Source organism: Loxodonta africana, chromosome 9 (assembly GCF_030014295.1).
Source record: "Loxodonta africana isolate mLoxAfr1 chromosome 9, mLoxAfr1.hap2, whole genome shotgun sequence".
Lineage (NCBI taxonomy): Eukaryota > Metazoa > Chordata > Mammalia > Proboscidea > Elephantidae > Loxodonta > Loxodonta africana.
In genome coordinates, this window is record NC_087350.1 from 76130318 (window position 1) to 76385671 (window position 255354).

The window sequence follows — 255354 nt, forward strand, 5'->3', positions numbered from 1 at the left end:
TTTAAGTACTTGTTCAAAGGACTGATTTTATCATATCCTAAATCCTTACACATCTGGCTTTGCTTCCCTCTGACAAGTTCTGGGTATTGCTGTCCACAGCTGCTTGATGCTGGAGCTTGCTCTCTGGTCCTCCAACCTGGGTGCCCCCCAGCTGGGCTCTGTTAGCCCTGATTTGTCCTCTGTAGCTGAGTTCTGGCAACAGGATTAGCATGTTTCAAAGTCCTTTTGATATTAAGAGCGAATATCTGCTTGAAGTGGAAAGTTAAAATGATTCCCTCATTGGTCAGAAAAATGAAGGGAATGACATTTCCTACAAACTACCATTTAACAACCCATATAAAATTGTTAACCATTTCATGTCCAATTTTACATTGGTTATTCTAGAACCCTATAACAGGGAGGAGCTCAGATGGAACAGTGGTTAAAGCACTCATCTGCTAACCAAAAGGTTAGTGGTTCAAACCCATCATCAGCCGATCCGCAGGAGAAAGAAATGGCAGTCTGCTTTCGGAAAGATTTACAGCCTTGGAAAACCTATGGGACAGTTCTCTGTCCTACAGTCAGAATCCATTGGATGGTAATATGGTTTGTTTGTTGGTTTGGTTTGGTTTATAATAGGAAACAGGGCTTTTAATCACATTTGGCAGACTCTAAATTGAAACCACTTCAACAAACTAAATCATCAGGTACTTTCATTTCCTTAAGTATTTCAGCCCTGCAGCTCACAGCAAAAGCCTCAGTTGTACCTTTTCCTCAGATAATACTCCCCGGGCACTTGGCTCATACAGTAATACATTGGTCTTTCTAGAGTGTTTTTTGCTTTGGCATTTGGCCATTTAGTTTGAGAAGTAGGGATGATAGGAATAAAAGATTGAAGTATGTAGTTCTACTTTTTTTCTAAAAAATACATTAAAAGGCATATGGTCACTACCTCACTATCTTTGGTTTGGATTCACAATACTGGAATATTAAGAAAAGCCCGGGAGAATTCCGGCCACACTGAAAAGGAAAGGACACCAAGACAGTCATAGTTATCATATTTTCAAGCAGATAGCATATTTTTAAAGTGCTGAATAAAAAAAGAATATGAACAAGGATGTTGAAAAACTAGAAAAATGCATCTATAATCTAACCTCTAAAACCTCACTAAATTCAGTAGATAAACTTCTCAATGGAGGCCATGTAGCTTTAGGAAAATTAAGGCCCTAAACATATTCACAACATAGTCAATCACAATTATAAAAAATAATTCATGTCTGTATTGCTTAATGCACAAGACATCCTTGATACCCAAATAGAAGTATCGGTGTGGCAGCTCCTCACAGCTGTCAGAACGGAGTTACCTTATCAGTCTAGCAGGAGTGTAATTAAAGACAATAGCCAGAGCAGCTGTATTGAAAAAACAAGCCATTTGTCTTCCCCTTCCCGTACCCCTTCTGCTCACACAGTTAATCTGAACATAACATCAGTTCCATCATCAAGGCTCCTTCAAAAGGCAGAATAACAGGAAACCTGTATCTGTTTCCCACCTTGGGCTGTGAAGGTTGAAGAGATACTTGTTTTTACCTCGCTGTTGTATTATATAAAATGCAAGTAATTTAGGTCTAGAAATTCAAAAGCCCCTGAGATAGCACAAGCTTTGGGGAATATGAAAAATTCCCTTCAGGGATAGAGAAAATCTGGAAAAATGGCCTAACCTCAGTGTGTGCTGACAAACGTTTAACAGCAGGCTCTCCAGGGGGAAAACCTTGATTTGTAACAATTTCCAATTTCTGATTTCCATCTGCACCACAGCCGATTTTAAGCTACCAGTGTGACATCACTGAACACAGACTAGGAAGGAGATGCACAGTAAGATGCCATTATACACAGCGTTTCCACCACACTGACACAATAGATGTAAATAACCTCAAGAACATAGATAATGGTAAAACGAAGGAAAATAAGTAGGAAACGGTGAGTTCTGAATATTTGTTAACTTTATACTTAATGTAATTTAAATTTGACATAATTTAATTTTAATAATGGCTGTCTTTAACTGCCATCTTGCAAAATTCCTGAAAATTTAACAATCATCTCTCCAAGCTTGCATGACCTGTCTCTAGACCACCACTGTCTATACTATATTCTGGCTGCCACCTTACTAGAAGTAATAAAGAGCACTCCAGTTGTAACAGATGATAGAGAATATATAACAATAATGTTCATCTTTTCAGCAGTGGAACCAGATCACCTCTTTTCTTTAATAACTTTCCCAAGATCTACCTTTCCAGAATGATCTCCTTAAAGCCAGAAAAAGAGTGATTTAGGAAATGTTTATGTGTGGTTACTAGAACAATGAAAACCCAGGTACTTTTTATAATCAGTACTGTTGAAAATATATTTTGTAACCCTTTCTTCTTCAAGTGTGTGCAACTAGATGCTAACAGAAAATTTTGGCTAAGTCACCAAGACAATAAGTGCCACATTCCAAAGGACGTGCAAGGCCACAATAAGAACTTGTAACAGAGGTGATCAAAAAACAGTTACATGAACTTCCACTTCCAGGAAGATGGAGTTGATGTAGTTTTTCCTATTTCTCCCACTAAGTACAACTAAAGACCCTGATCATTATATATAACACAAAGAAAAGAAGACTCTGAAAGGTGGAGAGAAGAAAGCAGACCAGCTGGCTTTTCTTTCTGCTTCAGACGTCCCAGGCTACGAGCTGAAGAAGCTGGCAACTCAAAGAGCACCTGATACAGACTAAAAAAAAAAGCACCCTCCAAAAAGTCTGCACTCTAAACAAAGGACCTAGTGGTAATGGGAACATACTGTATCTTAACTGTATCCATGTCAATGTCCTAGTTGTGGTACTGTACCTAATGGTAACTTACCAAGACATTATAAACTGGGTAAACTGGGTAAAGGGTATAATGGATCTCTCTGTAATTTCTTAGAACTGCATGTGAATCTACAATTATCCCAAAATAAAAACTTTTTTTTTTAAAGTTACATGTCTTCTACTCCCTCAACTATATCAGGATATAAAAGAGTCAGGAATCAGAGATTAGGAGACTTTGGAGAGAGCTGGTTCATGTACCAAGAAGCCCAACCCCTCATCCAAGGTAGTAATTTAGGGAGTTATTTTCCCATCCCTGCAAATCCAAACAAGGGGCTTTAAGAAGACAACTTGGAGAAAAGCTGGGAGGTTTTTGGTCTCTAGAGATGGGGACACATAGACTGACTCTCACCTGAAAAACTCAAAGGGCAGGCAACAGGCTAGCTATGGCTTATGATAAACCCACCCACTGCTGTCAAGTTGATTCCGACGCACAGTGACCCTACAGGACAGAGCAGAACTGCCCTGTAGGGTTTCCAAGAAGCACCTGGTGCATTCGAACTGCCGACCTTTCGGTTAGCAGCCGTAGCACTTAACCACTACGCTACCAAGGTTTCCATATGGCTTTGATAGAAAAGCAAATAGGAGCTAGCTCCTTGGGACAGCCTGCATCCCCAGGGTTTGTTGGAGCAAAGGATATGTGACTGTTAATGCAGGACAGACGAAGCCCATGCACGAGCAAGCACGCACGGGTCTTCTTAGATCTTGTCCGATAGAGTCACCTGGAAGGGCAAAACGACCTCAGCAGGAAGCAGCTACTTCTGAGTTCTAAGGGATAAAGGAGCTTCCCTAAGCCTCCATTCAAAATCAAGATGCCCACATCAAGGGAATGGTCCCTTTCTTCTTCTGAGGGATCAAAATCCGAGGTTGGCAACATGGGGAAGGAGGAACAGAAGCCCCAGGTGGGGAAGGAACATGCAGCAGCAAATGTTGTATGATGTTCACACGTGGAGTTCTCTGTGTTGCCACAGATGGCAAACATTTATTATTGTTTTTCAAACTGAGCACTCCTGAGGATGTCTGAAAGCAGAGGCTCATAGTCAATTTAATTTTTATTCATCACATAATTAGGTCAGGGTCTTCATTATTGAATATACTGTGAAAGCATTTTTAATTAACATAATTACCATATAAACAGCAAGAGTAAATTCTTTAAAATTAAACAATCCAGTGGAACCATTTGTTTTCCTAAACATGTTCTCTGGTGTTAATAGTCCTCCAGGAGAAGACATACTGTCTGGGCTTCTCTTACCTGTCCTACCCTCCTTACACCCCTGCTCTGAATCTGACCCCCCAATCATCCCATTTTCCTCTCCAAAGAGGAGAAATTCTAAGCTATAAGTCATATTCCAGTGCAAAGATCACACCACATATTCTAATGGGTAGAGCCACCATGCATAAAAGGGTCAGCATATGAATAAACTTTCTGTCTTCTTCCTCTTGGTTATATGATGCTAAAGTGATAAGCCGACATATGTCTTACTCAGGCTGACTCTTTGGATGATAAAATCATTCTCAAGAAATCTTAAGAGGAAAATAGGAGGTTGTAAAAACCTACAACAGTGTGATAATGCCTTGTTCCTTTCTCCTGTTTTCAATTCCATCCTTTTTCAAAAAGCATTTTAATATAGCTTTTTATTGGAAGCCAATAATTTCATTGGTCAAAATTCTTTAAGTTCTAATGCTATTTGTTGCTTCTGGTGACTCTTGCTCAAGGTGGATTGTTCCCTTGTATTTTCTGTAATTTTAGATGCAGAGTTCATGTTTAGTGGGCTATGGGGAATCCTTCCAGGCCTGGGTTGAAGGTGTGTGTTTGCTTCTGTCAGATCCCCCAGAGTTTTTACCAAATTAAGAGTAACTTTTATATTAATTTCTTGACTTGAGGATTCCTGGGTATGATTCAAATGCTCAACCTGAGTGAAAGAAGGACTGATGGTGCATTCTGAGGGAACACTTTCTACCCACAGCACGGACTGGGACACATAAATTGCATTCTCATTTCCCTTTGCATCAAGGATGGTTTTTTTCTAGTTTATCCTTTCCTGGGGGTGTAGTTCTTCAAGGACCCCAGCCTTAGATTTGGGTTCCATTCCTTGTATCCCACATCCTTCAGCATAAGCTCTTATCCTTATCCCCCGAGCCACTCAAATCTAAGGTTCTTCATTATAAGGAGCGGCAAACTCCCCCTGGGCAACTAATGCCTCAGCATGCACTTACTCTTCTGATCTTTAGTTTCATCTTTTAGTCCTTGAGAATTTCCCTTTCTCTTGAGCTCAGTTATTCTTTAAAAGGATGTCTATTATATTTCACCTAGTCTTCCCAGACATTTTGTAATACAAAGTTTTTCAAGTTCCCTAATCTCCAACTTGCCAGAAAGAAAAGTCCCGTATGTGGAAAATTAACCCAATTTGGTATGTTATATAGTCTACAGGGATCAATATTTCTCAGACTTTAATATGGATACAAATAAGCTAGGGATCTTAATAAAATACGAATTTTGATCCTACATCTTGGATGGTGCCTAAGCTCTAACGGGCTCCCAAACGATGCCAAAGCTGCTGATTTGTGGACCACACATTGAATAACAAGTGTCTAGATGATCATATTTTTTAAAGTAGTAATTATCTGCAGGTGGTGGGATTCAGGATTATTTTTCTTTATCCTTTCCTGTGTTTTCTGAGCTTTTTTCAGTAATCTGACAAATAATGATGTTATTCCCATTTTAAATATATACATATATATATTTGCTTTATAATGAACCACTTTATGCTTTAAAAAACCTGTTGCTATCAACTCGATTTGAACTTATAGCAACCCTATAGGACAGAGTAGAACTGTCCCACAGGGTTTCCAAAGCTGTAATCTTTACAGAAGCAGATTGCCAGGTCTTTCTTTGGTGAGTTCAAACTGCCAACCTTTCAGTTAGCCAACGGACACTAATCACTGCGCCACCAGGGCTCCGTTCTGAAGCAGATTGCCAGGTCTTTCTTTGGTGAGTTCAAACTGCCTACCTTTCAGTTAGCCAACGGACACTAATCACTGCGCCACCAGGGCTCCATTCTTTATGGCTTAGGATCTCATAATTCCACATCTTCTTTATTCCCTTTGCCTCCCACCGTATTAGTTTGGTCACAACTACATCGTGTCAGTCAGAAGGATGTGATTTTGCTGGAGGGAAAGGTGCTTTCTGTACCTTATTGTGTTGCTGACAAGATCTTATATGCAGAAGGCAATCAAAAACTTTCTAGTGAATGAACTACTCTGGCCCTCTTCAACATCTAATCTGAAATCTAACTGTATACAAGGGGTGTTCCCATCATTTATTCATTCAACATTAATATCCTTTGTGGACCCATCATAGTGCCTATCCATAAGGAGTTTTAGAGTTATATCTACCTGTAATAGTTGGGTTAAATAGTCAACATGTAATAAGAGCAAATGCTTACTGAGCAATCACTGGGTACCAAGCAATTGACACACACTATTCCATTTAACCCTTCAACAATCTTATAAAAGAGATACTTTTATTATCCCAATTTCATGAGAAAAACTGAAGTTTGTATTGTCGTTAGTTGCCATAGAGTTGGCCCCAACTCAGAGTGGCTCTATGTATACAAAAATGAAACGTTGCCTGGTCCTGTGCCATCCTCACAATCGCTGCTACGTTTGAGCCCATTGTTGCAGCCACTATGTCAATCCATCTCACTGAGGGTCTTCCTCTTTTTACTGACTCTATTTTACCAAACATGATGTCCTTCTCCAGGGATTGATCCCTCCTGATAACACATCCAAAGTAAGCAAGACAAAGTCTTGCCATCCTCGCTTCTAAGGAGCATTCTGGCTATACTTCCTGCAAGACAGATTTGTTTGTTCTTCTGACAGTCCATGGTATATTCAATTTCTTTGCCAACACCATAATTCAAATGCATCAATTCTTCTTTGGTCTTCCTTATATACTGTCCAACTTTTGCATGCATGAGGCTTGCAGAGAGTTTGAATAACTTTCCCGTGATCACTCTGCTAGTCAATTATTAAACCAGAATTAAAAATCATGCCATCCTGACTCCAGAACCCAAATTCTTATCCACTAAGCTACATTAGGAAATCCTGATGGCACAGCAGCTAAGAGCTACAGCTGCTAACCAAAACGTCAGCAGTTTGAATCCACTGGTGCTCCTTGGAAACACTATGGGGCAGTTCTTCTCTGTCCCACAGGGCCGCTATGAGTCAGAATTCACTCGACAGGAACAGGTTTTTTTTCAAACTACATTACAGTCACATGTAAAATTCAAAGCACACAGACTCAGACACGAAGTAAAGGTATCAAAATATGGCCAAGGAGGAGAGGGACTAGACCAAGGCACAGACGTTCCTCTTTCACTTGGACACGAAATATGAAAAAAACAAAACGTTTTTATGAGCTGAGAGTAAATAACATGGCTGCAGAAGCTGGCCTCAGGGAAGGCACATTCAAGATCTGCTCTGAAAAAAAATAAGCCAGGTTTAATTCCAAGCTTCACAAAATAGGGAGGCTGAAGCTGCTGCCCTCCATGGCCCCATATGAACAGGCTCAAGACCTGAGCTTTCAAGATTTAGCTGCAGGGAGTTGAAGAAGAAAATAAGGTGGGATCTGTGGCAGAGGTAGACATGAACTTACAGAAGCCAGTAATATGTTACACCAAAGTTTATTGATATTTTAAAGCCTGCCATCTAGTATGCATTCTTTATTAGAATGAAGAAGTTATTTGGTATTTCAAAATGCCATAGCATGGGTCTGCAGGACACAGCCTCTATAAAATGTAGTCTGTGTTTTAAACAGAAGAAGAGTTCAGAAGATTTTTTCAGCTGAAAGCATGAGAAACTAAAGTTAAAGTGTTTGAGGCATGAGCTCTTGAATGACACTTTTAAGTTGCTAAGTATTCGATTAGTGCCAAAGAACACCAAGGACCCTTGTGCCCACTACTGGAAGATGCAACTTCTTCCACAGAAAAAGCATTTTTAAAAACCTAGACAAAATTGCATATAGTAAAATTCTCGTATCTGAGAAATGTTATACAGCCTTGAAAATTTCACTTTAACTGTGTATACCACCGTTTGCCATCTATAAAATTTCTGCCTGGAACAGTTAAGAGAAAAAACTGTATATACTTTTTAATAATAGCCCATGTCCTTGTGTACTACAGAAATCAGCATTTTGTAATTATTAAACTATCAGATTATTGCCTGGGACTGATTTAATCTCAGGAATACACCAGACAAAAGGTTTATGAAGCCATGGTCAGGGGTCAATACTTACGAAGGCTATTCAGGGTCACTGTGTTTCACAGCTTCTACCTGACCTCAGCTGGTGGCAAGAGAGACAAAGCAAGAAAGCCAGAGCGTAGCTGTACTGACAGCAGAGGAATGGCACCAGATAAAGGAAAACATATAATTAGCTCATGACTGACATTTAATAGGTAATTCACTCAAATGATGCACCACTTCATATTCTGTAATTTGATATGGTTCTTTTAACAGCACACTGAACAGATGCATGTTTCCCGTTTATATTCATAAACATAGCAAATTTTCTTTCCACCAGTGTGGCTCTTCTAAAGATGAGGCATGGGAAGGTGGGTGCACCGGGGAACCTCACATATCTGGCCTTAACTGTTTTGCCCCATCAGCGCTCTTGGCCTCCATGAGCCCTTTTTACCCCCATGTCCTGGGCTTTGCCTGCTTTCCTTTCCATTTTAGAGCTGCTGTCCCCTGTCCCATTTATCAGCGAACCCCCTCCCTTTGTGCTGCAGAATAGAACTCAGTCTCCCTGGTCCTCGCTGTCAGTGTGATCTTCTAAAGTGAGTGCAAGGTGCATTGTTGTGGGTGTTGCAATTTATCACTATGGAAAAAGAAACAGAAGTTAACCAAAGTAACAAACAAGTATAAGTTACAAACTGATAAAGACTTCCCTGAGATGCCCTAGTAAGTGTCTTCTGGGTGGAGTATAATTCTTGGGACACAGAAGACGCAATATTTGTTTCCAGAAAGAATAAATGCACTGCATTCACTGGTCCCTTGGAAAACTAGAGTTTTCTATTAGTCAGAAGTCAGTGGAGATTCTAGGAACTTCACCTTTAGAGATCTATGATTACCCTCTCCCAATCCTTGGCAATGCATTCATTCATTCCATAAATATTAACTATCTCCTATGTGACAGCCACTGTTAGAGGTGCTGCGGATACAGCAATGAATGAGAAAAAGTTTCCAAGTTGACATTCTGGTGGGAGAGTCAGGCAATCAACAAATTTTGTTAGGTGCCATCAAGTCAGTTCCAACTCATAGTGACCCTATTTACAACAGAACTAAACACTGTCCAGTTCTGTGCCACCCTTACAGTCATCGCTATGTTTGAGCCCACTGTTGCAGCCACTGTGTCAATCCATCTTGTTGGGGGTCTTCCTCTTTTTCACTGATGCTCTACCTTACCAAGCATGATGTCCTTCTCCAGGAACTGGTCCCTCCTGATAACATGTCCAAAGTATGTGAGACAAAGTCTCACAATCCTTACTTCTAAGGAGCATTCTGGCTGTACTTCTTCCAAGACAGATTAGTTCATTCTTCTGGAAGTCTGTGGTACATTCCATACTCTTTGCCAATACCATAATTCAAAATGCATCAATTCTTCTTTGGTCTTCCTTTTTCACTGTCCAGCTTTCACATGCATAAGAAGAGATTGAAAACACCATGGCTTGGGTCAGGGGCACCTCAGTTCTCAAGATGACATCTTTGTTTTTTTAATACTTTAAAGAGGTCTTTTGCAGCAGATCTGCCCAATGCAATGCGTCGTTTGATTTCTTGACTGCTGCATCCATGGATGTTGATTGTGGATCCAAGTAAAATGAAATCTTTGACAATTTCAATATTTTCTCCTTTTATCATGATGTTGCTTACTGGTCCTGTTATGAAGATTTTTGTTTTCTATATGTTAAGGTGTAATCCATACTGAAGGCTGTAACCTTTGATCTTCATCAGTAGGTCCTCTTCACTTTCAGTAGGCAAGGTTGTATGTCATCTGCATATTGAAGGTTGTTAATGAGTCTTCCTCCAATTCTGATGCCTGGGGCTCATTCATCAAGTACACAAGTAAATATATAATGTAATGTAATATAAATATGTAATATACCAGTGAAGTAGGGTAACAATAAATGTCTTCACACAAAAAAAAAAAAAAAAGCAAGATAAGAGAAAGGAGGATAAGATGGAAAGGAGAATATTGGTTATTTTTGGAACTTTGTAAGAAAAAAAGAAAAGTTTGTCAGGGAAGGCCTGACATTTGATCAGAAACCTGAATGGAAAGAACAAATGAATCAAGTGAAGATCTTGGGTAAGAGCTGCTCCAGACAGAAGAAAGAAAACAAAGGCACTGAACTCTGAACGAGGCTGACATGTTTGAGGTTCAAAAAGAAAATAACCTTAATTTGAGTATGTTGGGGACAGAGAGGGAGGAGACAAAGAGCTTGTATAGCAGGAAAAAAAAAAAGTAAGAGAACCCCCTCAGTATTCAGAGAAACAGGGCAGTTATCATCATGTTCTCGTGTTGATCTACCACGAGCTACAAGAACAGTCAAGGCCAACTGATGTAACTAATGTGGTGGATGACTGTTAAAAAAACCATTTACCCTCTCATTGACTTGCTTTGGCCAGTGGAATGTTAGAAAACATGGTGCAGCAGAAGTTTGAAATGTGTTTGTGTGGCTGTGCTTGCCCCTTTGTGCTTCTGCCATCTTCAGAAATGCTTCTCTGGGTAGCTGCCTTCACCTGGGCTCTAGAATGACGAACAGAGCTGACCTAGATGACTCACACTGACCTGCCATTGAAGCAAAGTCACCCCATTCAATCCACACACTCCAGAGTGAAGTGTTTACTGTTGTATACCACTCAAAATTTGTAGTTGTTTAAGGCAACAGTACCTGATCCATACAACTAGTATGCACTGTAGTTGCACAAAGATTTTAAGCACCAGAGAGTTACCACCTCCCAAAGGGGACAAGTCAATAAGCAGCCAGTGGTGCTAACTGTGGCTGATGACCAGTAGGACAGTATCTATGATGTAGCTTCAAAGAGTTGTATAATTTTAAGCTGGAAACATAACGCTATATGAACATTTGCTGTATGCCAGCTACTGCTCTAAGAGTGTTCATGAAATTGGTCACCAACTTGATGCCTGAAGTAACCTCTTTAATCTTATTTAGAAAATGAGAGACTAGGGTTCGATAACCTCTAAGTAAGTTTCCAGAGCTGGCATTCTATGAGTTCTTTCAAAAAAACAAGGTTAACTACATAACTTAGAGTCACTACATTTTTAAGGGGTGGATATCCGGTCTAGATTAATGCCTATGTTTTTTCATAATATAAGTAATGTTTTAAATGAACCAAGAATTATTAGTACCATTTTCAGAGAAGACTGTCTTCCAGTTCACTAATGTCTGAATTTTTTTATTTCAGAGAACAACCCATTTTTATTTCTTATTTTCACCTACTTAATATTACACATCTACCAAAAATCTTGGAAGTCTTCCATTGGTAAGGATAATCTTCAATTAAAATTTGACTTCCTCTTAAATTGTCATGAACTTGATTAAGATGCCTATAAATATAATGATATTACTGTGGCTCTAACAAATACCTTGTCTTTTCCAAAAGTTTATAAGTGAAATAGAGACATTATCAAAGAAATTTCAAGTCATCAGAGTCTAGTGCTATTAAAGATCAATACTGTCACCGTTAATGACACATAGGAATTGTTCTGGGAAAGAAATACATCTGTAGTATGATAAATGTATTTCAAATAAAGACAAATGGAAACTAACTTAACTAGGCTGAAAGAAAGCTCTTAAAGTCAGGCAAGGTCAAATGTAAGATTTTGAAGCAAATTCTCCTCATGACCCTTCTGATTTGAAGGAAAAACGTCTGTAGAAAGATACCATATACATCCCCTAGTATGCTTATATTTTTAACCATTTTACATGGCATCTCAATTGCATACCTTTGGGATAGAACAAGAAATCTATACACTTCCAAATCTTTTTAATTCTAGGCAAAGACCAGAATTACATAGTATCAGAAAAAATATATGGAGGCTCGTTTTTTTTTTCCATTAACATAAACTCAATGCCCCCCAAACAAAAACTCCCCCCCCCGGCCCCTAATAACTATTAATAATCTTTGGTTTTTATACATTTGCTTATTTCATATAAGTGAGATCATACAGTATTTGTCCTTTTGCAATGGACTTATTTCACTCAGTGTAATGTTTTCAAGGTTCATCCATGTTGTGGCATGCATCAGAAATTCATTTCTCCTTATGGCTGAGTAGTATTCCGTTGTGTGTATTTACCACATTTTGTTTATCCATTCTTCTCTTGATGGACGTTTTCATTGTTTCTAACTTCTGCCTATTGTAAAAATGCTGCTATGAACATTGGTGTACAGGTTTCTATTTTCCTTCCTGCCTTCACTTCTGGGTATATACCTAGGATTGGGATTGTTGGGTCATGTGCTAATTCTATGCTCGACTTTTTGAGGAACTGCCCAATTGTTTTACACAGTGGCTGTACTATCTTACATTCCCATCAGCAATAGATGAGGGTTCCAGTTTCTCCACAACCTCATCAGCACTTGTTGCTTTCCATGGTTTATTTACTTTTATTCTCATTTAATAAAGAAAGTATTAATGCCATGGATTAGCCTCAGATTACAGTTTCAGTTATATCCTATGAGTTCTTACAGAGCTTTCTCATTAACATTATTTTATAAATTTTTGTATCTGAAATTGCTTTTCAGAGTGTCTGGATTTAGTACATAAATCTCTAAGAGAAAATGAAATCAGGACAGCATAATTACCAACTCACATTATCTACTGAGTTTTGATTCTTTAATAATTCTTAAGTAGCTTATCTTTTTTTTTAATTCAAAAGTTAAAGAAAAAAATATGGGAGCAAGGACAAAATATGAGTTTTAAAAGGCAAAAATTATACATATTAATGTTCAGAAGTTATATGCAGCTGAAATTATATTACACCCATTATCAAATAACATTTTAACACACCAGATGTAATCTACAATGCTCAGGCCGCAGAAAACGAGACCATTCCAGTGCCAGGTTGCGGATGGGCACGAGCTGCAGTTCCGTCTTTAGTGAGCTCAAGTGAAAACATGTCATCACAATAAACTTCCCTGGGGTCTGTTTTATTGGGACTAGAAAACACCCCCGTGATTAACAATGTATGTAGCATTGTTTACATTGCAGCACTGACAGTTTAGAAAATTGTTGACATTTCTAAAAGGAGCCATCTGATAAGAGATTTCGAAATTATCCAGACTGAGAACGGCACATGGGTTCTTGTCAAATTAAGCCCCTGTTAAGTGCCTAGAGAGATAGGGGATGAGAAGGCCCAGAACAAGGCCAGCAAAAATGGAAATTTTAACAAACTGATGCTGAGGCACTGACTGAACCAAGATATTTACTGAAACTTCTACACTGCATCTTTTCAAATAAAAAACACTCATAAAACCTGTGTGACATACAAGAAAAATCGGCAACTCTAATTTTTTTAATCATGTTTACAAAATTAATAGTGAGTGTCCTCCCTAGTGAGAAGGTACAATATCATGTCAAAAAGATCAGCTGTGCCCCATCCAATGAGATACAGCAAAATGGACTATGAGAACTTGGAAACGCAAAGTAACAAAAGACTGGCAAAAAATACAACTGCAAAAAGGATATTGATTTCAGCTTCTCCTTTGGCACAAGTGACCCTGTTCCCTTCAAAGCATAACTAAATCTGAGGCACTGGCTTTTTCCACATGTCACAGACAGGATTTCTTGACATCAGCACCTACCATACTGACTTCCCGTGGAATCCTTATATCCCAACACACATTTAACACTGACCTGGGAAATGCCATTTGGAAAATACTTGTAAAAGAATATTTAGTCACATGCATACAATATATTACCAAGTTGGAAATACTATACATAAGAATTTTATATATACACACACACGCACATATGTATGTGTATATATATCTATGCATACATGTATACACACGTTCTGTTGCACATAGGGTTGATATGAGTCAGAACCGATTGGCAGCACCTGACAACATCACACAGAAACACGCATGTGTATTTTTTTTTTTTTTCTTTTTTAAGAGAAAGAGCAAGTGAGCCAGAGAAACTTCATGAACTTTGATTTTTAAAGCTGGAGAAATGAGCCTGAATAAGAGCCATCTCTGGTAGCCATTCATTCATTTAATCAATAAACATGTATGGAGTTCTTCCCATATATTATGGGTATAAAATGGTAAACAAATACAGAGACTGTCCTGACTTCCCTCAAGTTTGTGGGCTAGCCAGCAAGGGCCTGCTCTGGAGGCACCATTCACATAAATTGTATAATGCACAGCCTGAGTGAGGAACACAGGCTTAACTAAATAATCACATTAATGAATTAAGGATCACAAACTTGGATAAGTGCTTGGATGGAAAAGAACGTGGCACTGGATTTTTCTCTAACAAAGAAGCCGTCCCAACTTAGAAGTGGGGAGATAAGAAGGGTGTGTAGTATGCAATCAGAAGACAGGGCACAGGGCATACAGCAGGTGGGAACGGGAAGTTCTACAGAAGCTGAGGTGGCCAGTGTGCCTGAAGCAAGAAAAGAAAAAAAAGTTTGCAGGTGGCAAACCATGCAGGGCCTTATAAGCCTTGCTGACAAACTGGTTTTCTTCTGAGTGTAACGGGAAACCACTAACGGATTTGTAAAGAAGTGAAGGGTAACTAGGCTTTTCACCTTAAAAAGATCACTCTGGCTACAGTGTAGGAAGGCAGAAGGACCTGTCAGAATCAATGGGGACAGAATGGTTAAGAAGCTATCACTACCTCTCTCAGTGTCTTTTATAATATCAGTATAACCTAAAAATACATGGATATAAAAGTGTGAATTTGACCTTTCACAAAGGAAGACAGGAAAAAGTAGCGTAGCCATAATTAAGAGAGTTTTATAACTCTCATTCTAAAAGTTAAGAACCACAAGAAAACTCTGAGTTCTAGTCTTTTCAAACATAAATCTGAATTTCCAAATTTCCTTTCAGATGCAGGTTTAATCTTGCTTACAATGCCTCCCCTCCCCTCACTTTCAAAAAGTACATTTGAGTCTCTGTTCAAATAAATGAGTTTCTGTTCATCTTGTTTGCTATTACCCTTCTATTTACACAAAGTTTGCTTACATTACTTTTTGAATGTATACTGTAAGTATTCTTATGAATACAAAGATTGCCCTCCTCTGTGGAACCCAAAACAATTTCTGGAAAGGATAGAGGTGGCAGGGAATCCTGAGTTATACCCGTGAATTAATGATAATCCATAAAACTCATGATTTAAGAGGATTTTTTTTTTTTTTTAGTTTTAGCTGTGGATTGTCCCCTCACTTTTCCCTGTATGCCTACTTTGAAACAAATGGTAAAAGCTGTATTTCAAAGGAGCCTCCTTTCACAAGAGATAGGGCGGGAGGAACCACAAGAGGGGCCAGCAGCAGAGCTTGCCGCAGTCCCTGGTGGGCAGCAAGTGACACCAGGAGCCCTGCATCACTGGAGGTGCAGACAAAGGTGATCGCCAACAACCCAAGATAGACTTGTAGAACCCGTAATGATTCCTTTGGAAGTCCTGGAAATGACTTCAGGAGGTGAACCTAATAAATGACTGTACCTCCAGTGTTCAGCAGAATGGGTGTAGGCTCAATATTTGGCCATCACAGGGGAAGGCGATGCCTTGAGGCTGATAGATGGGGAGCAAAAAAATTATATACCACATACAATAAAAGCTAATGCTTACCTTGAGCTGTGCACTATTCTAAGCTCTTTACATGTACTCATTTAGCCCTCTAAATGACTGTGAGTAGATATCATTATCCCTATTTTATGAATGTAGAAATTGAAGGGTAAAGAGATTCTGTAACTTGTCCTGTCATACAGCTAGTGAGTAGAAAGAAGAACTGGGATTCTAAACCAGGCAATTTGACTCCAAAGGCCATGCTCTTAACCTGTATTCTCTTCTGCCCTTTATAACACACACACTTTACCACATACACACACACAAGCATACATACACATCACACATATAAACACACTTTGCGCAAACAAAAGTTAGACATTCACTAATAAGTCTGTTGGCGAATACTTTTTTCTTTGTACTTGTCCATTTTCTAGGTTTTGTTGAGTTGAACATGTACTACATATTTATTTTTAAACCCATAAACATATGTTAAAATTCCTATGCAAGTAACACTTCAAGACCCATTGTTTTTACTATTTCTTTCAATTCCTCACATTCTCCTGACTAAATCCCAGTGGTGGACATAGCCAATCATCCACCTTCCTTGCGAATATATCTGAACTCCTAACCGTGCTGGAGAAAAACCCCACAACCAGGTATGTTGGCACAACCATAAATTCATGGCTACCAGCCTGCCAATAATACTATATTTTTCTAGTCAGCTTACTCTCTCATTCTGAGCAACAACTACTTAAACATTTTCCCACTCCCTTCAAATCTCAGATTCCCTTTTTTTGTTTATTAACTTTTATTGAGCTTCAAGTGAACGTTTACAAATCAAGTCAGTCTGTCACATATAAGTTTACATACATCTTACTCCGTACTCCCACTTGCTCTCCCCCTAATGAGTCAGCCCTTCCAGTCTCTCCTTTCGTGACAATTTTGCCAGCTTCCCACTCTCTCTATCCTCCCATCCCCCCTCCAGACAGGAGATGCCAACACAATCTCAAGTGTCCACCTGATATAATTAGCTCACTCTTCATCAGCATCTCTCTCCTACCCACTGTCCAGTTCCTTTCATGCCTGATGAGTTGTCTTCGGGGATGGTTCCTGTCCTGGGCCAACAGAAGGTCTGGGGACCATGGCCGCCGGGATTCCTCTAGTCTCAGTCAGACCATTAAGTATGGTCTTTTTATGAAAATTTGGGGTCTGCATCCCACTGATCTCCTGCTCCCTCAGGGGTTCTCTGCTGTGCTCCCTGTCAGGGCAGTCATCGGTTGTGGCCGGGCACCAACTAGTTCTTCTGGTCTCAGGATGATGTAGGTCTCTAGTTCATGAGGCCCTTTCTGTCTCTTGGGCTCTTAGTTGTCGTGTGACCTTGGTGTTCTTCATTCTCCTTTGCTCCAGGTGGGTTGAGACCAATTGATGCATCTTAGATGGCCGCTTGTTAGCATTTAAGACCCCAGGCGCCACATTTCAAAGTGGAATGCAGAATGTTTTCATAATAGAATTATTTTGCCAATTGACTTAGAAGTCCCCTTAAACCATGGTCCCCAAACCCCCGCCCTTGCTCCACTGGCCTTTGAAGCATTCATTTTATCCCGGAAACTTCTTTGCTTTTGGTCCAGTCCAATTGAGCTGGCCTTCCATGTACTGAGTGTTGTCTTTCCCTTCACCTAAAGCAGTACTTATCTACTAATTAATCAATAAAAAACCCTCTCCCTCCCTCTCTCCCTCCCTCCCTCGTAACCACAAAAGTATGTGTTCTTCTCAGTTTTTACTATTTCTCAAGATCTTATAATAGTGGTCTTATACAATCTTTGTCCTTTTGCCTCTGACTAATTTCGCTCAGCATAATGCCTTCCAGGTTCCTCCATGTTATGAAATGTTTCACAGATTCCTCACTGTTCTTTATCGATGCGTAGTAGTCCATTGTGTGAATATACCACAATTTATTTACCCATTCATCCGTTGATGGACACCTTGGTTGCTTCCAGCTTTTTGCTATTCTAAACAGAGCTGCAATAAACATGGGTGTGCATATATCATATATCTGTTTGTGTGAAGGCTCTTGTGTCTCTAGGGTATATTCCAAGGAGTGGGATTTCTGGGTTGTATGGTAGTTCTATTTCTAACTGTTTAAGATAACGCCAGATAGATTTCCAAAGTGGTTGTACCATTTTACATTCCCACCAGCAGTGTATAAGAGTTCCAATCTCTCCGCAGCCTCTCCAACATTTATTGTTTTGTGTTTTTTGGATTAATGCCAGCCTTGTTGGAGTGAGATGGAATCTCATTGTAGTTTTAATTTGCATTTCTCTAATGGCTAATGATCGAGAGCATTTTCTCACGTATCTGTTGGCTGCCTGAATATCTTCTTTAGTGAAGTGTGTGTTCATATCCTTTGCCCACTTCTTGATTGGGTTGTTTGTCTTTTTGTGGTTGAGTTTTGACAGAATCATGTAGATTTTAGAGATCAGGCGCTGGTCGGAGATGTCAGAGCTGAAAATTCTTTCCCAGTCTGTAGGTGGTCTTTTTACTCTTTTGGTGAAGTCTTTAGATGAGCATAGGTGTTTGATTTATAGGAGCTCCCAGTTCTCGGGTTTCTCTTCGTCGTTTTTGGTAATGTTTTGTATTCTGTTTATGCCTTGTATTAGGGCTCCTAGAGTTGTCCCTATTTTTTCTTCCATGATCTTTATCGTTTTAGTCTTTATGTTTAGGTCTTTGATCCACTTGGAGTTAGTTTTTGTGCATGGTGTGAGGTATGGGTCCTGTTTCATTTTTTTGCAAATGGATATCCAGTTATGCCAGCACCATTTGTTAAAAAGACTATCTTCTCCCCAATTAACTGACACTGGGTCTTTGTCAAATATCAGCTCCTCATACGTGGATGGATTTATATCTGGGTTCTCAATTCTGTTCCATTGGTCTATGTGCCTGTTGTTGTACCAGTACCAGGCTGTTTTGACTACTGTGGCTGTATAATAGCTTCTGAAATCAGGTAGAGTGAGGCCTCCCACTTTCTTCTTCTTTTTCAGTAATGCTTTGCTTATCCGAGGCTTCTTTCCCTTCCATATGAAATTGGTGATTTGTTTCTCTATCACCTTAAAAAATGACATTGGAATTTGGATCGGAAGTGCATTGTATGTATAGATGGCTTTTGGTAGAATAGACATTTTTACTATGTTAAGTCTTCCTATCCATGAGCAAGGTATGTTTTTCCACTTAAGTATGTCCTTTTTAATTTCTTGTAGTAGAGCTTTGTAGTTTTCTTTGTATAGGTCTTTTACATCCTTGGTAAGATTTATTCCTAAGTATTTTATCTTCTTGGGGGCTACTATGAATGGTATTGGTTTGGTGATTTCCTCTTCGGTGTTCTTTTTGTTGATGTAGAGGAATCCAAGTGATTTTTGTATGTTTATTTTATAACCTGAGACTCTGCCAAACTCTTCTATTAGTTTCAGTAGTTTTCTGGAGGATTCCTTAGGGTTTTCTGTGTATAAGATCATGTCATCTGCAAATAGAGATAATTTTACTTCCTCCTTGCCAATCGGATGCCTTTTATTTCTTTGTCTAGCCTAATTGCCCTGGCTAGGACTTCTAGCACAATGTTGAATAAGAGCGGTGATAAAGGGCATCCTTGTCTGGTTCCCGTTCTCAAGGGAAATGTTTCAGGTTCTCTCCATTTAGAGTGATATTGGCTGTTGGCTTTGCATAGATGCCCTTTATTATGTTGAGGAATTTTCCTTCAATTCTTATTTTGGTGAGAGTTTTTATCATAAATGGGTGTTGGACTTTGTCAAATGCCTTTTCTGCATCAATTGATAAGATCATGTGGTTTTTGTCTTTTGTTTTATTTATATGATGGATTACATTAATGGTTTTTCTGATATTAAACCAGCCTTGCATACCTGGTATAAATCCCACTTCATCGTGGTGAATTATTTTTTTGATATGTTGTTGGATTCTATTGGCTAGAATTTTGTTGAGGATTTTTGTATCTATGTTCATGAGGGATATAGGTCTGTAATTTTCTTTTTTTTGTAATGTCTTTACCTGGTTTTGGTATCAGGGAGATGGTGGCTTCATAGAATGAGTTGGGTAGTATTCTGTCATTTTCTATGCTTTGAAATACCTTCGGTAGTAGTGGGGTTAACTCTTCTCTGAAAGTTTGGTAGAACTCTGCAGTGAAGCCATCCGGGCCAGGGCTTTTTTTTGTTGGGAGTTTTTTGATTACCGTTTCAATCTCTTTTTTTGTTATGGGTCTATTTAGTTGTACTTCTGAACGTGTTAGTTTAGGTAGGTAGTGTTTTTCCAGGAACTCATCCATTTCTTCTAGATTTGCAAATTTGTTAGAGTACAATTTTTCGTAATAATCTGATATGATTCTTTTAATTTCAGTTGGGTCTGTTGTGATGTGGTCCTTTTTGTTTCTTATTAGGGTTATTTGTTTCCTTTCCTGTATTTCTTTAGTCAGTCTAGCCAATGGTTTATCAATTTTGTTAATGTTTTCAAAGAACCAGCTTTTGGCTTTGTTAATTCTTTCAATTGTTTTTCTGTTCTCTAATTCATTTAGTTCAGCTCTAATTTTTATTATTTGTTTTCTTCTGGTGCCTGATGGATTCTTTTGTTGCTCACTTTCTATTTGTTCAAGTTGTAGGGACAGTTCTCTGATTTTGGCTCTTTCTTCTTTTTGTATGTGTGCATTTATCAATATAAATTGGCCTCTGAGCACTGCTTTGCTGTGTCCCAGAGGTTTTGATAGGAAGTATTTTCATTCTTGTTGCTTTCTAAGAATTTCCTTATTCCCTCCTTGATGTCTTCTATAACCCAGTCTTTTTTCAGGAGGGTATTGTTCAGTTTCCAAGTATTTGATTTCTTTTCCCTAGTTTTTCTGTTATTGATTTCTAGTTTTATTGCCTTGTGGTCTGAGAAGATGCTTTGTAATATTTCCATGTTTTGGACTCTGCAAAGGTTTGTTTTATGACCTAATATGTGGTCTATTCTAGAGAATGTTCCATGTGCACTAGAAAAAAAAGTATACTTTGCAGCAGTTGGGTGGAGAGTTCTGTATAAGTCAATGAGGTCAAGTTGGTTGATTGTTGTAATTAGGTCTTCCGTGTCTCTATTGAGCTTCTTACTGGATGTCCTGTCCTTCTCCAAAAGTGGTGTGTTGAAGTCTCCTACTATAATTGTGGAGGTGTCTATCTCACTTTTTGGTTCTGTTAAAATTCGATTTATGTATCTTGCAGCCCTGTCATTGGGTGCATAAATATTTAATATGGTTATGCCTTCCTGATCAATTGTCCCTTTTATCATTATGTAGTGTCCTTCTTTATCCTTTGTGGTGGATTTAAGTCTAAAGTCTATTTTGTCAGAAATTAATATTGCTACTCCTCTTGTTTTTTGCTTATTGTTTGCTTGATATATTTTTTTTCCATCCTTTGAGTTTTAGTTTGTTTGTGTCTCTAAGTCTAAGGTGTGTCTCTTGTAGGATATAGACGTATATAGACGGATCGTGTTTCTTTATCCAGTCCGAGACTCTGTCTCTTAATTGGTGCATTTAGTCCATTTACATTCAGCGTAATTATAGATAAATAAGTGTTTAGTGTTGTCATTTTGATGCCTTTTTATGTGTGTTGTTGACAATTTCATTTTTCCACATACTTTTTTGTGCTGAGACTTTTTCTTAGTAAATTGTGAGATCCTCATTTTCGTAGTGTTTGACTTTATGTTTGTTGAGTCGTTACGTTTTTCTTGGCTTTTATCTTGAGTTAGGGAGTTGTTATACCTCTTTGTGGTTACCCTATTATTTACCCCTATTTTTCTAAGTAAAAACCTAACTTGTATTGTTCTATATCACCTTGTATCACTCTCCATATGGCAGTTCTATGCCTCCTGTATTTTGTCCCTCTTTTTGATTATTGTGATTTTTTACATATTGACTTCCGTGATTCCCTGTTATGAGTATTTTTTTTTAATTAATCTTAATTTGTTTTTGTGATTTCCCTATTTGAGTTGATATCAGCATGTTCTGTTTTGTGACCTTGTGTTGTGCTGGTATCTGATATTATTGGTTTTCTGACCAAACAATATCCTTTAGTATTTCTTGTAGGTTTGGTTTGGTTTTTGCAAATTCTCTAAACTTGTGTTTATCTGTAAATATCTTATTTTCGCCTTCAAATTTCAGAGAGAGTTTTGCTGGATATATGATCCTTGGCTGGCAGTTTTTCTCCTTCAGTGCTCTGTATATGTCGTCCTATTCCTTTCTTGCCTGCATGGTTTCTGCTGAGTAGTCTGAACTTATTCTTATTGATTCTCCCTTGAAGGAAACCTTTCTTTTCTCCCTGGCTGCTTTTGAAATTTTCTGTTTATTCTGATTCCCTTTTAAACTCCTTATTCCCAACACATAACTCACCTCCTACCACACAGCTACACCTTCCTACCCATCTTACCAAAAAAAAAAAAAAATCTTTTATTCCCACACCCGCTCCATTCACCCCCTTTCTCTTTTCTCACCTTCAGAATTAAACTTCTCCAGAGAGTTATATATACATAAACAATCTCTGTCCATCACCACTCACTCATTCCAGTCTGGATCCTACTCCCACCAGTCCCCTGAAACACTTCTCACTAAGGTTAGCCATGATCACCATGACACAAAATCCAGTTGAAATGGGGACCCAGAAAAATTTCCAGAAGAAGCTTAAATTGATCACCCTGTAACAACTGCCCATTTTCCCTTAGGCAAAACAGTAAAATATAGAAAATTATAAAAACTGTCATTTTTTTATCACAATAAAAAAAAAATTAGCCAAAAAAAAAAAAAAAGTTTGCAGTTGCATTTATGGAGATTTACAACAAAAAAAATCAACAAAGTACAGGGTTATAAAAAGATGAGCTAAAGAAATATCATAATACATAAAGCTTGTTAAAGAAAACCAAAGAAGAGATTTTTACTGATTTTTAATCTTTTTTTCATGAATTTCAAATAAAATAACACATGCTTGTTTAATAAATGAAACAAAACAAAAATGTATAAAGAAAAAAGTCATCCATAACTACTACCCTACCCTCACCCTCTGGTTCCTAATAAAACCAGTGTTAACAGGTGGGGGTGTATCCTCTCACATTCCCTCCTAGTTCCATAAAGGAACACAAGAATATAAACAAGTGTAGGAGCGTGGCTTCACTGCTGGTTGGTTGTTTGGTCAATTTACAGAAATAAAATAAATCTACACACACTATTCTTCATTGTCCTTTCTTCTCTTAACCTTAATCATGTACATCCCACAAAAACAAAAGAAACCTATTGCCATCGAGTTGATTCCGACTCATAGCGACACAAATAAGACAGAGTAGAACTGCCCCATAGGGTTTCCAAGGCTGTAACCTTTGCAGAAGCAGTCTGCCACATCTTTCCTCTATGGAGCAGCTGGTGGGTTCGAACCTCCAGCATTTCAGTTAGCAGCCAAGTGCTTAACCACTGTACCACCAGGGCTCCTTGACACCCCACAAGCCAGTGATAAAGATGAAACATTTTTGTTCTAATATTTTTGTGCATAAATATACATATAGGTATCATTTTACATAAATAGTATAAGACACATGCTTTCTTTTTTTTTCAAATTCTGACTCATCCATTTTACCATGAGCAAATTAAAACCTTGGTGCCTCAGTTTCCTCATCTGTAAAATAAGGATAGTCATAGTACCTATTTGCTGAGGGCTGACTGAAGTAAGGTATATGATGCATAACTGCACCTGGCATACTAAATACTAATAAATATTATCACTGTAGGGAAAAATTGTTAAAGGTATTGAAATGGACCAAAGAGGTTACTGAGTGTCCTTTAGTTTATCTCAACCTTTCATAGTCTTTGATCCATTTTACCCCTCTGTAAATTGCAGAAAATGGGTAATAATGCAAATTAGTCTTGACCATGAAAATGCAAATTAACTGTATCTACTAGAATACAATTGATTATTGCCTTGTGGACAGGGCTGTTTTGCATCTGTTTATAAATTCATTCTAGTATTCCTTATTTGCCTATAGATATGTTTCTGTGGATTTTCCTTTGAACCAGTTGTAACATCTTGCTGGTTTCCTCATTAATTAATGACTTAAATAAAGCCTTTGACACATGTTCATTTTATATTTGTATGAGAGTTATGCATTTATCTTTTTTAAATAATTATCCTTTAGTACTATTATTACTTCATTTTTACAAGGAAAATCATCTTGAGTCCAAAATGCTATTCTCAGGAACTTTTTTTTCATATATGAAAACAAAATATAGTCTCACACATGCATGGGTACAGAAAACACACAGTATATTTAACATACATACCTTCACTGTTAGAGGTCCTTGAGGAATTCAGCATCCTGAAGCATGAGTCAATATTAGGAACTCTAGAACAGAAAGGAACTAAAGATATAAATATAAAAAATCCTTTAAATATAAATTGTATAAATACTTGCAGTTATAGGTTACAAATATAAAGAAAAAAGTTTTTAAGATAATGTAAAAAAATTTCTTAACAATTAGACTACAATAATCTGAAGGGGGTTCTGGGAGACAGTGATCCAGGCATACGACTCTGACTCCCTCCCATGCCCAATCCCCCTTTCAGGTAGACAGGAAAATCCTACTTCGTAATTACCTCGGAATATAAGAAACACTTCCCCTATATATCTGAAAAATCTTCTGCAAAAAAGGTACAGTTGAGAAGAGAGTAGACAGGCTACCTATCAGCTCTCCAACAACACTCTTAACCTGGGAAGTTTCCTTTCCGGAAGCTCCCCTCTGCAAATTTTGCCAGACCTTTCCATGGGTCCAGAGCATTCATCATCTTAAACTAAGGGGCCAAGAGAGTTTAACAGGGTCTAGTTATGTCTGGAAACCCTGGTGGTGTAGTGGTTAAGTGCTACGACTGCTGACCAAAGGGTCGGCAGTTCGAACCCGCCAGGCGCTCCTTGGAAACTCTATGGGGCAGTTCTACTCTGTCCTATAGGGTCGCTATGAGTCGGAATCGAGTCGACGGCACTGGGTTTGGGTTTTGGTTTGAGTTAATGTCTTATCTGCGTATGTCTCAAAAATAATTAGCTTGTCCCTGATGGAACAGGAGACAAGTGGGATGCAGAACTCAAATTCTAGTAAAAAGACCAGACTTAATGGTCTCACTGTGACCAGGGAACCCCAGAAGACATGGCCCCGGATTCTCTGTTAGCCCAAAACTAAAACCATTCCTGAAGCCAACTCTTCAGACAAATATTCAACTGGACTATAAGACATAAGATTATACTTGTGAAGAGTATGCTTCTTAGCTCAAGTAGATACATGAGGCTAAACGGGCAGTTCCTGCCTGGAGGTGAGATGAGAAGGCAGAAAGAGACAGGAGCTGCTTTAATGGGCACAGGAAATGCAGGGTGGAAAGCAGAAGTGTGCTGACACGTTACAGGGAGATCAACTAGGGTCACATAAGAATGTGTGTATAAATTTTTGTATGAGAAACTAACTTGAACTGTAAACTTTCACTTAAAGTACAATAAAAGTAATAATTAGTTTGGTCATGATTTCCTTGTTTTTGTAAGTCTAAGAACACCAAGGTACTGTAAAGAGTATCCACAACATTTGGCCCAAATGTTTGTCAGGAGGAAGATCAGTGTAAAGTATATTTAACTGTGTAAAACTTACAAAATGAATTCATGTGATTCTGACTCACTGATGCCTGAGCACTAACAGACTCATAAATAAGCAACACAGTCCATGCCCAAGAATATTTCCTGCATGAAAGGAGGTAAATATCACAAGGTCTCTGGATCGTATCTTGCCAAATGAAGTAATCAGTATAACTGTGACTTACTAGTCCTACGGGGAGAAATACATTAGTTTGGGTTCTCCTGAAAAACAGAATATACATGTCTACAGATCCATATATACCCATTGCCACTGAGTCAGTTCTGACCCTAGAGGGCAGAGCAGAACGGCCCCATAGGATTTCCAAGGCTGTAAATCTTTATAGAAGCAGACTGCCACATCTTTCTCTTGAGGTGCAGCTGGTGGGTTCAAACCACTGTCCTTTCCGTTAGCAGCCAAGCACTAAAACACTGCACCACCAGGGCTCTTAGATAGAGAGTGAGAAGAAGGGAGGGAGAGAGGGAGGGAGAGAGGAAGAAGGAGGGAAAGAGAGAGATAGCTCTTCAGGTCAGGAGATGGGCTAGAAACTCAGGCAGGATATCTGTTACAGTCTTGAGGCAGAATCCTTCTCCCCCAGGAAACCTGTTTTAGTCCTTAAGGCCTTTAACTGACTGACAGAGGTCCATCCCATTGTGGAGGGTAATCCACTTTACTTTATTTGGATAAATTTATTATTCAAATTTACACACCAATCACTAATACCAAAGATGAGGAAACTGAAGCTTTTTACCAACTTCTGCAGTCTGAAATTGATCAAACATGCAATCAAGATGCATGGATCACAAAAAGAAACAATCCTGGATGGTTACAAGGGAGGGGAGGAGGAGGGGTGGAAAAACATTAAAAAGACAATAGATAGGTAGTAACTTCGGTAAAAGGTAAGACAGTACACAATAATGAGGGAGTCAGCACAACTTGTACAAGGCAAGGTCATGGAAGCTCCATAGATACATCCAAACTCCCTGAGGGACTGAATTACTGGGACGAGGGCTGTGGGGACCATGGTCTCAGGGAACATAGTTCAACTGGTATAACCAAGTTTATAAAGAAAATGCTCTATGTTCCACTTTGGTGAGTAGTGTCTGGGATCTTAAAAACATGCGAGTGGCCATCTAAGATACTCTACTGGTCTCACCCCATCTGGAGCAAGGGAGAATGGAAAAAACCAAAGACACAACAGAAAGATTAGTTCAGATGACTAATGGACCACAAGTACTACAGCCTCCACCAGATTGAGTCCAGCACAACTAGATGGTATCCAACAACCTCCACCAACTGCTCTGACTGGGATCACAATAGAGGGTCCCAGACAGAGCTGGAGAAAAATGTAGAACAAAATTCTAACTCACAAAAAAAAAAAAAAAAAGACCACATTTACTGGCCTGTCAGAGACTGGAGAAACCTGAGAATATGGCCCCCGGGCATCCTTTTAGCTCAGGAAGGAAGTCACTCCTGAGGTTCACCTTTCAGCCAAAGATTAGACAGGCCCAGGAAACAAAATGAGACTAAAGGGGCACACCAGCCCAGGGGCAAGGACTAGCAGGCAGGAGGGGACAGAAAAACTGGTAATAGGGAATCCAAGGTCAAGAAGGGGAGAGTGTTGACATGTTGTGGGGTTAGCAACAAATGTCACAAAAAAAACATGTGTACTAATTGTTTAATGAGAAGCTAGTTTGTTTTGTAAACCATCTAAAGTACAATAAAGAAAAAAAAGACACACTGATAATTACTGGTGATTGGAAAGAGAAAGTTAGAAACAATGAAGGATTTGGTAGATGGAAAATATGGCCTTGATGATAGAAATGACACAGGAGACTGCGTGACAGAATTCTCCAAGACCAACGATTTCTTCATTGCAAATACCTTTTTACAACAGCATACACGATGACTATACACAAGGGCCTCACCAGATGGAATACATAGGAATCAAATGAACTACATCTGTGGAAAGAGACGATGGAGAAGCTCAATATCATCTGTCAGAATAAGGCTAAGGGCCGACTGTGGAACAAACCATCAGTTGCTCATATACAAGTTCAAGCTGAAGCTGAAGAAAATTAGAGCAAGTCCGCAAGAGCCAAAATATAACCTTGAGTATATCCTACCTGAATTTAGAGATCATCTTAAGAACAGATTTTTCTTAAGAACAGATTTGACACACTGAACACTAACGACCAAAGACCAGACGAATTGTGGAATGACATCAAGGACATCATACACAAGGAAAGCAAAAGGTCATTAAACAGACAGGAAAGAAAGAAAAGACAAAAATAGATGTCAGAAAAGACTCTGAAACTTGCTCTTGAATGTCAAGTAGCTGAAGAGAACTGAAGAAATAAGAAAATAAAAAAGTTGGCCAGAAGATTTCAAAGGGCAGCTCGAGAAGACAAAGTAAAGTGTTACCATAACATGTGCAAAGACCTGGAGTTAGAAAACCAAAAGGGAAGAAGAAGCTCACCATTTCTCAGGCTGAAAGAGCTGAAGGAAAAATTTAAGCCTCAAGTTGCAATATTGAAGGATTCTACAGGAAAAATATTGAACAATGCATAAGCATCAAAAGAAGATGAAAGGAATACAAAGAGTCAGTGTACCAAAAAGAATTGGTCAACATTCAACCATTTCAGGTGGTAGCATATGATCAAGAACCAATGGTCCTGAAGAAAGAAGTCCAAGCTGCACTGAAGGTAATGGCAGAAACAAGTCTCCAGGAATTGACAGAATACCAATTGAGATCTTTCAACAAATGGATGCAGTGCTGGAAATGCTCATTTATCTACGCCAAGAAATTTGGAAGACAACTACTTTGCCAACCCTGCCAATCAACTGGAAAAGATCTATATTTGTGCCCATTCCAAAGAAAGGTGATCCAACAGAATTCAGAATTATCCAACAATATCATTAATATCACATGCTAGTAAAATTTTGCTGAAGGTCATCCAAAAGCAGCTGTGGTGCCATCTAAGATGCATCAATTGGTCTCAACCCACGTGGATCAAAGGAGACTGAAGAACACCAAGGACACAAGGTAATAATGAGCCCAAGAGAGAGAAAGGGCTACATGAACCAGAGACTACATCATCCTGAGACCAGAAGAACTACATGGTGCCTGGCTACAACCGATGACTGCCCTGACAGGGTACACAACAGAGAACCCCTGAGGGAGCAGGAGGGCAGTGGGATGCAGACCCCAAATTCTGATAAAAAGACCAGACTTAATGGTCTGACTGAGACTAGAGGGACCCCAGTGGTCATGGGGGGTTGGCCCAGGATAGAAACCATTTCCAAAGTCAACTCTTCAGACATGAATTGGACAATGGGTTGGAAAGGGATGCTGGTGAGGAGTGAGCTTCTTAGATCAGGTGGACACTTGAGACTATGTTGGTATCTCCTGCCTGGAGGGGAGATGAGAGGGTAGAAGGGGTTACAAGCTGGCGAAATGGACACGAAAAGAGAGGGTGGAGGGAGAGAGCGGGCTGCGTCATTAGGGAGAGAGTAATTGGGAGCATGTAGCAAGGTGTACATTCCAGGCTCCAATTATTAATGGATGTTTGCAGCTGTTTCTTCTCATTTTGAGTCGTGACACATCAGCAAATGAAAGTCCCCAAAACTTTACTCCATCCACGTCATTAAGGTCAGCTCTACTTTGAGGAGGCAGCTCTTCCCCAGTCATCTTTTGAGTGCCTTCCAACCCAGGGGACTCATCTTCCAGCACTATATCAGACAATGTTCCGCTGCTATTCATAAGGTTTTCACTGGCTAATACTTTTCGGAAGTAGGCTGCCGGGTCCTTCTTCCTAGTCTGTCTTAGTCTGGAAGCTCAGCTGAAACCTGTCCTCCATGGGTGACCCTGCTGGTATCTGAATACCAGTGGCATAGCTTCCAGTATCACAGCAACACACAAGCCCCCACAGTACAAGAAACCAAATGTGGAAATTATAGAACAATATCATTAATATCACACGCAAGCAAAATTTTGCTGAAGATCATTCGAAAACAGCTGCAGCAGTATATCGACAGGCCGGTTTCATAAGAGGACGTGGAACCAGGGATATCATTGCTGATGTCAGATGGATCCTGGCTGAAAGCAGAGAATACCAGAAGGATGTTTACCTGTGTTTTATTGACTATGCAAAGGCATTCGACTGTGTGTATCATAACAAATTATGGATAACATTGTGAAGAATGGGAATTCCAGAACACTTAATTGTGCTCATGAGGAACCTTTACATAGATCATGAGGCAGTTGTTCGGACAGAACAAGGGGATACTGATTGGTTTCAAGTCAGGAAAGGTGTGCATCAGGTGTGCATTTCACCATACCTATTCATTCTCTATGCTGGGCAAATAATCCTAGAAGCTGGACTATATGAAGAAGAATGGGGCATCAGGATTGGAGGAAGACTCATTAACAACCTGCATTATGCAGATGACACAATATTGCTTGCTGAAAGTGAAGAGGGCTTGAAGCACTTACTAATGAAGATCAAAGACCACAGCCTTCAGTATGGATTGCACCTCAACATAAAGAAAACAAAAATTCTCACAACCGGACTAATGAGTAACATCATGATAAATGGAGAAAAGACTGAAGTTGTCAAGGATTTCATTTTACTTGGATCCACAATCAACATCCATGGAAGCAGCAGTCAAGAAATCAAAAGACGCATTGCATTGGGCAAATCTGCTGCAAAGGACCTCTTTAAAGTGTTGAAGAGCAAAGATGTCACCCTGAAGACTAAGGTGCACCTGACCCAAGCCATGGTATTTTCAATCGTATCCTATGCATGTGAAAGCTGGACAATGAATAAGGAAGACCGAAGAAGAATTGAGGCCTTTGAATCGTGGTGTTGGTGAAGAATATTGAATATACCATGGACTGCCAAAAGAACGAACAAATCTGTCTTGGAGGAAGTACAACCAGAATGCTCTTTAGAAGCAAGGATGGCAAGACTGCGTCTTACATACTTTGGACATGTTGTCAGGAGGAATCGGTCTCTGGAGAAGGACATGATGCTTGGCAAAGTACAAGGTCAGCAGAAAATGGGAAGACCCTCAGCGAGGTGGATTGACACAGTGGCTACAAGGATGAGCTCAAGCATAACAATGATTGTAAGGATGCCTCAGGACAGGGCAGTGTTTCGTTCTGTTGTGTATAGATAGCGTTGCTATGAGTCGAAACCAACTCCACAGCACCTAACAACAACAGCAGGTGTATATAAGTTTTTGTGTGAGAGACTGGCTTGATTTGTAAACTTTCACATAAAACACAATAAAAATTATGAAAACAAAAAGAAGAAAAGCAGCTGCAGCAGTACACCAACAGGGAACGGCCAGAAGTTTAAGCCAGGTTCAGAAGTGGATGTGTATCTTAGTTATCTAGTGCTGCTATAACAGAACTACCACGAGTAGATGGCTTTAACAAAGGGAAGCTTATTTTCTCACAGTAAAGTAGGCTAAAAGTCCAAATTCAGGGTGTCAGCTCCAAGGGAAGGCTTTCTCTCTCTGTCGGCCTTATCGTCAATCTTCCCCCAGACTAGGAGCTTCGCTGCACAGGGACCCCAGGTCCAAAGGACGCGGTCTGCTCCTGGCACTGCTTTCTTGGTGGTCATGACGTCTCCCTGTCTCTCTTCTCCCTTCTTTCTTTTATCTCTCAAGAGATTGCCTCAAGACACAATCCAATCTTGTAGATTGAGTCCTGCCTCACTAACACAACTGCCGCCCATTCTCCCTTATTAACATCACAGAGGCAGGATTTACAACATATAGGAAAATCACACAATGCCGGTAATCCTACCAAAAAAAACCCCACTATTCGATTCTGACTCATAGTGTCCTTACAGGACACAGTAGAACTGCCCCATAGAGTTTCCAAGGAGCGCCTGGTGGACTCGAACCACCAACCTCTTGGTTAGCAGTCGTAGTACTTAACCACTACGCCACCAGGGTTTCCACCAGAAATCACAGCCCAGCCAAATTGATACACACATTTTGGGGGGAACATAATTCAATCCACGACAACGTGGGACAAGGGATATCATTGCTGATGTCATATGGATCCTGGCTGAAAGCAGAGAATACCAGAAAGATGTTTACCTGTATTTTACTGACTATGCAAAGGTAGTAGACTGTGTGGATCATAACAAATTATGGATAAAATTGTGAAGAACAGGAATTCCAGAACACTTAATTGTGCTCATGAGGAACCTGTACGTAGACCAAGAGGCAGTCATTAGAACAGAACAAAGGGATACTGAGCGGTTTAAAGTCAGAAAATGTGTGTGTCAGCGTTGTATCCTTTCACCATACTTATTCAATCTGTATGCTGAACAAATAATCAGAGAAACTGGACTATATGAAGAACAGCATGGCATCAGGATTGGAGGAAGACTCATTAACAACCTGCAACATGCAGATGACACAGTGTTGCTTGCTGTAAGTGAAGTGAATTTGAAGCACTTACTGATGAAGATCACAGACTACAAATTTCAGTAAGGATTATACTCCAACATAAAGAAAACAAAAATCCTCACAACTGGACCAATAAGCAATATCATGATAGTGAAAACATTGAAGTTGTCAAAAATTTCATTTTACTTGGATCCAAAAACAATGCCCATGGAAGCAGCAGTCAAGAAATCAAAGGAAGCATTGCATTGGGCAAATCTACTGCAAAAGACCTCTGTGAAATGTTAAAAAGCAAAAATGTCACTTTGAGGAGTAAGGTGCGCTTGACCCAACCCATGGTATTTTCAATTGTCTCATAGTGCATGTTAAGGCTGGACAATGAATAAGGAAGACAGAAGAATTGACACTTTTGATTATGGTGTTGGTGAAGAATATTGAATAACAGAGAGCCAGAAGAATGAACAAATTTGTCTTGGAAGAAGTATACCCAGAATGCTCCTTAGAAGCAAGGATGGTGAAACTTACTTTGGCCATGTAATCGGGAGGGACCAGCCCTTGGAGAAGGACTTCACACCTGGTAAAGCAGAGGGTCAGTGAAAAAGAGGAAGACCCTCAGTGACATGGATTAACACATTGGCTGCCAATAATGGGCTAAGCTTAACAATAATTGTGAGGACAGAGCAGGACTGGGCTGTTGTGCATGGGGTTCTGTTCTGTTGTGCATGGGGTCACTATGAGTGGAACTGACTCAATGGCACTTAACAACAACAACAATGTGCTTTATTTAAGGTCAACTGATTTAAATGTTAATCACATTTAAAGTGAAGTTAGTTCAATGTTAACTATATATTATGGCTTTTAAGAAATTTACATCCTCTAGACCAGGTGTCTGCAAACTTTCTCTGTAAAGAGCCAAGGAGTAAATATTTTCAGCTTTGTGAGCCATATAATCTCTGCTATAACTACTCACCCCATCACAGCAGTGCAAAAGCAGCCAAAAACAATACATAAAACAAATGGGCATGGCTTTGTTCCAATTAAACTTTATTTACAAACACAGGTACATAGCCAGATTTGGCCCTAGGGCCATAGTCTCCTGATTCCTTGCTCTAGGTCTTTCTTCTAGAAATTACAGTTATTACAAAACAAAGCATGAGGAGAGGAGCAGTAAATATTCCCATGCCCCTATCTTCCCATGTGAATCAGAGCTCAAGGTTCGTGTGCTCTTCTGCAAGCTGAAGAAGAAAAAGTTTTTTGTCTTGGTTGTTTGCATTTCATATTGTTCCTCACAGTCAGTGAAGAAGTGAAAAACACAGTGGACATTTTCAGAGAAATCTTCTATCGGTGACTCAATCTCACTTCAAAGGGATCCTCTTTGGCTTAGATAAAAGCATTTTAACCTGAAGTACTACCTCTTTAGCAAAGGAAATCAAGTAGCAGTGTCTTAGCCTGCCATCTTGTGGCAAAGTGAAGTACAGAAGAGACGCTAGCTGGACCAAGACTACTGGACAAGCCAGAATGCCTGCTTTGTAATAGGCACCATGAGAGATACTGGAGACATAAAAGGAACCAAAAAAAGCCACAGACCCTTGCCCTCATGGAGTTTACAATCTATAGGAGAGTAAGTATTAATCCAAAAAATTACACCAACATACATAAAATTATAATCATGAAAAATACTCCGAAGGAGAGATATATGGTGCAGTGAGAGTGAATTAAAGGTATTCAACCTAGACAAGGAAGGTGGAGAAAGCTTCCCTGAGGAGAAAAACATGAAAGCAAACCAGCGGCAGTTGAGTTGACCCTGACTCACGCCAACCCCGTGTATGTCAGAGCAGAACCGTGCTCCGTAGGGTTTTTGATGGCTGATTTTTCAGAAGCAGATCATCAGGCCTTTCTTCCAAGGTCCCTCAGGGTGGACTTGAACCTTCAACCTTTGGGTTAATAGCCAAGTGTGTTAGCCATCTGCACCACCCACGGAGGCCTGAAGGTGAGTAGAGGCTGACTGGGTGAGGAGGTCAGGAAAGATCATTCCACAAGACAGGGAACAGTATCTGTATAAACCCTGCTCAGGGGGAAAGAGGGATCCTCTGGTCTGAGGTAAGGCCAGGGAGGTAAAGAGGGACCAGACCGTGTAGGGCCTCAGAGACTATGAAAATGAGTTTTGTCTTCATCCTATAAGCAGAGTAAAACCACAGAACGGTTTTAAGCAAGGGGGAGTAACAGAAGTAGATTTGCATTTCAAAAAGGTTATGCTGTGTATCAGTCATGGTCCAGTCAGGACTAGAAACTACTCAGTAATCTGAACAGAAAAAAAAAAAACCCATTGCCGTCAAGTGAATTCCAACTCACAGTGACCCTATAGAACAGACTAGAACTGCCCCATAGGATTTCCAAGGAGCGCCTGGTGGATTCAAACTGCAGACCTCTTGGTTAGCAGCCGTAGCACTTAACCACTACGCCACCAGGGTTTCCAAACCGAAAAGACGAGGTTTAATACAAAGAATCATTCACTATGTAACAGGATAATAGAGTACGAGGGACTGGCCTGTAAGAAATAAAAAGAACACTAAAAAAGCGTAAGCATAACAGGTACAAGCAGCAGCCACTATCCCAAGGAAGAGACTCCTGTTCCCAGGGCTGAAATCAAGACCTGGGTGCAGACGGCATGGCCTTGGCTCAGTAGAGGGCAGAGAGAGCGGTGGTGGAACTTGCTGGAAATCAGCCCTCTAGGGTGCTGGTAAAAGTGCTCAAAGGGAGGTAACTGGAGGCGCTCCACTATGAAACCACCCAAGCGGGTTCCAGGGCTGCTTCTAGCTGCTGGATACTACTGACCCCGTGCACTGCCAGAACTGGGCTCAGAACCCTAGCCCTGGAGAAGCCGCCCACAGGACCTGGGTACTGAGAAGCTGGATATGCCAGGAACTAGAGAAGAGGTGCACACTGTAGGAGCCCACCTAGAATAATACAGGGGAACTAGACCGCTGGTGGCACAATGGTTAAGCGCTCAGCTGCTAACCAAATGGTTAGAAGTTCAAACCCACCGGCAGCTCCACAGGGGAAAAGACCTGGAGATCTGCTCCTGTAAAGGTTAAACAAACAAACAAACAAAAAACCCGTTGCAGTCGACGATTCCGACCCATTGAGACCCGAAAGGACAGAGTAGAACTGCCCTTTAGAGTTTCCAAGGAGCGCCTAGTGGATTTGAGCTACCAGACCTTTTGGTTAGCAGCTGTAGCTTTTAACCACTTCTGTGTAAAGATTGCAGCCTAGGAAACCCTATAGGGGCAGTTTTACTGTCTCCTCTAGTGTCGGATAAATTGGAATCAATTCCAGGACACACAATGGAGCCCTGGTGGCACAACCGTTAAGAACTTGGCTACCACCCTAAAAGCTGGTAATTTAAACCTACCCGGCAGTTCTGCAGGAGAAAGACTTGGCCATCTGCTCTGGTAAAGTTTAAAATCCTATGGAGCAGCTCTACTCTGTCACATGGGGTCGCTATGACTTGGTGGCACCTAACAAGAGGAAAGACTGGCCCTTCCTCCTCCGGTGTCTCTCCTGCGCCCTCTACTGACAAAGTTTAACTTCGCGCAGCTGGCAAAAGAAAAATATTCAAAGGACCCAGCTCCATATTTGCAGAGCAGGCAATACAGAGTGGATTTGAAGCTGAGAGTCCATAAACTGATAACTAGCACACATTGGCTTCTATGTGGAGGGTCTTTTTTAAAAGAAAGGCAAGACTGGATGCAAACAGACCTGTTAGGAGGTGCTTAAGCAGTCCAGGAGAAGGTGGGAATAACCTGTAGGTGCTGGGTAAAGTACACGAGCAAGTCCCCATGGGATACAGGAAGAACAGCAAACAGCAGGGTTTATGTCCCTGTGCTCCCTGGGTTTGCAGAACAGCTGCCTCGGAGGGCATGGCTAAGAGAGCAAGGAGGGTCAGCTGTCACAGGTCCTATTCAAGAGAGTGGCAGTACCAGCTGTCCTGAGTCAATTCTTTGTATACAAAAGGCATGGAAGTGGTTCTGCTCCCAAGAGACAGACTTGCCAGGCTTAACAAGAACATCAGGTGCAACCAACGCAAACACAAACCACCGCCAGGCTCACAAGGGCAGGCCTCGGGTCTAAAAAAGTACAGGAGAAAAGTGGGCATGGCTTGTACAAACCGTTACTCCTAATTCTAAAAAGCTGTTAAAGGGCCTTTTTAAAAAGTTGTTTTTTAAATGGCTAGCAGGACTTGCCTTGTGGTGCTTCATACAGGCCTTCAGTTTACCTAACTCAAAATTATCATGGGGATAGGGTCAAGGTAAAGGGGTGAAACACCAAAACTTGCTTGTAAGAAGGAACCACCCCTTGTTTCTCCAAAACATTAACCTCACCAGGTGGCTGAACATGGCAACAACTGAGCAGGTTGAAGTAACTTTGTCAATAATTATAATTTACTACTTAAACACAGAAACAATTAAGAGCTAAAATTGGTTCCCTCTGGGCAGGGGGAAAACCCTGGTGGTGTAGCAGTTAAGAGCTACAGCTGCTAACCAAAAGATAGGCAATTTGAATCCATGAGGCGCTCCTTGGAAACTCTATGGGGCACTTCTACTCTGTTCTATAGGGTCACTATTGAGTCGGAATTAACTCAATGGCCACGGGTTTTGTTTTTTTCTGGGCAGAGGAACTGAGGAGGAGGAGTGGGGCAGGTGACCTTTGCTTTCCTAAGCCCTTCTGTATGGTTTGATTTTTTTTTAAATCAGGCCTGAAGTGGAGGTGAGGAAAAGCTTTGAATTGGATAAGAGAATGTTGCTATATGATTATGACACTAAACCAGCATTTTAATTACTCAAATAAGATTACTCCTGGGTCTGAAAGTGGCTGGAGGACTTTTTATTACCCAAGAGTGGCAAGTTATAGGAGATGCCTGAGATGAACCACCGAAAAGAGAATAGTTTTCCTCTGCTGGTACTTCTTCAGATTTAGCTTTTTCAACATAATGGCAACCACAGGCAGCACGCTGAAAAGGAGCCCAGGAGGCACGATGGTTAGCTGATAACCAAAAGGTTGGCTGTTCAAATCCACCAGCAGCTCCATGAGAGAAAAGACCTGGAGATCTGCTCCCATAAAGATCACAGCCTTGGAAACCTCATGGGGCGGTTCTACTCTTGTCATATAGGGTTGTTGTGAGTTGGAATCGACTCAGTGGCACACAACAACAACTTAGGCAGTATGCTGTTGGAAGAACATCTTAGAATTAAGTTTGTTGATGGAGCTAGGATTTGGCCAAGTCTGAATCTAAGGGTTTGCCTTGGTTCTGAGATAGAGTTGAGCAAGCTCTTTTATTCTATGAAAGCTTTGCTTGCTTCCTTCAGGCTGATTTTAATGATGTTGCAACACAAAGCCAAAAGTGCTAAAATGGAACTCTTCGTGTTTTGGAAGTGTGAATAAATATATCAAAATGAGTAAACAGACCATCCTGGTGAGTTTGCAAAGTGAGACTTTGCTGTAAGCCTCTTGAATCCATTACCCAACCCATAAAGAGATGTAAAAGGGTAAGAGTGGAGAGGGGAATGGGAGTTGGGGGAGTATTCCTTTGGAGAGGCAAGGTGGTGAGGTGAGAGGCCTGCCTCTAACCTCAAGCTTAGCAAAGGAGGCCTCTGCAGGATCACTCAGATTAGCAGTTCAGGGGACGCAGTGGATTGGCATCTGACTCCCACCTGGAAGACCTGGAGCATGGTGTCCTCCAGGTGTGGCAAAGTCTCAGCGCTGCTGTCTTCTTGTGGATCATTTTTGAAGGTCCCTCAGGCAATACCTCCAATAGGCTGCTTACAATGCACCCCCCCACCCCGACTTCTTCAAACACTTATTTCAAAGTGATACCAGGCCAGTGCCCTACTACTGACCCATTGCCCTTCTGTCATCCTAAATTAATCTTGTTCCTAAATCTAACTGGACAGAAGGGAAAGAAGCTGCACTGGTTATAGACAGTTCTATTCTGTCCTATGTGGGCACTATCAGAATCAACTCGACGGCAACAGGTTAGAGACCCCAAAAAACACTGTATCGCTTATTACAGAAATATGTGAACCCAGGTGGGTCTTCCTGACTTCCACACCTCTAGTCTATATGTGTCAGGGTTTGCAACTGACTGGGTGGTGCTGGGTGTTCACAGAATGAAAACACGAACTGTAAGTGGGAGTGCACGTGTTGTGTCAGAGTGGATTGAAATAATGTTTTGAATGGTGCTGAAAGAAAAAAAAAAAAAAGACCGCACTGGTCACGCCGGCAACGCTCTGAATTAATAGTGTGGTCGCCACAAATAACACCGCAGTTCAAGGAGAGGATATTAGTACATCAATTGCGAAGTGACAAATAAGGAAATGATTTACATTTCTGGTTTGTGTGGGGATGCAAAATGTTCCATCCTGTGTACATACCAGCTGCAATCCAGTTAACTCCAACTCATGGTGACCCTGTGTGTGTCAGAGTACAATTATGCTCCATAGAATTCTCAAGCTGGGGTTTTTTTGGAAGTAGATCACCAGGCATTTTTTCTGAGGTGCCTCTGGGTGGACTCAGCCAAAATTTGTTAACAGCAGAAGGCATTAATCGTTTGCACCTCCTGGGGGCTAAAGAAAGTCATAGTTGGCTTTCTTTATATTTTAAATACATTTAATTATATTTTAACAAAGGAACTGCCCCTTGGTAGACAGACAGGGACCAGCTTTTTTAATTAGTGCAACTGCCTAGATAACAAAATTGCTGAGTCAGGTGCTACGGAGGCTCAGTGGGGAAATGAGACTCTCACAGGCCCAGGAAGAGAAACTCACGGGCTTCAGGCCTCTGGCCTGCGCGTTGGAGCTGGCTCTTTAAATTTCGCGGCTGCCTCGCGCCTGCCACGTCTCTCGGGCAGCGCTTTTCGCGCCTTTCTTTCCTAGCCTCTGTAACCCTCCTTTGGGAAAGAGTCCATACTCGCCCTTCCCTGTGGAACCGCTTCCTTTCCCTGCCCCTTATGTTGCGTTCCTGGGCAGCCCTAGACTTCTGTTTCTTTCACTCTGCACACTTCTTGCTGTGATATCCTTCGTGTCAGTGTTTTAGTGTGCAGGTGACTCCCAAGTCTTTGCCTCTAGCTCATATCTCTCCTCTAAGCTTCAAACTCTTGGCTATCCTATGGGCACTCAAACTTAGCACCCTCAAAACGTATCTTTCCCAGAAAACCTGCTTCAGTTCCATACATTATCCTCATCTCAGTGGATGGCAGGAATTTAGGAGCCACTTAGCCTCCTCCCTCTCCTTCATGGCCAGCTGTGGGTCGGGTTCCCTAGGAAACAGGCCTTGAGGCTTGCAGCAGGTGGTATATTGGGGAGTGCTCTCAGGAAAGGCAGCTGTGAGGGCTGAAGGATGCCAGATTGGGCAGGGGGAGAAGTAGAATTGTGATGCAGTTCGAACAGTGGCCTCAGCCAGTCCTATGGTGAGCTCTGGACCTCCTTGCACCACCTTGAGGCAAGAGGCCGCACACTCACATCCCCCCATCAGCCTGACACTGGAAGTGGGCTGCACCCAGGAGACCCATGACCTTGGAGGAGGAGGCTGTCTTTGCTAAGGGCAACGCCTAGAGAGGGACTCAGCTGAGAGCCTTCCGTCATCAACACTCCCAGCATCCGGAGGGAACCGGGGTGTGACACCATAGCGCTACTACACCCGTGTTCAAAGTTAGTCAGAGTGTTTTGCCTATTTTTACAGTTTAATTTTCAAAAAAAAATTCCCTCCCTTTTCAGACTGCTGTTTTTACTATTCAAAAAATATTTGAGGGTCTCAATGCACCAGGCACTGTGCCAGGGATGGAGCCATGGGCCAAGCAGATCACAAGATGCTTACAGTCTAGCTGGGGAGCAAATAATTACCCAAATATGTACTTGAAAGCTAGGGTAAGTGTTCTGAAGAAAAAATAAAAGCACAGAATGCTATGAGATCATATAACAGGGTAGGTTTGCCCGGTGGGGGAGTGAGGTAGGTCCAGGGAAAACTCTGAAAAGGGTCAATTTGAGCTGGAATCTGAAAGATGAGAATTACCCAGCTAAGTGTGTGCTTGGTTGTTGTGTGTTGGTGGGAGTGGGAGAGATGTGGACAGGCAAAAGTCCTAAAACAGGAGAGACAAGGCATTGGAGCACCTGAAGAAAGGCCAGCGTGTCTGGAATGCAGAAACTGAGGGGGAAGAGTGGTGAAAGCTGAGGCTGAAGAGGCAGGCAGGAGCTAGATCATGCAGAGCTAAATATTTGGGCCTTTTTTCCTAAAGGTAATGAAAGCCGCTGAAGGGTTTTAATCTCTGTGTGGTGTAAATGATATTCTTCAGTTAATGAGATTACTCAACTACCCTCAATCAATGCAGATAAAATGGATCTTGTCATAGATACACAAAATAATTAATAGCTAAATTCAGTGAATGTCAAATACCGGGGACAAAAAAAAAATTTTAATGAGATGTTACTATACTCTGCGTCTCTCTTTAATGGCTACTTGTGATTCCTCTGAACAATAACATCTAGCTGCTACTGAGTGCTTACTGAATGCTAGTGTGGTAAGTGCTTTGTATAAATTACCTGACATAATATCTTTAGGATACATTTCAGAAAATGAGACCCAGATGGTAACTTCCCCAAGTTCTCACAGCTAGTAAATGGCCGAGTAAGAAGTGAAATCACGTTCAATTATAAAGCTAAAGCTCTTGGCTGCAACACCAAGATACCCCCACCTAACACCGGGAAAAGGAGGCCTAATGGCGCAAATGGTTACGTGCCCGGCTGCTAACCGAAAGTTTGGCGGTTGGAACTTACCCAGCAGCTCCACAAGAGGATGACCTGGTGATCCCCTTCCGTAAAGATTACAGCCGAAATACCCTATGGGGTAGTTCTAGTCTGTCCCGTGGGGGCGCTATGAGTCAGGATTCAATGGCACCCAACGACAAGCATTGGGGAACACCTAAATGAGCCTGGTATTTTCACACTGCCTTGAACTTCCTCACACCCTATCGATCTGATAGCCCTTTATAAATTGGCGCCAACCTGACTCAAGCCCAGGTTTGGAACGCACATATACCCTTAGGCACCACATGACAAATCACAGGGTACCTTTTGGAGACCACCCCTAGAACCAGGGCAGTTTCTCCTTGTTAATCCCACCCAGTGCCAACTTACTCTCCCCTTCACCATGATTTTAATGCCCTAATTGTCTTGCAGCTGAACTCATCTGTTCTAACAGATACATGCTAGAAAAATACAAACTTACCTAAACATGAACTAAAGAAAAACAAGGAGACAAATCCAGTGTAATCACCTGATTCTGACTGCTCTCACACCATTTGTGGTTTTCTGTCAAAGCTTCCCCTCTGTACCCAGTCAGCAGCAGCCCACACGGCAGGCTTATAAACAATTATGAAACCGTCCACTAGATGTCAGCCTTGAGCTGCATAGGGCTGCCGGCGCTCTGGAGGAGATGTAAACTATTAGGGAGCAAATACAGAATAAAAGATCTGTGTGAACTAAGGCAGGGAATGTAGTTAGCTTTTTGTATGAAAATGTTGGTTTGATTTTTCAATGAGTATAAATACAATAAATTAGATTGTGTCACTCCTCTGCTCAACACATTCCAATGGGTCCCCTTCTCATTCAGAGGAAAAACCATAGAGTCCTTACCACAGCCTACAAGTTCCCCCTCTTCCCGCTCTTACCCTCTCGCCCCACTTCAGCCACACTGTCTCCTGAACACACCTGAAACTCTTCGTGGCAATACTTGCATGGCTGGTTCTCATTAGTTTCAAGGTATTGTGGCCACCTTACCAGAAAAGACTTTCAGCCACCTTTTCTCAAATGCACAATAGCCCCCACCACCCTACCTATCACACCCTATCCCTTTACCCTGGCTTATTTTTCTTCATGACACTATCACCACCTGACATACTATTGTTGTTAGTTTCCCTCTGTAATGCTAGCTCTCTGAAAGCAGGGACTTTGTCTTGTTCACTGCTTCGTTCCCAGAGCCTAGAACACTGACAGGTTTATATCAAAAACCCAACCACTGCTGTCGAGTCGATTCCGACTCATAGTGACCCTATAGGACAGAGTAGAACTGCCCCACAGAGTTTCCAAGGAGTGCCTGGCGGATTTGAATTGCTGACCTCTTGGTTAGCAGCCGTAGCACTTAGCCAGTACGCCACCAGGGTTTCCAGTTTATAGATTTATAAAAAAAAGGAGGTGCTAAAAAATACTCATGAAATGAATAATTGATTTGAATTTAAAGTTATTCAGAGAAGATGGCATAGTCCAGAGTCCTTGGTTTGTTTTCATTCATTAACTATTAAATACCTAATATAAAGAAGGCAATGAACTATGGGAAGATACAAAAGAAATTATCAATGAGAAAAACATTAAGTCCTTGCAATTAACTGAGAGTTAACATGCAAAACAATAATTTTATAAAAACAGCTATATAAATGAGTGACAGCTTCCCGCTGTAAAGCACATTTATAAAAAGAGCTATATGAATGACAATCATGGCTGCCCACTGTGGAAAAACTAGAATAAAGTCATGTAATGCATATATTCATCTCTAGACCTTCATTGACTACCCTGCCTCTAGACTGTTTGCTCAACACTTAAAACCTCCCTGAAGATGTTTCTGCAGAGTAGGAGCCTTTCTTTGTGGATACCCTGATTTCCTTCCCCTGCATTTCAAACCCATTTTCTTTTGCTTTGTCCTCAATGACAATGGAGACCACCCAGTTACCCTTCTCCAGATCCCCCAATTTGCACTATTTAAAGGTGTTTGTGGCTTTGATCTTGACATTGTAGTGGAGAGTGCTGTTTTTTGTTTTGGGCCTGGAAGACTCATGATTAAGTTTCATGATTTCCATGTCCATTCTACCCATTCCCACACCTAGTCTGGGGAACAAATTTAATAATCGCTATCCTTTCTGAACAAAATTTTGAGAGGTAGACAAGAAACACAGCCCACCATATGCAGTGTTAGATCATCAAGCTGTAGGAGTAAATTACAGGCTCCTTTGGACCCTAACCAATTTTAGCCTCTTTCCAAAACTCTCAATTCTTACAGGTGCTGTCATACTGAGAAGGAAAAAGGATGACAGATGCTCAGTTATCCCTGGAAGGTGATTTTGTAAGAATATGGGAAAATAGCTGGTAAATCTTAAATGATTTCACTCTCAACACAAATTTTCCTAAAATGCTAGTGATTTCTTTTTATGTGAAAATGAGTTCTAAGTAGAGATAATATTTTCGTATGTTTTCCTCATGAATCTACAACCTATGGTTTATTTTCTCGGTTGTTGAAGACAATTTAATTCCATTCCCTGCCAATTGACAAGCATATGAATGTTTCCCGCTGAAATCTTCCTCCTCTGTTCCTTTGAGCTAAAGCCAAACACATCACATGCATAATTCTGTTGATTTATGTCATCCACTCATGGAAACATTCCAAATAAATGTGGCCACTTGAAAGGTGCTAATACAATTAAAGTGATAAACTCATCTCAATGGATTTTATTTTACCCTAAAACAACATATCTATATAACCACAGTTTGTTGAACAGAAAGCTTATTCAGATAAAAGGCCTAATGGGACCCTGACATGTTATGAATATTGGCCTACGAGATTACTAGGAAAACTTGGCTGCTTTGCAATATTATGTCATGGGCAAACTTCAGCCAGAAATAATGCCTTAATGTACTCAACAGCAAGAAACTGAGCCAAACCCTCCAGACCATGATGCTCAATGTAGCTCTAAATTTAAGCTTAGAATAGTACTCTGTTCCTCTCTTATCTTAAAGTGAATTTTATTATGCGGGTTTGGAAACCAAACAGGATAGAGAATTCTTGCCCTTCCAACGGTAATGATAGTCACAGACCGATCAGATGATGAGCCAGAAGAAATTTTACTTTTTGAGAAAATTCTTGGAGAGCCCAAAGAGAGTTGTTCAGAATATCTTTACTTAGCCATCAGTTGCTCAGAATAGCTTTATTAAGAAACCTCAAACTGCCTGAATGTTCTCATGAAAATCTGGCTTCCATTATCTGTATCTAAAGTGTATTTCCCTAGTCCTCTTCTCTGGGCTGTGATCTGTAATGTCCAACTTACCTGCCCTCTCCTTGGTGGTGGTAGGTGCAGTCCAGTCCTGTTCCAACTCACAGCGATCTTATTATACTTAAGTTATACTGAACAAAACATTGCTCAGTCCTGCACCATCCTCACAATCGGTATGTTTGAGCCTATTGTTGCAGCCACTGTACCAATCCATCTCGCTACGGTTCTTCTTTTTCACCCACCCTCTACTGTACCACATTAATGTCCTTTTCTAGGGATTGGTCCCTCCTGATAACATGTCCAAAGTAAAGGAGTCTCACCACCCTTGCTTCTAAGGAACACTCTGGCTATACTTCTTCCAAGACAGATTTGATGGCTTGTCTGGCAGTCCACGGTATATTCAATATTCTTCACCAACACCATAATTCAAATATGTCAGTTTTTCTTTGGTCTTCCTTTTCCATTGTCCAGCTTTCACATGCATATTTAGCACCTCAATTCAGTGTGTGAATTCAGGCTCAAAAGGAGTAGCTGTGTTGAACACTGGACATTAGGCCTCAAATGCACAAACCAGGCTGTGGCTTCAAACTGAACCATATATTCAGGTGTAGTGTGTTTCCTGGCCCAGGAGCACTGGCCTCTTCTCTGCCACCCATCTCTATGCTACCTGCCCACCTGAGCTGGAGGTTACCTGTGAAAGGGAGGCCCTCCATTCCTTCTCTCCACCTGGCTGAGAATGTGAGGCAGGCCTGTGGACTTCACAGCTAGCTGGGTAAAGACTCTGCTTCCACTTCCCAAATCTTGGTTTCCCTACTGCCACACCAGAGCATGCTGTCCCCAGGGAAACAGGACAGTGTCTTTTTAGACCTCAGCCACATTCTCCAGCAGAATTTACCAGACGCTCTGCATATGAAGGACTTACTGGACATTTGCCTAGCCAGAAATAAAGACAAACATGTTTGTTTCCATTTTGCCGGTGATCCTTGTATGAACTCTCAACCAGCCAGAACCTTGGAAGGAGGTATGGTAGCATCAAACCCCACCCGGATTCCCTAACACATTTTTTTACGCCATGACTCAGATCCAACGTGGCAGACACCAAAAACTAAAACCAAAACCAGCTGCCGTTGAGACACCAAGGAATGAGCATCAGGAACCAAACTGCCCAGTGAATACATGGAAGCTCTAGTTGCAACCAGAGCAGCTGATCTGAGTACTAGCTACACGAACATGCGCAACCGGCCTTGGCCCATGTGACAGGTTACACCAGCTTTTACTGTTGGTGCCATCTATATATAATGTCAAGCATAGCTTTGGCTGGAATACTCGCCAAACAACTGATATTAGGGGGAAAAAATCCATTCTAAGAAGTGAGTAGCTTTTCTTGGACCACACGATGGCCTTGGGCAAAAATAAGAGATGGAAGAGAAGCCTTCACAAGGGTCCTAGATCTGAAAGGCAGTTATATTTCTCAAGGACTTCAGAGTCCTGGTGGAGAGGGCAAGGAGCTAGCTAGAGCCAGGAAAGGATCAATTCAAACTAGGCTTTTCTTCAAACATAGAATTTGAAGGATTTCAGAGCAGAGAATGTATTTAGCACTGGTCTAAGCTAATAAGATGGACAGTGCCATCTCAGGACATGTGGATGGAATACTCTATTTCCTATCTCAGTGAAGAGCAAAAATCACTTGCCCAAGTCAGAAACCTGGTTTTCTTTTTCTCATCACACCCACATCCAAGCTAACCCCCTTGCATAGCTCTTACTGCTTTAGTTCAGGTACTTCCCTCTCACCTGCAAAAATGCAGGGCCTATTAACTGGTCTCTCTGCTTCTGGTCTCTTAATAGAGTATCCCTCAAAAATTGTTAATTATGGCACTCTGTGGTTTAAGATCCCTCAGTGGCTCTCTATGGCCTTTGATTTAAAATCCAAAAACCTTCATGCAACCTCTCTAGCTGCATCTTGCCTTGGATTCTGTTATTTCACTGACTTGATTGGTCCTCAAATGCCAGCCTTAGCATTACCTCCTCTAGCTTTGACACCCCCTCCCCAGATTAGATGCTCTTCGTCTATGCTCCTACACCATCTTTTGCTTCAATCTTATGAGTACTTACCATGTTAAGCAATGATTATTGGATTGCATGTTTATCTCTTCCACGAGAAGAGTTCCTTAAGTGCAGAGACCATGCCTTTCATTTCTGCATTCACGGTACTTGATAGTACGTAGCACATGGGAGGCTCTTCAAGTGCTAGTGACACAAAAATGAACACAGCTCCTGCCCTTGAGAACCAGAGTCTAGTGGGTAAAACAGCTACAAAAATGAGTATAATACAAGTGCTAGGAAGGACAGATGTATGACCAAAATACTGTGTAAATATCTTCCATTTCTATAGTTCCATATATAGCTCTATATAGCTTGTATATAGCACTAGTCTAAGCTAAATTTTTGCTTAGCTGTCTCCTAGAACACTGTGAGCCCAAGATGGGACTAAAAAAGGAAGGACAAGGGCTGTGTTCTATTCATCTTTGAAACCTCAGTGCATCACAGAGAATCACACAACGAAGCTGTATATACTGTACTGAATATATGGAGTAATTAATGATGCCCTTCCTAGGGAGTGGGAACATTGGTAGTTTAGTAGTAAAACTCTAACCTTTCATGCAGGAGACCCAGGTTCTATTCTTGGCCAATGTACCTCACACACAGCCACCACCCATCTGTCAGTGGTGGCTTGCATGTTGCTATGATGATGATGAACAAGTTTCAGTGGAGCTTCCAGACTGAGAGAGACTAGGAAGAAAGGCCTGGTGACCTACTTCTGAAAATCTGCCAATGAAAAAACCCTGTGGATTACAACGGTCTGATCCACAACCCATTATGCGGATGGCACAGAACCAGGCAGGGTTTAGTTCTCTTGTACATGGGGTCACCATGAGTCTGGGGCCAACTCAGTGGCAGCTAACAACAATAAGGAGGTGACGAGAAAGCTAAAAAGAGGACATGGACATTATCACTGAATGTGAAAGTCATCTCCCAGAAAGAAAGGGAAAGATATTCCAAGCAGACAAGCCACGTAGCAAAGGCATAAAGTGGCAGTGCAGTCTGGAGAGGGCCGTTGACAAGCACAGCTGATTTTAGGAAGATGCCCAAAGTATATTCAAAGCCAAGGATGTACTGTCATTCCATTCCATCTGCTCAGCAATCCTCAGATGTCCTAAGAGACTCACAGTGAAGAGGCTGTTATCCTAGATCTGCTATTATGAAATAAACTGGAGGGTTCAACCTGCCAAGGACAGCTATAAAACTTCAGATATAACTCAGAGGTGGTCACAAGACTCACAAAATTGAACGCTGAGGTTTTTTTATTCAAGACTACAGACCAGGTACTAGCCTGCCCCAAATTCAAACTAAACTGGAGTGAGACCCTACTGGTCATCCCCCTAGTCTTAACTGAACATATAACAGAGCAATTTATTTTGGGATTGTAATCTGTAATTACTTAGCAAAAAAACAAAACAAACCCATTGCCGTCAAGTCAATTCCTACCCCGTAAGACACACCAGAACTGCCCATAGAGTTTCCAAGGAGCACCTGGTAGATTTTAACTATTGACCTTTAAGTGGCTATAAAAACATACTATAGGAGGAAAAAAAAAAGACCCAGTAATTTCTTGCAATGGAACTGCACAGTTAACAATGCTTCTGTGGAATATTTTACGTAAAATGGACCATGGTTTTTTTAGCTGACAGAATCACAATGAACTTCAAGCCTTGTTCTGAAGCAAACTCTTTAATTGTGTGGAAGACAAAGAATGAAGTCAAAATTAGAATACTTTATTTTGGTTTGTATTTTTAATTTATGAAAACTTGCTTCAGGGCGTTCACACACACAACAGATACACGCTTAGCAAGCTGAATTTTCATGCTCCTCTTATTGGTATCTCACACTTGGCTCTTTCTCTAACCTCTGTGCCTGAACCAGGCCACCATACACTCGCAGAGGGCTCTTCACATGCAGAAGACAAGTTGTGCTTCCCTACTCAGTCTGTCCTATATAAAAAAAGAGGGCTTAAAGTGGGCTTCATATGCTCAGTGTCTATGGATGGTACATCATTCCACCTCACAGAAAGAAAAAGGGATGGATCCTGCTAATGGTTTTTGTTTTAATAAACTGTCTAAAATCTGACAAGTCTAATTTTAAAAACACAGAAGAGTCAAACAAGCAGATTCTGTGTTCTATGTTGTCTGAAACTTTGAAAATCAGCGACTTTCAGACTAGAATATTTCTTGCAATTAAATGTGAATGTGTGACTCTGCAGCCCATTATAAGTAAACATTCTGTACATCAAGAAGGGTGAAAGGAGAAGAAATTATGAACATGGAATTGAGGAATGCCCTAAATATGGACAGAAATGCCAAGAAACATTCCCACATGGAGGAAAAACTCCTGTAACGAGCAAGTAATAAAAGGTTACAATGAACTTCTGGAGATATAAAACTGCTTTTAGTGTCTATGGGGGTTGGAAAAAGTCTACCGTGATAGAGACATGACTCCTTCTTCACTGAAATTCAAATATATCTATATGGAAAAATGTCTGCATAAAATGTCAAGTCTGGTTATATAATGGGTCAGTAAGAAAAATGACTTCATAAAAACTCCTTGACAAGTAATATTTGTAGAAATATATATATATATGCACACATATATATGAAACTCACTGCCATCTAGTTGATTCCGACTCATAGCAACCCTACAGAGTAGAACTGCCCAAGGCTATAAATCTTTATGGAAGCAGGCTGCCACATCTTTCTCCTATGGAGCAGTTGGTGGGTTCGAACTGCCAAACTTTCGGTGCGCAGACGAGCACTTAACCACTGCACCACCAGGGCTTCTTAGATAGAGAGATGAGGAAGAAGGGAAAGCTCTCCTTACAGTAGAAAGCTAACTAATAAATGCAGACAGAAATAGAAAAATCACCATTTGCCAACCCGAATGATGCTTAAGCCAAATGCTCCAAGTCCAGACTTCCATTTTTGTATGCAAAAGCATTAAAAACAGGGATGATTGTTAATTTACTAACAAATCTGTTGATGTGAATATATGGATGATATAATTCACATGTTAGTTATTACCCTTTGAGGTTGGCCATATGAATCTATATCAAAATTTAGAGCTCACTTGCAAATTGATGGCCACAAATTTGCCCTTCATTTGTTTTACACTACCAAACATCTAACTGGCCCTAACAAGGAAATTACTCTTCTGATGAGCAATAGAAAGAAATTTAAAAATCCACAGCTGCCATGAGGAAGAGTGACATAAGACAGAAGGCTGCTAGAATCGTATGCGCCCAGGGGAAAAAACAGAACTCTCAAGGAAATATATAGTTTCTGTATTATCTTTAAGATTTTAAACGTAACAAATGAAATAACCATAGCCTTTATGTATTTTCCTAAATGGCATATAAATGTAAATAATGATACTATTCAAACTAGAACTGCACGACTAAGCAGATTTATACTCAAGATATACTCAATTCCTCTTTATGCTGACTGCTTTAAATCTAGCAAAAGAGATTCATCATCCGCTACTTTCACCCGAGGTTTAAAAGTAACTTTTAAAGGCTCAGGGGTCGGGATTTCCCCTCCTTCGTGGGAAGGATATGCCGCTGTGGCCTGGTCACGTTCTGTTTCACTGGGCTCATCCTGGTAGAACTCACTGATGGGGCCCAGAGACTCGCTCCTGGCCACGATGTCCACGCCCAGCTCCTGGATGCCCTCCTGGCCTTCAGCCACAGTTCGGTCTTTAGGTTTTCTAAGATTACGCATCTTAAAAGCTTCCCTTGAGGGAGTTGCGTTAGACAAGGATTTCTTAAATCTTTCACCAGACTGCCGAAGCCTCTCCCCTGACTGCCGAAGCCTCTCTCTCCTCTCAGGGGTCACTATTCTAGTTCTAATTCTGTTTACTTTCTTGTCAAAATTCTGCCGTGTCTTCTGCATGTTCTCTTTGGAAAACGCTTTTTTGATATTATCAATCCGCTCCTTGCCTGACTTTCTAAGCCTAGCAGATTTGCTTTCTTCAACATAATACTCTTCATCAGAGGAGAGATCAATGGGAGGGTCAAAGACATCCTCCTCCTCCTCCTCCTCCTGATTCTCAGTTAGGCTCTGGTCTTTAACAATAGATAGGGACGTCGGACACGGAATCTTCTCCTGAAGAAGAGAAAAACAAGGCACGTTAGTGTTTTCTCTGCCCTGGAGATCAGTTTTTACCTTCCAACCATGCCTTTTGAATTTCCTCCATAGGACTATTTAGCCTCTCCCCCTCCTTAAATGTTGGTATTTCTCAGCGTTTCTCTCTCCTTGGCCCTCTCCTCTTCATCTCCCAAGCTTACCCTGAACATCCTCACTCACTTCCATACCTTCAAATCCAAGTGTAAGCTAGCTCGTAAATATTTTATCTTCACCTCTCCCCTTCACCTAAGATGAAAACACTTTTCTAAAGGATGGCCAGACTTCTCCCCTTCAATGTAACACAGGCACCTCAAACTTAACAGGCCCCCAAATCAAACCCCATCCAACATCCTCTCCACACCTGCTTCTTTTCCTGTACCTCACTGCACCAACACCCATCCAGGAGCCACCCAAGATAGAAACCTCAGAATCATCCCAAATATTTCCTCTCCTTCTCATTCCGTATCCAATAGGTTGCCAAGTCCTTTCAATAACACTGCTTCGTATCTTGTTTCTTCCCCCCTTCCTCATTCTCTCTACCAATGTCTTCATTCAGGTCCTCATCATCTTTGGATGGAGCTAGTACAATACCTCCTCACTGACCTCTCTATCTCGAGAACATAAGTATTTCTAAGTAATTCTAAAGCATAGTTCTGATCATGTCCCTCCTCTGCTTCAAAACTTTCAGGAGCTCATCAACATTCAAAGGGCAGAGTTTAAATTCTTTAGGATGATCATAAGACTCTCCACAGTTTGATCTAAACCTACTTTCCCACTCCTTCAGTTCCAATACACAACCACTTTTAATTCCTCAAACATTTTCACCCCGCTATGCCCTTGTATATGTGCTTTTTGCTACCTTAAATGCTGCCTCACCTCTTTTGGACTTTGCGAGTTGAATCTTTCTTCAAGACTCAATTCACATGTCCCTAACTTCCCTATGTGGCTAATTCTGTCCCCAGTTTAAACCAAAAAGATTCATAAAGGATCAAAAAAAACAATTTTTTTTTTTTTTTTTTTTTACCTCTATTTAAAACATCTATCACACATTGAATTGGAACTCTACTTTTATACATCGGTCTCCCAGAAGCCTTCATTAAATGAGGGAGTCCTTGAAAGTGGAGATATTTTGTCTTATTTATATTTTATGCCCAGTACTCATCATAGTGCCTTCTATATGGTAGGTATACTCAATGTAAATGTTTGCTGCATAACATAAGAAGCTTATTTCTTCACTCAACCCACCATACACCAGTCTATGTTCTAGGAACCGAGAAGCTTCTGTAAAGAAAACAGAGAGCATATATGCTAGTGGACGACAAATAAGTAAAGCATATAGTATGTTGGACAGTGATAAGTGCTAAGGTGAAAAAGCATGGAAGAGGGATATACAGTGATGGGGGAAGGTGCTATTTGAAATACAGTGATAAGAAAGGCTTCACAGTAAGGTGACACCTGAGCCTAGATCTGAAGGTAATGCATATATGTAGGGCAGGAGGGGGGAAGAAACAGCAAGGAGGCTAGAGAGTGATCAAGGGGCAAGAACAGTAGAAAAGAGGAGAAGACAGATAGTGGGAGACCCAAATCATGTAGGGCTCTGTATTTAGTAAGAAGAGCTGGGGTTCTTATTCCAAGTATGATGGGCAGCCACTACGATGTTTTGAGGAGGGTAGTGACATGATCTGACCCATGTTGTAAAGGACCACTCTGCTGAAAACAGACTATAGGGGCAAGCTCAGAATTAGGAAGACCACATGGCAACTATTGAGAGAAGCCAAGTAAAAGATGAATCAAGGTGTTGGCACTGGTAGTGGTAAGAAGCAGCTTGATTCTGATCTACTTTGAAGGTGGAGCCAACTGTATTTGTTGCCAGATTTGGACATGGAGTGTTAAAGAATGGCTCTCGAGTATATGGCCTGACAAAATGAAGGATAGATCTGCCATTAACTGAGATGGAAAGACAGTAGGAGGAAGACACCAGAGGGGAAGGATGGGATCTGAACCTGTCTTTCAGATCCCCAAGGGACATCCAAGCAGAGATGATGAATAGGTAGCTGGGTATATGAGTTTGGAGTTCAGGAGAGAGAGCTAGGCTAGGTATATAAATTTAGGAGTCATCAATGTAAAGATGGAATTTAAATGAGAGAGATCACTAAGAGACTGAACGAACGGGTCGACAATTCATTATACAAAATTTCTTAGGGTCGAAGTATGTTTCAGAATTCAAAATAGCTTAGATTTTGGAAAAATAATATGACACATTATATAACATTCCCAGGGAGATCTAGGGAAGAAACATTCTAAACAAAAATATGAATATTCACACTAAGTGGAGATAAAGACCATAACAGCTTCATGCTATTTCAGGTCAGGTTTTACCATCAAATGAGTTCAGATCAAGCTAGGTTTTGCTGCCAAATAAGTCATGGAAAAACTGTTAGACTTTTTTTATTTTATAATTATAGATTAAGTGATTTAGGACCTGTAGATAGAAAGGAAGAAATGACAAAAAAAAAAAAGTGAGTCAGAATAGCATCAGCCAGTAGAGCAGGAGGAAATCCAGGAGAAGGCTGTGCCTCCAGGAACCAGGGGGAAGAAAGTTTCAAGGAGAAGGGAGGAATCAACTGTCAAATGTATCAAAATGATAAGAACTGAATTTGGGAACATGACACGCACTGGTGACCTTGAGAACTAGCCCAGACCTCAGCTGCTAAATGAACCCAACTCACATTTAATGATTATTTCTAAAAATTAATGGACAAACTAAAGATTATGGGATTTTTAACTGAGCCATGAGTTCAAATTCTAAAAGAAAGTGCTCCTACTTGAGATCCAGATTATATCCAATCAAAAAATAAATTTATAAGAAACACACTTATGCGTGTTCTAAAACCTATCAACCTGACAGTAAAGAAGGATTCCTGGAACCTTTGGATACTTATTTAAAATTATTTTAAATTCTTTGGCTATAGTAGTGAAGAGTTTAGGAGCTAAAAAAGGCAGCAGTGGGCGTCTCATAACTCTCTGATGAATCAGTTAGATTCAGCGAAATTATTCCTCTCCTTTCCTGACACCTGCTGCAGGGAGTAGCTTCAGCAACACAGTGTGGGTTGGCATGTCCTGAGAAGATATAATTAGAAGAGGGAGGAGCCAAAAGATAATTATTGCTTGGTAGGGGAAAAAAAATCCTCACAACCCTGCTATGAAGAATTCTGATACAGTTCAACTCAACAATCACATATTCTTCTTCAACTGTAAACAAATAATACAAAATCAGGCTTTAAAACAAAACAGAGGTAGTCAGAGAAAGTACTTGTATGGGTCTATTTGTTGCAACTCCCATGAGTCAGAGATACCATGAGTTAATAATGAATGCACTGTAATAATAACTGAAGACTATAAATTTACTTCCAAATATAATTATTACATATCATTTTATGTAAAAGCTCAAGTAAAAAAGATGATTTCTGTAACAAGATGAATATTATGGATCATAGTAAGTGGTCTTGATTGAATATCAGAGTTATACAGTTAAGGGGATTTTGAATATATAGAAGTCAGGGATTTATTAGGGAATGACCAAGTATTTCCTTTGGTAACCACAGGCATGTGGCCAATCACCAAAATTGGTGGAAGATATGGTTATTCCTGGCTTGCATGATGAAAGGATCATTGAGGTGAAAGTATGTTCAAAGAGAAGGCATAATTGCACAGGAAATAGCAGAAAATTTATTTTTAAATGCCAATGTTCAGGATTTGGTGAAAGCTCAGCCATATACAACTCTATGAGATATAGTACCAATAAGATTAACACCAAAAGACACACCCAGGGAAAATTTTTGGTGGAAGAACACAAATGGAAACGAAAGTAAACTGTAGCTGTATTGTTCAGCTTCAAAGTTAATTTTACTGTAAGAGGCAATTTCAATATAACCACTTATAAATATTAATTATTAAGAACTAATTTTAACTAAGAATAACCATGTGAATATTGTACACGGTGTCCTAATATCTAATGAATCACTGAATCTAAGTTTTACATCCATTGTTATTTGCCTTTATCTTATCTCTATGAGATCTCCAATTAGAAGACAGCAATTGCTTTTTGAAAAACTGCTGCTTACTCTGGACAAATTAATTTCACAGAATCTTCATAGTATCATTTCTTACAAAGAAAGAGATCCTGACCTACAGTGGCACCTTGAGAGTTGCTTTTTCATGTTCTCTTCTATTTAGTCAACTATAGGGGCTCCAAGAAAGAAAAAAAAAAAAAGTAGTAAGTTAAGGGGTTAGGCAAATACTGAAGCATCTTAAAAAAGAGTTGTATCAATGGACAAAAAAGAGCCAAATTAGAACTTTCCAGACATTGCTTTGCTTTAGCCTTTGTAAATCCTGATTGGCGCCTGGCCCACTGTTTTGCACAAAAGTTCTCAGGAAAAGTGATTAGATACCAAGGATGTTTGGCAGGTGGAGAGTAACGTATGCCCACTACTGGTAATGCCCTTGAAAGGCAAATTGAAGAATGGATGCTACCTTCTCCAACACCAAATCTAGATCCTCATTATGTATGCCCACACTGGGACTGGCCTCTGAGACTAAGGTGACTGTTTTTTTTTTTTTCCAAATTTCTAAGCCTGAAAATAGACTTTCAGGGCAAAGGATTTCAAATGGCACAGTCCAACCTATCTACCTTTGAAATAAACAACTCTTCTCCTTTCTCTCTCCCTGTTCTTCTTCCTAAATAAGCAACAGGTTCCTAAAAACAGACCTAAAATAACACCTTGCCCATCCCAGTGTAACTTTATCAGTCAACAGAGGGCTATGATAAACTGTGCAAAGAACACTGTGGAGAGTTATGTCTACATCTCCAAATATCTTACAAATACCTGCCTATATAATCCAACTATGTTCCCGTTTCATTTTAATTCTTTTTGGGGTTCTTCCTATGCATATAAAATACTCACTTAAAAATACAGTTGTGACAACAATGTATATATGTACCAGTGAACATCCTTGCACTCATTGCTAATTTTCTGCTTAGAATATTAAGCAAATGTTTGTGTCAAAATGTTTGTGAATTTCTAGTCCTTAATGTATACTACCAAAACCACCCTCCAGAAATACTGTACCAGTTAACACTCCTACCAGCAGACTATGAAAGTGCTTGTTTTTCTGTACCTTAAACTCTGGGCATATAGTATCTGCCAATATTTAAACAGGTGAAAGTGGAATTCGGTTCTCATTTATTTTGTCTTTTGTGAACTGCCTGATAATGACTTTCCTGTTTTTCTATTGTGGAAGGAGAGTTCAATTTTTTCTTTTTGATTTGTAAAAGTTTTAAAAATAGAGATATTATACATTTGTCATGGCTACGTTCCTGTTTCAAAAACTATTGAGTGTCAGGTGCAAGAAAATGATTACATTAAATCAGTTGAGTAAAAAAGGCTTTATAATCATATGCAAGGATTTATGTAATGCCCACATTTATATTACCCCAGTGAAAATAAGAAAAACTACCTGATTGTTCATTTAGAGAACAGACAGCTTTTCTTGGCAAGTTATATTCTGAAGAGTTTATGTTTTATTGTTTAGTGCTTTCCAGGCTCTCCGTAAAAAGGGGAAGAAAAAAACCTATACTGTGGGATCCCTGGTCCTCATTTTCTCCTTCTATACAATCAAGAAGCTAAATGAGGGTTAACTAGAAGTTACACTACGAGAGGGCATCATGCACAGCTAACATACCAAAAAAGCCTTACCAATATTAAGTTTCAAAGACAAGAAACAGACTAAGCTATGATCTATGGTTCACATTACACAAAACAGTTGAGAAGCTCAAAATACTGAGGGTATGTTAGTTAACACAGAACTGGTTATGTTCTGAGATCTCCGCTGAGAATTCTATCACATCAATATATACCACAGTTAAAATGTGACATTGGAAACCTCTGTTATGACTTATTGGCAATTACAGAGGATGCAAGAGATTATAAAAATCAGGCTAACTACAAGGTCAAGCTTACCTGAAATATTACCACACGGAATTTATTTTTCTTCATTATTTCCTCTTGCTTGGATTCAACTTTTGTAACATGTATTTGTTGCTTCTCCACGCGGGCCTTCACGTCTTTAATGTGAGCACTGACTTTTCGGGTTTTCTCAAACAACTTGTTAACGATATAACTTGTGTTGCTGTGTGACTTTGAGAACTTCAGCAGGTCAATCTGGACAGATTTTATTGCGTCTTCCATTTCCCTGTGTCTCTCTTCTATTCTCTTCTGGCTTGCCTGAACACTGTCCACAATGGAAGCTACTTTGTCCAGCACAGTCACAATGGTGAGAGCTGCATCTTGGTCTTCGTCTTCTGTAACACTGGACAAGCGATTCTGATGGATTTTATCAGCATTTGAAGCAGACCCGTTATGCTCCATTTTATTTATTTCTCAGTGAAAGATGTCCTACCACAATCAATTCTGGCACTCAGAGCAAACAGCTTGATAACAGGCAACCGGGTTGTTTAAAGGGCTGGAAACCCCACCCCTGGAGACTGGTCAAGTATTTATAACTACAAATATTCATACGTGACTGTTCTGCAATATGAACCCTTGCAAAGCACTGGGTACTGTTCCAAACATGCCTGCTGTCTGACTAAGGGACTCAAATAAGAAGAGGAACGGATTTTTAAAAAGTTCACTAAAGCTACCATGTTACTTGTATTAGGCCTAGAAACCAAGTGACTAAAAAAGTAAACTTCTACTCTTGGATAAAGGTTTTTCAATTTAGGTATTTTCAAGCAGTATTTGTAAAAGAAAGGAAAACTGTGAACTAAAATCAACTTTTTCTATTAATTGTACTTATTAAATATACTGATAAAGCAATATCAAAGAATATAGTAAATAAACACACCGAAACAGAGGCCGTATTGTGAAAACATTATAACATGCTTTTCCAAATCAAATATTTAATTTTGAACATTCTTAAATTCTACATGCATACTTTTGAATACCTAAACTACATGATAAACAGCTGAATACATTCTATTCACACTTCAGATCTTTAAACAACAATCTATTAATACAGCTATAACTACAAGACAATTTGGGCAGAGATCTTAGGTAATTTTTTAAGCTCACTTTAAGAGCATCAATCTTTAACAATCGTTTTTTGTATTTTATTCACAAACACTGATAAAGTTTGCTTATTTATGTTAAAACAAGTATTTTCTTTAAAAATGAACGCATATTAAGGTAGTTTAACTGATAGGGGCTTTATTCCAATCTGTTAAGCAGCCTATTTTCTCAATATCTAAATCTACTTCCAGCAATCTGCTCCATCATTACTACCAGATACCTTTTCAAATTGTTAGAATTATTTTTCAAAGAGAGGAATAATCGAATTTCAGTCCATACATCTTATAAATATTTTACATCTAACACACATGGTTTTACAGTTCATGCAATAGGCAGTGTCTAAAAAATCAGTTGCTGAATCTCAAAAACATTTAAATATCTATTTAAACACAGTGTCTTCTAGTGTTTTTTTTGTAAGAAAAGTAATCTGTAAACATCTTTACCTTTAGTTCATGCTCTGTCATTGCTGTGGTCATTGTGGAAGCAGTGAATATAACTTTATAACCATTTGTAAAGTGGTCCATCTTTGCAAAAATATTACATTCCACGGGTAAAGAACAAGTCTTAGAACTACCATGTGGTACAAATACATGAAACCAATTTCTGTATTTAAAAACATAAAACAAAGACTACTAAACAGTCCAAAACTGTTGTAGCTGAATATTTCTAAATACGAGCCAATAATACTACACTGAAAATGTCCAAAAATAAGGCCTCTGAAATAAATATTTCCATTCTTTAAAAAAAGACATAATAAATGTACATCACATGGCCAGTGTATGTATAAAAGTCATCAGTTTAAACCATTCTGGATGACGTATCTGAAGGAAAATGGCCTAGGTTTTGCTTCTGACGACGTCCTCTGTTGTTTTTCGGGCATTTTCTGTTTCATTTTAAAAAGAAAAGGAAAAGTTTATTTCATTTAGGGTATCTCAATGTTTCCAGAGTCATACACATTTCACACACTGAGCCATACTGCATGCAATCACGTGAACAGGAAACAAGGCACTATTTGATGTGAGACAAGGCAAGAAGCAGTGCCATGTCAGGCTGCTACCTTCCTTACAAAGCCAGGGGAGGTGAGAGAATTGGATATAGGATGCCGGTATGGACATAAGCAGAGCTCATTCCCAGGGTCCACACTGCTGCAAATGCATCCCTGACAGGAAAGCCCACTCTTGCTCTGACCCAGCAACTTCCCATCCACAGTGACTGACCACATAAGAAACCTGTGGCAGCACCCTGACCTACGTACTTTCCCTGAACATCATGACAACCACTGAGCCTCTGGGTGGTGCAAATGGTTAAAGTACTCAGCTGCTCACCAAAATATTGGAGGTTTGAGTCTACCCAGGGGTGCCTCAGAAGAAAAGCCTGACAATCTACTTCCAAAAAGTCAGCCACTGAAAACCCTATGAAGCACAGTTCTACTCTGACACACATGGATGGGGTCTCCACAAGTCAGAGTTGTCTCACAGCAACCTCACATAACAGAGTAGAACTGCCCTGTAGGTTTTTCCTAGCTGTAATTTTTATGGAAGCAGATCACCAGGTCTTTCTCCCACAGAGCTACTGTGTGGGTTCCAAGTGCCAACCTTTTGGTTAGCAGCCAAGCACTTAACCATTGTAACACCCATAATCACTCCCAAAATGACAAAAATAGCTCAGATGAAGGGGAACTCAGGAAGAAGTGTACTTACTAAGCTCAGAAATTCATACGTAGAAACTGCCTGGTGATTTTAGACAGTGATTCAAAAAAACGAAAAGAAGTTGTTCCACACCCTGCTCAGGCATCCACAGAACACAAAGAACAGCCATGCTGGGAATAAGGGATATTCCCTGACTAAGTTCTAATTTTACTGTAAATGCTTCTCCATGGTGGTATGAATCTCACTGTATTGTAACTGCTCTTGTGCCTGCGCACCCACCAGAATGCAAACGTGTGAGCTCTTACTAGGCAGAGGGTGCTGTGCTACACGATGCAGAGTAAAGAGACTGGGATGTACACTGAGCCTTGGGTTTGAGTTTGGACTCTGCTATCAGCAAGCTGTACAACCTCAATTTCCCTACACATAAAATATTAAATTAGGACTTGGACTGGCCTCTAAAATCTCTGCCAGCAAGGAATTTATAATCTAATGGGAAGAACGTCTTATAATAATGAGTACTAGTACTCTAAAGTTTCATGTTTTTATTCAATTTCAAAAAGTACTAACTTGCCTGGACTTAAAAGCCTTGATAATGATGATATTTCCATTTTGTATACTGTTTCACAAATTTTTCTCATTAATCCTCATAAAAACACTCTGAAACACACTGAGCTGAAATCACCTCCATTTCATGAGAGGAAAGTGGTTGAGAGGTTAACCAACTCTCTTTTACCGTCACTAACTTACCATGACCTTGGAAAAGTCCCAACTTCCTAGAGCCATGGGTTTTTCATCTATAAATCTTATCATTCTATGCTTCTAAACACAAGAAAGAAATTCCAAACAGAAAAGCAGAAAAAAGACTCATGTGGTCCTGATAAGCAGGTCAATAAAACCCAAAAACCAAACCGGTTGCTATGGAGTCAATTCCAACTCATAGAGACCCTACAGGGGAGAGCAGAACTGCCCCGTAGGGTTTCCAAGGAGCAGCTGATGAATTCGAACTGCTAACCTTTGGACTGGCAGCTGAACTCTTAACCAGTGCACCAACAGGGCTCCACAAGCAGGTCAATGGAAACAGCCTTTTAAAGGAATACTCCTCACCACGTAATAGCCACCACGGGATAAATGAACAGTGTCCTATAAGGTGCTGTGTGGGAGAGGCTCTCCAAAAAGTTCAGTGAAGATGAGCCCAGGTAGATAATTACAATATTCTAAATCCAAGAGAGCAAGACATTCTGATTGAGAAAATACCACAATAAAAAGACAGGCCTCAAGGAGAAATCTGTGATAAATCCAAAGAAGTGACCCATCAGCCATGGAGTCAGTGGATACTGAAGACACTATCACACAGTTAAAAATATACAGTGAAAAAAAGAAAATTACTGCGATGTCTAACTGTGTCTGTGAGACAGCAAATGGATCTGGGGTACAAATTAGAGGCTGGCAATTTTAATATAACCTTCCAGGTAGTTTTAATTTAGTAGTTGACGATTATAGCACACTGGGAACAAACGCACAGAGTTCAATAAAAAGCTGGATTAGGAGTTGCAAGAGGCTGTAACTAGCTCTATGACCTTAACAAACTACGTCCCATTTCAGGGCTTCAGTTTCTTCACTTCTCCAGAATGAAGTGATGGACTCAAGGTTGCTTCCCACTGGCTCTCACATCCTTCAATCTTCTAAAGAAGGCACTATCAACAGACCTCAAAATCTTCCCTTTCCTTACCTTATTTTTCTTTCACCATTCAAATCACTTATTATACCACTCCTGCTTTACTTGAATGTCCTAAATGGTTTCCTTGCCTCGCACCTTCCCTACTCTGATGAATTCTCCAAATGACTCTCAGATTAGGGCTCTCAAAAAATGGTTTTTATCAAGTCCCTTCCCCTGCTCAAAAATCTTTAACTGCTATAAAATCAAGTTCAACTCCTGTTCCCATGTGATGGTCTTATTTTGTAAATATATTTCCCAAGATGCCGCAACATAAACACTACACTTGACTGTCCAGTGGAAAGCGAAAGGGTTTGGGAATCAAGCAGCAGTGACTCGAAATCCAATCACTTCCAGTTACTAGCTGGATGACCATGGGTAAATTACTTAATTTCTGAGCCTATGTGAAATGGCCACAGCCAGCCCTGTTGTTATATATTTTGTTTTTTCTCCTATATTTTCTTTCTTCTGACATTATTTTTTATGTCATTGTGCCCTTTTTTCCTCTTTTTTTTATTGTGCTTTAAGTCAAAGTTTACAATTCATGCCAGTTTCTCATTTAAAAACTTATACACACATTGTTATGTGACCCTAGTTGCTCCCCCTACTATGTGACAGCACGCTCCTCCTCTCCACCTTGTATTTCCTGTGTCCATTCAACCAGCTCCTGTACCCCTCTGCCTTCTCATCTCACCTCCAGACAGGAGCTGCCCATATAGTCTCATGTGTCTACTTGAGCTAAGAAGCACACTCCTCACCAGTATCATTTTATGTCTTATAGTCCAGTTTAATCTTTGTCTGAAGCATTGGCTTCAGGAATGGTTTTAGTTTTGAGCTAACACAGGGTCCATAGGCCACATCCTCTGGGGCCCCTCCAGTCTCAGTCAGACCATTAAGTCTGGTCTTTTTACTAGAATTTGAGGTCTGCATCCCACTTTTCTCCTGCTCTATTAGGGGTTCTCTGTTGTGTTCCCTGTCAGGTGTGCCCCTACTTTTAATCTACTGCCCAATTTAAAATCAGCAGTCTTGCCTAAGGGAAGATCATGTTTTACGGAATAAAGCGCACTAACTTTAGTGTCTAATGCACTGACTTTATGAAAACTATCTGTTACACGGAGGACTGTTTTGTAAATCAAGCTCCAGATGGCTGAAATTACTGAAGGTCTGACTTCTAGATCGATGGGCCACGAATGTCCTCTAGCTTACCAATATCTGTATTTGATACGCTCCAATACGCTACCTAAAATAATGACAGAGAGTAAAGAGATGATCTTTTGAGATTTCTGAACCAAACCTTAAAAGAGCAAGAAGAATAGACATGCAACTGAAGAAGCCTGCAAATGGATTTGGAGTATAAATTTGAGGCTTCAAGAAGATGTAGCATAGAGACCATATGAGCTCAATTTGCTCTGACTTTTCTCACGTCCAATTCTGTTCTGACTTACCTATTTCCATTCAGCTTGGAAAACACCCATTTTATGCCAACTGTACTCCATTTAAGTCCTTTTACTTATGAAGAAAGGATTTATTTATGATAGAATTTTAAAGCTTATTACCTATTGCTGTGATCCAAAATAGGAAGTAATATTAAGGCAATGATAGAGTAGGAAAAGTATTTTTATTTAACCACTGATTTCTTATTATATTTATTATGGAAAAAATATATTCTAAGGGCTTAAAACACGTTGTAGTTCTGCAGTGCTTAAAAAAAATTCTACATGGCCCTTCTGTACATGGCTAGACCATTCCAGAAATTCTGCTACTACCATCACTGTCCCTGAATGCAAAGCTTGAAGATGATACACAGTTGTAAGGTTCCTAAATTCATATATGCCATTGACTCTTCCCATTCTCCCTCTGCATGCAGCCCATACATAGCTGTAGCCCTGGAAATAAGTTCTTCCCTGTATTCCAAAGAAGAAAGACAGGGAGAGGTCAGACTCACAATGAAACCTCTTCCTAGGATTTTTTCTTGGTAGACTGATGAACTTTCAAAGCCCCTTTTAATTTTGAGTATGCTTAATAGCTAACAACCTCCAACTTAAAGTTGATGTTTCTTAGGGCATTACCTACCTTGTTATACACATGACAATTGCTACTATAATGGCAATCTGTACAGCTCCAATAATTGCTGCAATAAGAACATGAGTGAGCTTTTGCCTACTTGGCACTACATAGAGAATGCTAAAGTCTGTCTTTTCACAGTGCTGTCCAGTGTAACCAGATTCACATCTGAAAGGGAAAAAAAAGTAATCATATAAGAATTACAAATTCCAATAATTCTAGGCTTTTAAAAGATATAAAAGAATGACAAAATTTAAACAGGAATAGAAAATCAAGCAGTCTTCCACCATCTGAAAAAAATAATTGCCATTTGTGATTTCTTTGGTCTTTTTGATACACTTATTTTTACATAGTACTTTTTTCACCTATGATTCTCACATTAATTTTTAAGTCACTATCTAGTGCTTATTATCATTATTTTTAAAAGGATATATAACATTCCATCCAATGGCTAAAATACAGTTATCTATTTCCCATTCTAAGACATATAAGTTATTACCAGTTTTCCACAATTATAAATTAAGTGTGGTGAACATCTTGGTGAATGTGCACTCTTTTACATTTAGTGTTATTTCTTAAGCTAGATATCTGAATACGGGATGATTGAATAAATAGGTATAAACATTTACAGTTCTCTGAATATAGTGCCAAATATTCAAGATACTTTTCAGTACACGAAATATAATCCTTTAAGATGCAGGCTGAGATTAAAGCAAGTTATTAATGAAAGAAACGGAGCAAAGCCTTCAAGTAGGTACTAATCTTAGAAATTATCTGAATTCCAACCAAAAGTAAATAAATAAAAAGGTGGCAACGTCAACTGATGGCAATAATTTGACAGGGCAAACATTTATAATATTTAACAGAAAATACATATTTTTCAACTGAAGGAAGTGAAATGTATTAATTAGTCAAGCTTCAGTTGAAACTGATTAATAAAACATTTGAAGTACAGGGATAGTGTATGTATTAATGTCCCACATCGCATTATAAAAAGAATTTGAGGTAGTTTATAGGGTCACTATGAGTCAGAATCGACTCAACAGCAATGGGTTTGGTTTGGTTTTTGGTTATAATAATACACACAAAACAATAACAACAAAAAGAAACCTGGGAGAAGAGAAATAAGGGGAAGCCAGAGGTGAGATAAGTCCAAAAACCCAGACTCTGAGGTTCCTGGACACCCGCTAATAGGCCTATTAAGCTCTAAGCTTCCTAACAGTAGCAAGGGAAGTAGTAAGGTAGATACAAAGATCAATGGAATAGAACTGAATCCAGAAATAATTCTATATTTCCATGGTCAAACTGATTTTAAACAATGGTGCCAAGACATACAATAGAGAAAAAATAGTCTCTTCAACAAATAATGCTGGGACAACTCAATCTCCACAAGCAAAAGAATTAAGTTGGACCCCTACCTCATAACATGGACAAAAATTAACTCAAAATGGATCACAGATTTATTGTTTTGTTTGGCAAATTGGCTGCAAAAGATCTCTTTAAAGTGTTGAAAAGCAAGGATGTCACCTTGAGGACTAATGTGTACCTGATCCAAGCCATGGTATTTTCAATCGCATCATATGCATGTGAAAGCTGGGCAATGAATACGGAAGACCGAACAAGAACCGATGCCCTTGAATTGTGGTGTTGCAGAAGAATATTGAATATACCATGGACTGCTAAAAGAACAAACATATCTGTTTTGGAAGAAGTACAATCAGAACGCTCCTTAGAAGCAAGGATGGCAAAATATCATCTCACATACTTTGGACATGTTACCAGGAGGGATCAGTCCCTGGAGAAGGACATCATGCTTGGTAAAGTAGAGGGTCAGAGAAAAAGAGGAAGACCCTCAATGAGATGGAATGACACAGTGGCTGCAACAATGAATTCAAGCAATTGTGAAGACGGTGCAGGACCAGGCAGGGTTTCGTTGTTGTGCGCAGGGTCGCTATGAGTCAGAACCGACTCAACCGCACCTAACAACAACAACAAAGCAACCCAAAGGTTCATCAACTGATGAACAGATAAACAAAATGTGGTATCATCCACACAATGAAATACTATTCAGCCATAAAAAACAATGAAATCCTGATACATTCTACAACATGGATAAACATGGAAAATATTATGCTAAGTGAAAGAAGCCAATACCAAAAGACCACATATTATATGATTCCATTATTAAAATATGTCCAGAATAGGCAAATTTATAGAGTCAGAAAAAAATAAGGCATATTCCAATTGCCTAGAGTTAGGGAGAATGGGGCCATTGAGGAGTACAGGGTACAGGGTTTCTTCTCGGGGTAATAAAATGTTCTAAAATTGATTGTGGTAATGGTTGCATAACTCTGTGAATATACTAAAAAACACTGAATTGTAAAGAAAGTAGTATGCTCACTGACACAAAATACAATCTCCATAAAATAAAATCAAACCAGTTGTTCAGAAGAAGTCGCTGTTCTACTACTGTTATTACATCCAACGGAACTTCTGTTGGTCCTCATTTAAAAAGAGCAGTATCTGATACAGAGAACATCATCCTCAACAACAGAGCTGCAATAAATTCAATAACACAGTCTCATGGGATTTTTTAAATAATGTCCTCCATGGTAGGTTACTGGCCAAAACTCAGAGCTCAGTAAAATAAAAACAGTTCCACAGGGACATCTAACAATATCCCAGACATGCAGCTTCTCTCGTGACGTAGCTTAACACAAAGATGAAAATCAGAATGTCAAGAAGAATATCTAGGCCACATACTGTTCAAGCAATCCCACCCTGGATATTATTTCCTGCAAACTGCCTTTCTGATTATACTATCCAAATACCTCGAGTATTAACCTTCTATGTTATGGATCAAAGGCAGATACAGGGATTCAATCCTCCACCCTCTACTTTCATCCCACACATCCTGCACAGGTAATCTCATTCACTCCCATGGCTTTCTGTGCTGATTCATTCACACAGCCATTCAACACATTTAATGAGCACCTGCTACGTGTCCACACTGTAGTAGGTATTTGGGATATATCAGTGAACAAAACAGACAGATTTCTGGCCTGTTTATTACTCTCTGAACTCTTTACCCCACCTGGAATGCTTCTCACTACTGTCTTCTCTTAACTTTCGAGTAGCATTTCCAACCTGATCCTACCACTCCCTCCACCTCCAACAATATCCTCTACTCCTCTTAAGGTTGAAGTACGTTTTGTGAAGCCCCAAATCACCTCACGTATATCTATGTATGACAGCATTTATCACACTACATTTTAATTATTGTTTATCCATCTCTTCTACCAGAGTGTACACTTTTTGAAAGCATGATCCCTGGATTCCTGCTGTATTCCAATTTGAAACCCTTGCGCCAGACAGAATTTGGCACATAGTAAGTACCACCAAGTACTAAATAATCTTGAAAGAATTAAACAAATTGATGGTGGAATAATGCTTGATTTTAACCTAATAAAAAGTAGATGGCTAAAGGCTGTTCATCCCCTGCCCGTTTACTGCCATCCAAACACACGCACCTAATAGCAGAAGGGCACATGATACGATGACCTGTTTCTTGTAGACACTGTAAACAAACATTCAGGCAAAAGAAAAAGATCAACTACTTTTTAGGAGTTCTAAGACTGCAGAAAAGATATCCTTTAGCATTAAAGAAACTTCTCTAATCTAGAGAAGAGGGAAATGTTGATAATTATCACATGTCATTCAACAAATATTTATTGAGGACATACTGTGTGCTATGCTAGTCACTGGGAAGACAGCTGTCAGCACAACAAACAGCCTTTGACCTAATGGACCTTACAGTCTAAAAATGTCAATTGCTATTTATTAAATATGTATTATGTGCCAGGTTTATGCTAAGCATTTTACATACACACTTAACTTTACCTCATTTAACAACCCTATGATTTAAAAAAAAATACAAAAAATTGTTGCCATCCAGTTGATTCTGACTCATGACAACCAACGTATGTCAGAGTAGAACTGTGCCCCAGAGTGCTTTTAATGGGTGGCTTTTGGGAAGTACATCACCAGACCTTTCTTCGAAGGCACCTCTGAGTGGACTCAAACCTCTAACCTTTAGGTTAGCAGCTGAGTGCATTAGCCATTTATTCCACCCAGGGAATCCAACCCTATGATAAGAACTATTATTACAATTTTAGAGGTGCAAAAAATGAGGTTTAGAAATATTAAGTAACTTGCCCAAGGACACACAGCCAATAACAGGCCAAGCAGGTGTATCTGATTCCAAAACCTATAACCACTATACCAATTCAATCCTCTTAGCATCAATTAGTATAATACTATCCCCTCCTAGCAGTCCCTGGTATTACAACATTATCATTATCACATCCTTCTCTCTCATCCTCACTTACGTATCATGAAAGATGCCCTATCCTGAGAAGACAACATGATCTGAACTTCTACCAAGATATGCATGCCACTGTGGGACAACTATGAGGAATCTACTGTATGATATTGTTTTAAAACTGGCCTGTTCTCTTCTGTACATCTGTATTTTTAAGCGTTCAGGAAAAAAAATAAATAAGGGTCTAGCTCCTTCAAAGACACAGAGCATATTCAATCAGAAAAAGCCAAAGGCTCGACAAGGAATTATTCAATTTTTAACAGTTTATAGCGTTTTGTTATGTTTTTTAAATAAGAGGAGCGAGGAAGAAAATCGGGAGCAGGGAGCTAAAGGAGTGAATCAAAAAACCTGGTTTCCGACACTTTCTTTTTCTGATAGGAAAGAAAGGTTCATATACAAACAGAACAAAAGTAAAGTAATATTTCTCCATGTTTAGACAGTTTAAATAGGAAAGGAAAAAAAAAGGATTCAGGCCAAACTCCAGGAAGCAGAAATGAGCAGAAAGATAACACTCTCCCTTGTATATGAGACATTACCTGGATAACCAGACCAACCCCAGGAGCCGGAGGCTGAGCTCCTCTCTAGCAGCAGCAACAGCAAGAAGAGGCACTGGCAGACAGACAGACACAGCAGCAAATAGCACTGTGCTAAGATGAGAGAGCCTTCGGTTGAGTATTACGAAATTTGAGGTCTAGCTTGTCCCATCTGTATTTTTAACTTGCTGCTGACCTCAAACAAGGCACTTAACCTCTCCGCAACTTGGGTAACTGAAATTGGGACCTTTCCCTTCCTATCTCTCACCTCACACTTAGTTCTAGATCCCCATCACCTTTCTTTTAGAAATCCATTTTGTGATATATTTTATTTCATCAAAATGTTCTCTGTTCTTAAACCATTCTTTAGCCACTCTGAACAACCTCGTAACAGACTGCCTAAAAACCAAGAGTGTTATAATATGGCACGTTGATTTTTCATTTTAAAAATAACATAACTATTATATTAAAAAAATTTTAAACCCATAATCTCAAAGACCTAATGTAACATCTGTTTTTCTGTTTGCATGTTATTTGCCAGACTCCAAATGATGCTGCTTATTTATTTTTTACTTCTCTATGCAAATATACAATTTTTTTTTTTAATAATATTTGGTCCATATTTCATTGTCTTCTATAGGGCAGTGAATGTTAAACAGGAAAATCTCTCACCACTGACGTGGAGGTACTGACTTACCTACAAGAAGCCTTCTGAGTAGAATAGATGAATTCACATTTTCCATGGATGCAGTAACCATTGAGGTTTTCAGGGCAAGGCATGTGGTTTCCAATATAAACATCTTCTCTTTGATCACTAGCATCTTAAAAGAACATAGACCAGGTCACTAAATGGTGAAAAGCAAATAGAAAAACATGGACTTTTTCAAAGGTCCTGAAGCAGCAAATAAATTTATTCCTGATCAACTACCTGTCGGGTAATTTGAAAGGAAATGTATTAGACAAGAGGTTGGATAAGATCCAAGGTCTCTTCCAATTCCCATTATTCTAAAAATACAGCAGGTTTAGATTCAAATTAAAAGCATCCAAAACATTTAAAAATAATTATTTGCAGGATGTGACAACTATGAGCAACTGTTTAAAAATAAGCTGCCAAAGAAAAATAAATTTTGAGAAATAAATAAACCCTGGGTCTAGAAGAAAGATTACCTCTGTGGCAGAAGGTGGCATATATAGCATTAGCTGTTGGGGCAACTTACTTACTCTAATCCTTCATCTGGGGGCTATGAAATTGAGGTCAAAGAACACTGGAACGGCAGAGAACAAGTTATGAGATTCTGAAACTGGAGGTGAAAAGCTGATTTTTGGAATGACAATGACCAAGGATATTGATTCTTTTCCAAATAAAAATAACTTTGTTCTTTTTATATAGGGGTGTGTGTGTGTGTGTGTGTGCACGCGCATGTGCTCGTGTTGGTTTACTTAATCCTTTTCAACTTCTAAAGAGACATATTCGAATGCTAACCAGTTGCCGTCCAGACTGTTCCGACTTATGCAACCCCACGTGTGTCAGAGTAGAATTGTGCTCCACAGGGTTTTCTTTTTTCTGCTTTTTTAATTAATATTTTATTGTGTGTAAGGTGAAAGTTTACACAGCAAATTAGGTTCCCATTTAACAATTTCTACACAAATTATTCAGTGATGTTGGTTACATTTTTCACAATGTGTCATTATTCTCATTCATTCCCATTTTATATAGGTTTTAAATATTCACTGTAAAAAATTCAATAATAGAAAGAACATATAAAAAATAAATTTAAAATCACCTGAAATCCCTGTATCCAAAGAGAGCCACGGTTACCATATTCGTTCAGACTTAGGTATACTGATTTGAACTGAACTGAGTTGAAGTGAAGACAGAAGTGCGGTGAGTAATATCACTGTCAGAAATGGGAAAGAGAGGAACGCCAGATGGAAGGTGGCAGGACCCAGTCTTCAAAATCAATCATATTCATCCAATTCTCTCCTGTGCTCGATCACTTATGCACACGTGCACAGTTATATGCCCACACTTTTAGAATAGATTTTTGCGCTTCTTTTTTATACACCAATAAATTAAGCCTTAGGAAAAAGTCCCTGGGTTCCTGCTGTTTCTAGCTTACAGTGATTCTGTGCAATATTATCTGTGTGACCTTCAGCATACTACCCTCTCTAAACCTGAGATTTCCTATCTATAAAACCAGGATCATAATAGGGCCTATACTTGATGGAGCTTGAGAGTATTATGTGAGATGATGCATGTACAAGACTACCAAAACAACCGGCTATCTATACAGTACTATATCACGGAACAGTAAAGAACCTACCTCTCCAAAATACAAATAAAGGTGCTAATAAAGTTTAAAGAATGCTGATGTAAACAAATTAAAAAAACCCACTGCCATTGAGTTGATTTCTGACTCATAGCGACCCTATAGGACAGAGTAGAACTGCCCCACAGAGTTTCCAAGGAGCGCATGGTGGATTTGAACTGCCAACCTCTTGGTTAGCAGCCGTAGCACTTAACCACTACACCACGAGGGTTTCTGTAAACAAATTAAGAGGGATGAAATAAGAGGCTGTGTGTACAGTCATGTACCATTTAACGTCCATGATATGTTCTATGAAATAGGACATTGGGTGATTTGGACATTTTGCAAACACCATATTATACAAGAAGATCCTTTCAGGCATTCACTTCCAAAATAAAGAGGTTTCGTCCATTTTAAAAATCTGTTGGGGCAAATAACCTCCTGCCTACGATTAGTTTACCTAGGGTTTCAATAAATTCTTATCCTACCTTTGTATTAGCACTCACAGGCTCACCACTCACGCATTATATAGCGTGCATGTGCTTTGAGACACTGGAACTACCGAAAGCGAGCACTAAACTCAATATCATAGTCTGGTCTTGTTTTTTCTTTAAGCATCTTGAACAAGTTTCATGCCTTAGCAGTGATCATCAACATTCTGAGAGGGATCTGCTTATGTGTTTGACCCTCAATCCATGTCATCAGCAATTTCTTCACAATCTGATATAGGTCCCTCTCACATTTTCCGTTGCCTTATAGTTTTCAATAGCCTATCCCTTAACAGGTTACAGAATTCTTTGTTTTTGAGGATCGCCGTGATCGTCAAGTGTGACATGCCTAAATGCGCTGCATTCTGTTTTCCAATTGGGATTTCTGAACTCTATTATAACCTTATGGGACCATGGATGTACATGCAGTCAGACGTTGCCCAAACAGACGTTATGTGGTACATGACTGTATGTGCACGTGTGTGGGAAGGGGAGCAATAAAGGAAAACAGAGGTGCCAATTGTGAAAAATAGAACTAAAAAAAGAGATTTTCATATAAAAGAAAAAAATCTTTAGTGATTATTAAGCTCAATGACTGGGTAACTAAAGCAGAGAGATCATGTCATCCCTTACAAAACCAAAGTCATGTCTTTTTACCTCAAAATTTATGTATTTATATTGTCCTAACTTAATTTATGGAGTCCCTGGGAGACACAAATGATTAAGCACTCAATTTCTAGTGAAAAGGTTGGCAGTTCAAACCCACCCAGAGGCACCTAGGAAGACAGGCCTAGGGATCTGCTTCCAAAAACTCACAGCCTTAAAAACTCTACGGAGCAGTGCTACTCTACACACATGGGGTCACCATGAGTCATAATCGATTCAATGACAATTAACAACAACAGCAAAATTTATGTCTAGAACGAAAACTGAACTAGAAGTTGGGGAATCCAATATGTAGAAAATTTTAATTCTAAGGATATCTTTGCTTCCTTGTGAGCTTGGTCAAGTCATTTTCTCCCCCGAGGCCTGAACAAGATCTGCACTGTCTAACAGAAGTAACCATCAGCACATATGTAATTAAAAATTTTCTAGTAGCCATATTAAAAAAGTAAAAGAAAGGTAAATTATCTGAACAGTTTATTTAGCCCTATATCCACAATACTATCATTTCAAAATGCCATTAATATTTTATAAATTGAGATATTTTACATTTTTTAAATAAGTCATCAAACCCAGTGAATACTTTACACTCACAGCACATCTTTGGGCAGCCACAATTCAAGTGCACCATAGCCACGTGTGGGTAGTGGCTACCACACTGGACAGTGCAGTACAGAAGACTTATTCATTTATCACTTATTGATCACCTTCTATGTGCCAGGCACTCTGCTAGGTGCTGGGGATACAAAAATAATTAAGACATATCCTATCCTCAAAAAGTTTATAATCTTATCCTCTAGCTTCCAAACATAATTCTTCTGTGGCAAAATAAATCAGTCCCTCACTTGGCCTATTACGATCATGAGCACCTATGTCTATTATAACATGTAAAATACCGTATTATAACTATTTGATTTGTTTTCATCAGAGTCTACCATTAGATTGTGAGCTCCTTGAAATCTAGCTGTTGTGTTACTTATATCTATAGAACTCTTAACATTTAGCATGTAGTATGTACAGTGGTTAAGAGCTCAGCTTTAAAGTCAGACCGCCTGGGTTCAAATCCTGCTTACAACAGGTGTAGCTGAGTGACATAAAGGCAGTCACTTAGCTATTCTTGGGCCCCAGTTTCCTCATCTGGGAAACAGAGACACTAATGATATTTACTTCTCAGGGTTGGTTTGAGGACTAAATGAGGTAATAAACATAAAGAACCTAGAACAGTACCCGGTACACAATCTGTGCTTTATAAATATTACCAATTATTATTACGTATTCAATAAATATTTGTTGCATTCTAATTTTTCACTTGTTGATATGTTTTATACTGTAAAAGTGTTCAGTTTTACAACTTAAAATCCTTTACTGGGAGAAAAACTATGAATTGTATTTTTGTTGTTTTCCATTGACAAAATGAATTATCCAAAGATGTTTTCTGCTTTAAATCCCCACTTAGTGAACAGGAATGCATTTATTAGTCCTACCCTGTGTTCACAACAGAGGCTGAAACTTAAATGAATACCTTTTTTATTTATTAATACTTGTGATCAAAGCAGAAGACTTTCTTAAAGCAATTAGCTTTAATTAGGAATAATTTAACAGAGGTCAAATTAACAAAATCAAACATACTTTTTAAGCTATGGTTTCAAACGAAAAAATGTTACTGTACATTCCCAATCAGCCCGTAAGCGACTTGAGAAAAGCAACTGTCTCCCGTAGCACTCGTCATCCTACAACTTCTCAGAACACGATACTATACTTTTCTGGTGTGACACACCAGAAAAGTATACAACGATGGGGCTATAGAGGCTGAGGTTATGAAACAATCTACAATAATAAAGTACTATAATGTGAATAACAATAGGACCATATAGGTCTACAGAGGTTCTGGTTACAAACTAACCTACCATAAGAAAATCTTATCAACAGCAGGAAATTTCAAGAATAACACAGAGTTTCCTGACAAAAAAGTTAATTAAGACCAGAGTTTTGAGCACCAACCAACATTTGCTGAATGAATTAATGAAAGAATGTGATATCAAGCTCTTGACAAAATGAAGCCACATAAAACATGGACATGTCTGGTAAAGCTATGAAGTCTGCGGCTGTCACAGAGTCCAAATTCAGCATTCTGTCCAATTCCAACATTATTCATTCCATTATCCTTAGTACATTTCTGTGCGTAGCCATAAGCTTGTCTAAGCTACAGAAGATACAAGGAAAAAGCATACATGGTCCCTGCCCTCAAGAAGCTTATAATCAATTTAGGAAATCAACACGTGCACACTGAACAACACAAGAGAGAGGGGTCTCACACGGTAGCTTACAATTTAATGACAAAAAAAGGTTTTACAAATACCAGATGCTACAGAAGGAAATTCAAGTTCAGTGGAGAACTAATTGCAGGCTAAGTTACTGAGGAAAGGAGTCATAAATAGGGTGGGACCCAAGTTAGGCCTCAAAGCACAGGTATACAGAATAGGAGGATGGTGGAGGATGAAGAGAAGGCGAAATGCACACAGCACTCTCAAGAACAAGGAGCAGATCAGCCTAGCAAGAGCTTTACGTTCAGACTAGGGGCAGGTATAAGTCAAGGCTGGAAAAGTAGGCTACAATCAGATTGTGGAAAAATTTCAATTCCAAATGTGAAATGTTTTCTTAATCATATGGATAAGAAAAACACTGAAAGCGTTTTAACTTGAGAGCAGCTCAATGAAAACGATGTTTTATTGAGAGTGGCTGCCCAGGGTTGGGAGTTAGAGGGCATGGGGAGTGACTGCTAATGGGTGCAAGATTTCTCTGGGGGATGTTGAAAATGTTCTAAAATTAGATTATGGTAATGGTTGCAAAACTCTGTAAATATACTAAAAAACACTGAACTGTACACTTTAAACAGGTACACTTCATGGTATATAAATTATGTATCAATAAAGCTGTTAAAAAATTAATTGGATACCAGTGTGTGCAGGGGGTGCAAAGACTAGGAAGGCCAGGCACCAATTAGGAGGCTCTTACATAACCCAAGCTTGCAGCAATGAAAAGCTAAGCTAGAGCACAGCGTAGGATAGAAAGAAAAGAACAGATACTAGAGATACAGAAAAAAATAAACATGACTTGAGAGATGCTTTGGAAAGTGAATCATCTCAGAAACTGAGATTTGGAAGGGTCCTTGGATTCCATCCGGTCAAATGAAGGAATAGCTTCAGTTATATCCCTGAGGGCCTTTTTCCACTTGAATACTCCCAGAGATGAAGAATTCATCATAAAAATATAGTTCATTCCCCTGTTTGTCAGATTTTCCTTATGTTGCATGAATTCGCTCTCTAACTTTGTATGGATCTCTTCATGCCTCTGGTCCCCCACTACCTACCAGTCTTATCTTCTTAAGGCCAAACCTTCTTTTTGAACTAGTTTGCAACACCTATCTTTAAGAGTGGTGCCCAGCACTAACCCCAGTGCATTTAAGTATTTAGTAGAAGAGACCTGTCTTCTTTATTGGAGATGCTCTTAAAGTACAGAATTATGTAAAAAATAACACTACATTTGAACTAACAGCAGGGTGATCTGTAGAGAAATTATAGTAAACTGAGTTTAAATTTTGACCTTCAATCATTCAAAATGTATTAAGTGCCTACTTTTTTATGTTCGGGTATGTTCCAGGCACTATGGTAGTTGCTGGAGTTTGAGGTAATCGCAGCCTAAGTAAAAAGTTAGTAGAAAGACTCACTGGGCAACTGATTCTATGAAACTAGTACCTGGGAGAAAAATCAAGGCAGAGGACAAACCTGAAAGTTCACTAAAGTGACAGTTTAGAGTAGATTAATATTCTGAAGGAAATTAAGTACAGGAAAAAAGTGAGGAAGCATAACAAAATTCTAGAATAGCTATGATACAATGGGAAGAGCATCAGGACTTAGGCTCAGGAAAGTCCCTGCTCTGCCATTCTACATGAGCCACAAACCATCATGGTTTGTTTCACCTTTAAAATAAAGATAACATGATTGTTGCAAGGATTAAATAATAACATAAATAAGTGAAATGTTATCAAATATATTTATCCATTCAACAATTACTTATCTAATGCATACAGTAGGGCACTCGATAAATAATTGTTAAATGGATAAATACCCTACAGATGTTACTCAGGAGCCCCGGTGGCACCATGGTTAAGAGCTCAGCTGCTAACCAAGGTTGGCAGTTCGAATCCACCAGCCGCTCCTTGGAAACTATGGGGCAGTCCTACTCTGTCCTATAAGGTTGCTATGAGTAAGAATTGATGGTAATAGGCTAAGTTTTTTGGTTTTTGATGTCACTCATGAACCATATTAAATAGCAAGATAGGCACTCCCACCAATGGCGAGACCTTTGAGCATAGCCAGGCTACTAACAATGAAACAAGAAAACAAAAGTATTAACAATCCTCATAATAACATCTATCATAAATTCGGCAATATATTATTTAATATTCAGAGTAGTCCTAGGCATTAGATACTACCACCTCCACTTTACAGATATAGTCACTGAGCAGAGAAAACAGGCCACACAGCTTTTAAATGGTCAACCAAGCCTGACTGAGAGCTCAAGCTGTTAGCCATTACACTGTTACTTCACCAAACTACAGTGGGAGTATGTGTAGGGAATGGATAAAAATGGAGTGTCTGAGTGAGTACCTGCTCTCTAGGCCAAATAAACCAGACAACTTCAAAAATAAAAGAGAAAAAGTTTTAAAGATAAATTATGGCTTCAGAAACCATGCACAGAGGAAGCCACCACACAGCAAAAGCTAGGCACAGAATGGTCCTCTCTAAACAATGTTCTCAGGCAAGTGGTAACAGGCTCCCTGTACAGCAGCTGCAACTGCTAATCTCTGAACACTGTCTCTGTGTGTGCAATACAAAAAGTATACTTGGTCACTCAGTGCCTCCTTCCACTCACAGAAGCATTCATTAAAAAAAAAAAAAAAGCACTACAGCAGTAGTGTTTTCAAATACAAAGGACAGTATGGTTCTAAGTGATGATGTCATAACAAAACCCAGTACCAGGACTGCTTGTCTGTAAAGGCTTGCTCCAGTGTTATTTGTTCTTCAGTGTGCTACCAAAATAAATCATAAGGAGTAGCTGTAAGCAACTGAGACATGCACCCGAAGGAAAGCCACTGAGGCTGCAACTACATCCAAGTTGCATCTGTAACTCCAGGGCTCATTATTTCTGCAAACTCTTCCAATTAAAAAAAGTCAAATACCCATTATTTCTTCCTCATGCCAAACCTCATTACTAACTTATTCGTCCCCACATCCTTCCCTAACCCCAGTCTCCTCTGATCCCATTATCGAGAATTACCTACCTAGGTATAAACTCCTATCCACCCTCCAACTCCTCCCACCCTCTCATATCCAACCCCCGCTGTTCTCCATACCAGTCCTAACTCTTCCTCTACTCTCCTTTCCACTCTGGCCAGCAAAGTATCTTTTCTAATTTAAAAAACTCATCCACATTCTCAACTACTCCCTTAGAAACTAATTCTTTCATCTCCCTGATGCACCAAGTTACTTCCCAGACCCCTTTTCCTTCCACCTTTCTCTGATGTGCTTACTACTGTCACCTCCAGACCAGCATTCCATTCGCAACTCCCAACTACTTTCCTCTCTTAGAAACCCACGCCACCTACCTGTACAGCCATCCAACCATCCTCATCATGGTGCTGTGCTCTACCACGCTGCACTAAATACACTCTCTGACTTTCTTCAATGATTTTAGCATCTGGCTCACAGTCTTACCTCAAACAAGCACTATGATAAGGCTAATCTGTCAAGACCATTAAAGGGACATCAAAAGAGCTGTATTACAATATATGAACAAAAGTTGCCAACTGATGGACACAATGATCTCTCTGATAATATCCCTGGCCAGCAGAAGTAGTGAAGGCTACTGAGGTTCAAGACTGAAATCGAAGACAGGGTATGGGCTGAGATGACGTGAAAGCTCAGGAATGAATCAAGGGTGTCTTGGTGATAAAAAAGGTGTTACGGAACTCCTCTTTCACACTTTAGGCTTCATCTTCATAACTCTACAAAAACTTCTCAGTCCAAGATTGTCAATGGTTCCCTTGTCTTCAAATTCAGTAACAAAGTTTCTCATCGTCTACTACCTTTCTACACGTTTTAATCTACTAGTCATCCTTTCCCTCGTGAAATATTCTCTTTTGGCTTCTGCGCCACTGTTCTCTCTTGTTTCCCTTCCTCTGGTTCTTCCTTCTGCTTCATCTCAAGTTGAGCTTTCTCTCCTTACTGAATAAGAGTGCTGTTCAGGTGAACTTTTGGCAATTCTAGAAATGTTCCATATCTACTTTATCCCATATGGTAGCCACTAGCCACACGTAGCTACTGAGCACTTGAAATATGGCTAATGTAACTGAGACACCGACTTTTTAAGTAACTGAAATTTAAATAGCCACATGTGGCTAGTGGCGACAGTGCAGCTCTATAATCGCTCTCACCATTCTCAGGGTTTCAGTTACCACCTCCACACCCGAGAAGTGACTTGCAAATTTATGCTGAATAAGTCACCTGGATCAGTTCCAAAAGCACCACAAACACTGAAATAAAATTAATCACCTCCGTGATTAAGTTCTTCCCTATCTTACTCCAAACACCTTTCACTTCCCAACGTCCCCACTTCTATAAATACAACATATCATCCAAGTCATCTGAGCCTAAAATCTTAAGCCGCTTTTAACTCTCTTGGCCCCACATCTAAGCAGATGCCTATTGCTTTTGAGTCTAATTGGTCTCCCTGCCTCCAGTCCAATGATTTCATATGTTTCTACCAGGTATCACTCATTCAAACGGTTAACTCTGTAGCCTCCCTTTTTTTCAAAAATATTAATGTTTCCCCGCTGCCTACAAATAAAATCTAAATTCCCTAGAAAGCATTCAAGATATTACACAATTTGCCCTCAAGCTATCTCTCTAGCCTTGTCTTCCACTTCTACCTCTCAGACCCCTACTCTCCAGCAAAAAAAGGGTTCTTTACCACTGTCTAATACATACTATCATAATGTTTGCCTCTATACCGTTGCTCATGATCTTGCATCCTCCTTAAATATGCTTTTCACCCTTGTTCAAATCCTAACCATCCTTCAAGGTCCAGCTCAAATTTCACCTCTTTCACAAAGTTCCCAGGAGCCCTGGTGGCACAGCAGTTAAGCACTCCGCTGCAAACTGAAAGGTCAGTGGTTCGAACCCACCAGTCACTCTGTGGGAGCAAGATGTGGCATTCTGCTTCTGTAAAGATTTACAGCCTTGGAAACCCTACACGACAGTTCTACTCTGTTCTATACAGTCACTACAAGTCAGAATCGACTAGATGGCAGTGGGTTTGGATTTTTTTGTTTGGTCCATGAAGTTAAACACAGAGTTACCATATGACCCAGCAATTCCATTCCTAGTTATATACCTAAAAGAACTGAAAACAGTTAGTCAAACAGAAACTCGTCCACCAATGTTCACTGCAGCATTATTCATAATAGGCAAAAGATGGAAACAACCCAAATTTACATCAACAGATGAATACATAAACAAATTGTGGTATATACATACAATGGAATATTACTCAGCCATAAGAAGGAATAAAATACTGATACATGCTACAACTGGAGAACTTTGAAAACACGTAAGTGAAAGAAGCTGGACACAAAAGGTCACAGATTGTATCATTCCTTTTGTATGAAATATCCAGAATAGGTAAATCCACAGAGACATAACGCAGATTAGTGGTTACCAGGGGATGAGGGGAGAGGGAACGGGGGTGACCACTTAAATGGGGACGGGGTGGCATTCCCAGGTGATGAAAAAGTTCTGTAACTAGAGTGAGGTGGTGGTTGCACAACTTTGTGAATGCACGAAATGCCTCTAACTGTATACTTTAAAATGGTTAACTGAATGTTTATGAGTCCCTGGTAACACAAACTGGTTAAGCTATCAACTACTAGCCGTTGCCAAAAGGACGGTGGTTCAAACCCACCTAGAGAAGCCTCAGAAGACAGGTCTGGTGATCTGCTTCCAAAAAGTTACAGCCTTAAAAATCCTATGGAGCAGTTCTACTCTGCACACCTGGGGTTGCCATGAGTTGGAATCAACTAACACCAACTAACAAGATTACATGAAATTCACTTCAATTTGAAAAAATTATTTGGTAATATATAGAATAATAGAAACATTCTTCTAAAACTAAAAACAAAAACCGGCCTAGGCACTAAATTATCCATGTGATCATATCAAGGTCAGGCAAGCATTTGAGGCATACACAATTCCTCAAACTGCCTTAAGTAAGAGCTTACTAAAAAATGGCCTTCCTAATCTAGTCAGATACTATGAGTACAGGGAATAAAACTGGGACTAATCTATTATGTTTCCGATGGGAATACAGGCAATTTTCTATTTTAAAGGATATACCACTCTGTATCAACACAGGAAACTAATATTTCAGGGGCTCTGGGGTTGTAACTAATCCAAGTTTGATATGATTCAAGTATGAAAAGTAACAAATTATTAAATAATAAGAGCTAACATTTATCGAGCACTTAGAGGATATCAGACACTGTTCTAATCACTTGATATGTATTTTCATTTAATCTTTATGCAACTCTATGAGACAGATACCATTATTATGTCCATTTTATATCATTTTTTACAAATTAGACATAAAAGGTAGATCACATATCTAAAGAATGTCATTAGCATAACCAATTAAATGGGTAGAAGATGTACTTGTGATAGAGCAGTTATACAGAAATCCTGGTCTAGGAGTTCAAAGATCTGGACGTGCTTTAGTTAATATCATCTTATGGAGACTCAGTGTTTCCATTTGTCCTTATCTCTAAGAGTAGGCATAAGAATACAGAAAATAACAGGTGTGAAAACAAGTGTAAAGGAGCACTGGACTTGAGGTCAAGGGACCTAGAATCCAGTACCTGTTCTGACCTTTAGTAGAAGTGAGACTTTGTACAATATATCATATAGCTTCTTTGAGCCACATATGTTCTTTCAACAAATATGGAGTACCTATTTATGTGACAGACATCCTGCTAAGTTTTAGGGATATGAAAATGAATGACAGATGCAGTTCCCTGTCCTCACAGACTCACAGGCTAAAGGGAGATACAGATAAGTAAAAACGGTAATTACCATATGTTAAATGCTTATGTTGTGTGCTGTCGAGTTGATTCCAACTCATAGCAACCCTATGGGACTAAGCAAACTGCCCCATGGGGTTTCTAAGGCTGTAATCTTTACAGGAGCAGATCTTCAGGTCTTTTCTCCCACAGAGCAGCTAGGGGGTTCAGACCACCAAGTTTTCAGTTAGCAGCTGAGCGATTAACCACTGCACCACCAGGGTTCCTGGTTAAATGCTAGGATAGGGAAATACATAAGAGGGGAACCTAATCAAATATATAAGAGGGGAACCATTCATACACACAACAGTTGTTGGTGGCTGTCAAGTCGGCCCTCGCTTCATGGCGACCCTATGCACAATGTAATGAAACACTGTCCAGTCCTGCGCTATCCCCACCATTGGTTGTGGATTGGACCACTGTGATCCATACGGTTTCACTGGCTGATTTTCAGAATTAGATTGCCAGGCCTTTTTCCTAGTCCATCTTTGTGTGGAAGCTCCGCTGAAACCTGCTCAGCATCATAGCAACATGCAAGCCTCCACTGATGAAGGGTTGTGGCTGCGCATGGAGTACACTGGCCAGGAATCAAACCTTGGTCTCCTGCGTGGAAGGCGAGAATTCTATCATTGAGCTACCAGAGTACTCTGCAAAAGGGAATGACTTTTAAGCTGAGACTGGAAGTATGAGTAAGGGGCAGGCAAAGAAAGGAGGAGCTTCAGGCAGAGGTAAACAAAGTTAAAAACCTGGGCACAAAGGATAAATGTTAAGAGTAAATTCTAGAGAAATAAAGGGGATTAAAATAGCATATAAAGGTAACTTTCTGATAATTTCTTACACCTGCAGGTGAATCTACAGCTATCTCAACAGGCATTTCTATTACAAAATGTGTACACAAGAGTGCTCTGTAAATTGTGAAGGCTTTACATGTTTTAGCTAATATATTACTAATAATCAACTGTATAATGTGTATTTGTACAGAGAGAAAAGCTGGGAAGGTATTATAATGGAAATAAAACTAGTAAGGGCAGTTAGTAACCGTACTTCAACAGTTTGGCCAAAACTTGGAAAATTAGGATTCAGTACCTTTCACATCTGGTCGATATTGTAGTCCATCATCTTTCTTTCCCAACAAACTGGTATCATCTGTGTCTATGAGAGAAAACAGTTTTCAAATTAAGATACATATGTTTCATCCACATCATGGAACTCCCAAGTATTCCAAAGGCACATATTCACCTATTCCGATCACATTTTTCATCATTCCCTTGATCAAGCAAGCCATTTCTGCTTCAGAACTCAAAGTATCCCAGATACAAACACCACATGAGTCATGGTTTTTTACCAAGTCAAAAATTCACATTTGACAACTAATTAAACCTTTTTTTTAAAACAGTGTAAGAGCTAAGCAAAACATCTGTTGACCACCTCAGTTGAATAATCATCAAGATTCACAGAGGATAATTTTTGCAATTAATAGTAAAATGGCTATTTTCAAAATAGTGTGTATAGTTCATACAGGAGATGGTTTACGGTGTAGCTGATGCAGCAGCTTAAATTGATGTGCTTCATTTAAAATTTTCCGGATTTTTGGGAAAAAGCAAGGCACTGATACCGATTTAAGTAAAGTTGAGCTGATATGACAGCCTTAAACAAAAAACCAAACCCATCTCCAAGGAGCAGCTGGCGGGTTTGTACTGCCGACCTTCTGGTTAGCAGCTGAGCTCTTAACCACCACACCATTAGGGCTCCATCATACCTTTAACTGCTTACTATCTAGGATTTCTCTCTACCCTTCCACCCCCACAGCCCTCTCCCTCACTCTTTCTTCTCTTGCCCAGATAACTCATCTTTTCATTTTATATTCAATGAAAGCCTCAGACATAACAGTTCTGTGATTTTTCTCACTACAAATTCTCACTTGGAAAGCTTCTTCTTTTTTTAGTTCTCTTTATTTTTTTTCCAAAGGAAAATACTTCTGGGAGACAAATGGAAGGTACAGTTAGGTGTGAATGGAAATACAGACAGAACTAAGACAAAATGTAAGACCAACTACTCACATGGAGTCTAAGTCTGCATGAATTTAAGAAATTTCACAAGCTTGGCCAACTATTCTGAATTTGAAATTCCAGGGAGTACCATTCACACACACAACAGTTTCTCACTGAAGATATTCTCTCTCCAAACTATCCTTCCTAGGTTCTACATGCTACCCCAAGAAAGAAAAACAAACCACGCTTCTTCAAAATCAAAACCAACTATAATACCTACCTGCAAGGTAAGGGTGGAACCTACCAGCCAATGCTTTCCTCTATCACTCTCACACCTAACTCCCACCTAGAAATTCTTGGCTGGGTTTCTTTGGTACTTAGACTAGAAGTATTGCAATCATTTGTACATGGTCTCACAAAAATTTTGCTAACAATATTAAGTACCAAACTTTGGCTTATAACATTTTTTTCCCTTAGCTTAGATAGGATATCCTGGTGGTGTAGTGGTTAAGTGCTACGGCTGCTAACCAAGAGGTCGGCAGTTCAAATCCGCCAGGCACTCCCTGGAAACTCTACGTGGCAGTTCTACTCTGTCCTATAGGGTCGCTGTGAGTCGGAATCGACTCGACAGCAGTGGTTAGCTCAGATAAAAACATAGCCCCTCAGAAAGTCCACACGAGTGAGGTGTTGGGGGTGGTTAGGTCTAGTAGAGTAGGGAAGACGCACAATCCTAGTCCACGAGTGCTATGAGGAAATGATGCATTAGCCCAGCCCATATGTGTTTTACTGAGGAAGGAAGGTTGAGAGCCTGTGGCTTTAGTGACTGTGAATATTTCTAGTAGAGGTGCAAAACTAAAACCCATTCTTAGTGGTATCATGGTTTCTAAGCTAGGACTAAGGCAAGAAGGCAAAACTGAATTTTAAACTCAAGGTAATGGCTTTAGTGACTGCGAATATTTCTAGTAGAGGTGCAAAACTAAAACCCATTCTTAGTGGTATCATGGTTCCTAAGTTAGGACTAAGACAAGAAGGCAAAACTGAATTTTAAACTCAAGGTAATAATTTTTCCTTACATTCTATAACTTCACACCAAAATCTTTAATAGTACAAGGTATATCTGGACAAAAACTACAAAGAGATAAAGTAAAAACAAAGTAAACTACTGCTGTTGTTGTTGGGTGCCGTCGAGTTGGTTCCGAGCCATCCCCACACTCATTGTTATGCTTGAGCTCACTGTTGCAGCCACTGTGTCAATCCACCTTGTTCAGGGCCTTCCTGTTTTCCGCTGACCCTGTACTCTGCCAAGCATGATGTCCTTCTCCACGGACTGATCCCTCCTGGCAACATGTCCAAAGTATGTAAGATGCAGTCTCACCGTCCTTGCTTCTAAGGGGCATTCTGGTTGTACTTCTTCTAAGACAGATTGTTCCTTCTTTTGGCAGTCCATGGTATATTCAATATTCTTTGCCAACACCACAATTCAAAGGCATCAACTCTTCTTCAGTCTTCCTTACTCATTGTCCAGCTTTCACATGCATATGATGCAGTTGAAAATACCATGGCTTGGGTCAGGCACACCTTAGTTTTCAAGGTGACTTCTTTGCTCTTCAACACTTTAAAGAGGTCCTTTGCAGCAGATTTGCCCAATGCAATGCATCTTTTGATTTCTTGAATGTTGCTTCCATGGCTGTTGATTATGAATCCAAGTAAAATGAAATCCTTGACAACTTCAATCTTTTCTCCGTTTATCATGATGTTGCTCATTGGTCCAGTTGTAAGGGTTTTTGTTTTCTTTATGTTGAGGTGCAATCCATACTGAAGACTGTGGTCTTTGATCTTCATTAGTAAGTGCCTCAAGTCCTCTTCACTTTCAGCAAGGAAGATTGTGCCATCTGCATAGCGCAAGTTGTTAATGAGTCTTCCTCCAATCCTGATGCTCCATTCTTCTTCATATAGTCCAACTTCTCGTAGTATTTGCTCAGCATACAGACTGAATAAGAAAAAAAAATCTTTTCTTTTTTTTTTTTCTTATTCAGCTGTGGTAAAAGAATACAATCCTGACGCACACCTTTCCTGATTTTAAACCAATCAGCATTCCCTTGTTCTGTCCAAACAACTGCCTCTTGATCTATGTAAAGGTTCCTCATGAGCACAATTAAGTGTTCTAGAATTCCCATTCTTCGCAATGTTACCCACAGTTTGTTATGATCCACACAGTCGAATGCCTTGGCATAGTCAATAAAACAAAGGTTAACATTCTTCTGGTATTCTCTGCTTTCAGCCAGGATCCATCTGACATCAGCAGTGATATCCCTGGTTCCACATCCTCTTCTGAAACCAGCCTGAATTTCTGGCAGTTCTCTGTCAATATACTGCTGGAGCCATTTTTGAATGATCTTTAGCAAAATTTTGCTTACCTGTGATATTAATGATATTGTTCTATAATTTCTACATTCAGTTGGATCACCTCTCTTGGGAACAGGCATAAATATGGATCTCTTCCAGTCAGATGGCCAGGAAGCTGTCTTCCATATTTCTTGGCATAGATGAGTGAGAACCTCTAGCGCTGCATCTGTTTGTTGAAACATCTCAATTGATATCCCACCAATTCCTGGAGCTTTGTTTTTCACCAATGCCTTCAGAGCAGCTTGGACTTCTTCCTTCAGTACCATCAGTTCCTGATCATATGCCACCTCTTGAAATGGTTGAACATAGACTAATTCTTTTTGGTATAATGACTCTGTGTATTCCTTCCATCTTCTTTTGATGCTTCCTGTGTCGTTTAATATTTTCCCCATAGAATCCTTCACCATTGCAACTCGAGGCTTGAATTTTTCTTCAGTTCTTTCCGCTTGAGAAACACCGAGCGTGTTCTTCCCTTTTGGTTTTCCATCTCCAGCTCTTTGCACATGTCATTATAATACTTTATTTTGTCTTCTCGAGATGCCCTTTGAAATCTTCTGTTCAGTTCTTTTACTTCATCAATTCTTCCTTTTGCTTTAGCTGCTCGATGTTCAAGAGCAAGTTTCAGAGTCTCCTCTGACATCCATCTTGGTCTTTTCTTTCTTTCCTGTCTTTTCAGTGACCTCTTGCTTTCTTCATGGATGATGTCCTTGATGTCATCCCACAACTTGTCTGGTCTTCGGTCACTAGTGTTCAATGCATTAAATCTATTCTTCAGATGGTCTCTAAATTCAGATGGGATATACTCAAGGTCATATTTTGGCACTCATGGACTTGCTCTGATTTTCTTCAGTTTCAGCTTGAATTTGCATATGAGCAATTGATGGTCTGTTCCACAGTCAGCCCCTGGCCTCATTCTGGTTGATGATATTGAGCTTTTCCATCGTCTCTTTCCACAGATGTAGTCAATTTGATTTCTGTGTGCTCCATCTGGTGAGGTTCATGTGTATAGTCACCATTTATGTTGGTGAAACAATGTATTTGCAATGAAGAAGTCGTGGTCTTGCAAAATTCTACCATTCGATCTCTGGCACCGTTTCTATCACCAAGGCCATATTTTCCAACTACTGATTGATCCTTCTTTGTTTCCAACTTTCACATTCCAATCACCAGTAATTATCAATGCATCTTGATTGCATGTTCGATCAATTTCAGACTGCAGCAGCTGATAAAAATCTTCTATTTCTTCATCTTTGGCCCAGTGGTTGGTGCGTAAATTTGAATAGCAGCGGAACATTGTCCGATATAGTGCTGGAAGATGAGCCCCCAGCTTGGAAGGCACCAAAAGATGACTGGGGAAGAGCTGCCTCCTCAAAGTAGAGTCGTCTTTAATGACGTCGATGGAGTAAAGTTTTCGGGACCTTCATCTGCTGATGTGGCACGACTCAAAATAAGAAGAAACAGTGCAAACATCCATTAATAATCAGAACCTGGAATGTACGAAGTATGAATCTAGGAAAATTGGAAATCATCAAAAATGAAATGGAACACATAAACATCAATATCCTAGGCATTAGTGAGCTGAAATGGACTGGTATTGGCCATTTTGAATCGGACAATCATATAGTCTACTATGTCGGGAATGACAACTTGAAGAGGAACGGTGTTGCATTCATCGTCAAAAAGAACGTTTCAAGATCCATCGCTGTCAGTGATAGGATAATACCCATATGCCTACAAGGAAGACCAGTTAATACAACTATTATTCAAATTTACACACCAACCACTAGGGCTAAAGTAAACTACTATGCTCTAGAAAAAAAGGTGGAGAAATATATGGTAACATTTTACTGATAGTCTTGCTGTAATTAAAATAAACCAAGCCAAACCTGTTGCCCTCAAGTCAATTCCAACTTACAGTAACCCTATAGGACAAGGTAAAATTGCCCCATTGGGTTTCCAAGTAGCAGCTATTGGATTTGAACTGCAGACCTTTTATTTAGCAGTCAAGTTCTTAACCACTGCATCAGCTGGGCTCCGTAATAAAAATAAGTTGACTAATTCTTAAACCTTTAAGAACTATAAAATTTATCTACAACTTCCATGCAAGGATCAGCTTAGTAACTAAATGACCAAGAAGAATGGTTTCATTCTTGAGAATGTGAAAATAAGTAAAAAAAGAATATATAAACTATTAATACAATATAAGACATTCTAAAATATGTAATAACAAGAGAAAATAAAATTTCAAGGATTTCTTATTCTCCAAATTTGTAATACTATCAAAATGTACAAATACAATTCCAGACATATAATATTAAGATAGGTCTTTGAATAGGCAAGATAAATTTTACCTGTGCAATGGCCAAGATGCCTTATATCAATTTGTTCTTGCTTTATACAAGATGCTTCTCGAACAAAACAGGGATTGTTATAGGAACTCCCATCAGAAGCACACACGGGATTAAAACTGTATCCACTGCAATCTATATTACATACACACCTGTTGGGAAAGACAAAATTTATCTAATCTTTACAAGAAAAATATGTCACAATGCTGCAACAGCAAGAAGAGCAATTTTTTCTTATTTATCTACTTCCTGCAACAGAAATTAATATATTGTTTTAAGCCACTGATGAAAGCTTAAATAAAGTGAAAACTCAGCTAAAAATTTGTTTCAGGTGAGAATTTAAAGATAATTTCAGGTATATACTATTAATCCAGTGATTCCTCTAGAATTTTCACACCTAGACAAGATAATCAGAAAATGTCAAACGTCAGCATTACGTAAGAAGCAACATGGCATAGAGAAAAGGAAACAGAATTATGAATCAAGGTCATTAATCCAAATCCTAGCCATATTAGTTAGATTAGTGTCCTAATTCTTCCTCCAAGTCTTGGTTTACTGATCTGTAAAACAATAATAACATACCTACCTCACCAAATAACTGGAAAGATTAAAAGCTATAATAGAAAATACGTAAGCTAGAAGCCCTAGAATGATGTTTTCAAGCTACCTATCTACATGTTTAACTGAGTGTCCACTGAACACTGAGCCTTGCATTATAGAGAAGGCCAAGAAGTCCAAGGCACCAGTTACTTCTCTTGAGAACCACATACTCTAGTTGAGAAAAGAAAAATAGATGTTCCTGTTTCCAGAAACATGGTGAATTCCAAAACCCAAAAACCAAACCCACCGCTGTCGAGTCAATTTTGGCTCACAGCAACCCTTTAAGGACAGGGTAGAACTGCCCCATAAAGTTTCCAAGGAGCGCCTGGTGGATTCGAACTGCACACCTTTTGGTTAGCTGCCATAGCTCTTAACCACTATGCCACCAGGGTTTCCACATGGTGGATTAGGCACCTGAAATAAACCTCCCAATGAATGCAACAAAATACGCTGGATAAAATGCTTGAAAACATTCTTTTAAACATATTCATAAGTTGGCAAGAAAGCAAGGAATATTCAGGCCAAAAATTAAATGAAGACAGGCACAAAAGAAAAGTCAGATGAGCTCACTAAAGTGGACTTTCACTTTGAAACCATTTGACAAGCTGTGTAAAATCAATTATTGAATTTTTTGGCTTTGCAAGCTTCTGGGAACAGGACACAAAGAACACTGGCACACCCAAAGTGGGGAGTCTCGAACCTCCTTCATAAAGCTAGGATCTCAACAAAGCTAAAACTCTCAGTGTGACAGTAAACTAGAAATGAGTTGCCATTTTCCAAGGGGGCTGTTGGGAGGGGAGGGAGAAAAAAAAAGCCTGCCTCAAGTCATGGTATTGAAGAGAGGAAAGAAAAACATCTCCGCTGAGAATTCATAACCACGACCTAGCCCTCACATGAATAACTGCACCTGAAAATACTACCTGGTTGTTCTGAAACACCTCAAGTTCAAAATTTAGTGTACAGCAGTCAAGGACTGGAAGTGGCCCTAGACAAACGACAGAAGTAAATGGAATCCTCTCTGGAGAACTTAACTTTATACTAGACGTTGAAGATTTCCCACAGAAAAAATTGAGAAAAATATGCAGCTCACAGGCTCTCACATGTACATACACACGTATGCACACTCACAACAAAGAAAATAAAATACCATCAGCAAAGAACAAGCAGATGGAAAAATGAGACAACCTCTATAAATATTAATAAGAATTAAAAATTCAATAAAAAGATTTAACAGCAAATTAGATTTTATAGCACACAATTTATCAAGGAAAGGAATCATTTCTCTTCAATTTCTTCTGCTTTTCCTGTTTCTTCTCAGGGCTCAACATAAAGGAAAAACAATCACACGATAATGATCTCCTTTTAAACTAACGTTTTGAAGTCTTACAATATGATGCAAAGTCTACGTAAAAACTACCAAGATATTCTCCTTGGAAATGAGCTTTCTAAGATTCAACCCGCTTTTTCTATTAAGGGACAGTGTTTCAGTGTCTCTCTATAAAGTCTTGATATGCACATACCATTGGTTTCATATCTTCACATTTTTAGCACAAATAAATGTAGCCTGATCTGTATTTTAGAGAGGTCATGCTCATTTCCATAAAAAATATTTCTACTCTCTAACACATGGGGTCAGTATGAGGCAGAATCAACTTGACATTAATGGGTTTGGTTTTCCTGGTTTAAAGGAGTGATACAATAAAACAATACTTGGGAAGGATGATTATGGTTATTGAACACTTATAGTGAAACATGCCTACTCCTCACTTATTGACTATATCATTATCCAACATTTCGAATTTGTGACAACAGTAAAAAATCTACTATCTGACTATTTTGTGCATTAACAATGTATATCTAGTAGTAATGAATGCCGAGATGTGAGGCAAGAGTAATACTGGCTATGATGGTTCAGGTTATGTGTCAACTTGGATGTAATTTGGTACTTATGTAATAATGTAGTCATTCTCCATTTTGTGATCTGATGTGGTCATCCTCCATTTTCATAAAATGCCAATTTTTGCATAACAACCTGGTCTTTGGAATCTAACAATGTCAACAAATGAGGAATGGGTGTAATGTGAAAAAGAGACAAGTAGAATAGAGGGGGAGACCCCTTCTAATCAGGCAAGGGAAAAAGCAAAATAATGTCAAAAAGAAATTTGGTAAAGTTGACAGATTTTCTAGTAAATTCCTATTAGACAAGGAAAAGGAAAGGTGATAAAAAGGATGATCCAAGAAAGAGTTCTCCTTTCCTTTCTATATTCCCCCAAGGGATGGGGAAAGTTTTTAAATGATATGAATAAAGTCACCAAACCCATTACTGTGGAGTCGATTCCCATAGCGACCCTACAGGACAGAGTAGAACTGCCCCATAGGGTTTCCAAGGCTGTAAATCTTTACGGAAGTAAACTGCCACATCTTTCTCCCGCAAAGCAGTTGGTGGGTTTAAACCGCCGATCTTTTGCTTAGCAGCCAAGCACTTAACCACTGTGCTGCCAGGGCTCCTTAAATTCAATAATGGAAAGACTAAAGACAAGGGCTTCATGTAGAAGTGATTAATGGAGAACAGGGATAGAAAACACAAAGGTGAAGACAACAGAGAAGTAAGGAGGAAGAAAAGGAGTAAGAAAACAATAAGTGGAGGAAAAGTAAAGTTCACCCTAGAATAAAGACACTATTTGCTGTTACTTTATCATATACGTAAGAATTATAGATGGATGGTTTAAAGCAGGGACTGGCAAACTACAGGCATGGGCCAATCCAGCCAGAGGCCTGGTTTTATACACCCATGAGCTAAGAACGGCTACACATTTTTAAAGAGTTGCGGAGAAAAAAATAGAAAAATACGTGACAGAGACCACATGTGACCTGCAAAGCCTAAAATACCTACCATCTGGCTCTCTACAGAAAAAAATTTGCTGACCTGTGGTTTAAAGGATAAAAGTGGACAAAATTGAGATGACAATAGAATAGAAACTGTGGCTAACAGAAGGAAGCATTATAGCACACAGTTTCAAGAATAAGAAAGTGTTGAGCAAAAAAGGCAGGATACCATACCAATCCAGTAAGGAGGAACGCGTGACTGAACAGTGGGATTTACAGCTTAACAAGGAAACAAGTGTATGAAAAAGACAGTGCTCTTCAATGAGGTAGTGCTACTACAGAGACACCTAAGACAAAGAACTATGAAAACCACTAACTACTGTTTTCAGTGGCATACGAGGAGAGTGAAATTACCGTCTGAAGTCCAGCTCTGCGAAACAATGAGCAGAAGAGGGAAATATCAGACTCCAGAGGTCACTGACACTACTGATTAGTGACTATGGATGTTCTCCAACTGGCAACAGCAAGAGACGGCAAGATGTCCAAAGCACAGGCGTATACACTAAAAAAAAATCACTCTTTAGTGACTATGTCAATTCAAAACATTTAACAACCATTTACTCCGCACCTACTGTGCAGGTTGGAAACCCTGATGGCACAGTGGTTAAGAGCTATGGCTGCTCACCAAAAGGCTAGCAGTTTGAATCCACCAGGCGCTCCTTGGAAACCCTATGGGGCAGTTCTACTCTGTCCTTTAGGGTCACTATGACTCGGAATCAACTCAAAGGCAACTGGTTTGGTTTTTTTTGGACTGTGCAGATTATCATTACTTTTGTCTCAGTGAATCCTGACAACAACAAATTATCACTAGGGAAACTGAAGATGAAGGAAATTAAGTAAAAAGCCCAGGGTCAAAAGACTAATGAGTGGCTGAGACATCTTAGCATTGTTATTGTTAGTTGCCATCGAGTCGACTCCAACTCATGGCGACCCCACGTGTACAGAGTAAAACCGCTCCACAGGGTTTCCTGTGCTCTTTCGGAAGCAGATCATCAGGCCTGTCTTCCAAGGTGCCTCTGAGTGGGTCTGAACCACCAACATTTCGGCTAGTAGTCAAACACTTAGCCATTGGCAACACCTATTTTCCATATTTACATCATACTTCTCTCCAACACACCAGGGACACTCTTGCCTCAGGGTTTTCACTTTCCTGGAACACTCCTTCCGTAGACATTCACGTGGTTCAATCCCTCACCTTCCCCAAGTGTTTTCTCAAATCTTACCTTTTCAAGCAGGTAACCTGACTATTCTATTTAAAATGGAAATCCCCCTCCCCTTGCTTAGCACCCCATCCACCTTATATTTTTCTCTACTGCTGTACTTCGGTTTTACATGAAAGAGTAGGTAGTATCAGACTGACCTTTTCACCATAAAAACTGAATGTTAGGCAAAACAGTAACTGTTTTAAGGCACTGGATAACAGCCAAAACAGGGCTATCATCAGCAAGAGAAAAGAAACACATAGTAAGCTCCGCATACCCCGGCTATCTCCCGGAGGGCATTTTCTAAACCATAGTGCAGAAAATTAGTGCTCAGGCTGAAAGCAGAAGTGTCACTGGGTTCAGGTGATTGAGACTGGTGTCTAGGGCTGCTAAGGCAACTACAATCTGAGAGCAAGATATGAGAGCAGATACATAAACATTCCCCTTGGGTACATGGCCAACTCCAAACCTGCACATGCACAAGACAAGATGCCAGGAAATCTAGCAGAGACGAGTCGCTGGGAGGTCAAAGCTAAGCAGAAATTTCAGAGGTTATGAAGTGCTGGGGAGATGTTGGAATAGGGGCCCCAGTCAGTTGAAACCTCTGAAAAGCCAGTCCCAAATATAGGATTTGAACGCTAAAAGTAAGAATTACACCCTTGGTATAAGGTCGAAACTGAAACAGACCCACCCTAATAAAACCTAAAAAAGAGGCCTGTTCAACAGGATCAATGCAATCCGCTGGCAATTTATCGTCAGAACAAAACTTACCTGCTTTGGAGGATTTAAAAACGGCTTGGGGGCAGTGTATGACTTCCTCCAGCCCCCCAATGGGGAATAAGAGCCAAGATCAACAGCATAAGGCTGACTAACATGAGGCAGAGGCCAGACAAGCCTCATCTCTCCACCACCTTTACTAATTCTGACACCAACCATCCCCCCCCACAGCATTCTCTACCAGGTTCGATAATTCACCGCAATGGCCACACAGAACTCACAGACCATACTCGCAATTACGAGGTTTATTAGGGAAGTAACAGTTACAATTCAGGTTCAAGAACACTCAAGATACAATTCTTCCAGCAGGATAACCTCTCCCCAGCTGCGCTCGCAGACATACCTCTCCCTGGCCCTCAGTCTCTGCACAAAGGCACTCAGCTTTCTCTTTCCGTGGGCCAGGAAGCCCACCACATCATTTCTTGCTTTCAGGTCTCTCCTGCTGGTCTCTCCTTCCTTGGCAGTGGTGAGCTCCTCCTCTCTGCTCTGAAATTGGCTCTCTTTTAAGGCAAAATTGACCAATGCTGTTGGTAGGTCACAATTACTCTATCACATAATCACCTCGGTGGGCGTTACAAGCCTATGGCTAGAAAGGCCACACACAAAAGTAATTAACTGCACTGCAGAGGAATATACAATAATTCAGAGCCTCTACAACATATCATCCATAATATTCAGCATACAGTAAAAAATTACTAGACACACAAAACAGAAAAAAGTGACTGACAATGAAAAAGTAAAACAGTCAAAAGAAACAAATTCAGAGGTGAACCAGATAGAGTTAGCAAACACTTCAAAATATGATTAATATATTTTTAAAAATAAAAGATTAACAAAATAGATAAAAAGATAAGTATTTCAATGGAGAACTAGAATATATTCTTCATAGCGCTTCTCATCACATCATTATACATTATAGAATTTATGTATTATATTTAAGGTATGTCTCCTTACTCAGAATACAAGTTCCAAGAGGACAGGGATTTCTGACTGTTTTGCTCACTGCTCTATTTACAACACCTAGTACAATCACTGGCATATAAATCAGCACATATATATTTGTTGAATTAATAAAGTAAAAAAACAAAAAAAAATCATATATATATATATATAAAAGCAACAAATGACCAAAGACATATATATTCCCTTCCTGTGGTCAAACTCACTCCAAGTTAAAGAAACGCAAAACAAAACAGGACACTATTTTTTATCTATCACATTCCAGAAAAATTTAAAGTTTGGTAACAGCCAGTGTTGGTGAGGATAATATATAAACAAGCTATCTCATAACTGCTGGTAGGTGTGTAACAGGTACAATGATTTGGAGGACAAATGGCAATATCAAAAAAACTTTTAAGGATAGATATCTTTCACCCAGAAGTCCTGGTGGAACAGTGGTTTAAGCGTTAGGCTACTAACCAAAAGGTCAGCGGTTCAAACCCACCAGCCGCTCTGTGGGAGAAAGATGTGGTAGTCTGCTTCTATAAAATTTACAGCCTTGGAAGCCCTATGGGCCAGTTCTACTCTGTCCTATGGGGTCATTATGAATTGGAATCAACTCAACAGCAACAGTTTATTTTCTTGGTTATCTTTCACCCCGCAAACGCACTGCAAGGAATTAACCCTACAGATATACTATCTAAAGGTTAACAATATCTACATAGAGGATATTTATTGCTCACTGAAATAACAAAGCCATAATACCTTTTCCAACAATAGGGAACTTATTAATTGAACTATGATCTATCCATACGGTGAAGAGCTATGATACTATTAAAAAGAATGAGGCACTTGATCATTAGCCATTAGAGAAATGCAAATTAAAACTACGATGAGATTCCATCTCACTCCAACAAGGTTGGCATTAATTCAAAAAACACAAAATAATAAATGTTGGAGAGGCTGCAGAGAGATTGGAACTCTTATACACTGCTGGTGGGAATGTAAAATGGTACAACCACTTTGGAAATCTATCTAGCGTTTTCTTAAAAAGTTAGAAATAGAACTACCATACAACCCAGAAATCCCACTCCTCGGAATATACCCTAGAGAAATAAGAGCCTTCACACGAACAGATGTATGCACACCCATGTTTACTGCAGCACTGTTCACAATAGCAAAAAGCTGGAAGCAACCAAGGTGTCCATCAACAGATGAATAGTTAAATAAATTATGGTATATTCACACAATGGAATACTACGCATCAATAAAGAACAGTGAGGAATCTGTGAAACATTTCGTAACATGGAGGAACCTGGAAGGCATTATGCTAAGTGAAATTAGTCAGAGGCAAAAGGACAAATACTGTATGAGACCAATATTACAAGCTTTGAGAAATAGTATAAACTGAGAAGAACACATTCTTTTGTGGTTATGAGGGGGGGAGGGAGGGAGGGAGGGTGGGGGAGGGAGGGAGGGTGGGAGAGGGTTATTTACTTATTAGTTAGTAGATAAGAACTACTTTAGGTGAAGGGAAGGACAATACTCAATACATGGAAGGTCAGCTCAACTGGACTGGACCAAAAGCAAAGAAGTTTCCGGGATAAGCTGAATGCTTCGAAGGTCAGCGGAGCAAGGGCGGGGGTTTGGGGACTATGGCTTAAGCGGACTTCTAAGCCAATTGGCATAATAAATTCTATTATGAAAACATTCTGCATCCCACTTTGAACTGTGGCGTCTGGGGTCTTAAGTGCTAACAAGTGGCCATCTAAGATGCATCAATTGGTCTCAACCCACCTGGATCAAAGGAGAATGAAGAACACCAAGGTCATACGATAACTATGAGCCCGAGACAGAAAGGGCCACATGAACTAGAGACTTACATCATCCTGAGACCAGAAGAACTAGATGGTGCCCAGCCACAACTGATGACTGCCCTGACAGGGAGCACAACAGAGAACCCCTGAGGGAGCAGAAGAACACTGGGATGCAGACCCCAAATTCTCATAAAAAGACCAGACTAAATGGTCTGATTGAGACTAGAAGAATCCCGGCAGTCATGGTCCCCAAACCTTCTGTTGGCCCAGGATAGGAACCATTCCCAGAGACTACTCATCAGACATGGAAGGGACTGGACAATGGGTTGGAGAGAGATACTGATGAAGAGTGAGCTACTTGTATCAGGTGGACACTTGAGACTGTGTTGGCATCTCCAGTCTGGACGGGAGATGGGAGGGTAGAAAGGGTTAGAAACTGGCAAAACGGTCATGAAAGGAGAGACTAGAAGGAGGGAGCGGGCTGACTCATTACGGGGAGAGTAAATGGGAGTATGTAGTAAGGTGTATAAAAGCTTATATGTGACAGACTGACTTGATTTGTAAACTTTCACTTAAAGCACAAAAAAATTATTAAAAAAAAAAGAATGAGGCAGATCTATATATGTTGGTATTACTATATAAGAAAAGCAAAATGCAAAACAACCTGTATAATAGAATCCAATTGTGTAAATGTTTTAAAGAATATACATATATTTGCAGGGATAAGCAATAATTTCAATGACTTCTGTGATTTAGATGTACGATTTTTGCCAGTCACAAGAGTCTGACTCTTAAAAATAGGGATAATACTTCCTAACATTACTGAAAGAATTAAACAAGATTTTGTAACAAGCCCTTTGAAATCTATGAAACACTGTGTATATCTAAAAGGTATTAGAAGTAACAGTAGTAGTAGCGTTGTTGTTTGGTGCCATCAAGTTGATTCTGACTTACAGTGGCTCCATGTGACAGAGGAGAACTGCCCTACAGGGTTTTCTTGGCTGTAATCTTTACAGAAGCAGGTCACCAGGTCTTCCTCCTGCTGAGTTCGAACTGCCAATCTTTCAGGTAGCAGTTGAGGACTTAACTGTTTGTGCCACTAGGGTAGTGTCCTAAAAATAACCTTCCTTTCCTTCCCTTTCTTCTTACTCTACATAGAAATAGCCTTTCCTTCTCAATATAGTAATTTTACTTAGCATTTAGGAAAACACTGGCTTAAACTAATTCATGTGAAGTTATTAATTTAAATTTAACAAACACCTAATTAAGCCTGCAACAAGTTTAGAACAATGCTGTCTTTTCACACATATGAAATCCTCACAACAACCTATAAGCATCTCTAAGTGAATAACAAAGCCCTGGTGTTAACTGCAATAAAATCAACAGCTATAGAAGTACCCTAAGATCTAACCTATGGCAAGTTCACCCAATACAGAAATCGGCAAGACAGAGTCTCTTGCCCAACCTCAAGAAGCCTAAAAGCTGCTGGTGATCTTAACAGGATGCTAAGTGCTTGCTATATGCAGAGGTTGTTCCCCAAGATGAAGAAAAAACACAAAGGGCACCTACTCATAGAACTGTGGGTGGACAGCAATATAGGCTTCCAAGAAGAGGTGGTGACACTTGATCTAAATCATGCTTCATCTAAATCTAAAAGGAGGAGTAGGAGTTAAACAGGCAGGTACACAGGTGAGGGATTCAAGGCTAAAGAATTAACACGGCCAGAGTGGGTGAGAAAGTATGAGAGGGTAATAGCATATTCAAAAAACTGCAAGAGGTCGTGAGGATATGGAGTTTTGCATTTTAGAAACGAAACCTCTCAAAGGAAACTTTTACTGGCAGCTGCTATAGAAATGTAGGAAGACAGTTCTGAACAAAGGAGCCTATCATTGCTAACACCCAGATTATATGTGTATAAAATAATGCTTAATAGTGCTTGTTTCCTGTTTGTTATCAGAAGAAAAAGAACATCACAAATTTTTTTTCCATTAATAAAATCTAAGAAGCCAAAAGTTCGTCTGTGGTCTTAAACGCTAGCAAGCGGCCATCTAAGATGCATAAATTGGTCTCAACCCACCTGGATCAAAAGAAAATGAAGAACACCAAAGACACAAGGTAATTACAAGCCCAAGAGACAGAAAGGGCCACATAAACCACAGACTACATCGGCCTGAGACCAGAAGAGCTATATGGTGCCCAGCTACAGCCGATGACTGCCCCAACAGGAAACACAACAGAGAACCCCTGAGGGAGCAGGAGAGCAGTGAGATGCAGACCCCAAATCCTCATAAAAAGACCAGATTTAATGGTTTGACTGAGACTAGAGGGACCCCTTCTGTTATTCCCAAGGCCAGCTCTTCAGACAGGGCTTGGACTGGACAATGGGTTGGAGAGGGATATTGGTGAGGAATGAACTTCTTGGATCAGGTGGACACTTGAGACTATGTTGGCATCTCCTCCTGTAGGGGAGATGAGAAGGGTAGAGGGGGTTAGAAGCTGGAGTAATGGACACAAAAGGAGAGAGTAGAGGGAGGGAGCAGGCTGTCTCATTAGAGGGAAAGCAATTTGGAGTATGAAGCAAGGTGTATGTAAGTTTTTGTGTGAGAGACTAACTTGATTTGTAAACTATGACTTGAAGCACAATTAAAAAAAAAAAAAAGAAGCCAAAGGTTGGAATTTATCTAACCCAAATAGTTTCTAAAAGTCTAGTATTCTGTTGCTCATGATCATTAGCCATTAGAGAAATGCAAATCAAAACAACAATGAGATTCTGTCTCACTCCAACAAAATCAAACCAAATCCAGTGCCATCGAGTCGATTCTGACTCATAGCAACCCTACAGGACAGAGTAGAACTGTGTCATAGAGTTTCCAAGCAGCGCCTGGCAGATTCGAACTGCTAACCCCTGGGTTAGCAGCCGTAGCACTTAACCGCTACACCACCAAGGTTTTCCCGCTCCAACAAGGCTGGCATTAATCCAAAAAACACAAAATAATAAACGTTGAAGAGGTTGTGGAGAGACTGGAACACTTATACACTGCTGGTGGGAATGTAAAATGGTACAACCACTTTGAAAACCAATTCAGTGCTTCCTTAAAGAAATAGAAATAGAATTACCATACAATCCAGCAACCCCACTCCTTGGAAAATATCGTAGAGAATTAAGAGCCTTTACACAAACAGAAATACGCACACCCATGTTCACTGTAGCACTGTTTACAATAGCAAAAAGATGGAAGCAACCAAGGTGCCCATCAACAACAGATGGATAAATAAATTATGGTATACTCACGCAATGGAATACTACATACCGATAAAGAACAATGATGAATCCGTGAAACGTTTCGTAACATGGAGGAATCTGGAAGGCCTTATGCTGAATGAAATTACTCAGTTACAAAAGGACAAATATTGCATAAGACTACTATTATAAGAACTGGAGAAATAGTTTAAACAGAGAAAAAATATCATTTGATGGTTACGAGAGGCGGGAGGGAGGGAGGGAAGGAGGGAGGGAAGGAAGGAGAAAGGTTTTCACCAATTAGATAGTAGGTAAGAATTATTTTAGATGAACAAGAAAACAACATACGATACAGGAGAGGTCAGCACAACTGGACTAAACTAAAAGCAAAGAAGTTTCCTGAATAAACTGAACACTTCAAAGGCCAGTGTAGCAGGGGTGGGGGTTTGGGGACCATGGTTTCAGGGGACAACTAAGATAGCTGGCATAATTAAATCTATTAAGAAAACATTCTGCATCCCACTTCGGAGAGTGGGGTCTTAACCACTAGCAAGCGGCCATCTTAGATGCATCAATGGGTCTCAACCCACCTGGAGCAAAGGAGAATGAAGACCACCACAGATACAAGGTAATTATAAGCCCAAGAGACAGAAAGGACCTCATAAACCAGAGACTGCATCATCCTGAGCCCAGAAGAACTAGACAGCTACAACCAATGACTGCCCTGACAGGGAACACAACACAGAACCCCTGAGAGAGCAGGAGAGTAATGGGATGCACACCCCAAATTCTCATAAAAAGACCAGACTTAATGGTCTGACTAAGACTAGAAGGACCCCAGAGGTCATGGCCCCCAGGCCTTCTGTTAGCCCAAGAAAGGAACCATTCCCAAAGCCAACTCTTCAGACAGGGATTGGACTGGACTATGGGATAGAAAATGATACTGGTGAAGAATGAGCTTCTTGGATCAAGTAGACACATGTTGGCATCTCCTGTCTGGAGGGGAGATGAGAGAGCAGAGGGGGTCAGAAGCTGGTCAAATGGACACGAAAACAGAGAGTGGAGGGATGCAGTGTGCTGTCTCTTTAGGGAGAGATCAATTAGGATTATATAGCAAGATGTCTATAAATTTTTGTATGAGATACTGACTTGATTTGTAAACTTTCACTTAAAGCACAATAAAGAAAAAAAATAAGTCTAGTATTCCAAATATCCAGAGTAAGGCAATGTTAAATGACAAAAATTATTGTTGACTCTAACTATAAGGAAATAAGAGAGTAGACGAATAGATATTGGGAGAAAAGTTACTTCTTGGTTCTTTTTTAAAAAATATATGCAGCTTTCAGAAAGGAGGATACAAATGTACAACATTACTCTGTTCAACAAGAGAAAAGACTTCATTGCACTCTTTGAGAGAGAGAATCATCACATCATGATCCTCACCACCAATCTGTCGAAACATAAAAAGCACCACAGACGACAAAGATGTCCAGGAGGTGGGCTAAAGTGCTTATCTGTCATACTTCCACACCTTTATGATTCTCTGAGAAACTCTAAGATATTTATATGACTCAGGGAAAAAAAATAGAAGCGGCATCTCCAAACATTCAGGAGGCAGAAGATCATGGACTACGTCCATAAAGTGCATCGCAGGCCAAGTTCAAAAAGAATTGAGGATTTTTATAACTCACCTGTATTGGCATTATGCCTGATGATTCTAGAGACTCCTGAAACCATTCCTGGGCAGGAATTTAGGCCAGGCATATAAAAGGTACTGAAGTGAAGGAGCTCTATGATTACTTGGCCTCACTGTCCAGATAAACAGCTCATGGCTATCTTGCAGCAATAGCTTCAGCCTTGGACAGATTAGAAATACTGTTTAGAAAAAGAAGGAGCATGGTACTAAGAACATAGGATTTAAGAAATATAATTTGCTATAAAGAAGGTATTTTTTTTTTATTATAAAGAAGGTGGTGTTTTCAAGTTTAAGACTCGGTCAAAAATCTATTCCCTGTACTTTACAATGGTCACAGTAAAATACTGAAACATACTTAGGTGGGAGTCAAACTTCTAGGAACCTCACCTACTTGAGCCCAGGTGGTGTAGTGGTAAAGGGTTCAGCTGCTAACCAAAAGATCAGCAGTTTGAATCCACGAGCCACTCCTTGGAAACCCTGTGGAGCAGTTCCACTCTGTCCTACAGGGTCGCTATGCGTTGGATTCTGCTCAACAGCAATGGGTTTGTTTTCTTTGGTTTTTCAACGACTCAGCTACAGGTATAAATTTGAATGGTAAGCATTAATGAAAACAGCCATCACAAACCCATGCAAAGTCCACAATGCCACTGGAGAAACACAGAGTGCTTCAGGAAGGAAGGGGAAAAAAAGCCTCTTAGAAGCAAAATAATTTAAATTGTAAGTAAATTAAAATAGCCACTGAGCAGATGAGAGAAACTACACGCAATAAAGTTCATGCACTTCACTCAGAAGAACCCATTTACTCTTCTTTTACACTTATAACCTACTCCTACATTAGATACAGTTCCTTCAAGCATAATGTTTCCTATTCCAAGGAAGCGAAGAAGGAATTTAAAAGTTGGGGCACCTGAACTCAGGCTCATTGACAAGGCAGGCTGAAAGCACCCAGAGCAGCAGCTAAGAACATGACAAGAGAGAAGAAAATTACTTTTAAAAACAGATATAAGAACCCAAAAGACAAAGCAAAGTGGAGCCTTAGGCATAGGGGTGAAACAACTACCCAGTCAGTGGTCTCTGAGAATGTCACAGTATCACGTGTGTGTGTGCACAATACAATAGACAAAACCCTTGTCGTAGACCGGTGTTCTACTTCTGCTGCTTAACAGACAGCCAGTCACCCTCTCCTGAGCCACGTCTTCAACTGTAAAATCAGAAGAATACTTCCTTGCCCTACCTACAAGACAAAGCTGCCATGAAGACCCAATAAAATAATTTATGCAAAAATGCTCTGAAAACTGTAACACACTATACAATACTAGCTAACACCAAAAACATGTTAAATTATGTTCTCTATACTCTAAGAAAGCAGGAGGTGTGTAATATACTTGAATCAATTTCCATTTAAATGGCTAAATAAAAAATTAACACTTCTCTTAATACAGAAAATTAACTTACATGGTAACATTTATCTCCTCCCCAAATCTGCCTCATCTTTTTTTTTTTTAATTCAACTATTAGCAAGATAAAGAGAAAGAGCTTTAAGGTAAGAGAACGATTTCAACTGCCCTTTGGAAACCAGAAGGGTTATAGAGCATTTTCTTCTGACATGAAAGACATTTCAAAATGAGAAAAGATAAAATATTTTTAAGTGAATATCCGTATCTAAAAATACAACATGAAATAAAGGATCTACTGCAGAGTTAGAATATAGGGTAGTATTTTTCAAACTGTACATCATAATCATTAGTAGACTATGAAATCGATACAGTGGGTCACTACCAGCATTTTTTTAAGAAAATGGGATAGAAAATATTGTAGTGCATTACATTTAATAAAGGTAAGCACTGTTTTGTTGAAATTTTGTTTCACTTGGTTTATGTGTTAGTACCTTGTGCATATGTACAGGAGTACTAGATCACAATATAAATACTTTCCTTACGTGGGGTTGTGGTCTAAAAAGCTTGAAAGTCACTGGTAAGAAAACCAATAAACAGGCATTCAGCATTCTAGATGGGGCTAAAACTACAAAGAAAGAATTCAAAAGTAGCTAGTACTCAGAGTGACCAAGAGATAATAAGGAAGCAAAGAAATTACAACTGAGACAAGTTTTTTTCTATAAGTCATAGGACATCAATCCTCAAAGGCGACAAATGATAACAGCATTCCTTCTAGGAATAAAAAAAGGCAAATACAGAAAGGCAGGGGTTAAGAAAAGCACTGTATTAGAACTTAGGAGATGCCACCCCTATCAAACCCTTGTCCTTCGACCCTCAGTTTTCTCATCTGTAAAGTGAGGGGATTAGGCTAGATGATAAATGTTAAGACCCTATCCAATCTTAACATTCTCTCGAGTCCATCGTAAGTCAGGAAATGAGTACTTGGTATGTAATTAAGAGCTTTTGTTTTCAATAATTAAAATTTTATCTTTTAATAAGATAATTAAATAACATCTTAATAAACATTTTTATAGAAAAATCAAAGCTTATTAACTTGTCATTTTTCTGCATTTCTCAGTTTTCCATACCTAAAATGTCTAGCTGACTAAATCAAAATTACATTTAGACAAACTTGTTACTCTTCACCTGGTGGCAAACATGAAAAGTGTCTTGAGGGAGTTATATGACTTCCACATAGCTTTCTTGATACCATGAGCCATTTAAAAGCAAAACAAAAAACATCCACAATGTCCAATGACATACATTGAAGCTGTTAAACTCAACTGCAATCAGTAATGTGTTTTATAGATTAAAAGATTAGATATTCCTAAAATTTCCTTTTGTCTTTTTCCATAGTAGCATCAATCATTCTATCCTAAGCACTTATTTTCTACCTAAAACCACCAATTACTTTTATGATTACATCAATTTCCTTGCCTGGACTTGGCTGCTTGTCCCAGTCTATGCGTACCTTAGCCTGCTGCTGAGAGCCAGCTTTCTCCATACTGTTGGTAAGCCTTCCTTGGTCCGTGCCCATTTCCTTATGCTTAGAACCTGTATCTGCAATAATAGGGGTCTCAAGCTCTCAATCAAATAGATACATACAAAATTAATTTATCCCATAGCACAAAGTTGTTCTGGTTGAGAAGAGGTGACAAATTACATTATGAGGAGCTGTTCATGTAAAGGTGTGTACTGTACAATACAGATGTCATATTTGGGGCCACCTCTGAGACTGGATGGAGTCTGTTCCCCTTCTAACAAAGATTTCTATCTTGGTTAAATTCAGGCATGACAATGATAGCAGAGAGAAACATAATCAAATAGGACTGAATGGAGGTCCTGTCAAAGGAGTAAAAACAGACTGACAGACTAAGCCAATCAATCACTGAAAGCTATTTTGACCCTGGGCACTATTATAGAATAGCCCTGAGAAAACACACTGAAAAGAACTAAATCTCCACTAAAATACACATACACACACATTATGGTGTTTAATCCTACCACGTAATTAGTCCAAAGTGAGAGAGTCAGCATAATACCTATTATCTGTTCTCTCTACAAGTCCATACTGTTCACCATTGCTCTTATTCTCCACAGATCAATATCTGCTTTAGAAAAGATGTCCTCCCAAATCAAACCACTCTGACTGAAATATACAGGTGTCAATCCAAGCGATCAAAGTACAGAAACTGGGTTTGGCACTTCAGGTTTTGCTGACTTCACTTTTTACTGAACATACCTGTCTTTTGCCAATACTCACCTACTTTGAAATACATGCCAAGTAAATTATCAGATATTTAATTTTACCAAATAACATCCAGATAGCTGATTTTATACCATAATACCAAAAATAGGGCATAAATATTGCTTAAACTATATCATTACTATTTATTGAAAGGCTCCAATATATGTGTTTGGAGACCTAGTGGCACAGTGGTTAAGGGCTTGGGCTGCTAACCAAAAGGTGGGCAGTTCGAACCCACTGGCCATTCCTTGGAAACCGTATGGGGCAGTTCTACTCTGTCCTATAGGGTCATTATTTGCCAGAATCGAATCGACGGCAACTGGTTTGGTTTTTGAATATGCATTTAATAGCTGAATAAAGCAGGGGACTGGAAAATGCACACCAAAAAAATGTACCAGTAAAGAGGAAAGTACAAATCTCTATAAAATAAGTGTTTTAAAATACACACTAAGGGGAAATGCGACTCGACGGCACTGGGGTGGTTTTAAGGGGAAATGAGGTGAAGACCCATTTGTGCTAAAAGGTCCTGAAGTCAGCAATAAAGATTTTAGAATCAAACATGCAAAAAGCAAGCACCACAGGAAAATGAAAGAAGGGTAAGGTTGAGAATAAAGTGTATACTGATAAAAAAAAAAAAAAAACCCCAGTGATAAAAGGAGGAATCAAACACGACTGTGTTGATAAATGTCAGTGTTGTTACTTTTCCACCAAAAAAACATCATTTCTTACAGACAGTGAATGGGGAACTGGGCAGACAACGCTATCCAGGTACAAACTCCAGCTTAACTAAGTCTGAACATGAGTGAGGACAGACTAATATGTCAGTCATGCAACTTGGGGTTTCTAAGAATAATTTTTACTTATTATGTAAGTGCTACACCTAAAAAGCTGAAACAATTTTGGATTCTGTTCTCAATACAACAAAAAACATGAAAAGTTTCTGCGTAAAAACGCAAGTTGAGAAAAAGAGAAGCTGTTTATTATAGATAAAATCAATTGAAAATATAAGAGTAGGGTAACTCAGAAAAATTGCATTTCTGATTTAAAAAATCAGCAGTTGGTATAAACTATAAATTAATGAAAAACGCATACATAAAGCCACAAACCCTATAAATAAATTCTCATTCTAAAACACAGCATTTAAAATGATTTAAAGTCATAGTATTACATAAAATTAAGAGACAAGTCAACAGACTAGCACTAAACACACAAAATACATACAACCATGTTAAATGATAACTTCCTTCAATATCATAATACTGATGATTAACCTCCAAATAAGTTTATCCTTTTCCCTCAATCAACTCACCCAACATTCTCTGCATCTTCATCACACTCAGCTTTGTATTTGCAAGGTCCACACTTGGAGTGTTTCCTGTGAACTTCTGTCCCAGACCCCTCCTCTTCTGTTTAAAAAAAAAAATTAGACTTTGATCTTTCATTGCTAGAAAATTATACAACACAAAGACATATACTACAAGTCACCTTGTTTCTGAAATATAAGCAAATCAATATAAGCAAATGCTAAACCAATGAAGTTCCTTCTACTAAGAAAGGAAAAACTAGATTTTCAACCAAAAGTTAGGATCTTTTCCAGATGTTTTCAGGAGCTATTATCTTACTTCTCAGCAAAACAGTATGTAAGCTCTTGAAAATACTCACTTCCAAAATCTATCACTGCTTTAGCCCAAAAATACAGTATTGCTAATATAGAGCACAGCATATTCTCTGAGGAAAAACAAGTACTGGTGCTAGAAAAATAATCTCTTAAACTGTGTACACAGGAACAATTTAGTACGCTTTGATAACTAATTGCTCTTAAAAGAATTACCATATAACATTAAATAAGAGAGAAAAGAATGAGCAATAAATTTAGTCCAGTGAGCACCCTATTGATAAAGGTCTGTGGAATGCTGGTTAGCAGATAATGCTTGAACACAGTAGAGTATAGCCATCACCGTTTCCTCACATCAGTTTCACACCTGCCTTTTAACTACGTAAGAATTAATGGCAGAGTCAAAAGAAATATTTATCTTCAAAAATTAAAAGAGGTCTCTCTATAAAGCATCTGTTCCTTTTTCTACTGTGCCACTCACCACAGCCAAAAATACCTGATGCAGAAATGTATGGGTCTCCTATGATTCAACATGAAACACAGTGAGTACCATGAGCCCCCAACTCAGTTCACATCCCACAACTAAGGGGGCCCTACATTTGTGGGTCTCGACCAGAGTGGTTCTTATCCAGAGAACCTCAAACTAGGCAGAGAGGTCAGTTCTGAGGCCAATTTAGGAATTTCTGTTTACTCAAGGGATTTCCCAATTTGGCTATGCAGGGGCTCTCAATCAGTAAAGAAGGTGTTAAAAATAAAGGACACAGACCTAACATACCTGCTTGGTAATACTAGCATACTTCCAATTTTTGTAATCTGCCTGCACGTTAAGCAGAAATCATGCCTAAGTGCTCATGAATACTCCCAAGTGGATTCCACAGGTCATAATCCCAGGTATTTTGGAGGCCTCAGAAACATCATATGATCCAGGAGTACCCAAGTCATCATGAGCTCACTAGTTTGTATTCTAATCACACCACTTCGCCTTGCTAACACATACTCCCTAAATAAGTGGTGTGGTCTACCTACACCCTCAGGGCAAGATATCCAGTATTGTACTATATATCAAATCCTGAGATCAATTTTCACTTCTTTAAAATACGAATAGTGACAGTTTCCTAACTGAATATCATACCACAGGGGCTAGATGACAAGATCTCCGAAATTTCTTTCCAGCTCTAAGGTCTAGAATTTATGATTTGATCCTTCACATGTGATCATGAAAGTTCTGCTTGAACATGATAGGTTTAAATTAAACTCCATTGTAGAACAGCTTTTTTTTTTTTAGTTGAAACTGTCATCTTCAGACTTCTTCCTCATTAAAGTTCTAAAAGCAAAACCAAACAAGCTGCAGTCGAGTCAATTCCAACTCACAGCGACCCCATGTGTTTCAGAGTAGAACTGTGCTCCACAGGGTTTTCAATGGCTGCAATCTTTTGAAAGCAGGCGGTCAGGCCTTTCTCCTCAGGCACCTCTGAGGGGATTCAAACTGCCAACTGTTCAGTTAAAAGCTGAGTGCTTAGCCATTTGTGCCACCAGGACTCCTGTTCTCTAGGTGACCTTTAACATCCTTCCCAACTCTGAAACTTTAGGATTCTATGAAATCTGAAGTAAGGTTACAGATAGTGATGAAAGGATAATAACTGTAGTTGTCATTTGTATAAGTGTGAATTTTACTGTAGTTAAGTCTTCTTTTAGTGTATTCCCATAGTATCTAAACATTATTTTTGCATACAATGAATATTCATTAAGAATTACAGTCTCAATAGACTATGGAATAGATTGATCATTCTCGATTCTGATAAAAAAATTTAGCATAAACTCTATTATATGCTATTACCAAATAGTTTTTTTTTAACATCAAAAATATTTAATTCATTTATTTGTAAAATGAAAACAAACAGAAAAACTTAAGGGTTTAAATTAAAATCTGGAGTTGTTCTGCATGTCTTCTTTTTTCTACGTACAACTCACTCTAGGGCTTTGCTAACCCTGTGCCCTGTAAATTCCTTATGAGCAAAACTCTACAAAGAAGGCATAGTGGGGAGATAAACACTCTGGTCCAAGCTAAAATCACTTACAGGGATGATCCTAAGGACAAGGCATTTTGATGCAACCTAATTTTAAGAGGAGTTACAACGTTTTCCCATTAGCTTGACAACAAGCTTTTAGTGAAAAAAAATTCCATGAGACAAAGAATACCTACGGGTGAGGAGGACAGAGGGATTGGGGGTAAAAGCTAAGAAGGACAGATTTCTTTCTGGGATAGTGAAAATATTCTACAATTGATTGTAGTTATTGATGTATAACTCTGTAATAAATGAACATACTGTAATATATACTAATAAACCATAATACGTTGAATATACTAAAAGCTATTCAACTGTGTACCTTAAATGGGTGAATAGTATGGTATGTGAAATTAAAGCTGCTAAAAAAGAAAGAAAACAAATGTCCTTTAAGAGATACTTGAAACTTACCTCCTTCTCCAGATCCAGAGCCATTATCTGAGAATAAAAACAAAAAATGAATATAAACAATTTTCCTGGAAATTTCACCTTATCAAATAGTAAAATTTGTTATCAAATATCCAACTGTGATATTCCTTTTCTCTTTTTCTGATATCTAACAGTTTATTGTAATATACCTATTTTATGCCTCTTTCAGGACATGAATGCTAGAATACAGAAAATATCCAAGTGACTTACACAGAAAAAGACCAATAAAATATCCTTAAATAAATGCCTAAATATAAATAATTTTAATTCACTCATTTAAGGAATAGAAAAAAGTTTAATTTTGTTAAAGGTTAGGGGACTAATGAATAAAATCTTTTTATTAGAAAGGAGAAAAAGAGCTTTAGGTCTCACTAGAAAAAAATGAAATCTGTAGATAAAAACCAAAGGTCAAAAGGTAAGGAAAGCCCAAGGCTTAGAAGGAAAGAACCTCTGGACTGAGGTTTTTGAAAGTAACCTCCTGTGAGAAACCTAACCAGAAGGAATCTCACCAGTAGTGGAGACTTGTTACTACTGAAATTAAAAAACTTCACCCAAAGTTACCAGAAAGAAGTCAGCCTAAAATATAACTAATGTAAAATATCCATTTTATAAGCCTAGAAAAAAACAAAATGTACACAGAGCATGTTGAAACAAAGCAGGAGTGGCTATACTATCAGCATGGAGGTACAAAAAAGCAGCAGTGACAACTGAAACACTAGATGCTTTATCCAGCACTTTCCAGGGGGAAAGGATACCCTGATCCTAGAGAACCCATTCCAGTTCTTCAAATAGTTCTCTACACTGGGAGACACACTTCCTGTAATATTGCTCCCTTCCGTTCAAGCCTCTTCAGATGATAATCAAAGTCCCAGATATGGTAGAGACAGCAGGAATTGGAAAAATATATATTTTACGTAATACCATTTGCAAAATCCTCAAGGGATTTTATGGTAAGTCTTAATTTATGTTCAAAAGCAGAATTTATAAATTTTTGAAATTAGGCCTTCTAAATTTTTCTTCATTATGATCCTACCATTCCAGACTGAAAGGACCTAAGAACTACACATGAGTATGATTTAGTGAAAAGAAATGGGCTTTGCTAAGAAGAAAGAGGACAGAGACAGGTGCATCCACAAGCCCAGGAAGGCCAAGGACAGGCTTCTAGCCTCCCTAACTATGAGAAAATAAATGTCTGTTCTTTAAATTTCCCCCTCAAACAAACAAAAAAACAAAATGGGCTTTGGAGTCAGACTTGGTTTTAGGCTTTGGAGTTATACAGACTTGGTGTTAATCCTTGATCCTGTTGTGGACCCACAGACAATATATTTAGATACCATCCCAAGCCTTAGTGTCTTCACGCATTTAAAAAAAAAAAAAAGGAATAAAGAATGCCTACCTTGCAAATTTATACTTGCAGTTAAATAAGGAAAAAGTACGTGAAAGTTTCTATGGGTACTCAATGCATATTTACTCAACACTGAATAGTGCCACATACAAGGCTCCTTTCTTCAAGTATGGATCTCCCCATGCCTCTGCTTGAGCATCTCCTGGGACAGAGAACTCACAACTGACCATGGCATCCCCTTCCATATTTAGATAGCTCTATTTATTGGAACATTCTCTTCTTATATCAAACTGAAATCTACCTTACTGTAACTCCTGCTCATGACTCCCTATTCTATCCTCTGAAACTTCATATTGGCTCTCCTTTTCTTTTTTCATCTTCTAAGCATCCCATTACTATTGTAGAACTAACATAAAAGAAAAAACATTGAAAACAGAATGCTAGGTGAAAGGAGCCAATCACAAAGAACCACCTTTTATAAGAAAGGACCAGAATAGAGAAATCCATAGAAAGAAAGCAGACTGGTGTTTAAAAAAAAAAAACCCTTACTGAGGGGTAAAGGGACAGGAGGAAATGCAAAGCGGCAGCTAATGGGTACAGAGTTTATTTCTGAAGTAATGAAAATGTTCTAAAATTGATTGTGGTGATGGTTACACAATTGTGTGAATATACTAAAAACCTTAAATAAGTGAACTGTATCTCAATTAAGCTGTGATGACAGACTGGTACTAAAGGTGTCACAATCTTCCCTTCCAGGAACCTAACCTCTATCAGCCCCAGAATGTTGTTAGGTGCCACTGAGTCGGTTTTGACTCATAGTGACCCTATGTACAACAGAATGAAATACTGCCCAGCCCCACACCATCCTCATAATCATTGCTATGTTTGAGACCATTTTTGCAGTCACTGTGCCAATCCATCTTGTTGAGGGTCTTCCTCTTTTTTGCTGACCCTCTACTTTACCAAGCATGATGTCCTTCTCCAGGGACTGGCCCCTCCTGGTAATGTGTCCGAAGTACATGAGACAAGGACTCACCATCCTCTCTTCTAAGAAGCATTCCAGCTGTACTTCTTCCAAGACAGATTTGTTCGTTCTTCTGGCACTCCAGGGTATATTCAATATTCTTTGCCAGCACCATAATTCAAAGGCGTCAATTCTTCAGTCTTCCTTATTCATTGTCCAGCATGCATATGAGGTGACTGAAAATACCACAGCTTGGGTCAGGCACACCTTAGTCCTCATCAAGGTGATATCTTTAACACTTTAAAGAGGTCTTTTGCAGATCTGCTCAATGCAATGCATCATCTGATTTCTTGACTGCTGCTTCCTTGGGCATTGATTGTGGATCCAAATAAAATGAAATCCTTGTCAACTTCAATCTTTTCTCCATTTATCACAATGCAACTTACCCACTGTGAGGATTTTTATTTTCTTTATGTTGAGATGTAATCAATACTGAAGGCTATAGTCTTTGATCTTCATCAGTAAGTGCTTCGAGTTCTCTTCACTTTCAGCAAGCAAGGTGGTATCACATGCATATCGTAGGTTGTTAATGAGTCTTCCTCCAATCTTGATGCTCCATTCTTCTTCATGTAGTCCTGCTTCTCGGATTATTCACTCAGCATACAGATTGAGTAAGTATGCTGAAAGGACACAACCCTGACATGCACCGTTCCTGATTTTAAACCATACAGTATTCCCTTGTTCCGTTCAAACGACTGACTCTTGGTCTAAGTACACGTTCCGCATGAGCACAATTAAGTGTTCTGGAATTCCCATTCTTCGCAATGTTATCCATAATTTGTTATGATCCACACAAATACCTATGCATACTCAAAACACAGGTAAACATCTTTCTGGTGTTCCCTGCTTTCAGCCAAGATCCATCTGACATCAGCCATGATATGCCTGGTTCCACATCCTCTTCTGAATCCAGGCTGAATTTCTGGCAGTCCTCTATCAATGCACTGCTACAATCGTTTTTTAATTATCTTCAGCATAATTTTCCTTACATGTGATACCCAGCGCCCTCGAGTCAAAATGGTATTATTCAATAATTTCCACATTCTGTTGGATCAGCTTTCTTTGGAATAGGCCATGTATATGGATCTCTTTCAGCCATTTGGTCAGGTAGGTGTCTTCCTTACTGGCAGAGATGAGTGAGTACTTACAGTGTTGCATGTGTTTGCTGAAGCATCTCAATTGGTATCCATCAATTCCTGGAGCCCTGCTTTTCGCCAATGCCTTCAGTGCAGCTTGGAGTTCTCCCTTCAGTGCAGCTTGGAGTTCTCCCTTCAGTGCCATTGGTTCTTGATCACACTGCTACCTCCTGAAATGGATGAAAAGCAACCAATTCTTTTTGGTACAGTGACTCTGTATTCCTTCCATCTTCTTTTGATGCTTCCTGCGTTGTCCAATTTCTTGCCCATTGAATCCTTCAATATTGCAACTAAAGGCTTGAAGAAATTGAAGATTTTTACAAACTTCTGCAGTCTGAAATTGATCAAACATGAAATTGAAACGCATGGATAATTACTGGTGATTGGAATGCAAAAGTTGGAAACAGAGAATAAGGATCAGTAGTTGGAAAACATGGGCTTAGTGAGAGAAACCATACGGAAGATCTCATGACAGAATTTTGCAAGGCCAATGACTTACTCATTGCAAATAGCTTTTTTTCAACAACATAAACAGACTATACACATGGACCTCACTAGATGGAATACAAGGAATCAAATCGAGTTACATCTGTGGAAAGAAACAATGGAAACGCTCAATATCATCAGTCAGAGCAAGGCCAGGGGATGACTGCAGAACAGACCATCAATTCTCATATGCGAGTTCAAGTTGAAGCTGGAGAAAATTAAAACAAGTCCACGAGAGCCAAATGTAAACTTGAGTAAATCCTACCTGAAGTTAGAGACCATTTCAAGAATAAATTTGATGCACTGAACACTAATGACTGAAGGCCAGATGAGTTGTGGGATGACATCAAGGACATCATACATGAAGAAAGCAAAAGTCATCATAAAGACTGAAAAGAAAAAAAGACCAAAATGGATGCCAGAAGAGACTCTGAAACTTGCTCTTGAATGCGGATTAGCTAAAGAGAAAGGAAGAAATGATGAAGCAAAAGAGCTGAAGAGAATATTTCAAAGGGTGGCTCTAGAAGACAAAGTAAAGAAGTATAACAAAATGTATAAAGACCTAGAGTTAGAAAGCCAAAAGGGAAGAACATGCTTTACGTTTCTTAAGATGAAAGAACTGAAGAAAAAATTCAATCCTCAAGTTCCCCCAAAATAGGCAACACAAATCTCCTTAACTCTCATGTGTATGCAGGTAGACAGCTCAGTGAGCTCTCTCCAGTAGGAAGTAGTTTCTTCTTGTTCCAGTGTATTCCAAATTGTGAAATTAACTGTTGTTGTTGTTGTTTTTTTTAATCTATTCTTAGTTAAAGTTCAAAATGTTTGGAATCTAACTCAGCCCTGTCCTTACATTCCTACACTGCTTAAGAGACCAGGCATGAGGGGAATTGAGGGTTCAGTATTTGACTAATCAACCATAAAATTACATCTTCTGTAAGGAAGGAGGAAACGAAAGAAGAGTTTAAGAGCAGAAAAAGAAAGAGAAGGAAAAGGAAACACAATTGAAATTATTTTTGTGACCAAACTTTTCTTAGGAAAAGAACATTCCCTTCTACCTTTTATTCTACATACATTGATTGGATACATATTAAATGCCATGTACTATGGTAAATGCTCAGAATAAAATGATAAATAAGACCAGTTCTAGTCAATGAGATACTCCCAAACTTTTTTATTTTATTTTAACCCATGTGCAATTTTAATAGATATAAAAATTGTATACCTTCTGTTAGGGTCATTTAAAATTCCTAAACATTGTAACTACTTTGATAACGAGGTTGAGTTCTTCCAGTAGATTACATTTTCACTGTACACATGCCTTCCGCAGCCCACACAATCCTACCCGAATCCTATGACATAGCTCCATAAGCTGAGCACACAGCCCTCCTGTTGAGAATCACTGATCTGGCTGGAGACAAATATGTCAGATAAATGAAATATAGTAGGATGTATACATGGAGATATGTATAAAGCACACTGTGACAAAGAAGGTGCAAATAACTCTGCTGGGAGAGAAGAGTGGCTGTCTCGAAAGAAAGAATTCACAGAGGAAAAATACTTAACCCAATCTTAAAGCCTAAGACAGGAGTTTTCAAGTAATCAAAAGGGGAATGGTATTCCAGGTACAGGGATTATCACCCATAAAAGCCCAAAGGACATGAAATCGACAGACCCACTCACCAAATAACAAGAAGTTCAATCAATATTGCACCTTATAGCTTAGCTCATTCAATGCTTATATAATAACTCTTGGAGACGATGATATCCATTTAACAACTAGGAAACTGGGGCTCAGAGAGGTTAAGTGACTTGTCCAGGGTCACACAGTAAATAAGAACTGGAGTACATTAATGCCAGGTCTTTTAACCCCAGTGCAGTGCTCGTTCCAATCTACCACCTTGTCTCCTAATGCTTAACATTCATTACCTATCAACCTGGTTGTTGTCTTAAATATGTGTTGCTCATAGATGATGCATAATTAACTTCAGACTGTAAAGAACTCCATTGCTTTTCTTCCAATTTCTAGGTCAAGTCTGTGAAATACAATCCACTTAGAGAAGTATATAAGGACCACACCAAATGATAGTCTACAGGCCTGAAAATATAATTATTTCTCTAAGTATCTAATTCTTTAGTAAAAGGGAGAACTTTTAAGCACTGTAATATATCCAGAAAAAATAAATGGAATAGATTATATAATAGTCTCCACCTTTACTCCTAACCTCCATACAATAATTCTAACTATAATAACCTCACCTACGTGCTTGCCCTCAAATACAAAAATAAGGAACTAACATTAACGCCTTCCAAAACCAACCATGACCAATTCAAAAAGGAAAAGATAAAAAAGTAAATACAAACAACTGTGGGCAGAGAGGGGTAAAGGGGCAGGGAGGAAAAGAGAAAGTACACAAAGAGAAGAGTCTGGAAAGAAACAACATCCTGGAATATCACTAATGGCTTTCTACAGATATTCCCCATCCCTTTCCAAAAAAACCCATCAGTAAGATAGACCCCATGTCATTCCCCATCCCAATTTTTACTCCGTGTAATATCAAACCATAGAGAAAGGACATACAAAGTTCCCAAAGAAAAAGAATTAAGCCTGAAAAATGCACTGACAAGTAACACAGTACAAAACCACCAAGGGTTAAAAAGCAAGTACATGAAAAGGGGCAAAAAAGAGCTTCCCCCAATTCCCGCACAATCACCATCAATCCAAGCAGCAGTTTTCTCTTGGGAAACTGAACTCTAACTGGAAACTTCCTTTTAGAAAATATGGTGAAAACTCTTCTAACATTTAGTCAGAAGAATGTCATACACATACCAGAGTAACATGGTCCTCTTGCTACTACTGTTATCTCTCTCTGGTGCTTACAAGCAGCCCTTCTGAGAAAGCATTCATTTTGATAAGTGTCCCCATTTGATCCACAGACGGGAACGTAATTAGTATGGCACTGCAAAAGAAACAAAAATAAATTCGCAGAACTAGGCATGAATATTAATAGTTTATTTCATGTTCTTGAATGCAATACCATAGTATTATGACATACTTTTTACTACAGAATAGTTTATTCTTTTCTTTGTTTCAACAAATGAAGAGTCAAGTTACTTCTTCATACATTTTTTCACATTCGTAATGAGAATAACTATCAACTACCCATTTTATCCATAAAAAGGAGAATGAAAATTCCCATTCTATCTACTTCCTTTGCTTGCTATGAAGACCCAGTGAAATAATATAAGAGGAAATTCTTGGTAATGTTTATAAAGACTTTTATTTATACAATGTCACTTTATTATTATCAAAATTCATTTATTCAATACCTCTAGAATGCAAATTCTCAAGATAAATGCTACAGAAGATGCAAATAAATATAAGACATGATACCTGTTCTCAAAGACCTTACAATCTTGTTAAAGAAACAAATACATAGGCAAAAAAATACATTGTAAAGCCAAATCATGTACCAAATCAATTGTACAGTATAATTCCTAATACCTATTACTGCAAGCTGGAGTATTCAAGAAAAGCCTCCTCATAAAAAGTGTAACGTCGAAAAAAAGACCAGACTTACTGGTCTGACAGAGACTGGAGGAACCCCCGAGACTATGGCCCCCGGACACTCTGCTAACTCAGAAATGAAACCACTCCTGAAGCCCACTTCTCAGACAAAGATTAGACAGGCCTATAAAACAAACAATAACACATGTGAGGAACATACTTCTTAGTTCAATCAAATATCTGATACCAAATGGGCAACTCATGCCCAAAAGCAAGATGAAAAGGCAGGAACTGAAGGGACGGGAACTGAATGAATGACACCCAGGGTGCAAAGGGGAGAGTGCTGTCACATTGTGGAGGTTGCAACCAATGTCACAAAACAACATGTGTATAAATTTTTGAATGAGAAACTAACTTGAGCTGTAAACTTTTACCTAAAGTAGAGTAAAATTTAAAAAAAAGAAGAAGTTTAATGTGAACTAGACCTTGAAGGGTGACTAGAAATGAGTAGGAAAAAAAAAAAGGTGATACAGGTTTAATAAATAATATTGGACCCGCATGTTTAAAACTGGTAAGCATACAAATATTGATAAACATTTCTTTATAATTTTATTTGTTGCTGCTGTTGTTGAGAATATACACAGCAGAACATACACCAACGCAACAATTTCTACACGTACAATTCTGTGACACTGATTACATTCTTGGATTTGCGCAGCCATTCTCACCCTCCTTTTCCGAGCTGTTTCTCCTCCATTAGCACAAACTCACTGCTCCCTAAGGTTCCTATCTTTCAAGTTACTGCGGTCAATGTGATCCCATATAGATAGTTTTTAAAAAACCACAATCCTCAACGCAGACATTCTTTACCAGCTGAGCTAAACTATCATTTGGTTTAGAAAAGACTTCAAGGGATATTTTTGCTTTAAGATTTAAAGATTAACTCAGAGCAATAGTTTCAGGGGTTCATCCAGCTTCCATGGCTTCAAACAGTCCAGAGTCTATGAGAATCTGAAATTCTGTTCTACATTTTCTCCCTTTTGATCAGGATTCTTCTATCGAATCTTTGATCGAAACGTACAGTAATGGTAGTTGGGCACCGTCCAGTTCTTCTGGCTTCATGGCAAATGAGGCAGTTGTTCATGGAGGCAGTTAGCCACATGTTCCATTTGTTTCTCCTATTCCTGACTCTCCTTGTTCCTCTGTTGCTCTAAAATATGGACAGGCTTTAAAGCAGGTTCATATAGGGAAACAAAATCCTAAATTGGTCTAAGAGAAACAATACAAATCATAATGTAAGATGAAGATGGTAAGGTTGGCAGGAACAAGATCATGACAGTTTTTTGTTTTGTTTTTAATTTTTATTGTGCTTTAAGTTAAAGTGAAAACCCTGGTGGTGTAGTAAAGTGCTACGGCTGCTAACCAAAAGGTCAGTAGTTTGAATCCACCAGGCGCTCCATGGAAACTCTACGTGGCAGTTCTACTCTGTCCTATAGGGTCGCTATGAGTCGGGATCGACTTGACGGCAGTGGGTTTGGTTGGTTTTGGTTAGGTGAAAGTTTACAAATCAAGTCAGTCTCTCATACGAAAATTTATATATACCTTGCTATATACTCCTAGCTGCTCTCCCCCCAATGAGACAGCACACTCCTTCTCTCTACCCTGTATTCCCCAGGTCCATTCAGCCAGCTTCTATCCCCCTCTGCCTTCCCATCTCCCCTCTAGACAGAAGCTGCCAACATAGTCTTCTGTGTCTACTTGAGCCAAGAAGCTCACTCCTCACCAGTATCATTTTTTGTCTTACAGTCTAGTCCAACTCCTCTCTGAAGAGTTGACTTGGGGAATGGTTCCAGTTTTGGTTTAACAGATGGTCTGGGGACCATGACCTCTAGGGTTCTTCTAGTCTTGTTTTGTTTTAATACCATGCCAAGAAGCCTACACTTTACCTTCTGGAGAATAGGAACTACTGAGAATTTCTGACCAAAGGAGTGACATTATCAACATCATCTCCATTAATTATGTTTACATTTAAAATAGCATTCTATTATCTATAGTTCTTTTTAGTCATAATAGATGTCTTACTTTTGACACTATAAATACATACACACCCACGAATATATATTCAAAAAATTATCTAATGTGCTTTAAAAAGGAAGCTCCTCTCAGTGTGGATTTTCCCATATTTCAGATACTACCATTCTGGTTGCAGCAACACTGGCAAGCCTGGCTACAGTACCGACATCACTGTCAGGAACTAACTATCCTCCTCTGTGGGCTCAGACCAGCCTATATTTTGATCATTTACGGTTTTATTCTAGGCACACTATGGCTACAATCCAGAACCTAGATAATGTGTCCCTAAATTAAGATACATATTTTTTAATAAACACAGCATGACCAATTAGGATTTACTCCAGAAATACAAGAATAATTTTATGTTAGATTACAGGGGGAAGCCTACATAATTAAATCCACAAGTCCTAAAAGTCATTTTATGAATACACTATTACTCAACTATATTGTTTTCCTGTGGCTGCTATAACAAAATAGCAAATTTGACGGCTAAAAACAACAAAAATTTATTTTCCCACAACTCTGGAGGCCAGAAGTTCAACATCAGTATCACTGGGCTTTATTCCCTCTAGAGGCTCTAGGAAAGAATCCATTCCTTGCCCCTTCCAGCTTCAGTCAGTTATTGGCACTCCTTGACTTGTTGGCACATCACTCCAATCTCTGTCTCCATGGTCACCTTCTGTGTATCAAATCTTCCTCTGCCTCTCTCTTATAAGGGCACTTTTGTAGCATTTAGGGCCCACCCAGATAATCCAGGATGAGCTCCTTCTCTTAAAACCTCCAACTTAATCACATCTGCAAAAACTATGGTAGGGTAACATTGAGAGGTTCCAGAGATTAGGACATGATAATATCTTTGGGGCCACCATTCAGCCTACTACATCATGCATGAACACTTTTTAAATTTTGTTTACTTTATTGAAATATAATATATATAAAAAATAAAAGAGTGATAAGAATTCAGTTCAATTAATTCCCACAAAGTAGGCACACACATAATCAGCACCCTGATCAATAAACAGAACATTACGAACATCCTGAGTAGGCTCCATGCCTCTTCCCAATCATTACCTCTCCCCAAAAAATCCACTACCCTAACTTGTAACACATTAAATTAGCTATGCCTGTTTTTGAACTTTATGTAAATGGAATCATACTTTATACATTCTTTCGAATTCTGCCTTTTCACTCAACATTATTTTGCAATTCATTTGTGTTGCTGCATACAGCAATGGTTCCATCCTCACCAGTGGACAATGAATAAGGAAGACAGAAGAAGAATTGATGTGTTTGAATTGTGGTGCTGGCGAAGACTGAATATACCATGGACTGCCAAAAGAATGAACAAATCTGTCTTGGAAGAAGTACAGCCAGAATGCTCCTTAGAAGCAAGGATGGCAAGACTGTGTCTTACATACTTTGGACATGTTGTCAGAAGGGATCAGACCCTAGAGAAGGACATCATGCTTGGTAAAGTAGAGGACCAGAGAAAAAGTGGAAGACCCTCAACCAGATGGATTGACATAGGGACTGCAACAATGAGCTCAAGCATAACAATGATTGTGAGAACAGTGCAGGACCAGGCAGTGTTTCATTTCTGTTGTATATAGGGTCTCTATGAGTCAGAACCTGCTCAATGGCACCTAACCACAACAACATATATATTCTCATGCACACACAGACAGACAGCTATATACATACACTTTTATTTCTGATAGGTGTGTGTGTGTATATATATAAAATACATAAAAAAAAAAAATTTTTTTTTTTTTTTTACTGGGTAAATCTGCTGCAAAGGACCTCTTCAAATTGTTGAAGAGCAAAGATGTCACCCTGAAGACTAAGGTGCACCTGACCCAAGCCATGGTATTTTCAATCGCATCATATGCATGTGAAAGCTGGACAATGAATAAGGACGACTGAAGAAGAGTTGACGCCTTTGAATTATGGTGTCGGTGAAGAATATTGAATATACCACGGACTGCCAAAAGAACGAACAAATCTGTCTTGGAAGAAGTGCGGCCAGGATGCTCCTTAGAGGCAAGGATGGCGAGACTGTGCCTTACATACTTTGGACATGTTGTCAGAAGGGATCAGTCCCTGGAGAAGGACATCATGCTTGGCAGGGTACAGGGTCAGCAGAAAAGAGGAAGATCCTCAATGAGGAGGATTGACACAGTGGCTACAACAATGAGCTCAAGCATAACAACGATTGTAAGGATGGCTCGGGACCGGGCAGTGTTTCGTTCTGTTGTGCATAGGGTCGCTGTGAGTCGGAACCGACTCGACGGCACCTAACAACAACAACAACATATATATTCAGGAATTTATGGATCACAGGATATGTATTAACAGTTTTAGAATATACTGCCAACAGTCTTCCAAAATGGTTGTGCTAATTTGCACATCCGTCAACACTATTTCAGTTGCTTCACATCCTCGTCCACACAGCATTTTCCATTTTAGCCATTCTTACAGGTATGAGTGGGATCTCACTTAATTTATACTCCTCTGATGATTTATTTTCTTGTTTATAATTTTCTGTATTTCTCAATTTTTATATAATAGACATGATTTACTTCTATCATTTATCTACTTTTTAAAAAAGTCAGATTTACTTCATAAAGCATAAATATGGCATGCCACATGTCAAGCACTAGTAAAAAAAAAAATTGCTAACTGATGAAATATTTTACAGACAAGTTAATTTTGCTATGCATTTGATATCAGCAGAATGCTACATCAACTTTCATTAAAATTATTTTTTTTTCTTTAGGGGGCCTTCCTATATTTCTCCAATTTTTCATGGATCACACTCCTTTATTCTCTTTCCTTTTAAGTTTACACAACAACTTGTATGATGTCTGCCCAAGTCAATGTTACTTTGTACAAAACATAGCAAAGGAGGCCATAAGCTCTAAATGTCAAGTGCTTAGTCTACATACTGTTCAACCCAACTCTTCACTCAACAAAGGCTTAATGATCAGTTAACAGAGTGCCAGTATCACCCCCTAGGGTGCCCCTGTAGAGGCATTTTTGGTTGTCACAATGATAAACCAACAACAATCCAGTTGCTGTCGAACCAATTCAGTCTTATGGCAACCCACAACGATAAAGGGACACTACTGTCATTTGGCAGATGAAGTCCAGGGATGCTAGATGTACTGCAAAGGAAACGGCAGTTCCACAAGACAAAGACTCTTCTGTACCCCACAAGCTGTGAATATCCTTCTAGATACTCATGTAGGAACTATGCTAAGGCTTACCACATACAAATAAGTCTGCTCTGTTATAACTTATCCTAATATGTTTTTAATCTAACATCAACTATTCCTCTACTTTTTTGTTTTCATGTGTTTCTGGTATGAAATTGTTTCTGACCTTTTTTTAAATCCAAACATTTATTATAAGTAAATACACATATTTGACTACCTTACTGTATTCTAGTGTAATCATTTCATTTACATTATGAAATACATATTATTGTATTATAAATTACTTTTATTTCTCCTTCACATTGCAATCATACATGATATTGATTTCTTTAATTATGTATTCATATAGATTATATTATCTATGATTTTTAACTTAAGGACAGTAAGGAAACAGAATATAAATTATTGGTTATTAAAAAGAGGGCACTCACTTATATAAAGTATCTAGTATAGGCAAATGCATAGAGACAAAAGTAGATTAGTGATTACCAGAGGCTGGGGGAAAGGAGGAATAAGAAGTTATTGCTTAATGGGTACCGAGTTTCTCTTTAGGGTAATGGAAAAATTTTGGAAATAGAGGTGATGGATGCACAGCATTGCAAAGATAATTATAATTAATGTCACTGAATTCTATACTTAAAATAGCTAAAATGGCAAATTCTATGTTACGTAACAATTAAACTTTAAAAAGGGGAGGTATTAAATCTGATAGGGTTGAGAATCTCTAAGATAACAGTCAACATTTACTGAACAATTTCTATCTACCAAGCACTGTGCTACAACTTTTAATGTCCTATCTAATTAAGTACCATAACAACCCTATGAAGCACATGGTATATCACTTAGAGCTAGGGCTCCGAAGTTGAAAATGCTTGAGTTCAAATTCTAGGTCCACCATCCATCCATGTGTCTACAAGCTAGCACCAGCACCATTTTGTCACCTGTAAAATGGTTAATTATAATCGTACCTACCTAACAAAATTGATATAAGGTCTAAATAAGAGAAATCCACGTTTAGCATTTGTATCTGGAAACTCTGGTGATGCAGTGGTTAAGAGCTACATCTGCTAACCAAAGGTCAGCAGTTCAAATCCACCAGCCACTCTGTGAAAACTCTACGGGACAGTTCTACTCTGATAGGGTCACTATGAGTCAGAATTGGCTTGATGGCAATGGGTTTGGTTTTTTGGGTTATCTGGCCACGATAAATTCTCAATAAACATCAGCTATATTTGCTCTTGCTATTATCATTTCTGAGTCTTAAGTACCTACCCAAAGTCACACTAGTAAGTGGGAGAGCCACAGAACTGGTGTGATTTAACTACTACACACTGAAGTTACTCAGCAGGGTCTCACCATATGTGTACTCAGTTTCAAGTAGAGTTCTTGGTGGTAGTGAGCAGGACACTTAAATAGTGCAGGCAATGTGCCTGAAACTCAACTTAATAAGCTTGTACCTAGGAATGAGAACGAAATGGGAAAAGCAGACCTGCTGTTCCTTTATCAGTCTCAGTTTCCAGGCATCTCTCTTAGGAGCTTCTATCTTTATGTGCAAATTCAGGAATTCGGGCAATTTTAGCAATATATAAGTTCTGACACTTCCACTGACACTAGAACCTAACTCTAAACCAAGGTTTGACTCCTCTATACTGTCATTTTGCCTGGGGGAAACAACACCCACGTATACCTTCTCTTTAACGAGAAGAACGTGATGATACTGCCAACCATGTTAAGTAGTTTGGAAAGATGGAACTATATCCCTTCAAGCATTCAGTGTATACCTATTGTGTGTCAGAAACCATTTTAAATACAATAAATAAGAAAATAAGAACAAACCAAGGTGTAAGAAAATGTCGTGGTATCCAGAGAGAAGAGACACACTGATTAATTCAGGAAGACATATAGTCCAGAGAACTCCAGAATGAAGAACAAAGTGGAAAAAATAGAAACAAAAAAAAAATTGTATGTGCTACTCTTTGTACATTACCCAAGTTTTAAATGAAAGATGCAGTATTTACAGGACTTTTTTTTGCACAAAATTAATAAAATGGCTTTGTTTACATATGTGGCAAGATATAACAGCTATTATTAGCAGACAAAAAAAAACTTATTGAATTTTATTTTAAATCCTGTTTTCTGTTAAAACATGTTTAAATTGTGTCCCAGAAAGCTTTTATTAGACCTAAAAGTATGCTAAATCATAGGCAGTTTTAAAAATGAACTGAAAGATACTGCTAAAACGTCCAGCAGAAAAGTTTTTAATGGGCACACCAGCTCACTGTTTTCATATTAGCCAGCAATAGCCTAAGTCTAACTTGAACAGATTTATAAGAAGGCAATGTGGATAGAAGAAAGTTTGCTCAGCAGCAAGATAAAACCAAACTGTAAGCCCTGAGACAGCTTGCTCCTATAAGGTAAGGAACTTGCCTTTAAACATCTTTATATCCTCAGCTGTTAGCCTAGGATCTAGCACAAAGCAAGCACTGATAAACATCTATTGATCAACTCCTAACTTTAATATTCCTTTTCGGCTTTGCCCCAAAGTAAGAAACAATGTAAGGGATTCAAGAAAAACCCAAAGATTCCACAAGGAAGGTACTGGAACTAATAGCTAGATTCATAAAAGTAACAGAATACAAGATCAACATACAAAATCAGTTAGGTTCCTATACACCAACAAAGAGAACTCTGAAAAGGGAATCAGGAAAACAATACCATTTACAATACCCCCCCCCCATAAGATAAAATACTTAGGAATAAATTTAACCTGAAACATAAAAGACCTATACAAAGAAAACTACAAAACACTACTATAAGAAACCAAAAGAGGCTTACATAAATGGAAAAACATACCATGCTCATGGATAGGATGACACAACTTTGTGAAAATGTCAATCTTACCCAAAGTGACCTAAAGATATATTGCAATTCCAATCCAAATTCCAGCCACATTCTTTACCAAAATGGAAAAACTAATCATCAACTTTAGATGGAAAGGAAACAGGCTCCAGATAAGTAAAGCAAAAGTGAAAAAGAACAAAGTAGGAGGCCTCATACTACCTGATCTCCGAACATACTATATAGCCACGACAGTCAAAACAGGCTGGTAACAACGACAGACACATATACCAACAGAACAGAATTGAGAACCTAGACATAAATCCATTCATGTATGATCAGCTGATCTTCGACAAAGGGCCAAAGACTATTAAGCGGGGAAGAGACAGTCTCTTCAACAAATGGTGCTGGCAAAACTGGATGGCCGTCTGTGGAAAAATGAAACAGGACACAACATACACAAAAACTAACTCAAACTGGATCAAAGACCTAAATAAAAAACGTACAATTATAAAGATCACGGGAGGTCTTTATACTCCCTATTTTTCATAGGGACAATGCTAGCAGTGTTAATATATGGCATAAACAGAATACCATACATAACTAAAAATGCACACGTAGCACAAGATGAACTAGATAAATGAGACTTCCTAAAGATTGAACAATATGCTCAACAAAAGACTCCATCAAAAGAGTCAAGAGAGAGCCTACAAACTGGGAAAAAAATTTTGCCAACAATATATCTGACAAGGGAATAATCTCTAAAATTTATAGAAAACTTCATCTCAACAATAAAAAGATAAACGACCCAATTAAAAAATGGGCAAAGGATGTGAACAGACAATTCACCAAAGAAGACATTCAGGAGGCTAACAAACATATGAAGAAATGCCTGCAATCATTAGCTATTAAAAAACCAAACCAAACCCGTTGCTGTCAAGTTGATTCCGACTCACAGCAACCCTATATAGGACAGAGTAGAACTGTCCCATAAGGTTTCCAAGCAGTGACTGGTGGATTCAAACTGCCAACCTTTTGATTAGCAGCCAAATTCTTAACTACTGCACCCCCAGGGCTCCCATTAACTATTAGAGAGATGCAAATCAAAACTACAATGAGATACCATGTCATGCCAACATTACTGCCACTAATCAAAAAAACAGAAAACAGCAAATGTTGGCAAGGCTGTGGGGAGACTGGAACTCTTATGCAATGCTGGTGGGAATGTAAAATGGTACAACCACTTTAGAAAACGATACGGCACTTCCTTAAAAAGCCAGAAATAGAAATACCATACGATCCAGCAATCCTACTCCTAGGAATATACTCTAGAGAAATAAAAGCCATGACACGAATAGACATATGCATATCTACGTTCACTGCAGCAGTATTCAAACAGCAAAAAGATGAAAACAATCTAAGTGCCCACCGACAGATTAGCGGATTAACAAACTGTGGTACATATACACAATGGAATACTATGCAACGATAAAGAGTAATGATGCATCTGCAAAACCTCTCACAACATGGTTGAATTTGGAAGACGTTATGCTGAGTTAAATAAGTCAATCACAAAAGGACAAATATCGTGTGAGGCCACCACTATAAAGTAACAAGAAAGGTTGACATATAGGAAAAAAAGAAAAAACATTCTTTCATGGTTACCAGGGATGGAAGGGGAAGGAGGGAAAATTACCAATTAGAAGACACAAGGTAATACTGGTGAAGGGAAAGACAATACACAATACGGGAGAAGTCAGCACTACATGACCAAGGCAAGAGAGCACACTGAGGGACACAAGAATAAAGCACAACTACGGTAACTCCTATAGCTTAGACAATCCTGCAGCAATAGTATTAACAAACAGTAATTTACAAATTGACAAATAGGCAGATAGATATGCCAAGAGATGTGGGAGGATGTAAGGGAACATACCCTCCAGGAGACATAGGTTTGGTGGTGGATATTTCTACATACATGACTATAGGTGCTACTCATATAGAGCGCACAAAGGGTATAGTCAGGGAAACCTCTTAGACATAATCAAAAACCTCACAGGATGAAGCTCCTAGGCTAAAGGACAAAAGACCACAGATTAAGTGGACATCTACATCAACTGGAAAAACACAGTACATAAAGATAATGTTTTGCATCCTACTTTGGTGAGTAGCGTCTGGGGTCTTAAAAGCTTTCAGGCAGCCATCTAAGATACAATTACTTGTCTCTTTCCATCCGGAGCAAAGGACAGTATAGAAAACCAAACATTCAAGGGAGCTATTAGTCCAAATGACTAAAGGACCACATAAATCACAGCCTACCCGACCCCGAGATGAAAGTACTAGATGTTGCCCAGCTAGCACTACCAAGCGCTCTGAATGGGATCACAACAGAGGGTACTGGACAGAGCGGGAGAAAATTGTAGAACAAAAATCAAATTCACAAAAAAAGATCAGACTTACTGGTCCGACAGAATCTGGAGGAACCCCCGAGATTATGGCCCTAAGACACCCTTCTTACCTGGAACTAAAAGCACATAAGATAAACAATAACACCTGAGAGGAAATTAACTCCTTAGAACAATTATACGAGATCAAAAGGCATGATCTGCCCAAAAGCAAAGATGAGAAGGCGGGAAAGGATAGAAAATCAGGAGGAAAGAAAATGAGGAACCCGCGGTGGAAATGGGGAGAGTGCTCACACACTGGGGAGAATGAAACCAAGGTCATGAAACAATGTACAAACTATCGAATGGGAAACTATATTTGCTCTGTAACTTTCACCTACTGCATATTAAAAAAGAAAAAAAAAATGTAAGGGATTCAGACAGATCCTGCATGAGACGATCTCCTAACTGTTCAATCAAGCATGTTAAAAAGGTCAAACCAGGCTACTTTTTTACAACTTTAGAGTTACAGAAAAAAACTTTCAAAGACTAAAGAAAAGCAGAATTACAAAGACAGAAACCGATGAACATGACATCAAAATTTAACACTTCTTATATTAAAAATATATAAACAAAATGAAAATGACAATAGGATAATTTCCTTAAAATACAGAATCATTTTGGTAATTCATATGCGTAAACTGAAAAAGAACAATCTCTAAGAAAAATACTATTAAGTGATTTATGTACTTTAAAAGGGAATTAAAACATATATATTTTTATACACAGATAGTATATTTCTGGAAGGAAATACCAGAAGTCACTAACAGATGTTGCCTCTTAGAAGAGCAACTGGGGGCTGAAGTAGAAGGAAGACACTGTTCATTATATATCTCGTCCTGTTCAAGTTACTCTTTTTAAAAACATCAGAACAGTACCTACAACATGGGTTCTCATGAAAGTTTATGAGTTAATGGATATGAAATTCTTAGAACAGTGTTCAGCATAGTGCATGCATATGTAATTGTGCACATATTCGTACATATATTTTTACAAATCAACACATTGGAAAAAGAAAATATTCTAGAATATGGAAAATATGAAACATTAATTCACAAAATAAATAAAAATGGTCAAATGTACGGCATTTTTTTCAATTTCCCTAGTAATCAAATACAAATAAAAACTTTTTTTTTTTGCACCTATCAGAGGTGAAAATTTAAAAGGACTGACAAAATCTACCACCAATCAACTGAAGAGAAACAGGCTGTCTGCTATACTCTTGTTGGTGAGAGTGTTAATCTATACATAAGCATCCCATTGGCCCAACAATTCCACATCAAGGGACTTAATGTAGGGAAATAATAAGACATCTGTAAGATGCAAGGTGGCTAAAACTCAATCACAACCTGTCCTCTTTCCAGCTTGAAAAACCAGAGGACAGAGTTCAGGGCAAACACAGTCACTGGAAAGTAAGACAGAAAATCCCCAAAAGAGTAGACTCAAAGGAGAGTCCCAGGTTCTTTGTACAAACTGAGACCAAATTCTGGCTGACCCCTGAATCATACACGTGTGGGCCAACTCCACATAGCCAGCCCATCTAAAAAAAGGCTAAAAGAAATGAACTGATATTTGTGTTGCCATCACCACTGGGAAAACAGCCTGCAGTTTGAGTTCAGCCAATTTAAAAATAAAAATATTCTTCAAAGGAACGTAACAGAATTCAAACACTCTAAAACATATCACTCACAATGTGTAGAATAAATTCAAAATTAATATGTAGAAACAGTAAAACATGATCCTTTCTCAAAAAGACAATCAACAGAAACAATCTCCAAAATGTTCCAGATGTTGAAAACAGCAAAGATTTTAATGCAGCAATAATATCTATGGTCAAGGAAAGTATGTTTGCTATGAATGAAAAGATAGGAAATCACAGAAAATTACAGAAACTATAAATTCTACAAATATCTCAAGGACTCACTGGATGGACAGAATGGAGATGACAGAAGAAAGGGTTAGTGAATCTGAGATAGATGAATAAAAGTTATCCATAGTGAAGAACAGAAAGAAAAAAATTGGGAAAAAAAAGTGAACAGAGCCTCAGGGACCTATAGATAATATCAAAATGTCTAATATATGCCACTGAAGTCCCAGATTAAAGAGACAATGGCAGAAAAAAATTTTTTTTTAAGTAATGACCAAGTATTTTCCATATTAAAATAATGGTATACATTTACAGATTTAAGAAATTCAGCCAGCCTCAAGCAAGATAAAAGAAAGCCATACCTAAGCACTTCATAGTCAAACTGCTAAAACCCAAAGATAAAGAGAAAAACTTGAAAACAGCCAGAGACATTACATACAAGAAGAAAACAAACGACCACCAGCTTCTCATCTCATTCTGGGTAAAGCCAGCTGCCATGTTGTGAGTAGCATAGCCCTATAGAAAGGTCCACATGGCAAATAACTGATATCAACAGGCAGCAAGGACCAGAAGCCTGACAAAAGCCACATAAGTAAGCTTAGAAGATCCTCGCCTAGTTGAGCCTTGAGAGGACAGCAGCCCCAGTCAACACCTTGACTGCAGCCTTATGAGAGCTTGAATTAGAGGCACCCAGTTAATTCACACGCAGATTCTCAGTTCAAAGAAACTGTGAGTTAATGTTTATTGTTTAAAGCCAAAATTTTGGTGTAATTTGTTACTTAGTAACAGATAACCAATACAGGTGGCATTACAAACCCGCACCAAACTCACTGATGTTGAGTCAACTCTGACTCATAGCGACCCTACAGGACAGAACTGCCCTATAAGGTTTTCAAGGCTGTAAACCTTTATGGAAGCAGACGGACACATCCTTCTTCCATGGAGCAGGCTAGTGGGTTCAAACCACCACCCTTCTGACCTTTGGGTTAGCAGTCAAGCACTTTTAACCACTGCACCACCAGGGTTCCTTGGTAGCATTACAGTGACACACCAAATATTACAGTTTTTCTTAGCTCTACTCTCTCTACAAGGAACACATTTAAGATTTTTCTTTTTATTTTCCATTTTTAGCAGTTTGACTACAAAGTACTTAGGTAAATTAAGCTAGTGTGACAGTTAATTTGATGTGTCAACTTGGCTAGGCTATGGTTCCTAGGAGCTTGGCCAAACATGAGACTAGTTGCTGCTCCATGATGCAACCTAATGCAATATAATCATCTTCCATAATCTAATGTAATATAATCAATCAACCAATCAGTTGAAAGGGGTTTCCTTAGTGTGTGGTCTGCCTCCAGACTATAAATATTTTGAAAGAACTTGTTCTCTCTCTTATCTCCAAACTCTTCCCAACACCTGATCTACAGATCGTGAGGCATGGACCTGCAGAAGTCTCTAGCCTGCTGCTGACCTATGGATTTTAGACTAGCCAGTTCCCACAGCCACACGAGCCAATCTCCTGAAGTAAATCTATATATATATGTGCACATATATCTCACTGTTCTGTTTCTCTAGAGAACCCTGGCTAAGAGAGCTAAAAATGATAGACAAGCCCTGGGGATAAAACTGGACCCAAGGAGTAGAAAGAAACTAGAAATCAAACAGAGGAGCACAACAAAGCCAGACATGCAACCAAGTAGGTCACAACAGGCCGAAGAAAGGAGGACCTTAAATCTGTTTTGTTCCTCCCAAAAGAAAAGTTTCTTGTAATTTTCTTTCTAAGCAGTTATTCATGGTGCTGGCTGAACTGAAGTATGAAGGGTTCATGAGGGCTTAGTATCTACCACATGTTGTTGTTGTTAGGTGCCGTGGAGTCCGTTTCGACTCATAATGACTCTGTGTAAAACAGAATGAAACACTGCCTGGTTTTGCGGCATCCTCACAATCGTTGCTATGCTTGAGACTACTATTTCAGCCACTGTGTCAATCCTTCTTGTTGAAGGTCTTCCTCTTTTCGTTGACCCTCTACTTTACCAAGCATGATGTCCTTCTCCAGGGACTGATCTCTCCTAATAACATGTCCTAAGTATGTGAGACAAAGTCTTGCCAACCACGACTCTAAGGAGCATTCTGGCTGTATTTCACCAGGACAGATTTGTTTGTTCTTCTGGCAGTACATGGTATGTTCAATATTGTTTGCCAACACCATAATTCAAAGACACCAATTCTTCTTTGATCTTTCTTATTCATTATTCAGCTTTCACAGATACATGAGGCAAAAGAAAATACTACAGCTTGGGTCAGGTGCACCTTAGTCTTCAAAGTAACATCTTTGCTTTTTAACACTTCAAAGAGATCTTTGGCAGCAATTTTCCCAAAGCAGTATGTCATTTGATTTCTTGACTGCTGTTTCCAAGGGCACTGGCTGTGGATCCAAATCAAATAAAGTCCTTGACAACTTCGGTATTCTCTCCGTTTATCATGACGCTGCTTGCTGGTCCAATTGTGCAGATTTTTGTTCTCTTTATGTTGAGGTATAATCCATACTGAAAGCTATAGTCTTTGATCTTCATCAGTAAGTGCTTCAAGTTCTCTTCGCTTGCTCCAAGTGAGACTGTGTCATATACATATAGCAGGTTGTTAGAGTCTTACTCCAATTCTGATGCCTAGATCTTCTTCATGAAGTCCAGCTTCTCAGCGTACAAACTGAATAAGTGTGGTGAAAGGATACAACCCTGATGCACACCTTTCCTGATTTTATACCACATAGTTATCTCCTTGTTCTGTTCGAACAAGTGCCTCTACCATGTACGTACACAGGTATTTTTTAAGGAAAGAAGCCCACGTTAGTTGCTATTCCTTTTAAGACGATTTGAGGAGGAATGGCAGCCAGCCAAAATTGACTAGCCAACCTATTCAAGTAACCATACAAGGGTGAACAGAAGGTTAGCTCGGCCACCTCCAAGGTGGCTATCATGAAACTGCCAAAGAGAAATTCTCCTATCACTCTAGGTAATTGATCTGTAAAGTCTCTTTTGACTGTAAAGAACGTGACATGATGGACAAGAGTACACCCACATATCCTCCCTCCTTTACCTAAACTCTCCACTTTTTTTAATTAAAATAAAAACATGATGGTTTATAATTTTCAAACGGTTTTCATATGCAAATTATCTTTCTGATCTGGATTCTCATTCCACTGCCTTCTCCTTACAGATGGAATACTGATGCAGAGAAATTTACCTGAGATCATATATAAATTTGCCTGAGGTCATAAGCTTACCAGAAATACTGACTCTTATACTTTTATTCCTGATTTCTGTACCCTTTCCTCCCCTTAAGTTTCAAAATGGTAGATAAGTTTAGAACAAAATCCATGGGTGAAAAAATTATGTTCCCTTCTTTGTCTCATTTCAAACCCTGAACTGAGGACCATCTTGTGAGAAATATCCTGAAGCCAGATTATAATTTAATCACAGAAAATAAACAAAAAGGAAGAACTGAATGTAACATACTTTGCTTTCTTTATTTTACATTTTTTTAGGCAACAGAATTGCAACTAAAACAGCATATGAAAAGGAAAGATATTCAGAAACACTCCTAGCCTGGGGTTCCCTTTTCTAGTCTATCCCTAGCGTTCACCGAACCTGAGATTTCAATTCATTCTTATCCTTTGGCCTAGTAAAGTGGAAGGGAGAGACAGACCAGGAGAAATAAAGAAAAAAATGACAACATTTCAAATAACAGATTCTACTGCAAACAATACCTTATTTCCTTTCAGTGACAATAAAACCTTATGTTTGTTAATGTTTTTTCAAAGCATCTTCACACCTATTATCACCAATGTATCCTCTCAAGTTCAGGAATGAAGCATGAAAGTACTAATAATAGGACTACATCAGACAAAAAAGAATTGGTGGACTGTGCATCTAAGTTCCTCACGGAGTTCCAGTGTTTTAAGCTTGAACAATGCAGAATTATAAAATTTAAAACATTAAAAAATATGTACATTTGGTTTCCTCACCTGAAATTGGCATGCACATTTCAAACCATCTCCATCTTCTTTACAGACACCTCCGTATTTACATGATGATTCGTCACAAACTCTTACATCAGACTCCCTCACATTTAATTCTGTAAAAGAGGAAAAACTGTTTCATATACATACAGCTTTTTTATCTGAATGTACATACATAAATAAAAGGAAAACACTTAAAATGTATACAGCAAGCTCTCTAGGGCACAAAATCTCAAAGAGAATTGTGCATAATATGCCTAAAAGTAACTGATGCCAAACCAAAACTCAAAATTTCAGGATTTAACATAATTCCTAAAGATAAATCTATGCAATTTTTCTACTTTGGCCTGCCAAGACCTTAAGACACTTTTCTTACTATTGTCTTACTTAGTATTTTTTTTTCTAGTGATTCAAGTTACTTCTTAAGGATAACATGGATATGAATAACTAAAAGAAATCTTAATCATTTTGATACCCAGAATAAATTTTGGGTGATCATATTCACTTCAGACAAACTACTTTCAATACAAAATAATTATAAAGTGAATTTGAATTGCATAATATATATACATGGAGCATTTAAGTGGACAGAATGAAAGAGTGTCTTAGTTACCCAGTGCTGCCATAACAGAAATACTACAAATGGATGGCTTTAACAAAGAGAAATTTATTTTCTCGCAGTCTAGTAGGTTACAAGTCCAAATTCAGGGTGTTGGCTCCAGGGGAAGGCTTTCTCTCTCTGTTGGCTCTGGAGGAAGCCTTCCCCTGGTCAAGGAGCTTCTCAGGCTCAGGGACCCCATGTCCAAAGGATGCACTCTCCCCCTGGTGCTGCTTTCTTGGTGGTATGAGGTCCCCAACTCTCTGCTTGCTTCCCTTTCCTTTTGTCTCTTGAGAGAGAAAAAGTGGTGCAGGTCACACCTCAGGGAAACTTCCTTTACCTTCGATCAGGGAAGTGACCTGAGTAAGGGTGGAATTACAATCCCACCCTAATCCTCTCAACATAAAAATTACAATCACAAAATGGAGGACAATCACACATGGCCTAAACAAGTCGATACACAAATTTTTTTTTGGGGGGGGGACATAATTCAATCCATGACAAAGAGATTCTAAATCTTACTACATGTAAGATTTTTAATGACTGATTTAATTTTACTCTACCACTGGAAGCACAATCAATCAACTGTACTAATATTCTGTGGTCATTTTGCTCCTGCTCTATTGCTCTGGAAGCATCAAATTAGGCTTTCTAAGGAATCAAACAAATTGCTTCAAGGTTCGTGCTAAATAAAGCTGCCAATCACATAGGATTGAGTGAAAGCCACTGCAATACACTTCTCATATCTTCCCTATTGGGAATGGGAGCTAGAACAAATGCACCTATCCAAACAACAAATGACTTAAAAAAAAAAAATCCCAAAGCAGTAGTGAACACGTGAATCTGGGGGCAGAGAGGACCAAGTTAACTTCCAACTCTGTCACTTAATAGTTGAGTCACTCTGTGAAGAGCAATCCACCTCCTTAGGCCTCAGACTCCCCATCTTCTGAGATGATGCAAGGTCTCTTGCATCTCTAAGTCTATTCCAAGATCATCATGAGGTCTTGGCAAACATCAAGAAGCACTTCTTCAGGCAATCTCCCATCCCTGGTTGTTTTCTATTTCTATATTTCAAAGCAGGACTTGGTGGACTGAGTCAAGGAGGTTACATGTCTAGTTATATCAGTTCTGGGTGATATTTCATTGCCTCTCTCTGCCCTATTTGTTCTCACTGCTCGGTGATGGTGTCTTGGGTCTCCCTCCTACTCCTATATTGGCCATCCAAAACACTTTTTTTCTTTTCCTGAAATGGATCTCAGATGCACAAAATTGGATTCCTCTGAAGTATACGCATACACACACCAAAAAAGACATGAGCGAAAACTTAAGAGGAAACCAATATAGCTGTTTTGTTGTTTTTACTTTTTCAGAAATTATTATAAGCATCAATGACCATCTTCTAATCCCTTCTCACCCCAGCTGTGGAGGTTTTATGTTCTTGGTTCTCCTCATCCCCCACTTTTTGCTTAATTTTTCTTTCCACTTTGATCATTTGCTTTAGCTCTTGAGGTTCAATTCTAAGTGTAGAGTTTTTATTCTATCTATCTACCCCTCTGCTGGGAATTTGCACAAGGTCTAGTTCTAATTACTGTCAAATACACATCTTAAGATGCAAGGAAGATAACTAAATACTAACAAAGAACCACCCAGGAAAAGAGGGTTAAAATACATAATATCTTAGCTCAACTATACGCTTAAACGAGTTTAAGCCAAAAAAAAAAACCAAACACGTTGCCGTCGATTCCGACTCAGAGCCACGCTACAGGACAGAGTAGGACGGCCCCACAGAGGTTCCAAGGAGCACCTTGTGTACCTGAACTGCCGACCCTTTGGTTAGCAGCCATAGCACTTAACCACCATGCCACCAGGCCTTCCTAAACAAGCTTAGAGGCACAGAAATAAAAACTGCACAATCTGGCAAATAAAATTTAGTGCATTTCTCCTCTTTCTTTTCTTGTAGCCTTAAAGTTCACACTGGCTTTTATTATCTATAATACAATGGAAGTCACTGGTAGTTGCAAATGGTTAACACACTCAGCTGCTAATTAAAAGGTTGCAGGTTCAAGTTTACCCAGAAGTGCCTTAGAAGAAAGGCCTGGCAATCTACAGCCAAAAAATCAGCCACTGAAAACCATATGGAGCACATTTCTACTCTGACACACACGGGGTCGCCATGAGTTGGAACCAACTCAACAGCAACTGGTTTATAATATCATTTCATATCTTTTTTAAAAAACCACAAGGATAAGTTTTTATTTTATCTGTGGGTCAAGGTCATGCTCTAAGTTGCCACTTGCTACCTTGGCTTGAGATTATTTTGAGCTATAATATGTTCTACCTGTTTTTTGTTTGTTTTTTTTTTGTATGGTGAAAGACTAAGGTAGAACCTAAACCATCCCTACCACTCAGACTCACAACGTCTGGTAACCTAAACTTGTTAGGGCATCTGTTTGCATGAGGGACTAAGGAACATTTGGGGAGAACAATCATCCTTACTAAAGTGAGGCAGAAAAGCCTGGCCCAATATACAAAGCCTTAACAGGAGTGATCCCAAGCACAATGTGGTGTCTATCACTTGGACTATCCCCCAGCCCAGCCCCAAGAGCTCATCACAACAGAGACAGAAGGACTATGATAAAAACAAAACAAACAAAAAAGAAAACCTGAAAGAATGGCTTTCACTAAAAATTCTGAAGCAATGAGATGCAAAAAGCCCTGCTCTCTAATGCCCACATGACAAGATACAACAGAGAGGAAGAAAGAGGTCATGCCTGTTTGGCACCTCAACCACGGAGCATATCAGCAGAAGAAGCACACCTGGCAGGACAGTACAAGGCCAAGAAGGTGGGAGCCGTGCCAGGCAAGAAGCTAAGCCTCTGAAATCTGGCAGGAGGAAGTGATGCGCAACTGCAGGGGCAGCACACGTCAAAGGAAGAAAAAGACAGGTGCCATGTGGCAGTTGCCAGAATATTTTAGAGAAGCCACAAGAAACACCCTTTGGAGAGAAGGGGGCATTAAGAGGGAGCTAGAGGTTCTGCGTTAATAGGTGAGGGTAAAAATCATGAAATTTCGATTTCACTAGTTATTAGTCATATTTTATGCCTATCTTTCTATCAAATCTATGTTATTTTCATGAGTATCTGCTTTAATGGTGATAATTCAGTTGATCAGGAAGCGATATTAAGGGTTTTTACTACAGGGTCGGAGCCCTGGTGGCGTAGTGGTTAAGAACTTGGCTGCTAACCAAAAGGTAAGGCGTTCAAATCCACCAGATGCTCCTTGGAAACTCTATGGGCCAGTTCTACTCTGTTCTATAGGGTTGCCATGAGTCAGAACTGACTCGACAGCAACAGGTTTGGTTGGTTCTGTAGAGTCACTACGTATCCGAATTTTAGGGTTTTATAGGGTCGCTATGAGTCAGAATCAGAAGCGATGGGTTTGGTTTGGGTTTATGTATCTAATACTATGGTAAGACTTTGGGATATAGAAAAGTACCTAACGGGGGGTTATAATCTTGCTAGCATATGGAACAATTAGTGAAGAATTCAATTTAGTCTATAATTGAGGGATAAATTGTGTTGTACAGGCTATGCCTACTCCAGGAGTTTCAAGAAGTAGGATTTAAAAATGGATTTGAAGTGTAGGGTGCAGTGTCAGAGAAGGCAAGACATACAAAGAACTTGAAAATTAAGTAAGATTTTGTTTTTCTGATTATAAAACTATATAGTATCACTGTAGAGAATTTGGAAAAGACATTTAAAAATAATGCTAGTTGCCCACAATACGTAATATTAACAGATGAAGAAGAAAAGAGAATGTTTTTATCTATATAAACGACAGAAGTGAAAGGAGACACACAAATAATTTAATAGTATATACAAACAGTAGCAAACGGTAGTAGTAGATACAATGGTTCCCAAACTACGTTCCTTCGGAAAACTGGTGTCCTACACTAGGGTGTGCCTTCATTAAAATCAAATAACTATTTCATTCCTTCATTGCAAGGAAAAAAAAAAATCAACAGAAAGAATTTTCTCAATTTTAAGGTTGTTTTTAAATTTATATTTCTTAGGCCATCAATATGAGATTGCTTCCTTGTTAGCTATCAACAAAACTAATGTTAAGAGATAAATAAAGAAATTTATAAACAAATCTCAACAGCTAATCATGCTCAGTTTGACTGTTTTAAGAGGACACAAGGTTATGAATGTCACTAGCTTATGAATGTACATCTTAAATTGTTTTGTTACTGTGGTAAACCAAAATTAAACCCACTGCGTCAATTCTGACTCATAGCAACCCTATAGTACAGGGTAGAACTGCCCATAGAGTTTCCAAGGGGCACCTGGTGGATTACGAACTGCCAACCTCCTGGTTAGCAGCTGTAGTACTTAACCACTACACTACCAGGGTTATTGTGGTAATCACTGCTAATTGCCAACATTGTATCCATTCTTCCCTTCTTACCCAGTAAGAGAATCCCAATTTTGTTCAGGGAGGCAAGGTGCTAGCTGAATGACGTGTATTTTCCAGCCTCCCTTGTTTTGCGCCATAGTTCAAACATAGGCACTGTCACTTCTTCATTCTTGCATTCATTTTCCTGCCTAAGGATGTAGCAGCCATCTTATATGCATGAAAATGAAGGCCACAAGCTAAAGACAGCAGAGTGTAAAGACAGTAGCAAGAGAGCAGAAAGACAGACCTACCCTGGATTTCATCCCTCCAGACTCGCTGTTATAGGAAATAAATAAATATATAAATAAAGCCCTTATGATTTAAGCCAACTACTGGTCGAGTCTCTAATACGAGCAATTAAAAACATAATCCTGATAGGACTGCAAGTAAATTTAGTTAAGATAAACATATCTAAACAAAAGCCGTAAATAATTTTGTGCTACATCACAGTTCACATGATAAATTTATCAAGAAGCTCATGATTTCCTGGTGCACAGAGAACCACTGCCTTAGCTCAAACTCTGTAGAGAAGGAATCTAATTTTGGCTCATCTTGCTAAATGTTCTTCCTTTTTATGTATTCTGTACAGTGCTCAGCATCAAGAGGTCACTCTACTACCTGTCAATGATGATGGTAATTACACACCTGCCTTACTGAGCCCAAAATGGAAATTCAGCAAAATGGATGATGAGCCATTTACTAAGGCCCTCAAAAAATCAATTCTCCAAGTAGAAATATTTTACACAAAGAAACACCGAGTGGCTCAAAATAAAAATATTCTGCTGTGGTTACAAATCAGCCTACCATACAGTACTCTAAATGTAAAACTTACCTCAATTTTCATTAACATTTCAAAGCTGGGAAATAATACACACCAGAGGAAGGAATCCTACTTACTATGAACTTCAGCTGCCAAAATCCCCACCTTCTGACACCACTAAACAGGTTCAGGTGGGAGTTCAAAATGAGACTGACCATCCCTCCACGATGATATGCATTTTCTACCCTTCTTCTATAAGGTAATTCTGGAGTTCTCATGCGTCAGCTAACATTTATGGAGAGCCAAAAGTGAACAGAAAACTTCACAGGATGTTCCGATAGAATTTGGGGTTTCTCAGCCTCAGCACTATTGACAGTTTGGGCCACTTAATTCTTTAAAATTGTGGGCTGCTTCCTGTGCATTGCAGGATATGAAGCAGCATCCCTGGGCTCTACCCATTAGATGCCAGCAGCATTCCCCCAAATTGTGACAACCAAAAATGTCTCCAGACATTGCCAACTATCCTAGGAGGAAAACTGTCCCCAGTTGAGAACTACTGTGAAAGGTGAAACCAAACACTTTACGCTCATTCTCTAGCATAATCACTACAAGGAAAAAGTGTCAAAATAAGCAGCAATCTCCAAGATCTCTACACATCACCACAGCTAATTCTCATGTCAACAAAGGGACCGTAAACACATAACCTCTCAGTTTTTATAAGTCCTGGCTCACAGTGGTGGGCCCATCCTTTAATAATGCCTTAACCTTCAGTAAGCCTGACCTGACTTCGTCCTCCATCCTATCAAAACTCTTCTTTTCAAGGTCAATATAACCTTCTGTTCTAAAGATCCATTAGCTTTTTTCTTAATCTTCCAACTCTTTTCTGGAACATTCTACAGCAATTGACACTCCTGGCCTCCCCCTCCAGCTTGTTACTCTATCTTGACTATCTGACCACTTGTCATTTACTCATTCATTTTCCTTCTCCCACTGCCCAGTCCACACACACAGTACTCTTGCAACTTACTCCAATTTAATCAACTCTCCAGATTAATCTGTGTGTTCTATTCTCTGTAAACCATACCAACTAATGCCCGTGGCGCTAATGCTCAAGGCTGCATGGCCACTCCCTAGGATACCCATGAGCATTTTAGCTCCAACCAGGAGTTGCTCTTATAATTAAAGAGTCAGTTACATGTGCTACCCAGCCTGTGCACTTGTCACTGTAATTATGTGATTTCAACACTTCAAATAAATGAAAGTACCTTGTTTATATGAAAACTAAATTGAATGCTATGGAAAGACTTGGAAAAAATGAATTCCTTAAGAAATTGCTGTTGCATTGGGTTAGGCAAGATAAAAATCTAGAATTCTGCACCCACAAGTCTCTAAGTGTCTTTTTAAAGGGATTAAAACTAGAATTTGCAATCAATGCATTATGAGTGTGGAAAAAGGAAACTCCAACTATTCTCAAAGAAATTCTTGGCCCTCTCTCAAAATATTGGTTAACAAATATATATTTAAGGGTTTATATTCATTGTCTAGATGTTAATAGTTAATTGCATTTGGGAAAACCTGCCATTTTTCATAAAAGCATACCTATCCAATCTGACAGGACCCCTGATAAATGGTTTCACTCCCAAAACAAGTCCAGCTTGTCCATGCCCTTGTATCCAACTGCCTATAAGACAATTCCACGATATCTGTACTGAAAAGAGGGAAAATAGTTTTAATTTTTAAAATACTCCATACCAGGAAATGGTTCAGAACATTATGGTATAGCTATGGAATATTATACAGCTATTTAAAGAAGTTATGCATATAATGTAGCAATATGCAAATATGCTGATGAATGTCAAGTGAAAAGGCAGAAGACAAACTATACACATACACCATGATTATGAAGTAAAAATTTAAAAAAACATGAAAAATCCAGGTAGGAAAAAAAAATGGTAACAGCGATAGTGTTATACCGGTAGAACAATGGATGATTTTTTTCCCTTTCCAAGTTTCTGTACTAGTTAAATTTAATGTGGGAAAACAACAACAACATGATTTCAAACACAACCCCAGAGATAGCTGGCTACATAATGGACAAAGTACGACCAGATTCGCATGCTAATTCTTCAGCTTTTACAATAATAATACCTTATTTGGACATTATAATGATCATATGAGATAATATATTCAAAAGCAACTAACGCAGTGCCTAGAACAAATAGGTATGCAACAAAGATTCACCTTCTTTCCCTAGACATAACGTTCAACTTCCAAACAATCTGAGGTTGGGACAAATCATTGGTGACACACATGGGTGGAAAGACATTTTGGGGTAAAATCAAGGAACAGATTTAGTGAATGTTAATTTCAGTCTCTGCAAATCAGAAGAATTAGAAATTACATTATCTTCAACATGTTTACTAAATTAACCACATTACATCTTCTACTGTAAGGATATGAGGGAAAAAATTAAGTTTACTATTTTATGATACAAAAACAAAAGCAATTTACGTTAACATAAGACACATTAACAGCAGATGCCTAAAACTTTTCTAAGCTATATTTAACAAGAGAAATTTCTCATATGCCTCACCATTATCTGACTCTGATATTCTTCCATCCCATTCTGCATACTACTGCCAAACCACCCTTTGTTAAATAACACTTTGATCAGTCAATCATCTACCCCCACACCTATAATCATTCCCTGCTGCCTGCTTCAATTATAAACAGCTCCATGTCAAGGAGCTTCAGGCAAGGTAACCGGGAGGACAATCTGCAGCAGGATCAGATGGAAGAAAAGACCCAGCTCCCAAGTCAAGTAATAGAGGCGCCCTGGGTCTCTCTAGCCCTATCCAAACCCAAAAAACCAACCCTGTTGCCATCGAGTCCATTCCGACTCATATCGTCCCTATAGGACAGAGTAGAACTGCCCTATAGGGTTTCCAAGGAGCGCCTGGTGGATTCAAACTGCTGACCTTTTTGTTAGTTCTTTAACCACTATGCCAAATATCTGGAACTGTGATACTCTCTCCTGCTTCTGATCTCTGGGGTTCTGACACTAGCCTGGCAAACCTGTATTTCCTTCTCCCAGATCATAATGATGACAAACCTCTACAAGATTTCCTGACATGATATATTGTTTTGTTTTGTTTTAAGGGCAGAGTAAAAATAAATAAATAAAACAAATGTTTATTGTTATTATTGGTTGCCATTCATTCAATGCTGACTCATGGGATGCAACTTATTTTTTAATGCCCGTAAAAAAAACTTATACCAAAATATGAACCACAGTTATCTCTTGGTGGAATTCGTTCTTTTTTATTCAGTATTTTTCTGAATTGAGATTTTACAATGACCTTGTATTACTCTTAAAATCAGATAAAAAATTGGATGCTACAACATGGAATCATGCTAAGTGAAAGAAGTCAGACTAAAAAGGCCACATATTGTATGATTCCATCTAAAACAAAAAAACCAAACCCACTGCCATCGAGTCGATTCTGACGTATAGCGACTCTATAGGACAGAGTAGAACTGCCCCATAGAGTTTCCAAGGAGCGCCTAGTGGATTCCAACTGCCAACCTCTTGGTTAGCAGCTGTAGCACTTAACCACTACGCCACCAGGGTTTCCAATGATTCCATCTACTGTATATGAAATATCTAGAATAGGGAAATCCATAGAGACAGAAAGCTGATTAGTGATTGCCAGTGGCTGGGGGAGGAGAAACAGTGGGACTAACTGCTTTTAGGTACTGGATTCCTTTATGGGATGAAAGAAATGTTTTAGAATTAAATACTGGTGGTGGTTGTTCTAGCAGTGAATATACTAAAAACTACTGAACTGTGTACTCTTTTTTCCTTCTTTTTTATTGTGCTTTAGGCGAAAGTTTACACAGAATATTAGTTTCTCGTTAAACAATTTTCTTTTCCTTTTTTTATTGTGCTTTAAATGAAATTTTACAGAAACTGTATACTTTTAAATGGTGGATTTTATGTTAAGTGAATTGTATCTCAATTTAAAAAATTAAAAACAAAAAATTTTTAATTAAACAATCAGGCTACTTAAATTTTGGGAAAGTTGAAACAAAATAAGATAAGCACGCATTATAATGTGGTGTTTAAGAGGCAGAGCCTGAAGCCGAACTGCCGAGATCAGCATCCTGACTCTGCCACTTATTAGCCATGTGACATTGGTCATTTACCACCTCTGTAAAATGAGAATATTAAGAATACGTATTTCATAATGTTGATGAAGGACTAAACTAAGATATGGAAAGCACTTAGAACACTGCAGGGCACACAGTAAGTAAGCTATTAATAACGTGTTAGATTTGTTATTATTATTAGCTCTGGTGCCACAGAAGGCATTGAAAAATAAGCACTCAAACCAACTGTGAGCACAGAAATTGGCACAACCTTTCAAGGGATAATGTGGCAATATATATTGAAAATTTAATTGTCTTTATCCTTTAACCCAGAAATTCTATTTCTAGGAAATTATGATAAGGATAAAGTAAAAAATCATACACTGTATGTACCAGATTGTTAACTTCAGCATTTTTTTATAACAGCAAAGTGGAAACAAACTAATTGTTCATTTGTTTAAAATGAATTAAATATTGATAGAATACTACGTAATCATTAAAGTATGTGACAGAAATACTTATATTGATCTAAGACACAGCTATTGGTCTCTACTCATCAGGACAAAAGAGAAAGAAAGAAACCAAAGTCTCAAAGAAGAAACTAGTCTATAGGTCTGACAGCCTAAATGAGCCACAGATTCATCTACCCTGAGACCAGAAGAACTAGATGGTACTCAGCTACCACTACCTACTGTTCTGATCAGGGCCACAGAGATGGACCCTGATAGAATGAGAGAAAAATGCAGAACAGAATTCAAATTCTTAAAATGCCCAGAGTTACTGGACCAGTTGAGACTAGAGGACTCCCTGAGAATAATGACCATATACTCTTTAAACCTTGAGCCAAAACTATCCCCAGAGGCCACCTTTTGGCAAAAATAACGAACTGACACACAAAATAAAGGATATTACCCATGAGTACGGTGCTCCATTAAAAAATAATCTACATGAGACCAAAAATCAAAAATTAATCTAAAGCAAAGATGAGAAGATACGGAAGCAGGGAGATTAGTGCACTGGAAGTAAAAAACCAGAATGCAATTAAAGGGAATGTTGACTCACTGTGAAAATGTAACTAATGTCACCGAACAATTTGTATAGAAACTGTCAAATGGAAACCTAACTTGCTGTGTAAACTTTCACTGAAAACACAATAAAATGTTATTTAAAAAAAAAAAAAACTTCTGTTGCTATGGAAAGACCATTGTGAAGTAATAAAAAAAAAAATCAAACTATAAATCTAACAACAAGAATAACATGTTCTGGTTCTAACACTAAGGAGAATAGGAGGTAGCCAGAACCCAGGAAGTTACCTGCAAAAACAAGTATTTGCAAAACAACCTGCAAACTGGCATTGGAGAATCTGAATTAACTACTTTAAAAGAGAATTTAAAAGGACTTCACAAAACTCTGGTGTTTTAGAACAAATTCCAAACTTGGAGCTCCAATTACTTGATTATGTAACTATATGATCTTAGCCAAGCACTCAATCTCTCTGAAAAATCCCAGGCTCCTGGAGTAAAAACAGTCATAATAATCCCTTATAGGATTGTAAGGATTAAATGAAATCATTACAAAGAGTGCTGAAAACTATAAAGGATACTTTTCCTCTTTGGTTGAATCACCAAAACTTAAATTAAAAAAAAAAAACTTCAAACCTCACTATTTGTTCTAAAATAGTGAAAATTTTTTTTAAACGTTTTAAAATTTTAAGCCCTAGGTTTAATTTAAATGGGAATTAGGAAGCACTTGTGGACTAGACATAAAAGAAGAAAACAATAATGGCAAACACAACTGCACACCTAAAAATATACCTCAAAAAAAAAAGTAAATACATCTCAAGTCAGCATTCATGAACTTGAGATTATTTTCAAGAGATAAAAGAACTATAAAAAATTAACATAAGACTGGGCTAACTTGTGAACAACAGAGAAGCTAAAAATATCAATTAGGCTATGAACAACAGAAGTGATAGCAATACCAGCAGTTTAGATTTACTTGTAAAAGACCAGATGAAGCAACTGGAGCAAAGGAGAATGAAGGACACCAAAGACACAAGGTAATTATGAGCCCAAGAGACAGAAAAAGCCACACATCAGCCTGAGACCAGAACTTGATGGTGCCCGGCTAAAACCAATGACTGCCCTGACAGGAAACATAACAGAGAACCCCTAAGGGAGCAGGAGAGCAGTGGGATGCAGGCCCCAAATTCTCATAAGAGACCAGGCTTAATGGTTTGACTGAGACTAGAAGGACCCTGGAGGTCATGGTCCCCAGAACTTCTGTTAGCCCAAAAGAGGAACCATTCCCAAAGCCAACTCTTCAGACAGGGATTGGACTGGATTATGGAATAAAAAATAATACTGGTGAAGAGTGAGCTTCTTGGATCAAGTAGACACGTGAGATTATGTGTGCAGCTCCTGTCTGGAGGGGAGATGAGAGGGCAGAGGGGATCAGAAGCTAGCCAAATAGATACCAAAATAGAGAGTGGAGGGAAGGAGTGTGCTGTCTCATTAGGAGGAGAGCAACTAGGAGTATACAGCAAGGTGTATGTAAATTTTTTGTATGAGAGACTGGCTTGATTTGTAAACTTTCACTTAAAGCACAATAAAAATTAAAAAAAAAAAAAGGCCCATAACAAAACATAAGGAGACACAAGAACATATGACTAGTGGCCCTTAAAAAAAAAAAAAAAACTAGATAAAGAGCTGACAAGCCAAAATAAACTGAACTTGAAAACCCCAAAAGAGGTAATCTGTGACTCGGGAAAACCTGGTGGCATAGTGGTTAAGTGCTATGGCTGTTAACCAAGAGGTTGGCAGTTCGAATCCACCAGGTGCTCCCTGGAAACTCTATGGGGCAGCTCTACTCTGTCCTATAGGGTCGCTATGAGTCGGAATTGACTTGATAGCAGTGTGTTTGATTTGGTTTTTTTTGTGACTCCAGGGGCTCCAGTTCAACAGAAAATTCCAAAGTAAAAACAATTATCAGGAAAAAAGTTAAAGATTTTTCTAGTATAAGATGAAATAATCTCACCATAAACATTAAGAGACTACACAGAAGAATGGCTATCATCAAAGATTTCTTCCTCATATTTTTCCATAGTCCTCAAATTTTCCACATCAAGCAAATATTGCTTTATAACAAGAAAAAATTGGTGTGGGTTTTTTCCCCTGACTCAGAATATTTGCACAAAACGAGAGAAATGAACTACAGTTGAAAACATAATACCTGCCAAAGGTTTTCAAAGTAGAATATGTTAAAAACTTTAAAATTTGAAAAGATTTTTCAAAAAATGACGAGACAACTAAGACATGAAAACTACATGACACTTTTGAAAAGTAAATGGTTTTAAATATTAACAAAGAATTAATAATAAATCAAATCACCTAATAAATGAAAAGCACATACTGGAGAATTTTAAGATTCAAACACAGAATTTCAAAGCATATGAGAAGTATGCCAACCCACTAAATGTCTCATTTCTCCCAAGAGGACCTAATAACGGAACTAATAATAGGAATAATGAAAATAGTTCCCTTAAAACAATGTTTCTAACAATGGTAGGAAAAAAAGGGAGAGAAGGGTAAATGAGCTGAAGTTATCTCCCAGTGCAGCATAAAAGAAATTAAAAATTTAAATTCCATTAAAGAAATCACATAAACAGAGAAAATAAAGGATAGTATATACTTAGAAAATGATTGGCTATAAGAGAATTTCAAATTTTCATGAACTCCAAACTTCCTGGAGTCATGAAGTTTGGATGAATCCCTGAAATTACTACTCTGAGATAATCGTTAAACCTTAAACCAAAGATATCCTCTAAAGACTGCTTAAAACCAAACCAGTAAAGGTATGTCTGCCTTGAGAGTTACGCTCTTTTAAGATCTATTTATATGGGATCAAAGTGACAACTGCAACTCAAAAGATTAGACAGGAACCTAGAGGGCAGTGAATTTATGTTAATGGGAGAGGAATAATTCAGAAAAAGAGGGTGAGAAAGGTTGCACAAGTCAAAGAATGCAATCAATATCACTGAATTGTACATGTAGAAACTTGAATTGGCATACGTTTTGTTGTATATATTCTCAACAAAAATAAAATTCAAAAAAATACAATAACAAGTTTTGTTGAAGATGTAAAGAAATATAAAACCCTCATATATTGCTAGTAGGAATGTAAAATGGTATACCCATCTTAGAAAACACTTTGCCAGTTCCTCAAAATATTAAATGTAAAGTCATGGTTGTTGTTAGGTGCCAGCAAGTTGGTTCTGACTCATAGCAACACTACATACAACAGAAAGAAAACACTGCCCAGTCTTGAGCCATCCTCACAGTCATTGTTATGCTTGAGCCCACTGTTGCAGCCACTGTGTCAATCCATCTCCTTATGGGTCTTCTTCTTTTCCACTGACCCTCCACTTTACCAACCATGATGTCTTTCTCCGAATGGAGTGCCATTTGACTGTGGGGATCATAACAAATTATGTATAACATTGTGAAGAATGGGAATCGCAGACTACTTAATTGTGCTCATGAAGAAGTCACTCGAACAGAACAACGGGATACTGCACGGTTTAAAGTCAGGAAAGGAGTGCATCAGGGTTGTATTCTTTTACCATAGTTATTCAATCTGTATACTAAGCAAATAATCGGAGAAGCTGGACTATATGAAGCAGAACTCAGCATCAGGATTAAAGTCATGGTATGACACAGCAATTTCACTCCTAGGTACATAGCCAAGCAAATTAAAACATATGTCCGCACGAAAGCTTTTGTGAATGTTCATAACAGTGTTATTCATGCTAGCCAAAAACTGGAAACAACCCAAATGGCCATCAACTGATAATGGATAAACAAAATGTGGTATATCTATACATTACATTTTAGAATATTACTTGATCATAAAAAGGAGTGAAGTTCTAATACATGCTGCAACATGGATTAACCTTGAAAACATTATGCTAAGTGAAAGGTAGTCACAACAACAACGAAAACACATATTGTCTGATTCTATTTAGATGAAATGTCCAGAATAGGCAAATCCATAGGCAGATAGTAGACTAGTGGTTGCCTCTAGGACTGGGGGTGGGGAGGTTATGGAATAGGGAGTGGCTGCTAATGAGTGACTCTCCATCCCAAATTTTTGGGGGGATAAAAATGTTCTAAGGTTGATTGTGGTGACAGATGTACAACCCTACAGAAAAAAAACACTGGATTATGTACTTTTTTTAAAAAATGGAGGGTATCACAAATCATGTAAACGGGTAGAAGTGTTGAATGCCTATGAAAGTAGAAATATCTGGATTGGGGGACAAATCCTAACACTTAAAAACTAAAAGACACGGCCACAACTGATGACTGTCCTGACAGGGTGCACAACAGAGAACCCCTGTGGGAGCAGGAGAACAGTGGGATGCAGACCCCTAATTCTCATAAAAAGACCAGACTTAATGGTCTGACTGAGACTAGAAGAATCCCGGCGGTCATGGTCCCCAAACCTTCTGTTGGCCTAGGATAGGAACCATTCCCGAAGACAACTCATCAGACATGGAATGGTCTGGACAATGGGTTGGAGAGAGATGCTGATGAGGAGTGAGCTACTTTATCAGGTGGACACTTGAGACTGTGTTGGCACCTCCTGTCTGGAGGGGAGATGGTAGGGTAGAGAGGATTAGAAACTGGCAAAACAGTCATGAAAGGACAGACTGGAAGGAGGGAGCGGGCTGACTCATTAAAATTAGGAGGAGAGTAAATGGGAGTATGGAGTAAGGTGTACATAAGTTTATATGTGAGAGACTGACTTGATTTGTAAACTTTCACTTAAAGCACAATAAAAATTATTTTAAACAAATGGAGTGAAGAAGCAATATTCAGGTTGAGACTTATGCATATATGGACAAATCCAAATTTCTGTAGAGAAAACAAAATAAACAGAATTTATCGTGAAAAAAAAAAAAAAAACTAAAAGATAAACACAAAACCAGAAAAAAAGGGGGCCGTTCTACTCCATTCTATAGGGTCACTATGAGTCAGAAATCAACTCGAGAGCAACAGGTTTTTTTTTTTTTGGTTTATTATGACTTCAGGGATGCTTTAAATTTACCCTAAACAAAAGTAAAAGGTACAACAAATAATGAAATAATATTGAATGTACATATCCCAAACAAAGTAACAAAAACATACAAAAAACAAAAACCTGTAAAAAATAAATCTGAATCACTGTAATTGTAAGCCTCAATATTTCCTTAACAGAATATGACAAAACAAATCAAAAGTACAGAACTGCTATAAAGCATAAATTAAACCTTTCCTCTTGGTCGGGCAAACTTGGCGGAGTCAGGTTTGAGGGTAGGAGGAGGGACAAAAAATTGTAATAAATATATAATATACATAGATATAGAAAGAGAATACAATAAGACAAATGTGGTAAAATATTAATAACTGGTGAATCTGGGCACACTGTTGTAACCTTTCTCTAGGTTTAAGTAATTCAAGGTTTGAAATTTTTTCAATATTAAAACATTTTTTGAGTAAAATTAATAGTTACATAATACAGAGACTGAGAAAGCAAAGAGATAGTTTCTTCTCAGGGATACAAGGATTGTTCACAAATTTGTTCTTGTCCTGGGATACATCCAGTTAAATACCTAGAGATTTTATATAACACATCCTTAGACCATATGTAAAACCACAAAATTATCAGTAACATATCCAAATTCATGCATTGTGTAACAATGCTTAGAGGAATTTCAACATGTATACCTGCAATGTTAAGGAAAAAGAAATAATGGTCTGTTTCCACCTAAAGAATTGAGAAAGAAAAAAAAGGGTAAGTTGAAAAGAGGAAATACTAAAACTTAAGAAAGTAAAGGAAAAGAAAAAATAGATTTGATAAAAACACCATTAGAGAGGGTTTCAAGGAAAATGGTATAATCAGAGAGAGCAGGGTAGGTTAAAAATATGAAAAGGTAGGAGGTGAATTAAAAAACAAAAAAAGGGTTGAGGAAGAGTACAGTGGAGGTTGCAAGGAATACAGATGGGAAGGGCTGGGTACTGCAGAAATAAGGGTTTGTATTCAGTTTGGTGGCTGTGTTTTAACAGGAATGAAGATACATCAATTTGACTTTCCTCCCAAATTGGCTCTCCACCCCAAATTAAGAGCATCACAATTCACTCTGCCTCCTATAACAGGAGATCCAGAGGGGACGGTAGAAAAGATCAATGAAAAAGGCAGGCTGGGAGGGGACTCAATAAACTGAAGAGCTCCATGCCCCACCAGGCCATGCTAGCTGACTTCTGGATGTGGAAATGAGAGCCCAATGTTGTCAGATCCTCCAACTTCAGAAGGCAGGCAGAAATCCACATTTTTAGATGAAATCTTCAGATTTTTAATGATTGACAACCAATGCAATTTTTCTTTTTTAACTCCGTACAGGCCAAACAAGCCCTCTCAACTCTTCCCATCTTCACTGTGGTTACCTTTCACCAAGCTCCCAATCTCTTCCCTTCTCCATTCCATCTTCACCAACTCCAGACTTGGCTTTCTAAAACCATGATGTCAAACTCTCTATAAACTTCTCTTTCCTACAGAGCAAACACCAAACCTTCAGATTAGCCTTCAAGGCTTTCCATTAATGCAGCCATATGTGTGTGCATCTCATCTTCTACCTTAGTCTCCTGCCTTAATCCCCACATCATTTTAAAAAAAAAAAACCTGTTGCCATTGAGTCGATTCTGCCTCACAGCTGACTGCCTGCTAACCTAAAGGTTGGCAGTTCGAAGCCACCCAGTGGCTCCAAAGAAGAAAGTCCTAGAGAACTACTTCCATAAAGACTACAGCCAAGAAAACCCTATGGAGTAGTTCTACCCTATAACATATAGAGTCGCCATGAGCCTCACGTCACAGTATTCCCAAAACACTCTCTTCATTTTCTCACTGCTGTGCCTTGTCTAAAACCATTCGCTCAACTTAGAATGCCCACCCCACTCCCCTGAGGTTCTATGTTCATTCAGTCATTACTCCAGTCCACAAACATACACTGGGCACCTGACTTTGTGCCCGACACTGTTCTAGGCACTGCGGACACAGCAGTGAACAAAACAGGCAAAAATCTCTGCCTTCATGGAGTTTATATGGGGGGAGAAAGATGGCTGGTAAAATGTATACAGTAAGTCACATAGCAACAGGTGCTTTGAAGCAAGAAAAAAGCATGAAGGATAGGATAGGGGAAAGGCAAAGGGGATGGCAGGTAGGAAAGGTTGCATCATTTTGAATGTGATATTAGAAGTTAAGGAGATAAACAACTGGGACAAGAAGGTTCCAGGCAAAGGAACATCAACAGCAAAGGATTCAGGCAGAAATGTACCTGGTATTTCAAGCTGACATTCTACTCTCACTTTCAAAGCCCAGCTCCAGTGCCATTAACTCGATGAAACCGTTTTTGATTCCTCCAAGCCAGAATTATTCATTCCCTCAACACTGTATCTTCCTTAAGTTACCTCGGGCAGTATAAACCTTCTTTTCAGACATATTCAAGACTGACAGTCAATTAATTAAAAAAAAAAAAATCAGTTAAAGGAAGAAATCTTTTTTAAAAACAATAGATACGTGTTAACCATTTTAACATCAAACATAAAACTGCACATTCGTTTCCCAAGACCTTTTGAGCATGAGTCTGCTGCATACAGTTCTCTACCTTCTTGGATAGGCCACACTCAAAATCCATCTTCTACAATGACCATTTCCCTTTTTTTTTAAATAAAACAAACACTGGAGGCGGAGTCAAGATAGCTGAATAAGACAGACACTTCGAAGAAGCCCTCGTATCAACAAAGACCCGAAGAAACAAGTGAAACGAGTACACTTGTGACAAGCTGGGAGCCCTGAGCTTCAAAGGCAAGCTTAGAAAACAAACTGAGGGGCAGGCGAAGGAAGAGACCGTACAGAAGCGCAGTGGAGACACCGGACCTGAATCGCGGGGAGGCCTCAGGCACCATTCTGGGAGCGGCTGTGGCGGCGGGCGGGCTGGTACTAGCGTTTGGCCGCGGTTTCCTCAGGGAGAAGCAGCCAGCCACACAGCCCACTCACACCTCTGGAACCTAAGAAGAACGGCCCTCTCGGCAAAGGCTAAGGACTTGCCTATATTTCACCGCCCCCCCCACCCCCACCCCCACCCCCACCCTGGCTTCAGCGGCTGAATTCCCTGGGCCTGAAATAGGCCCAGAAACACTGGCAGCTTAATGGTTAAGTGCTATGGCTGCTAACCAAAGGGTCGGCAGTTCGAATCCACCAGGCGCTCCTGGGAAACTCTATGGGGCAGTTCTCCTCTGTCCTATAGGGTTGCTGCTATGAGTTGGAATCGACTCGACGGCACTGGGTTTAGTTTTTTTTCGTTTGAGATAGGCCCAGTTGAGCACCTAAAGCCATCCTCCCAGCCTTGGGGTGGGAAAAAACTTGCACATGGGGAAAAAGATAATTTGCTAGCTCCACTAACCAAGGGAGCTCAGGACAGAAGCAGCTCCTGTCCAAGCATAAACCGTCCATGGGCCTTAAGCACCTTTCCCTTCTGCATGGACCTGTGTGGGCCTATTTTGGGAGAATAGGCCCTTGTTGGCAGACTCCAACCATTTCAGCTGTGCAGTGGAGAGGTGGGTGTTTGATGTTTGACATTGCTTTGCTTGTTAAACAAGGTCCTCACCTACCCACATCAGGGACCTAAGGACTGGTAGCTCCACTAAGGTCACCCAGCCACCCGCGACAGGGGTCCAAAGATAACTAGTACCTCCCAGTCCTTACAACAAAAACTTTGCGTGCCCACGGTCCCTCAGAAGAACCCACCCACCAGCACGCTCTAGGGAACAGAGACGCATTTTCCTCAGAGATACTCTGGGGTCGGTTCTCAGCCCCCTGCCTTGTTCAGAGCGTGACACCCTGCTGCAATCACATACCTGTATATACACTGATCACCCCTGCCCCTCTAAGACTGTAGGACAGAGCCTGTACCACACACTTGATGATTAGCTACCTGGAAACCTGAGCTGAATTCATACAAGAAAACTGAATGGACTCCTAGACTAATAATACCTGATAACAGCTCTAGCCAGCTGGGGGCAGGACACCAGAGCTCCAAAGGCAAAAACAATCAAGCTAGCTCACTCAAGCAATCCATAAGCGTATACCAAAACAAAACAAAGCAAGAAGCTACAACACAGTAAGCAAGCATAAACTAATACAATGACTTATAGATGGCTCGGAGACAACAATCAATATCAAGTCACATAAAGAAACAGACCATGATCACCTCAAAAGGCTCTCAAAACAAAGAATCCAGGGATCTTCTAGATGAAAGTGCATTCCTGGAATTCCCAGAGCCAGAATATAAAAGTATAATATACAGAACCCTTCAAGACATCAGGAAGAAAATGAGACAATACGCAGAACAAGCCAAGGAACACACAGATAAAGCAATTGAACAAATTAGAAAGATTATTCAGGAACATAATGAAAAGTTTAATAAGCTGGAAAAATCCATAGACAGCAATCAGAAATTCAGAAGATTAACAATAAAATTACAGAAGTAGACAACTCAATAGAAAGTCAGAGGAGCAGAATTGAGCAAACAGACGATAGAATTTCTGAACTCGAAGAGAAATCACTTGGCACTAATATATATGAAGAAAAATCAGATAAAAGAATTTTAAAAAATGAAGAAACCTTGAGAATCATGTGGGACTATCAAGAGAAATAACCTACGAGTGATTGGAGTACCACAACAGGGAGGGATAACAGAAAATACAGAGAAATTTGCTGAAGATTTGTTGGCAGAAAACTTCCCTGATATCATGAAAGATAAGAAGATATCTATCCAAGATGCTCATCGAACTCCACATAAGGTAGATCTTAAAAGAAAGCCACCAAGACATATTATAATCAAACTTGCTAAAACCAAATATAAAGAGAGAATTATAAGAGCAGCAAGGGATAAATGAAAAGTCACCTGCAAAGGAGAGCCAATAAGAATAAGCTCAGACTACTTGGCAGAAACCATGCAGGCAAGAAGGCAATGTGATGACATATCTAAAAAACTGAGGTAAAAAAATGGCCTGCCAAGAATCACATATCCATTAAAACTGTCTCTTAAATATGAAGGTGAAATTAAGACATTTCCAGATAAACACAAGTTTAGGGAATTCGTAAAAACCAAACCAAAACTACAAGAAATACTAAATGGAGTTCTTTGGTTAGAAAAATCAATAATATCAGGTATCAACCCAAAACTAGAACACTGGGCAGAGCACCAGAAGTCAACCCAGACAGGGAAATCCAAAAGAACAAACCAAGGTTATAAAACAAAAACAAAACAAAAGCTCAAAACAGGATAACAGCGATGTTATTGTATAAAAGAAGACAACATTAGCGTAATGAAGAGGCACTAAGAGTGTAAACATACACCTTCCATATGGAGAGGAAGATACAGCGATAGAAGGAAATAAAAGTTAGGTTTAAATTTAGAAAAATAAGGGTAAATAATAAAGTAACCACAAAGGAGACAAACTATTCTACTCATCAAAATAAAATACAAGAAAAAAATAGAGACTCAGCAGAAACAAAATCAACAACAACAAATATGAGGAAAGGACAATATATAATCTACTCAGCACATAAAACTAAGTGAGAAAAAGAAACTGTCAATAACACACAAAAAACACATCAAAATGACAGCACTGCATTCATGCCTATCCATAACTACCCTGAATGTAAATGGACTAAATGCACCAATAAAGAGACAGAGAGTGGCAGAATGGATTAAAAAACAAGATCTGTCTATATGCTGCCTACAAGAGACACACCTTAGACTTAGAGACACAAACAAAAACTCAAAGGATGGAAAAAAACATATCAAGCAAAGAACAATCAAAAAAGAGCAGGAGTGGCAACATTAATTTCTGATAAAATAGACTTTAAAGTTAAATCCATCAGAAAGGATAAGGAAGGACACTATATAATGATCGAAGGGACAATACACCAAGAAGATATAACCATATTAGATATTTATGCATCCAAAGACAGGGCTGCAAGACACATAAAACAAACTCTATCAGCATTGAAAAGTGAGAAAGACAGCTCCACAATAATAGTAGGAGACTTCAACACACCACTTTCAGTGGAGGAAAGGACATCCAGGAAGAAGCTCAATAAAGACACAGAGGATCTAAATGCTGCAATCAGCCAACCTGACCTCACAGACATACAGAACATTCCACCCAACGGCAACCAAATATACTTTCTTTTCTAGTGCACATGGAACATTCTCTAGAATAGACCATATATTAGGTCATAAAGCAAGCCTTAGCAGAATCCAAAACATTGAAACATTACAAAGCATCTTCTCTGACCATAAGGCCATAAAAGTAGAAATCAATAACAGAAAAAGAAATCAAACAATTGGAAACTGAACAATACCCAGCTCAAAAAAGACTGGATTATAGAAGACATTAAGGATGGAATAAAGAAATTCATAGAATCCAATGAGAATGAAAACACTTCCTATCAGAACCTTTGGGACACAGCGAAAGCGGTGCTCAGAGGTCAATTTATATCAATAAATGCACACATCCAAAAAGAAGAAAGGGCCAAAGTCAAAGAATTATCCCTACAACTTGAACAAATAGAAAGAGAGCAACAAAAGAAACCCTCAGGCACCAGAAGAAAAGAAATAATAAAAATTAGAGCTGAACTAAATGAAATAGAAAACAGAAAAACAACTGAAAGAATTAACAAAAGCCAAAGCTGTTTTTTTGAAAAAAATCAACAAAATTGATAAATCACTGGCCAAACCGACAAAAGAAAAACAGGAGAGGAAGCAAATAACACGAATAAGAAATGAGATGGGTGATACTACAACAGACCCAACTGAAATTAAAAGAATCATATGAGATTACTATGAAAAATTCTACTCTAACAAATTTGAAAACCTAGAATGAATTCCTAGAAACACACTACCTACCCTAAACTAACACAAACAGAGGTAGAACAACTAAATAGACCCATAACAAAAGAAGAGATTGAAAAGGTAATCAAAAAACTCCCAACAAAAAAAAAGCCCAGGTCTGACAGCTTCACTGCAGAGTTCTACCAAACTTTCAGAGAAGAGTTAACACCACTACTACTAAAGGTATTTCAGAGCATAGAAAAGGACAGAATACTACCAAACTCATTCTATGAAGCCACCATATCCCCAATACTAAAACCAGGTAAAGACACAAGGAAAGAAAATTATAGACCTATATCCCTCATGAATGTAGATGCAAAAATCCTCAACAAAATTCTAGCCAATAGAATTCAACAACATATCAAAAAGTAATTCATCATGACCAAGTGGGATTCATACCGGTATGCAGGGATGGTTCAACATTAAAAAAACAATGTAATCTACTACATAAATAAAACAAAAGACAAGAATCACATGATTTTATCAATTGATGCAGAAAAGTCATTTGACAAAGTTCAACACCGTTCATGATAAAAACTCTCAGCAAAACAGGAATAGAAGGAAAATTCCTCAACATAATAAAGGGCATTTATGCAAAGCCAACAGCCAACATCACCCTAAATGGAGAGAGCCTGAAAGCATTCCCACTGAGATTGGGAACCAGACAAGGATGCCCTTTATCACTGCCCTTATTCAACATTGTTTTGGAGGTCCTAGCCCAAGCAATTAGGCTAGATAAAGAAATAAAGGGCATCCAGATTGGCAAGGAAGAAGTAAAAGTATCTCTATTTGAAGATGACATGATCTTATACACAGAAAACCCTAAGGAATCCTCCAGAAAACTACTGAAACTAATAGAAGAGTTCAGCAGAGTATCAGGATACAAGATAAACATACAAAAATCAGTTGGGTTCCTCTACACCAACAAAAAGAACATTGAAGAGGAAATCACCAAATCAATGCCATTTACGGTAGACCCCAAGATGATAAAATAGGAATAAATCTTACCAGAGATGTAAAAGACTTATACAAAGAGAACTACAGTACACTTCTGCAAGAAACCAAAATAGACTTAACCTAAGTGGAAAAACATACCTTGCTCATGGATAGGAAGACTTAACATTATAAAAATATCTATTCTACCCAAAGCGATCTATACATTTAATGCAATTGCAATCCAAATCCCAATGACATTCTTTAATGAGATGGAGAAACAAATCACCAACTTCATATGGAAGGTAAAGAGGCCCTGGAAAAATAAGGCATTACTGAAAAAGAAGAACAAAGTGGGAGGCCTTACTTTACCTGATTTTAGAACCTATTATACCGCCACAGTAGTCAAAACAGCCTGGTACGGGTACAACAAAAGATACATACAGCAATGGAACAGAATTGAGAATCCAGACATAAATCCATCCACATATGAGCAGTTGATATTTGACAAAGGCCCCAAAACAGTTAAATGTGGAAAAGACAGTCTTTTCAACAAATGGTGCTGGCAGAACTGGATATCCATCTGCAAAAAAAATGAAACAAGACCCACACATACCTCACTCCATGTACAAAAACGAGCTCAAAATGGATCAAAGACGTAAAGATAAAATCAAAAACGATAAAGATCATGGAAGAAAAAATAGGGACAACGTTAGGAGCCCTAATACATGATATAAACAGTATACAAAACATTATTAAGAATGCAGAAGAAAAACTAGATAACTGGGAGCTCCTGAAAATCAAACACCTATGCTCATCCAAAGACTTCACCGAAAGAGTGAAAAGGCTACCTACAGACTGGGAAAAAGTTTTTAACTATGACATTTCCGGTCAGTGCCTGATCTCTAAAATCTACATGATACTGCAAAAACTCAACTACATAAAGACAAATAACCCAATTAAAAAATGGGCAAAAGATCTGAATAGACACTTCACTAAAGAAGACATTCAGGTAGCTAACAGATACATGAGGAAATGTTCACGATCATTAGCCATTAGAGAAATCCAAATAAAAACTACAATGAGACTCGATCTCAGTCCAACAAGGCTGGCATTAATCAAAAAAACACAAAATAATAAATGTTGGAGAAGTGTGGAGAGACTGTAACACTAATACACTGCTGGTGGGAATGTCAAATGGTACAACCACTTTGGAAATCAATTTGGCACTTCCTTAAAAAGCTAGAAATAGAACTACCATACGATCCAGCAATCCCACTCCTCGGAATATATCCTAGAGAGATAAGAGCCTTTACATGAACAGATATATGCACACCCATGTTTATTGCAGCACTGTTTACGATAGCAAAAAGATGGAAGCAACCAAGGTGCCCATCAACAGATGAATGGATAAATAAATTACGGTACAGTCACACGATGGAATACTACGCATCAATAAAGAACAGTGAGGAATCTGTGAAACATTTTATAGCATGGAGGAACCTGGAACACATTATGCTGAGTGAAATTAATCAGTTGTGAAAGGACAAATATTGTATAGACCACTATTATAAGAGCTTGAGAAACAGTTTAAACTGAGAAGAAAACATTCTTTTGTGGTTACGGGGCGGGGGGAGGGAGGGTGGGAGGATGGGCGACGGGTATTCACTAATTAGGTAGTAGACAAGAACTACTTTAGGTGAAGGGAAAGACAGCACAGGATACAGGGGAGGTCAGCACAACTGGACTAAACCAAAAGCAAAGAAGTTTCCTGAATAAACTGAATGCTTCGAAGGCCAGTGTAGCAGGGGCAGGGGTTTGGGGACCATGGTTTGAGGGGACATCTAAAGTCAATTGGCATAATAAAACCTATTAAGAAAACATTCTGCATCCCACTTTGAAGAGTGGCATCTGGGGTCTTAAACGCTAGCAAGCGGCCATCTAAGATGCATCAATTGGTCTCAACCACCTGGATCAAAGGAGAATGAAGAACACCAAGGACACAAGGTAATTATGAGCCCAAGAAACAGAAAGGGCCACATGAACCAGAGACTACATCAGCCTGAGACCAGAAGAACTAGATGGTGCCTGGCTACAACCGATGACTGCCCTGACAGGAGCACAACAGAGAATCCCTGAGGGAGCAGGAGAGCAGTGGGATGCAGACCCCAAATTCTCATAAAAAGACTAGACTTAATGGTCTGACTGAGACTAGAAGGGCCCCGGTGGGCATGGCCCCCAGACCTTCTGTTGGCCCAGGACAGGAACCATTCCCAAAGTCAACTCTTCAGGCATGGATTGGACTGGACAATGGGTTGGAGAGGGATGCTGGTGAGGGTTGAGCTTCTTGGATCAGGTGGACAATTGAGACTATATGGGCATCTCCTGCCTGGAAGGGAGATGAGAGGGTGGAGGGGGTTAGAAGTTGGTGAAATGGACATGAAAAGAGAGAGTAGAGGGAGAGAGTGGGCTGTCTCATTAGGGGGAGAGTAATTGGGAGTGTGTATATAGGTTGTTGTGTGAGAGACTGACTTGATTTGTAAACTTTCACTTAAAGCACAATAAAAATTATATTAAAAAAAAAAGTTAGGCATAGAGTTATCATGTGACCTAGCAATTCCATCCGTAGGTATATACCCAAGAGAAATAAAAGCATATGTTCATACAAAATAAAGAAATAAAGCGAGCACTTAAAGATGCCTGAGAAGTTCCCTGGGAGCGGAATCCCTCCACAGGTTTACAGGGATTCCCCAGTTGGTTTCGGTTGTCTTGACCACAGTCTAATTCATCCAAAGACAATTCTTTCATTCGACCTCTTGACTATCAAGTCTTTCCAAAGCATTTCATAAAAATAACCTTTTGTGCTCTTAGTTCATCAATTTGAGTAACATTTATTAAACTTTAATTACAAGTACTACTGGTACAAACGAGTTTGAGAACAAACACAAATTGCTTATGTAAACAAAGAACTCAAAGGGTCCTCCAACTAGAGCTAACCTACCAACCAGAGCGTGGCTGGGAATAGGTCTGCAGGCTTCACTAAGGGAACGCCAAAATTAAGTCCAGCAAAGGATATGAATAGACATTTTTCCAAACAAGATAGACAAACGGCCAATAAGTATATTGAAAGATATTCAACATCATCGGTTTTATTAGGGAAATGCAAATTAAAACCACAATGGGACGCAACTTCTTACTAAGGATGGCTATAATCAGAAAAGACAGTAACGAGTGCTGGCAAACCCGTGGAGAAATTAGTACCCTCAGACACTGTTGATGGGAATGTAAAATGGTGTAGCCACTTTAGAAAACAGTTTGGCAGTTCCTTAAAAAGTTAAACACAAAGTCCCCATATGACCTGGCAATTCCACTACTAGGTATATACCCAAGCAAAATGAAAGCGTATGTCCACATACAAACTTGTCATGAATGTTCACAGCAGCATTATTCACAGTAGCCAGAAAGTGGAAACAACCCAAGTGTCCATCAATTGATGAATGAATAAGCCAATGTGTCATATACATAAAATTTGGCCATAAAAATGAAGTTCTGATACATACTACGACATCCATGAATCTGGAAAACATTATGTTACGTGACAGGAGAAAAAAAAACCCATTGCTGTCGAGTCAAATCCATCTCACGGCAACACCATGTGTTACATGGGTTTTCTTGGCTCCGCAGGATTTTCTTGGCTGTAATACTTACAGAGGCAGATGCCCAGGCCTTTCTCCTACAGCACTGCTGGGTGGGTTCAAACCACCAACCTTTAGGTTAGTAGTCAAGTCCAAACTGTTTGCACCACTGTAAAAACAGCAAGGCAGCAGCATCATCCAACATCCTCATCTAACTTCACAAGGGAGAGGAGAGAGAATCATTCTCAACATCAGCCCAAGGTTGATCCCTATGAAGTGGAGGTCAAACATACCTCCACCCTCCAATCGTTTTTCCAATTCTGACACCAGCCGTCCTTCCCACACCACTCTCCACTTCTCTGCTGGTGTCGATAATTCGTTGCAATGGCCAAACAGAACTCACAGACCATACTCAAAATTACGGGATTTATAAGGGAAATAACAGGCAGCAATTCAGGATCAGGAACAACCCAGGATATAGTTCTTCAGTCAGGACAGCTCCTTGGCCATGCCCACATGTAGGCCTCTTCTTTGGCCCCTAGGCCCTCAGACTGGCCTCTGCCCTACTTGGACAAGTTTGTTACAGAGCTTTTTAGCATTGCTGACAAGTTTCCAAAGGACCCCACTCCACCAAGAAGTCTCCTGCCCAAAGGTACTCAGCTCCCTCACTTTGTGGCTCACCACGTCTATTGTAACTGCCTTGCTCTGGGGGCCAGGAAGCCCACACCACTGTCTCATGCAGGCCTCCTGGTTCTGCTGCTGCCATTTATCTGCCGCTGCTTCTGTGCTACTTCTCGCCATCTTGTCTCCGGTGTTACAGCTCGCTCTGTCTCTTGGGTCTAGGAGATTCTCATCCTGGTCTTCTGGTTCTGCTACTGCCATTTCTCTATGTTGCTGCTTCTTGCCTGCCACTGCTTCTCACCATCTTGTCTCCGGTATTATAGCACGCTCTCTCTCTCTCTCTGTCTCCGGGGTCTAGGAGGTTCTCTGCACAGGGACCATGGTTCCAAAGAATGAGCTCCACTCCTGGCTCTTCTTCTTGGTGGTAATGAGGCCCCTCTACTAGCCTCTGGAATGGCTCATTTTAACCCTAACAGGATGGCAAAACTGACCAATACCCTCGTTAGTTTTCCATGCACCTTATTTGCATGGTCCCATCCCCACAAGGCAAACCCTGGTGGCATACTGGTTAAGAGCTACAACTGCTAACCAAAAGATTGGCAGTTTGAATTCACCTGGCACTCTTTGGAAACTCTACGGGCAGTTCTACTCTGTCCTATAGGGTCGCTATGAGTCAGAATTGACTTGACGGCAAGGGGTTTTTGGTTTCTTTTATCCCCACAAGGGTGCCATGCATTTGCATTATCAGCAAGTTGGGCAAATCCCCTTTTGGGCCACAGGCCCCTTATCTGCATAGTCCCACTCAATCATTTGGTGGGAGTTACAAGACCATGGCTGGACAGTCCATATAAAAGTGATCCATTGCACTGCAGCCACCCAGTGCCCTTAAGTGAAAGAAGCTAGCCATAAAAGGCAGCATATTGTATGATTCCATTTACTGTATTTTTACACAAATAATGTGCACCTTCTACATTTGTTTGCCAACTGCATTCTCCCCCCCTCATGAGTGAGGTACACGCGTAAACTCTGCTGTCAATTTTATTTTATATTTTGCTGTAAAAAATTAGCATAGTGCGCTTACAAAAATACCTTGCAGGGGGAGGGTGTGGTTGGCAAACAAACATAAAAGGTGTGCATTATTTGTGTAAAAATACAGTATATCAAATGCTAAGAAGAGACAAATTCATTGAGACAGAAAGTAGATTAGTGGTTGCCAGGTGGTTAGATTGGGGGAGGGAAGAATGGGAAGTGATTGTTAATGGGTAAGAAGTTTCTTTTGAGGTGAGAGAAATGTTCTGGAATTAGACAGTGGTTATGGTTGTAAAGGAGCCCTGGTGCCACAGTGCTTAAAGCACTCGGCTGCTAACCTAAAAGCCAGTGGTTCAAACCCACCAGCCACTCCACAGGAGAAAGATGTGGCAGTCTGCTTTCATAAAAATTTACCAAGTTTGATGGTTATAAACTTTTTGAATATACTAAGAACCACTTAATTGTACACTTAAAAAAAAAAATTCCAGTGCTGGCAATGTTCAATAAATGCTTGTTGGCAGGGGGAAAAAATCAAGCCCAGATATATTAACATAGAAATTTCTACCGTATATATTTATAAGAGGTTGACCTACTGTGTTGGAGCTTGAAGTCCTTGAGGGCAGAGATGGCCTCTCCATACATTTCCCATAACATCTACTATATTAGATTATACTAAATAAGTATTCATTTAAGGTTTATTAAATAAATGAATATCCAGATTTTACTACCTGGGACCTAGAAGTAAAGTGTGTCGGCCAAGATCTCATAACTAATTAGGAAAACTCACTTTTTATTCCCCAGAATCCTGAACTGCCACTAACATGGCACTTCTCTTCATCCACTGATACCATCCTCATCACCATCCAGGGAGCCCTGGTAGCACAACGGTTAAACAGTTAAGGCTACTAACCAAAAGGCTGGCAGTTCAAATCCACCAGCTACTCCTTGGAAACTCTACGAGGCAGTTCTACTCTGTCCTATAGGGTCATTATGAGTTGGAATCAACTTGACAGCAATGGTTTTTTTTAATCACCATCCAGAGAACCCACTCCCAACTTCCATGATACTTAAAATCCAGTTCAAATCCTTCACCTTATTCTATCATCAAATTATACTTATTGGTCTCCCAATATGTTTTTCTACCTCTTTAACATCATTCCCTAAGATAGAAATGCCCCATATTCTTCACCTCATTAGTTCTTTTCAAACACCCTAAAGCCAGAAAGGACCACCATCATCTTCATTTCACAAATGAGAAAAAGTGTCATGTCTAAGGTCACCTGGTCTTCCGGACTCAAAATTCATCTTTATTCACATAGGTATCATATTTTTTCAAGCTTTTTTCTTTTTGGCAACTTAGATTTTAAAAGAATAAGTACAAATGATAAAATAAAATGGTATAAAAGCAAAGATTAAAAAAAAAATTGAAGTATAAAGCCCAGAATGAGTGGGGAATCTTAGGGGCAAGGGGACAACAAAAAAAAGGCTTGTTCAGAACAAGAAGAGCTAAACAAAGGGCCCACTGCTTAGGGAAGATGTAATATCAGGAGATGACAGGGACAATGCAGAATCATTCAGCTTCTTCTTTGCCTTGGTAATCTTCATCAAGGAGCATGATCTTCAAACTGGAAAGGGTAGAACACTGATCAAAAGGAGCTAACATCTAAGGTAAGTGACATGGATAGTGTATAGTAACAGAATACACAGCTAGTTCAAAAGAATTTTGATCTAAACAAATTACACCCCATGATACTGAAAAAATTTTTAGATCTGTCTTAAAAACTACCGCTGCTGAATCTAAGATATCTTGACAAGGTGCCAGAAGTCCAGAAATAAAAGAACACAGTCTCAATTTTCGAAAAAAAGGAGAAATCCAGATCTAGAAAACATCCATGTGTAAACTTGTCACGTATCCCCTGAAAAATTCTAGAATGGATGGATAACAATTTTAAATGCACTAAAAAGCGAAAGCCACCATGGGCTCTTTATTAAAGCAGGCTATACAACATTTGCTTTTCGATAGGATTACTAAAATGGAAAAAGTTAGGGTACTACAGACATACACAGCATTGATTCTAACAAAACCACCTGACAGAATCTTTTAATGACAGACTAATGAGCAAAACAGCAAAGTGCAGAACAACAAAATCCGTTAAGCTGAACTAAGAAGACGCATAGCTGATTGAACACCTGGTTAATTAATATATCAACATTAACTCCGAAAGAAGTCTCCAGTGAAATATCACAGGGTTCCATCTTTTTCCATGACCTAGACAACTTGTATGAATAAAGCCACAGAGCTGCTGCTTCACACAAGTGCCACAAAGCTATAAGTGACCCAACTGACAGAATCAGGCTCCAGGAAGGTCAGAAAAGGCTAAAATCATAGTTTAAAATCAAAAATGAAAAATGACAGGGAGTCAAGGCCAGTATTTAGATTTTAAAACTCAAATAAATGATGGTGAAAACTTCCGTTTATGTGAAAAATACCTGGGTGACAAAAGTCACTAAAAAACCTATGCCCAATCATCTGTCCAGACTAGATTACTATAGTTCTCTTACAAATCAATTTTTAAAAAGATGTTTTCCACATGAATCGTTCCGAGATCCTCATCTTAGAAACAGTTATAACAAGAATCTACAAATACTATCTAGTTAAAACTTCAGTTTTAGATCCAGCATTACTCAGCTATATCTAAGAGTTAGAAAACATTTTATCAGATTAATTTATTGATATCTATATCCGTAACAGAAATCGACTCAACAGCAAAGGGAATATCAGTGATAAATATGTTAATTCCTTGAAAGAAGTATGAGATATTAAATCCAAGTCCCTTTTTTAACAGAAGAGGAAACTAAGAAAACAAAGAAATTAAGTGACTTGCCCCAAATTACACAGCTGCTTAGCAAAGGCCATGACCCCTTGATCAGTACCCTTGCCCTACACCATGTGGGTTTCCAGCCCTCTGTTTTCCTTTCTTAAAATTTGCACTCTGCACTAAAGAGTCAGAAAGCATATACAAATACATCTAACACTGTATCTCGCCAACAAATTTGCTTAGCAAAAAAAACCCAGAGCACATTAGTTCATATTTTGACATAGTATGATCTCTTAGAAGTTTGACAACCAGTATCTGTTGCAAAAAGGCATTCCAATATACAAATTTTTTTATTCTCAAATAAAGTATGATTACTTATAAAAGCATATCCCATACCCTATTTAACACTAGAAAAAAAACAAAGTAGAAGTTATTACATGGATGAAAAGCTTTTAATGGATATGCCATTGTTTGCTGTGTTCAAAATCCCTCCCCCCTCATAAAATGTACCATTAAGCAAATCATTAAAAGATTTTAGGGTGGCAGAGCATTTATGCTGAAGCCCTCTTGCTCCCTCCTCACTTCCCCAAAGCAACGCCCCTTCAAGAGCCCAAAGATATAAATATTGTCCAGAGGGATTAGCCAGCAGATTCCCCTGTGGTCTGATGTCCAGCCTCCCTTCCCTCATCCCTTTGGTTTAAAGACAAGTGGAGAACTGAGAATTGATAAAGGGGCAAGTCAGCAAGGTTGGGGCTGGTTATCACTAGCATCTGCTAGGCCAGCTCCAGCAGGACCCACCCACCCCAGCTAGACCTGGGTGTCTCTCATTTCCCAGGGCCTGAATCCTCTGGCTCCTCTGGGACCCCTTTTGAAAGGAAGAGGGAACTTTACTGTCCGGATGGCCTCCTCTCCAGTCTCATCCATTAAAGCCCTAGCAAGCTCTTTGTTTCCAACAGCTGTGGGGCGCCCCCCACCCCTCCGCAGGCGGCCTTGGAGAGAGGTGAGAGGTCACTCTCTCCGCTCCAGTTGCTGCCAATCTCCAGGCCCTCGGGCAAAACACACCAACACAAAACACACCAACACAAACACATGCACAGGATTATTCCCTTGGAATCAGTTCTGTCTTCACACCACCTTAATAACCGAGGGTCACCCCTTGCTACTGCTACACAGGGGCACTCCCTGGGACCCAAGTACCTCCTTTTATACCCAAACCCTACACAGGCTGACTCTGTAGCCCCCTTCCTCTGAGCCGACACATACAGGATTCACTCACTCCAGGGTCCTCACCCTGACCCCTCAACGCATACCACACGGTGGCTTCCAGAGCCCCAGGCTTTAACCATGCACAACACACAAAATATAGGGTAACTACTCGGGCCCCGGTTTCCCTCCAAACCCCCAGCGCCCACCTCTGAACCAAAGGACACACAAACACACAGAGTCACCTCGCTTCACCTATCCGCGTCATCTGGGCCACCCTTTCCCTTTACCCCCACGACCCCTTCGAGGCCCCAGTGCCCTGAGGAAGAACCTCCCCAGCACCTGGTCACTCCCTTGGCCCTCAGCCTCGGTCTCCTGCTCCTCACCGTCTCCCACCCACAGCGCACGCACACGCGCACACACACACAGAATCACTGCCTGGGGCCGCCCTCCCGCCCCTGAGCCTCCACAACACCAACATGCACTCCCGCGTGCACACCCACGATCACGCCGGGGCCCCGGCCGCCTGCCTCCGCCTTGTCGGGTACCGGCCTCGCCACCTCACAACACGCGGGGGCCGTTCTCTCCCAGCCACTCGACACAGACGGACGCACGCACGGCCACTCCCCATCCCCATCGCCCGTCCCCAAACCCGCACGGCGCGCTTGGCCCTCTGTCCTCAATCACCCTCGGGCCCCACTCCCCGGGACCCCCACCCCGAGGCCTTTCCCAGCCCCACCACCCGGACCCAGAGGGAGGCGGCGGCGGCGGAGGGTGGGAGGGAGGGAGGCACTCAGGGGGCGGGCTCCGGCCGGTCCTACCTGAGCAGTTGATGCTCTTGCCTTTGCCGCCGGGACAGTCCCCGCCGCTGCCGGCGCCGCTGCTACCGCCACCCGGGGGCTGGTTGGACGCGCGGCTCCCGGGCAGAGAGAAGGCGAAGAGCAGAAGCATCGACGTGTAGCAGCAGAAGGCGAGCGGGGGCGCAGCAGGCAGCCGGAGCGGCGCCTCAGCGGCCGCGGCGCCCATGACTGGCGCCCCTGGACGGCGGGAAGCGCAGGGAGCCGCAGGCCGGGGGCATCCAGCCGCGCGCCGGAGCCCCGCCGCTGCCGCCGCGCCTCCTAGCAGCCGCGCCGCTGCGGCCGGCAGCAGCCCCTCAGCATCCCCCGCCCCACCTGCAGTGCCCACCAGGCCCCGGCCCGCCGCCTCAGGACGGAGTTGGTGGGTCCGGGCGCGTGCGAGGGTCGCGGGCGCGCGAGGGTGCGCGCGAGGGTGCGAGCCCGCGTGGGGGAGACCGAGGCTGAGGGAGCGAGTGCGCGCGCGCGGTGGGCGGGGGTCGCGGGGCGGGGGCAGGCGCAGCCCCTCGCCTCCTCGCTTTCCCTTTGTGTCCGCGGCTGTCGCCACCGCGTCACAAAGACCCCGGCCCGCCCGGTGAGGGGCGCGTGACGGAGCCGCCGGCGGGAGGGGTGGCCGCGACCCCGCCCCGCGCACACCCCCAGCGCCCGCGCGGACAGCTCCGCCCCCGCCCGCGGCCAGCACCGCCTCCAGGGGAGCTATTGTTCCAGTGGCGGGGTGGGAGCGCGGGGGCTGGGGTCGCGGTGCCCCCACGATCCGGCCGTCGTGGGCTGGCCAGCGCCAAGGATGCTCCTTATGCATTACCTAGCAGACATTTTTGCCGCCCTTTGTAAGCGTTTTGAAGCATTACCTTCGCCCAGCAGCTGGGCTTGGAATAAGGGCAGGTGGTCTATTATGCATCTTTTTTCTTGGTGAAGAAAGTAAGCCCCAGAGAGGTAAAGGTGACTTGGTCAAGGTCACATTCGGATTGAAACCCAGGCTCTGACTCCATCTATGCAGTTTTTAGAGATGTGGGTTAATGACTTAATTTCTAGGATCCTCACCCCCACCACCATTCCAGTCTCATATATTCACAGACATGAACTGAATTTAAAATCCCATTTTAAAAATACTGTATTGCCCTCTTCAACTAATTATAGCCAATATTTAGAGAGGGTTTGCTATATGCAAGACCTAGACTAGACTCTTTGCCTACATTCTCTCCAAGTCTTTCTTACAGCCCTAAAAAAAAAAAGTAGTTTTTTCTTTTCATCCCCATTCTACAGATGAGGAAGTCAGAACCCAGAGACGTAAAGTTACAAACCAGAGATGACACAAAGTAAGAGTTGGACTAGAACTCTGAACTGACTCCCAGTCTATTGTTCTTACCATATCTTGCTGGGTGAGACACAGATGATGGTGGCAGTAAGATCATAAAACTATTTTTTAAAAGTCTATTGCTGTTTTCATTCTACCATACTGTTTCCCATCTCAGAAGGAATTTTAAAATCTCATTGAAAAACTAGCAAATTTGCCTCAAAATTAAAATGTCTGTGTGAAAAGCCACCACAAGCAAAGCCACATTAGAAAAATATTTTCAATATAAATAAGAGGCAATATACTTAATATAAGAAGCTAATATGAATCAAAAACAAAAAAGTTATCATAATAGAAAAATGGGAAACTGACTTGTCTTACAAAAAAATAGACAATAAATACATGAAAGTGATTTAAACTCCACTACTTAAAAAAAAAAAAAATTTTTTTTTTTTTTTTAGTAAAAATCCAGGAGCCCTGGGGGCTCAGTGGTCAAAGTGCTTGACTGCTAACCAAATGTTCCGCTTTTCGAAACCACCAGCTGCTCCATGGGAGAAAGATTTACAGCCTTGGAAATCCTAGGGGTCGCTGTAAGTCAGAGTTGACTCGACATCAGTGGGTTTGGTTTTTCAGTTTAGTAAAAAGGCAGATTAAAAACATGATTTTTTTTTTTGACTAATTTACAAGAGTTAAAAGGGTTAACAAAACCTAGCATTATTTGGGGAGTGCAGTTTGACTCTGTATTAAACACCTTGAAAATGTGTTTACCTTGTAATGTAGCAATTCCGTTTTTTGGGACTTATGCTAAAGAAATCATTGGACAAACACACAAAAATATGTGAGGATGTTCATCACAGTATTTTCTATAATAGTTAAATAAAGTATGTTACCTCTCTGTACATTAAAGGTTTCTCGGGTTTGCACTTGACTACTAACCTAAAGGTTGGCAGTTTGAACCTACCCAGTGGTACTACAAAAGGAAGTCCGGATGATCTACTTCCAAAAGGTCACAGCCATTGAAAACCCTATGGAGCAGTTCTACTCTGTTATGCATGAGGTGGCCATGAGTGAGAATCTCCCCAACAGAAATAAGTTTTGGTTGTTGTTGTTGTTAGGTGCTGTCAAGTCGGTTCCGACTCATAGTGACCCCATGCACAACAGAACGAAACACTGCCCGGTCCTTCGTCATCCTTACAACTGTTATTATGCTTGAGCTCATTGTTGCAGCCACTGTGTCAATCCACCTCGTTGAGGGTCTTCCTCTTTTCCGCTGACCCTGTACTCTGCCAAGCATGATGTCCTTCTCCAGGGACTGATCCCTCCTGACAACATGTCCAAAGTCGGTAAGATGCAGTCTCACCATCCTTGCTTCTAAGGAGCGCTCTGGCCGCACTTCTTCCAAGACAGATTTGTTCCTTCTTTTGGCAGTCCATGATATATTCAATATCCTTCGCCAACACCACAATTCAAAGGTGTCAACTCTTCTTCAGTCTTCCTTATTCATTGTCCAGCTTTCAGATGCATATGATGCGATTGAAAATACCATGGCTTGGGTCAGGCGCACCTTAGTCTTCAGGGTGACATCTTTGCTCTTCAACACTTTGGAGAGGTCCTTTGCAGCAGATTTGCCCAATACAACGCGTCTTTTGATTTCTTGACTGCTGCTTCCATGGCTGTTGATTGTGGAGCCAAGTAAAATGAAATCCTTGACAACTTCAATCTTTTCCCCATTTATCATGATGTTGCCCATTGGTCCAGTTGTGAGGATTTTTGTTTTCTTTATGTTGAGATGTAATCCATACTGAAGGCTGTGGTCTTTGATCTTCATTAGTAAGTGCTTCAAGTCCTCTTCACTTTCAGCAAGCAAGGTTGTGTCATCTGTTGTTGTTTTCCTCTGTACGATGGAATATTATGCATCTTTAATAATGATCATTAGGTTATGTACATATGAAAAAAGGATACTTATGAGTATATCTAAGAAAATCCTATTGTTCTAAAATATATGTTATGAATGTACATATCGGAAACCCAGGTGGTGTAGTGGTTAACTGCTACGGCTGCTGACCAAGAGGTCAGCAGTTCACATCCTCCAGGCGCTCCTTGGAAACTCTATGGGGCAGTTCTACTCTGTTCTATAGGGTCGCTTTGAGTCGGAATCAACTCGACAGCAGTGGGTTTGGTTTTTTTTTTTATTTTTGGATGTACATATCCATATAAAAAAGTCAAGAAGAATGTACAGCAATATATTAGCAGTGGTTGTAGCTTAAAGATGGGTTTAAGAAGAATAGATACTTGCTTATATATTTTTCTATATTGTCTGAATTTTTCAGTGAACTTTTTTTATAATTTAAAAAAACCTATTTTTTTAATTATAATTTCATCATGCTTTTTATATGAATAAATTCACATTTTTAACATTTTATTAAGATGTACCTCAAACCGCTAAATTGTTAGCAGTGGCATGGAAATCATTACAACTAAAAGTAAACTTTTTCTCTGGCTTTACTGAATAACAGTCATCTCAAGTTCATGACCACTAAATCACAGCTGAGTGGTCCTTCTTAGACCACTCTTTCAGCAGCTTCTCCGCTAAGCTTGACCTCTCCTCTGCGTCTCTCTTGACCTGTGTGTTGGCTCTCCCAGCCCCAGGATTCAGCCTTTACTTTTCACTGACTACTGACCATGCCCCAGACAGAAATGCTGAGAGGAGACAACGCTTAAATAAAAACCAAAAGCCCTGTGGCCATAAATCACAAATAAATTTACATCTATGTCTTTAGATAAGAAAAACAATACATATTTCTCAAAAATTGAAAAGGATTCTTATTCAGGAACAAGACCTCTCTAACTTAGAAAATTATACCATGTCAGAGAGGAAAAAGGGTCTTATATATCTACTACAGCCCCCATCACATGCTTTCATATTGGTTTCCCCAAAATGCCAGGTAGCAAAAGGGTGTGGGGCTTACCACATAAAAACCACCCAGACCCAAATCTATTGCCGTTGAGTCGATTCCAACTCATAGCGACCCTATAGGATAGACTGGAACTGCCCCATAGGGCTTCCAAGGAGCACCTGGTGGATTTCAACTGCCGACCTTTTGGTTAGCAGCCGTAGCTCTTAACCACTACACCAGGGTTTCCAAAAATCACCCAGGGAGTTTAAAAAGAATGTGGATTTCTGAATACCACTTCAGAAATCCTGATTACATAATTATGGATGAAGCTCAGGAATCTTCAAGTTCTCTAAGTAATTCAGATGTACTGCCAAAGTTGGAGACTCTTGGACTAACCACAATCAGTCAGCTATTGCTACATAGCAAATAATCACAAAGTCAGCAGCATGCCACAATAAAAATTCATTTCTCATAGGTCTGGGAGTTGGCCGATATAGGCTAGGCTTGGCTAAATGGCTGTGCTTCAAGCTGTGGGTTCAACTAGGCTTAGCTCTGCAGGTTGAGCAGTGCTCCATTCCATGAGTATTCAGTCTGGGACACAGGCTGAAAGGGGCCACTGCTACCCAGGGGAAGCTCTTCTCATAGAAGAGCAGTGATGCAGAAGGGCACACCCAATCACACAAGCACTTTTCATACTCCTGCTTGCATATGTCTGCTAACAGTCCATTGGCTATATCAGACCCATAGCTGAGCCCAAAGACAAGGGGTAGGAAAGTCTGTTCTGTGGAGGTGAACAGGAGTGAGTGAATACAGAGTGAATATTATTGAACAATCTATCAGAGATCCTATACTTGAATACCATTAGTTATGGTATATCAGACTTTCCAGTTCTAAGGAACAGAACCCAAATTTACTTAAAACAACAAAAGGGATTTACTGGCGCATGTTTAAAAGAAAAAAAAAATGCTAGAGATAGTACCCTCTTCTGTGATTTGGTGTTTGTCCTCAATAAAGCTATGCTCGTGGAAAATGTTGCATTCCTTCAAGAAACCCTTACTGAGCATTTGCCACGTGCTAGGAAACACAGTAGCCTCTGGGGGCAAGAGAGAATCCTGCCCTCTCTGTGTAGAGGAGGAGCACCTCTGAAAAATTAACAATTACAGCTTAGTGTGATAAATATTAAATAGAAACGGAGCAAGAGCAAGGATGGCAAATCCTACCTGGCACCCCCTGCCCAGCAGAAATTCTAGCTTTTCTAAACCACCTGCTGGAGGGTCTAACTGCATAAAGAAGTCCTAAAAAGCACTAATGAGATACTTTGGGACTGATAAATTGGCCCTGGTAGGAGAGAGTCACAGTGCTTGAGCTCAGTCCAGAAACAATGGAAAGGGATGGTATAAGGAGCAGCACTGGCACAAGCCTGGGACTGACCACTGGCGCAACTTGAGAAACTGGACCCCACTTCCTAGAGAGAGGGGCCTATAAAAAAAAAAAAATGGAAAGAGTGGATAAAGTCATTCATTCAATGACTGTTGAACGCCTACTCCTAGACCCTAGGAATACAATGGTGAATACAAACATTATGAAGTGTATAGTCCTTACGAAGTGTACAGTCAAGTATTAATGAAACAATCACACACAAAAAAGTAAAATTTCAACAATTTTGACAAAGGCTATGAAAGTTTTTCTGAACGAGTGACGCTTGTGCTAAGGTCAGAAGGATCAGTAGAAGTCAGCCAGGTGAAAAGGGAAGGGAAGAGTGTTCCAGGCAGAGGGAACTTCATGATCAAAGTGCCTCTGAGTAAAGGGTCTGAAAGCAATGTATTAAGGAGCTAAGAGAGCCAGGTCAACTTGTTTAGCACCTCATTCGTTGATTCAACAAATATTTATTGAGCACCTACTATTCAGTAGGAAACCCTGGTAGCATAGTGGTTAAGAGCTAGCTACGGCTGTTAACCAAAAGGTCGGCAGTTCAAATCTACCAGGCGCTCCTTGGAAATCCTATGGGGCGGCTCTAGTCTGTCCTATAGGGTTGCTATGAGTTGGAATCAACTTGATGGCAACAGGTTTGGTTTTTTTTAGACTATTAACTAGGCACTGTTCTAGATGCTGGGAAACAGCAGTGAAGAAAAGAAAGTCCCTGCTTCTCATAGAGCTTATAGTCTTGTAAGGGAGACCTGATAATAATAATATTGATGAGAGAGAATAATTGTTGGACCTATCCATAATAATAACTATAATTCACTGAGAATCTGCCATATCTTATGTACTTCCAAGCATGTCATATTTGTTGTCACTAATATTCCTCCCACCCACTTTGTTGGTAGATGTTATTTTCATTTTATATATGAGAAAACTGAGACTTAGTGAGGTTAAGTGACCTACCCAAGGCTACAGAGCTAGGAAGTTGGAGTCATCCAACCTCATCTGATTCCAAAGCGCCACCATATCACTATCATACAAGGTGGAGAAGCATCATCTCCTGATACACAGTTGAGCAAAGATTGGCACTACCAAGACTACAGCCACCAAGGACTGTGCGTGAGTCATCCTGAGCACTCTGCTAGGGTATCAGGACACATTTTGGGAGCTTGGAAAGATTCAGGGGTTCTAATGATTACATTGGTGGGGACTCTAGTTCAAGGCACTACAATTGTTCCCACATCTTAATGGTACTCGATTATGTGGATCATAGGCAGAAGCCAAGGAAACGAGGGTTACAGACACCTGAACAAAAACTACTATGGGAATCCAGAGAGCTAGCCTACGCTGCCTGAAAGGACAGGCTTCAGCACTATAATTCTGTCAGTTTGAAAGGCTTCTCACCCAAACAGTCCCTGTGAGTGGGTAGAGAGACTGAGTGGGGGCATTTCTGGGTTTTTCCTGCAGGTCTTCATGTCATTCAGTTGTTCAGCAATGCTCTGAATACAGAATTACAATTTTTCTTGATCCTCCAGCAAATGGAAAATTTTAGCTGCAATTCAAAATTTTCTCCAGGGTTTTTAACTCCTAAAGGATTGTACCAAAGAAATAGCTTCTTTGACAAAGACAATCACATATAAATGGTAGGAGATATAGCATAGTAATTGAGAGTGCAGGCTCTGGAACCAAACCATCTGGTTTTGTGTCTTGGCTCTGCCAGTTGCTATCTATACGACCTTGAGCAAGTTACTTAACTTCTCTATGCCTCAGTTTCATAATCTGTAACATGGAGATGAAAAAATTATGTATTTCATAGGGTCGTTGTAAGGATTAGATGAGTTCATGTATGTAAAGTGCTCAGAACCATGCTTAATACGTCACACAACAACCATGTGGTGACCCATGTGTGTCTGAGTAGAACTATGCTCCACAGGGTTTTCAGTGGCTGATTTTTCGGAAGCAGATTGCCATGCCTCTTCCGAGGCACCTCTGGGCGGACTCAAACCTCCAAGCTTTCCTTTAGGTTAGCTGCCAAGCAACCACTTGCACCACCCAAGGACTCCAAAAACCACCAGTTGCTGTAGAGTCATCTTTGACTCATACCAACAATAGGGTTTTCAAAAGTATACTATAAATAATTGGGTAGACGTGATACCAAAAAAACCCAAACCCACTGCCGTTGAGTCGATTCCAACTCATAGCGACCCTATAGGACAGAGCAGAACTGGCCGGTAGAGCTTCCAAGGAGCACCTGGCGGGTTCGAACTGCCGACCTTTTAGTTAGCAGCGGTAGCACTTAACCACTATGACACCAGGGTTTCCGAAATGATACAGTAAGCACTTAATATTATTAGTGCACTTATGATTATTAGGCAAAGAGCTCCACACGTATTATCTAATGCTCCCACAAACCTAGTGGGGGAGTGCTCTTATTATCCTTATTTTGTAGATGAGAAAACTGAAGTTTGGAGAGGGTAAGTTATTTGTCCAAAGTAACACAGGTAAGGGGCAGCAGGGCTGGGACTCAATTCCAGGTCTGTCTGACTCCGAAGCATATGCTCTGAATCAAAACCCAAAGGGTCAAAGACAACAGTCAAAGGAGCCCATCTGGGCTGGCAGACTACTAGAGAGACCTGCAGGAGAGCAGCCTAGTGACTGGCAAGGGCAGCCAAAGTGCCGAAAGAGTTCTGACAGACAGCCAGTTGGGTTAAAGAGGAGGACCAGAGGTTACAGCCAAGAGTCTGGGAAATTGAGAATGGCAACCACTGAGCTAGAGTTATGAAAGGCGGAAAAAGCAATGAGCCGGGTACATGGAGGGATTTTTGTTGGTAGTAGTTGCCTTTGAGTCAGCTCCAACTCATGGTCACCATATGTATAACAGAACGAAACGTTCCGGTACAGCACCATCTTTGTGATTGTTGGTATGTTCGAGTCCATTGTTGGCTATTGATGGATAGATAAGAGTCAGTCAAATGGAACTTAAAAATTATATTTACCACTGTGTGTGTTTAAGTATGTCAGCTTGCCTCTGTAAGTATACATACATATTGAGGATATGTCATTTTGCCTGTGTATATACATATGTAATGAGTGTATCAGTTTGCCTCTGTTCATATATGTAAGCACCAAGCAAATGTCATTTTACTCATTGTGTACATATGAAGGGAATGAGGATATATCAAGTTCACGCTGTGAGTCTATGTGTGTGTGCATATTTGAGTATGACAGCTGGGTCCTGTGTTTGTACATGCACATTTACATGCATGCATAAATGTGTGTATCCATAATACACTGCCGTATATAACAACTCATCTGCATATGTACAGGTAAACCTGAATTGAGTCAGCAGTTTTCCAACCCTTCTCCCTTGGCTCCCACTAAAAATTATTACCTACAATCTAATAGTCTTGAAGGCTCAGCATCAGGGTCAGTACAACTGGATTTAGCACTTAGTCTGGGTTCCTAATTAAGGGAGTTATAAATGTGAAGCAGCAAAAGCACGTTCTGAAGCTGTTTCTCTCAACACAGAACAGCAGTGATAAGATCTGGGACAGCTTTGGTAGTGGTGGCTTCAACAAGGACAAGAGCAGGGGTCAGGACAGGGCATGGAGAGTGGTGACAGTAATGCCATTCATTCAACCTTTATCCAACGGTGCTTAGAGATTACCCATTATGTGCCAAGCAACTGTTAAGTGCTGAGGATGCAGAGGTCAACAAGAGAGACAGTTTCTGTCCTAATGGAACCCGTAGCCTAACAGACAGCCAGACTTCAAACAACTGGTCAGTTAAAATTTTGAAGCGTTTTACAAAGGATGTGTGAAAGCACCAGACTGGGACCTCTAACCTATTGGCGGGGAGGGAGATAATCAAGGAAAGCTTCCCAGAGAAAGTGATATTTAAGCTAAGACTGTAAGACTGATGAAGAGTTTGAACTGGGTGGAGAGGGAACAGTATTCTATTAAGAAAGTTCAATTGTAAACAAATAAAGAATATGGCAAGTTCAGGAAACACAAAAAAGGCCGCTGTGGCTGAAGCCTGGAGAGTGAGGAGGTGAATGACACAGAGAATGAAGTTGAAGACTTTAGGAAGTAAGGGCCAGATCATGCAGAGCCATCTAAGCCATAATAAGTATTTAGACATCATCCTAAGTTATAAGCAGGGAATAACCTCTTCAGATTTGGTTAAATGGGTGAACTGTGACATTTTAATTATTTCTCAAGGAAGCTGTTAAAAAAAACTGTCACTTGGGCTGCAGTGTGCAGAATGGATTGGAGAGAGACAAAAAGGTACACAGGAAAACCATGGGAGGGCTATTGCAGTGATCCAGGTACATGATGACAGTGGCTTGGACTAGGGAAAATAAGGACAAGTACATGAATTAGAAAGATTTAGGGGGCAAAATCAGCAGAACTTGGTGACTAACTAGATGTGGGAAGTAAGGGAGAGAAAGTATCAAGGGTTATCCCCAGGTTCTCGGTATGAACAGTTGGTGGCATTTACTAAAATAGCCAACCCTGGAGAAAAATCAGGTTTGGAGTGAGGAAGAAGTTCAGTTCTGGGCACAGTGAGTTTGAGGGACCATCTGAGACATCTGTATGGAGATGACCAGTAGCAATTAGATTTAGATATTTTATCGAGGATACTGGGTTTTTATATAAATGTGAGAATTGTCCAATAATAAATTAATGGGAGTAGGTGCAGTGGCTTAATGAGATGCTATAAAATAAGAAAAGAGGGCCTAGGCTGAAAGGCTGAAGCCCTGAGGAATTCCAGAAGAGGGGACTCTTGAGTAACTGACAGAAAATTAGGAGGGAAGAGTGGTTCTCAGTGACCAAGGAACAAAAGTGTTTCAAGAAAGAAGGCATGGTCAACTGATCATATGCTCCTGAGAGGTCAAGCAAGAAGAAGACTGAAAAGTGTAGAACAGATTTAGTCACTTGACATTATTAGTGATCTTAACAAGAGCCATTTGGTAAAGTGGTAGGGGCAGACTCCAGATGAGAGCTTGTTGAGACGTGAATAAAAGGTAGAAGTGGAAACAGAACTGTGAGAAGAGAAACAAAGCTAGAGGTCACTGTGGAGTTGAGGAAGGGCTTTTTAAGACAAGACTGAAATATTTAAATGGCGATGATAAAGATCCACTAGACGGGAGAAATTTAATACACAGAGGAAAAAGGATAATTAGTAATATTAAGATTTTTGAGAAAAGAGGAAGAGATGGGATTCAAAGGACAGATGGAGGGGTTGACTTTTTTATTGTTGTAAAAAATATATAAAATACAGCATTTGCCAATTTGACACTTTTTACATGTACAATTAAGTGACATCAATTACATTAGTCATGTTGTGGAACTGTCACCAGTATCCATTGCCAAGTTCTCTATCACCAGAAGAGAAGACACTGTCTTCCTTGTAACAAGCGAGAAGGTAGAGAGAATGGGAGCCGATATAGGTGGATCTGTAGCTATGAGTCAGAATTGACTCGATGGCATTGGGGTTTTTTGGGGGGGTAGGTAGGTGTTTAGATATTGAGGAAATTTCTGAATCATGGCTTCTGTGATGTGCGATAGGGTGGAGTAAGGGCTAGGGATGGGAGTGGGGGTGTGGCTGTACCAAAAGATAGTTTAAGGCAGCTTTAATCCCACTATAATGTCCATCTGCTCCCTCTTAGTCCCTCTACCCCTATCTTCATTACCAACTTTGATGTGGGCAAGTGATATTTTCTCAATCTTATATAAGACATTGCTTTTGTTTGTTTTTACTAATCTATAGCATATATATGCTATAAAACAAATACCACTTCAAGACAAGTACCCTGGCCCCTCCCAACCAGACTGCTACCCCAAGTTCAGAAATTTTGGAGCCACAATTACATCAGATTTGAGAAGGGTAGAAATATGTGGTCTTTGTTGATAATGAGAGTGTGTGATTTCCCCTAGCAGAGCTCAGGAGACACTGATAACACCAGAGGCCAACACCAGAGAGCCAGGCTAGAGCTGGAATGCCTAGGAAAAGGAATTAGGAACCTTTTCTCTCAGGAGTGCATTCCGAAGCATGGGAAAATAACTACCCTTCACAGACTCCCTCCCACTAGGAGTTTTGAGGGAGATGGCCAGTAAAGAAAGATGGGGTGAAGCTAAGGCTTTGCTTTCTGAGAAGCCAGTGTGATTTGACGTGACCTAAATTCAGATTTTCCCAAACCCTGGCACACTTTCCATACAAATGCTGAAAAATGGTCAGCATTGGTTTAATCACCATTTTGCAATCCCCAATAAGATAACTGAGTACAGTATAGATCATCAGTAGATGCTAACACCATTGGGCAAAAGGTTGTTGGGGGACAGGATATTCACATGGTCTTGAGATATGAAACTACAAATAACTTATTAACTATAAGTGAAAGAAAACAACTTTATAATGCACCCTTAAAAAAAAAACAAAACCATTGCCGTCAAGTTGATTCTGACCCATAGCAACCCTAGAGGACAGCGTAGAACTACCCCATAGGGTTTCCAAGGAGTGGCTGGTGGATTTGAACTGCAGACCTTTTGATTAGCAGCCATATCACTTAACCACTGCACCACCAGGGCTAATATCACCAGTAATTGGACAACCTGCCATCATGTACCTCCTGAAATGCTACAGTGAGGGGACAGGACATCATCTACTTTTGCCTAAGAAGTTTAACCTAAATCTAATCACAAGGATGTAACCAGATAAATCCAGAATGGGGGCACTTTAGAAGGCCTGGACTTTTCAAAAAAATGTAAAACAAAAGAGACAAAGGGAGAGGTTTGTTCTAGATTACATTAGACTAAAGAGACAAAACACTCAAATGCAATGAACATTGACTGGATCTGGAAAAAATACATGGCAATAAAAGACATTTTTAAGGCAGCTGGAGAAATACAAACGTGAACTACATGTTAAGTTATATTATTGAATTAATGTTACTTTTCTTAGGTGTGATAATGGGATCTTCATAATGTAGGAGAATGCTCTTATTCTCCGAAGGGCATGCTGAAACATTTAGGGGTGAAGTATCAGGATGTCTGCAGCCTTCAAATGCTTTAACATTTGAAAGTTAACAGCAAACTGCTAACAATTGGTAAACCTAGGTGAAGGGCAAAAAAAATTTTTTTAAAGGAAAAAAAACCCCAATGCAGTTTATTTCCTAATTACTTCACCAAACATTTTGTACCATGACCTTGGATAGCTTTATGCTTATAAGCATAAACTGTGCTGTTTAATGTGCTAAATTAGATTGAAATCTTTAAAAGCCTCGTAGCCAGAAGATTGCTCTGCAAAGCTTTTTAGACATAAAAGTACTTCTAATTTGTGTAGGAGTGTATGTGACAATATGGTCAAGTGGGAGAGAGCCATGAAATAATAGAAAGAATGCTTTCCTGGGAGTCAGATGACCTTTGGACTGAGCACTTAACCACTGGAGATTCAGCGTTCTGTTCTACAAAGTGGGGCTAATGGTATCGACTTCTTCAGCCTGCTGGACAGGTACAGGAGAAATGGGATGTGAAAGGGTTTTATGAACCGGAAATTGATATACAAGTGAGGTGATTTTAGTTGTCATGCCATGTCCTAATAGCAGTGGTTCTCAAACTTTATACATTTGAAGCAACTGGAAAGCTCCTGAAAAATGTAGATTCCAAGGTCCCATCCTCAGAGATTCTGAGTCTGGTCTGTCGGGCCCAAAATTTGTTTTGGGCAAGCACCATACATTCTCTGATGCAAGTGATCTGAAGACCACATTTAGAGAACTGCCTTGCATATTGCTGTTGGGTGACACAGAATTGGTTCTGACTCATAGCGACCCCATGTGACAGAGTAGAACTGCCACAGAGCAGCTGGGTGGGTTTCGAATGGCCAACCTTGTGGATAGCGGCCAAAGCACTTAACCATTGCACCACCAGGGCTTCTGCCTTGGAGGTGGTGGTGGTGGTGGTTGTTAGGTGCCCTTGAGTTGATTATGACTCATAACAACCCCATGTAACAGAGTAGAACTGCCCCATAGAGTTTTCTAGGCTGTAATCAGCACTGGGGTTTTTTAATCTTTACAGGAGATCACCAGGTCTTTTTCCTGAAGAGCCACTGGGTGGGTTTGAAACACTGACCTTTGAGTTGGCAGCTGAGCACTTAACTGTTGTGCCACCAACCAAAAAACAAAACCTGTTGCTATCTAGTTGTTTCCGACTCACAGTGACCCTATAGGACAGAGTTAACTGCCCAGAGGGTTTGCAAGGCTGTAAATCTTTATGGAAACAGACTGCCACATCTTTCTCCCTAGGAGCAGCTGGTGGGTTCAGACCACCAACCTTTTGGTTAGTAGCCAAGCCTTTAACCACTGTGCCACCAGGGCTATTTATTGTGTCACCAGGATGAACTAAATCCTCATTACTCAATGGTTTGGTCGGTGAACCAAGGACCCCTGGTGTCGCAGTGGTTAAAGTGATCACTGCTAACGGGAAGGTCGGCAGTTTGAAACCACCAGCAGCTCCATGGGAGAAAAATGTGGCAGTAGGCTTCTGTAGATTTACAGCCTTGGAAACCCTATGGGGGCGCTATGAGTCAGAATTTTCTCGACAGCAGTAGGCAGTGGTAACCACAGTGGTCAGTGGACCAGCCACATCATCACCATCAGCTGGGGGAGTGTTAGACACGCAAAACGTGGCCCCACACAAGATTTACTGAATCAGAATCTGCATTTTAATAAGATCCCCAGGTGATTGCTATGCACGTTAAAGTTTGAGAAAAGCTAATCTAAATGGCACGGTTGATTAATCTCTCTTCTTAGCCCTGGTCACTGACTCTTAGCTTTGCTATCAGGCTGATCCTAAGTTGCCGCTTTTGCCATTGCTGACACCCTTAACCCCTTAGCTCTTCTCTCTGCTTCTTTTCATCTCTGTCTCTTCAGTCTCCTGGCAGACCCCTGATAGGCCTGATCAGTCTATCAGAGTTCTTCTTTTCTATCGTCGGTAAACAGACCAATCAAAGCATACTGACTTGGGTTTCAAATCTAGTTAAGCCACTTCCCAGCTTTGTGATCTTGAACAAGTCATTTAACCTCTCCAAGTTGCATTTCCTCATCTGTAAGATACAGAAAATATTATCTACACCTACAGAATGTTTTGAAAATTAAGTGAAATAATATATGAAATTGCCTAGGGCCCATATGGAGCCCTGGTGACATAGTAGTAGTTAAGTGATGTGGCTGCTAACCAAAAGGTCAGCAGTTCGAATTCACCAGCCACTCCTTGGAAACACTATGGGCAGTTCTGTTCTGTCCTCTAGGGTCGCTATGGGCTGGAATTGACTCAGTGGCTACAGGTTTTTTTTTTTTTTTTTTTTTTTCTAGTAGGGCCCATATGAGATATTCAGTAAATGCTGACTTCCTTCCATTTGATGTAGGTTTTCAGACAGTCCCAGTGTTACAATAGATATCATCTACTGAAATCAACTGATAAGAAAAACGCATATACAGAAATCTGCACAATCTGGACATTATAAAGTGTAAATATACAAATATTCCAGAGCCTACCAAAAACCCAAACCCGTTGCTATCGACTGGATTCAGACTCGTAGTGACCTTATAGGACAGAGTAGAACTGCCCCATAGGGTTTCAAAGGAGCACCTGGTAGATTCAAACTGCTGACCTTTTGGTTAGCAGCCATAGCTGTTAACCACTACGCCACCAGGGTTTCCTCCAAAGCCTAGAAAACAGGGCAATTTGTAAAATAGTTAAGTAGTATATATTCTGTAGAACTGGGCGATTTGAAACCCGTTAAATACCATCCAGTTACATTTGGGGGAAAATGACATCTTGGGAAGTGTTATGGATTGAATTGTGTCCCCCCCAAAAAATTACGTATTATAAACCCTCACCCTTATACTTGTGGATGTAATCCCATTTGGGAATAGGGATTTCTTTATCTTAATGAGGCCGTGTCAGTATCTAGTGTGTTTTAAACCAATCACTTTTTTGAGATATAAAAGAGCAGATAAGACACAGAAGAAATGGAGCAGGAATGGGGACAAAATAGATGCCAAGCCACATGAAGATCACCAAGGAACCCAGGAAAAGAAGATGAAGAGACAAGAACCTTCCCCCAGACTTCTAAGTTAATTGGCAAAATAATTCTGTTATGAAAACATTCTCCATCCCACTTTGAAATGTGGCGTCTGGGGTCTTAAATGCTAACAAGCGGCCATCTAAGATACATCAATTGGTCTCAACCCACCTGGATCAAAGGAGAATGAAGAACACCAAGGTCACACGATAACTAAGAGCCCAAGAGACAGAAAGGGCCACATGAACCAGAGACCTACATCATCCTGAGACCAGAAGAACTAGTTGGTGCCCGGCCACAATCAATAACTGCCCTGACAGGGAGCACAACAGAGAACCCCTGAGGGAGCAGGAGATCAGTGGGATGCAGACCCCAAATTCTCACAAAAAGACCATACTTAATGGTCTGAGACTAGAGGAATCCCGGCGGTCATGGTCCCCAAACCTTCTGTTGGCCCAGGACAGGAACCATCCCCGAAGACAACTCATCAGACATGAAAGGGACTGGACAGTGGGTAGGAGAGAGGTGCTGATGAAGAGTGAGCTAATTATATCAGGTGGACACTTGAGACTGTGTTGGCATCTCCTGTCTGGAGGGGGGATGGGAGGATAGAGAGAGTTGGAAGCTGGCAAAATTGTCACGAAAGGAGAGACTGGAAGGGCTGACTCATTAGAGGGAGAGCAAGTGGGAGTACGGAGTAAGGTGTATATTAACTTATATGTGACAGTCTGACTTGATTTGTAAACGTTCACTTGAAGCTCAGTAAAAGTTAATAAAAAAAAAAAAAAGAACCTTCCCCCAGAGCTGACAGAGGAAGTCCTCCCCTAGAGCTGACACCCTGAATTCAGGACCTAAACTGTGAGAGAATAAATTTCTGTTCATTAAAGCCACCCACTTGTGGTATTTCTGTTATAGCATCACTAGATAACTAAGAAGCAACGATCCTTTTATTCCCATTATACAGAAATGCTTGTATCAACCATAATTAGATTGTTTTATAAAAAGTTTAAGTACAATCATTATCCTAATGTCAGTAACACTCACAAATGGTGCTTTTAGCCTTGGGGCTGATCCACCTGGATGTAGTATTTGAATTCCATTTATGTACACATTATCTTTTAAGGAGAAGGCTAATTAGAACACAGGAAGAGAATCTAAAAATCCTCTCCTCTAACACTCATATTTTACAGACAAGGAAATCCAGGGAGACCTAGTAATTTGCCAACAATCATATGCTAAGTTACCGGCAAAGCTGGGACTGGAGCCCAGGTTCCAACGGTGTGTCCTGGTGTCGCTTGACCTTGAAGAATGGGTAACACTTCAGCAGTATAGGTGATGGGAGAGGGGAGGAGAAGCTGAGATCTCTCCAGGTGTAGGGATCAATGGGAGTAATTTTACAGATCCTGGGTCTGAAACTGAAGAGAGACTGTTGAGTGTGCTCAGGGCGTTTCACAGTGATAAAGCCGGAGGGAGAGACTAAAAGGAGGTGTTGATGATGGGAGAAGAGAAAGCCTTGGACTCTCTTGTAGCAGAGATCAGAAGAGAAGTTGGGGGATTTTTTGTTTTTTGATTTTACAGTTTACAAGGCCCTACCACCTTTGTGGAGTTCCTGGGTGATGCAAATAGTTAACACGCTCAACTACTGAACAGAAGGTTGGAGGGTCAAGTCTACCCAGAGGTGCCTCAGAAGAAAGGCCTAGTGATCTACATCCAAAAAAATCAATAGAGCACAGTTCTGACCCACGTGGGGTCACTGTGAGGCAGAACTGAGTCAAGAGCAACTGGTTTTTGTTTTTTGGTTTTTTTTTAATCTTTGTATTGTCATGTAATTGTTACAGTAATCTTGGGAGGCAGGTAGTTTACAGATCGTGGTCTAATACTCAGGAGCTCAAGTTCTTTGCAAGCCTATGATTTGAACACAGGTTCAACCTAGAAAGGCTGTGTATTCTGATGTTTAAGAGCCTGAGCTCTGGAACCAGGCCCCTTGGGTTCAAATTTCCCCTTCCGCATTTAGAAGCCATATAATCTTGGGGAAAAAAAAAAAAGGCTAAAACTGAAAAGTGTTTCTTATGTGCCAGGTACTGTTCTAAATACATATAAAAAAATACTACCCATTTAATCCAACAACTCTATGAAGTGCACTCTATTATCATCATTTTGTAGCCTCCCCTCACCCAAAAAAAAAAGGTTGAGAGACGGAGGAAGCAAGGAAAGAAAAGGTGTCTCAGTGGAAAAATTTTGCCTCTAGATTCCTTGTTCCTTGATTTATAATATAATCTTAACTCTTTTGTATCCCCCTAGTTTCCTTCCTACTTATGATACTACAGATTAGGTTATGGTTCAAAAATATTCAGCTTCTCCCTTCCCTCCTTAAGGAGTCTGCTTCCCTCCCACGGACTTGGGGCTCAGCCATGTGACTTGCTTTGGCCAAGGAGATGTTAGCAGATATGACATTGAACCTTGAGATGTGCTTCTAATAAGTTGGGTTTGCCTTCTTTTACTTATGCTGTAGTCATGAAAAGAGCTTCCCCTGGATGGCTTCTGCCACTTCAGTGCAGGCCCCAGCATGACCACATGAAAGCAGATCTGACCCTGCCATACCCCAGATGGCCAAAGGTCGAGTGATAGCCCTAAAGCCCTACAGAAAGCATAATAGCAACTCATTCAAAGAACCTCTTTGGAGGCTCCAGGTAAGACTCTAGATTCATACCCACCTCCCCAGCAGAGCACCAGCTTGTTTTCCAATTTGGTTACACTGTTGTTTTTTTTTTTTTTATACTGGAGGTTGGACCAGGTGATGGGGCAGCAATGAAGGAAAAGGAATTGGAACCTTACCTTCTACTGCTGCTAAGAGTGTCTCCACTATAACGAGTATCTTTTTGATTACAAATAAACAGTCTCTTAAATAACAGGGTTGGGAATTTTTTTCCCAACCTAATTAAATCTCTCAGCAGTCACCAAGAGTTAAGAAAGGGAGCCCATGTTTATGGATATGGACCTTTCACTCTAAGGCCTTTAGTGAACATACATGGTTAGTCTTTTTTCCCCCAAACTAGTAAGGACATTTTGCAAGTGGAACAAGAGCTCCGGCTCCACTTTCAGGAGTACCAGGATCGCCACTCTTCCCATACCATTCAGTGTTAATGGTGAGAAAACCTTCACACATACTCTGGCATCTGGATAATGTGAAAACAGAAGTTTTCCACCTCATGATTATGAACTGCAGTGTTAATAATCAGCTTGGAAACCCAACAATTATATTGGGTAATAGAGGCTCAGTAGATGTTCTTTAAAAATCTTGAATAAATCACACTTCTATAAATTGAATCTCATTCTAAATGCACCAAAGGGCTATTTAAAGAAATGCCATGTCAAAATTTTTCATAAAGAAAATAATCACACGCATGTGTCTGTTATGGAAGTTTTACATACTGGGCATTCTGAAACCATGGTACCCCTGGGGTACTGTCCCTACAGGGCACCATCCGTACAGGAGGGCACCCGTATCACAATGACAACAATAATGGTAAAATGCTTTACATCACTCTTTATTTTAAAAGTGATTTACCAACACATACTAATCTTCATAACATTCAAGGGAGGTAGATAAGTATTACACCACTTTCACAGATGGAGAAACTGAGGCAGAGATTCATAGGTGGTGTTGAAGGGCATAATATATGGCACATTAGAAATTTGTTGCAGTCACAGATCACTGGCGAGCTCTCCCATGACTTCTGAGTCCCACCAACACAAAAGTAGCAGATGCAGCATGGAAGTAAGACATCATTAGTCTGACTAGTCTAAGGCTAAACTTTACCTTGTTGATACCCAATGTTGAATGTGCTGTCTTTTGGCAAGCATTCCCTTCACACACATTCTCACATGATTCCACCTCGAAAACAGGGGAAGGTGAGCGTGGAAGGAGGGATTGGAGAGCAGGGCTGGAAAGGGGGAAGACAGAAGAGAAAACACGGACTGATGTGAAAGCAAGGGCAAGGAAGAACAGAGGACCAGCTGGGCACCGGCCCAACAGAAAGGAAAGGCATAGTGGAAAAGAGTGTCATTCCAGTTGAAAGGCTCAGATATCTAGAAATGCTGTTAAAAGAGTAATTCTTAGCAATGACATTACAGAGCCATTCCTCATGGCTTTGCCAAATATAATTATCAAGTCCTTCTGACATTCCCAGGAGGCAGAACCATTCCTTTCCTCTTGCCCAGACCAAGTGATGATGTAATGACCTGACACTGCAGAGGGGGCTGACAACTCAAATGCACTCTCCCTCCATGCCACTTCTCTTCCATTCCCCTTCTTCTTAATTGAAAAAGGGGGAAAATCCAATGCATTTAAGAATTCTCCCTGCAAAAATCCTAAAACACTTCCTGAATCTTTGGTGCATTACAGGGTAGGATTCCAGGTTTGCTTTTTATAAAGGGGCCATGAGAGTAATACATAGGGATTAGCAGCCGTTTTAGCCAATGCTTCTTTATACAACACAGGACATTAAAAACAAACAAAAAACCAACTCTGAAATAAATGTGTGGGTCCCAAGAGCATCTAGAGAGAAACTGGAGATCATGGTTTAAAAAAAAAAAAAGCCTTTTCTGATCTTTCTAGCGCTAAGGCAGTATGACATGGCAACTAAAGCAACCCCCAGCCACAATGGACGTACTGACATCAGAGGCAGCACCAAAACCAGAGAGGTGCCCAAGGATCCAGCAGAGAAGAGCTAAAGCGGTAGATGAACAGGTGGAAGTGGCAACAGAGGCAGCTGAAGAGGCAGAAGTCAGGGCAAAGATGTGATAGCCAAAGGTGGGTGGAGGTGCTGGCATTTGAGTCTGAGTGGGAGGCAGTAGCACTAGTTTGTGCATAGGCCTCTCCTAGGGCAGGTCAGAGCTAGAAATGCATCCTTTCTTTCTTTAAGTTGGCAACCTCATTATCCCAGATATCTGGCTCAAAACTTTGCCCCTCCTCACCAACAGAAGCAGTCAACTGCCAAGCCCTACTCATTCCACTTCTGCATTGTCTCTCGCAGTGGTCTCCCTTGTCTTCTGAGGACCTTCTCTAGGTCCTCGTATCATCTTATCCTAACCAGGGCTGAACCCTCCTACCTCATCTCCTTGACTCCAGTCTTCTCTCCACTCAGTTCCACCTCTTAATTGTCCTCCTGGAACACAATTGTGATCACACCCAATTTGGAAATGTTGCATGCTTTCTCCGCCTCCCAATTATGTGTCTCATCATCTTGAATCTTCAACAGGACCTTGAGTCTAGTGAAGGCCCTCTCCTTTTCTAACCACCACTGCCAAAATACTAACTCTAAAGACTTAGTTCAAATGCCAGCTCCTCTACAAGGCCTTCTTTTCAATCTCCTTAGCTAAAAGTAACCTATCTGCTTTGAGCTATAAACACACTTGAAGACATGCACTGATCAGTTACATGATAACTTCGTATAAGCCTTATCTCCCCAAGTGAGCTGTGTCCAGGATTGGGCAGGGTGGGGCATGGTAAATAATGTGTTAATATTTATCTAGTCCCTATAGCACCTACCAGTGAATGGTTATTGCATCTACCTTAGGTAAGAAACTGCTCAAAAGTGAAATGAATTGGGATTGTGCCTGTTCATGAATGCAAAAAAACACTGCAAGTATCCTGTAGAGTGATGTGGTGCTCAGGATGAACAAATCATGACATAGCTTCAAGGCATGGGATGGGTGCAAGCAGGCACAGCTCTAAGTTTTGGAGTCAGGAGACCTGGGTTTGAAACAGAGCTTCCAACCAGTTCATTCCAGTTACAACCCCTGCTGAGAATCTGCATTTCTAACAAGTTTCCAGGTGATGCTAATACTGCTGGTTAAGGACCAGTTCTGAGAACCACTAAAACCAAAACCAAACTCGTTGCCGTCAAGTCGATTCCGACTCAATAGCAACCCTACAGAACAGGTGGAAATGTAGGGTGGAACTGCCCCATAGGGTTTCCAAGGAGTGGCTGATGGATTTGAACTGACCCTTTTTTTAGCAGCCAAGCTCTTAACCATTGCACCACCAGGGCTCCACTAGCAGAGCAATGGTTCTCAAAATTTATTATACATAAGAATCACCTGGAAATCTTGTTAAACTATAGATTCTGATTCAGTATATCTGGGGTGGAAATTCAAATTCTCAGCAGGGGTTCAAACCAGAACAAAGAGGAATCCTGGTTTAAGGTTCTGCTTTGCCATCCACTAGCTACAGGGCATGTGCTAGCTGGTTCTTCTCAGCATCATTTCCTCACTTCTACCTATCCTCATAGGATTGTTAAGGATTCAGTGAGATACATTTGTGAACCTAGACACCAGTGGTCCTCAACCCTGATTATGATCATGATCACCTATTAAGCTTCTGAAAAATACAAAGGACCATGCTCCAACCCAGGCCAAGTAAATCAGAATCCTCTAGTAGTGGGTCTCAGTACTGATTCTTTATAAAATACTGTTTCTAATGCATAGTCAAGGTTGTAAACTACTGTTATAAACTCATAAATACCATTAACATTAGAGCAAAGTACCTTAGGCTGCTGGTTTAATTGTCCTTTATATGTTCGGTTAAGAATTGGTTCAATGCTGTTACAGTTACATTAAAATATACTACTGTGTATAGGCCTTTTCTATGTTGTTCCACATTGTTGTTCATGCACTTAGTATTAAGTTCTGACAGAAAGAATAACATCTAGCACGCTGCTATCCCCAAAGATGTACCTAATCCAATTCTTTTAGAAGAGTAAATAAAAACTTCACCAAACCCAAAAAAATCAGACCGGATGCCGTCAAGTTGATTCCAACTTACAGCAACCATAGAGGACAGCAGAACCACCTCAGAGGGTTTCCAAGGAGCAGCTGGTAGATTTGAACTGCCAGACCTTTTGGTTAGCAGCTGTAACTCTTAACCACTGTACCACCAGGGCTCCATAAACTTCACAGAGTCCTCTAAAACCTTGCTACTTAGAAGTCTGGTCACCAGACAAGCAGAACTGGCATCACCTGGGAGCTTGTAAGAAATGCAAAAACTCAGGCCCCCCTCCAGAACTACTAAACCCAAATCTGCATATTAATGAAATCTCCAGGTGGATCAGAAGGGGAAGAAAAAGCAAACTTTTCTTGGTTCACATCTATGTTTAGGCCTTGTTGTGCGATGTGCTCATCCTGAAGTGGTGGGAGCGCATGAAGTCTATGGTTAGTCTTACACAAACCATTTAAGCGTGGACTTTTACACAGATGCTTTACTCTCTAATGGTTCCGTCTGGTAGAAACTAAATAAAGAACACAAATCCTTACAAAAGGGTTTTTCCTTTCAAAGAAGTCTAATCTTCACAGGGTTCCGTCAAACAGCCAGTTTCTCTAAAGTTATTTAAAGTATGATTCCATGTATAAAATAGATTTCCATTTAAGTTTTATATAGTCCGTAAATAGCAAGTATATCTGAACCTTACTGAACTTACAGTCCCCAGGACCCGAAATTCAAAAATTATGAACGAAGCAAGCTTAGCCAATGGAGTAAACAATTGCTCCCTACCAACCCATGCTCTCTGGATGACCATGATGTTAGCAGTGCCCATCTATGACTATACACACCATTGTCAAGGAGTTGTAGCAGACACTGAACATTATCTAGTCCAACTCCCTTGTTTTATGGACAGGAAACACCAAGGATTAAAGGTTGTTGCCCAAGGTCACATAGCAACTTAAGGCAGAAGCTTAGAATTCAGGCCCTGACTCCTAGTCCTACACTCCCTAATATGGCCTCTGCCACATATACTCTCACCACAAGGCCTTGACATTTCATTCTAAGAAATTGCTGCTCTGTCTTGGCACTAAAGTGTCCCTTTGCTTCTTCCAGTTACTACTATCCCCAACTCCTGGGGCTGTTTTTAACATTAAGCTACAGGAGAAGCTATGTCGCAGCTCAATCACAGTATCCATCTATCAATCCATATTTCCAAATATGCTGGTAATGGATTTTTAAAAAGCCCAGTGCTAACTGTATAATGCAAACTACATAGCATTACTATGAGCTAGCACCATAAGCATGGTGAGGGAAGAGATTTTCTTTAGGTAGCCGAAGACAAAATACAAGGGCAAGCAGTAACTCAGTAGTACAAAGTTGGGAGGAAAACCAGAAGAAAGGCAAAAACTAGAGTACAGTTAGGAAAGCAGCACCTTTAAGAAACACACGCAGTGTGACTATAAAATTGTCAGTTTTTTAATAAAACAAACATAACAGAATGTATAAATCTAAATGAACATTTTTCCCTCAAAGTAGTCACATCATTAGTTCCAACAAAGCTACCATTGTCGGAGACGTTATTTGGAACTACTCTTTGGGGGAAAGGCCTTAAAAGGCAGTTTATAGGCCCCCTTAGAAAATATCCTTCCAAATGTTGGGCTGTTACAAAACAGAAGCAAAATACACTGGGAAAGAAAAGGGGGGGAAAAAAAAAGGACTGCAGCTCTCATGGAGGTTCCCTAAAGGCCTCTACCACGTTCTGAGCAAGAGCATCACAGCTGGAGAAACATGTGGCCTCCCAGGACAGCCACTTTCAACGGGATAGGATTCATTTGGATAGAAAAGTTCTACTGTTTAAAAAAGAAAATCAGCCACACTCCTTTAGAGTCACATTTGCATTTGGTTTTTAAAAAAAAATACAACACTCACACATGGTTCTTGTATGAATTCTAATTAAGGAGACATTACATTCAGAATTATAGCACTCAATAGTGATAATTTTCAGAAGACTAAAACAGCTTCTCAGCCACTTACAGGGTACACAGGGTACAGCTGTTTACCTGAATGTATTCTTAAATAAGTGACTACCACCACTCTGATTTTCCTAGTTGTAGCTCTGTGACAGGTTACTGACCGCATGTTCACATCCCAGACTTTCTTTGCCAACACACATTAAGTACAAGTGAGCCACCCCCGAAGTCTTAGGGTGAATTGGGAAAGGGCCGGTTAAATGAGGAAACAGGCCATTCCTTGGTAAAAGTTTGCAGTTTTCTTTCCCAATACATCTTCTTTTTATTGAGAACTTCCATTTTTATCCTGTGTTCCTCCTCTGCCATCTCACACTCTCGCTCTATCTGCTGGATTTTGGCCACATGAACCTCATTCATTTGTATCAGCTGCAGTTGTAAGATGGACATTTGTTGATGGTGTTCTTCCTCATGCATCTTTTTTAAAGCACCTTCCTGAGAGGTTTTGCTCCTGTAGTTTTTATTGGCTGTTATTCTGACAGCTGAACATGAGGGTTCAGGTTGAGAGGTCCCCTCACATACTGGAAAATGTATCAACTCTTTCTCATCATCGCACAGTTCTCTATTTGAAACAGCAAATGATTCTGAAAAACAGTAGCAGAAAACACACGTTCAAAGATTTTACAGGCAGAGAGTAAATCAATCCTACGTCAAATGAGAGGGGCCCCACACATGGGATGTATCTAAAACCAGGTACCTTCGCTATACCTGACTTTTTCAAAACCCACAAATCAAAAGCAATTTTCCTTTAAGAAATAATGACAAAGGGCTTATTATGTCATTTCTAGAACTGTGGAAAGCAATGGTCAAAGACTTCGATTACTAAGAATCAGAGACCTTGTTATGTTAATACCAGTTCTAAACTGAAGTGTGCACAGACTGAATGAGCATAAGATCTAAGTACAAAGCCAACAGTGTGGGTTTTCAGATTAAGTTCTCCATCAGTCTGGTCACCCTTTGTCAGTTTTTCATTCAGCCATGAACAAAAATTTATGCTCAGTCTCCACAAAGGTGCTGTTCGTTGCCGTTTCCTGGTCATAGGTCTTAACCCTTAGACTGGATAGCCATCTTACAAATGTTCCTCCTTCAAAGGGCTTAATGTCTCAGCACACTATTTGTCCTCAATCTCCTGCCATCTGGCTATTGTCTCCAGCACTGCCATCTGGGGTCAACATTCATGTCCCAGGGACACTTTCCAACGTCCCCCTCATTTAACCTCTCCCTAGCACTTTTTCTAGCACTTGACAATCCTTGAAATTTCTTTCTTCCATTAGCCTCTGATCCATCACTCTCTCCAAGTTTCTCTACAGCTTCTTCTCTAATTGCTTCTTTTCCGGTCTCCTTTAAGGACTCAGTCTCTTGCTCCACCCATCTCTCACCTTTTAATATTCTCCTGGGGTTTCTGTCTTTGGCTCTCTTTTCACTCTACCCTGAGTAGCTCTCATAATGTTTCCAACTCCCTTTAACTTTCTTACCTTATTCTTCAAAAATACCCTCTACACCCTTGAATCCTACCACAAACTACTCACTTCTCTAAAAGGTCATGCTTTTGTTCATAGTTTGTATCTTACTATTCCTTCAGCCTCAACTTGGGCTCACCATGTGTGTCCCCCACCCACCCAAACATACCTTCACTCCAGTCTCCTTTTTTCAACCTTCCCCACTAACTCTTCCTCTGTTCAGGACCAATCCACTTCTTCTGTGAACCTCACCTCCTTTCTCTATGTGTACTCTTCTGTTATAGCCCGTAACATGTAGTCTTATTTTGGAACCATGACCTGTTCATTTTTTATTCTTAGGTAACAATTACTTTGCCTGTACATTATTGTGTATAGTAGATGCCTAGTAAATATTTATTGCCTGAACCAGTAGGGAGAGAAGAACATACGGAGGCAAAAGGATGCCACTTTTGGTAGGTGTCCTGTTTGCACTGATTTTTTTATAGAGCAATGACATCAGCATCAATTAGAAGTTTCAAGAAGGAAACCACTAACTCCACAGCCCATGGTGTCTTCTAGCTGTGACTTCAAGGCTTTCTTGAGAAGTTTTATTTTTCCAATAAGAAGAATCTTCTCCTTGGAGAAAAATAATATCAATTTATTAACAGATTAGATAACATTATTATGTCCACTCCATTATTCTGGAAGATAGGAATGTTAATGGCTACTAAGGGAAGCCTAATTTGTAATACTCTGTTAATAAACGGAAAATGGCTACTGTTTGGATTATTTCACCCCGAGAGGTAAGGTAACAACTCTAACTAGTCCCTAATTGAGATTAAAGAAAAGGTAAAAATCTTACTTCTGGAAGAGAAGGGTTAAAATGTGTACTTCTCTGCCATCCAGAAAAAAAAAAAAAACCCATCCAGAGATAATGAAAATGCTTTCTTAGGAATCTTTCCCAACCCCAACAGCTCCTAGCCTCAATCAGGTAGCTGCCCTTCCTTCATGCTTCCACTGCCTCCTGGGCCCACCTCTGCCACAGCGCCACACTCTCTGTCTTGTAACTGGTAGTTTAACTACATTCCCTTCAAGTCTGATTACCCTGAAGACAGAAATGGCCTCTTTTTCAACCTTATGTAGAACCCAGCTCAGGGCCTGGTACAGGCCTGGGCATGTAGGAAATGTGTGGGAGATGAGTTGAATGCAGTGGGGCACATTCCCCTCAACACAGCACAACACAACTGTGCAGAAAGGACAGTATTCTGAGGGGGTAACTGAGGCACAAGACAGAGGCATGTGAAAGGGTTAACGCTGAGAACAGGGTCTCTGGCATGTCAACATCAACTGCACAGAGGATCAACTCACCCACTTCCTTTCTAGTCTTAGATCTGAAAATATTTTCTTTGAAGACTGGACACATGACACATTTTTCAGTATATTTCACCTCTTTTCTCTTTCATTCTAGAGGACAGTTCTGGATATTCTTCTAAGTCTGTAAAGTTCACCTACTCACAATGCTGCTTATCTCTCCCAATTTCTAACACTGCTTACTTTCATCTCAACAATTTTAGGTTTTAGGGACCTGATGATAATGAAAGTGACAATATGATGATGGCGAGGGTGATGATGGGGATGGGGATGATGATGATGATAGCAGCTACCATTTTCTAAGTAGCTAATCAGGCACTAAACTACCGCTTTGCAGCATTACCCTGTTTAATCCTTATGACAACCCTCTAAGGAAGGTATTCTGAGAGAAAACCAAGTACAGATATCCAAGGTCATTTAGTTGGAAGAACCAGGATTCAAATCTCAGTCTGTCTGACTCCATAATCCAAGCTCAGCCACTAAAATACCCAGCCTTCCACTACTCCACTTGCTCAGCTGATCACTTACTTACGTATCTTAAAACACAGCCTCCATATCTTGTATCTACTACAAAGCTTCTATTGTTAAGAATATAGATGTATATTCCCAACTTTGCTCTCCAAATTTTTCTCAAGAGCTGTGAATATTAAGACAGTATGTTCGTGTCTGGGAAAAGAAAAATGACTCCACTTTGAAACTATGGTTTTTAGCTTAAATGTGTGTTAACATAAATTTTAAAGAAAAAAAAAAAGGTAGGCCTGTTAAGAAGACCCTGGAAGAGGCTGGGGCTTAAAGTTAGAGGAGAATGATGGAGTAGATAATTAACTCTCACACAAATATTAGCTCCAATGAGCAGACTCGAGTGCTCAGATGGGAAGAATTGTAATTGGAAAAAGATTATCCTGGGAATGGCAAACGAACACCACGTAATCTCTCTCCTAGGTAAAACAAAGCCACCAAAAGCAGAAAACAACTCAATCTTTTGCAAAAAGGGTAGAAAGGCTCTCCTAGGATAGGCTTTCCTAGGCCCAGAAAATACAGTCAAAGGGTGTTCTTTTGCTTAAGGATTCAAATAGCAGCAGGAAAAGCCTACTATGGCAGTAAAAGTTAAAAAAAAAAAAAAAAAAGTCAAACCACAGCTCTACTCAACAGAACAAAATCGGGCTGACTGGGAGAATGGATACATACGCCATGGTGGATGCACACTGTGGAATATTATGCATTAACTGGAAGGAAAGCACTAGATTTACATACTGCAACAGGAACAGATCTTAAAAACAGTATTCTAAGTTTTCACTATTTTCAAGGCAAAAGAAACAAAGAATGGCATCTATAGCACAAATTTTAATTTACCTAAATTAAAACGTAAAAGAATATAGAACATGTAAAAAAATATACAAGCACATTAGAACGAAGAGATTGCAGGAAAGAATGGAAGTGGGCAATGGGAACAAACACACATAACTAACACAAAAGTGGGGCTTTGCGTGGAGCAACAATGCTTGTGTGCCTCCTGTACCCAAATTCCATTCCCAAAAGAATAAGACTGAATTAAACAGTGACAATGTAATTTATTAAGAAAGATTCTTCATTTATTCCCATGTTTGCATTATTCCATTATAGCTTTACAGCACAGAAATAATGGCATATGAAATTAAATACAAATTATCCTAAAACATTTGAGTGCTACTTGAAAACTTAGTTTTCTTAAATGTACTTGACCTTCAGTCATCCTGCCTCCTGACCACCCCTAGTAAATTTTATCGGCTCCCTTAGTTTGTTCTGTAAACCTGTTCCCCAAAGATAACGAAGGATAAGTGTCAAAGCCAAATTACCACAGACCATAAATCTGATTTATTAAAAAAAAAAAAAATTTTTTTTTTTTAATAAATCTGTAGGCTGCAAATTGTTTTAATATATTTCAGTGGAAATACCAGGGGTTTTTTTTTTTTTTTTTGCAAATGCATTCCTAATGTTATTCTTAAAATTTTAAGAGTACTGTCATCCAATCTAGATGTAAGTTTTAAGATAGTTATTCAAAAAGCTGAGACTATCCAGGGGAAAATGATCAAGATGACATGGTCAAAACCATCTCACACAAAAAATAGTTGGAGGGGGGCCTCTAGTGGAATACTACTAGACTTTGTTCTGTTTAAGCATTCCTAATGTTATGCTTAAAATTTTAAGAGTACTGTCATCCAATCTAGATGTAAGTTTTAAGAGAGTTATTTAAAAAGCTGAGACTATCCAGGGGAAAATGATCAAGACGACATGGCCAAAACCATCTCACACAAAAAATAGTTGGAGGGGGGCCTCTAGTGGAATGCTACTAGGCTTTGTTCTGTTAAAGATTTTTACAACAAATATCCAATAAATCTCTGAGCACCTAATTCTATGAAAGGCACTCTGTAAGGTGTTAGAACAGCGCTGTCCAACAGAAATGTAATGCAACCTACATACATAATTTTAAATTTTCTAGTAGTCATGTTAAAAAAAAATAAAAATAAAAATAATATAGGTGATGTTAATTTTAAGACTACATTTCATTTCACCCATATATCTAAATTATTATCAATTTAACATGTAATCCATATAAAAATTATTAATCACCTATTTTACATTCTTTTTGGTGTATCAGTGTGTACTCTTATAGCACATCTCAATTCAGTCTAGCCACATTTCAAGTATTAATAAACCACATGTGGCTTGTGGCTATTATATTGGACAGCACAGTGTTAAAGATACAAAAGTAAAACACACACACACACACACACACAGAGTCCATGTGTCAAAAAATTCATGATATAATGAGGCCCATAAACTCTATAGCAAGTTTTCAACTGTTTTCCCACCAAGACCCAGAAGGGCTTATTGACAATTCCAGCCTTCTCTTTCTTGAAAGCAAAGTGAAATAAAAAATGAGTGAGATCACCTCAAAGCTGTTTTAATGCATACGAAGTGTTTCAGTACCTTAACTACAGGTTACTTTGGACATACTTCCTAACTGACAAAGCACCATGGTTCTCCACCGCCCTCCAGATTTGCCCTGGACACAGGAGCTGGCAGCATTGGGCTGATTAATAATCACCAGCAAAAACGAAGTCTCAAGTATTGTATACGTAAAAACATCCAATTTTACAAACGAGTCTCTAGCAAATGTCACCACAGGGAGGAAACCAGGAATCCATATTTATTCCTTTCTTGCTGGAAATTAATAAATTGTGTTTATAAGTAAATTAATTGCATCATTACTTCCAAAATTTTTTTTTAAAAGCACATGGAATAAACTTTGTAGATCCTCCTTAGGATTTGAAAATAGAGAAATAAGATTGTCCCCTAGAATAACCCTACAAAATCAATACACAATGATCCAGATCGGAGATCAGCAAAGTGAACTGAAAGCAGTTCATATCACCATCTTCCTCAGCAACATCTCCCCAGGGAAGGTAAGCAATTTAAAAAGCAGCCCCACCCAAAATTCTGATTACCTCCCTCCCTCCTCTCCCACCACCATCCCCTTCAGTGCCTCACAGAGGAGAGGAATCAGCTGAAACTATAAACATCTCCCAAGAAAGAACACTGTCAATTAGCACCAGGGCCCACCCCACAGAAGCAGCCAAGAGGAGAGTTAAAACAGAGAGTTGGCAGTGCCCATATATAAACAGTGTCTGCTTGCAGGTACCCTGGCTTGGGAACTCAAGAATCAAATCAGTCACAGGGGTCCTACAGTGAGAGGCTTATGACATTAACCATCATGGTTATTCAACTGGCTCCCTGGACTTAACCTTGGTCAATGATTACTAAGCAAACTTTTGGTCACAATTTAGCACTCCAGGCTGATATAACTACAGGAGAAAAAAGTGTGCTAATCAAAAACACACATATTCAGTTCACTTGGTAATTTTTTACTCTACATGGATAACATTGTTATGCTTGGTTCTAGACAGTGTCCTGTGGTGTTTAATTAATGAGAATTAGGCCCTCGGAGCTCAATCTACTCTGGAGACACTAACAAGTCAACTTTTTGCCCTGCAAAGCAAAAACCAAATTTTCCTGGGCAAGTGCTTGCTGGGTCCTTGGACTTTAATGAGGATTCTATCACCAGCCCTCTGGTTTCCTCAGGAACCTTCCTCTGCCTCAAGGTGTCTTCTGCAAACCTCAATGAACCTTTATATAAACTGGGCACTTCCTGTCCTAAGGGAGGCAGGAATTACTGACAATTTATCTATATGCATTTCCACCCTCTCCTTGCCTGGAGACAGTTCAATAGCCCCTTAACTCCAAGGTCTTGAAGCTACGACAGTATCATTACATCCCTGATTGTATGGCAACCTTCTTCCCTAAGAGTTACAGGTGAGGTATTTTTCTCTTTCCAATGGGAGTATATTAAAATTAATTTTTTCCAGAATCTCTCAAGGTCCCTGGAAGTGACCATTATTGTGGATCACAGTGTTACAATGGATCAAAATGCTGGCTTTTAATCTCGGTGAATGTTAAATGTACTTTTTTTTATGTTTGAAATATTTCATTTTTCTAAATGTGGTCTTTTGAGTGGCTTAATGCAGCACTTTGAACATAGGTCCTGAAAAAATTTTTCTAAAAAAATAAGATTTATATTCAATGAGTCAATGAATATAAATCCTCACCAAACAGATTCTCTTTAATATACCTGAGATAGGTTGAGATAAGCAGTGGAAGTACATCACTAATAACTATATTAACGTACCCCTTATCTTTCCTTACTCGTAAGTACTAACAGAAACTAAGTGATAGCACAGGGATGTAAATAAGTCTTTTTTTTTTTTTACGCACTATATAAAAAAAAATTTTTTTTTTTTTTTATATAACATGGATGTCCTATATACTCCCAAGATTTTGGATTAGGAAAATCAGTTTGTTGTGAAAGTTTCATTTCTGTAAATTCCCTCAACAATTAGGGATTTTAAAATTAAAAACGTCAAGCAGGTAGCCAATGAGAACACGCGCACTGGCACCAGGAGCCAATACCTTGGGCTGCAGCATCCGGATGGTACTCGGGCTCTTCTTCCGGAGGGCTCTGCAGGAAGTAGAGCTGCTCAGGCAGCATGTTGGCAATCTTCTCCTTCCCGAGGACGTGGGTACTGAGAAGTGGGCTGACACTCCGCTTCACTTTCTCTCTCCTTTCATGGGCCATTATTTTTTTGGTCCGAGCCTTGATGTTTTCCCAGCACTTCTTCAGCTGTTTGAAATCCCGCAGTGATACGCTTGGCTGAGAGTTGTATTCGTGCGCAAGTGCTTGCCAGGTACGCTGCTTGAGTGCAATAGTTCGCGCGTCACTTTTTTTACATTCAAGCACATATTTGTACTTTTCCACTAAAGCAAGCAAGATGCTCTTTTCCAATTCTGAGAAATATTTGGCAGGTTTTATTATTTCGTTGTTTTGCATTTTCCACTATATTTCTCCTGGCCGTTAGCAATCCTGTAAAAGGAAGTTTGAAACAATTACCAATTCCAGCAATAAACATGTCATCAAATCACGTGTGTTTAATCCCTGATTTGAGTCCCTTGTTTGAAATACGGTACTGTCTTTTCTATTAATGCTGAATAATGATATTCTCAGGAAAATATTCGGGAATTTATCTAGGAAAGGGGCTTTACTTCAAAGTAGATTTTCAAGTTGGTTCTTTGCTCTAGAGGTCTTGGCCATATTAACAGCTCAAAAAAGACGAAGTCGAACATGTATGTGGAACTCTCATTTCTTAATTTATTTCTGCTTAATGTTAGGGAACTGAGTATTCCCCAAATTCTTAATGTTAGGCAGTTCTTGAACTAAACCACTTTCCTGAAGTTTCGTCACAGCTGAAGACAAGAGACGTCACTGTGTTATCAAATATAACAGGTAATGCAAACACTATCAAGATTTTAGTATCATCAACAAAAGATCTGGCATTTCTATCACGATTTGTAACCTTGGATAGGTCATGCTCCTTTCTGGACCTCACTTTCTACATCTTTGAAATGAGGGGTTGGAGTCTGTGATCCCTAAGGTCTGAGGGACACTATTAAAAATGAAAAAATTCTATGTAAATAGTTTATGTAATTTCAGAGGTGAAAGGATCTGGCACATAAAGGGTGAGTCCTATGCAGCTCAGTTCTACTCTGCACACATGAGGTTGCCATGAGTCAACATCAACTCCACAACAGCTGGTTGTTTTTGTTTCAGTATTCACACACATGGGGAGAGGTTACTCTGTTAGCCTGAGACTGGAGGGGATGATCACAGAGTCCCGAATCTAAGGCCAAAGAATGTAGGTTTTACATGAGGGCAATGGAACCTGATCAGTGTTACCCACTACCCATCGCTTTACCACTAAACTTAGGGTTAGAATGGAGTACTAGCATGATCAGCATTTCCACTTATCAGGTACCCACTTCCTGTTCATACTGGGGACATAAGTATCAGATATCAAGAGACTTAGACACACAGAAGGAAAATTTATCTTTGGGGACTTATCCCTGCATCCCTAAATTCCTGTGCCTGTGCTTCAACTACCCTCATGCTGCTCTGATATCCATACAGTGACACCCAAGCCAGGCCCCTTCTTCTCCAAAGGTCCAAAATGAATTTTTCACCTTCACCAACACTCCTATTCCTCATCAATCAACATTCCCCAGTTACTAATCCATGTTCCCTACCATATACTATCGCTTCTGTATTATCCCCATCTGCCAAGACGTCTGTATCCAACTTTACTTTCTGTAGTTTTTATTATGAAATCAATAGGCACACTGAATATTCTTAAACTACACAGTCCCTAGAGTAGATTCTGATCCCATCCCCGCAACCCCACTCCTCTGTCCCAGGAGTTGTCAATATGCCTACCTTCTCCCCACACTTCCTTTCTTTTTAAGAGTCACTGCTATAAGGACTGAGAAGTATGAGTCACAAATGAAAAACGAGTTGTTTCCCATTCTGTCCCATTATAGGTAATGCTATAATACATATACTTCTTTCTAAATAAATCTTTTTCTATCTTCGATTATTTCACCGAGATAAATTCCTAGAAGAGGAACAGTTGCCACAAAAGGTGAAAACACTTTTGTTATATCATCAGCCTGCTCTCCAGAACTGGTGTCAGTAGTTCACATTCCTGCTAACAGCATATGAGCATGCCCACTTACACTTCACCTACTCTTGGCTGTTAAAATTTTTTTTATTCTATGCCAACTGTGGAGGTGCAAAATGTCACTTCATTGTTTAACGATATATGAGTTCTAGATCTCACGCAAACAGTCTATATTCTAACTGAATAAAACCCCCATGATACTAGGTGGAAGTAAAATTACATTTAGTAATTAATTTCAAGCAATTTAATAATTCTTCCTCACTGTGTGCAGTACCACTAGCTGACACCAGGTGGTGGTGGACTCATGGGAAGGTTCTTAACAAAGAGGATCTTGCCCTTTGTGTGGCTAGTGAAGAGAAAATGCATTTTCTTTAGAGGGTTTTTTTTTTTTTTTTAGTGTTTTAATATTAGAGAGAATTTATTTTCTCGTTTGTTTTACTATAGCTGTATAAGCTGCGATTGATTTCTCGTCTTTATTGAAAATGGCACAGGCTCTGTTCAAGATATAACTGAGCAGCCTGTTCCACTCTTAAACACCCTAATACCTTACAACATGTTTTCTCCTATTCAAAATGGCTGATTGAGAGCTTGACATAACTAATGCCATAATGATGCTCTAAGTAATCTCTAAACATTTTTTTATTGCACCAGCTGCAGCAGACTCTTCCAAAGGGGTGCGGAGCTCTCTCAGCTCCTGCAGCCTTGGTCTCTCTTCTCTTTTTTGTTCTCTTGAGAAACAGCCTTCAGCCTGCAAAATGGCAGAAAAGCTGCCTGCCATTTTTAATCTACAACTTTCTTTCTTGCTCCCTATCTCAGCCAGAGTGGACTTGGCAGAACCGTTCCACTAGCCTAGAGATTCTTACGTGAGTTTTTTTTTTTTTCAGACTGTTATAGACATACTGATTACAGTCCAGATGTCTGACATACCTATCTTTAGTTTAATAGTTTCTTGTAGTCGTTTTGTGATGTGTAAGACCATCTGTAGACTACATGCTTAAAAACATTAGGTAACCCTGACTTTCCCCATATAAAACCCTCCTGTCAGCCCTTTAGAGTTAGACAGAATTTGGGAGAAATTTGACTAACCTCTATCTCCTGAATGGAAACCCTGGTGGTGTAGTGGTTACGTGCTACAGCTGCTAACCAAAAGGTCGGCAGTTCAAATCCACCAGGCGCTCCTTGGAAATTCTATGGGGCAGTTCTACTCTGACCTATAGGGTCGCTATGAGTCGGAATCAACTCAACAGCAACGGGTTTGGTTTGGTTTTTTATCTCTTGAATACTGGTGTTCAATAAAGCCCTCGTGCTGCTTACCTCCTCCTGTCTCAGTATTGGCTTTGCTGCAGGCAGCTCAAATCGCAATTTGCGGTAACAAATTCTGGCACTCAATGTGGGGCTCTTTGCTGCTTGAGATGCAGGGGCCCCAGCTGGGGCTTGGACCAGCCAATTAACCCTTAAGCAGCTGCTGAGGGTTCTTTTTACCTCAAAAGGCAAACATCTCCCAGTCCTTATTCTTGCCATGGCACCGCAGGTCCCTAACCGTGCAGAAATAAGGTAAGCAGAAAACAAGACAGGCTAACAGAAAAACTCCAGGGTGAGTCCGCAATTCCTCTCCCTGTTGCGCTCAGGGCCAGGGCAGACAGAGTAAGCCCGAGGAGACTTAGACTCTTGGTTTCTGAAGCAAGTGATGACTGACCCTGTGAGTAGGTTCGCATAAGGGACTCCTGGTGGCTCCAGAGTCTTGGTTTTGGTTTTTGGGGTGTAAATGAGGCTGTCAAGATCACCTCTTCATCCTAGGGATTGTCTGAGAGGTTGAGGCTGCTGAGGCTGTCAAGATCACCTCTGTCATCCTAAGGACTGTCTGAGAGATTGAGGCTGCTAAGGCTGTCAAGATCACCTCTGTCATTCTAGGGATTGTCTGAGAGGCTGAGATTGCCAAGGAAGAGTGTGAGGCCGGCCAAGTAGCTGAGTGTGTATATGTGTGATCTGTGTACATACCAGTAAAATTGTCCGTGTGAAACTGAAGAGATCTCACGTCGTCTTCGTCATTGTGCTAACCCCTATTTGTACAAAACCTGTTGTCAAATTCGTGAATATTTTTAGTCCAGTTCTTTAATTGTGACAACTGGTCCCACAGGTCATCAGAAGTCTACCGTGCCCAAGGTGTCTTAGACCAGCGTCTAAGAGATTAGGCGGGCTCTGGCTGAATTAGGCTTAATTAAAAAAGAAATTGACTTCCGAGAAGACCGTGCAGTTCACCATGATCAGGTTCAAAAGGGGAAGAATTGGCCGATTAATAACTACTAAACATTTGAAAAGGGCACCCAGCATGCGGGGAAACTCATCAATCCCTGCTAAATCCCTCCTGGGATGCATCCTAACAAACTAGAAGAGATAGAGCTATGAACCCATGATTAAAAATAATAATAATCATAGTGTTTTTATACAATAATGTTTGACATAAATATCAGCTAAAAAAATCTAGAACATCGGCTACAGTATTAGTTCTTTGATTTTTGGTATGGTTTTTCAGCTTAATTTATTTTGTAAAAGACAAAAAAAAATGAGCTCAGGTCCTCTATATTCAAGTTTTTATGTCTCTTTACCAAACTTTAAACCCCTCTAACCAAGTTCTTTTTCAAAGCAAAGACAAGCCGAAAGTGCTTCCTGATTCTTCCAGCAAGGACCCCTTGCTGGAGGGATGGGCTCTGGTTTTGGCTACGGCGGCTCCTCCTCCTCCTCATGGCAGCGGTGAGGCTGCTGCTGGGAGAGGATAGGGTCGGAGGAGAATACACACTTCCCACCAGAGTCGGGACCAGACTCTAGTACTGGTCCATCGAGGAGAGCAAAAGGTGGAAGACACGGATGGTAGAGATGCGGCTTCAGGTATGGTTTCCCCTTCTTGTACCTGACTGGGTACAGTTTTTGGTGAGGGAGCCCCCAAAAACCAGGTAGGACAATATCCTTTGAGAGAAGCTCCAGCCAGAGTAAACACTGAGGGACAACCAGAAAGACAGATGCTAGTCGCCTTTAAAGTCTTCAATAATAGAGACCAAACAACAAGAACAAAAAGATAGGATGAGAAAGTGATACAGGGGACTAGAGGGGAAGAGGATGAGTGAGAGAGAGGTGAAACTAGAGAAAGTTCTAAAAAGTGAGGATGTGAGAAGAGAGACAGAGAATGTGAAGAAAAGAACAGTGTGAAACCAGGAACAAAAGAATACCGATTTATACAAGATCTGAGGACATACATCCAGTAGTCCCAAATCCCTACACCCACCTTGTCACCATACCCAACCGGTATAAATGGTTTTCAGTATTAGATTTGAAAGATGCATTCTTTTGCATCCCATTACATCCTGACTCTCAACAATTATTTGCTTTTGAATAGACTGATACAGCTACTGGGGTGAAACTTCTTACATGGCAAGTTCTAGTCCAGGGATTTAAAAATTCTCCCACTACTTTTAGAGAAATTTTGACAAGAGATTTAAGGCTATTAAAACTGAATCGAGGTCTGGTTTTACAGTATGCCAACAACATCCTGGTGGCTAGTAAAACTAAAAAAGACTGACCAAAATACTGTCTTAGTTTTAAATCACTTGACAGAATGTGGGTACCGGGCATCTGAGAAAAAGGCCCAAATTTTCCTCCCACAAGTTAAATATCTGAAATTCCAGATTTCTCAAGGCCAGCGAGACCTCCTCCCAGATCGAACGGAGGCAATCATGCGGGTGCAGCCCCTATCTCAAAGCGACAGCTAAGAGGATTCCTGAGAATGGCTGGGTTTTGTCAAATCTGGATCCCTGCGTTTAGAGTCTTGACAAAACCCCTTTATAAAGCCCTGAAAGGAGAAGAAAGAGAACCTTTAGTATGGACTTTTTTTTTTTTTTTTTTACAGAATGTCAGCAAGGCTTTGAAAAAATTAAATATAAGTTGATGATGGCCCCAGCTTTGAAACTGCCTGATTTACAAAAGCCTTTTGAAAGCCTTTTGTTTGTGGATGAGAGGCAAGGGATTGCTGTGACAGTTCTGACTCAGACTTTGGGCCCAACCCGGCACCCCGTGGCATACTTCTCAAAGCAACTGGACACTGTGGCTAGGGAATGGAGACCGTGTTTGCCGGCAGTGGCCACAACCTGCGACTTACTCCAAGAAGTCAAAAAATTCACACTCAGCCAAAAGGTGACTGTAAATACCCCATATACAGTTCTTCCTCTCTTAAAAGAAGTGGGGTTCTGGCTTAAGGCAGGCCACACGTGGAGCCCCGTGCCCCAGAGGCTCGGAGAGTGGGGCAGGGGCAACGGAACAGCAGCCCTCCGTGGGCCATGTCTTCTCCTGCGGTGGCGAGGAGCGCCCCAGGAGGGAGCGGGAAATGGCTCCCCGGAGGTGGTCAGTGGGCCGTGACAGCGGCGGCCAGCTAGAGTGCCCAGAGCTGCTACTGTGCCATGGCAAGCTGCTGGCGCTGGGTGGCCACCTAAACAAAGTGCTAGAGAGGCAGTCTGCAGCACTGCGCCACGGGGCCCCCAACAGACCCGAGCGCCTCGGCAACTTGACAGACTGCCTAGTGCTCAACTGCCAGCTCCGCCGCCGGCTGCACTAGAGCGTGGCCCCGGCTGCAGGCGCCCACACTGGCACTGCCAGGCTCCTGAGCTGCCTGGGCCGCCGGGGCTTCCTAAGCGAGCCGGTGACCGTGTCCCGAGGCCACAGCTACTGCTGCCTCTGCCGGGCCCGCCTGCCGGCCGCCGCCACAAAACCAGCATCATCCTCAACCACCTAGCAAAGAAAAGAGGTTCCCGAGCCTGGGGGAAAGGGCCTGGGTGGCCTGCCGGCTTAGAGAGCTGCTGCAGCAGGGGTGCTACCAAGAGGCCCTGACTGCCAACTATTTCTTCAGTGCTTAGCCCTTCATAAAGATTTTACAACTGTAAAGCTAAATTAAAAAAATATTTTGTGTGATTTATAATCTCCTAAAAATGTAAAAAGGCTGGAAAGAGTCTTCCTAGAGTTCATTGCCATCTATTAAAAACAAAGCTTTTGGTTTATAACATAACATCAGCTCTACATGAAAGCACTTATTATGGGAGAGACATTACGTCTCGAATAGATTCAACAAATAGTTGTGGGACCAAAGATTCTTAAGACAATATGTGAGGTCACTAAAAGATGCCTGCTGTGTGTTAAAAACAACCCAAAGACAGTGCCACACCCAGCGGAGCCGGGGATCCAACATCCGGGAACAAACATGAGAGAAGACTGACAAGTAGATTTTACCGGATGCCTCAAACACCTGGAAACTTCAGGTATTTACTGGTTTTCATAGACACATACTCTGGGTGGGTAGAGGCTTTTCCTTACCAGACTGAACAAGCTCAAGAAGTGACTAAGACATAACTTAAAGAGATTATTCCCCAATTTGGTTTGCCACTCTCAATTCAGAGCGATAATGGGAGAGCCTTTGTGGCCCAGGTAAATCAAAAATTTAACAAGGCCTTAGACATCACCTAGAAGCTGCACTCAGCACAGAGGCCACAATCTACTAGAAAGACTGAAAAAATGAACCATACTTTAAAAAAGACTCTTGCTAAACTTTGCCAAGAAACCCACTCCACTTGGTTACAGGTATTACCAATTGCCCTGCTTCAGATTCGGGTGGCCTCTCGAAGCGGACTTAAGTCCTTATGAACTCATATACTGGAGACCATCCCTGAACCGGTCAACTTTCCCCACCTCCGTCATGACAGAAGTCGAAAAGAGAGATTGGGTCTGATCCTTAAGAACAGTTATAAATACTGCTAACAAATATGCTCCTTCTCGTTTGTCCTTCCCCTCTGATGTGCCTCTTTATACGTTCAAGCCTGGAGATCAGGTCCTGTTAAAGGTTTAGAAAAATCAACACCCAGAAGATCAACTAGCCCCATCTGGCTGGGACCATATGAAGTCCTTCTAACTATTCTTTCCTCTCTGAAACTGGCCAGAGTAACTGCATGGGTGCATAATACTACAGTAAAAGTGGCCTCATCTCAAGAAGCATCTAGCAAAAAGACTGAAGAATCCTCATATACCTGCATCCCAGTTCAAGGTCTAAAGTATAGATTCTCAAAGATTCAAACATGACTCTAATCTTTATTCTTTTTCTATTCCAAGTAGGGCCTGCCTCGACCCGAAAAGAGTCGAGCTAGGCTCCTACTATTCTCCAGGTGGAAGGCACCTTGACTTTACAAGTGGGAGACACTCTGACACTCCCTTGTGTTATCTCTTCTTTAACCCCATAGGTCCTATTAAGTGGATTCAAGAGTCCCCAGGGGAAGAACAGTCTATAGTTTAGAGAGCAACTAGAGATTTTCCTCAAGATTTCCTTATGGCAGACACTACTCAGTTTAAAAATTGTGATTTTCCTATTCCTATTCAGAATGTTACTCTATCGACTACACAGACATATTTCTGTGTAAAATAAAGAAAAGATACCCATGGATGTCAAAATCAGCTGGAGACAGGGGACTCGTGTGATTATTAAAAAAAAAAAAGGAACCATCTCACCTTCCAGATGGCTGGGACTGGTCATCTAATGGTCTAGTTACCATGTCCCAAGCCACAGCTAAAGGAGAGAATCTCAGCCATTGCTGGGTGTGCCACCATTTGCCACGATCTGGTGCCCCCTTAAGTCCTATGGCTGCCCCCAGTTTTTGACTACGATAAAATTGTCTGCGGGTATGTTAACGCACCATGCTCCCCAAACAAGATTAGCACAGTACCCTTTCTCTATCCCTTGTTTTTTCCATTCTAATCTGTATAACTATACTGCAGAAGGCACTTAGACGCTATTGCCTTTCATGCTAACTCTACTCCTAACACCCACACTAAATAAACATTCCCTGACTTCATGCCCCTCTTCAGCAGGAAGTAACCAGATTGAGTGACGCCCTGTTTCCCAAGATTGTGAAACCTTCAGAAAAGGGGTGGGGGGGACTGAAGTAGAGAAAATGCATTTTCTTTAGTGTTTTAATATTAAAGTAGAGAGAATATATTTTCTCATTTTAGTATAGCTGTACCAAAAAAAAAAAAGCTGTATAAGCTGCAACCGATTTCTAGTCTTTAGAAAATGGCACAGGCTCTGTTCAAGATATAACTGAGTACCCTGTTCCACTCTTAAACACCCTAATACCTTACAACATGTTTTCTCCTATTCAAAATAGGTGATTGACAGCTTGACATAACTAATGCCATAATGATGCTCTAAGTAATCTCTAAACATTTTTTTACTGCACCAGCTGCACTGGTCTCTTCCAAAGGGGTGCAAAGCTCTCTCAGCTCCTGTGGCCTTGGTCTCTCTTCTCTTTTTTGTTTCTCTTGAGGAATGGCCTTCAGCCTGCAAAACGGGAGAAAGGCTGCCTGGCACTTTTAATCTACAACTTTCTTTCTTGTTCCCTATCTCAGCCAGAGTGGATTTGGCAGAACAGTTCCACTAGCCAAGAGATTCTTATGTGGGTTTTTTTTTTTTTTTTCAGCCTGTTACAGACATACTGATAACAGTCCAGATGTCTGACATATATATCTGTAGTTTAATAAAGAATTTCTTGTAGTCATTTTGTGATGTAGAAGACCATCCGTAGACTACATGCTTAAAAACATTAGGTAACCCCGACCTTCCCCATATAAACCCCCCCTCCCCCCTCATCAGCCCTTCAGAGTTAGAATTTGGGAGAAATTTAACCCCCTCTGTCTCTTGAATACCGGTGTTCAATAAAGTCCTCTTGCTGCTTACCTCCACCTGTGTCAGTATTGCCTTTGCGGCAGGCAGCTCAAATCCGCGATTTGCGGTAACACTAGTTGAGTCTCAAAGTCATACGGCAATAACAGCAGATAACTTTTATTGAGCTCTCACTGTGGGCCAGGCACTATATTAAGTGCTTAATATGTACTGTATCATTCAGCCCTTGCAAAAACAGCCCCTGAGTGCACCATTTGTTACACTTCAATATTTTGTTCAAAAAAAAAAAACTTTATTAAAATACCAGAAGAAATTATACAACTGCTCTCAAAAGCAAATACTCAGAATTACCAACACCTGGGGACCATTAATAGCCTATTAACTAAACTGTTATTTAATCACTAGCTGGGTAAATCCAGAGTTACTAATTTACTTTGCTTAATTTCCTAGAACAGCAGGCCTCCCTGGGCCATGTGGTTGCATTCTGCAAGCCTATAAAGGAATTCCAGTAAGAGATGATGCACTCCAAGTGTCTCCCATGGATTGTCAACAACCTCATGAAGTAGGTTGTTTATCCCCATTAACCAATTATAATTCCGATTTCTCAGATAAGAAAACTGAGAGTCGGTGTACTGCTCACAGTCGCACATAAGTGGCAGAACCAGGATTCCAAGACAGGTCTGACTCTATCTAATACCCATGCTCCTTTCTGCTCTGCTTGGTTCTCTTCTTTCAGACCCAGGGTCAGCCTCTAGCTCCCCAGCTCAAATTACATGTCAATTAGCAATCTCATTTTCAGTTATTCACAAGAGCAAGAAAAGGCCTTTGGACAGAGCAATGAGGTGGAGCTGTGCCCTGGGTAAGGAGCTCTGGTGGCACAGTGGTTAAGCACTGGGCTGCTAACCTAAAGGTTGGAGGTTTGAACCTACCTGCCATTCTACCTGAGAAAGATGAGGTAGTCTGCTTCCATAAACTTAGAAACCCTATGGGACAGTTTTACTCTGTCTTACAGGGTTGCTATGAGTCAGAACCGACTGAATGGCAATGAGTTTGAGTCGGAAATCACTCTACAGCAATGCATTTTGTTTGGCTGGGTGGTGCAAACACTTAATACACTGGAAAGGTTGGAGGTTTCAATCCACTGAAAGATGCCTGGGAAGAAAGACCTGGCAATCTACTTCTGAAAAATCAGCTACTGAAAACCCTATGGAGCACAGTTCTACTGTGACACACATGGAGTCACCATGAGTCAGAGTCAACTTGATGACAATGGGTGCCTGCTTTTGTCCATCTCCATTTCCTGGCTCTTCCCTGCCTCACCTGCTTCCATCACCACCACCCTCTATCTCTCTAAGACGAGGGCCCAAAACCCTCTCCACCCCAGGTAAATCTCTCCCACTCTAACCAGAATTCCAAAGTAATTTCCACTGCTGATCTGATAAGAATGTATGTTTGAAAAGTAACATTTAGAGATTTCAAGAGGTCCAAGCCTCAGGGAAATGCTGACATTCTGCTTCAGCACCTGACTGATAGTCCTAAATAGGCAAGCTTCCCAAAGTACGAGATCTCCCCAACAATGCTTATTAACAGAAACTTCCAGGTGCATAGCGAGGTAACAGCGCCCCCTCCCCCCCATTTCAAGATGAACAGCCATTGACAGCAGCGACATGTCAGCAGAAATGCCGTCCCCCTTTGTCTGGCTGCCTCACTCGGGTGCCTTTCATATTTGTGGCGCCACAAGCCATTCCTTGCTTCATCTGGTGCCCCCTTGGACTTGCACCCAGGGGCAAGTGCCCTCCCCACCACCTCCACGCCTCTGGAAACTTCAAGGCCAGAAAGCACGCTCTAGCTTAAAAATGCTCAGCAATGTCCATAACTATTACAGATGACTACGTAACCAGCCTTTCCTGCTGCATCAGCTTTTATTAGAGACAGACTGGCCTTCCCTGCCTGGTACCAATCACCTTTTTTGCATATGGTTCTATTCGATGGCGCGCTACTCTTTCTTATGCATGCTGTAGCTCAAAACCAGCCCAGTGACCCTCACATAGTGGGCCCTCAGTAGGCATTTAATGAATGAATATATTTTGATATAAGTGTAAAACTGCCCGCCATTCATAGAATGAGTACCATAGATGGCAAAAGAGTATACTGAAAGCTGCATTAAAGTAAGCATGATCAAATGAAATAGCAAAATCCAAATGCAAGGAAAGCTCCCCTTGGGGTAGGCAAAGACCCATTTAAAAAAAAAAAACAAAAAACCAAACCCATTGCCAGTTGAATGGACTCCAACTTTATAAGACAGAGTAGAACTAACTGCCCTATAAAGTTTCCAAGGCTGTAATCTTGAAGGAAGCGAACTGCTACATTGTTCTCCCACAGAGTTCCAACCACTGGATTCCAACCACTGACTTCTCCTTAGCAGAGCACTTAACCACTGTATCAGGATTAAATTAGTGTCAGGACTAAATAACACAACAAAATTCCATTCCCTAAAAGGACAAAGAGCAAACAATATTCCCAAAACACTAAAATATATTAGTTAAACCACCAGAATACAATTATAAGCACATTTAACATCCACCTTAAAACTAAAATCCCTCGAGTAATTTTTTTAAGTCCAAGGGTGAAAGTAAGTCTGAGCATGAACTAGAGAAACTTGGCCAGATTTTACTTCTACTGCCCATCATGGAAAAGGGAGTTGTCTGAACCAGTGCTCAGAATGGGCACCGTGACCTGAGAGCTGTGGTGCTGGGACCTTGGTCAACTACAGCTCTTAGAGTGAAGTGAAATAAACAGACTCCGGATGCAGTTAAACCTGGACTTGAATCCTGACTTTGGATTCATCAATTACTCCATCTGTGGATTCCCTGGGTGGTGCAAACAGTTAAGCACTCAACTACTAGCCAAAAGGTTGGCAGTTCAAACCCATTAAGAGGCACCTCAGAAAAAAGCCCCCTGGTGATCTGCTTACAAAAGGTCATGGCCTTGAAAACCCTGCACAGCACAGCTTAACTCTGCACACATGGGGTCGCCATGAGTCAGAATCGCCTTAACAGCAACTAACAACTGCAGCTTCATCTGTAAAATGGGGTTAATACCACCTACCCTGTATTCTTCCATCTGCACAACAGTCCTGGAGTATGAGTAAAAGCAGCATAGAGTTGTTGTTGTTAGGTGCTATCAAGTTGGTTCCGACTCACAGCGGCCCTATATACAACAGAACAAAACACTGCCTGGTTCTACGCCATCCTCACAATTGCTACGCTTGAGCCCATCCTTGCAGCCACTGTCAATCCATCTCATTGAAGGTCTTCCTCTTTTTCGATGACCCTGTACTTTACCAAGCATGATGTCCTTCTCCAGGGACTGACTGATCCCTCCTAACAACATGTCCAAAGTACATGAGGCAAAGTCTCACCATTCTCGCTTCTAAGGAGCATTCTGGCTGTACTTCTTCCAAGACAGATTTGTTCATTCTTCTGGCAGTACATGGTATATTCAATCTTCTTCGCCAACACGACACCTCAAAGGCACTGATTCTTCTTCCGTCTTCCTTATTCGTTGTTAAGCTTTGTTAGGCATAGAGTAGAGCTCCAATAAATTTTAGTTCTTCCCACTCCTCCCACTCATATTAAGCTGCCTCTAAAAGCGGAGTAGTGGTGTATATACAATATATACTCAAATACTTATTGGCGCTTTCATTTCATATACATACAATTCAGCAAATATGTAATGAACTCCTGCCAAAGGCTCAGCACTGTTCTAGAATATGTGGGAGACACAAAGACAAGCTAGACTCTCTGTCTTAGAAAGAGCACTGGCAGGCACCAACTGGTAACTGAAACGAAAGGCACACTGACAGAGACCCCATAGCAGAGGACAGAGCGCACTGCGAGTTCAGAGGGGCCAGGAAGTTAATCTGCATTCTTTGTGAAACAGAGGACATCTGAGCTAGATCTTTAAGAATGTATAGGATATAAACAAATAGAGTTGAAGGAGGTCCTTCAGATAAGAAAGGGCCTGAATGCTGAGTTGTGACAATGTTAGTGGAAAGGGAGAGGCGCACACTGAGTCTGCGTCAATGGAAGAACTGACCAATGTGTGCCCCCACTCTAGGAGAAGGGGGCACAAGAAAGGACAGGCGAGGAGGACACAAGAGGATTAACCTAGCCCTACTCTGTGCAGGCAAGAGAAAAGATGTGGCAGTCTGCTCCTGTAAAGATTACAGCCTAGGAAACCCTATGGGGCAGGTCTACTCTGTCACATTGTGTTGCTATAAATCGGAATGAGACAGCACCTAACAACAACTCTATGCAGGCACCAGAGTATTCTTTTAGATCCTGTCCCTGCCTTGGAGAAGATCGCAGTCAAAGGAAGACACAGCATGGCACAGTGTGTTGCAGGACAGGCTGGTGACATGCACAATCAATGTGATAAGCACAGTGACAGAGATGTGTCCAGGGACAGTACTCCAGGACTGGAAGGATCTAGAATAGGAACCTTAGTTCCTATTAGATTGGAGTCAGAATTAGGATTAGACCAAAGCAAGGACATGACTTGAGAAAGACTTAAGGATGCAGAAAGGCAGCTGGCACCCCCTTCCTCAAGGGAGGCCTAGCAACAAGTTATGGATGATGTTTGCTCTAAAGAGATGAGAGGCTATTTCCTACCCTGGTATGCTGACTCTGTCTCCTGACTCAACATCTGCAAAATAGCCTTACTTTCTTTGAAGCAGTATAGGTCCTCCCACGTTAAAACTAAAAAAGGACACGGGCTTGGTCCTTACAAATGAGGAAACTGAGGTGCAGAGCAACCAAAGAGGACTTCCAGGGGCCAGCTGGTAAAAGAGGACCTGAAAGCCAAGCCTCATCCTTTCTTTCTTTTTTTTTTTTTTTAATTAAATGGCCACCCCCAATCTGCATCTCCTCTTTTGGAACCCTCTCCTCCTGAAAATGGCCATCTTGCTAGGCACCCTCAAGCCCTCCCCAATAGCCCATCTGAAAACAGTTCAGCTTGTCTTTGTGTCTCCCACATATTCTACAACAGTGCTGAGCCTTTGGCAGGAGCTCATTACATATTTGCTGAATTGTGTGTATATGAAATGAAAGAGCCAATAAGTATTTGCGTATATATTGTACATGCACCACTACTTCGCTTTAAAAAAAAACTATTTTAGAGGCAGCTTAATATGAGTGGGAGGAGTGGGAAGAACTAAAATTTATTGGAGCTCTGCTCTATGCCTAACAAAGCTTAACAACGAATAAGGAAGACAGAAGAAGAATCAGTGCCTTTGAGGTGTCGTGTTGGCAAAGAAGATTGAATATACCATGCACTGCCAGAAGAATGAACAAGTTGCGAGCCCTGCTCTCAACTCTGCCACTCATTTGGTAACTTTAGGCCAGTCCCCTTTCCTCCCTGTTAATTCCTCAACTCTAAATTATAAAGCTAAAGTGAGCGTTCTCTACGTCCCATGCAGTACTGGCTGTCTATGTTAGCACTACCGTTTTCCAGTGGAGGCCTGATGGCACAAAGAGTTAGGCACTTCGCTGCTAAACAAACATTTGGCCATTCAAACCCAGCCAGCACTCCGCAGGAGAAAAACCTGGTGACCTGCTTCCATACAGAAAATCCCATGGGACATTCTACTCTGTCACATGGAGTCACTATGAGTTGAAATCAGCTGAATGACACCTAACAACAAAATGTTTTTTTTGACAACTAATTTCCACAGTTAAATATGCATAGATGGTATTTTCTGATTATTTCTGAGACTAGTGGAGGAGCTACCTCTGGGGGACAACTGGAAATATGCTTGATGCTGAAGAGAGGATGGGGCTGGAGAGAGTTCTCCTTGACACCCCCTCTTTCTCTTGAATAAACACTAAGAATCTACTGTGCACAAAAGATACAAATAAAGTGTAGTTCCAAGTCTCAGGAGCTCACCCTCAGGTAGAGGAGACCCACGAGGATACGGAGAGATTGCAATACAGAGCAATTCTCACAAGCGCTGCAGTAAGAGGTAAATACATGGTACCTGGGGTCCAGAGAAGGTCTGAGAGCCCATGGTTGTAGCTGAAGTGGGAGTGGAGGAGACTGTATTTGGCCAAGAAGCAGCCTGGGGTGGGAAACACCTACATAAGGGGACTTTCTGTATTTTAAAAGAGCTTTCTGTGGAGAAGGCTTTGATAATGATTCCAAAGGAATTTCAGGGAAGCCAGGGGTATGGGGCAGATGGTTTATGGCCAAGCTGTGGGAGAAGGGGGTGAGGTGTCAGGACTTTAAAAAACACTCATCTGGTTCATAGAGGGCCTGTGGCGGGCGGGGGGAACTCTTGCCTTAAACACAAAGCTGGTTCTGCTCACAGTCACACTCAGACCCAGATGGTAAAAATAAACACTTCCAAGTTACACAGCCGCGGGGGTGGGAGGTGATGAGGCAGGAAAATGAGAGCATTAGAGGAAGTAAGTTCAGTATGAGGTTTAAGACAGGAAAGCCCTCAAAAAGCAAAGGAGAGGTGGAGAGGGCATAAAGTGAGTGGCCATCCTAGGCAGACAGGTCTGAACACCTGATGGCAGGTACGGGAAGGTGTACACAGGAGCACATCTGACACTCCCACCTCCACATAAAATGAATCATTAAAGCATCACAGTCACAGTGAGGCTCTTAAAAATGTGGCATTTCTAACTCCTTTTAGCTGTAATAGTATTTACAAGAGCAAGCCAGGAAATGGTTTTGTTACGATAACTCCTTTGTACAAGGAGAAATTTTCGAAAGTAAGACATCTAGATATGTGGTTGCTGTTGTTCTTGTTGTATTCTGTCCAGTTAATTCCACCTCTTAACGACCCAATAGGACAGAGCAGAACTGCCCCATAAGGTTTCCTAAGCTGCAAATCTTTACGAGAGCAGATTGCCAGGTCTTTTCTCCAGCGAAGTTGCTGCTGGTGGGTTGGAATTGCCAATCTTTCGGTTAGCAGCCAAGCGCTTAACCATTGTACCACCAGGGCTCTTCATCTAGATATAATTAGTTTTTTAAAAAATGCAAATGGTAAGCAGGTTAGTTTCAACACATATCCCACAAGTATTTATCCAGTGCCTACTTCCTGTGTACTAGGCACTCTTTCAAGGAGCTGAGGATACAGTAATGAACAAAAGATTGGATCACCTAGTTTAACCATTTTCCCTCTGACCTAGTTAACGAAGAGTTAAACCAAAGGAAGCTTCCCATTGCCATCGAGTCGATTCCGACTCATAGCTCGACCCTATAGGAAGGACACAGTAGATCTGCCCCGTACGGTTTCCAAGGAGCACCTGGTGGATTCGAACTGCCAACCTTTTTGTTAGTAGCCATAGCTCTTAACCACTATGCTACCAGGGTTTCCAAAGGAGGCTTAGGTGGCGCAAATGGTTTGTGATCAACTACTAACCTAAAGGTTGGAGGTCTGAACCCACCCAACCCAGTACCACAGAAGAACGGCCTGGCAATCTGCTTCCAAAAAGATTACAGCCAAGAAAACCCTATGGAGCATTTCTACTCTGTAACACATGGGGTTGCTGTGATTTGGGACTGACTTGATGGCAACGAGTTTGGTTTTGTTTTTTTACAGGCCTTAAAATAGAAGATTGTCCTAAGTACTGAGATTACTTTATTCTTGTTGCAACATTCTTTTCTGCTGGCTTTTCACTGATTTCTCTTTCATCGACCTCTACCTAGCTGTCCATTATGGGCACCTCAGAAATCTCCGATTCTCCAAAGCCAAACGCAAACTAATTATTCCCCCACCCCAAAACCTCCTGACTTCTGCTGATTCCAGTCACATCAACTGGCTTCCCAAAGCAGAAACTTCAGAGTGCTCATCAACCACATGTCACTAACTGGTCATCAAATACTATATGTTTTACCTACCAGAGGTCTCTCAACGTCTAGTGCCTCCTACCCTATCCTGTCCTCACTGCCTGTGTCTCAGGTCACAGAGGTCTCTCAACGTCTAGTGCCTCCTACCCTATCCTGTCCTCACTGCCTGTGTCTCAGGTCACAGAGGTCTCTCAACGTCTAGTGCCTCCTACCCTATCCTGTCCTCACTGCCTGTGTCTCAGGTCACAGAGGTCTCTCAACGTCTAGTGCCTCCTACCCTATCCTGTCCTCACTGCCTGTGTCTCAGGTCACAGAGGTCTCTCAACGTCTAGTGCCTCCTACCCTATCCTATCCTAACTGCCTGTGTCTCAGGTCACAGAGGTCTCTCAGCGTCTAGTGCCTCCTACCCTATCCTGTCCTCACTGCCTGTGTCTCAGGTCACAGAGGTCTCTCAATGTCTAGTGCCTCCTACCCTATCCTATCCTCACTGTCTGTGTCTCAGGTCACAGAGGTCTCTCAGTGTCTAGTGCCTCCTACCCTATCCTGTCCTCACTGCCTGTGTCTCAGGTCACAGAGGTCTCTCAACGTCTAGTGCCTCCTACCCTATCCTGTCCTCACTGCCTGTGTCTCAGGTCACAGAGGTCTCTCAATGTCTAGTGCCTCCTACCCTATCCTATCCTCACTGTCTGTGTCTCAGGTCACAGAGGTCTCTCAATGTCTAGTGCCTCCTACCCTATCCTATCCTCACTGTCTGTGTCTCAGGTCACAGAGGTCTCTCAACGTCTAGTGCCTCCTACCCTATCCTGTCCTCACTGCCTGTGTCTCAGGTCACAGAGGTCTCTCAATGTCTAGTGCCTCCTACCCTATCCTATCCTCACTGTCTGTGTCTCAGGTCACAGAGGTCTCTCAGTGTCTAGTGCCTCCTACCCTATCCTGTCCTCACTGCCTGTGTCTCAGGTCACAGAGGTCTCTCAGCGTCTAGTGCCTCCTACCCTATCCTGTCCTCACTGCCTGTGTCTCAGGTCACAGAGGTCTCTCAACGTCTAGTGCCTCCTACCCTATCCTGTCCTCACTGCCTGTGTCTCAGGTCACAGAGGTCTCTCAGCGTCTAGTGCCTCCTACTCTATCCTGTCCTCACTGCCTGTGTCTCAGGTCACAGAGGTCTCTCAATGTCTAGTGCCTCCTACCCTATCCTATCCTCACTGTCTGTGTCTCAGGTCACAGAGGTCTCTCAGTGTCTAGTGCCTCCTACCCTATCCTGTCCTCACTGCCTGTGTCTCAGGTCACAGAGGTCTCTCAATGTCTAGTGCCTCCTACCCTATCCTATCCTCACTGCCTGTGTCTCAGGTCAGTACTTATCTAAAAAATGGACTTCTCCCAAACCTCCAGCCCCTCTTCTGCACATCCACTGAAGGGGTCATTCTAAAACACAGGGATCAAGCTGCAGCCCTACTTGAAAACTCCTGACAGCTTTCCTGCTTACTATGAGATAAAGTCCAGACTCCGTGTCATTCAAGGCCTTTCTGGATCTGGTCCCAATTAAAGCACCCATCCCACTCCATCCCCCATCCTCTACATGCATTTTCCAACCCAGCCAGGCCAAACTCACCTTCATTCCCTTGGAGCTGCCATGTTCTCAAGCCTCTGTGCACAGGTGGCTTTCTCTGGCTGGAATCCTTACTCCACGGTCCACCAAAAGCCCATGTGCATCCTTCAAGGTCCAACTCCCATGTCATTTTTGCGACGCCTTCCTCAACTAATGCCCATGCTGCTATTTTCATTTTATTTACACCAGTTTCCTTCTAAAGTGAGTTTGAGGCAGTTTACAAACTATACACACACTGCAACTAGATTTTCTTTTTAAGCGAGAGTATCAGGGCAAAACGTAAGAACATAAGAAGCTAGGAGGTGGCAAGCATTCCAAATCTCGGTCATAAGGTCTCATACTCATCCTGTTAGAGGTAGTGCTTCGAATTAATTACGTCCCCCCAAAGTACGTGTTGTCAATCCTCTCTGCCTGTGGTTATAATTCCATTTGGGAACAGGTTGTCTTCGCATGTTAACGAGACAGGATTAGGGTAGGGTGTATCTTGAGTCAACCTCTTTTGATGAAGCATGAAGATCTCACAGGAGCATAAACTCAGAAGAGACAGTGACCTTCCCCCAGAGCTGACAGAAAAAACGTCTTCCCCTAGCTAGGCCGGCACCCTGAATTCAGGTTTCTAAACTGTAAGAAAATTAATTCGTTTGTTAAAACAACCCACTTGTGCTATTTCCGTTACAGCAGCACTAGGTAACTGAGACAGTAGGCCACAAGACTGGCCCGGCATTTTCTCTACAGGGTGAAGTGGTTACTCCTCTGTGAGTTCACTGCCAGCTGTGCATGACTATCCTGTGGCATTTCCCCTATATTTTGTAATTTGCTCTGAGTCCATCCCTCTCACTGGACTGGGAAATTCCTAAGGGAGTACATAATTTCTGATTCATCGCTGTATCCCCAGCATGTAGCATATGGGTAATCGTGCTTGTTGACCTAATGTTCTGAAAAACATTATTTTACCCTCAGAAAAAATTACATGGCTGCAACCAATGCCGCAAAAACAATTTGTGTATAAATTTTTGAATGAGAAACTAATTTGCACTGTAAACTTCCCCCTAAAGCACAATAAAAAAAATTTTTTTTTAATTACATGGCTAAAAAATGACAGAGCTAGGATTCAAACCCAAAACTATCCATCCCTCCAAAGCCATTATTCTACTATCCACGCCGTTTCCTACCTTTACCATCACTTTGTGCTCAAATAACTCCCTCCTTCAAGGCCTAAAGGACCCTCTTCTGCAAGAAACCTTTCCTGTTGAGCTAAGTCCCGCCCCTGACCTTCCACATCACTTAAGAAATCTGGAGAAGAGACAGTGCCCTCCCTGGGTAGCCGAGAATTGAATGGCCTGTGCACGTATTCTGCAGATGGTGGTGTGAAATCCCACTCTCTTTCCCTCTAGGTAAAGTCCCAAGGCATTCCTTGCCTTTTTCTTTCTTCTTTAGGGCCCATAACTTCCAGTCATCCCCATTCCAAAATTGAATCCAAAATAATCTCCTCAGGTCCACTGCTTCTCTAACCAAGTGCAGTGTTCAAAACACACCCCTCTGTTATGTTTGTTACCAAAAACCAAAGGTAGTGCCCTCTAGTTGAACTGGATTCTGACTCAGAGTGGCCCTATTAGTTAGGCCCATCAATTGTTGGGGTTGGTGGGCATCTCAATCTCCTCAAACACATTAAAAGAATTCTAGGCATCATCTTCACTGGAAGGGAAAACGACATTTTAGAAGGCTTAATCATCTGGCAAGGAGTTAAGTACTCAACTGCAAACTGAAAGGTGGGTTTGACTCCACCAGCTGGATCTGTGGGAGCAAGACCCGCAATCTGCTCTTGTAAAGACTGTTGTTAGTTGTTGTTGTTAGGTGCCATCGAGTTGGTTCTGACTCATAGCAAACCTATGTACAATGCAACAAAACACTGCTCGGTCCTGGCCATCCTCACAATCGTTGCTATGTCTAGGCCAGTAAAGATCACAGCCTAGGAAACCCTATGGGGCAGTTCTACTCTGTCATACAGGGTCACTGTGAGTCAGAATAGACTCGATGGAACACAACAACAAATCACCTGGCTCTCAACCTATATGATTACTTTTGGGGAAGCCTGGGAATTCGAAGATAAAACCACCATCTCCCACTGAGTTCCCCGCCTCCAACCAAGCAAAACATATGGTCTCTAACCCCATGACAGAGTTCTGGTCCAAAATACTGCTGGGGTGATGACCCCTGGTCCCTGCTTTTACATCCTCTTCCAGGGCTTCAGAATCCTTCCCCCGTTTCCAATTCACCCCTTGTCTCTCTCTGCCTCCAAGCTTTCCTAGCAGTCTTCAATCCTAAAACTTTTTTCTTAAATTAAAAAAAAAAAATAGTGCTATTGAACAATTTCCCCTGTAAAACAACCATCTTATCTGACACGCCGAAATGTGCTGCATGGTCCTGAGAGCATTCTACCTCCAGTTTTAAATGTGTGACAATGTGCCACCAAAATATATCCTTGCAGCTATAACCACTCACAACTATAACCAGTCACAACTAAACCACTTACAACTAAAGTACTCCAAGAATATCTGTAACCTTAAATATTATCACATCTAAGTAAGAAACACCCAATTTCCTGAGTCAGAATAAAAAACTAAACTCGTTGAAGTCGAGTTGATTCCAACACATACCAACCCTATAGGACAGGGCAGAATTGCCCCATAGGGTTTCCAAGGCTGTAATCTTTAGGAAGCAGACTGCCACATCTTTCTTGCTCAGAGCGGTTGGTGGCTTTGAACCACAGACTTTTGGATTACCAGTCGAGAGCTTAATCACTGCGTAACTACTGCTCCTTTGAGTCAGAATAAAACCAAACCCAATTCCTCGCCGTCGAGTCGATTCTGACTCAAAGCGACCCTACAGGACAGAGTAGAACTGCTCCTTAGGGTTTCCAAGGAGCGGCTGGTGGATTCAAACTGCTGACCTTTGGTTTAGCAGCAGAGCTCTTAACCACTGCGCCACCAGGGGCCCTGGGTCAGGATAAAAACCCAAAACCCGTAGCCGTCGAGTCGATTCTGACTCATAGCGACCCTACACGACAGGGTAGAACTGCCTCACAAGGTTTCCAAGGAGCGCCTGGTGGATTCGAACTGCCCACTTTTAAGGTTAGCAATCTAGCCCTTAACCACTATGCCACCAGGGTTTCCAGAAAAAGGAGACCAAATTCTTCACTGTTTTCTGCTCCTAAAGATTATTCTCTCAATTTACAGTAGCCACCTCCTGGCGCTGGTGTGATGAATTAAATAATTCATGACAACTGTTTAGCACCTACAGCCTGGCACACAGTAAATGAGCAAAATTTAGCAATTATCATTTACATACATTACGTCCTTTAACTCTCCCCTCTTTTTTTTCGTCCGGCGGGGTAGGTATTACATCTCGTACCCCTCCCCCTCCCCATCCTCCATTTACAGAAGCCGCAGCCTAGGCTCGAAGTAATGGAGCTATCTATCCCAAGGTCAGTCGGTCAGGGGTGTGATACTTTGCCCTGGGCCTCCGAATAAAGGACCCCTCCCATTACACCCTGGAACCAGTCATACGGAGTCTTAAAGGAGACAAGTATGGAAAAGCGCCCAGCACAGTGCTCGGGATACAGTGGGGGCCCCAGGATGGGGAGACCACAGCACTGTGGGTCACTTGAATTCTTCCCGAGAGGCTACCTGGGTCGGGGGTCCCTATCCCCGGGAGCGCTAATGCATCGCCCCGAAGCCCGCGCCCCGCGGTTTTGCACGCAGCAGGCCGGGGCCCACTCACCGAGTCCCATCACGGCGCGCGGTGGCAGCCGCACAGCCCCCGGCCTGCAGAGCAAGGGTCGCCGCGGCTCCGCGCCGAGGCCCGCGCCGAGGCCAGGAAGCCCGCCATGTCGGTCCGCGGACCCCGCACGCCCGGCCCGCGTCCCCGCCCGCGCCTCCGCCCCGCTGCGGCCCGGCTGGCGAGGAAGCCTCCTACCTGCAGCTGCGGCGCAGCGGCCGCGGCAACCGGGGGAGCGGCCGGCGAGGCGCGGGAGCGGCAGCCTCAGCTCCTGCCGCGGGCGGGGCGGCCAGGAGGGCCGTGGGCTCCGGAGCGCCGGGCGGCGGCGGCGCGCCCCCGGCCGGCCAGGCCCCGCCGCGCACACCGCGGCCACAAAGCCCCGGAGCCGCCGCCCCCTCGCGGGCCGCCTGCCACCTGCGGGTCCGTCGGTGGCTCGCGGGCCCGGGCGGAGGTGGCGCAGAGGAGGGCGGGAGCGCGGCCCCACGCAGTCCCCACCTCCCCTAGCCGGCCCACGGGCCTCCCCGAGGGGTCGGGGCGGGACTCTGGGTATGCCCCGCCGCCGCCCGCTCGCCCAGGGGCCGGCCCCCGCAGCTTTAAACCTCTTCCTCGCTGCTGACATCCTTGTGCTGATTCAGTTCCTCTTTCCCACCTTTGCGGAGGAGCTTCCCAAGCGGCCCGGAAAACTGTGTTTCATTTCCATGAACAACAAAAAAAAGTGCGTTTGTCACAAGGGATTTGGCGACCATGGATATGACTTAGTTCAGTCCAAGCCTCTTGACTGAGATAGGTCCCTTTTCTTTTGGGAGTCCGTGATACTTTCAACAGCCTTTCCTCTATGCTGGAATCAGCACAGGGTTGTGTTAGTTAATTTGCGGGACTCGTCTTCTCTTAGGCTGTGTGCTTCCTGAGGGCAGGGTCTATGCCCCCAGGAGCCCAGGACCTGGCTGGCTCCGACACTACGTGCTGAGTGAGTGGGAATTAATGGCGTGGGTGAATGAATGCACAATAGATCAAACATCTGCCAAGCACAGCATCTTTCTTTGCCCCTCCCACAAGGAGGGTGCTGGGTGTTTCTTATGCCCTGGATCCGTTGGAAAGATTTGAAGCCCAGGTGTCTTGGTTTGGGCTCTCTCAGAGAAACAAAACCAGTGAAGCATATATATATATATATAAGCTAACACAGAGAGATTTATCTCAAGGAAAGGGCTGGCAAGTCCCAAGTCCATAGGTCAGACAGTGAGCCTAGAAGTGGTTGCAGGGGCTGAGGAACCCACAATCCCATAATCCCACAATTCCAGGCTTGGCAGGTCAGATGGCAGGCAGCTGACTCATGGAGCTGCAGAAGCTGGCAAATCCCAGAATCGGTAGCTCAGATAACAGGCTCAAGTCCCAAGAACCAGAGGTCAAATGATGATGAGGCAGATGGCAGGATCCAGAGTGAGTTTTGCCAGTGTTCATGTATGTTGAATGCAGGTCACACCCTCAAGGAAATTCCCCTTACATCAGATACTTGAGTAAGGGTACGACTTGTGTAAGGCTATGACCTGAGTCACACCCTTTAGTAAGGGTATGACTCAAGATACACACCACACTAATCCGGCCTCATTAACATATTATTGTTGTTAGGTGCCATAGAGCTGCCTCCTACTCATAGCTACCCTACATACAACAGAACAAAACACTCCCCAGTCCTGCACCATCCTCACAATCCTTGTTATGCTTGAGCCTATTGTTGCAGCCACTGTGTCGATCCATCTCATTGAGGATCTTCCTCTGTTTCACTGACCCTCTACCAAGCATGACGTCTTTCTCCAGCGACTGATCCCTCCTGATAACATGTCCAAAGTATGTAAAACAAAGTCTCACTTGTAAGGAGCTTATAAGGAGCATTCTGGTTGTACTCATTAACATATAAAAAAACAAAAAACAGAGGTTTAGAATTTACAACACATAGACTGCAAGATAATTACACAATACCACAAAATGGAGGACAATTACATCTGATCACAAAATGGAGGATAATTACACAATACTGGGAATTAGCCAAGTGGACACATAACATTAATCATCACCCCAGGTAAGGGCGCAGAGGGCACTGAACATTTTTGAGGCCGTTGCCTGCTTTCTTAGCTCCCTGTACCCACAGCACCAGAGCAGAGGCCAAGCCAGGTCTTTTGACTATGAAGAAACGCCTAAAACACTTCTGGGGACAGAAGCCCCAATGAACAAAAAGACTAAGAGTTATTCTGCTCCTTGTTCATTATTTTAGCGATAACTTTGAAGCTTTGAAATTGTCCAGAGGACCTGGAAACTAAGACTATCTCAAGGGTGTTGCAATTAGCCAACAAACTGGAAGCTAACGCTGTATACACAATTTCCACTTCCAGTTTTCCACTGAGTACTGCCTTAGAAGTTCATTAAGATTTCCTTAAGTTAGGATACAGTCAAGGGAAAACTATTGAGGTGTGAAACTAGAAAGTCAAATAAGAACTGAAATTTGATTAATAGGTGGTACAGTGTGAGGAAATCACTGGATTTAACAGGCAGACCTAAGTCTGAATCCTGACTTTACATCTTATATCTCCAAGAAGTAATTTAACCTCCTTGAATCTCAGTTTTGTTTTTTCCATTTGTAAGATGGGGTTAATGAAACCTACCAGGGTACAGCTTCTTGCCTTTAATTCAGTAAATGATAAGTGTTATTGTTATTGTTTTGTTGTTAATATGGATTAAATATAATGATGATTGACGTTAGCCACAGGCAGAAATGCTGCTAAGGAGACATGGAAAACTCATATTTAATCATATGTCTCCTTCTCAAATCAAAAGAGTAGATTATCTCCAGAACTAATGGTGACCAAAGTATCCACTGAGACCTATAAGGTGGTTGCTGCCCTCCCAGCTGCCTCCTGGCTGGTCAGCTTAGTATGGCAGGATACTCTGGACAAGCTTCTTAACCTCTCTGAGTCTTGTTTGTAAGGTGGATTAACAACTTACTTAATAGGTTATGTAAAGATTAAATAAAGGCTTAACACAGTGCAAGGTATGTAGGGAATACTCAGTAAATTTTAGCTATTATTTGTGTTCTAATTATAACTTGGAAACCCTGGTAGCATAGTGGTTAAGAGCTACAGCTGCTAACCAAAAGGTTGGCAGTTCAAATCCACCAGGTGCTCCTTCGAAATTGTATGGGGCAGTTCTAGTCTGTCCTATAGGGTCGCTATGAGTCAGAATTGATGTGATGGCAATAGGTTTTTTTTGTTGTTGTTTTTTAACTTCTCTGTAGAAAGAAAGTGCAAGGTCTACACAGAGTCTAGTAAAAGGAAGCCAGAGAGAAAGAACATCTCGGTGACTTGCCCCTTCCCCAGGAGTATGAGGTCCATCCCCACAATGGAGATACATGGAAGGTGGAAGTGAAGCAGGAGCCATATCTTTTACACTCTGAAGTTTATTATGGGCACTAAGCAGCAGGGCAGCTCACGTATCTTGTCACTGGCTTACTAGCTTATCTTACTGACATGGGGCAGCACCTGGTCCTGTAGCTCCTTCAGCTTGAGTCCTGCACCATAATGAAGAGCATCAGCATCAAGGATGGAGTTGGTAAGAGACAGAGGCAAGTTCTAGTTTGTCCTTCGGGGCTGCAATTTTCTTTGTGGGTCCCAGCTTGTCCTCACAGGTTCTAGTTTGTCCTTGCTCTTGTTCACATCTAGTTTTCCTTCCCAACTGCCGATCTGGCTGACCTATAGCTACTTCAGACTGAACACTAGATACAGAAGCAACAGCCTGTACAGACTATTCCACCAGGTGTCACAGCTGAAAAGGCTGGAGGTTCAAGTCCAGCCAGAGGCACCTTGGAAGAAAGGTCTGGCAGTCTGCTTCTGAAAAATTAACCATTGAAAACCCTGTGGAGCACAGTTCTACTCTGACATACATGGAGTTGCCATGAATCAGAGTCAACTCCATGAAAACTGGTAACTTCTTTAAAAGTCTAAAAGTACTGCCACAAGCCTGTTTAGTTACTTCTAATGAAGCTGCTTGAAATTGTTATATATTTCTAGACCTGCTTTGCCACTAGGAGACTATAAAACCCTAGGGAAGACATTTAATGTCTGAAAAATTAGAGTTTAGTTAACATCCCTAACTTCTGTTTTAACGGTAACACTTTAGTTGCTACCGCTCCCTTCATTTCACTACCAAACTTCTAACTCAGCAATTCCACTTCTAGGTATTTCTCCTAGAAAAACACTTGCGCTTGATTACAAAGAGGCATGTTCCTTGCAACGTTTGGTAATGGGTGAAAGAAGGAAGTAGAGAGAGAGACAGAAAAAAAAGATAGACATTGGAAACAACTTACAAGTTCCTCAATAGAAACACACTTCAATAAGCTATGGTATTTCGTAGACTGACAAAGCATTATACTGAAGTGGGTTTTTATTTGTTTGTTTGTGTGTTTTTGGTTCTTGTTTCACCAAGCCATTTTGACTGCCCAATTTTAAACCCAGAGAACATTTTACTCCTGGGCACACTCTCACCCAAGGACATTTTGATCCAACCTATTGCTCTTAACTCTACTCCAGATATGAATAGTTAGTACTGTAGGCAAAGCTTAAAAAGCAATAGATCAGTGGAAGATGACAAGGCAATGTTATCCCTCTGGAGCATCCGAAAAGATTTTCTTACAATATTCTCGTAAATCAACAAAAAATTAAATATAAGTTATCAGTATCCTATCCATATGATAAATATATCTGGTAGAAATAATTAATACAAAATAAAATCGTCAAAGATGTCACCCTGAAGACTAAAGTACGCCTCACCCAAGCCATGGTATTTTCAATCGCATCACATGTAATGTGAAAGCTGGACAATGAATAAGGAAGACTGAAGAAGAACTGACGCCTTTGAATTGTGGTGTTGGCGAAGAATATAGAATATACCATGCACCACCAAAAGAACAAATAAATTTGTCTTGGAAGAAGTACAACCAGAATGCCTGTTAAAAGCAAGCGGGGCGAGACTGCATCTTACGTACTTTGGACATGTCAAGAGCGATCAGTCCCTGGAGAAGGACAACATCCTTGGTAAAGTACGGGGTCACCAGAAAAGAGGAAGACCCTCAACGAGAAGGATTGACACAGTGGCTGCAACAATGGACTCAAGCATAACAATGATTGTAAGGATGGCGCAGGACTGAGCAGTGTTTCGTTCTGCAGTACATAGGGTCGCTGTGAGTCAGAACCGACTTGATGGCACCTAACAACACCAACAAACTTGCCAATGGCTAACTGACATATAACATAATGGTAAATATTAGATCAGTTATATCTCACCAGGGAAAACAGAACTTGCCAGAAATACTGACCACAAAACAAAACTCAAAATGGCAGCAATTCTAATCAATTAAACTTTAAAATAGAAAATTTTCATAGGAAAGAATTGATCCTATTAATTCTGTCAATTCTAATTTCAGTGAAATAAAAATGAGAACGTTTAGATGCAACATTTCAGACATCAGGTTCACCAAAATTCAAAATTAAGCAGCAAAATGGGTGTTTTGGTGGGGTGAAAATAGGATTAATTTTAGAGAACAACAGCTATGAGAATTTTAATATGTGCAATCCTAGGTATCTAGAGAAATACTACTTGCACATATAGGGAAAAAAGGGCATGAACAAAGGTTTACTGAAGCATTTTTTTAAAATAATTTTTATTGTGCTTTAAGTGAAAGTTTACAAATCAAGTCAGTCTCTCACATATAAACCTATATACACCTCACTGAACCCAGTGAACCCAGGGCCGTTGAGTCGATTCCGACTCAGCGACCCTATAGGACAAAGTAGAACTGCCCCACAGAGTTTCTAAGGAGCCTCTGGTGGATTCAAATGCCAACCCTTTGGTTAGCAGCCGTAGCACTTAACCACTATGCCACCAGGGTTTCCACCTTACTACATACTCCCAATTGCTCTCCCCCTAATGAGACAGCCTGCTCCCTCCTTCCAGTCTCTCTTTTCATGGCCATTTTGCCAGCTTCTAACCTGCTCTACCCTCCCATCTCCCCTCCAGACAGAAGATGCCAACATAGTCTCAAGTGTCCACCTGATGCAAGTAGCTCACTCCTCATCAGCATCTCTTTCCAACCCATTGTCCTGTCCAATCCATGTCTGACCAGTTGGCTTCGGGAATGGTTCCTGTCCTGGGCCTACAGAAGGTTTGGGGACCATGACCGCTGGGGTCCTTCTAGTCTCAGTCAGACCATTAAGTCTGGTCTTTTTATGAGAATTTGGGGTCTGCATCCCACTGTTCTCCTGCTCTCTCAGGGGTTCTCTGTTGTGTTCCCTGTCAGGGCAGTCATTGGTTGTGGCCAGGCACCATCTAGTTCTTCTGGTCTCAGGATGATGTAGTCTCTAGTTCATGTAGCCCTTTCTGTCTCTTGGGCTCATAATTACCTCGTGTCCTTGGTGTTCTTCATTCTCCTTTGATACAGGCGGGTTGAGACTCATTGATGCATCTTAGGTGGCCACTTGCTAGCGTTTAAGACCCCAGATGCCACCACTTCAAAGTGGGATGCAGAATGTTTTCTTAATAGATTTTATTTTGCCAGTTGACTTAGATGTCCCCTGAAACCATGGTCCCCAAGCCCCTGCCCCTACTTTGCTGACCTTCGAAGCATTCAGTTTATTCAGGAAACTGATTATGGTTTAGTCCAGTTGTGCTGACTTCCCCCGTGTTGAGTGTTGTCCTTCCCTTCACCTAAAGTAGTTCTTATTTTAATCAGTGAATGCCTCTCTTCCCCCTACCCATAACCACAAAAGAATGTGTTCTTCTCAGTTAAACTATTTCTCAAGATCTTTTAATAGTGGTCTTATACAATATTTGTCCTTTTGCAACTGACTAATTTCACTCAGCATAATACATTCCAGGTTCCTCCATGTTATGAAGCATAATTTTTACAATACAAGTAAAAACTTAATGTCTATCGAAAGGGAAATGGTTAAATAAGCTATGGAATAATCAAATGTAGAATAACATATTCTATTGACTCTAAGAAGCCATCAATTACAGATATCATTATTTTTTTAATTGTTAAGAAAGAAAAATGCTCCCAATTAAACTATGACACAAGACACTAACATTTATAATTTTTATTTTATATTTATTTAAAAACCTATTGAGACTTAAGACATAGATTTTTAATTCCCTGTGATCCTTGTGAATACATTAAAAGGAAAATATACATGAAATTAATTGATTAAAGCATATCTAAATCTTCTCATTCAGAGCCTGACCCTTCTGAATCACATTTAGACTCAGCATCATCAATATTCCAGGCTGCTAACATCTATTCTGCAAGTTTTGATGCATATCCAGCAGGCAATGACAACTATATCACTACTACTGCCTAGCTGACAGCAATTGTAAGATGCATATCGTAAAATGTGAATAAAAAGTGTGCCTTAGAATAATGAAGCAAGGGCATTATGCAGCAGCTAAAATAAATAAAAAAAAAGCAACCAAGGAAGCATCATAACTGCTACCATAGAAAGCTCTAATTCACATCGCTAAGAAAAAAATAGCAAGTTACAAAAAAATATATTCAGTATGTGCTCATTCATGGAAAAAGCAAAACAAATCTCTGCATTTCTGTGGTAGACACTGGAATTTAGCCACCCAAAAGACATTCACAACTTCTTTTACTTTGCCATTCTACACCTTAGATACTTGAAAGGTAAATTACTCACCTTCCCAGACTTTCTTGTTGATAGTCATATGACAACACATGGGCCACTGAGTTGTAGGTAGATGTTCCAGTATGATTCTTTTCCTGAATAAAAATATATAACTTCACAATTAGATGACTTTTGTCCTTTGCAGTCCAGTACATGGACACAATTCCTAGAGGAGCAACAATTACCTTGTGACCGTGACGACAAAAGCCAAATGCTGGGGATGGTGAAACTGAAAGAAAGACCCTGGGCTCAAAACCAGAGAAGGAAACCGACCACAAGTTTAATTGCCTCCATAAACTATTACCTCCTTTACCATGAGACCAGAATAAATGGATAGTATCTAGCTACCATCACTGAACATTTTAATCAAGGACCCAATAGATGGATCCTGATCAAAGACTGGAAAAGTATACAACAGAGCTTCAAACTCATATGGAAACCAGACTTACTAGAACCATTAAGACTGTGGGAACCCCTGAATCTAAATCCCAGAAATAATTTTTAAACCTTGAGACAAAACTATTCAACGAAGCCTTCGTTAAACTAAGCAACTAAAAAGTTTAGCCCAATTAATAAAGAATGTTTGCCTCGAGGACAGCACTCTTAAAAAGAATCATCTAGATGAGTGTAAACAGACAATAGTTAAGCTAAAGCACAGATGAGACTTTAAGAGGCCAAGTGTCTAAATTAATGGAGATAAAACACTATGGGTAGAGATAGAATGGTGACACAATGTGAGGTATGTAACCAATGTTATTGAACAGTTATGTAGAAATTGTGAATGGATGTATGTTTGGTTGAATATATTTATTGTCACCAAACATAAATAAACTACTATTTAAAAGAAAGAGCGAGCCAGGGATCCTGATGATGTCACCGACCTATTCTGTCAATCTGGTTTTCCTTTTGAATGAGACTCTAATAAATTCTTTGAGTTTGGTTCTCAGTTCCTGGTGGCAGAATAACATCCTAGCTGATATAAGTCATACATGTATAGAGATAATGGATTTAAAATATGTGGAAAATGCACACTAAACTGAAAAGAGAAAATTCTGGAGATGGGAAACTGTTGGGAGGGGTGTTGGGGGACTTTTGCTTTATTTTTACTTTTTGAATTTTGTACAACATGGAAGTATTTGTATATTAAAAACAATAATACTTTTTTACAAGATTGATCTCAGAAATGGAGAGAAAAGACAAAAATGTATTTCCACTGAGATAGTTTAATATCCATTCCAAAGAGTCAAACTGGCTTGATTAATTCGTTCTTAGAGAATGCAAAATGTATCACTTCCTTTTCTCAATACTCTCAAATTATCTTTGATGTAATCCATCCTGGTGCTCAGCAAAGATCAAGATTACAAAACTGCTTTTTTCTCCTTTATAGGATCAGAACATTTTCTAGTCTTGAATTCTCTGATATTTTCCAAGGATTACCAGCGTAATTGTGGTGTACAAAGGTCCTGACACACACACACAAAACACATTATGACGATGATTTTGAGATTATTAATGATGATAATAATAGCATTTACCACTTATTGGGTATTTTCTATGTGCCAGGCACTGTGTGAGACACTTAACGCACACGTTATCATTGTCGTTAGGTGCTGTTGAGTCAGTTCCAACTCATAGCGACTCTATGTACAACAGAACGAAACAGTGCCCGGTCCTGTGCCATCCTCACAATAGTTGCTATGCTTGAACACTTCATTGCAGCCACTGTGTCAATCCATCACATTGAGGGTCATCCTCTCTTTCATTGACCCTCTTCTTTACCAAGCATGATGTCCTTCTCCAGGGACTGGTCCTTCCTGATAACATGTCCAAAGTACATGAAACGAAGTCTTGCCATCCTTGCTTCTAAGGAGCATCCTGGCTGTACTTTTTCCAAGACAGGTTTGTTCACTCCTCTGACAGTGCATGGTATAGTCAATATTCTTCGCCAACACCATAATTCAAAGGCATCAATTCATCTTCAGTCTTCCTTACTCTTTGTCCAGTTTTCACAAGCATATAAAGTAATTGAAAATATCATAGCTTGGTCAGGTGCACGCAAGCCCTCAGAGTGACATCTTTGCTTTTTAACACTTTAAAGAGGTCTTTTGCAGCAGATTTATCCAATGCAATACATTGTTTGATTTCTTGACTGCTGCTTCCATGGGTGTTGATTGTGGATCCAAGTAAATGAAATCCTTGCAACTTCAATCTTTTCTCCTTTTATCATGATGTTGCTTATTGGTCCAGCTGTGAGGATTTTTGTTTTCTTTATGTTGAGATGTAATCCATAGGCTGTGGTATTTGATCTTCATTAGTAAGTGCTTCAAGTCCTCTTCACTTTCAGCAAGCAAGGTGTGTCATCTGCATAACGCAGGTTGTTAATGAGTCTTCCTCCAATCCTGATGCCTGAGCTTCTTCATATAGTCCAGCTTCTCAGATTATTTGCTCAGCATACAGATTGACTAGGTATGGTGAAAGGATACAACCCTGTTACACACCTTTCTTGACTTTAAACCACATAGTATCCCCTCGTTCTGTTCGAATAACTGCCTCTTGATCTATGCACAGGTTCCTCATGAGCACAATTAAGTGTTCTGGGATTCCCATTCTTTGCAATGTTATCCATAATTTGTTATGATCCACACAGTCGAATGCCTTTGCATAGTTAATAAAACATAGGTATACATCTTTCTGGTATTCTCTGCTTTCAGCCAAGATCTATCTGACATTAGCAATGATATCCCTCATTCCACATCCCTTTCTGAATCAGGATTGAATTTCTTGCAGTTCCCTGTCAATATACTGCTGCAACTGCTTTTGAATTATCTTCAGCAAAATTTTACTGCGTGTGATATTAATGTTATTGTTTGATAATTTCCACATTCTGTTCGATCATCTTTCTTTAAAATGAGCATAAAGATGGATCTCTTCCAGTTAGTTGGCCAGCTAGCTGTCATCCAAATTTCTTGGCATAGACGAGTGAGCACCTCCAGTGCTGCATCCATTTGTGGAAGACAAAGTATTATAATGAAATGTACACAAACCTGATGTTAAAAAACCAAGAGTGAAGAACATGCTCAGCATTTTCAAGCTGAAAGAATTCAAGAAAAAAAATGCAAGCCTCGAATTGCAATATTGAAGGGTTCTGTGGGGAAAATATTAAACAATGCAGGAGGCATCAAAAGAAGGTGGAAGGAATACACAGAGTCACTGTACCAAAAGGAATTGGTTGACATTCAACCATTTCAGGAGGTAGCATATGATCAAGAATTGATAGTACTGAAGGAAGAAATCCAAGCTGTCCTAAAGAGAATGGTGAAAACACAAGGCTCCAGGAATTCACCAAATACCAATGGCGGTGTTCAACAAACAGACACAGCGCTGGAGGTCCTCACTCATCTATGCCAAGAAATTTGGAAGATGACTACCTGCCAACTGACTGGAAGAGATTCATCTTTGTGCCCATTCCAAAGAAAGGTGATCCAATAGAACAGAGAAATTATCAAACAATATCATTAACACACAGTCTCATTTTTTTTTTTAACTGTGCTTTAGGTAAAAGTTTACAGCTCAAGTTAATTTCTCATACAGAAATTTATATACATATTGTTATGTGACACTAGTTGCAATCCCTCTAACGTGACAGCACACTCCCCCTTTCCACCCCAGGTTTCCCAAGTCCATCCAACCAGCTCCTGCCCCTTTCTGCCTTCTCATCCTGCCTCCAGACAGGAGCCACCCATTTAGTCTCCTGTATTTGCTTGAACTAAGTAGCACGTTCTTCACGAGTATTACTTTATGTCTTATGGTCCAGTTTAATCTTTGTCTGAAGAGTTGGCTTCAGGAATGGTTTTAGTTCTGGGTTAACAGAGAGTCCAGGTACCATGCCTGCAAGGGCTCTTTAGTCTCAGCCAGACCATTAAGATCTGTCTTTTTACAGTGAACTTGAGTTCTGCACCACACTTTTCTCCTGCTCTGTCAGGGTGGTCATTAGTGGTAGCTGGGCACCATCTAGTTCTTTTGGTCTCAGGGTGATGGAGCCTCTGCTTTATGTGGCCCTTTTGTCTCTTGGGCTAATATTTTCCTTGTGTCTTTGGTGTTCTTCATTCTCCTTTGCTCCACATGGGTTGGGAACAATTGATGCATCTTACATGGCAGCCTGCAAGCGTTTAATGCCCCAGACACCACTCACTAAAGTGGGATGCAGAACATTTTCTTCATGAACTCTGTTATGCCAGTTGACCTAGATGTCCCCCGAAACCACGGTCCCCAGATCCCAGCCCCTGATACTCTGTCCCTCGAAGCATCTTGTTATGTTCAGGAAACTGTACAACTTTTGTTTTAGTCCAATTGTGCTAAGCGCCCCTGTATTGTGTGTTGTCCTTCCCTTCATCTAAGATACTTCTTGTCCACACATTGTCTCATTTTATCTTCACAAAAGCCCTGTGAGGTTGACACTATTATCAGTTCCGTTTTATACAGACACTGAACCTTGGACAGGTTAACCTGCCTACCGCCACATAGATAAGAGTGAGAACAGGGACAAGTACGTGGGTTAGCCTTACCACAAAGCTTCGCTGAAAGAGGTAAAATGAACAGACACGTGATGTGAGAGGTAAAAGGCGCGTCTTGCATAAGCTCATGTCAGACCCCGATAACTTCTCTTTGAATACCAGCTTAACACCGACTAAAGAGCTCCACCTGCACGAATCCAGCGGAGCCACAGTCGACTCCTGTCGTGATCCCTCCCGTATTTTCCCTCTCGCCGCATCTTAGCTCCGCAGGCTCCACCCCTCCCCTGCACGCTAGCCCTCCCGCCCCGCGCAAGCGCACTGTGCCCGGAACTTGGCTACCTTTCCACGTATCCAAGAGTATGTTAGTGCTGGTGCCGAGGGAGCTCGTCGAGCCCGGCCCCGCCCTGCCCGGAGGTGGGCGGAGCCTCTGTGTAAAGTGCTGGGTGGCGCGGGCTTCGGGTTTGCGAAAGGAATGTGGAGGAATTCCCAGGTGGAAGGAGCTGCAAGAAGTTTCAGCTGCACACGTGTTTCGTTCATTCATGTGAGCGGGCACCCACCTGACGTAAAGACTGTCCTCCCCGGGCTCCCGCACCTGTAAGAGAGATAATGGGCACGCCAAAAAAATTAGTTATGTCGCACTTTGGTAGATACAATAGAAAGTGGAACCGGTGGAGGGAAGGAGGGACTTTCCCTTGAACCGCCCGCACTCACATCCATGCTGGAGAAAACGTAATGCAGTGAAAGGAAAAACGGCCCTAAATCAGGGTCCATGACTTCACTTACTGGGAAAATGACACCCGGTTGTCTCTAGGTCTGCCATTCCGCTCTCTGTTCGCCGCCGCATCTGCACTTGCACCAACTGCACTTATCTCAGGGCCGTTTAATTACCAATTTGGCTGTCAGTGGCCTCCCCAAGACTGTAGGATCGCGGAGGGCAAGGACTGGATCTTGCTCACAGTTTAATTCTCAGTTCCTAACCCAGAGGCTGGCCTAGAGTAAAGGCTACCTGAATAGATGATAAAAGAACAGCTACTCCGAACAGTGGGTTCTGTGATGCGTAGCGTACAAAGATGAACCAGGCTCAGCTATACTTTCTAGGAGCTTACACCCTAGCAGAGTTGCAGCAATCTATCATAACATAACGTGAGGAAAGGGGCATTCAACAGAGAGGTAAATAGCTAGGAATGTGTCTGCAGAAGGCGAACAATACTTACGCTAGTCCCCAGGATTACCACTGCGCTCCAAAGTAACTAGGTAATAACAAACTCAAAGTATTTGGAGTATTGGAGCAAGTGAGGACTCTCCCTCAGGAATCTCACAATCTTTCAAAAAAGAATTAAAGGTAGTAGAAACAGTAGACGATATTGATAAAATTTTTTAAAAAGTAAAATTTAAGAAAAAGAATAATTTTGTTTTGTTTGTGCCAAAATATTTGTATTGCAATTCTATTTTCGCAAAAATTGAACAGTTTCTGGTATCTGCAGCAACCTGGGCCATTTTTTGCATAAATTTCTCTTTCCTTAGTGTCTGCTTTATGTCACCCCTCTGCGCTTCCTAGGTTGTTGCTCGGCATGACCGGTAAAAAAAAAAAAAGAAAAAAATGAGAGAGACCCAGGTGAGAGAACAGGAAAGGCACCTTTATTTCATCGTACAATAAAAAGGAGTCAGTCAGAGCTGCTGTTGGGAAGACTGCTCCCCAAGGGCGAGCAGACAAGTTACTTTTAAGGGTTTTACAAGTAGGGAGTTCATACAAGTTACATCAGCAACGCTCTTAATCAGACTATGCAGGCACCATGGGGTTTACATATAACCTCCTAGCAAAAGCAGGATTCAAATGCAAAGTTGGGGGGGGGGGAAGACCAGCAGAGGAAACACTTTTTTTTTCTCGTACAAAAATGTATATATTCCTTGCTATACACTCCTGATTGCTCTCCCCTTCATGAGACAGCACACTCCTTCCCTCCACTTTCTCTCCTCCTGTCCATTTAGGTAGCTTCTTGTCCTCTCTGCCCTCTCATCTCCCCTCCAGACAGGAGATGCCAACATAGTCTCATGTGTCTATTTGATCCGAGAAGCTCGTTCTTCACCCATATCATTTTCCATCCCATATTCCAACCCAATCCCTGTCTGAAGAATTGGCTTTGGTAGTGGTTCCTGTCTTGGGCTAACAGAAGGTCTGGGGACCATGGCCCCCAGGGTCCTTCTAGTCCCATTCTGACCGTTACCTCTGATCTTTTATGAGAATTTGGGGTCTGCATCCCACTGCTCTTCTGCTCCCCCAGGGGTGTTCCCTGTCAAAGCAGTCATCGGGTTGTGGCCGGGCACTATCTAGCTCTTCTGGTCTCAGGCTGGTGTAGCCTCTGCTTTAAGTGGTCCTTTCTGTCTCTTAGGCTCATAATTACCTTGTGTCTTTGGTGTTCTTCATTCTTCCTTCCTCCAGGTGGGTTGAAACCAATTAATGCATCTTAGATGGCCGCTTGCTACCATTTAAGACCCCAGACGTCACTCTCCAAAGTGGGATGCAGAATGTTTTCTTAATAGATATTATTGTGCCAATTGACTTAGATGTTGCCTGAAACCAAGGTCCTCAAACCCCTGCCCCTGCTACAGTGGCCTTCGAAGCATTAAGTTTATTCAGGAAACTTCTTTGCTTTTGGTTTAGTCCAGTTGTGTTGACCTCGCCTGTACTGTGTATAGAAACAGGATTTTTAATGCAATACTGTGGGGGCTCTGTCTCAAGCATACAAAGATGAACTGGGCTCAGCAACACTTTCTGGGAGCTTATACTGTAGTGGAGTTGCATATCATAATATAAGGTGAGGAAAAAGGCAACAGAGAGGTAAATAGCTAGGAATGTGTCTGCAGAAGGCAAACAATCTCTATGCTAGTTCCCAGGATGATCACTGTGTTCCAAAGTAACTAGGTAATAACAAACTCAAAGTATTGGGAGTATTTGAGAAAGTGAGGACTCTCCCTCAGCAATCTCACAATCTTAAAAAAAAAAAAAAAAAGAATTTAAAGGTAGTAGAAACAGTAGACTGTGCTGTTAAATAAAAGAAAAAATAATAAAAGAAAAAAAGAAAAGCAATGATTTTGTTTTGCTTGTTTGTATTTTTTTTGTGCCAAAGTACTTGTATTGCAATTCTATTTTCTCAAAAATTGAACAGTTTCTGGTATCTGCAGCAACCTGGGCCATTTTTGCATAAATTCCTCTTTACTTAATGTCTGCTTTTTGTCACCCCTCTGCCCTTCTTCCCAGTTCGTCCTCCCCCAGCCTATCATCTCCCCCTAATAACTGTTTAGCAAATACAACCCTAAAATGTAGAAAGGGCTTCTACTCCCATTGTTCAGCTTCTCAAGCAACTTCTTTTATTCTGAAATACAGGGTTTTTAACTTATAAAAAAACAACCAAAACTTTTTTTTTCAACTTTATCAACTATTTTATAATTTCCTGATTTCATAAAAGCTTTTCATCCATCCAGTCTAGCAAGTTATCTGGTAGATTCTTAACACTATCCTCACCCCATCTTCAATCTATCACCAAGTCTTGTCAATTTTAGGTCTGGAAAATTTCTCAAGCCTGTCTGTGTCCCACCATCCCTACCGACCACCCTAGTACAAGCTGTCACCTGGATTACTGCTATATCCACCTCTGTTTCAATTTTTCCTCTTGCCAATCCATTCTCCCAGGGCAGAATGGTTTTCTTAATACACAAATCTAGCCTGTCCATTCTATGCCTAACACCTACCAATGACTTATCTTTGTTTTAACGATAGACCAAAATCCTTAATGGGACTACAATGAGGCCCTCTGGCTTCTGATTGGACTTGGCCAGTGGGGAACACAGGCAGGGGTTCAGAGGAAAAGAGGGATGGGGGTCGGGTGTTTATTCACTGGTCCCTTCTGCAGAGTTGCTATGAGACGGCTGCCTCCCTTCTGTCAGGTAGCTATCTATCTCCACAGATTTCTCTCTCTCTCTCTTCTGCTCCCTCTGTCTCTAGGTTCCAGGAACTGCCCTCTCTTCTTACCCCTTCAGGCCATGGGGTGGTGCAATCAGCAATGCTGTTACATATTGCAGTATTACTTGTCCTGTCAATAAACCCTGCTTACTACTTTGTCAACAGACCTTTTATTAAATGTTCCTCAAATTGCCCTCTTAAAGTGGGCCATCTGTCTCCTCCAGGGACCCTGGCTGATACACGGACCCAGGCAATTTTTCATGTAACTAAAATTTACATCATTGGTATAAAAAAAAAGTTCCTTATGGGCAACAATAAGGCATTATCTAATACTTTATATTTACAAAATGGAGTGCTGTGTGGTCATTGAAAAACCAAGTTTTTGAAAAATATATAGAAACAGGATACAAAGAATATGTTCAATTTGATCTCAATTTTACAAAACAAAAGAAATTGGAACGAGTGTGTATATATAGGAGCCCTGATCGGGCAGGGGTTAAGAGCTTGGCTGCTAATCAAAGGGTCAGCAGTCTGAATCCTTGAAAACCGTATGAGGCAGTTCTACTCTGTCCTATAGTCACAATGAGTCAGAATTGACTGGATGGCAATAGGTTTGGCTTTTTGGTTTTGTGTATATACATAAGAGACTCAGCAGATATGTTTCAAGATGTTAACAGTCTATTTCTGAGTGACGGCTTTATCTTTTTCTTTATGATTTTCTATATTATCGTTGTTTTCTGCAATAATGCTATATTATTATCACATGACTCTGTTGTTGTTGTTAGGTGCCATCGAGTCAGTTCTGACTCATAGCGACCCCGCGCACAACAGAACGAAACACTGTCCAGTCCTGAGCCATCCCCCAAATCGTTATTATGCTTGAGCTCATTGTTACAGCCACGGTGTCAATCCACCTCATTGAGGGTCTTCCTCTTTTCCACTGACCCTGTACTCTGCCAAGCATGACGCCCTTCTTCAGGGACTGATCCCTCCTGACAACATGTCTAAGGTATGTAAGATGCAGTCTCGCCATCCTTGCTTCCAAGGAACATTCTGGCCTCACTTCTTCCAAGACAGATTTGTTCATTCTTTTGGCAGTCCATGGTATATTCATTATTCTTTGCCAACACCACAATTCAAAGGCGTCAATTCTTCTTTGGTCTTCCTTATTCATTGTCCAGCTTGGGTCAGGCGCACATTAGTCTTCAAGGTGACATCTTTGCTCTTCAACACTTTGAAGAGGTCCTTTGCAGCAGATTTACCCAATGCAACACGTCTTTTGATTTCTTGACTGCTGCTTCCATGGCTGTTGATTGTGGATCCAAGTAAAATTAAATCTTTGACAACTTCAATATTTTCTCTGTTTATCATGATGCTGCTCATTGGTCCAGCTGTGAGGATTTTTGTTTTCTTTGTGTTGAGGTGCAATCCATACTGATGGCTGTGGTCTTTGATCTTCATTACTAAGTACTTCAAGTCCTCTTCACTTTCAGCAAGGAAGGTTGTGTCAGCTGCATAATGGAGGTTGTTAATGAGTCTTCCTCCAATCCTGATGCCCCGTTCTTCTTCATATAGTCCAGTTTCTTGTATTATATGCTCAGCATACAGATTGAATAGGTATGGTGAAAGAACAGAACCCTGACGCACACATTTCCTGACTTTAAACCAATCAGTATCCCCTTGTTCTACCTGAACAACTGCCTCTTGGTCTATGTAAAGGTACTTCATGAGCACAATTAGGTGTTCTGGAATTCTCGTTCTTCGCAATGTTATCCATAATTTGTTATGATCCACACAGTTGAATGCCCTGGCATAGTCAATAAAACACAGGTAAACATCCTTCTGGTATTCTCTGCTTTCAGCCAGGATCCATCTGACATCAGCAATGATATCCCTGGTTCCATGTTCTCTTATGAAATCGGCCTGAATTTCTGGCAGTTCCCTGTGGATATACTGCTGCAGCCATTTTTGAATGATCTTCAGCAAAATTTTGCTTGTGTGTGATATTAATGATATTGTTCTATAATTTCTACATTCGGTTGGAACACCATTCTTGGGAATAGGCATAAATATGGATCTCTTCCAGTCAGTTGGCCAGGAAGCTGTCTTTCATATTTCTTGGCACAGGCGAATGAGCACCTCCAGCGCTGCATCTGTTTGTTGAAACGTCTCAGTTGATACTCCATCAATTCCTGAAGCCTTGTTTTTAGCATTGGGCTGTGTTTGTTTTTCACCAATGCCTTCAGAGCAGCTTGGACTTCTTCCTTCAGTACCATCGGTTCCTGATCATATGCCACCTCTTGAAATGGTTGAACATAGACTAATTCTTTTTGGTAGAATGACTCTATGTATTCCTTCCATCTTCTTCCGATGCTTCCTGCGTCATTTAATATTTTCCCCATAGAATCCTTCACTATTGCAACTTGAGGCTTGAATTTTTTCAATTCTTTCAGCTTGAGAAACACCAAGCGTGTTCTTCCCTTTTGGTTTTCCATCTCCAGCTCTTTGCACATGTCATTATAATACTTTATCTTCTTGAGCCGCCCTTTGAAATCTTCTGTTCAGTTCTTTTACTTCATCAATTCTTCCTTTTGCTTTAACTGCTTGATGTTTGAGAGCAAGTTTCAGAGTCTCCTCTGACATCCATCTTGGTCTTTTCTTTGTTTCCTGTTTGTTGTACTGTTGGGGCTTGCATGTTGCTGTGATGCTGGAAGCTATGCCATCAGTATTCAGATACCAGCAGGGTCACCCATGGAGGTCAGGTTTCAGCTGAGCTTCCAGACTAAGACAGACTAGGAAGAGGGACCTGGCAGTCTACTTCGGAAAAGCATTAGCCAGTGAAAGCCTTATGAATAGCAGTGGAACATTGTCTGATATCACATGATAAATGCATGTTATTTAAAAACATTTTTATTTGATCTAATCATGTAGATTATTAAATAATAATTAACTGAAGTGTAAGTTAAATAAGACAATAAGGACAATGTATATTGCCTAGGATATTACTTGGCACAGCATAGGCACACAATATGTTAATAATAATTTGTTACAAATCAATGTTTTATATATTTCTCTGCCTTACCCAAATAAAATACAGAAATCACAAATTAGCCCTTTCTGAATCTTAGGGAGATTATTATATTGTATTTTAACAGCATGACGCTCAGAGTTCATTTAGTCCAATCCTGTAATTTAACATACAAGAAATCCATAAAGTGGAATGACTTCCCTGAGGTCACATACAACTAATCAGTGCTCTCAGTTCACCTCTTCTCTCTGAATACTTCCTCCAGGATCTCCTTCCTTCTCTCTGGGAAATACTTTTCCTGTATTTGTCACTATGAATGACTTAGTTGATTCTATCACAGGTTTCTTCTGTAAGTAATTAAGCCTACTTCTATTTCATCATAGTACATCTTGTGTACAATTTGTTCCTATTCTCTCTCCTCTCAATTCTACGTGATTCTAGAATGAGACCTAATTAGGTGAAACAAGTATTAGTGACAGACCCAGTGAAAGATAACCAAAAAGTTTCATAGTAAAATGAATGCCATCAACTTTCAGTGCCCATTAACTTGTCTGGTATCACCTTCAGTAATCACACAAATATCCATCTTCACCTTTCTCCAAATCTTTATCTTAACAGTACTTTATAGAGGTATAATTTACATACAAAAAATGACAAGTTTAAATGTAAAGCTGGATGAATTTTGACAAACATATACACCTATGTAACTGCCTTAGTCATCTAGTGCTGCTATAACAGAAATACCACAAGTAGATGGCTTTAATGAAGAGAAGTTTATTCTCTCATAGTTCAGTAGGCTCCCAGACCCAGTGCCGGCGAGTCGATTCCGACTCATAGCGACCCTATAGGACAGAGTAGAACTGCCCCATAGAGTTTCCAAGGAGCGCCTGGAGGATTCGAACTGCCGACCCTTTGGTTAGCAGCCGTAGCACTTAACCACTATGCCACCATAGGCTTGAAGGCTGAATTCAGGGCACCAGCTCCACGGGAAGGCTTTCTCTCTCTGGCGGCTCTGAAGAAAGGTCCTTTGGATACATCGGTCTTTCCTTTGTCTGGGAGCATCTCAGCACATGAACCTCAGGTCAAAAGGACATGCTCTGCTCCCGGCACTACTTTCTTGGTGGTACAAGGTCACCCCTCTCTGGTAGCTTCCCTTTCCTTTTATTTTTTGAGAGATGGTGGCACAGGGCACACGCCAGGCAAGCTCCCTTTACATTGGATCAGGGATGGGACCTGGTAGGGGTATTACAATCCCACTCTAATCCTCTTTAACGTAAAATTACAATCACAAAATGGATGACAACCACAGAATACCTGGAATGATGGCCTAACCAAGGTGATATACACATTTTGGGGGTACATAATTCAGTCCAGGACAGTAACTAAAAGAACTAAAAAGAACATTTCCTTCACCTGAGAAAATTCCATCATGTCTCCTTCCTGTCATCCTGGGCCTCCACCCTATATAACCACTATTCTGATTTCTGTGACCATATCTTAGTTTTCTCTGTTCTTGAACTCCTTATAAATGGAATTATACAGTGTATACTCTTTTACTGGGTGTATCAGTTGTTCATTCCTTTATACTTCTGTGTAGTATTCCACTGTATGAGTATACCAAAATGTATTGACCTATTCCACTGTTGTTGGGCAACTGGATTTTTCCAGTTTGGAGCAATTATAAATAAAGCTGCTATCAGCATTCCTGCACAAATCTTTTTGTGGACATATCAACTCATTTCTTGGGGGTATGTGCCTAGGAGTAGAATTACTCTAACGTGGGGTTAAGTGTATGTTTTACTTTATAAGAAACTACCAAATCATTTTCCAAACTACTTGTGGTATTTTATACTTTATCCCAAAACCGACACATCCTCACCAATACTTAGAATTATCAATCTTTAAAATTTTAGCATCTTTTCATGTGCTTGTTGGTCATTTGTATGTTTTCTTTGGTGAAATGTCTAAAGTCCTTTGCTCATTTTTTAATTGGTTGATTTTTTATTTTTGTTTTTGTTGAGTTGCAGGATTGTTTATACATTCTGGATATTAAACTTTTTTCTGATATATGGTTCCAAATTTTTTTTAGCCAGCAGTGGTGTAGGAAATTATACCTAAAGCAGAGTTTCTCAATCTCAGCACTATTGCTGCCCAGAAGGGGTTAGGAAACTAGAGTACTTATCCATCCTCATTTATGTAAGGTCACCCTAGAGGTGTTAACTTTTTGACACTTGTAGCTCCTGTGGTCAAAGAGAGCCCTTAGAGAGATGGACATAGGTGCTTAAGGTAGGAAGCCACAGTCGTGTTGAGAACTATTCACTGAAGCTGTAGGTGACCTCTGGGATGTATCCAGGAGATATTGGCAGGGCACCAACTGTGTTTGCTACATCAGTCTTCTCTTCTGCTATGTCTAAGCTGCTATCCAATCTATTACGTACTTACTTCGGTTACTCCAGTTTTTAGTTTAAGAACTCCATTTGATCCTTATTCATAGATTCATTTCTCTGATAAAATCTCCTTCATAATTTTTTATTTAATACTGGATATTGGGTTTGAAAAACTGTAGTGGCTATGGATGATGCTATCTTGCTTGAGAGAGAATATTTCTTAGCTTTGGGTAGGCAGGTAGCATAGGAGTAAACCCAAAAACCAAACCCACTGCCGTCGAGTCGATTCCGACTCATAGTGACCCTATATGATAGAGTAGAACTGCCCCATAGAGTTTCCAAGGAGTGCCTGGCAGGTCTGAACTGCCGACGTTTACATTAGCAGCCATAGCACTTAACCACTACACCACCAGGGTTTCCCAGCATAGGAGTGGATCATCTTAGATTGAGCTGATTCAAGACTGGGTTTCAGTCTTTGTAAGTTTTGGTCTTTTGCAGTTTGCATTATTCTTATGGTGTAGTCCTTTGGGTAGTAAATAGGGCCCCTCCATCTCAGTGGGCTCTGAGCTCCAATTTTCCCCTCCAAATGCCATGAGGCGATGATAGCACTTCTTAGCACTTTAGCCTTTGAGCACTTTCTGCTGGCTTCTCCACTTCTCAGCCTGCCCCCTGGTGATCACTGATGGCATCACAAACATCTAATCAACCCTCTGCACTCCCTCTCCTTCCCATGGGCCTTGGTAGCTCTTTAACGCTGTCTAACAAGTTTTTAAAACTTATTCAGGTGTTCTGGTTACTTTTATTGGATTTGTCCACTATGTGCTGATCTGTCATAGGCAGAAGTAGATGTCTTGGCTCTAAAAAATGTAACAAATAACAATACTGTATAAATAGATACAGTATTATGGAGAAAATATTGAAGTGGTCAAGGATTTCATTTTAGTTGGATCCACATTCAACACCCGTGGAAGCAGTAGTCAAATCAAATGACGCATTGCATTGGGCAAATTTGCTGCAAAAGACCTTTTTAAAGTTTTAAAAAGCAAAGATGTCACGTTGAAGATTAAGGTGTGCCTGACCCAAGCCATGGTGTGTCCAGTTGCATCATATCCATGTGAAAGCTGGACAATGAATAAGGAAAACCAGAGAAGAACTGATACCTTTGAGTTGTGGTGTTTGTGAAGAATATTGAATATACCATGAACTGCCACAAGAAAGAACAAATCTGTGTTGGAGGAAGTACAGCCAGAATGCTCCTTAGACGTGAGGATGACAAGACTTCGTCTCACATACTTTGGACATGTTATCGGAGAGACCAGTCCCTGGAGAAGAACACCATGCTTGGTAAAGTGGAAGGTCAACAAAAAAGAGGAAGACCCTTAATGAGATGCACTGATCCAATGGCTGCAACAATGGGCTCAAACATAACAATGATCATGAGGATGGCTCAGGAGCAGGCAGTGTTTTGTTCTGTTGTAGGTAGGGTTGCTATAAGTGGGAATCAACAACAATAATAAATAGATAAAATTTTACCGTGTACAAAATATTTTTCACAAGCATAATCTCACAATAATTTTATGGAAACAGGCAAGGATGGTATTATTACCCCCATTTTATAACGAGGAAACTAGAGAGCAGAAGAAAAGGGACTTGCCCAATTTCACTATAGCTATGTAGTGGGAAATCAGGACTAACACCAGGATTTCTAATTCAGAGTCCAGAGCTCATTAGTTACTGTGGGTTATCCTCCAATATTTTGTGTTCTCTCATTTTTCTCTATACTATGGTAACTAAAAGGGGGTTGCATAAATGGTTCTGCAGAAACCTTGGCCACACTGCCCCACTTGTAGCATAGGTTGTTGTTGTTAGCAGCCATTGAGTTTAGCTGACTTGACTTACCTTATGTACAACAGAAAGAAACACTGCTTGGTCCTACATCATCCTCATAATCACCAGCATGTTCAACTCCATCTTTATGGCTATTGTGGCAGTCCATCTCACTGAAAGTCTTGCATACCTTCACCAAACAATGTTCTCCTCTAGCGATCGATCCCTCCTGATGACTCGTCCAAAGCAAGTGAGTTGGACACACTATTGTCTTGTGATCCAGAAGGTTTTCATGGGCAAATTTTCAGAAGTAGATCACCAGGCCTTTCTTACTAGTCTGTCTTAGTCTGGAAGCACCACTGAAACCTGTCCACCATGTGCGAACATGCTGGTATTTGAAATACTGGTAATATCACTTCCAGCATTGTAGCAACATGCAAACCACTACAGTATGACAAACTGACAAACAAGAGGTAGGTGACATATGTTAACTGTAGGATATTAGAGTTGGAAGGATACAAAGATTTATCCAGGAGACAAATTCTAGGCATATATTAACTATGGAATGTTTAGGTTGGAAGGAAACTTAAAGATTAACTGGTAGGCAAATTTTGTCATCATGAAGATGAGAGTCTTAGAGAGGAAAGAAACTTGCTAAAGGTTACACAGCTGATGAGTGGGAGGGCAGGGGCTCCTGGGACCCATATTTCCTGGCTCCTAACCTGAGTTCTATCCACATGCTATGGCCATGGCATTCCAAGTTCTCTTCCACTTATCATGCGTCTAGAGTGATACGTAGCGAAGTATCTGGCCTATGCACCACTTTTTAGCAGGCTGTGCTAAGGCAGGAGCCCTGGTGGCACAGTGGTTAAAAGCTCAGCTGCTAATTTAAAGGTTGGCAGTTCAAATCCACCAGCCGCTCCTTGGAAATCCTATGAGGCAGTTCTACCCTGTCCTATTGGGTCACTAGGAGTCAGAATCTACTCAACGGGTACAGGTTTGGTTTTTGGTTTGGTGCTACGGCAGGCCCACTACAAGGCTTGACCAAACAAACTGGACAAAGCCAAGGCAGACTCCTGCCCTAGATCCCTTCCACAGGTGAGTTTCATAGGCTCTTCTACCCTAACCTCCTGTGCTCTCTGGTCACTTTGGCCACTGTATTAGTTTACTAAGGCTACTATAACAAAATACCACAAACCGAGTGGCTTAAACAACAGAAATTTATTGTCTCACAACTCTGGAAGCTAAAGTCCAAATCAACGTGTCAGCCTAGTCATGATTGCTCCCAAATCTATAAGAGAAGATCCTTTCTCGTCTCTTTCAGCTTCTGGCAGCTCCAGGTGTTCCTTAGCTTGTAGATGCATCGTTACATGTCTGTCCTCCCTCTTTCTCTGTGCCTCTTCTCCTCCTATATAAGGACACCACTCAGATTGCTTTAGGACCCACCTGACTCCAGTATGACCGCATGTTAACTGATAACATCTTCAAAGATCCTATTTCCAAACAAGTTCATATTGATAGGTACCAGGGGTTAGAGCTTCAAGATATCTTTTTTGGGGGACATAGTTCAACCCACAGCAGTCTAATCTCTGTCCCCCACCCGAATTCACGTCCTTCCCACTTGGAAAAACAATCATTATAAAATGGTTAAGCACAGTCCTCTTTTACTTAATACCTTGGAAATCTTCCCATATTAGTACATATGAAACTATTCTTTGCTTTTTAATGATACCATAGTTTTATAATATTCCATAACATGTAATACCTTGTACGTAAGTACAGTCATTTACTATATGCAATACATTGCTAGTAACCACAATCACTTATATCCTGTTTCTTCAATATTCTGCTAATGACAAACATTTAGGTTGGATACAGTTTTTTGCTTCTACGAGCGTTGCCTACACTAAACATCCTTGTTTATATATCTTTGTGTGTATGTGTGAATCTTTTTGTTGGACACATTTCTAGATTTGGAATTTCCAAATTAAGATACATGGGCACTTGAAATTTTGATGAACACTGTCAATTTTCTTCCTAAAAAGCTGCACCAGTTTACATTTCCTCTAACGAAGTATCTGAGTGCTTTTGTCTCTACCTCTCTCCAATACTAACTGATCTGACTCATGGTGACCCCATGTGTTACAGAGTAGAACTGTCCCACAGGGTTTTAAAGCCTGTAATCTTTACAGAGAGCAGGTCACCAGGCTTTTCTTCTGGGGTACGTACGGGTGGGTTCAAACTGCCAAATTTTAAATTAGTAGTTATATGCAAACTGTGCTACCCAGGGACCTCACCAATACTAGGTGTCATCAATTTATTTGCCTGCACGGATAATTAAAAGTGATACCCCATTATTTTAAATTGTGTTTTCCTAATTAATAATGAGAAATACAATGTTTCATAGGTTTAGTGATCATTTGGATATCTTTTTCTGAGGTTTGCCCGCTAACCTTTTCCGGGGGTCAGACTTAAAATTGTAGTCTAATGGCTCTCCGAGTCTCTTCCACTCTTTCCCCATTTTTCTTCACAGAAATTTCCCTCAATAAATCTCTTGCACATTTAATTCCATCTTGGTGACTGCTTCTTGGAGGATCTGGACTAATAAAAAAAAAAAAAAGCCCCATTGCTGTCGAGTCAATTCCAACTCATAGCAACCCTATAGGACTGTGTAGAACTGCCCCATAGAGCTTCTGGACTAATACAATATATATTGGTCTGTTTTGTCTCATTATCTATTTCACGGAGTTTTAATTACTGTAGTTCTATGATACGTTTTGAAATTTGGCTGAGTAAGTCTGTCTTCTTTCTCAGAGTATTTATGACTATTCTTGCACCTCTACCCTTCCAGCTGAACTTGTTTCATGTAACTCTTTTTCTTTTTAATTAATGCATGCACATGATGACAAAGCATACAGAGGATATGTGAAGAATGAGTTCCCCCGCCCACCCATGACCCTGGTTTCCAAAGTTCTCTTCTTAGAGGAAACCTCCTTTACAAGCTTATTCTGTATCACTCCAGAAACACTCTATATGAATACATCCCAACCTTCTTGGTGCAGATGGTAGCATATTGTACACTCAGTTTTGTGCTTTGCTCTTTTTTTCACTTAACAATAGATCTTGGAGATATTTCAACGTAAATATTTATAGTTCTGCCTCATTCTTTTTAATAACTACATAGTATCCTATTCCCTCTGAATGCACATTTAAATAGTTTCCAGTCATTTGCTGTTAACGAACAATGCCACAGTCAATCAAACGAACTTTAGAATCTTCTGTTCTGTGTAAAAAAAAAAAAAATCCCATTGGGATTTTGAATGGAGTTGCCTTGAAATGTAAAGATTTCATTTGGGCAAAAAGAACATCATTATATTAGAGTTTTCTCACCCATGCCACAAAGAATGTCTCTCTTTCTATTCAGTTAGATGGATAAACTTTTAAAACCTTTGACCAAAGTTTTGTTTGTTTTTAAACACAGGTCTTTTTTTTTTTTAATTGTCCTTTAAGTGAAAGTTTACAAATCAAGTCAGTCTCTCATACAAAACTTACATACACCTTGCTATATACTCCTAGTTGCTCTCCCCCTAATGAGACAGCACACTCCTCTTCACCCTGTATTTCTGTGTCCATTCAGCCAGTTTCTGTCCCCCTTGGCCTTCACATCGCCCCTCCAAACAGCAGCTGCCCACATAGTCTCATGTGTCTACTTGATCTAAGAGGCTCACTCCTCACCAGTATCATTTTCTCTCTTATAGTCCAGTCCAATTCCTGTCTGAAGAGAGTTGGCTTTGGGAATGGTTCCTCTCTTCAGCTAACAGAAGGTCTGGGGACCATGACCTCCAGGGTCCTTCTAGTCTCAGTAAGACCATTAAGTCTGGTCTTTTTAAGAGAACTTGAGGTCTGCATCCCACTGTCCTCCTGCTCCTTCAGGGATTCTCTGTTGTGTTCTTAAACACAGGTCTTGCACTTTTGTTTAGATTTATTACTAAGAATTTTTTTTTGTTTGTTTTGTTTTGGTTGATATTGTAAACGGGAACATCTTTTTATGTAACATTTTTGTGTTAGTTTTTGCTGATTTTCAGGAAACTCTTGATTTTCATTTCAATTCTTGTATCCAGTCACCTTACTAAGCTTTCTTATCAGTTCTAACAGTTTTTCAATTGATCATCTTGGGTTAACAGCATTCTAGATTGAGAGAACTGCATATGTGAGGATTAGGAGGAAAAGGAGAGCCTCATTTAATTGAGAAATTGAAAGAAGTTCAGAAAGACTGGGACTAGCAAGAGCAAGGCAGTGATGAAGCATAGTTCTATGACTATGACATTTTGCTCAAGTTGGTGGTAGGGGCAGCAAGCAAGGGTTTAGCTTTTTAGTTGACATGAGAGGGAAGTGAGATGGGGAGGTATTAAAGAGAGAAAAGTTACATGGGATATAGGGAGAAAAGGGTATAATGGAAGAGCAGATTATTACCCTAGGTGTTTAAAGAAGAAATGAAGACCAGTGGAAGTAGACTGAAAGGTGGCTGACCCCTTTTAACATGCGTTTATGGAAGTTCCACCAATGACATGGACTTAAATCTCATTGTCCAGAATTGTGTGCTTTTTGGCTAGACATATTGCTGTACCTTTCTTCTTCACTAACAGAAATTCCAATTTTATTAGGTACAGTAATATGTCTAGCCAAAAATTATATATCCAACCTCCTTTTCAGATAATGGTAACCATGTGACATCCATTGAGTAGTCAACTATCTCCGACACAGCCAACAAATACATTAAAAAAAAAGAAAAAAGGACTTCCGACCAACATAGCACCATAGACAAAAGCACCACGTCGTCCCTCCTCAGCAAAGAACCGAAAAACCAAGTAAAACAGAGATAAACATCATTCCTGGAACCTGAAGTGTCAAATGAAGAGATAAAGAACTTAGCCAAGCACGGAATGAAATAAGCTAACAGAGGACAGAGAGGAGACACACGTGTGGAGGGCCCCATCAGCTAATGCAGCACCGATCCGCCATCTTGAACTCCTGCCGGGGATCGGCAGGCAGGGAGCACCGGAAAGCAGCTTCCCGGAACTCCCAGCAGGAGACAGAGCACCCCGTAACCAGCGATACGTGCTTTCCCACCCCCCATTCTCTCCGTGCTGCTCTACCTCCAAGCTTCTTGTCTGGCTGTGGTGGCTAAGCTGGCCAGGAAGTGTAGCGTCCAAGCTGCTTGGATTCGCCCCATCCATGTTGGAGATCGGCAGACAGGGAGTACGAAAAAACAGCTTCACAAAGTTCCCAGCAGGAGACAGAGCACCCAGGTAACGAGCAATATATTCTTTCCTAACCCTCCCCCTTCTTCCCCCACCCCTCCACTACGGCCTCCTCTGCTTCCCACTAGCTGCAGTCTCTTGGCTGGGAAGCAACTGCTTTGGCCTCAGGCTGTTGAGATTCGCCCCCCACACACTGGCTGGACTCCGGAGCTGGTGTTGGTTCTTTCCGTCTCTTTTGGTTTCTTCTGTGCCTTCTATCACCTCCCCCTCCTTTCTCTGGAACGCCTGGCTCCGTGTGCCATCTTTGCTTCTTCCTGAAACTCCCCTGGCCCAGGACATCACGCTGGTGGGATTCCTGGCCTTTTTTTCTTTCTTTCTTTGTTCTGTTCTGCTCTGTTTTGTTTGTTCTCTTTTAGCAGCTTGGGAGCCCTTTCTAACCGGGCTGCACTGTACGGCTTAGGAGCCACTTCCCCAATCTGCACAGCTACATAGGTGGGATCGCTGGGAGCATTTCTTTCTTTCTTTCTTCCTTCTTGTTCTTGTCGCTCTCTTTTTCTCTTTCTTTTTCTCCTTCCCTCCTTCCTTTCTCAGTTCCCATCTCTCTACACTTATCTTCTTTCCTGGCTCCTGAATACCTGGTGCTGTGTGACATCTATACCCCCTCTAGTCAGGCTATACTGCATAGCCTGGAAGCCACTTCCCCAGTCTTAGCAGCCCCAGTGGTGGGACTCTGGGACTCCTGGGGGATTTGCTTTTCCAAATTTTCATCTAGTTATTTTTTTCTTTCTTTTTCCCTTTTTCTTTTCTCCCCCCTTTTCTACTTCTTGATTTCTCATCTATCTACTCCAGTGGCAAGCTCCCTTAGCACTCTTTTTCTTTCTTTCTTTCTTTGCTCATTTGCTTTTGGCTCCTGTTTCTCTCTCCTCTTTCCCATACGCTTATTAGCTCCACACATTACAACCTCCCCCCTCTTTCCTGCCTACCTGCACCATGCACTGAGCAGCACACCCCCAAGCACCACAGGCATGGCCTACTGGAACTTGCCCAGCACTGATTCCTGGCCTGCCCTGTTGGCCCTAGTATGTGCCACAAACAGCCTGTCCCAGCCCCTCCCCTTCAGCTGGACCTGCCCTGCTGCACCATAGCTTGTATGACTGGCCCTGCCCTTTGGACAAGGAGATGAAAAGTATCATGACTACAGATGAGCAAACAACAAAGAATGCACAGCCCACCTACTCAGACATAAGCAAATAAAACAAAAAAGCAGGACAAAAACAAGCAAATCTATAATCAAGAAACAAAGAAAATAACTACTAAATGTCCTGAGGACAGCAGGAAATATCAAAACATATTTTAAAAAAACAGGACAGAATGGTTCCAGTAGGCATCCAAAATAAAACACCAGATGACTTTCCAGTAGAAGAAAAGGCACTAGAATTCCCTGACAGGGAATTCAAATCTCTAATATTCAGAGCAATCCAAGAGTTGAAGTAAAAAGCAGACAAAAATGAGGAAAAAATAGACAAGTTTATGGAAACAGCAGACAAATTCATGGATAATACGGGCAAAAAAAATGGAACAATTCAGGAAAGTAGTACAGGAACAAAATGCCAAAATAAATTCACAACTAGAAATCATTCAAAAACAATTAGAAATTCAAAAGATAAACAAGATTGCAGAAATGGACAGTGTCATAGAAGGGCTGCGGAGCAAATTTGAAATGATGGATGACAGACTCCGCAAAATTGAAGACAAACACTTGGATACAACTCTGTTTGAGGAAAAATCAGAAAAAAGAATAAAGAAGCCCTGAGAATTACGTGGGATACAATCAGAAGCAAAAATTTGCAAGTGATTGGAGATCTAGATCAGGGAGAGAAAACAGAAAACACAGAGACGATCATTGAAGAATTCCCGACAGAAAACTTCCCTAATATCATGAATGATGAAAAGCTGACCATCCAAGAAGCTCAATAAACCCCATATAGGATAGACCCCAAAAGAAAAACACCAAGGCATATCAAAATCACACTCGCTAAAACCAAAGACAAAGAAAAAATCCTGCAAACAGTTTTGAGAAAAACAAAAAATCACATACAGAGGAGAAACAATAAGACTAAACTCTGATTATCCAGCAGAAACCATGCAGGCAAGAAGGCAATGGGGTGACATATATAAAACCTTGAAAGAAAAAAACTGCCAACCAAGAATAATATATCCTGCAAAACCTCCTAAAAATTAAATACTTAATCTTACTTAAAGACTCTACCAAAAGAGTAAAAAGAAACCTACAGACTGGGGAAAAAAATTTTGGCAACAACTTATTTGACAAGGACCTAATCTCTAAAATTTATAGAAAACTTCAACACCGTAACATCAAAAAGACAAGCAATCCAGTTAAAATTGGGCAAAGGACATGAACAGACATTTCAACAAAGAAGAAACTCAGGCAGCTAAAAAACATGAAGAGATGCTCATGATCATTAGCTATTAAACCCAAAACCCAGTGCCCTCAAGTTAATTCTGACTCATAGCGACCCAAGAGATGAAAATCAAAACATTATGCTGAGGGAACTAAGTCAATTACAAAAGGACAACTATTGTATAAGACCACTATTATAAAAAGTCCAGAATAGGTTTACCTGCAGAAATATTATTTGGTGGCTACCAGGGACAGGAAGGGGAGGGAGGGAGAATCACAAACTAGATAGTAGACACGTGTTAACTCTGGTGAAGGGAAAGGCAGTACACAATATGGAGGACAATGGCACAACGTGACCAAGGCAAAGGAAGACGCTGAAAGGTACACAAGAACAAAGGGCAACGGTGGTAAATACTGTAACTTACACAATCCTGCAACAACAGTAGTAACAACAATTTGTGAGTGGACATATAGGTAAATATATATGCTAAATAGGTGTTGAAGGTCATATGGGAGTACACCCACGTGCATATAAAAATATAGTTGTGGATATTTCTACATACGTATTTGTATGCACTGCATGTATATTCATATATATAACAGAGCACAGAGGGCACAGTTACGGAAACTTTTTAGATAGAACCAAACATCTTGGGCGACTGAGTAACTGGGCTTGAAGGCTAAGGACCACAGTCTTGGGGATCTTCTAGGTCAATTGGCATAACATAGTTCATAAAGATAATGTTCTACATCCTAGTTTGGTGAGTAGCGTCTGAGGTCTTAAAGGCTTACGAGTGGCCATCTAAGATACAACTATCCATCTAGAGCAAAGGAGAGTGAAGTAAACCAAAGATTCAAGGAAGCAGTCCAAAGGACTAATAGACCAAGGGAACCACAGTCTCCACTAGCCTAAGACTAGAAGAACTAGATGGTACCTGGCTACCACTACCCACTACTCTGACCAGGAACACAATAGAAGATCCCGGTTAGAATGGGAGAAAAATGTAGGACAAAACTCAAATCCATAAAAAAGACCAGATTTATTGGTCTTATAGAGACTGGAGGAACCCTGGAGACTATTGCCCTAAGACACCCTTCTAACTTAGAACTGAAGCCACTCCTGGAAGTCATCTTTTAGGCAAATAAAAGACTGGCCTATAAAATAAACAATAACACGTGTGAGGAATGTGCTCCTGCGAACCATCAACTATACAAGACCAGAAGGGCAACATTTGCCCAAAAGCAAAAATCAGAAGTCGGGAGGGGCAAGGAAACCAGCACAAATGGAAAAGGGGAACCCGAGGTGGAAAAGGGGAGAGTGCTGACACATTGCAGGGATTGCAACCGATGTCACAAAATAATTTGTGTATGAATTATTGAAAGAGAAACTAATTTGCTGTGTAAACTTTTTCCACCTGAAGCACAGTGAAATGTTTAAAAACAAAAGGAGAAATACATATTACAAAGCAGTATGTAGAGGCTGCTACCATTTTCACAAAAATTTGTCTATTTCCCTACAGAAAAAAGACTAAAATGCTATACATAAAAATAGTAACAGGACATCTCTTGATGGAAAAGTTTTGGTTACTTTTAATGTTCTTTTTACTTATTTGCATTTTTCCAGCTTATCTGCAATGGACATAGCCATGTAATGAAGAAAAATAATAGTGAAAATAACAAGAGAATTGGAAATAACAGATGATAATTCATCAATATATCTCTAAAACTTTACGTAGATTATCAGGAGAGAACTATTCTATAGAAAGACAACTAAGAAATGGGCAGAGGATCTGAATAGGCATTTTTCCAAAGAAGATATCTTAATGGCCAATAAGCACATGAAAAGATGTTCAACATCATTAGTCATCAGGGAAACGCAAATCAAAACCACAGTGATAATACTAATTCATACCTACTAGGATGGCTATAATAAAAAATGTCTGGAATAGACAAATTTGTATAGACAGAAAGATTATCATCTGCCTAGGGCTGGGGTGGGGCGCCTGAGGGGATTGAGGGTAATAGCTAATTTGTATGGGGTTTCTTTGTGGGATGATGAAAATAATCCAAAATTGTGTTGATGGCTGCAAAACTCTGTGAATATACTAAACACCATTAAACTCTACACTTTAAGTGTGTGAGTTGTAGAGTATGTGAATTACATCTCAATAAAACTGTTACCTACCCAAAAAAGTTTATTAAATTGTGGCCACATTTGATAGAAATATCCATTAAGTTCATCCTTTCTCCTTTTTGCTCTCCCATGAATCTTTTCATATATAATTTGGTTACGACCTTCTATATCATCTTGTTATTTCTTTGTCAAATCCTTGGTCACTGTGAAAGAAGCCAGTGTAGCTTACTGAGAGTATAGGCATGAGTTGAATCTTGGCTCACATATTACTCTCTAAGCCTCAGTGTCCTTTGCTGCAGAATGGTTTTGCCTGTGGACACCTAAGCTCTTTCAGGCTGTTAGTCTTTTCTGGCTTCATTTTCAGGGGATGCTATTTTTCTAAACTTGGTTCTAATTTCTGGATTTACTTACTGTATTAGCTTGAGCACCAACTAAACCACTTTTGAGAGTGTATTAAAAAGATAATTAGCAGATCAAAAATAAAATAGAAGAGAATAATATTTTTAAAGGATAGAAAAGTATCATGTGGTATATGGACTTTGCCTTACCTGTCTAGACCTGCATCCTCCTTTAGCAGGACTTTGTGGTTTGGAAAGGAACTGGGAAGGGGAACAGTGAGGATGTTCCAGGGTTGGAGATTGGCTCTGAGGCAAAACGTCAAGAAGGAATCTAGGATACTAGAGGAGGCAGCACTCAGGGAGTTGACATAGAAGGGGAAGCGAATCAAATGCAGTCAACACTGAAAAGTTGAATCAAATCAGATGTGGGTGTTGCTGGATGGATTTATATAGGCAGAGAGCCTTAGTTTTAGAGGTTTTGAAAAA

The 255354-nt window shown here is 40.4% G+C and overlaps 2 protein-coding genes across 3 annotated transcripts; both read right to left on the reverse strand.

The window, feature by feature from the left end:
* Positions 1-49381: 49381 nt before the first annotated feature.
* On the reverse strand, positions 49382-56656 carry CAVIN4 (caveolae associated protein 4). Its single transcript, XM_064291659.1, has 2 exons — positions 56142-56656; positions 49382-50100 (listed from the first exon to the last, which is right to left on the reverse strand). The coding sequence occupies exons 1-2, from the start codon at positions 56547-56549 to the stop codon at positions 49432-49434; spliced, it is 1077 nt and encodes a 358-aa protein (XP_064147729.1). The 5' UTR covers positions 56550-56656; the 3' UTR covers positions 49382-49431.
* Positions 56657-57062: 406 nt separating this feature from the next.
* LOC100670508 (myb/SANT-like DNA-binding domain-containing protein 3) lies at positions 57063-221541 on the reverse strand. 2 transcript variants are annotated; one of them, XM_023545094.2, is made up of 11 exons: positions 221468-221541; positions 198223-198673; positions 131873-131982; positions 114737-114866; positions 107901-107927; positions 105118-105214; positions 86970-87118; positions 81308-81373; positions 68287-68410; positions 62685-62843; positions 57063-58131 (listed from the first exon to the last, which is right to left on the reverse strand). In XM_023545094.2, exons 2-11 carry the CDS (start codon positions 198638-198640, stop codon positions 58047-58049), a joined length of 1365 nt encoding a protein of 454 aa, XP_023400862.1. In that variant the 5' UTR covers positions 198641-198673; positions 221468-221541; the 3' UTR covers positions 57063-58046. The 2 variants fall into 2 exon arrangements, with proteins under 2 accessions (XP_023400862.1, XP_010586099.1); XM_010587797.2 differs by lacking the exons at positions 57063-58131; positions 62685-62843; positions 68287-68410; ... (4 more) ...; positions 114737-114866; positions 131873-131982 and adding an exon at positions 185117-190989.
* Between the last annotated feature and the right edge of the window lie 33813 nt (positions 221542-255354).

Excerpts from the sequence above, each read along its gene's own strand:
- CAVIN4 (XM_064291659.1), bottom strand. The coding sequence starts at position 56,549 with ATGGAGCATAACGGGTCTGCTTCAAATGCTGATAAAATCCATCAGAAT. Across the intron at positions 50,101-56,141 it reads TCCGTGTGGTAATATTTCAG|GAGAAGATTCCGTGTCCGAC; the intron begins GTAAGCTTGACC and ends TCTCTTCTTCAG.
- LOC100670508 (XM_023545094.2), bottom strand. The coding sequence starts at position 198,640 with ATGCAAAACAACGAAATAATAAAACCTGCCAAATATTTCTCAGAATTG. Across the intron at positions 107,928-114,736 it reads AAGAGGACCATGTTACTCTG|ATAATGGCTCTGGATCTGGA; the intron begins GTATGTGTATGA and ends TTTTATTCTCAG. Across the intron at positions 62,844-68,286 it reads ACTCAGAAGGCTTCTTGTAG|ATGTGAATCTGGTTACACTG; the intron begins GTAAGTCAGTAC and ends TTTCCCTTTCAG.